This window comes from Apostichopus japonicus, chromosome 9, assembly GCF_037975245.1.
Source record: "Apostichopus japonicus isolate 1M-3 chromosome 9, ASM3797524v1, whole genome shotgun sequence".
NCBI classification, from domain to species: domain Eukaryota; kingdom Metazoa; phylum Echinodermata; class Holothuroidea; order Aspidochirotida; family Stichopodidae; genus Apostichopus; species Apostichopus japonicus.
The window spans coordinates 5,253,071-5,507,500 of NC_092569.1; the positions used below are offsets into that span (position 1 = coordinate 5,253,071).

Sequence of the window (254,430 nt, forward strand, 5' to 3'; positions counted from 1 at the left end):
TTAGGTGAAATGGTTGTCTAAGACGGCCAGTCACAAAACGATTACCTCGACTCGGCGATTTTGTTGCTGTCGCCGCCATTTTGAAATTAGGTAGACTTTCGCCAAGCCGTTTGCATGCTATGGGCTACTACCGACAAGACTTCAATCAAATCGTTTTCAATGTAGTGGAACCCATTCCTTTAGTGTACGGTCTATTAGGAATGTTAGGTTTTGTGGCGTAATTTAAGTTGTGCAAAGGTTTGGAAGAAATTTTGACCCAAATTCTAATATATGATTAGGTAAAATGTGAAATTACTGAGAGCTGCGTATGGGAGGGGTAAGAGAGACAAAATGGGGAGGGGGCAAAGGGGTGGTGTTTCCTTTCTAGCTAAATTAATGGTGGTAACTATTAAGGTAACACAAATTTTCCTGAGTCTGTTGTCAAAACTGAAGGGGTCATACCACATGTCGAATATACAAAGGTAACATGGCCTAGGCCAAACCTTATTTCTAGTTGTTCTAAGCAACTTCCATCTAAGCAACTTGTTCTAAGCAACTTCCAACAATTCCGAATGATTTATACCTACAATACCAAATGATTTATACTTACCCACTTACCATAATTCCACAGTAGCCCTTACTCAGTGAGATTCTGCAAAGCTGGGTACTCATCTGTTGCTTATATTCATCAATAAATATCAGTTAACAGTTTTCCAGTCAATACCAATCCTTGTTTGGTTCATGTATCACACTACATAACCACTTGTCAATATTGGAGTTAAGTACTGTGGCTTGGGTAGGGGTGTGTTGTTTAGGGGAGGGGTGTGGTGTTTTTAGGGGTTTTGGGGGAGGGAATGTGGTGCTTAGCGGATTTGGGGAAGGGTTTTGAGTTTCCCAGCTTTGGGATGGGTGTGGTGTTCACCAGCTTTGGGAAGAGTTAGGGTATTTTGGAGGGATGAGGTGGTTTTGCCACATATGGGGACTTTAATTAAAAGCGGACTTTCAGTACACAGGACGTGTTTGGATACATTACGTTCTATGGATACTCTGACCAAATATTTTGAGTAGGGCTGTTTTCTTTTTCTTTTGCACATGCATAGTAGAACATTAGTCAACAGTGGAAATAGAGTTGCCTGGTCTTTTATTGATATTATAACTGTAACAATAAGGCACTTTAAGCAACAGAAAAAAGAAAACAAAAACATTTGGTGTGACACTCTCCATGAAAGAACATGTTTTAATGTCCTGTGAAAATATGGGCATGAAATATAAATTACTTCGATCACTTCAAAGTGAAATACTTTGTTCAAATGGAAGGAATAGCTTAACAAAATTTGAATACTTCTTGAAATGAAACACACTTGATACTGTGAAGACTTCATACAATAATATTGTCTGAAAAAAAATCACACACAATGTCAAGTGCATTATGACTGGAAGGGGTATTTCAAGGTGGCATACTGAAGGCATGACATAGCAACAACAGTTCAGGTGGCAGGATGGATAGTTTTGTAACTTTGAAATGGTGAGATATACCTGTGACATATAGCATAGGATATAGCATAAGATTAAAATTAAAATTAAAAGACAAATATATAAAAGTAAAAGGTAAGAGTAGAAACTAGAAAGTAAATAAATAAGTCGAAACTTGACATATAACTTTAACAACCTGGTCTTCTTCAGAAATAGGAGCACCAATAGCAGCCCAACGATCCATAATTCCTTTCATATAATTCAAATTATTTCCAACTGACTTGCCCTCTGCCATTTCAGTTCTGAGGTACTTTTTCTTGAGCTGAATTTTGTTGGTTAGAGAATCCTTTTCGAACAGAGTACGCAAGGCATCCTAAGCATCACTTGGTTTGTCACTTGTTGTAATTAATTCCAGCTGACTAGATGCTATTGCAAGCACAATGGTGAAAAATGCCAGTTGTGTCTTTTTCAAGTTTGCACTCTTCTACTTCTCACATACAGTAACCCCCAACTTTCCTGAGCCATCCTCATAGCCCACAGGTCTTTTGCAAGAAACAAATGTCTCATCTGGAAATTCCATGTCAGCCAGTTCGAGCCATCCATTTTGTTAATTTTCCACGTCATATCTTCTGTTGTTCCAGCCATATTGGTCAGTTGTCACGACTAAATTAACCAATTTAAGTACTGACATTTCCCAAGAAATGGTTCCAAAATCAGCACATAAATTCCAAACAACAATCTATTCTACACAGTTAACTTCCAGTGTATGTGTCTGGGCCAATAACCTGTTCGAGTTAGCTAGAGAATAGGCATGAGACTGCTGAGTATATTACAGCCTGTTGCTGCACACAACTTGTTCTTTCTATAAGAGTATAACAGAAACTGAGGAAAAATGTAAATTACATATATATAGAAAACAAAATTGCTTAAAGGTAGCACACTAATAATACAACCTGATTAAACAAACAATAGTTTGGAGCAGAGTTGTAACAACAGGCACTTAACTGATCCACAGGCTGCATTCCTTCTTACTACGGGTACATATAACAGAGCTAGGAACTTAAAGATATATAGTATTAAATAGAATGTGAGACTACATTTATTAACAGATTTCTATAAATAAACTCTTATATGAAGACTTCAGATATGAGGATAATAAACATGGGGATGTAATAAACTCTGGAAGCTCTCTGGGCTAATACTTAATACCAGTGGAACTGCATTTTGCAATGTTAGTCATTATACATAACAAAACAAATTTAATAGTGAATGAAACTTTTCTTCTTTTTGGGAATAACTTTTTTTTGGTCATATATACATGGGAAAGCACCTTAGAGAAATCTGTGTGTGACACACACACATAGGGAAGACTGTACGTGAATGACTAACTAAGTACTTCTACTACTGTACCTATCATAGAAAACAACTTAACAATAAAAAGATCGTAAACTCTCGTTAACAGCAAAACATGTTGTCACAAAATGATCCCTGATATTGTTTAAGTCACCTGGAATTATAAGTAGCTATGTACAACTACATGGCTCTATGAGGTGCAATTGTTCTCAAGTACCAGCAGTAGGTCTAACTGTAATAGCAATAAGTATAAAGTGTAAGCAGTATAAAGCAAGCTAGTTTTATTTCTGTGTTACGTATCTTGCTCTACCTAACTACATATTAAGCATAGGGAATTGGGCCTAGACTTAAGTCATGGATCTAATAACGGTCTTGAACACTTGTAACAAAGTGACATTGAAATGGATCCCGATCCCAGGATGGAGGAAATTTTCACCCAGTCCAGCTTTAATAAAACTCATAAGCCATGATCTTAACTTATACATAGTACAAAGGCAGTCTACTAGTACTCCTAATAATTTTTGTATAATAATAATAATACTAAATTGTATCTTATGCAGTCCAAATCTTTTCAAGAACAGGCCCCTTAGAATTATTACACAAGGACAAGAAGGAGTAGGCTAAGAACTAAAGGTTATAAGCCTTAGTCCGTTATTAAAATTGGACTAAACTATGCAGGTATTCTAGTATTACTAAAACTAGGCTAGGGCCTACCTGTAGTAAAAACTTGTCGTAGTATATTACTTTAGTAAATACAAAAGTATAGCCTATAGGCTAGCCTAGGCTTGTACTAGTAATATTACTGTCCGCTATGCCCTCGAATTTTTAAATTTTAACTATTAAGTAGCCATAAGTAGTACCGTAACTTATCAACTCCCTGATTTTTCCATATTAACGCAAAAAAATGAAGGGAATCTATGCCGAATAGAAAGATTACGAAAAATACGAGACGTTGCAAATCTAGCACTAGCTACATCATAGTCGACATATAGCGCTAGGCTGCACGTTATAGGATACGGTGCTTTCATGTATATGTGTATTATGTACGTTAGGATACATGTATTAGGGGCAACCAAAACCACATAGGAGCACCATTTTCGTTGACCAAAAAATCACACTTTTCGGGGGAGTTACAACTTTTCTGAAAAATATGAGTAAGATTCAAGCTTATATATTACAAAAATGCTATTTTTACGGTTAAAAGTTGTCTAAGACGCGAAAGTCACATAACGATAGACGTCGACTCGATTTGACTTACCTTTATGTTTTTGCGTTGGTCGTCGATAAGAAAATGCACTGTTCTATTGGTAAAATCTTCGTTTCTTTCCGGAAATGATCGTATTTGAGTCTCTAAAGTATCCTTTATCGAGCTACGATACTCGTAAACCCGAATGACATTGGGATGTTTGCGAATTTTACCGATTGCATCCATACATGGAAGTAGCGAACCGAAGTCCGTAGAACCGGATTTGCGCGAAACAATTACTTCCGGGTCAAGTAGCTGTGCTCGAAAATTTGCTAGTAACGGTCATATATTGAGGTCAGACTTCCAACTGTTTAACCACTGGGTGGAGAGAGGCAAGTGAGATAAAGCATCTTGCCCAAGGACACACCGTAATGAACTAGGCAGGAATCGAACCAGCAATCCTTGGATCACGAGTCCGACCCTTTAGCCAATTGGCCACCACGCTCCCCTGTATTATACTGTCCTGCCCTGTAGTCTCCCGCCTTGCGAGGTGTTGTTAGTTTTAACTCTGTAAACTGTACCATCTCATATGCTTAGTACATCAACTTATTAATTAAGTTCATTCTCCTTCATCTAGTAGGTATGGTTAGTATAGGTATACTATCGTATATTTTAACACTATCGTTGATATTTAAAAATATTATTGTCCCTTATCGCGTCCCATGATATGCTGTTACGTGTTCATTACTTTTCCAGGTAAGGTAAGTTTTTCCCGCCAACATGCTTACTCATTCTGTCACAATCGCTCTTACCCTATATACGTAAGAGATGAGGGCTATGATTCTTCAATTGCCCTCACATCATGGAGTCAGCAAGACTTTTAAAAGTTTACTCAAACCTTATATTTCTCGATAAAAGTTAAATACTGTGGTATACCCTGTAATAAAAAAGATCACATTATGTTTAAGGTCACAATACAAAATAGAAAAGATCAAGAGGGTATAACCTATTAAGTAAGAGGCTCTCAACGGATAATGGACGCATTTTCCCCTTCTTTTTAAAACCCTGCTTTCCTTCGATTTAATTTACTAGATAGTCAATCTTGGTCAGTTTAAGGTCGATGGAATCTGATGTGTTGGATAGATTATATAGTACAGGTGAGCCAAGCACTCACCTGAACGTCACTACACGTGCTTGCATGCGCAGTTCAACCGGTCAGGGTCGTTGCTAACAGTGTTGACTGTGTTGAAAGAAATATAATACTCAAGATCGATAGCGGAGGGAATGTGAGAGGTGGGCCATCCTTCCAACCGGGCGGAACCCTGCTAGGTTTGAAGGCAAGTGTGTACACTGGATTACCCTTCAATCAGGTGGACAGGGGGGTACTCCAGCAAAGGATACGGTAACGTTCTCCTGAACTTGTATATACACAATCAGTGATCGCAGTGCAAACGACCCCGGATACACATTAGATCAGGTGTGAGCTATCCTGGATTGAGCAGTGAGCTGTTTTGTTATGGCCTTGGTGTGAAACAATTCTTTCGTAAGCTTAGTACGTCGCTCACTCAGAGAAGGGTGTTATTAGTAACTTCTATAACAGAGTTACTATTTGAAGGTAATTGCTACCCCCCCCCAATTTTAAAATGCTGGAACTTTAGCAGTAAAACATTTCCAAAGTCATTTCCAAGCGGGGTTCTTACCCCCCTCCCCCCACCCCCCACCCACCCACCACAATTATCTCCAGACATTCCGATGGGATGTAACATTTTACAACTAATAGTCTCGGTTAGGGGGAAACTATCGTAACCAAATGCGTCGATAATTATATAACAAGGAGGTGGAGCAAGTAAAGTCCAATTTTCTGAAAGTCAGGAATTTAGAATTTTCTGTTCTCTGTAGCGTGCACAGGGTAAATCGATAGTTGTGACGTCATTGTTTACCACTTATACCCTAACGTCACTTAGTCCTATCTGTGAACAGTGAAATTATTACTTTCATCATATAGTCGTCATCAAAATACAACAGTTATAGAAAACTGTCACGACGGTGGTGTAAATAGATAGGGGTCGGATGGGTAAGGGTGGGGGTAGTAAGGGGTGTGAGGGTGGGTAGGGATACAGTGATGCATAAATAATCCAATTACTACCGTATACCTACCTTGGTAATCACTCGGTTATATACGGTAAAGAAAGAATCCCTGCATGAGAAAGTTTCGTAAATTATTATTTATTATTATACAAAATTTCTATATCATCTGTTGTTACATTTCGATCGTATTTCCTGTTAACAATTATATCATATATCGGTAGTATACATTTGGTAATGTTCCTGCTTATACGGTATCGTCTATATAACACGATCTTTTTGACCATGAAGTGGGGTGTGAGTCCCTTAAACAGCCTTGCCATATCAAAGTGACCTCGACATAATAACATAAAACTTTAACAACATGTTTGATATACGTAAATGTCAAGTAAGCTTCCTGTACCCTAAAAAGTGAATACATAGTTCCTCAGTTTAGTGCTATAAAATGTAACTGCTGCAGGATTAGTTTATACTTTTAAGTCAGGGTTAATTTCCTGCTTTGCGTTTCACTGTTTCCTTTTTTTCTAATTGACCCGGGTACAACAGTATAAACTTCACACTATAGTTCATCCAGGGGCGTCGATGTGAGGTATAGCATATTACTTTGGCGTTCGGTGCTGTACATAATTATGAAGCTAAGTCAATATTAAAATTGCATACCAATGCAGTTCATTGCCCCGCAGAGTCAAATTTCATTAAAAAATAAAGATAAAAAAGTAAAATAAAGCGGTACCTTTTCATATGCTTAAAAGGGTGTCTGAGCTACAATATAAAAAATAAAGTAACGTTTCTATGGCAAAAAAAAATCGAGGATTAGTTTGATGAATCGCAGTCTCGTGTGGAATAGTAAGTTTGACTAAATGCAGAATGCTTCGACATCTGGCAATCACTGCGATGTTTTCCGTATATCAGTCTGGAGGCAAGAAAGTGACAAACGTCATTACATGTCGTGACGTCAGAAAACATGTCGTGACGTCAGAAGTGGCATGCATGATTATTTAAACGAATGTCAAATTGAAATGTACAAACGTCCTTTGACAGTTTTAAATGGAATAATTAATCGGTAAATGTAGGCATTACATAGCTTGTTTGTTTTATGCGCATGCGCACGTTACCTTGTTACATTCTAACCCAACTCCAGTATTACAATAATGTGTACGTCATTGGAACTATACCTGATTCATTGCAACACTAATCGACACTCATTGCGTAATAATAATTTCATAACGTTTTTACGTTTTTAGGTTTTTTTTTTTCTCTCCAAACGTTTACCATATTTTATCAATGTTCATTATGTTGCAATCCCAATGCTATATAAGCGTGGTAAAACCCGGTCATTGCAGATTTAGTGGCCTCTCTGTGTGTGTAATCCAAACAACTCTCGATATTTGGAGGACGTTCGGTGTGTTTACAGATTCTTCAAGCACTTGGCCAGGTTTCAAGGCCGGGCTTTTCGGGTGCATGATCAAAAAGAGGCCAAGGTCGGCTTAATTTACTGAGCTAAAAAAGATCGATGCAGTTGTGAAAAGGTTTGTCAATAAGACTCTTTGAAGGAGTGGTCAACTTTACAGATAAGTATTAGATTTGTGAATTCAAAATCGCAAAAAACAACAACACAATATACACTTACAGGGTATTCTTGACCCATGTCCTTCACAGAGAATCAAAATCAGTGTAACTAATTAATACTTACTCGATATGAGGAGGACGAAATCACCCACCTTACCCCCTCCCCCTTCAAATATACAATACTAAGAACCAGTGGTTGAAGTATATATAACCTCGAAGATGTTTAATGCAGTAATCACTGTAGCGCTTGTCTGTATCGAGAACTCTTATAATAGTTGAGTTGTTGCTACAAGGTAGCTAACAACATGAAAGGAGTTAGAGCAGGGGCGGATCCAGGGTTCTATATAGGAGGCGTGGTCCTGGGTTCGTTGGAGCCTACGCCCATGTAGGCGGGGGTGGGGTTGGGCGTTGTTCCCCATTATCAAAATTAGCAGTAGTGTCTGTACAGGAAACTTGCAATTGTTGTCCGGTGTGCAAGTTTCTGCAATGTCACACTGCGCCAGACATTACTGTACAGTCAGATATTGAAAAGGTACAAATGGTATTATTGAATGTATTCCAATAAATGTATTTCCGAGGAGACAAGCTGCCTTTAGGGTAGACTAAAAAAGTTGTAAATGGTTGAGAGGTGATGACCATTTTGGGATTCCTTCTGGCATATTTGATGGCAATGTTCATCAAGAAAGATTCCACAAGCACTCAATTGTAAATTGGTACTTTAATTTGTTTGTTTATTTGTTTGTTATGAAACGACACTTCAACGCAATGTTGTACGATCCCAGCCGATAAGAGGGCTAATTTATTTTCACAATACAGTTTATTGGATCGCCGTACCTCAACCCCCCCCCCCCGCACCCTTCTCACCTATCTCCCCACCACACTTCAAACTTTGAAGATATAGCTGGTGTCAAGTTTTTGAGGGAAATTTGAATCCTCCGTAGGCTAGGGAGTTGTTGTGTTTTGCGGTCCAACAAGTCCGCCGTAGTTTGCTTTTGTTTGTAGATATGTAGGGCAAGAATGAGCGCTACGCATAGGTGCGTTACGAAATTTTAGGCGTGTTACGTAATTGTCTTGTAGTCTGAATTTCAGGCTGGTAGTAATTAGCTTCCTGCTTTGCTTTGTATAGCGCGAAGACGTTGGTAACAAAAGGGGTAGGATAGTGAAAGAACCAAGGTATGTGCGGGTATAGTGTCATTGTCGTATGGAGCCACACCAGAGAAAAGTTGGGTACAGTCCATCGTAGACCTTTGCCATGTAACGTGTCTTTTCCCCAACGGTCTGACTGCGTTAGTTTTCGCAACAGCTAGAAAGCTGCCTCGTTGCCAAAATCACTTTCAAGGGTTATATATAATATCTGAGCAAGGGCGTCAGAGTATAGCGAAGGTAGATTAGAGCTTTATTAGGAGGAGTTTCTGCCTGATGTCGAGACGCCAGACGCTTGTCGAGACCAGTTTCCTGTTGTGTGTTTAGAGCCATTTTTCCATCTAAATGGTGAGTTACACGTTTTCTTTTCCCTTAGAGAGAGAAATACTGTATTACAATATTAGGAATGTGTAGTAGCAATAAAGATTATTGTGTGTACTGACTGTCACTAGCTTGATAGGGTTGTTTTTGGTCATCCCTGACATGGGGTGAATTGGTATGTTAATTAGGGTCGTGATTCGGGTCGACAGACTGATTCACTGTGGTTTTAATATTCGGTGGCCGAAGAAGGGTAATAAATGTCATCTGTATTTCATCCTGTAGGAGTATTGTATTTAGGGAGCATTATAGAGAGATTAGTGATAGAGTAGTAATGTACGTTGGAAGTACTGCTCTTTAAATCCCTTATATAATTATCGTTTTCGAGTTGCAACGTCAAAGTCAACATAAGACGATTGAACGTTCAGGCTCGAAACAGTATTTTGACAGTTTTGACAAGTATCACATCGTGTTTTAGTGTTTGATGTTGTTTTCAGGCTTTTAACTTTGGGCTGGGACACGAGTGACGTCGCTCGCTCGATTATTGGTCTCCATTTCACGCCCCGGTCACGAGGACGGGTGAACATCGAGACGTTGCCGGTTCTCATGGAGGTTTGAAACTGTGTTGGCGAACCGTGAATTATTAGCACGTGACTTTGTCATAATTGGCAGATGTTTTAATCGTTCAACGAACTGACAGATACCCGAACATTACTTCTGAACTTCTAGACGCTCCTGGACAGTCCAATAGCTCGATGCATTTTTAACAAATGATTAGGCGAAAGATATATTTACGTTGTTATGCATGTGATATTTTGGGAATTTAAGCTGACTTGCCATTGAACGTTGATCCATAACCTAGCGTCTTTTAACGACAAAAAGGGAAGCCTAAATTAAGAAATAAGAATTAAAAGAAAGAGAATAACAAAATAAGAGATTAATATTATAAGAGTGCAAGAATTGATTGAGACATAAGTTAAATGATAAGGGCGCGGCGTATATTTTAGTAAGATAATTTAAGGTATTTTTGTGTCGGAATATTGTAATTTGTGATGCATCACACTAATAGGTTAATTGTTTAAAGTAATTAAACGTAGAGCAAAAGACAATAAAATATCTTTGTGTGTTTTTGTTTTGGTTGTAGAAGGGCTCTAGTATACGAGAGAGAGAAAAGGTATCACCCTTCCAAGGTGTAAAAGTTGGTTGACCCGTGACAAATGGGGGCCTGTCCGGGAAATTTAATTCTCTCACTTGTTCAAATAGGTGTACGAAAGGGTCCATATTATCTTATTCTGTATTGAGATTACTAATTGTTCATGTTTCCGTTGCTTTTCAGGAGGCTGGTCTGGACCAAGCGTCTCGGCGTCTCTCGTTCGTGGGACATTGGCAACTCCAGTGGTTCTATTTCAAGTTCTCTGTATATCGTGAGTTTAATCGTGATTACTTGTGTATTTGGTGTATGTCCTTCATTAGGAGTCATGGCCAAAATTGGGGATCTGGAAATCCAAAAACTTGTAGAAATAGGATCTTCATTTGGACTCGAGGGGTCCGATTTGCAAACATTCGTGATGAATGAAAGTGACAAATGTAAACTTCGTCGCGATGAAGAAAGGCAGCGTAGATCAGAAGATAGAGAATTGTTGCAATTGCAAATTGACCTAGAATCACTTAAGAAAGAAAATGCTACAAGTGGCAACTCTGGTGATGCTCATAGGACGGTGACACAAAAAGCCAAACCACCGAAGCTACCATGCTTCAGTGAAAGCGATGACTTGGATGCCTATTTAGATCGTTTTGAAAGGTACGCGGGTGCGCAGAAATGGGAAAGGCAGGACTGGGCGATAAATCTCTCGTCGCTTTTGACTGGTAAGGCACTGTTTACTTATGGTACGCTTCCTAGTAGCGAGGCTAACGATTACGATAGGTTGAAGCTAGCGTTGTTGCGTAGATACAATCTAACTCCTGATGGCTACAAAATCAAATTCAGATCTTCAAAACCAGACAAGAATGAAACGGCAACCCAGTTTGTGTCAAAACTATGCAAATACTTTGATAGATGGATTGATACCTCCAAGGTAAAACACGAATATGATACTCTTAGAGAGCATTTGGTGTTGGATCAATTATATCAGGCTATCCCAACAGAGCTGGCAATTTTCATTAAAGAAAGAAAACCAAAAAATCTTAGCGATGCTTCTAAACTAGCTGATGGATATTTGGATGTCCATAAGGGATGGGGTCGAATGAGAAATCCATTCAGTAATGTGGTTGATTACAGACCTAAAACAGAGGCAGTTAAACAACCCCCAAGAAATCAATCGTCTGTGCCCAGGAAAACGGCAGTATGCTATTATTGCAGAAAACCGGGTCATTTTTGGAAACGATGTAGGCTGGCCCCCAAATCGTTTGTTCCAACTATGGCGATGCTTGTTGACATTGTTCGAACGAGTTGTGAACTTGATGAAGTTGACCAACCGGACATTGATGGAGTAGAGGGTGATGGGAGGGATCAACCATCCAGCGAAGCTGAAACCCCCACCATGATTTCGTTTGCTAGAGTGGATAGGCCAACAGATGACGTGTTAGTAAACGATCGTTTGGAACTTAAGTGTGGATACACAATACCTATTGTAAGTGCAGTTTCTAAATTAGTCGAAACAAACATGCCAGTAGCTGTGGGATTCATTGGCGATGTGAAGGTGCAAGTACTCCGTGATACTGGTTGTAATGGCGTTGTAGTCAAGCGCGCATTGGTCTCCCCAGATATGCTCACAGGTGAATTTGTCCCTTGTGTACTTGCTGATCAAACTATACGCTATGTTCCAGTAGCATCTGTCCCAATTGATTCTTCCTACTATGTTGGCACGGTCTCAGCAGCATGTGTGGATAACCCCACGTGTGATGTACTGATCGGTAATATCCCTGGTGCGTGTTTACCATGGCAACCAGATCCTAAATGGGAACCACAAAATTCGAAGTGCGACCCCCCAGAAATCGTAGGTGCGGTGCAGACGCGTAGCCAAGCAAAAGAGAAGCCATTTAAACCACTTAAAGTAAAAGAACCTATGCCGGACATTGTGGACGCGGATGAGCTCAAAAAGCAGCAGCAAAGTGACCCCTCCTTATCGAAGGTCCGTGAGAAAATAGGTCAAATTGTCAAGCACAAAAGCGGTAGTTCTGCGACTTTTGTCATGCGAAATGGTATTCTCTGCAGAGAATTTTCGAATCCAGGCAAACCAGGCGACGCTACAATTCGGCAAGTTGTTGTGCCCACAAAATTGAGGCAAAGCGTCATGAGTATCGCTCACGAATCGCTCCTTGGCGGCCATTTAGGTACACAGAAGACTGTCGATCGGATTCTGTCCAATTTTTTTTGGCCTGCGCTTCAGGCGGATGTACGGCGTTTTTGTAGATCATGTGACCTGTGCCAGCGCACGACCCCAAAAGGTAAAGTCTCTAGGGTACCACTAGGCTCTTCCCCAATTATTGATGTGCCATTTCAGCGCGTGGCAGCTGATATTGTCGGTCCCATATTCCCATCATCTGAACGCGGCCATCGCTACATCTTAGTGCTAGTTGACTATGCGACGCGCTACCCCGAAGCTGCCCCTATGAAGTCGATTGAATCCGAAAAGGTAGCTGAGGAATTGCTAAATATATTCTCCAGGGTCGGATTTCCGCATGAAATTCTTACCGATCAAGGTCCACAATTCATTTCTAACGTAATGAAGGAAGTAGGAAGACTCCTCTCCATTGATCAGTTAACTACAACCCCGTACAATCCTAGGTGCAATGGCTTGGTCGAAAGATTCAACGCCACCTTGAAATCTATGTTACGCAAAATGTGTGATGAGCGCCCTAAAGATTGGGATCGGTACATTGACCCGCTCCTATTTGCCTATAGAGAGACACCACAGGGCTCGACCAAATTCTCCCCATTCGAACTTCTTTATGGTAGGACTGTAAGAGGCCCAATGCAAATCCTAAAAGAACTGTGGACGAATGAAACTGAAGAAACTGAAACCCGAAACACGTATCAATACGTCATGGATCTCAAACAAAGGCTGAGTGAAACGTGTAGACTAGCTCGCAAAGAGTTGCAAAAATCTCAGGCAAAGTACAAATCCTACTATGATAGGAAAACCAAACTAAGAAAGCTTGTTGTGGGTGACGAAGTGTTGCTCTTACTGCCAACAGATCAAAATAAACTATTAATGCAATGGAAAGGTCCCTATGTCGTGTCAAAGGTCGTGAATGAGGTCGATTACACTATCGATATGGGACATGTGCAAAAGACCTACCACATAAACATGTTGAAAAAGTACTTTAGGTCAACCTCCCAGGTAGTCGGAAATTCACCAATTTATGTGTCAGAATTGTTGGAGTTGACTGAAGCGCCAGTAATTAACGAGGATGTGGTAACTCTAGATCACGAGTGTAATCTTGCTTCCAAGAATGACATGATAGGTCTCCCAATTGTAACTCCGAAAGAGAAAGTAACTGATGTCCATGTTAATACGAATCTTTCAGAAGGCCAAATTCACAAAATTGAACAGTTGATTTTCAGTTATCCTGATGTATTCACGGACTTACCAGGAAAAACAAACCTTGGTGAGCATGACATCAAACTCATCGACGAGGAACCTGTAAGAAAAAAGGCGTATCCTGCACCCCATGGCTTAAGGCATGAAATTCAAACAGAACTTGGCCAAATGTTAGAAATTGGTGTAATAGAGCACAGTGACAGTCCATATGCGAGTCCGTTGGTCATTGTTAAGAAGTCTGACGGCACAAACAGGTACTGTGTCGATTATAGGGCATTGAATGCGAAAACTATATTTGATGCTGAACCAATCCCTGATATTTCAGAAATCTTCACAAAACTTGCAAAAGATTGTTTCTTTACCAAATTGGATTTATCAAAAGGGTATTGGCAGATACCAGTCAAAGATGAAGTAAAGCCGTTGACTGCTTTCATCACACACCATGGTTTATACCAATTTAACACGATGCCGTTTGGGTTAATCAACTCGGCAGCTACGTTCAGTCGTGTCATGAGAAAACTACTGAAAGGAATCCCAAATGTTGACAATTACATAGATGATATTTTGGTTCACACTGCCACTTTCGAAGATCATTTAACTGCACTTGAAGAGATCTTGAAGCGCCTGAGGGAGCATAATTTGACAGCAAAACCATCAAAATGCTGTGTTGGATATGGCGAGGTCGAGTTTTTGGGGCATATAGTCTGTAAAGGAAAGATTTCCCCAAGACCAGAAAAACTAGAAGCAATTAAGGATGCACCCCGACCTCAAACTAAATCCCAATTAAGGTCCTTTCTCGGTCTTGCCGGATATTATCGGTCGTTCATTCCAAACTATGCGGAAGTAGCAATACCCCTAACAGATAAATTGAAAAAGGGTGAACCCAACAAGATACGATGGGAGGAGGCACAAGAGCGATCATTCCGGTCTCTAAAACATAAACTATGCGACTCTCCGATACTTCATCTACCCGACTTGGAGAAACAATTCATATTAAGAACTGATGCCAGTGATGTTGGTATGGCCGCTGTATTGCTCCAAGAAAGTGAGGAGGTAAAGTTTCCAGTTGCATACGCAAGCAAAAAGTTCACCAATGCTCAGAAGAATTACTCTGTAATTGAGAGGGAATGTTATGCGATTGTGTGGGCAGTTGAGAAATTCGAACCATATCTTTATGGCACAAACTTTGTTATCGAGACCGATCATAAACCCCTCAAATGCATTCAAAAATCTAAGGTCGCAAATGGGCGCATAATGCGTTGGGCATTGATATTACAGCACTATCGATACCATATCAGGGTCATTAAAGGTCGAGACAATATCGGCGCAGATTTTCTTAGTAGGGCTATCGCGTAAATTTCCCAAGGAAAAGTTATAGGTATAACATTTTCTTAAGGGGGGAGTTTTGTCAAGTTTTTGAGGGAAATTTGAATCCTCCGTAGGCTAGGGAGTTGTTGTGTTTTGCGGTCCAACAAGTCCGCCGTAGTTTGCTTTTGTTTGTAGATATGTAGGGCAAGAATGAGCGCTACGCATAGGTGCGTTACGAAATTTTAGGCGTGTTACGTAATTGTCTTGTAGTCTGAATTTCAGGCTGGTAGTAATTAGCTTCCTGCTTTGCTTTGTATAGCGCGAAGACGTTGGTAACAAAAGGGGTAGGATAGTGAAAGAACCAAGGTATGTGCGGGTATAGTGTCATTGTCGTATGGAGCCACACCAGAGAAAAGTTGGGTACAGTCCATCGTAGACCTTTGCCATGTAACGTGTCTTTTCCCCAACGGTCTGACTGCGTTAGTTTTCGCAACAGCTAGAAAGCTGCCTCGTTGCCAAAATCACTTTCAAGGGTTATATATAATATCTGAGCAAGGGCGTCAGAGTATAGCGAAGGTAGATTAGAGCTTTATTAGGAGGAGTTTCTGCCTGATGTCGAGACGCCAGACGCTTGTCGAGACCAGTTTCCTGTTGTGTGTTTAGAGCCATTTTTCCATCTAAATGGTGAGTTACACGTTTTCTTTTCCCTTAGAGAGAGAAATACTGTATTACAATATTAGGAATGTGTAGTAGCAATAAAGATTATTGTGTGTACTGACTGTCACTAGCTTGATAGGGTTGTTTTTGGTCATCCCTGACATGGGGTGAATTGGTATGTTAATTAGGGTCGTGATTCGGGTCGACAGACTGATTCACTGTGGTTTTAATATTCGGTGGCCGAAGAAGGGTAATAAATGTCATCTGTATTTCATCCTGTAGGAGTATTGTATTTAGGGAGCATTATAGAGAGATTAGTGATAGAGTAGTAATGTACGTTGGAAGTACTGCTCTTTAAATCCCTTATATAATTATCGTTTTCGAGTTGCAACGTCAAAGTCAACATAAGACGATTGAACGTTCAGGCTCGAAACAGTATTTTGACAGTTTTGACAAGTATCACATCGTGTTTTAGTGTTTGATGTTGTTTTCAGGCTTTTAACTTTGGGCTGGGACACGAGTGACGTCGCTCGCTCGATTATTGGTCTCCATTTCACGCCCCGGTCACGAGGACGGGTGAACATCGAGACGTTGCCGGTTCTCATGGAGGTTTGAAACTGTGTTGGCGAACCGTGAATTATTAGCACGTGACTTTGTCATAATTGGCAGATGTTTTAATCGTTCAACGAACTGACAGATACCCGAACATTACTTCTGAACTTCTAGACGCTCCTGGACAGTCCAATAGCTCGATGCATTTTTAACAAATGATTAGGCGAAAGATATATTTACGTTGTTATGCATGTGATATTTTGGGAATTTAAGCTGACTTGCCATTGAACGTTGATCCATAACCTAGCGTCTTTTAACGACAAAAAGGGAAGCCTAAATTAAGAAATAAGAATTAAAAGAAAGAGAATAACAAAATAAGAGATTAATATTATAAGAGTGCAAGAATTGATTGAGACATAAGTTAAATGATAAGGGCGCGGCGTATATTTTAGTAAGATAATTTAAGGTATTTTTGTGTCGGAATATTGTAATTTGTGATGCATCACACTAATAGGTTAATTGTTTAAAGTAATTAAACGTAGAGCAAAAGACAATAAAATATCTTTGTGTGTTTTTGTTTTGGTTGTAGAAGGGCTCTAGTATACGAGAGAGAGAAAAGGTATCACCCTTCCAAGGTGTAAAAGTTGGTTGACCCGTGACAGCTGGTACAGTATAGAAGTATACGCGATAGAATATAGGACCATATAGAGCATATGCAGATTTGGTACAATATATTCTCATCGCCGTAGGATTCTTGTGAACAAAACTCCCAAGGATCAGGAGGTCATGAATTAGGTGGGGTACAAATTTATGTAAAACATCCGCTAGGCACTCATATACTGGAATCGCTCAAAACCATCATCAGAATAGAAAGACCGACGACATTCATTAGTCCTTGCCCGCAACTATACTATATACTATGTCAACGTAGTATATATAGGCGTGTATACATGCATGGGAATGGGACTCTCAGCATACTGCAAGAATACTATAGGGCAAGCCTGACCTGGGCAGAGGCCAGACTTGTTCCCTGAAGCTAATTTTAAAATCAAATGCACGTGGTCTGTGATTTATGTTCCCATGACTCTATCAGGTACGGTACAGTATTTTCAGCAATATTATACTTAATCGATGTCTTATACTTGTTTTGTTTTGTTGGAAACCATGGTGACGACGATTTTTCTTCATGGGTACCTTTATCGGTTATATCGGTCCTGTGGTGTACTACCGATCGTCTGTCCTTGCAACCACGTAAGTCATGTGATTGCGCAATTAATAGGCAACAATTATGTTGTTTCTCTCCTTGATGTGGTCCAACATATTAGCTGATTCATCCACCCTTCTCCCTTTCTCATCTTCCTGTCCACGTTTGCTATACTCCTGATACACCGTTTCCTGTCAGCCCCACCCCCCCATCCACCACCTATGGGGTCGAACAGCGCGGGTTTGTGTTACATCGCAATGGGGGAAGGGCTGTTATTGCCCATGCACTGCTGTCAATGTGTTGTCTCAGTTTGGACTACATATGTAGCGACTATATACGGTATAAACACTGCCCCTGTCGACAGGACTTGGTCTACAGTAAGTAGGATCATCACTTTAGTGAAGATCCACATATAATGCCCGAGCTGTTGAACGGCTTGTTTACGGTCTAACTTGCTCCCTTTTCTTCAAGGTCTTTGGGATATCTATATAACGAAAGGACGCTAAGCAAACCTACGATTCTACTGTAAGTGCTCTTCGTCATTCTGCGAGGGATTCTGCTAAAATAGTTTTCAGATGACAAATAAATGGTCTAATCCCGTGTACTAACATGGTAACAGTGCCTCTCTCTTGTATACGATACATTCACGTGTGGCTTTAAACTGTTGTTGACATTCCTACCAATGTATTTGTTTTTCGGAACTGTACTCCAGAAGGGATTAGAGAGCGACCACGTGATTGTGTTGATGGGTGAGAAGGGTACTTGTTTGTCTCTTAACAGTTTGTTGAAATCATTAACATTGTAGCAGCATTGACCTTAATCCTGCTATAGGTTACGAACCATCTCTGTTTACTTCTTACTGAGGCACCACAGTTACAGACCACCCTGTTCGTGAACTTGATAAAGTCGTTTATTATGCAAGGAATGTATTTCCTTCTATATATATTCGTCTGCTGGAGGGCCTCACTCTTCCCAAAGAAAAAAAAATTAATAATAAATAATTACAGCAGACCCAACTGGCGAAAGGCAGAGATCATTGGTCAATTCTCTTTTCGTAATTAGAAGTAACTTACCATTCCGATTTACTATTGTAGAAAGATACATAAACATACGTGTGGTCCTCTATCATCAATAGTTTAGTCATGAATAAACATGTTCGTGTCATTTATATGTAAATTTATGGTAATATTCATGGAAGATGATGTCATACAAGACAGCTCTCCGTAATAGATACTGCGGTTTGGTATAGGCCTAAGATATGGTATGGTTAAAAGTACATGAAAATTATGGAACTTTTAAAAAGAAAAGCTCACAACTACTATACGTTCAGGATGGTATATTGTCCCACAATAAATGCCATTCATTATCACCTACACACACGCATGGACATAAAAATGAATTCTGATGCATTTTGATGTGGCCCATGTACGGTCCGCCTATTGAAAACCCCCTGTTACATACAGAGAGCAAAGGGTTACTTCCCTTCATAGCTTGGTTTTGACTTTTCCGCGTGGATGTATATGATGTCATCATGAGGTCATGTTAAGAGGATTGATATTTGATTCAGCATATGAAAACCCCAAGCCCATTACAGATACATAAACATATAATAATCATTTGTGGCCCATGTGGCCCATGCACGGTCCGCCTATTGAAGACCCCTGTTACAGACCGAGCAAAGGGTTACTTCCCTTCATAGCTTGGTTTCGACTTTTCCGCGTAGATGCACTACATATGATCTTTGTGTAGAACAACTCCACCAGCCAACTAAGGAAAATCTTGTTCCATTTGGGAGATATTCTTGTTTATAAGTCGTGTCTGTGAGTTGTCATTGTGTTAATCTGTGATCTGTCATAATGTTACTAGGATCTGAAACCTGTTATACTTTCTCGTTCTTCTGATTTTCATACTTTCAAGGTAGTATGTTAACAGTGTTAACACTGAAAACTGATGTCATCATGAGGTCATGTTAAGAGGGGGGTTGATATATTTTAGATTCAGCATATGAAAACCCCAAGTCCATTACAGATATATAAACATATTATAATCATTTTAATAAATAAAGAAAAACATAAAGAATTAAAGCACATGTGGCTCGATGATGTCATATTTAGACTTGATCAAGTCTTCAGCCTTCAGTGGAAGTTGTTCACGACAGTTATTTCTACCACAAAGATCATCAATGAGGGCTTGTGTCTCTTTTAACTTCAGTATAGCAGAGTCATGACCGGTGTCTACCCCGTGAACTCATTATCACATGCCTTAGTTCTAAGTTTACTTTACCCCATCGTATACATGCCACCTGAGTGTTTATTTGAAACTGAAAAAAAGAATTGTGGCGAGTTATGAGCCAATGAAAATTTCTATCATTTTCTAGCAATATCAACCAGACTCCAATTATAGGTCGACTTCTGCTATGTCCTCTGCACACCTGTAATCGCCTTTTCGTTGCCAGATATTCTCCACAAAGTAAACATAGTTTAATAAACACTATAGGTGAGTTTCTGCGTAAATCTTCAATCTCTGTATATACTATACAGTCCATGTTTGATAGGACACTAAACATAGTCTAAGCGGTGCTTTGGATGTTTGTGTACGTCTAAACTGGCAGAAAAAAGTAAATATTGCTCATATATATGTGTACAAGATTATGTACACTACGCTATGTGTCTATGATGAATACCGTATCACGTGATTTACTTTCAAGGTCAACCGGGATGGCAAATTGTGGAAATCAGTGTCAATGCCCGGGAAGCAGACTAATTGACCGACTATAATAGCAGCAAGTAGATTATTTCGGAGAATTGATACCGTAACTTTCTGACACATTGCACACTCACTCACTGTATGATGACTAATGCCTGTATAAGGCTACACAGCTGATCATTATGTCTATATCAAACACGCTGTTAATCTGTAATGCTTCTATATATGGTTAACTTTTGAACTGTGTTAGCCGAGGTTCTATTTCTTGATGTTTGAGTATAAATTTGTATCCAGCAGGTTCCAGAAAAGGGGTGGGTGGGTGTATACTACCTTTTCCAGCCCGCACGAGAATGAAAAGGCGTTATGACTATTACTTATTAGCATATGTCCTTTCGTGTACAACTAATTATGGACCTAATTCATAACCTAAATTTTCCCTCAGAATGCACACATAGTCATGTCTAAGATGTTATTAATTTGTGGGCGACGACCCCCCCCCCTTCTCCTACAAGGGATCGGGCTTCAACGACCCCAGGATTATACCCCTCGTATTTTTAAAGTCATGGATTCGCCCCTGTGAAGCATCGCAAAATGCTTGTTATGGGAAAATTGCAAATTGCTCACCCAGAGCAAAAATGTATACCAGCTTTTGTACAAACAATAAGAAATACATAATTAATAATTATGATAAATAACCAAAGTTATTACAACAAAAGTTTAACGTACACTTATTCTCCGAGACATGTAGTAACGCAATGCTTTTCTAATTGTAGTGCAGCAGTGGTGCTCAAAACTGTTCCACAAATGTGTCAGATGGGCACGTCGATACCCCTGTCTTTCTTTTTGGCACCTATTTAGTAACTTTCATACAACCGATCCACTCATGACCTTCCTTTGTCGTATTTTTAACTTTTCTTCTTCCTCTTTTCTTTGTTTTCTCCCCCCCCCCCAACCCGCTCCCCCACCCCGGCTCCCCCCTAAACAATAATGTTGGTGGTTTGGTTGTATCAGGGACTCTCATACAACCGTTTTCTTATCGCACAGCATTCTGAAAGTAAGTTACGGACGAGGGATGGGATTGGTGTAAGGGGGTTGCAGAAGGGGTTGGAGCGCCGTATATAGGAGGATAAGATTGCTGAAAAAGAAACAAGTTTAACAAGCGGATAAGCTATCATATTACTTCAGCAAAAGTCCAGTTATTCCGTTGAAAAATTATTAATATTATTAATATGACTAATAGTGAGTTCACCTGTTTTATATTTAGGTTCGTATAGCACGAACACCTATATATAGTTGCGGGTCTAACAGCAGCAGGCATGCCGCTACTAGTTTGAAACGTACCGTAGTCTACCATTGTATGCAAATTAATTGTTTTTCTTGAAAACAACCTTCCATGTTTGAAAAGAAAATAAGATGATAAGTTTTGTAACTTTGACTAAATATTTCGAAAGGATTACAATACACTTTTTTTAAGCTAAACCTTTATTTGCATACTTGTAATTAACTTGATCGGATTTTGTTTTACAATACAACAATCTAGCTTTATGTAGTCATTTTTTTTAAGGGGGCGGGGGTGGAGGGGGAGGGGCCGGAGCAAAAAAAAAGGTAGCTGCCATAAGTTATGTGAAGGGGTGTAAGGGGGAGGGTGTTGTGTGTTTTGTCTTGATTTTGCTCATGTATTTCAGACCTCAGTGATCAAAGCTGCAAACGGAACAGACTGCTTTCAAGCGGACTACATACAGACATAGTATAGCGCATGTTGCCGCTTACATTGCAAATCATGTTGTGACGTTTTTACGTGGGTTGACGTCTTCTTACCAGTAAGATAAGCGCAATTACCAGAGTGCTGCACAAAACTCTTCCAATTCCTTACTAAACTGTCACGTCACGTGTCTATAAACTGACTTCTTCGAATTGCTATAGTACTCCATGATTTAACACCAATGCTTGCCTGCTGTGATGCGAGCCTATGGTAATGTGTCATAAGAAGTTCCATGGAAAATGTCTGTCATAACCCAGTGAGTTAACGCCCCCCCCCCCCCCAGCTGAGCCCATTTACAACCACTGCCTTTAGCGTGTTGCGGGCGAAATGCAAATATGGGCAGACAATAAGAGGCTACATGCTCAGGCATTTTTGAGGAACACTGTGTGGTACGTAGGCCTGGTATGTATGTACACATTACATTATGTCTTCTTAATGTAGTTTTCTCTTCCCACTTCGTTTGTGCGATTGGTAACTTCATTTAATTAAAGATATTCCAGGTTATTGCCGGCAGCCGACATCTTCCTTTGAATATATAGAGTACACGATTCGTTTCCTAGAATTTTCACAAATTTTCAACTTTTTTTTACCTATATATATATATATATATATATATATATATATATATATATATATATATATAGTTGAAAATTTGTGAAAATATATATATACATATGAAAATATATATATACATGTGAAAATATATATATACAAATATATATATACATATATATATATATATTTATATATATATATATATATATATATATATTTATATATATATATATATTTATATATATATATATATAATATATATATATATATAATTTTCACAAATTTTCAACTTTTTTTTGACCTATATATATATATATATATATATATATATATATATACATATATATATATATATATATATATATATATATATATATATATATATATATATATATATTTACATTTGAAGTTACATTTGAAGTTTTGATAAATCTGGGAAGCTCATTAAATACGTGCAAACCACGACGAGGAGTGTTGCGCTCATCAAAATATCTTCTTTGCCCTTCATAAGTTAACCCCTAATTACAAGCCTACATATATCATTGGAGTACTGTGATGTTCCTCTTTTCAAAGATGACAATAAAATATTTAAAATAATAAGCCTTGGGCAGCTAATCTGTGTTCAGTTTCCTTGAAACGAAGGTTATGAAAATAAAGGGATATAACATAACAGAAAATAAGGCAGTCAATCCCTATCCATCATCATTGTACATAATTAGTTAATATTTATTCATAAATAAAACTAGATTTGAGAAAAGACTTGTAACTGGTCAATCTTTGATGGATTTTGATGAGAGTTGTATAGATATTTTTATGATTTCTATTGCCTATTAGAGTGATTAGGACAATGTTGTTCATATCTTTAAGGTGGTTCTCTGACATTTACCATATATAGTTCTGGCTGTAAAGTTGGTGACCCTGCAAACAGCCGACAGCAACTATATATACTATAGTACTGGACTATGAGTATACTCTCACTGTGACTTCAATGGGATTTTAACAGACTTTTCCACTTATCTCGATAAAGTAATCCTAGCTGGCTGTCTGGTGTGAAGGCTGAGATTTCGTTATATGAAACCCCGACCAGCTACTTCTTTAAATAGGTTGTACGAAATTAGTAACAATGAGAGCTGATTTGCTGGTATAGGAGGGATTCACTGTAAACGTTTCCCTCTTATGTACAACTTCAATTTCATTATTTTCTACTTCTTTTGGAATGCTATACGGTATAGCTTTCCCACGACTTCACAGGGTTATAATAACTGTACGTGCCTGTCAGTTGTGTGAAGTTCGGTAACTGATTCCTTCGGTCTAAGATCAACTGTTGCATACGTGTCCAGTCGAAGTCGAAGCAATAAATAAAAATTACTTAGTTACACTGTATGTTTCTCAAAAAAAGAGAACCCTCTATAGGTAGCCAATACTAAATAGATGTGGGACTATATATAGATTATGAATCCTGATACAACCAGATATAAAATAACGTTATCTTATTATTCTCTTTGTTGGATAAAGGAACAACTTAAAAAAGAAGAATCGCGAGTAAAGTACTTTCCTATTCTTTTTGAAAAGGTTTAACCTCCCCTTCCACCCTTCCACTTACCCCTTCCCCTTCCCCTGACCCCTTCCCTTACCCTCCCCTTATCCCCTCCCCCATTCCCCTCCCTCTGTTGTGTAGGACCGAGCGTACGAAGTAGAGCCAATAAACACGTACGCCTGTGCGTATCTCTAGAACTGTATTCTACTTACATACTATATACACTTTAGCAACATTACTCATGCATAACAAGACGGAAAGCTTGTCATGCTCTTAACAGATATCACCCCTCCCCTCCCCTCCCAGACTCACCCTGTCTTCTACTTCCAGAGTAGATGAACTAACATCATTAAACCATATAGTTAAATTACAGGGCAGAATGTCCAAAGCCTGTCTAAAAGTATACTGACCTATATATATATGTACATTTAGCTGTACAGTATACAGACATCAGATTCAAGAACCATAGAAGCATGAAGGCTTAGGCGTCAAGTAATTAGGAGGGTATCCTTATAGTGACGTGGTATTTATAATCCTCTTAGTAGCCTATACTGTACCCGCAGTTTATCAATATACCCACTGGCCTGTCAAGTTTGTTGTTAAAACCGTCTAAAATTATGACATCGCTATCAACATAATAAGAAATGAAATTAGAACACTTTGAAAACAGTACCGGTGTGACAGTACAGAGTGTCCCCCTGTACAAAGTGTCTCCGCGGACACTTTGTACCAGCATATTTAGTCCGGTCGGACATTATCTGCTGAAAATTGTGTCCCACCCTCACAGCAAATATAGTCCCACCGGACGAAATGTCCTGGTACAGAATGTCCGCAAATACTTCATAGCATATTTTGTCCCGCATAAAATTTAAGCATTTCGATATTCAAAAGGCAATTGAGTTCATTATATCAATAATTAGAGCAGATGCATACGTCAGAGTTAAATGTTACAGGAAATAAATGAGACGTTGTGCGTTGCTGCAAAACAAAAAATAGAACGGGAAAAAAAAGAAACAAGTCTTCCATCTGCAGAAGATGTTAATCATGTTTTTGTTGTGATTGCTGCTATGTTATCCTCCGTATATGTTGCATTTTGTATTCGGCAACTACATTGCGTTCATAGTCATCTTTACAGAGGGAGAGATAGTATAAACCTAACTTCCTCCCCAACGGAGGGCTGGTACGGGATAGGTAATGCAACAGCTACAACAAAATATGATAATTGCAGAGGTAAAATATTACGAACTTTAGGAGTCCAAACTTCATTTTTTCCGTATTTCCCTAACACACAGTGGGTAAGTTTTGGCAAGTATGGTAACTGTACTTCATGGGTCTACGAGAGTTGCCTAGCCAATATGAAATTTCATCCGTGCGTAAAGCTCATTATAGGACGGGAAGTTACCGAGAGTGTTTTCAAGTTACATCCTAAATGAAATCGGCAACGCTGTATACAAAGCTCAGGCCCATACACATAATTTTGAGTGCAAGGATAAGGGGGGGGGAGTTGGGATGGTAAGTTATCGAATTTGTGTCATGGGGAGGGGTCTTCTTAAGTCTGTGACCTATCTGTGATGAGTTCCAAAATATTTTTGTTTGCTAATAACAACCGTGAATTAGCTGGGAGATACTTCTCTGACCTTGAAAATGTCAACACTGCCCAACCCTCTCCATATGGGCTTGACACCTATTTATTGACTTTCATTACTACTTTATTGTTTACTTTTTAACCGTTCCTTATTTTTGTCACTCAATCGTCGAGTCAAGGTTTTCTCCCTCTCAACAGGGTGGAAGGACATTCCCCCACCCCCTGCCCCTAAGCCCGTTGTGATGGCCATGCGCGAAGCAAATCTTCATATGTATAGACAAATGGCATTCCAGGCAATTCCAGTGATAAAGGTTCATTGTTTCTTATTATGAAGGTTTCTTATTGGACAAAAGTGGTTCAAATTAGAAAAGATGTATTAGACAATATTCTCTTCAAAAGAGCTGCAAAACATACAGGAAACAAAACAAAGCCAAACAAGGGAAAGAATAAAGCAAATAGGACAGAGCAGGATGCAATATGCTAGATTTGTTGTCTCATCATGTTTCTCACACTTTAAATATGTCATTCTTGTAGAGAAAAGTTTGTTTAAAGAAAGTTAATATAGTAAAAATCAAAACATGAAATTGGATGATAGTCATGCACAAACACAATATTCTGAATCTATATCAGACTGGGCAAAGAGTGAAAAAATGATTATACATGGGATCAGGGAGGCAGGAGCCGGGGGGGGGGGGCACTGTCTGTACATACTATTTTTAAAATGGCATCCCATATCTTTTTATAGCAAGGTTAACAATAAAGAATCTCAATAAATAGTATTGATAACATACTAACACATCATACATCATATTTAAGTGATATGGCCGGTGTGTATCGGTTTATAGCATAACGAGTGGTGGTTGTGGAATGAGAAAATGTCCCTCTGATGTTGTGTGCCCACACCCACTTCCTACCCCCTGCATGGGGAAATTTAACTGGAATGATGACTCTCCCTTTGTAGCTCTGATGCAACTAAAGATAATCCATGCTTTCTAGAGCATCCTTCAAGCAGGGAGGTATTGCTTGGTTAGAATGATATACTACTGTCACTCTTCTTCAAACAATATGTACTTGAAACTCTCATAATCCACATGAAGAACATCCTCTTTAGAGTTTTGTAAAGACCTCAATAAAACCATGCAGAAGTTTCCCTATTAGAATCCCCCCTTGAACTGCTTTCCACAAACAGTAGGATTACCTATAAAATGCTTTAATGTGCAACTTGATACCGTCAAAAGTTAAATCTTGATTGTAAATTACAAAATAGAATAGCTGATTCTCATGTATCCAACGGGTTTTTCGTTAAGACTTACACAGAAATCCATAACAGCAAAAGTTACAACAGGAAGCAGAATATGGTCGGTTATATGTTTTACTATGAGAACTTATCTTGAACACATTTTCCAGAACCAAGAAACACGCCTTCGTATTTTTTATTTAATGAAGTAATGAGGTGATAAAGAATTTCGAGCGTCACAACCCTTCAACTTGAACTGCAAATATATGGATTTCCACCGAACGACTGGCAGTGAAAAGTCAATGGCCTGTCTTTGCTTAAACATATAGCAGCCGACGAAGTTTTCTCTGATGATATGTTAGAGTGAAAGACAAGATTATTGTCGGTAACAAGTTAACTGCTTAGAAAATCGTCTAGACATGTCTTCTGTTAACTTCATACATACTCCCTCCATTGGTGGTCATGCAGAGATGAGATATCAGTACAACCAAATCTGTGCAAAATAAAAGTTGAAAGCAATATTATGAGTAGTGAATGCCACACTGTAAGTCATATATAAAATAAATTATCTTCTTGAAAAGTTATGTGTAAGCTCCACTACAAAGATAATTAACATTCACCATATTGGTTAAGTGTAGACTGTATAGTGTACAACTGAACTATGCTTAGGCATTGAGTTAATTGGATGATCTTTTATTGTGACACTTACATGTTTATGGGAATAGTGGGTCCATTTTTTTAATTGGAGATTGCATGTCATAATTTTGGCGCTATATTGTACAGTTCACTACCAAACCTGAAAAGTTTTAACCACATGAGCCAATACAACATTTGTGACATATTAATGAAATTTAATATCAGAAATTTATCAAATTAGCTTAAGCTAGGATACAACAGAAGTTTGATGCCTTTTGGTGCTCTATTGATGTATGTGTGCATGGCATGACTGTTTAATGCCGATCAAACATTAATTATCCTGAATCAGGATCCATGGGGGTTCAAAACACCCTCTGTATGACCCAAATGCAAAAACAAATAATGCTAGCTAACCATTATTATGGTAAAATGTACTATTATACATCATTTTGCATCAAGAGACCTAAACATTGCCTTATTTTGCCAAAACAGAGGGTCCCTCTTCCAGGTTTCAGGAAATATCCCCCCACCACACACACAAACACATTTAGCAATTTTCCACAACGGACCTAACAGAGAAATGGTACCAAAACTCAGTTGATACATTATCTCTCTTATCTTGTCGAAGTTCCTGTCAAAACAGCCAATCAGTAATAAGTTCACACTTTCTAAACAGAAAAGTTCCCCGTGGTTACAATATCAAACTGTCCAACACCTTTTTGAAAAACAACACACAAAAGGTGGTGTCTAGCTGTGGAATGTGGTCTTAATTATTTACTCATCATTTGTTTGAACAAATAAACTGTGTCTGCTGCAGTGAAACATGTCCAGCCAAAATCACTTATTGGGGATGTAAATTAAATGACGACAATTGTCAGGCTATATGCTACTTAAAAACCAGAGGTGGAACCTTTGCAAGTAAATATAGGAACAAAAACTTCTTACATATAAACTTGTTAATGGGGACTTAACCTGCAAAGATTTACAGTACACTTTCTCGGTTCTCACCTACCTTTGTGACCTTTCTGTATGCTTAATACCTATTTGGAAATGAGTTATACTCAAACACAGCATTCTGCCATGCACTACAAGTTATTTGCATGGTACAAATAACAGATATGATGCCATTCATATTGGAACTAGTTACTAACTACAGAAAATTGTTCACATTTTAAGACATGCTTACCTCATCATCACATCAGTAATGAAATAAGAAGTTGATGCTGCAGTCTTGTCAGGCACTGCCTTAGTCTCAGGCCACTTTGAATAGAAGTCAGACAGTGTTATCATGTACAGTCGATTGGCAGCTGTCACTGGTAGAGGACCAATAAGATCAACACCAACCTGTTAAGAAAGAAGACAGCATTTAGGTGCTAATTTAATTTTTTTTACAAGTTGTAGGCTTTGCCTTGACTGTTGTTCTATTCCATTGCTTCATGCTGTACACAGATCTAGATAAAAACAGTGGGATATCTGATCGAAACAGGGTGTTGGTGGATTTAGGCCAATTATTTTTACCTTGCAAATATGAAAATGTAACTTACACCATACTGTACCATATATTTACAATCGCTTCAACCACTAAACCAGTAAAATGATACGCCACTTTTTGCAACTTACAATTACATGCCTATATTGATGGTTGCTCTGCAGTTAGGCCAGAGTGTGGCTTAAAGGTTTGCTGTATAGGCCCTAAATATGCCAAATTTTCACTTTGGACAAAATTCTGTAAGTATGTTTACATCCCTGAAGGAAATTTACCTCACTGGGACATTCAATCATCTCGTGTCATCATTTAGAATGTCTGAGCACAATTTAAAGGGTTATTACCCCCAGAAAAGTACTTTTTGAAAACTTCTAGCAACTAAAGTGGCCAAAATTTAGGGCCAATACAGACTACCGTTAAACTTGTAAATGTTTAATTTGTCCAGAAAGAATGACATTAACTAAACTAAACCTTCACGGCATACTGCGGACATCCTGTGCAATTAAAACAGATTGAATATTTACCTGTTTCCATAATCCAGTTACAGGAATGCTATGGAGACTTGTTCGTAGGTCTACATGACAATGACGCTTTGACATCCTGTTGAACATAACTTGTTACATCAACGTTGATAGTTTTCCAATAGAATCTAGACAATAGACATACTCTGTTGTCTGGTTTATCTATGCAAAGATGAACACCTTCAAAGAGATAAGAAAATTCATGATCAAAGGAGATATCATGTTTTTTTGCCCCCCCCCCAAAAAAAACACACAAACAAACAAACACACAAATATATGGGCTGCAGGATTGGTAGTTCTAGCTGAAGTGCCTTAAAATTGAATTACAACTCTATATCAGTGTTTGAAATGGAATATTCCCATTATTGTACACATTGCATGGCCACAATTGGGGTCTATAGATATTTAAGAAGTTTTCTTCTGCAGTGATGTTTGGCATGTAGAGAATATGCCACACCTAAAAAAAGTACTACCAGGCCTTCAATATCTGTTCTTACCAACCAAAATTAATGAACGTGAATTTATTATGTACAGTATTAGTGCCACTTTCCTCTAGAAGTAGGCTCGGCTATATGCTATAGTCCAATAACTGCATTTTATAGTGTCCCATGCATGCAAACCAGACTAGCTCTCTAAGCTTTAGTAATCTGTTGTTATCTTTTATGATAGGCAGGGCGATTAAAGGTGGAAATTTATAATAATTGTCACAAAAATTTGTTTGGGTAAATTTGTTTGGGTAAACAATTGGGTAAACAAAACGAAAAGAAATAGGCCCTAATAACTTTGCTCAAGCATACAACTGATTATAATGTTGCACAAGCAATTGCTTGACTTTTGCGAATGAGTGTTTACAACTAACCAAACGTGGTAAAAGAATATCATGATTTGTTCACCAAAAAGATCCTAGAGGCCTGGTTATAGTTTAACTGTGGAATGGCCGTTCGCCATTTAACAACCAAAGGCATATTGTGTATCCTATACTGTAAGTTACAGACATTACCTTATAGATGTCACTAGTCAGTGTGAGCTGCTTCGATTTGGGCGAGTTGAGTAGCCCTAGATAGCAACACTTTCCTTCAATTTCGGTACGCAAGAGTTCCATTTTCAGCCAGTCTGAAAGACTGACTTTGTCTCCGTAAGATTCTTCTCTGTTTTATTCTTGTAAACCTACTTGGATAGCTCTCATCTCTTAGAATATCCGCAATTTGTCTCACGTTTTCTGCTAGCTTTTCCGTTTTTAGTTGTCGCACGACTTTACTGCAAAATATACGGAAGCCGAAATGCGACAATTTGCTAATAATACGGATACTGCCAGAGTCCATTACTAATTAAATTTTTGCTACTCGGACGTACATGCTACGGCGGACATTGTGTTCAGGGGGACACAATTTACAACAAAATATATGACCGTCAAATAATGTCCCCCTCCGTGTAACCATAGCATATTCTGTCTGGGGAGACAGTCTGTACCAACTGGCCTTGTACAATAGGTCCGGGGAGACCAAACGTACTGGTAAATCCAGTATAAACTGTCCTGTGGGACCGGGACAGTTTATACTGAATATGGAATATTTGCGACAGTTTGTACTGCTACACCGGCGTTATTCCAGGCTAGCATGCTTCAAAAGCACTGACCGGTCTTGGTTTTGAATTGTAATTTGGCTACATCTTAAAGGGCTATCATAATTTAACATATAGACCTACCAAAACTGCTGAAAGACAGTGTGCGGTAGCTATACCCCCCCCCCCCCACCACCACCCAACCCCTAAATAATATTGGTCGGTTCATTCATGATTTGGTCGAACGGAAACACCTACAAGGAAAATTTGAACTAACCAGCATTTTGAGTTATATGAACAAGATGCATGAACTTGAACTATACACCGTTGTTACGTATTACAATACCATCTTTTGGCGAGTAACTTTAGTCACGTGATCGAATCACCTTTCTGTCGAGTCGTCGTTTGAATGCCAACATGAAATCAATCACGAATATTTACGTGCACTTTTATGCAACATTTACTGCGGTATGTCAATCGTTGCTTTGGAGGCAAGTGTGAAAAGGTTAACCGTAATCTGCAGAAATTTGAACGATGAACTAACGATGCCCTGGTTTTTTGACGGATGGGGGTGTTAATGCACCTCTTCGATGTAAATGAAGTTCACCTTATACAGAAACGAACACGGATATAAATAATTATCTGTCTGTTTTGAGATTTTTATGTTTCATATCGGCTTTGCGGAAGTGTTTCTTTCTTGGTAAACATTAAATGCGCCTTGTTTAAATATTACCGCCGTGAGCTTTCCTCAAATATACAAGAAGACGGAATCCAATTTTGGAAACTTGGGCCGTACGTAGCTGAACCGGAAGGTTAAAAGTGTATGTATATACACTCGTCTTAGATTGAACCGTTATGAACCTGCATGTACAAAACATAAAGCAATTATCACTCTCAAAATTGTTATTATTTGTCAGTGCAGGCTTCTTATGCAATTTACTTTAAGATTGAAATGTTTATTGCTGTGATTACATCCCGGGAATTGCGTAAGGGTGGGTGATTTGGGTGGGATAGGGGTAGAGGCCGAGGGCCATGACCCCCAACATCAGTCTGGGAATGTTTTTTATCCAGTCGGGGAAAGGATAAGACCGCTTCTCCTGGCCGAGAACGCCATCAAAGACGGGTCAAGAGGTCTGGCGTATACAACCCCAATTTCAAACTCACAAACAAAATAAAAAAGGATTAGCCAGCACGACCATTTCACCTTACTTTCTTCTTGGAGTCGGCATTAACGTCCCCAGGGCCACAAGGTCTCCTGGATCCACTCCTGGTCCTTTCATTAAGGTCCATGGCCCTATACCAAAACCAGTCGAGGGATCATAAGGACATGACCGCCCCCTTATCTTTAAAAGCCTTCGCTGATGTGAACATTTTGTGTTCGAGAGATTTGCCCGTGCACGTATTGATCCAACAAACTATGACGTTTAAACACTCGGGATTAATCTCTTGACTAAATCCAGTAATAACAGCGAGCAGAAGAAAATGAATCACCCTATTACATTTTGAAAACTGAAATAAAACACCACCCTGCCGTGATTGTTTCATCTCTACCACCACACATCCCTCCCACCATTACCCCACCCCTCCCCCACCATTCACAACTTCCTACATCTTTCCCTCATGTATACTTAGTCTGCCTTTGAAAGAATGTAAGTCATGTTATGATTGAAGATCGGGTCCTCATATCTTTAAACATGTATGGATTCGTAGATCAGTAATGTAACGAGATGTTGTCCCCTCCCATTCCCCTTACCCCTCCCCCTCCCACTCTCTTTGATCTCTGAAAGAATCGAAAACAATCGTAAACCTATACTGCGCATAAACGCTTCAGTCATAGATGTAATCAGTTGTATATCTTCCTCATACTATAGGATATACGTGTGCCAAATGTGGTAACTTCTAGGAACCACACGGGTGCATTACTAGGTCGGAATTTCCGGAAAGGAAAGTAGTTAAATCATAAATTATTATAAATTATATTATAAAATGAGTATTATGTAACGGTTACTTCCTTGAGCGGACCCAGTGTGGAAACATTTGATGAACATAAGTGAGGCCTTCAGATTGAGATCAACCATAACAGAATAAACCAAAGGTAGTTCCCACGGAAAGTAATCATTTCTTCCGATTCAGATTTCCTTGCAAGATCGCTACGTATTTAGTTTCAGGGTAAAAAATATATATGTTATTTAACATTTATCGCTTTTTGTTGTTGTTAATGTGTGACCGATGTCTATAGCTTATGCAAGTAATACGTACATGGCAAGAAGCCGCCACCCTACCCCCCCCCCCCCAACAAAAAGAGGGGAACAGAAAGAAAGGGGGGATAATAAAAGGAAAGTTAGAAAGTGACTTCATTTTTAAAAAGAGAAAAGAAATATTGTTGCACCTACCTAGAACTTTGTTTTCTTCAAATTTGGTTTAATATGTGATTAATATTATTCACAGTAATTAAAGTTTTTGGTTTGCTATTCTGTTTTAAATTGTGTGACCGATGCCTACATGGAGTTTATGAAATTAAAACGTACATGGCCAGAAGCCAAAACAAACAAAAAAAAAAGGGGGGGGGGAGGGAGAGGAATGAAAAAGAGACTTACTTTTTTAAAGAAGAGAATACAAAATCGTTGCATACATTTAGGCCTATATTATGTTCAAATTTATTACTACGCAGGTAAGAGGGTTTGATTCTCTCTTAAAGTGAAGTATAAAAGTCCGCATATTATACAGCCGACCTCACATGCATGAAGCTTTTACAGATCAGATGGCATATTACTTGAAAAACCGTTAAGAACTTTGTAATGCTCATCAAATGCGTCTTTTCAGCAAAAATGCAGAAACGTTTATAATGACGTAGGGCTATATATGATAACGTAAATGAAAGTAAATTCTACAGAGTGCCTTCGCTTTTTCGTTTTTTATTTCCGATTCGTAAAGTCATTAATTAGTAAGATTCTCTTTAGCGTTTTGGCGATATATTTTGTCACCTGCAGAACAGTATAGAAACCATTCAATCGGATAGTTCTTCTATTAATATGACGTTTAAACCTGGAGACAAAAGTCATTTATTTTCACAAATGAAGAAACAGTTTGCTTAAAACTGTATTTTGTGTTCAAAATCAGTGTGTGAATATTGTTTTTATTATTATTTTCAACATTCCTATCACACTTATTGTTACATGATGTTGTTTTTTTTTAAATTTGTAATTTTTTTTAAAATCATGTTCACAATTTTACAGTAATATGCCCTAACGTGTCTTGTCGCTCTAACTTGTTCGAGACGATGTTTACTCTCGAGCAAGAGTCGTTGAATTGATCAAGTTTCATATTTGGTATACTGAGCTCAGAAAAATTAAAGAAGTAGCGAAATAATTCCTTATAAGAGAGCTGAATGATCGACCATCAGTTTTCAATTATTGGAAGAACACACCTTTAGCTGAAAAATCTACTTAGGGGCTGTAACATTGTCAATCAATCAATGTGATTGTTGATACTGAGCTATGGAGTGTTTTCAGATGATATAGATGTTAAAGATTTGAACGAAACCGAATGTATTGTACTCATTTTTTCATGTTTATTGATATTACGTCTCGCCTTGATTGAGTTTATTAGCCACATGTTGTATTAGGAAACGAACAATAACCCCGAGTACTAACGTCGGCAAGCTCTCTTGGTAGGACTAAGCACAAACACCGATAATACTGTTATCCGGAGACCACCGGTTCGAATCATTTTAGCCAAAATATAATTTCTTTTGTTGCTCTTTTCAATTTTATTTTAAGAATTAACAGACTTTCCAAACGTTTTAATAATATATGATGTGACATTAGCGAAAGAAATAACAAAAATTTAATAATATTATGTATGTGCTTAAGACTTAAGAGTACCTACCGGTATTGGATAGAGAGAGAGAGAGAGGGGGGGGGGGGGGGAGTTATTAGATGCACGCAGACGCAACTTAACTACTTTAAAGGTTTCGGCGACTGTACTTTCCGGATAACCGTCAATCTCTTATCGAGACTAGACTCGGACGATATTATGGTTTCTCAAAGGAATAGCTTTAGATGCTCTTTCGTTCAACGTACTTTTAAGGTGGTCCTCTCTTTTTTCCTTCTCTTTTCCTCCTTTTGCCCCCTGTCTCCCAGGTAGGCTTTGATAGAATGTAAACGAGGGGTCAAGAAATGAGCTCTCCGCGGCACCTCAATGAGAAGCTCAAAGGTGCTTCCGAAAATCGTGTAAAAACGTGCCTTGTTAACTTAATATGCTTTAAAAACATAAACGAAATCACATAAATGTATGATGAATTAACTCTTGCCCAAGTTCTTTCGTGGAGTTTATAAGAAACCCTCAAAGATCATTTAGAAACATTTTGTGGGCTCACTAAAGCTCCCCTGTTTGCCTGTTGAACTTTTGATTAACTTCTTTTACTTTGCAGGAAGTTAAGTTAGATTACTGTAGTTGAGAAAAGCTTTTAACCGGAAATTACGAAGAAGGTATGAACTTGATTTAACCAGAGCCTTATTTGTATGAGCTCAGAGTTGATCTTATAAGTCTCTAAAGCAAACCTTTCAACTGAAGTAGTCCGAAAATTTGAGAAAATTAAAACACCCAAATTTTTTTCAAAATGTAGGCTTACTTACTGTAGGCCTATGATTGCGTTGACTCCACCACATTATACAAAGTGGATAATGTTCCTGGAAAGATTACATGTTACTTTAGTCCATGAGAAATCGCAACACGGATTGACGAAATTGGAAAATGTTAAAAGTCTGATATACGAGAAAGACAAACTTTATATTAAGTCGGTGGGACACAGAGTCTTTCTAATGTGTAAAAAAATCGATATAGTGAAAAACTATACTTTTCATTATCCATATCATTCGTACCATGAATGATTGTAGCGTGGTAGTCATGATAGCTTTAGATTGGTATCATGATTAATCATGGTAGCTTTATATTAGGACCATGATAGCTTTATTAGGATCATGATAGCTTTATATTGATATTATGCTAGCTATATATTGGTATCATGATAGCTTCTAATTGATAGCTTTAGACAAGTTGGTATCATGATAGTTTTATCTTGATATCATGCTAGCTATATATTGGGATCATGATAGACTTAGGCCTATATTGATATCATGGTAGCTTTATATTAGGACCATGATAGCTTTAAATTAGGATCATGGTAGCTTGATATTGGGAATACATAGAGTGACCGTGTTTCAGTATAGCATCGCTTATCGATGGAATTTGACATTCTCTGACAGAATGTTTATAATCTCATTATCACGCAGCTCAGTATAGAGCATCAACCTTTTTTAGCTTTTCCTTTCCTTATTTGCATCATTAATATTCTGTGTTTCAATCAGTCAAATTTTGATTCGTGATTACATTGTGTATAATTACATTCATTGTACCTCGAAGGTTCATTTGGCATCACATATAAGGTGTACCTGATTACACATAATAACACTTACGCCTGCACTTTGATTGTTCATTTATAGGATTACATATTATGTGTGTATGATTACACGTGGTTAACACTAAAGCCAGTACCTCGATTGTTCATTTATGATTACGTGTAGTGTGTGGATGATTACATACAGTAGCACTAATGTTTGTACTGTGATTGTTCATTTGGGATTACATATAATGTGTGTATGGTCACATATGAAAGCCTGTACCTCGATTGTTCATTTGGGATTACATGTAATGTGTGTATATGTTTATAAAAACGATCAACACTAAAGCCTGTACCTCGGTTATTCATTTTGGATTACGTGAGTAGCGTGTGTATGGTCACATATACGGTAAACACCAAAGCCTGAACCTCGATTGTTCATTTGGGATTACATGTAGCGCGTGTATGGTTACATATACGGTTAACACTAAAGACTGCACCTCGATTGTTCATTTGGGATTACATGTAGCGCGTGTATGGTTACATATACGGTTAACACTAAAGCCTGCACCTCGATTGTTCATTTGGGATTACATGTAGCGCGTGTATGGTTACATATACGGTTAACACTAAAGCCTGTTCCTCGATTGTTCATTTGGGATTACGAATAGCGTGTGTATGGTTACATATACGGTTAACACTAAAGCCTGCACCTCGATTGTTCATTTGGGATTACGAATAGCGTGTGTATGGTTACATATACGGTTAACACTAAAGCCTGCACCTCGATTGTTCATTTGGGATTACATGTAGCACGTGTATGGTTACATATATATACGGTTAACACTAAAGCCTGCACCTCGATTGTTTATTTGGGATTACATGTAGCGTGTGCATTGTTACATATAAGGTTCACACTAATGTCATAGAGCGTCTGGGTGGCATATTATATTGTCAGCCGACATTGCAAATGTTACAGTATAGACCATAAGGTAGCAGTCAGTCAATAGCGTCTCAATTATATTTTCAAAAGTTTCAAACATAGGGCATGTTTGGAAGAAAAATGTTCGATATACTTTCGACCAAGCATACTACATTATACGAAGGCTGAGAAACATCATGTTGGTATTATTAGTCAATGTTTATTATAACACGTCTGTATCTATACACACAAGTATTGCATTTGTGTGCGTACACATGCATATGCTGTATCATACAGAATTAGTATACCCGTATACCTACTCCATTATCACCTTTTCATACGACCATCAATCATTTTTGCCAATAGCTTTTGTGTTTAATTACCGAAGTAAACCTCAAATTTTGTAAATAAAGTTTCGTACGATTGAGTTCAAGCCATCATCATGTGTATATACCAGAACTTCAGAATCATTACTCTATATAGTTCGCATAAAACAACGAACTCTCTATAACCTGTGGACTTGACGGAATCGAATGCGTAACATTACTTCCAGTGAATAAAATGTACTTTATATAGCGGGTTTCTAGGAACGTAGATATTTATTACCGGAAAGATTTGTGTACATATATAAAGGAAAGGGGTGACTGGCCGCAACTCTGCAGGCCGAGCCCCTCGATTTGTTCTTTACCGCATTGTTTGATGAAATTAAAACTCGGTCGATAGAATGACCGAGGAAACCAAAAAAAAAAGAAAAAAGGAAAGCTAATACCTTCGTTACTGTTGCAAAGTGTAATAAATTGTCTAGTTTTGCGATTACTTAAATTCATTCAGTCATTAAAGAGAAAGAGCCATTTTATATGAATGCAACTGTTATATTTGATTCTCAATTTGAAATGGTAAAGCTTTTATATTTTTCTTCAATTTTTTTCTTTACACTTTTCAAAATATATAAACTGGTATAGGTTTGTTTCGTGTTATTTTCCTCCCATCGAAGGGGCGTATACTTTATGAGCAACTATAAATGAAATAATCTTAATAGTTTGATTGTTATGTCTTTCTTTCCGTCCCCACTGGAAATTAAACCATAATAGTTAAAAGTGTTGTATAATATCGCTCGTTATTACAATTTTCTTAACCTTTTCCCTTATTTTCTATATTTAGAAAGAACAACGCATATATCGCACTCTTAGTCAATCTGCTATAACGTAAACACACGCGTTTTATATATTCCAAGGAATGTTATATTTCTATATATGCGAAGAAGAAAACATCATACTCTAAGGAAAGCCACTCTGGTTTTTACAATGTGAATGTAATGCATTTCTCAATGTATGTGACATCGGCTTAAACTCCACCACCATCCAGTCCGAGAGAGGGGGGGGGGGCAATAAATTACACCTTAACCAATTGGACACTTACTGTACCAACAAAACCTACAAGAACAGGGAAACTTTCCACTTCCTGTGATACCATCCAACCCCCTCCCACCCCTTCTGACCCTGTTAACATACTTGCACCTTTTATTTAGGTCAACTTCTGTCCAATTGCAAGCTCACTCACCAACTTACGCACATTGAGAGAAGAAGAAAAAAGAAAGCAGAGGGAACCCCCTCCCAGGGGTATTTGCTTTTAAATACATTATATATATGCAGCAGAAGAGTTGTTTGCAAGCTAATAACGCTGGCTGAAGTTCATATTGCAGATGGAGAGAGAATAATTCTAAACAGAGTCAGTGGTTACATGGTTTCATGACTGGGAATCATGTGACATAACACCACAACGATGAAAGAAAGAGAGAGGGACATTGTTTCTCATTTATTTTGCTCACTATAACAACAGGGAACCGAATCTGCATTTGAAATGATCCATGCGATATTTTGACATTTGACCTCTTCCTACAACAAATGACATTTGACCTCCACCCAAAATAATAGGTTTCTTGTACTCACTATAAGAAAGACACATTCCAGATATGAACTATGTGAGGTTTGTGTTTATAAGGCTTTACAGAGTGTGACCTTTGTTGCCCACAAATGACCTTTGACCTCCACCAAAAACAATAAGGTTCTTGTACTCATTATAGGGAAGCCACATGTAAAATATGAGAGATATCGTGGAGGTATCGTGTTAACAAGGATTTCAAGTTTTGACCCCTGGTGACCTTACATGAACTCTGACCTACACCAAATTGTGTTCTTTTATTAATTATGGGGAAGCCAAATGCCAAATATGAGAACTGCAGAGGTTACCAATCTTGAGATATCATGTTTACAGGCTAGGGCACACACACATACAGACACACACCCATACACTAACGCGCCAACTTGACTGCATAGGTTACTTGCCTAACTATGGGCAAGTAACCAAACGGTTGAATTACTGAAGAGAAATGACGTAAACGTGAGTCAGCGCCATAAGTTGGCATCAAGTTGTTCGCAGACTCTACTAATATTCGCCCCGTCTCGCACGAAAGTGCCTCGCCGCATGTGTCCAAGTCAGTTAATTTTTATAGTCCAGTAAACGGAACGAGCACTTTGGTTTGATTTTGTGTATGATATGATATACCCATGGTACACCACCCCTTGTATGCTTTCTTTTGTCAACCTATACACAGACATGCCCCCAGAGCAGCCTCACATTAGCCCAAATGACCAACTTCAAATACCGCTCATTATTTCGGCATAATAGTTCTAGTTTAAGTATTTTTTTTTTAAATCCCTATCAGCAGTGACCCATTTAATATACATCAAATGCACGGACTTCCATGGTTTATGAAAATAGCCTGCTTTTTTGATGGAGCATTTATTAACCAGTAACAGTACAATCCAGGTTGGGGTTGCTGGCCCAGTATTCCGATTCTCCAAAAGAAAAAAAAAATCACGAGAGAGCTCTTGTCCTACTTAGGCGGTTTTTTCAACTCTATGGTATGCGATATTGTAGGTTGTCTTTTCAACTTTTAACAGAGTTCAAGTTACAGTCGTGTTTGTACCGCAGAGAAAATGCTGCACCAAAAACTGGTAACGTAAAGAAACTCGTAGAAAATTCCCTGGCCTAATCCAGTGATATTGATCAGTTGAAGGACTTCGTCATCGAACTTAAAGGTATGCTGTATTGGCCCCAAATATGCTAGCTATTCAAATATGGTCACCTTTTCATCAAAATTCTTAAACTGTTTTTATTACAACCTTCGAGGAAATTTTCCTCACTGGGACCTTTCAGTCATCTTGTGTGTTCCTTAAAAATGTCTGAAAACAATTTGGAGAGTAAAGATCTCCAGGAAAGTACTTTTTGAAAACTTCTAGCAATTATAGCGTGCTATAATTTGGGGCCTATACTTGACTACCTTTACGGGCTCGGACTGCCTGTGGACAAGCGCGTATAATGATTATACATAGAGTACATATTGTCTGGATATTTAAATAAGTATAGCGATTGATATGAGAGCCAAAAATGATTTTACCTTTCATAGATGTAAGAGTACTTTCAAATCCTTCGATATGTTTTTTATTACATAAATACATATACCAGTGTACATATTACACAGTCGTGTATATGAAAACAGAGAATTAGGACCCTATTCTTGACACTTATAGCTTGCATCGAAATGTGAGTCTATACTCCTGAGTGAAATTAAATGTTTACAGATTTGAAAGAGGGGAATTCAAACTCCCGCACTCAAAATATTGCGAAGACAGGATATGGTCAGTTTTGAGAATGAAAGCGGTATACCCTCGATTATTGACGAAAACGTACCCTGATTATCTTTTGTAACAAACCGACCGCAAAGTATTGTTTTATGTAAATAACAAGTTCAGATTGAGCAATATGAATGCTAACACCTTGAACTTGTACAGCCTATATACAGTTAACCTTGATGTGTTATGTAATTACTCTCTATTGGTAAACATACCACCGATATTTGATACACTATACAATCCGTTCCTTGTTTCTTTAAACTTTAATCCTATTCCTGCTCATCATCAAATTTGATCTGAAAATACTCTTTGAGGAAATTTAGTCACTGATTGAAAGTTTATATTAGATTTACTGTCTTCCTGCCAGTGTTGAACCACGACGTATATGACTCCGTATAGGCATCTAGGTACATCTCTTGGTAATGGCTATAGAAGAATTACAATACGGTGAGAAGGGGTCACCTTCACAAAGACATCTAGTTAACCATCAGTATACATGAAAGAAACAACAGATATGCGGATCTCTCCTCCACAGTGAAGAAAATCAGCATTATTAAGCGCGCAAACTAGAGGACCTGTTATATCACATATTTGATTTGACTAGTGAGTTCTAACGCGTAACGCGTAACGCATATACTTAATATGTTATGCATGCATGCATGCGTTCTTGCAGGTAGGCCTTGCGAGAGTAGATAAGGGAGAGCTACAACCCAGGGGGCCGGGCATTAAGAGAGTCCGGTAAAAATATGGGATAATGATATATAAGGTTTTATCACTTTCATAATCAACTTTAGAAAAAAAAAGGAGACCCGGTTACACCTGGATCTCGAGGCCACTGTTTCGTGGAGGACCTCGAGGCCACTGTTCGTTGAACTAATTAGATATGAATCGAACAATATCGTTCATGTTCTCCGACGAAACACCATGCAGTTAGTTACATATATAGGAGAATGTATTCCCCTGAATGACTATGTAGATTCGATCCTGACTGGAGTGTAAAGGCGAGACCTTTCTTGATGTCGTCACATGATGTCAATAAGAAGAAGTATCCCTCCATCGATCAGTATACGGCACTATACGAATTCTTCGGACAAATAATTCATATCGACAACGGAATGGAGAGAAGGCAATGCGTCTATACAGCGAGAGGGGGCAGCGGCGGGGGGGGGGGGGGCAGGTGTGGGGGAACTACCTCCTCGGTAGTGGTGGATCTGGGATGTCTATGTGCAGAATGTTTAGTATAGCCTACATGATAATGGAATAGTGAACTACAGTGGTAGTGATGTGCTTCTGTTTTCTCTTTCGTTGTCAGTGTATGAAACTACGGCTATGATTACCCCCCCCCCCCCCTTATTTTTTTTGTACGTGATAAGCGAATGACAGATATAGGAGGGATGCGAAGGCATTCAGTGGATGAGTTAGTGAGTTGAATGCTTGCCATGTCACATTCCTCAGAATACTCCCCCCTTTTTAATCCTCCCATTACACCTCAGTCTAATTAGTGTATTTTTTCCTGCAGTATGTCGATTATCATCACACTGCTTAATAAATATATATCTACATCGCTTCAGTTTGACTTCGTAACCCGTAAAATGTTCTTCCGAAATAATCGTGGAATAAATTTCCCCGAAAGTATAGATCTTGTTTATTTTATCTCAAATCTATATCGAATACTTTTGGCTCGTTATTTGAGTCCATTATCTCCACGATCCAATTCTAAAGACACTTGTCCTTACGGCCGTTGACCTGTAAGATATCCATTCGATTAAATAGTGTTGTTTGATATACTTTCATCTTCACGAGTATTTCTACACATGTATAACGACGATTCACCCTCTTCAAAATTGGCCACGGAAACATCTTTACCAAGAAATCATGATAATTTCTTAGAATTTACATTTCCCAAAGGGAGTTATTTTAACACTTGGGTGCATGGGGTTACATAAAGGTCATAGCTTGACTTATGTACGACTGGCGCAATAGAGAAAATAAGCATTTTACAACCCATTCAATTATTTCTAGGGGCCGTAATGTGTTCTGATGGATATGGCTAACGATTTCGCGCATCGCAATGAGGACGAGGTGTCTAAACAACCTTTGATTTGACATCAAACCTCGTTCTGGGCAACCTACAGTCGATTTCCTTACTGGAATTTCAATTATCTCTACTACGTTTGTTTGGGATATATTGAACATACATACATGCAGCAAATGCGGGCTAGGATATAAAGTAATGTGCAAGGAGGTGTGCAAAAATGGTACGAATGCCGTAAAATTATCGTAATAAACTGGTAGTTTGGTAAGCATGGAGATAGTTTGTATAGTCATTTCTAACACTGAAGCGTGCGCAATCACTCAAGTCAATATTTCAATAGTGACCGTTGGTGGCCGAGTGGGACGAAGTAATACGAACAGAAACCAGTCAATTGAATGCCTATATAAAAGAAATATTACTCATTCTCCGAGGACTAATTAATGGAGTAGAACATCTCACGTGCTAAAAGTTACAGCACTATCTCTATCATCTTCCAAAGCTGGTTGTACGAAGACGATTGTCCATTTTGAAGACACCGCGTACACCGCGAGTCACAAAGTTAAAAAGTGAGACTTCATCAGTAAATTGATGTTCTAGGCCATGCATGTATCGCTTTAACATAGGTATCTCCATGTAAAGCTACAATGTGCCCTTGCGATTGAAAATTCTATATTTTCAGTTATCACGCAAATTGTGCTCTCTCTCATTAAACTGGTTACTTTGATCCCTTTGAAGTCTTCACCGAGAAAGAGAGTCAACATATTCTGTAGTATTAATATCTCACTTTTCGTCTGGTAAGTGACATTACCACTTTTCTGTGATTTGCTCTCGTTTTTTTTTCTTTTTCTGACGATAAATGTTGACTGAGGTCTACATGAGAGGAACGACGAGTCAAAGGTCACAGCCTCTAGACTCTCGCCGCTTGAAACTTCCGTCAGATCCAATGAAAGCCACCGGTACGGGTTAACAACCCTGGCCCAAGACTGTCACGATTCAGTAGGCCTCTTCGTTGGAAGCCCACCTGCTGGGTCCACGTTTTTCTAGACATTTCTTTGACGAAGAGACCCATGGCAATGTGAATTTAGCCAGTGTTACTAGGAACGTAGTTCAATGTCCGACACACTTGAGAATGTCTCTTAGCGAAAGCGTCATGTGGTGGGTGAACTGAAATCAGGGAGTTTGTCAGTTATACAGGAACGGTGATCCTGGTGGTCGATACAAATAGAGTATGTCGACAGCAACGCGCTAAAAACCCACTCAATTGTTTACATATACAGACGGACCGCCAGTTAGTACCGTAATAGTAAATCATATGTCATTAGTATATCACAGTAGAGCACGGTGACTCTAACTGTCAAAAGTATAAGCATTCTATGGATGAGTCATGGTGGATTAGCCTATTCACCTCTCACCGAATCCTAGAACCATCATGACCCGATCCTACTTGTACGAATCAGATCGTAGAAAAAGAAAAAAAAAAGAAAAAAAAGGTACTAGATCAATAAAGATGATATCTACAAGTTCGGGAGAACTCCTATAGGATACTATCGGCTTCCGCAATGTTGTGAAAAACTTTACATTACTGCCATTTGATTTTCTATTCATGTGCATTCCAAGTTTCTTTTATATGGTTTGTATATGCATGATTTTACGAACTGAAAGACTTAAGCGAGCTTTCTTTAGTTTTCTTCTTGGAAATTATACATACAACCCCATGACCGAAACTGTACGATAATGGGATACACTGCAGGAGGCTTAAAGTATATATACCAATACGCGTGTATCGCTTTTAGTATTCAGTGACCTCGTATTAACTTATAACATTCCTATAAAACAAAGATGTGGATAAAACACCAGTTTGATTACAGACACTGTCGAAGAAGACATTCAGACCGGGGCAAAAAATGATAAAAAATTCCCAAAACGTCAAAGGTCGCCACCAGTACAACAACTTGCCTTATCTCAACCCTCCGTAATGCTCCTCCTCCACCTTACATCCCTCGGATTTCGTCACGCTATCGTTTGAAATACAAGAGGGCCGGTCTGTAGCAAATTATAGGTGTATTATTTTCCAACCAATTTTTATTTAATAATATAATCGTTCTAGAATGTCAACGATGATCAAACGGGGGTCATGTTTCTCACTCCTCCCGGGTATCTGGGTCAGGAAGTAGCCTAGTGTTATGGCTGGGTAGGGTCCGAGTGTAGGGTCTCGTCGATAATGTGAAGTGACTTTTAACCCAGCAGGTTTTAAAAATGGGTAAGTTACAGGTTGTTCCAAGGATCACTAAGATGAGTCTAGCCCTATACTGCATTGGTGCAATGCACTTTCTTCGATACAATGGTATCATTATGTTCTGGCTGTGGTTCAGAAGGGAATATGAAACCAATTCTACTTTTCACATGATGGGTGAAAGGGAAGTGCCCGCAACTGTTGTGGGAAGAGAACATGTTGATTGCCTACCGTTTGGTTCCCAAAAGACTAAATTACCTTTCTAATGAGTTGGAAGTCGTTCTTCAAGGGGGCAAACCGTAGTGATGGATTTCGAATTGTCAGCTGCAATCATTAAATACACTCGACTGAGGAGGGTATTAGTAAATATGGAGTGGTTTGTATATGCATATGTACACTGGAACGAGAATGTTGGGTTTTGCACCAGGGAGCTGGAACACACGAAACAATTATTATTATGTTTATTATTAATTGTAAGTAACCAACGCGTGGTTTTTGGTTCAAAGCGCATGACTATTGCGGTTGATGTTACAATTTGAAGTACGTGCAACACGGTTTTGAGGTAGGCAGGGAGTAAGAGGGGCTAAATAAGAATTTTTGCCTGCAGGAGAAATCTACGGTTTTGGTCATTAAAGTTTTTTTGTTCAAATGTTAAAAATCCCAAACTGCCATTCGGTTTCTCTCACATGTATACAGTGGCGTAGGAAGGTACTTTTGAGTGGGGGGCTGAAGACTGATGGCCAACCTGGGGGAGGGGTCTAAGGGGAGGGGGTGTCCCCCTCCCCTTTGGAAGTTTTTGCATTTCCAGGTGGCCTCAGATGCAATTTGGTGCAATATAGCACACTTCAACACCCACTCCATTTTGTAAACTTAATTTTGTATTTTCACCTGGTCTTAGATGCAATTTGGTGCTCCAAATGAGATTTTTTTTCTCATTTGGAAATGAAAAAGGGGTTTTCTGACTTGCGAACCGGGGGGGGGGGGACGGAATGATACTTCCGCCCCTCCACATTTTTCACTGGGGGCTGGCGCCCCAGCCCCCCGGTTCCTACGCCCTTGCATGTATATATATATATATATGTTTGGCTTACTCTGTGTCGTTGAATAACTGCTTTCCATCCTGAAAGTTTAGAGCAGATCCGATGATAAAAATTCCGCCTCGGCTCGCATCGATTGTCTCAGAGGCGTACTGGTACGGTACTATCTGCTCTTATTGATACTTCCTATGGCAATCCCTCATAAATGAGGTATGAATGCTAATTACCCTCATATGAGAGGCAGCACATGTTGAGGGGGGGGGGGTGGGGGGGGGGTTAGCACGTACCGTTTTGCTTGATGTAGACGTGAATCTGAATGTTTCAGTTTTAAAGATTTATTTGCTCTGAATTCATTTCCTTGAAGCGTGTTTTTGCAAATGCCTGACAATACTCATGTATACTGAAGTATGGTATACTTATAAATAAGTGGCTGTTAATTTATCACTCTCGGACACGCTCTTACATCTCATTCACTGAGAGATGGATGCACGATTACACTCCCGCTCTATATTTTGTCGCCCGGACACGGCTTCATATTTGGTATTATCTACCGTCCTGTAAAAACGACAAATCTGACTTTAGTTTTAATTGTTGACTATTTCTTTCTTTATTCGAGATGACATTTGACAAGACATGGTTGTGAACTTAATGGTGATAGCAACTTCAGTATCGAATAGAGTATGTATAAGACACAATGAAGGAGTCGATTGAACAAAAGATTCGACACTTTGGCGGTAACAATGAATTTTTAGGGTAAATCTATTCCACAGTTTCCATTCATGGATGCTGTCTGTAACAAACTCAAATGTTGTGCTCAGTCGGCTGCAGTGTGACGCATTTTTAAATTTCAAACTTTATCGAGGCCCGCGTAAATTCATCTTCCGTTCCGTCGACTCAAAGTGAATGTGTATCAGCCGAAAACAACTCTGCCGAACGTAGCCGCACTCGAGTCTCTGAGAACAATTATCGATGTCTCCAGAATGATTAGCAAATTTGAAACTTATTATAATAGAGGGCGTTGTATCGTTTTCATAATCGACGATAAAAAAAATAAAAAGACACTTGACATTATTATAAGTTGTCTGTCACCTCTGCTTCCTTCTCGGTTCGATCTCTCGTCCATTCCTCAGCTGTCTCCATCCGTGATATCCATTTCATGAATACGACCAGGGAGTCATCGCTAGAACCCATTTTGATGTGATTAGGGTGGATGAATCACCTGTAAGAATCAGTAATGTCATGTCTTTTCATGGTTAAATAGCCACACGAGTAGAGAACCTCTGTGAATAACACACCGGGGAGAAATTATAGTATTGATTCGATTTCAAACTCAGCCATGCAGCCTCGTAGTACATCATTGAACTTCATTCGATTATGGGCAATGTGAAAATACCTTTTGAGTCGGTCGACAATTTGTCCAACTCAGTCTGTACCGAGTATAACTGATAATAACACGGGACGAGATCACACCATGCAGGACTTACTAGACTGTGTAATCAAATGAAGGTGTAACAATACGTAATTAATTAATTAATGAGTTCTATGCGTTCCTCGACATTTTATAACACTTTCACTGTTCATAGTATAAGTTATATCAATCCCCCTGAAATTAAAATTGGAATGTTTTCAAACTTAATCACTCCAATTTGACTATATTCGAAGTGATACTTAACTATTCAGGCTAATGATTTACAATCACATGGTTCTTTAGTGTCGAATAACATAATACGTTAAAATCCACTAAACAGCTGGTAGTTTGCGTCAGTGAGAATCTTTCTCAGTCTTATCTGTTTCGTTTCAAAGATTGAAATTGTGAAGGAAAAACAAATAGACGGTTAGACGGTTAATCAACTAATATCCATATTGTGTAGTGGTTGCATGACAATGAAAAGTTGCTTGGACTTGAAGTATAAGTTATGAACCGTTAATGTATACATACATACAGCGACCTTTAACAGAGGATGTACTAAATATATTGAAATATCACTTCCATGATCCTCGGAAATCAGACAGACAGCCCATATATAAGTAGCGGGGATATTCGATTACCATACTCATAAATTGTTTTATGAACTTGGGGTCAAAGGTCAATATGATTCACGTAGACATGAATCTTATATCAACAACAGCAGCAATCCTACCGGACTCCTCCTGTACAGTTTTGTTTATGTAAGTGGACGTAATTTGTTTGTCCGATATCTTGGATTTACTATCTTCCAAAATTTATATATCTGCCGCAAACATAGCAAGCACAAGAAGCGGCGAGCTTTTGCACGTATCATGCATTCCTACCGAATAATGAACAGAGATTACTTAAGCTCGCCAAAACTCAAATACTACAGAAAACTTACGTGTGACTCGTTTAAATAAATATTATGACGCACAGGAGCATGACTTCTGCGTTTATCCACCCCCCGCCCCCCACCCCTCACCCATCTCCCACCCACCATCTAACCAGGTCCGATCTGAACCGAGATTATTTACACGGCCATATTCCGTCAATGTACGAAGTGTGGTTGTGCGAATTGCGTCGTGTCTTGGTCGTTATAGTTGGTGTTTATAATTAAGTGATCATCCATCAGTTGCTACAGGTTACGAGTATATGATGGGATTTATAGGCCATAATGTACAACAGGCATTATATATACCCTGAACTGGCTGGCAGGAAAATATCCGCTTGATTCTTATCGCGTTTGACGCCAAGAATACATGACTTAATAGAGATTTTGTATGTACAAAGAAATAAATATCACGAAATATAATGATAAGTATATTTTGTTATTCGTAATAATGTCGCTGTACTCTTAGGAAAATGTCGCATTTTCGGAAGATTCTTGTTTTTGTTAGTAGGAAAAAGTGTTTTGGGTTGGTCTGACCTATATTAAGGCACACTGGATTGCCTGGTGACATGTTCGTTTACAATAGTCCATGTGAATCCATGATATTCAGACACGAGGTGTGGGGGAACACACGCCTTCGCCCGTTTATTGAACCGTTGCCCACACACTCCAAAAGTCAAATGGAGTTATTACCATGTCGTTGCTGACCTGATTAATAACCTGCGTATGCAACATTTCAGGACAAAACTTACCTCTCGGCGGGGGTGGGGGGGGGTCGCTGGGGAGGGAATCACATTTCAACGATCCATGGCCACCCCAACCGATTTAAAAAAAAGATCCTGGATCCGCTTCTGGCAGATATTGATGCGTCTACGTCGACAAACATGATTATGATTGGGTATAGTATGCATTCTGATTCCCTTCCATTAACATTCCATTTCTCCCATCCCTCCCTCTCCTCCCTCCCCTTCCCTCCCTCGTCAACCCCCATCCTCCAGTATAATATATAGAGATTGACGGTTTGAACACATCGTGAGCTTGTTATCCAGAGTTACAAGTTTTGTTCGCCGCCGGACGACCCAGCTTTATCAGATATAGTTCTGTATAAATGGTCGTGAGAACTTGATTAGGAGACATGTTCGCCCGGTTTTCATGAGACTTTCCCATGGATGAAAGGCGGTATAACTTAGACGGTCTGTGAACGATCCTCCTGGCTGAACCAGACCAATTGTTAAAATGTTACACTTAGCACGAACACTCTTCTCTCTCTCTTTGTTATGGCCTTGTCGTTGTAATTTGTCTGTACTATAGATTTTATAAGAAATTAACAGCTTGATTTTATTCCCCTATAGCGAAGTAGTTTTACCGACTTTGTATGCTAAATTTGACTTTTTGAACTTGACTTTGTAGAATTAAAAAAAAAAAATCCCTTACATTTGATCACGGGGAAGGTTTGTATTTTTCATAAAAAAATGTTTCATAAAAAAAAAAAATATATATATATAAAACAAAAATCTCACCCTTAGATTATAAACTGTGCTAATGTCGGTACAGACTTATAAATATAGCTCCCTTCTGGGTAAACCATGGGATACCACTTTAAAAAAAAATCATTAAAAGACCAGGAAATTGTTCCATTCAAATTTCAATCAGGTGGGGAAGGAAAGAAATATTCAGCCATATATCTTGCTGGGTCGACGGCTCTGTATTTTCATGGCCGAAGGACACACATGGACCTAACGGCCTTAACAAGTTCGCATTTCTTCTTTTTTCAAAGGTCTTTTACGTTTATTTTAGATTTTGTTATTTTCTTAGGTGCAGACACGTCTAGAAACCCTTTTACGCACGGATGAAAATATTGATATGAAAAGGTGTAAAGATATACATTTCCTAACACTGAGTGTATGTCAAATCAAGTATCAGTGTAAACTGTTAATAGAAAACAAAAATGGAGCCAAAATGGTACCACTTGTAACTTTGAAGAAACTCATAGCGCCTAATTTAAAATAAACGTTCATAAAAACATTGCACGTTGGAACACAAATAGGGACTAGGTGGGCGTTCTCATGGTATCAGACAGAGCCAATGCATGCACATGGACAGCAACAGGCCTGAAGAGGGGGTCAGATGGGGGATACAGCCCGGGGCCCATAGTCAAGTAAGGAGGCCCCTGGTCGGTAAAATAAGAAAAAAAGGCTGTTTATCATATATTTAAACAAATCTGCGTGCATTCTCTACGGTGAAACAAAAGGCCATTGTTCTTTGAAAATAGTACATACATGGGTTAGCTTAAAATTTCTGACAATTTTCATTCCAGCATTCCGGCTCGCACTATCAGCGTCGTATATGCTAATACCATGGAGCTATCTGTTTATAGCTCCATGCTTATACGTACAGGACCTCCGTATTATTCCCAGTGGCGTGGACATGATTTTAATTGTCCCGGTGGGGGGGGGGGAGGAGGAGGAGGTGGGGGAGGCAAATGAAAAAATCCCCCACCCCGACTGATTAGTGTACACCTGTGGTAGTGCTGTACCTCTTCCTCAGTTTTATGCAAAAATTCCTCCGACTGAACTACTGTACTCCGAATGAAGATGGGAAGTGCAATGCCCACCCCCTCCCATGCACAAAATTTTGTTCCCAAATATGATGGATATCAATGGTGGTTACATACATATCTTTAAACTTTTAACAGACAATTTGCTTCCACTCTCAAAATATTTTCATCTTCTGAAACACTTTAAATGGCTTATTTAACACCATTCAATGTCTGAGAGAAATTCGAAAACTTTCATCAATTTGACCATAATACAATGTCGGGCTAATATCATATTGATGACCTGTACATACGGTATTAAGTCATCATATGTAACCAAAATCAGTTTTTCCTCTTCTACCAGGAACTAGTCCACAAATTCAAACCATTTTGCACAACCATGACATTCTTGGTACAAACTTAACTCCATACAAGAAGCTTGGATTAGCAGGAAGTGAGAGAGGAAGTCACACGGTGTGACCGCTTCTCAAATCAATTGATTACTTGTGTACTACACTTTTAAAGGATAAAAATTTTGTTTTCATTCGTTTCCTGTTATCGGTGATTTCACCCTTAGGGTAATGACCATCGTACACGAAGGACCTTCTTATGATTATGTAAACAACATAAATATCTTTCAAGATTGAATAGCGATGATATTGGTGTTTAGCGTGCCATCGGTGACGCAATGGTTACGTCACGAACACTCTAAATAAAATGGAGGAATTACATTTTGTCTGTCATTAATGATGAACATGATTATATATTTCATAAATAAAATGAGTGCATGAATGTGTGTGAGAGATAGAGAGGGTCAACCTTATACAAACAGTCTCTTTTTTTGGCTGTTGGTCCTGTTTCCAGAGACTTTTTTTTAAATCTTGGAATTCCCGATTAGTGCTGTGCATATTATAATGTTATAATTAATCAAACTAAGACATTCCATTAGAGTTTTTAATCAAATAAACGTTAATTAGCAATAACGTAATGACTCACATACATCATTATGTACGTGTGAAATATGCTGTTTTCTCACATGTTTTTAAAATTACTTGTTCTCTACCGTCGTATCACATGAAATAACACGACTGAATACCATAATTATTATGAAATACATGGTTAATTTTATTATCGGATTTTAGTGTTAAGTATAGGATCGGAGGTTAAGCGGAGTGAACTGTGAAGGCTGGTCTTCTTATGAAAAGTAATTACATAAGACATAGATTATTAATAGTAGTAAAAGTACTTACATAAGACCTAGATTAGTAATAATAGTAACAGTTATTACATAAGACGTGGATAAGGATTCGAACGAGGCACATTATGGCTTCCTATAAAAGACCCCTCTGTGATTGACTATAAGCTAAACTATACAGGTATTCATGCATGTTGATTTAGTCTCGAAGTTTGGAAGTATAGAATGTAGCTGGAGCATGGAAGTGTTGTCATGGTAATATACGACTTCCATGATTTGACTTTCTGAGGAGGGTCCAATTTTCTTTCAGTAATGCCTCCCAAGTAGTGAGAATTGTGGCATGGTAAAGCTATAGCAGGGTTTTATGTCCCGGTCTAAAAGATAAAATCATTTAATTCAAACGAGTCCTATACCAAATCCCAAATTCTATGGTATCCACATGTTCATACAATTAATATGGTATAACGTATGCTAACTACTGCTCAAGTTGCTGTTTGTGTTGAATTTGTTACAATCTGGTGGAACCATATATACTCAACTATTAACAGAAAATGATAAGGTATACCTGAACTTTACTGAAACCGAATCAACCAAAGAAATCGCAACAGATTTAATGTCATTAAAAACCAAATCTTTTACAAATGGAAACAAATAATAAAACTAAAAAATAATATCAATTTCTGATGGAATAAACGGTTAATAATATGCTAATGAAGAGTCGACACTGTTTGTTTTTTAATATGTATTTTTTGACATATTTTTTATCATGCGTAGAACTCTATAAAGCTATTAAGGTTGTGATGAATCCATCTATGTGTGAGTATTAACGGGTTTGGTGGGAGGTGACGCAAGGTTACTACTCAAAGAAACATTGCTAAGAGTACAGTAGACCGTGATACCGTGTATCGAACAACGGTTTAAACCGCTTAATTGAATATGGACGTCTAAAATAAAAGACCTCGATATATGTAACTGTTTTTAACACAGCTTGTATGCTAACAGTAAATATCGTGGAATTGTTTCATTAATGGTGCCTGCTATTTGCAATCTTACCGCGGAAGACGAGAAACAGTAAGGCCACCATCTTATATCTAAGTTATCCTATAGAGTCATTCATAATTATATAAGGTCCTAATGATAATTTTGCAAGTTAAACCAGTGGTTTTAACCTTGCTTACAAAAAAATAAATAAAAGCCGGAAAGAAGCCATTGGTTAAGTCAAAGGTCATCTTGCATTCCTCAACTCATTTTAACAGATAAAATTATTTTCCTTCTTCACACAGGTGCGTGAGAGTAAGAACTATATAGCATATCCTTGTTCGCACCGGATGAGTACATTAATACACCAGGGAACTTCCGGTTGAAGATTCTATCCACTTGCCTCTACCGGAAGAGCAGTATTAAATTTGAAGAGGTTGGTTTTTCTTTTCTTTTAATAGTGGCCTACATTCAAAATGGTACGGTAGTAAATTTGACCCTATACACAACAATTATGTAGTTATAAAGGTTTATAAGAATTTCGTATAGAGTGATATAGCCTACCACATCTTTAACTGATGAAAGTATACGTAACACAGCTGGGCAGGGTTAGCATCATCATTCCGAGTGTAGAAATATTGTCATGGTGCTTCCGTCGTCCTCGTGACCGCGAATGTTCACACTCTTAACACTTAAACTATCAAAACAACTTTAGTATACACATCATGAATGACGGTAACTGTAACTTTGGTAAAGTTAAGAGGCGCTTCTAAAGGTTCCTGCCAACGGAGAAATGATCTTGATCTCGTCATGGGGGGGGGGGGGGGGAAGACGATTACCGGAGTCCAAGTAGTTGATCGTCATGAATTGATGACGTCACGTGAGAACACAGAATAATTGTGCGATTGCATCTGCAGTGCCATACTATACCATGAATCCGGCAGGCGTGGTAGTAAAATAATCTCACAATAAATTAAAGTAGTGATATATAAATTTCATTTCTTTGCAGTTTGAGATATTTCAGTTAAGTTGCGAAATTTATACGATTTATTTTTTATTTTTTCAAAATTCTAAAACTTTTGCTTTAGATGAATGTCATACAAAAGTAGTATCACACTATCTAAAAACCGCGGTGTACGATTCGATCTCCTTTAAGATCATCAACGTACTCAACTGAGACTAATAAGATGACAACTGTCTCTGAGCCAAGAAATTGTTCGATATCAAATGTCATCTGATCACCGACGATGATGCTTTACTTTGGTCAATCATAACCTAATTAATAGTATAATAATCGATATATTTGGTAATGTTGCCGGAAAGTATAGGCTATGCTCAAACGGCTTTTTCAAATAATATTAAAAAAATCCGCGTTCATTTGATGAAGGCAATATCAGTAAATTTTTCAATTATTGTTGACAAATGATCATCAATTGATCAAACCTGGGCTTCTTTTCTCTCCCAAGTAACTCAACAGCGATGACTCAACGATTTCCATTTTCTTGACTAGTTTGAATTTTATCGACAATTTGTATCTCTCAACGCCAAAAAGTTGCTTCAAAACTCTGAAAACAATAGATGGATAACATGACAATGAGCCGATGTATACTTTTCCATTGGCATATTGTACCGAATATAATTTACATCACCGTTTATACATACTATGTAAAGACTGTGATGGTATTTAAGATCTGTCGAGGTTATACATTTCACTAGTCTTAGAGATGACGAAACCATATTTTGCTCATGGCGGCGGTGTTTTATTCTAAATATTAGATTATATTTATATATGAAATCAAATGCAAAAAAATTGAACATCTCTGATCCAGTATGTGTCCTATCCTATCCTGATCATGTATCCTTGTCATGTATTTAATTAGTGTTACTATATATGTAGCTCATATATATGGTATGCTCAGATACATGGATGTATTACTCCCTGCACTAATATACTATAATACACAATATTTAAGTGATCGCGGGTCCGTTACACCATGCTGTTGTAGAGGGAAGGGGTGTGTGTGAGGGGCAGTGGTACAGGTTTAAAGAAAGAACCGTTAAAACATTACATTAGAGTTTGATTCTAATATTCGCTAGCAGTCAAAGTGATTCCAACCAACTAGACCTCTTACATTTGGAGCCATCCAGTTAATAGTGTTAATGAATATTATACTTGACATGGCCAGGATTATGTTACGCCGTTTGTACAACACCCAATGCAAAATACAGCTTAACACTTTAACACATTTCAGTTCGTTGCACTTTCCTGTTTACTTTTAGAACATTTAGCAGCATTTGCGATTGCAGACTTACTTGAACCTCAATTAGCAATATCAGTTACCGGAAATGGTTGGTCTGGTTAAGTCTATTTACGTGACCTTACTTGTAACGAACAGTGACATGAGTAATTAGAGGTCACACAGGAAATGTGAAGCTGGTTTACGACAATGCGTGAGATTGTTTACTGTCGCTTCAGCTGTTTGCTGTCTCGCTTAACGAAACCAACAAAATATTACATCTAAATTGACTGAGGCAATATGTATTGCATACATATAGGCAAATATAACTTAATTTCCACATATAGTGCTACTTAAAGCATTCAATGCAACCATGTAATGCAAAAGTAAATAGGTCTAAGTCATATACACATTGATAACGAATGATTCGTACCGTGAGAAGGAAATATAACATGGGTTGCGTGTGGGTCATAGAGGGAACGGGGTTGAATGTGGGGTCATGGGGACGGGGGGGGGGGAGGAATAGGGAGGGTGCTACTGTGAGGAGGGATGACACCATCCGGTATCATGCATGCTATTGTTTGATATAGTGTTTGTGATATAGTGTGATATATAGTGTTTGATATAGTATTCGTGATAATGTGTTTGATATAGTGTTTGATTTAGTGTTCGTAGTATAGTGTGATATAGTGTTTGATATAGTGTTCGTTATGCCGGGATCATATATGTGATCTGGATGTACTTCACAGATCGTCGTGTCGCATATAACAACCCTGCCCCCTTCCCACCCTCCCAACTCCCATCTCAATCTCGCTGAGCCCGCTAAGAAGATGAACCCATATATGAATAATTGAACTTGATGCTTATAGTCATTCGGGTTGTTCGTGCAGTGTGTGTATGTCTGTATATATATTTCAATAATTTATGGTCGTACCCCTTTGCTTGTAAATAACTAACTTTTAGAAGGAAATGATACGTTATGTGATCTCTCTGAGGCTGATGAAGTTATTTTCCTGTTCGTATCATACGGCTATCTTCGTAAGTATAGTGTGAGATGTGCAAATAGACACACGAACGAACGAACGAAAGTGAATGCAAAGGCTTGAAACTGAATGAAAAAGTAAAAGTAGTGACCAGTCGCAACTCAGTTGATGTATACTCCACATTATTTACGCATGAATTTCAATAGCTTCTGCTTCACTTGTGACTTTGAGTTGGTTTCTGATCGGAAACAGTCTAGATAACTGCGGTATTTTCTATAAAAAAAAAGATAATGAGTTTCGTTTGGTGATTTTACACGATGATTACTTTACCGAGATAAATCCGAATAGTGATTAACTATACAATATGACATCTATTTGACCGTCTGCATGGGGGGATTAGTCTAACAATCAACTTCGGATGTAATCGTTCACCCCACAATAGCTCAATTCGTGGAAACCCAAAAACGCGAACAAGCACGTGACAGCTTATCATATTCATATTCATATACAATATATATATATATATATATATATATATATATATATATATATATATATATATATATATATATATATATATATATATATATATATATATATATTGCGCCACATTCACTCATTTTTAAAATCCTGAATTTGTCCTTGATAGTATCCAGGTTAAAGTAATTTCGAAATCTAAAAACTTGTTTGATCTATCATTGATGCCAAAGAGAGAAAGAGAAAGGATTAAAGAAAAATGAAATGATCCCATACAGGACCTCCAGGTCTTTAAATTTGCCCCACTTTAGGTCGTCACCTTGTACCCACTTCACCTTCAAAACGCCCCTCTTTTCACCCTCGGGTGAGGGATAAGAAAGGTCCATTATAACCACCCCATCGATCTGTGGCTTATTATGATTGTAAAGTTCATTCTGTCCTTCATCTTCTTTTGATCAGTTTTAAGGGGAAGGTTTAACCATCTTTTTAAAGTGAAGTAATTAATTCAAGCTTCAAGCGTTCCATGTATCAATACGATGTGATTTATTATTATCGATCGATTTGTCGGACTAAACTGACCCCTTGATTCATATAAGAGTCCGTTTCATTGATTTTCTGTCTGTGTGATTGTCCAAAGTTTATGCAGTTACAATATACAGGAGGCGGGAGATTCAATAGAGGAGGGCACGGTCAGCGGGTAAAAAACACAGTTGCGAAAGGATGAGGTCGAGCAGAAATAATGAAAACAGTTTCGTTTGTGGGAATATTCAATTTCAGATCAGTTTTTCATTTGATAAAGACTCTATAATTACCTCTATATGGAATTTGTGCGACTGTTAAATCCTCAAAGTTTACAAAGATGATTATAGATGATTTCATAGTAGAGTTAAAATATCCAGTCATTGTACGATCATGAGGGAAGGTTGTTTGGCTTTACATGTGAGAAGGGGGCGAGGGTAGGGTGGGGAGGACAGGGGATTGGCAGGAAGGTTTCTACCAAACATCAAACGTCTGATTTGCAGAGCTATACGATCTGGCATATTGTAGTACTTAGTTCCAGCACATTTAATAAAGCAACTTTGATTCAATATCCCATGCGAATGGTCTTTTATTTTGTGTCATTCCCCAAATGTGCAGTTTACATGCATACTTCACATTCATAATCCAACTGGCTGCAACTATGAGCGGTCGAAAAAATATATAAAGTACACTATAAGCCTATAATGTCCTGGTAAAATATTCCGAAAACATTTTGAAGTGATCGATATTGCCCCGAACGTGTTAGAAAGTAGAGGGGTTGGGTTGGGGGGGGGTTGGGCACACGTGGTCAATCGCATATCCTTTTCAAATATAACGCCCTCCAGCCCTGCCCTCCTTTGGTCCTTACATTGTAGTTTACCCCGCTCCCATGTTTGGAACTGATTTGGAGACTCAGACTTTAGCAAAGGAAATACTTACTGAAATACTGAAAGTAATGAGTTTTTTTTTAGAGAGTTTGAGACCAAATACTGTTGATCTTTGAACAGTGTTGGTAAAGACAATCAGGTTGACCTAAGTGGTATTGTAAATATCTAATTCTTGCGCCCATCACCCAGGGTGGATGGTAATCGTTAAGGGAGGGTGCTATTCAAGTTCACGTCGTATTCTAGAAAGTTTTCATGTCCAACTATATAGATGAAGGGTAAAGTAAGCCAATGTATAATGATTGGTGCTAATGCGACATATAAATGTAAAGTTGAAGGATATCCGGTGTCTGAGACGGTAAACATTGCACGTCATGTAAACAGTTAATATGCCTTCGTGTTCAATGTGAAATCTGTTTTATTGGAAACTTTCAGCAACTAATTAATAAAGCTCGGTTGAACAGAGAGGTCATCGCAGATTTGTACTTTTCTCATAGCATATCGTTCCCATTATCAGATATGTAACATATATGTATCGTTTCAATTAACAGATAAATTAGCGCGAACCAAATATTCTCATTTCTTCTCTTCTTTCTCATATTGCAATATAAGTGTTTGACGTTACAATTTTCTTTTTGCTGCTAAAATTATGATTTCTTTTGACGTCACAAATATAGAGAATGACGTGTATCCTATATGTACTATAGTGATGGCCTGATATAATGTACTGCTACAGCACAGACATGCCACTTTTCATTGAAACACCGAATACAAGGAAGGAAATCATTTATTTCTAGGATGACTGAGGCGAACTTTCAACCAATAATGTAGGGGTACGTTTCTACTTATCTGTTCAGGTCATTCATAATAGCACCCTACCTCACCCCAACCCCACACCCTGTCACACACCATATGGTTAATATCATGTCACTCCACTTGTAGTTTGACGGGGGGGGGGGGAAACCTCACCTAAAATTTGAGTTGAATTTTTTTTAAATTTTATGGCAGTTTAACGTATTCACTAATCCAGGCTGGGAATACATAATTTAAACTTAAAGAAAACGCAATTTGTTTCACACAGAATACAAGATAAATACACAAAATGTAAACATAAACACCACAGAAATCAATTGAAATTGTCTTAAAATAACGAATCATTCTAATAAGTCACAAATTATAACGGCTTACTTTAATTGATATATACTTAAATTGACATTTCTGACCATCCCTTGAAACTTAAAGACCTGGATTGAACTCTTTACAAAACTCTCTAAATAAGGTATCGAATATATCACACACCATATCCTGTTGTGGACATCATATAAACTATAAACAAGTCAACGGACTAATGTCAGTTTACAAGACATGCCTAATAATGAATATTAGAATATTAAAAGTTTTAATTTTTTCTACTTGTTTATTTCACGATAGAGAGACAGAGAGAGGGGAAATGAGTTACATCCGTTCCAATTTTCAAACGGTCAGGAGTAGTTTGATACGCAGCCCTTAATAATTTGTTATGTTCATATATGATATAGTTTATACTACCTCCGTTATAGCCCCCACTATAAATAAAGATTCAATTACGCTTATGACATGTATTTACGGAAACGTTTTAACTTGTTTTGAAAAGTGTGGACGAACTGAGTTAGCTTCTTGAGTGTCATCAGCAGTTGTGAGTCAGAACTCGATTAAAGCAGTATGTCAAAATTATAAATTAAGAAAGAAAGTCAAGATGTTTTCAACGTATTTGTATTTGTATATGTGACAGCATTCGCCAAACCCATCGAACCGTGGAGTTATACTTTCCTTTGAAATCTGCCACGAACTTTAAAATGTACCATTTTTCTGAATAATGAACTTAGATTTGTGCATGATGGGACAAATTGACATTATTCCACGGTTGGTGGTTTTGATCTTATTTCTGCGTTATTCCATATAACCTATCAATGAACATGATTTCTTAAGAAGGACAAACTGAAGAATAATCGCGTTTTTTTTGTAGCCTATAGATATCTCTAATCGTTTTTAACAGTCCTACAGGGATGGGGGGGGGGGTGAGCTGGTACGGGAAGGGGGTGCAGTTAAAGGGTCAGGGTGTGTGGTTATTTGACGCAATCCTTGTCGTTACGTCTTGGCGTTGTACCCGCTGCCTCAGTAGAGGATTAGGCAATGAAACAAGCAATACACACTATAGAGAACTTAACATTAGGTGTCTACGTTATTCGGCTCGCTGAATAACTCTAAACTGTGATGACTAAAGATACCTTAAAATATGCATGGTATCTAATATACATGATATTGAGGGTGTAGAATTGCTTTACCAGTCGTTTCGTTAATCTAGCACAAAGACACATGTTCTGCAGATTGTAAACACAATGTATTTCAAACGTGTCAACATCAACAAATTCCATCACCGTCAGACTGACTTTGGAAGTGCCTATTGTTTATGGTGTTGGTCAAAGTTCATATAATATGCTAGAAGAGCAATTATGATCTAATCATTTTACACTGGTGTCCCGATCCATCAAAGGGAAATTGTCATTCCCAATCAATTTGGCCATTTCGCCTCAAACCCGTTTCAATTAACAGCCAGCGACTCAGTTGTGTGGACATCTTGTTTCATTGAACCTCACTCCACTCCACCCCACCCCACCACACCCCCACCAAGCACACCCGTCAAACGCCTTATTCTACCCTCTTCCCCTCATTAACACACTGTAATTGATCGGGTTCAGTTTGATGAACAAGTTGGCAGAAATGGAAAGGACCAAGATGTCGTTAATTAGTACAGTAATTCTTATCGTCAGTAGTAGTCGATCATATTGAAAATGGAGGTGGGGGGGGGGGGGGTTATCGTTGTATAATATTTAAAAGTCTGCCAGTTACGATGTAAAATTTCCAGTCATATGATATAAGGTGGTGGGAATTATATGGCTAGACGTTAAGTTCCCACCATCCTGTAGTTGACTTAAAAAGAATACTTTCAATGGGAGTTTGATTTTTGTTTTAAATAAACGCCCTTATCCTTGTTAAAGTAAAGAGAGTTAATTGACAGATGAATAGAGGTATACTCAGTGGGGAATATTGTAACACAGACTGACGAACAAGAATTAGGCAAACAGTGTCCTTAATCACAAAACCCAATCCTGCAGCTCCGTCAAGCCGCAGCGTTAGTAAGTTGTATTCACCCAAAAAACTTTTGCAAACAGTTTGTCACCTTTTTGGATAACTTCGTTTCGTTTGACAGCTTCTTTTGACTAAGGTGCCACTGTTGCCATATCGACTGGGGATTTTCGCAGTAAATTTCTCAACTAGAACTCGATTTAGTACCACAGAGGCTTCATAAGGTATACCAACCGCTGCCTGACCGCAATTGCATGTGAAAAACGAAGCTAAGTCGTCGCCATTTTGTTGACATAGATCATATCTAGCCCTCTTAATATCCGTACCCTCCCCCGTGGTGTAGGATGGGCCACTCGTTACGCCCAATTGGTCAGATCTAAAGAGTTCGTCAGCGGGGTTTCACAACTTTGTCTTTCACCGTCTCGTCTTGGGAGCTTGTCGTGCTATCAGGCGCCATGTAAAAAAATGGATCCGAAAGAGTTGTGAGTGTAAAAGAAACCGTCATAAAATATATTTATATATATAGGACTATCGATTTCATTCTTCTTTCAATAGAATGACTGTTTGAAATAACAATATTTCTACAACTATGCACGTGCGGTCTGTGAGAAATTGTTCATTATGCCTTGATGAAATTGTCGATAATTTTGTATTAAACCTGAGAAGTTTGAACAGATGTGAAAGCACATGGAACAAAGTTGAATGGGAATGAGTCACGCATCATATACCGTAATAACCCGCCCCTCTATAGCGACCACCGACGACGTACTTTCTGGTAAGCTTGCAGTCGTAGCTAACTGTGCTGTGGCATGATACGTATCCTTGCACTATCAAATTTATATGTTAATTCAGTGCAGCATCCTTGCGCGCGTAATTATTAGTCCACATATCATGCGCGCATCGCGTGCGCACTATATATACTGATAACCGTAGGTTTACAACTAGCTGCAATATTCTCGTGAGGAGGATATGGCATGAAGAATGATAACGATTGTCGGATCTTGGGTTCCTTTGACACAAAGCTTGAACAATCGTTTCCTTGTATCCCAGGCTATGCCGGTCCAGCTACAATATGGCACCGACTTTATAAAATGATTCCAACTTAATGCAATATTTAGATAAATTCCATTTTATTTCAGAGATATCCAAGTTATGACAATAATGAGGAAATAACCCCACTTTACAGATATTTGGTGGTTCACCAATCGTAAAAGTATAGCAAACCACTGTAACTAACACGTCTACGACTTTTCACTAATTTTGTAAAAAAATCGGTTATTGACATACGGAGTGTTTGATTCTGTTTAACCTCCATGGTTATAGATACAATGTAGTTCCCTTTATCGTGTATCACGTGCGTTGTATCATGTAGGTTGATGGTAAAGATTTCAATTTTTTCTATCTATATATCTATAGATCTATATATACATTAGTAGACAATATCGTTGGATAGCTTATAACACCTAGGCCTATATTCTCATGACGTATTAATATGGTTAGCTAACTTGACAAGGCAATGAATGGAATGAAAAGTATAGTACCATTCACAAGTTGTTTAGTAGGGCAAACGGAAGAGAACAATTGTTGTAACACATGGCAGTGTTATTGAATCCGATTCGGGTAAGAATTGGTGAGCTAATATAATCATCCATTGATGCATGGTATTCGATATTCTATTGGACCAGTATAGTTTAAAGGTATACTCCCTTATTATATATGAATTAAGTTGCATTGCTAGTTACCATATCAAAAACCCCATTGACCTATAATGGAATTCTTGTAGTTGGTTTCCATCTACATAAAGTGATAATGGACAATCATTTACACGCCGTATGTCTTTTCGATTTGATGTAACCCAAAGAACTGAAAATTGAGTTAAAGATGAACTATACTGTGTATACACACACACATAGTCAGTGTTATGTGAGCTATAGAATAAACGCATTGAAGAAGAAGCAGGGAACTCAACAATAATCGTTATCGCATATGAAAGCCTATACAGATGTTCATGATGAACAACTCCTATACCCCGTCCCGTACCCCTTCCCCTCCTCTCAGACAGATTCCAACAGTCTTGTTCCATTTGGGAGGTATCCTGGGTTCAAAAATCATGTCAGAGGGCTGTCATTTTGTCTGTGCAGTATGCATTCGTAATCACGCGATGAAATATGAAAATTTCCTGTTTTTTTTCATATTTTCATGGTGAAAGTAAGCAGTATAGTTGACAACATTACTGCAACTAGATAATATTAAAAAAATAAATATATAAAGGGCACAGTTATTGAAAAAAAATACAAAATTTACATAGTAATAAAGCACAATAACTTGTATGGTAAAGAGTAAAGAAGACTCCACACATTCAAACCAAGCGTCTCTGTAATATCATTTTTAAACTTACTCAAATCATCAGTCCAGCATATGAAGGAACAACTAAAACTTTACATCTCCTAAACGGATTACAAATATTATTGGCAGTTTGGGGACGGGGGTGTAACGATTCCCCCTCCCATTGAAATGGTACGTTATGTAGTGTACCTCTATACCAGCTCAAACCTATAGGTGAGGAGGAGGTTAGCATAACTGAACTTTGAGATGCACTCTGTGGAACTGAAATACTCCTGCCCTGTACCAGCATCGATTGTTTCTTATACCGTAGACCTTTTACAGAACTTCATACTTCGACTCGGTGTAATACAGATTGTGAAGTTCGGTTTAAAGTTGTCCTTTCATTTTGTTCGTGTTTTTGTTTTACATCAAAATTTTAGTCAATAAAGAGAAATGATCAAATTTATTCGACAGGCAAAAAAATCGCTTCCAAACTTTTTAAATCGATGTTTTGTCATGGGGCACCCCTGTAATCGTGAAGTGGAGACAAGGTTAAAACTACATTTTTATTCTTAGAACTCTTGATATACTGATTTCTGAGAAGAAACATTCATAACCGTCTTGGAATAGGCCTAGCTAAATTGCAACCTTCCGTCCGTCCACTAGTTGGCAGATAAAAGAAACCATTTTTTTCTTGTCAGGCTATACATATACAATAAAATAAGTTTATGGTGACGTAACGTCCACCATTCGAATTGTTCGGCAAGTCTCAGCCATTCCAAAAGGTCTTAACCTACTTGTGTGAAAGTGTTTCCTAGTAATCCCACAATATAGCCATGGACTTGAAATTGAAACATCAAGTTAAAGATAACAAAAAATATACAAAGAAATATATTAAATCCATTGGTGAGTTGTACTTTTGCTTTTATACCCTAAGATCGTACTCCAGCATGAATATCCAAAAATAGATCACAATTTCTATAAATTTCTGTAGTTCAGTCTGTGGGAGCTTCCGTTGCTTTGCGGGTGAGTAATAATTGGATTACTTCAGGACTTTCTTGAGTCATAGGATTAATCAATGCTTTACTTGTGCTTTCGCCAAAAAAAGAAATGTGGGTGAATTTTCTTTTTGAGGTAATATGAGATAATGATATACTAAAATATCAATTTTCATGGTGGATTTGATAAATCCAAAGAAAAAAGTATTACTTTTGGAAGGTAAAACATTTCTACTTTTAAAACAGGCCGCATCAGAAGAGTATACGTTAGGCCAGTAAATGTACGTATGAATCGGATCCTTGCGCTGTTCCGTGATATCATATCTGATGTTTTAATGTAGGCAATATAGAATGGGAGGTCGGTCGTGATAGTCGATGAGTGGGGGTTTATTTTATTAACTTTGGAAATCATTGCCATTAAAAAAAAAGTCAAGGAAACTTAGTTTAGATTATACGTGATGAAATAACGGCGAGGTTCAGAGTGTCGTTTGTAGGATAAAAATTCATTGGTAAAATAAAAAAAAAATTGATCATACAAATATGCTTGGTTTTGGGTTCATTTCTGTTCTTTGAGATTTCATTCCAATGGGATTACATACTAAGCAGGTACCTGTCTTCAACAGGAAAGGGTTGGACCTATCAATCCATTCATCAATGCTACCCCGTGGCATTCGTAATCGTCTGACATCTTAATATGTGGCAATGTTGCCGGTGTTTTCTTCTCTTTTGGGAGGTGGGGGGGGGGGGTGGCAAGAGATGAAATGAATCACATGTAAACCTCGATGTTTAATGGGGTAGATTATAAACCATTGGATCCATACCTATCAGACGGTGTATAACATCAAAAAGATTGAATAGATGAAACTAGTCTCTATTGCGTATTTCGAGTCATTGCGATGAAGAATGATAAGATCCATCGTAGTCTTCGTCCGCGTCATCATCATGGTCGTCATCGCGATCGTCACCATCGTCGTCGTCATCTTCATTGTAGGCTAATAGTCGTGTTCATTGTCATCGTCATAGAAATCATGATCGTAATCATCGTCATGGTCATAATCATCTTCATCGTCGTCGTCGTCGTCGTCATCGTCGTCGTCGTCGTCGTCGTCGTCGTCATCATCATCATCATCATCATCATCACCATCACCACCACCACCGCCACCGCCACCGCCACCGCCATCGCCATCGCCATCGCCATCGCCATCGCCATCGCCATCGCCATCGCCATCGCCATCGCCATCGCCATCGCCATCGCCATCGCCATCGCCATCGCCATCGCCATCGCCATCGTCATCGTCATCGTCATCGTCATCGTCATCATCATCATCATCATCATCATCATCATCATCATCATCATCATCATCATCATCATCGTCGTCGTAAAAGGAAGAATATATACGTAGCATCGTTTTGAAATTTTCATTCCATGGCAAATACACTGCTTTCGGAGATATTTATAGTTGAAATATTACCCCTTGTCGTTGCAGTTGGTAAGTTAGCAGATCTGTTGACCCTTGTCTAAGTTTGTTTCCTTGAAAGCCAGCTGTCCAAACTATAGCGTATAGGCCTATCATTAAAACTAACGCAAATCGTTCCACCTATCGATGTAGAGCAGGTCCAGTCTATCTTGCATATTAAGCTGGGACAATGTTGTCAGTAAAAGATATACGTCTGCTCGTCGTGTTGATTATTTGTCCATTTCTTGAATAATTACTAACAACGGTAAAAAATAATTATTAGTACAATATTTGAACTGCATACTGATTTATTGAAGAGAGGGCGGCATGCCACCTACCATATACATACATATTTGTGGGGGAGAAGTTGCTGCCTTCCAAAAACTATAGCCAGACGGAATGCTTCGTCATAAGGCCTCCCACCGATTCTAACTCGAAAAGAACTATTAAATTGTTTTAACAATTGAAAACACGAGTGAGTGTTTGTGGAACCTCGCAGACCAGACTTAGGCGTTCTCAATTTACGCCTTGTCAAAGAAATGGAACTAGTCAACTGAATCATGATGAGTGCCAGCCAAAAAAAAAAAAACCTGAAATAAAATATACTATGAATATTCTCACACTATACTTTAGTGAGATGAATGGATGGGATACAAAGTATGATTAATCGACTTTTGTAATTACGAAACCTGGCGAGTGACTCTTACATCTCTTCACAACACATCGATCTAACACGTGCTCTATGTGATGGAAACTGTAATACTTTATCAGTCGCATTTTTACGTTTGCATGTATAATCAATATCTAGTTATATAAAGAAGAAACAAAATGATAGAAAGTTTATCCTGTTCTGTTTGAATATATTATAAATGATATGAAGCCAACCCATGCAAATGCTTGCATAAATGCATAACCTACAACTTTGTGCTCAATACTCAGACTGTATGAGTCCATAGGGCCTACACGTATACTCGTATTCGTAGCATTGGTCTCTGTACTCGGGCCTCACGGATCTGTACTCGTAATAATTGTATACTCGTTACCATGGGGCTTTTCTTCTTGTATTTAGTGAAGAGTTTAGTATATATACTTGCGCTTAAAGCCCCTTGAATACGTATACTCATGCTCATAGCAGTGATAGTTCTATTTTGCCCATTAATGTTCAAGCTGTTGACCTCGTACTGCAAGTCTGCTTAAGACCACTACGAAAGAAAAACACACTTGGACCGTACAGTGAGTCACAAGTGGGGGGAGGGGGGGGGGGGGTAAATTTAGACCTTTGCTCAGAAGATGACCCTTTTTAGCTTTATCGTGCCTACGGAGCCGTTTGGTGGTGCAATTACAATGCTATTAAGTATAGGTCTGTTCGCATATATATGAATTCATCTGATAGGTAAGCCAAGGCAGCAGTCAAAGAGCTTATAGAAGAACTCCATACTATATGTTCAAATCCGTCGGATGTTTCTAGAGTACGTAATAACGGGGTTTTACCAGTATTCTTTGCAGTAATTTCTATATCTACATTTAAGTATATACGTCATATGTGCTCCAAAGCTGCAGACATATAGGTAAACATTATTTGAACACGTTTGGGTTTAAGTTACATCCTTCAAAAACAAGCAATTGTATATCATGTTATGCTATTGGATTCCCAAAGATAGGGGAATCAACCGAAGCATGTGAGATTATAACCTAGTTACAATCTGCGGTTTGAGCTACAAATGTTAAAGCTCATTTTGAATTTTTCTATCCTAACGTCATCTCTAATACAGATCTTGAAGGTGCAGGCCGCAAATAATTGTCAGTATTTATGGAGGCTCCCATAGTAACTGTCACGTGATAATAAACCTTAAGGAAGTGATTAGTCTTGACCTAGTAAAGTCAGTGATGTTTGCAGGCACTGCTAGTCGTCTTCCCGTTGGACTTTAAAGTGGCTTTTATTTGACTCAGATCGTCAAAATCATGCTCGTAAATGAAACCGAAGGTCTTGGCGCAAAAAGAACTGGAACCACTGAAAACAATGACCTTGACCCTCACAAGTTAAGATAATGTCAGCACTTTGAAATAGAACCAGTGAGGTACAGGAAACATTCTGTCATGGATTTTAACGAGACCAAATAATCATCCAGCTGAGGTTCTAGTGAGACTTGACCAGTTTGTATCTCCCACACTAAGATCTCCGGTTAGATATATATATATATATCTACGTTGGGTTTCTTGATACTTCGTTTGTATTTGATCTCTGCGAGATGTGAGATGATACAAACCTATAATAGATACTAGTACAATATTAAAAGGTAGTCAGTATAGGCCCCAAATTATAGCGCGCTGTAATTGCTAGAAAGTTTCAAAAAGTACTTTCCTAGAGGTCTTTATACTCTCCAAATTGTTCTCTGACGTTTCTAAGGAACACACAAGATGACTGAATGTCCCAGTGAGGAAAATGTCCTCGAAGTTTGTAATAAAAACAGCCTAAATTATTTGACCAAAGGTGACCATATTTGAATATCTAGCGTATTTGGGGCCAATACAGCATACTTTAAGTATTCGTAGGGCCCCACTCGCGCTCAGAGGTTGAGACTCGTACTCATACGAAGTGGTACTGGGCAATGGTACTATGATACTATCATGTAGTAGGATACGTCAACAATGATCGAGGAAGCATTATGCCCATACCCCCCCCTCCCCCTTCTCTTACCAAAAGACGGAAACTTGTTTCAAAGTATCGGTAAAGATTGTTCCTCTTCAGTTAGTGAAATATATTTACCCCCTGGGGAGTGGACTTTTAAGAGACATATCGCTGAGGACAAGTCACTTATTCATGTTCCGTTTTTGTACCACCTGTATCAACTCTTGTACTCATACATACTGTTAGTAATTGTGAGGTTTTACACCGACATCAATAACGTTGTGACTACACCATAGCCTCATAGGTATGTAGTAACTTGAATTGCATCACTTGCGGAGTGCGCCGGGACATCTGGCCAGAGAGTTTTAAAACATGCAACCTGCTCGGGAGATGAAGCGACTGATCTGTAACCTTGCTCGCCTCTCAGTCGGTTTTCTGCGGCTTCTCTGAAAACCGCCAGGAATCATGAGCTGTAGGTAATTCCATACTGGATGATCTGACCTAGTTAAAACTATTTTCAACTTCTTGTTGCTACGCGAAACCAAACAACTGTATATCAGTATTGTGTGTCGGACCAGGGAGTTGTTAACAACCCCTGGTTGCATCGACAAGTTTGGACTTGTTCAAACAGTTTATACATCCAAAAGTGATCAATTTAAAAGCAGCATATATAGTCCTGGCACTGAACTGCAAATAAATGGTCGGGTCAGTCGTCTGTATACCCACGGGGTGGGGTCCCTTGCAATCGTTTAGCATGTTCTACGTTTATCTGTATTGTCCGCTTTTTCCGTTTAGAATATCAAATTTTGACAACTTTTCTATGGGTCAGGAAGCCGTGGCATGAAGTAATTGAAACCATGTATTTTGTCCCTTTAACGATTCTATTCACCCAGCCGTTTTACTTCGTTCAAACTTTGAATGCCGTTGATTGTATTGACTCCCGTTAAGCCTAGCTCAGCGGGTCGCTCGAGGGCTTGACTGGGTTGAGAAGGTGACAAAGTTTCCGGATACCGGTATTCTCTGCAGTCAAGGTAACTGTCTATTTCTAGATAGTGTCTTTTATTTCCATTTTCAATTGATCTGGGAAAGAGCTTGGTATACTATTTGTGTAACTGATTCAAAGGTTAAAGAGGTCAAGATCAGTTATCACTTCATTTCAAATGAAGCTAACTTGTGGGCGTTTTGCCTGCAAAACTCCTTTCATGTCTTGCTTAGAAAAAGTCGGGTTCCTCCACTTAAAAAGTCCACTTCTGAACTGGTCTGACAACCAACAACCCCATACATTCAACATAGTCAGACCAGGGAGTTCCATAATAACAACTCCCTGGTCAGACACGGTCCAGCGTCATTTTACTTGGCGCTATACTTTCGAATTGGGATATCCCTGATGGGCAACGAGTCCACACTGTCATATCGGTGTTGAATATCACTTTTCAAAGTGAAGTGGTAATGCGGGATTGGCCGGGGTGGGGGGGGGGGGGACGGGATATCAATAGAATGCCGGGGGATCTGGGAGGGAGAGGTTTGGTATGCAAACATACATGCAGCATTAGGTGTGTCTCTTTTCTGTGGAGCCCCTTTTTGCTTTTTGCTGCTGTAAATCTACTTTCGATATTAATTTCAGGGTGCGTTTGTTTTGGGGGAAAATTGAACTTGTTATTAATGTTTATGTTGATGTTTTCTCAAAGTGTATAATATATTTGATGAGAGTACGATACTCAAGGAGGGTCACTGGAATGATCTGCAGCATCGGCTCAAGTACTTGTTGAAAAAGTAGATTTACACTTCCTTCAAACTAAGCCATGCATCTTTGTTGAGTGCCCCTTGTTCTGTCCCCATACTGTTGCCATTGTTACGGCGACTTAGCGGTAACATTTTAATGTACATTACTTGGGGCATGGGTTCTCAGTAGGCGGGTACCGAGTCATATCCACCTCTTGAAAAATCGGTCCCAACTTTGGCATTATATAATGGGGGTTCAGTGCGTGCTCTTATGCCCCTATAGGGGTTGAGCTATCCTACATTGCATATTGCTCAATCCATTTAGTTGTGATATTATTATCCATTCTAGTTTCTAGCCCTAGGCTCACGCTCCCATGGATGTTTCTCTCTGGCTCTCGTTGATATTTAGTTGAGGACCAACCTCTACCAGGGCCACTCCTGGTTGTTATGATTCTGGAAGTTATCTTCATTCCAGCGGTACAACCACATTCATAGTTTCAAGCAGTTCAGTTCGTCAAATGATACATTCTTTCGTATACTGTAGCAGGCTGCTGCTGTATCCATTCATCACCCTCAGTTGTACCCTTACCACCAAGTCCTTTATAATCCAAACGCCAGCTCATCTCACTCAGTGAGGATTTAAAGAAAAAGGTCTATGCTGTTATAGCAGGGATTTGCTATGATTCGGACCTCCCTGGTTTATTAGGGACGTAACCGCCCAACTTACCCATTTGCGCATCGACATTTTCAACCGGTTCCACACCTTCCGTGTGATTAAATAACAAACAGGTGATAACCACTATGGAAATATCGCTTCACCACAAGTGTTAGTTGGTTGTACCCTGAGATAGCAGTTCCCTTGTACTGTAGGCCCCCTACTATACACAGGTACATATAGTTGGGATGAAACTAACGTTTCAAATCAATATTATTACTGTTTTTTGTTAAACTTGCTTAAGCAAACAATATTAAACGTCAAAGACATTGGTTAAGCTCAGTGAAACCTGTTTGTTTTCTATGCTAATAATTTCACGAACAAATTAGTTGATTGGCACAGCTGGAAACTTCCTTTTGTGGCAAACAAATAGGCTATTGACGAATAATTTGATGATTTCATTTGCGACTGAGGATTTGAACTCGACTTAAGGGGATGAAAAATCATAAAATCAAAAGAAACCGTGTTATGGAACTACGAGAGCTCGGTTTGTATGTTTTACTATGCAATGACCACCTTAGCTTCTGCTTCAACGGAAGCGTAACTTGAAATTGTCGTAGATAGCTATCAAAATTATTGTGCGGAGTTTCAAAATCAAAGGCACGCTTTGGGACATTTGCTCTGCACGTATCATTCCAGTCAGCTCAGGCACACATCTGATTGTGCTTAAACATTTCATCATAAATCTTTTTTAGATTTAATAAAGTATAAGTTTTATGGTTTTAATGGCATGCCCTGTATCCATGCAGTTCTCACTGTAAGACTTGAACTCTCTCCGGATATTAAAAAAAAAAAAAAATCTTACAGTGGCGCTCTGACGGTTCTTATCTCCTCTCAGCCCCCCCCCCCCAACCCCTCCCCTCACACACCTTTCAAACTAGGTATACATGCATCCAACTTACCTTCTGAAAAGCTTGTAACATTATGAACGATTTTGAATGCGCTTCCGGACATTTGCAACAAAGTTACCCACTTCTATAAATTAACTTGATTTAATTCTTTCAAATGTTTACATAAAAAATATTCGAAAGGTGTATTTCCCAAGCAGAGTGTAGAACCCACCCCCCCCCCCCGCCTCCTCACTTTCAACTCTGCCATTCTTTCTAACAATCCGGGAAAAGATTGTCTATACAACCGGTAGATTGACCATTTTCCGTGAAAAAAGTTCGAAACCTTCTAAACTGCATTGAAGTAAGGGATTCAATAAGTAAACTTTTCAAATAAGAAAGCTATAAAACCACTTGAATATGATACCCTTAATCCAACCATTGAGTAACATCTAATAACATGTCCTTATTGTTAAATTTCAGCATTTTATTTATTTTGCCAATAAGTCGCTGTTTGGGACAGGATATAGGTATTCTTGCATTCTTTCCCACATTGCATGTGAATGAATACAAGGGGCACCAGACGGGTTTTGTCATTTTTTACTCACTCTTCGCTAAATATTTTCAAAAGGTGTCAATCAAATTAAAACGTATAATTCTAACAGCTCCGCCCATTGGTTGTTCTTCTATGGTTAAGAGTCACTTGTAGGCGACAAGGTTAGCCGAAGTATGAATATCGATAAAAAAAAAAATCTTTTTTTTGGCAGTGCAAACTTTAAAAACTTTAAAATGGTTGGCGTCAGAATGCCGAGGATAAACGTCGTATACTTTTTTTTTTTGCCTTTGCAATTATAAGGAATAAAGTACAATCGAACTCAATAATATATTGAATGATTTTTTATAAAGCAGATATTGTGGATTCTAAATTGAGGCTAAATTCTAAGTTTCCTGCCTATGGGATGTATCCTGTCGATAAATAACCCAGACGAACACGCGATTACCGTTCAGTACTACTACATGGGTATATTTGGGAAGGTAAGGGTCCGGTTTCATTCGGTTATCCTCAATGCAAACTCAATTATGGGTCGCTCACGAGCACTCAAACTTTAACAAGTACCTTTGAAACAGCCAGGGAGCAACATGGCGGGCTCAGAAGCTCCGGGCAGAGGCGTACGGGACCGTCCCAATTTGGGAGCGGGAGGGGGGGGGGAGAGGAAGTTTTCTCCGAATTTTGAGACCTTGCCCGAATTTTCGAAACTTACTACATCATGTAGACTTTTCATGCGGTTGGCAGCCTCATTAAAAGTCCCGATGACGGTAGCGAGTATGATTTTATTGAAATTGTCATTTGTAAGCAGTAGCGTACATAGAATAGTTATAATACGTATAGAATAGTTATTCCAACTACGTAGAACAGTTGTCACCGGGGGAGGGGTGTGATCCTTCCTTTGTCACACCATGCAGGGGATTACGTCCTCTGGGAGGGGTGTCCCATTTCCCTTAGAAAGTGTTGTTTATGTAAGGTGGCTTAGATGCGAAATGGTGCTGCCTTTGAGAAAGCTTTTGAACTGATTATATGTTTCGGAATTCTCATTCTTATTTCCTTTTTTTCTCTTATTTTTTGTTGGTGGGGGGGGGGGGCTGTGTCATGGCGCCCCAACTTTCGGGGAGCAAGGTTCTATTGACGAAATTACATCAAACTATTGGCTATAGCACCAGTATATGTGCACCGTGAACATGATCAAAGTGTACAATAGCCTACCTGTTGTGAGAGGATGGGACTGAGAAGAAATATTAGGGCCTAATTAAAAAGAAGATAGGACATGAACGGTCATCTTTGTAGAGGGGAGGAGTATAAAGTGGGGGTTATTGCGCCTTCTTTGAGGTGAACTCGCTTATCCCCCTCCTCCTTGACATGCTTACCCCATTGACATGCATTCCCCTTGACAGGCTTACCACCATGACAGGCTTACCCCCTTTGCATCATGGCTAAGTCATTGTGACCACAAGTACTTTGCCTCATGAAGTGGGTTTCCGAGGGGGGGGGGGAGTGACTCGGCATAAAAACAGTATTAACTGAACCGTCCAATTCGTTAAATGTTAGAAATGGTTTTTAAAATGTTGTTGCCATCTGTCGACGGATTCTCGTCCATTACTTTCAAGGGATTTAGCAAGTAATTTAAGATCGTATCGTGCGCTCATCACATTCAGACCGTGGCCATTATTCCGTGTGTATGTCGTTATATTCACGTGACAGGCTATACATGACAACCATGCGTTGGCTGGACGCTTATATATAAACCATGGAGCTATTCGGTTATATAAACCCACGCGTGCTAGGGAGCTCCAAATGTGATAGTCGTACACATTCTTCAGAAATGCGGCCCTCGAATATCTCCCAGAGGTCCAATTTCTAACTCACTTCAAAGGAGCGGCATTCTCTAAAGCTAACAGTTTTCCTGTCATAAACAAGTGCGAGTTTGACCTGGTATAGATGATACCGCCAGGCAGAGAGGTGTATGACCGTGTGACACCTTATAAGCGCTGCAGTAGCATCCTTCAGCTATATTTGGGCAAATTTGTCCACATTTTCTAAATATTAACCGCGCGATAAACAAAAAAAGTATTTGGACCGCTCAATAAAAAGTGTTATATTTCAAAGTAATCGTCATATATCCTATGAAGAAGTCAATAATTTTGATCAGCCTTTATTCTTTCTTTCAAAATCTCCTCTCGCTTGTAGTATCAGAACTTTGTATGTATTTCCAAGTGCAGCCCACACTACGGCCTCTCGGAATTAACCCCCCCCACCCATTGGGCGATAGTCAAGTCGGCGGGGCATGTAATAACATCACATCCTACACACATATGAGCTCACGTGCCACTGAGTTATTTCCTCTCAAAACATGTACAGTCAACCACATATTATTCACCATAACGTCTATACCATGAATCCAAATATTCTCTTACATATCCCTAACACACAATATTTCTAATAACCCACTCCAACCCCTCCCCCACCCCTCCCCCACCCCGTCTCGCACAGAAATGGCAAGGTTAGATGCTATATAGGCTATGTATATTTGAAAACACTAAATAATTATTGTTGCGTCATTCCGTTCCAACTTTTTTATCCGGTCACATGACGTTTCATAATCCGGAATGCGGACTTCGTTGACAGTAGTACTACTATACTTCCCTTGCTGGATCCCTCCCACGTCCAGTTTAAATTAAGGTGACACAGAGAGAATATCGTGGTTCGGGGATCCACTTTCTTCTATAGGAATGGCGTGGACTTGTGAAACAAGTCAAACGCATTCCCTCACCCGTGGATGAAATAATTTTGTGGGGAATGTTACCTGTGCGGGTGGTGATTAACTTTTTTCTATTTGCGGAAAATCTGGCGTTTTAAATAGTAACTGAATTGGTTCACGGGCAGTGAATGATTTATAGTATCCATGTGCTACCTAGAATATGGCATGTAGGTTTCAAATTCGAGGAAACACAAATAGGTTTGATTGTGTCAAAGTCATCATGGCGAAATACGACGATTAATCTACATACGGACTCTACCACACACAGTAATTGTGAATGTGCGGCGGATACGAAAGGTAGTAAAAAAGGTGGCAGCATTCCCATTGAAAATCAATTGTGGTATACAAGGCACACGGTTTGACCTGTTTAAAAGTCGAATATAATCATTTCTACTGGCTGAGGTCAAAGGTATCGACAAGAAAACTCTAGGAGCAGACCGATTAAAAATCTCGTCAATCTTTGTGGCTATCCAATTCCACTGAAAAAGGCGGGCATATAGTTTAGTGCACTATTCAGCCGGGGATTTTTTCCCTTAAAGAAGAAAAACAGATTAATTTCGATATGACTTCCACTGGTTGGCTCAAGTTACACAAGCTATTATCGAGACCTTTAATTTTGGTTTGAACCTTGCGTTTGTCTTCCAATCTGACAAACGCAAGGTTTAAACTCAGGTTACAATCTCCTCTCCACTCCATCCTTTTATCTCACACACTACCCTCCCTGCGCTACGTACCGCCCTTCTCCTTCTTCTTCTTCACTGTCCTTCCTCTTTCCCCTTTTCGCCTGCTTTATTTACACTCATTTACACTTATTTTTACACTCCCCCAGTCTTCATAAAGATTATCCGTGCTCCCCCCTCCCCACACCCCTCCTATAATGGAAGACACATTCCCATGTGCTTTGTGAGTTCTGGTTATATAGGCAGGACTACATCGGATATAGATACGTAGGCTCAGATTTTGACATAACCCCCAAATCTGAAGTTTGCAATAATGAAACCGGTGGTGGTACCGTATACCGTAAGGAGTTCTATAAGAACCTGGTCTGGGAAGTGGAAGATAGTTACACTAATCGCTTCCTACCTGCAAAGTTAAGCACAGTAACATCCCTATAGCCATTGTATGCGGTCATGAAACACTGTGGAGAATACTTGGACGTAATCGCGATGTGCATTATGATACGCAAACACTTTTGTATTACTTTTTTTTATATTATTTAATGATCCAGAATAGTTAAAGATATTCTTCAATGAAGAAGAAATGAACATTATACTCTCAATGCAGGAGGATCTAAAATACATACAATGCTGGTAAAGTAGGCTTGATGTTTTAGTTAGTTTTGTCTTTAACGTAAAATCATCATTGCGTGTTGATTGTATATGATCAGTCTCGGTGTGTCTGTCAACCTTGTTTATATTTTGATTAGGATGTCGTTGTGCTGGTAATAACCACAGATGATGAGGAAAACAGCTCTTATCTCTGACTTAGTGCGGTCTGATAGATATATCACTACAGCCATGGCAAATAACGTTAGCTTAAATAAGGCTCACTCGTTCCCTTTGGTACAAACTCAATAAAGTCAACACGATTACAGAATAACGTCGTCGGTCGGAAGAGGAGAAACGAGTGTATTTGTATACTTGCACTGCCCACAAATAAATAAAATTCTTCCTGTGAGCTATTAGCGGTTGGACAGTCAATTGTCCATTGTAGCAGCAATACCCAGAAAATGGAACCTTAACTTCAGTTGATACTGTGCCAAACCTCCATGTGGACCAAATAATGGTCCCCACAAAAAAACTGAGGGAGATGGAAATGAATACGAATGAATCTGGTTTGTTGATGTTGTTCTCATAAATAGTAAATACTTTTCATATTCTGTGCATGTGCTAGTCCTGATGAAAAGGTCATGTAAAAGGTATGCTGCATTGGCCCCAAATATGCTACATATTCAATTTTGGTCACCTTTGGTCAAAATTCTTAAACTGTTTTTATTACGACCTTCGAGGAAATTTTCCTAACTGGGACATTTCAGTCATGTTGTGTGTTCCTTACAAATGTCTGAGAAAAATTTGGAGAGCAAAGACCTCCAGGATAATACTTTTTGAAAACTTCTAGTAATTATAGAGTGCTATAATTTGGGGCCTATACTTACTAACTTGAATGTTTAAGGATAGCCTACCGTATCCACGCATCACATGAAATTTACCACGTGCCCTTTTCAACAGCTCAAAGTACTGATGGAAATTATGAACTAACGCATGCGTGCCACTGACGTTTATCATTTAAACTCGACGTAATGTGATATTATTTATTTATTAATTTATTTGAAGTTTTCTCTTTTCTAACTTTCCACTCTTTCAAAAAGTTATAAAAGGCTAGTCATGTTGAATTGTCCTATAGACATAACTGAAGCCCGCTATTGAGGTTTATGCTCAGAATTTCTCTTATATTATAACTACTTTCTAATTTCTTTCTGCCTAATTGAGTCGAAATTTAAAAACCGCACAGCACAAAAGTGTGAATACTAATACCGGATATATATGTATATAAAATATTGTCTGCCATGTACAGTGAATTGATCATAATAAAAACTATTACATGTGCCGTGAATGCTAAAAGGATTTACCTTACAAATCGTAAACAATTAATCCGTTGCACAATGAAATTACACACCTCCATGAGTTTATGCTTGTTGCCAATGATTTATGCCCATATAAGATCAATCACACTGTACAGGAATATAAATTAGGCCTACTATATAGTTACTACATAATATTGTTAATGAGCCCAATTTCACAGGGAAGGCCGACTGAAGATAAGCAATTCGGTGTTTTCCCGTCAATTCAAGTAGGCTAACCTACGAATTATTTGGCATTGCACTTCTCCAAAAGCAAAATTAATAAATTTGTAATAAGCCTGGCTATATCTCAGCAAGTTACAGGCTGTGACATAGACTAGACTGAGACTTTCCTTTTCGCGTGCTTTGTAATATTTAGTTTCATATAATACTTTTTTTCCGTCCCTTTGAGGTTTGAATACATATATCATATGACTGGCAAATATTCATAAAGTGACTTTCACTTAGTTCCGAAAACCCCAAGTTAAGTTTCACTGGCTAGGTCTTTTTTTTAGCTGCAAACAATTTGTTCAGCCTTAAAATTGTTAAATCTGCGCGGATAAAAAAGTCAAAGTTCATCCATCCCATGGTAACAACTAAGCCATACTGTACTTTAGCTGTTTGTTATATAGTTCTTCGCTAACGACTCCCTGTGGAGGGAAGTTCATCATTACAATACGAAGAACTGTTTAGCGGTCAAAGGTGAATTTGCCATTGACCTGTGCTTCCGGTCGCCCGGCTTGCGTCTGCATAAATCTATACCGCAAACAGTGCAGTAGCCTACAGCCTACGCGAAGGGTATAAATTTGTCAGGATGAGTCAGTGGGTAAAATGTCTGGCCCTAATCCAACGGGAAAATAGTAAAATTTATTGGGGCCTTATACCGTTCAATGAACTCTATACGAAGTTGGTGCGTAATTATGAAAATGTATAATCCACGCTAGGATGTGGGATACCGCCTCAAATCTGAAAACTGTTGGTGAAAAGGTCTCTTTTTAGGTCTGTGAATTTCACATCAATAACTTTAACCTTTTACCTTAGTTGACTGTGCAAGGGTTACTCTTATTCATAACAACCCACCCACGAGATCATAAATCGGTTGAAATATCAGTATTTCACTTTTTTTTGTGCGAATTTGTAACGAAGCGCCGCCCCTAAAAAAAAAAATTTCACTTAGAAGTCGTTGGCTTCAAAAATGAAAAGATGTAAGGAACGTAACGGATAAATCGAATTGAAATAACCCACAACGGTTTGTTGTAGTTTGTTTGGGCTTTTCATTACTTTAAGCACTAACATCTTCGGAGAAAAGTCCTCCTAAATTCACAATTTGTAAACATCAAAAACCCGTCTATAGGCTCTTCAGTTCCGGATTACACGTTAATCACAATAACACCCGTTTCACCTGAGTCGCTGGTGAATAATACGGATTACGTAATCAATACATGATCTGAGGTGTACAGCTAAAACTCGTATCCCACTGCAACAGGTCGATGTCCCCGCATCAATACTGCATTACTGCAAACATTCCTTTTAAATGACGTGTTTACAGGACTCCCCATGTTTGACAAAAAAAGGAGGAACTCGACGACGACTAAAGCATGCTGTTAGAAGATGTATATCCTTCATGCACGATAAGAAACAGACATAGCAGGTGATTATGTTCAACGATTCTTGTCCAGTTGACCGTCTTAATATCCACGACAAGATAAATTCTTCAAATCACAAAATATAGAGATGGCTTCGAGACAAATTCTCGCCCAGTTTTTTTTTTCATTCTGGACTGAATTTGAATAACACAAGTTAGTTATCAAAGCCACCATCTATACATGTAATAACACGCAGTTTATGTCAGGGAGCTGGTTATGTGTATATCATATAGTCTCTGATGTACCTATATACACAAAATTTCGTTGTGTAACCCAGTAGGTCCGTGAAACCTCAACAGACCCGACCCCCTCAAGCAAACCGGTACCGAATTACGACCTTCCTTACCGGTTTCGAACCTCTGGACATACAATTAGCGTCCATGCATAGCCTAGTGGTTAGGGTGTCCGCATATAAAGCGGGAGGCCATGGTTCGAATCCCGGTGGAGGCTGGATGTTTTTCACTGTTCTGGATTTTCTAACTCACTACGATTTCAATTATCTATACATACCAAATATACTTTGTGACGTCAGAGAAACTTCACTCGAAATACCTCTACAAGAGAACACACACTAAGTATACGGTACGCTATTAAAATGCTGACTGACTTGTGCTTTATATGGGCTATCGGACGCCTTCAGGGCAAAGTAAGCTTTGGAAACGAAGTGCACTTTTTACAGGTTTACCATTTGGAATGTGACCTCTGTCAATATCAGTATCCCTGATAATTTGAACATGAAAGTTTTATCATGTTTCGAGGAAACAATTCTTCGACAAGAATCTACTCTTCTGTACAAGTTTTTACCAACTTTGATGTTACTCTTATGAACATTGTATTTAAATTTAACCCCCGTACATGGGAAAGATTACTAAAATTTAATCGATTATTGTGTCCAGGAAGGACCATACTGATCCCCTGTGCAGGAAGGACCATACTGATCCCTTGTGCAGGAAGGACCATACTGATCCCCTGTGCAGGAAGGAACATACTGATCCCCTGTGCAGGAAGCAATATGCTGATCCCCTTTGCAGGAAGGACCATACTGATCCCCTGTGCAGGAAGGACCATAATGATCCCCTGTGCAGGAAGGACCATACTGATCCCATGTGCAATAAGGTCAAACGCATAGTGTAATCTCTATCGTTGGCCCTCAGAGCATGTCTCCTTCTATATTGTAAAACAAACTATTAATAGAAAGAAAACCTATAGATAAAGTTTTTTCTTCATTTCTGAAAGTTCCTTCAAGTTGATGTTATGTCGATGCTGACATTAAGAACTCTTCACACAATATGCTTAGATTGAAGTTATTGGGAGGGCGAGGGGGGCTGTTTTAAACTTTGATGCAGGTAAAGACACGACGAAATGTATGGAGCCCATGTCAGACCTTTGCAAACCAAATAAGGCCTACATATAGTAATATGGAAAAGAAAAGAAAAGAGAAGTGAAAAGATATGAGTAGGCCATGCAGCAGCTGTGATCGACAGTAGACCATTTCCTCAGCCTTATGCGTATTATCGACAAAAAGTAATGATCGGAGAATTACCATGCAGAAGGAAAGAAACTTCCCAAAAATAAGTTGCTATAGACTTAACACGATAACGTGCTGTACGTAATCAGTTATTGCAATCGCTACAATCATTCATTTGTGTCTTTTTAAGAATGATGGACATTATTATGATTAGAATGTCAGTTCACACGTTTATTTACTTCTAAGCTTGTATATTTTTGTCTAATTGTTTACTACTTCTCGACCAACAGAGATAACCGAGAGCCATTCGCATTCCTGTCAACCTAATGGACTGATTATCCCGACATGTCGTGTGAGGGTTCTGAACACTTGTCATAAAAAACACTCGCGAATAAGGAAAACCCACCGCCAGCCACGTAGTCAACTAGACCATCGTCATGGTGACGGTATCACTGGCCGGTCATCCCACTGCAAGTATTCAGGTAGGCGTATTTGCTTGTTTGTTTTTCACCGTCGCCGATCTTTGGACAATCTTCCGTTAGTGATTTTCGATGTTTGCCGTTGACTATTTTCGAGGAATCCCTTGGAATGAGTCATTTGGTAAACGAAACAAGTAAACTGTTCATCTTGTCACACATCGCAAGAAATATAGAGTTAAAAGAGGGCAGACTGCTACTACTAGAACGTACCGACTTAAAAGCTGTATCTTCCGTGCATGTTTTTTCCCCTTTATTACCCAAATAGGTGTATAGAGTGTGTCAGTTTACCTTGTGCGGACTTTTCATGCTAGCTTAATCTTACAAGTAACTCTCACATAAATCTCTATATGCGAGGCCACGTTCTTGTTTGAAATAACCTCGTTTTTGTATAAAAAAAAAAATTGTCATCCCGTATAGTTTGAGGTGGAAAGTGTTGTTGTTGTGACAAGTTAAAGAAAAAAGAAATAAGGACAGGCGCAGGTCAAGGGGAGAAGTAGCTACTCGAGAAATTCCTACAGAGCAGTAAATTGAATTCAGAGATGACTTACACAATTAGGTGTGAAGAACCCAATCAAGGATAGGCTAAATCTATCAATATAGCAATCACGCAATGGATACCGCCGGTGGGGATTTAAATCAAGACCCGCTTAGAATATGAGTAAAGCAGTTGATAATACCGTGGAATTGATAATAACTACTGCAGATCGGCCGGGAACTAAGCATGGAAGGTCACGTGGTACATAGCCACTCGCTGCAACGGCAGCAAAATAGTGTACCCATGAAGTGTCGTTCTAATTTCCAATGCTCCTTTTTTCTTAGTTCAAGTGATGTCGAGGCATCTTTTGAGGTCAATTGATCCAATTTCCTGTGTCCACTTTTCTCATGATTAAAGCCTATACATTTTCAATATTGCAACTTATTAGCTTGATAGGATTATGTTGATGAAAAGAAATCAAGATCCTAAAATTTGTTATTTTTGTTGGTTTTATTTGCTAAGCCTGTTGGGTTGTTAAACGACTTTGATGATACAACCGATACGTTGAAACTGATGAAACCAGAAATACTCTCTTCGTAAAAACAATTTGTAAACTTAATTTCGACTTTCACATATACGCACTCGTACATTCCGTCTCATTCCTCGTATAATAATTTTGATCTTCATTAAATTAGAGGAGTTCACCAATCATTCTCAACGCATATCCACGGCATCTTTTCTAAAAAGTCGTGATCGATAGTGTATAAGATTAAGGAACATCTCGACTTCTCTAGGGCGTGCCAACCCGTCCCCTTCCCGCCCCCTCCCCGCCCCCCCCCCCGTTTACATAGGTCGATGACTATTTCACACTGCCCTGGACGTTGGTCTTCTCCATGGAGCTCCTGAACCTTTTCAACTTTTCCCGTCTAATTAGAAGTGATCAGTTCGACCGACCGTCAGATGACTAGTTTCATACGGTATCTAATGCAGGAGGTATCTGTTGTACAAATAGCTGAACCGTAAGGTCATTCAGCTGCTGTAGCAGTAGACATAATCTCCAGTCATCGTCATCATCATCATTAGGGATGAGTCAATCTTGTTGATGATAGGGGAACCCTGGGAGACGACGAGCTGCTCTAGTCGGTTGTTTCTCTCTCTCTCTTTCATTGACCTGATGAGCAAAACTCGTCGTCATTGCATTGGAATTCAAGGTGTGCTTGCTACAAGTTAGAGATACTTCTTCACCTGGAAGGTGGGAATGTCTACATGATACGAAAAGGTGCACAAATAGAAACGGACCACTGGGAGCATAATTGGTCTCTAATCACACTGATGAGGAAGATGTGTAATCGATGTTTGATGACAGGCTGACGTCATCAATGGCGCCATCAAATAAACGAGAAAAAAAACTGAGGGGGTTTGATACTTATTTGACGTAAAATCATTTACACGGGTCAGACTTTCCGAGTTTCCTTTTGGGCGTGATATTTCAACTGCGATTAAGATACGATAGCTTGTTAGGGAAGGGTGTAACTACTCTCTATCTGATGAACCAAACTCTGTTTTTGATATCATATATATAAATTACTAACTGTGGTCTAATATGTGCAAAGACGGCGGAAATTAACAAAGTGGGGGTGGGGGGCGGGGGGGTAGGGGCGAATTCCTTTGAAGAATGCTAAGAATATTTAAGACCACCCCTCCTTTCTTAACTCCTGCTCACAGTATCATTCGGGGGATTGTTGTGCATGTAAGGGTCATTACAAAAGCCTTATAACCGTGTTTGCAGCAAACTTTCTCGTCACTTTTATTGGTGTGTAGTACTGCACTGTAACTGTCAAGACGGCCTGTTTAATATGTCGTTAAAAACAATATCAACACACCGCCAAGATTACAGTTTCTACATAGGTGCAAATCTAGGCTTCACACTGGTTGGTGAAGTCATTAATTGATATATGCTAATCACAACTTCTTGCTAATTGGTTTTTTTCCCCCTTTATTTTGCAAGACTTGATACTTTTATTTCGAATTCTTACGAAATATGCCCTAGTTATGTTAATGACACCATGCTGGTCTTAAACCTAGCCATATTCTCAGTTCATTTTTGTTGATGACTTTCTTCGCTTAACGGTATTTTATATCTTTAAATGCTTTCGTTGCTTTAGATGCTTGTTCGCAGGGGTAGAGGTGGAGGGAGGGTACTGGACGTTTTTTCTCCTTATCACCTTTAATCCCCCATGACGTCCGAAGAATTCCCGTATATAGGCTACAATTATCTAGCCTATATAGGCTATGTGTTATTTGATTTCGTGATCTCCCATGTGACATTAATTTGACACGGAACTAAGGATTTGTTTCTTCTTCATGTTTTCAACTAAAAGGGTTTCTTGATAGATTTCATCTGCAATCAAGTCAAATAAAAACCAAATTAGGGGCGTTGGTAACCGAAAATCGTATTTAAGAGCAGTTACACTGCAGAAGTAAGAAGTAATGGTTGTTATAGGTTGTAACTAGACACGTGATTTATTTTTAAATGAACAAGACAAACGTTTGCGAAGGGTTTCAAATATTTTTACACAAAGGTGAAAAAAGGTGATCTGAGACATAGAACGAATGAAAGAATGGAAGGTTGGATAGATTTAGCGACACAATGGAAATGTAAAAAATAATAATAATACCCGGTACTGTATTTATTTTTTATTGTTTTTTATTGTTATTATCTGGTACCCCTGTAGGCTTCCTCCGTTTAACTAAAACCAGTATAATATTTTATAATGGATGGATTTAACTCCCCGTGAATTTTGTGTTATACATTACATCAATAGCCTTTTTTTTCTTCAAACGTTGGCCTCATTTTATACCTTGGCTGTTCCATTTTATTGCCTGCCTTTAATTGGAGATGTAACTTTAAATTTGAAATATTGCCAGGGTACCTCCCCCCCCCCCCACCCCATCTTATCAACATGTAAGATAAGCAATAATTTTGTCCCATTTATCAAGTGAAGTTTTTAATATTAAAACAATAACAAACCTTCACGTAACATTTAATAAGAGATGAGATCGCTCCCACCGGGTATATAGTTAATGGACCTCTTGCAACAGGGACCAAAATGCGCATGATTTATCATGTCCACAATTGGAGCGTGTTTTTGTATTTAGTCTGGTACCAACAATCTTTTCTAATTTGTCATAATTAATCGATCGCTCCCTTTGTTTTTGTTCAGGTCATCTTGGATCTGGCGTGACATATCATTTTTCATATCCCTATCAATGATTACTTAATTTCTTGAGCCTTTTAATGGCCCATCGTTTTGGGCCCTTCCGTCTTCCGGGAGCAAAGGGGCACCCTAGGTCAGGTTCCTTGGGTAAATATGAGCTTTGACAAGAAGAAAAAAGGGAAAAAAAGAAGGCCAGTATCGTCTGGCTGGAGGTTTGCAGTTTATAGACGTTCTGTATTTGTTCTATCTTGTTTACAAGAAAAGATCATCAAATAATAAATGATTATGGTTTCTTTGAGTAGTCTTCTTCACAAAACCGTAATAGACTTTTATCTGACTTTGGTATTTTTTGTTGGTTTGGTTTGGTTTGATCTGGTTTAATTAAATTTATGGATGTCATCTAAGATGTAATTGGTCCTTCAGTATAATCAATTTGCACAAGTATATACTTGAGAGTTTTATCCTTATTAGTATAATCTTTCGACGCCTTCTTTAAATATTTTAATTTCTTTTCATTTTGTGTGTGTGCGTGTGTGTGTATTTGTCTGTGTGTTTGTCTGTGTGTATAGTTTAGTTCAATTTCTTCGCCCGTGTCTCATATTATCATTCGACGTATTCAAATTATCAAGACATATAAAATGTAATTATAAAACCATCGAAATACTTAACGAATTTCAAAAAATAGTTTATTAAACATTAGATATAATTAATTAACATTAACTTTTGTTACAAACATTAATTGAAAAAGTACGGTCACGATGATGAATTTGATTGGCCAAATACTCGATCGAATTGATTGAAATTTTCAATCTTTACAGTGACATAATATATACTGGTAGTCCTATGTATATAGCACCGCCACGCATACACATACAAATTAAAAATAAAGGTTAACTGAACTTAATTATCGCAATTATTTTCCCAGAGTATAAAACATGCCAAATTCAATGGAAACTAAATCATGTGAACTAATTAGTTACTAAAAATGTGGCAGATTGTTTACAAATGTTTTCAATCGGTCTAAAAGTCGTTCAGTTGGGGTCGACTGATTGAACGCATAATATTCCCACGGAAATTGTCATATCTAGTAAGTGGAGTTTTTTTTTTTATATTAAAAAGTGCATTTCTGGGTTACCTTTACGAACCCATGTTAGGCGAAAGAAAGGAAACCCCTGTTTATCATATTGTGTAACTGCGCGTCGTACCTCAATGTAAAACTCATCATCGACAAGTAATGTATAACGAAATAAACACGTATATGACGATGTAGGACATCAGGGGTTAATATGAGTTATAGCTATAGTCTGCATCTCGTCCAGACATATAGACAGACAGACAGACGGACACACAGACAGAAAGACAGACAAACATAGTTTAATTCAACGAAAAGTATGTCCTCTGTAAACGTTACATTCATTAGTGTGTTTTCTAGGGTAAGTAAACAACCATCAATCTTTGAATATCGTGCGATGTAGTCGCTTTGTTTTCTAATTAATTTTCACGAACATAGCACAAGAATGAACTTTCTTTCTTACGCTTTGCTCCCTGATCTTGTATGCAATGTATGTCTGCATGTATATACATACGACTGTTATATCTTTTGCTCCCTGATCTTGTCTGCAATGTACGTCTGTATGTATATGCCTACGTCTGTTACCTTTTGCTCCCTGATGTTGTCTGCACTGTACGTCTGTATATTATGCATACGTCTGTTACCTTTTGCTCCTTGATGTTGTCTGCAATGTACGTCTGTATATTATACATACGTCTGTTACCTTTTGCTCCTTGATGTTGTCTACAATGTACGTCTGTATATTATACATACGTCTGTTACCTTTTGTTCCGTGATGTTGTCTGCACTGTACGTCTGTATATTATACATACGTCTGTTACCTTTTGCTCCTTGATGTTGTCTGCAATGTACGTCTGTATATTATACATACGTCTGTTACCTTTTGTTCCGTGATGTTGTCTGCAATGTACGTCTGTATGTTATACAAACGTCTGTTACGGTACATTTTCGTATGACATTCAGAAAAAAATCAGAGGACCAGTCAAATTTTCGATGAAGACTGGGTGAAATCATCAATGTTGGTATTAATTAATTTCTTGTTCATAGATAAGTGTTTTTTGCAACCTCTGTAAAGAGAGAGGGAATACCATGGAAAAAGAAAAATTTAAGGACTTGCTTAAGTCGTCACTCCTGCTTCAAAAGGAAAATAAAACCCTAATCCCTCAAACTGGTTGATAAAGCGGACCCCAATCTATCACTCATGTTAACGATGATGGCTACGAGGTTTATTTCTCCTTTTTATAATAAAGCGACTCGACACAAAGCAACGTTTATGGGTGTCAGAGGGACGAGAAGGGGAAAGGTGCGGGGTCAGTTGGAGGAGGGAGGAGAAAGAGGGGGAGGCGTTGGTCTATTTCGTCAACTTTGGCCAGGGAACACTAAAATTTTAAAAAACCGTAATTGTCATCTGCGGTTTAAATTCATCCATTCATCATATTATACCATGGACATTTTCAACCCATTCAAAATCGGCCCCTGTACGTCTATTGGACGTAAACCTTTCAACTTCATATACAGTTGATGTGAGGCAATAATATGCTTCTTTCCTTGGTGTACTTTTGCCTATTTCCTGTGCCTCCATTCAACCCATGGAACCCCTCAACGGTTGTCAAATATTGCCACTGTCAATATACAGTTCTGTGATTATGTTTTCATAAATTTTAATATCATTTACAGTGTAAACGATCCATTCAATCAGGCGGTATACTTCTTTCTTTATTAATTTCATTTACTAAGCTGCTGGCTATAAGATGAGTTATTGCGTTTGTCTTGTCAGCGTACACAAATTGTAAGCCTTTGAACAAAATGAAGTACCTCAATGTGAAAAACCTGTGTTTTTTTGGTTGGTTCCGTTCTTACAAGGTGTATGCATACATCTTGAATCATAATAACGCCCCCCCCCCCCCTCCATACCATAACCATTACAAGAAACGTCTTGAAAGGGGAATCCAGTTTGCTTCGTTTCATTAAAAAAACGACTTTAAACAACAGCATATTTATCTTGTTATGCAATGACATTATTTGTACAGTATTCCATCAGTTTCTGCGCAACCGAAGCACTTTTATTTTTAGCCCCAAGCCCACCCACCACCACCCTTCCAGGCCCCTACAGTAGTATTTTACAAAGCAGCACACGGCAGGGAATGCGAAATTTATATCTTTTCTATAGCAACGGAGAATTGCTTGTAATTAAGAACGTGCACACTTCTGTGAGGAAAGTACAAATGAAACTATATATATATATATATATATATATATATATATATATATATATATATATATAAACTATATATATATATATATTAACTATATATATATATTAACTATATATATATATAGTTAATATATATATATAGTTAATATATATATATATATATATAGTAATATATATATATATATATATATATATAATAACTATATATATATATATACAGTAAGGAACAAATATACTCCTGTCATAAGTATAATTATATAATCTGAAATCTAGCCATAGGTCGAATTAACACCATTGGACATGAATTTCAATGAAATAAAACATTTATAGGGGAACTAGTGTAAAACGACGAACGTGCCCTCTCGTATTCTTTGTCATCAAGAAGTACAAAAGGTAAATGAGACCGTTGAGAGACCTTAGGTCTGTATTATTGCTTACTTTAATGCAGTAAAGGCCCGAAGAAACACGTACATCGTCTACAGCGTAGTGTCAGGTACCTCAAAGAGCCCTACCCTGGAGATGTCAAACACAGTCAATATATACAACTACAGTGATTCACCTATTACTGTGTGATTACACCAAAGCTATCCCTCAAATATAGGTCAACTCACAAGAGTCTCTTGGACCGACGACATCTCCCGAAGGATTTCCTAAGCAAAATATATGTAAAGCGTTATGATATACCTTTATGACCGTTCACGGTTTTCACTTATACCAAGAATTCATCATAATCTCTGATGATTTTTCGGATCTCTCTCATGTAGAGACTGTTTAAGGTTATCAAAAAAAGTGTCGATATTTCATCATCATCATCATTCGTTTTGTATTTCATTTTGTGTTTGCCATTTCTTCCCCTATTCTTTATCCATATACACATCATGCTGTATTTAACCGCTGTCATGATATATGGTCTATTATGATGTGTCTGAGGCATACATCAATAACAACTTCCGGAGGCAGACATATTAATGTTGCTAATGATGACAGGCTGGGATGAGTGAAAAGAGATCAGAGACAGAGCTAGGGATGAAGATGGCTCATGATTGACTGTGTGTGTATGGGGATATTTAACAGTGTTCATCGTGAACATGCCGTGCTGATATCGAACTGGAAGGAAACAGCTGTAGCCTTCATACATGAGCTTGTCTTAGGGACAATCCGCTAGTATACACATCTGAGGATGCCTTCAAAACTAAGTTGAGCCAGCCTTCAGATTTTAGCTTGTATTCACACCTAATCTAGCTTTCATACCCGAGTTTATAACAGGATGAGTTAGCTTTCAGATCTGAGCTAGCCTTCTCATCCGAGCTTGTCTCCAGATTTTAGCTTGTATTCACACCTAAGCTAGCTTTCAAACCCGAGTTTATAAACAAGATGAGTTAGCCTTCAGATCTGAACTTGTCTTCAGATCTGAGCTTGTCTTCGCACCTGAGCTAGCTTTCATACCCGCGTTTATAACATGATGAGTTAGCTTTCAGATCTGATCTAGTCTTCCCAACCGAGCTTGTCTTCAGATCTGAGCTTGTCTTCAGATCTGAGCTTGTCTTCACACCTGAGCTAGTCTTTATACTCTGAGCAAGTTGTCGGATCTCGAATATTTATAAGATTAAGGACTACTTGAAGTTTTACCTGAATTTATGATACACTATAACGCATGCGCGGAGCTGAGGGGAACTTTTGTTTGCTATGTGCTGTTTCACTAGTAACTTGGAAAACTAGCTCGTGTGATACCTACTGACCTTCAGTAAACATACATGTCCCTCAGACTAATTTAGATTTTCATGACCTTCATGTAACATTCACGCTTGGTTCATGTGCAGTGATCATCGCGCACGATACATAATTGAATTAAAGATGTAATGTCGTCTCAGCGGAATCCAACAATATTGTATGCCGGATTTTGCATGACGTCACCGCATTCCCGGCCTTTTTTGAAGTTCGATTGGGAGAGCCGATAGTATTTAATATTTGGATAGTAAAAATGAAATAGTAAAACACAGTAACGATGAGAACCAGTTACGGAACAACGTAGGTGAAAAATATGGTATCTGGCACCATCGTGTTTAGCAATACAAACTGCTGATTCAGCAATATAATAAAGCCGATTCCTCATCTTTACATAGAACATGGCTTATGTTTCAGAAATCTCGTGAAAATAAATTCAAATTACTTGTAATTTGCATTTATTTCAGGAACGTATAGCTTGGTACGACTCGTTGCAGCAATTCATTATGATTCATTTGACTTCGGTCATTCATTTCGGGCAATTCGGACTTCGGACAATTCATTTGGCTTTGGTCAGCTTGCGGCTTTGATAAGCCCATGATGGCTTCTTCGTGAGCTCCTGCTTGCAGAAGGATCTAAAATACATACATACATTATATTTCATTCAAGCGGACACGAAATTATGACATTGAGGTCTTGATTCCTCTATCTCACGAAGAATATCTTTGAAGTCAACTGAAAGGAGTTGATTGTGTTTATTTGTGTCAAATCTTGCCAAAAGATGCAGAAAACTGTCAGTCTATCGAAATCGGTCGGTAATCAAACACTGGATCCTGCTGTAAGCGACAGTTATTGTTTACGTATGTGGGAGGAAATATTTCGTGGAATAGACTCCTAGTGTACATGCATAGAAGCCTATACCACCCCACGTACACATTTGAAGACGAGAGCTACTATCCAGAAATAGCAGTTCTCTGTTTGAAAAAAAAACGGAAATTACGATATTTAAGCAAAAGTAATTAAAACAAATATTGAATAAAAAAACATGATTTGAATGTTCTAATTCACCAACTTGGATCTGTGGTATCGGAACTTGGTTTAATCATCAGAGGGCTGACTGCCATTTTATAAGTATAGTAGTTCCCTGAGTGCCTGGTTAGTCAGTCATCTATGCATGGGGGATCGGTGAGACACCTTCTCAATAAACCATTAGACCGAATCCATTTATATTTGTGGGTGGCAGTGCTTCACTTGTTTTGTGTCAATGATCTTTGGCAGTCTGTTGCCTATGATGATTGTTGGAACAAATTTCTTTAGCCCATAAATCCGATTTAACGGTTTGTAGTTTGCAGTGTCACTTGTGTCTTGTGTTTAACAGTGGTTTTAAAAGTTCAATGAGTGATATCGAACGCATGCATGTGACAGGAAGACTGCATGGTTTAACTCGGCATATAGCCTCAGCCACTCAGTATATAGCCTCAGTCACTCAGTATATAACATCAGTCACTCAGTATATAGCCTAAGTCACTCAGTATATAGCCTCAGTCACTCAGTATATAGCCTCAGTCACTCAGTATATAGTATAGTCACTCGGTATATAGCCTCAGTCACTCAGTATTGCAGCCAACATCTGGTAAGTTTCCCATGACTGACCGGCGAAGATTATAATCTTTAGGTATAGGACTTACATATGAAGACCCCCATAATCTGTTGTTAGGCCTATCGCTGGGGACAACACAAACAGACTTGAGTCTGACACTATAACAATATGGGCGGTATCGCATGATACCTGTAAAGTGTCATTTTCAGTAGAATAGTTGTGTACTGTATATACGTTAGACAGACTATATCATAACCACAATCGTCACAGCGAGGCACGATTTTTTTTCCTCTTCTTGTTTCCTTTTTTGTTGTTGCCAGGCATCAATTTGAATGAGTTTCCTTTATAGTGGCACACACCATCATCTAGATCAGGGTTTCCCTAACTTTATTTCCCCCCCCCCCCACGAAACCCCCCTGTGGATGTCGGAGTTGTCCACGAACCCCCAACTTTTCGAGACACGATCTGAGTCATTATTATACTATAATACGCATAACATATTTATATATTTATCACATGCACGGTACAGTACTACTATATGGCAACATATGCGTATATGGAACGCGAAAAGAGTTTGTCGATAGGTACGACTTCTGTGCATTACTAACTTATATGATATATCAGATTTTAGTTCAACAAAAAAATACTCTAGTTCTGACTTTCAGAAACGTGTCACGAACTCCCTGGGATGGACTCATGCACCCCTGGGGATTCATGCACCCCAGTTAGGGAACCCCTGATCTACATAGAATGATTTTTCACGGTTAGACTTATATTCAGTCCGCCCGCTGAAACACTGGATAAAGTAATTCTAAAATAGTTTAGTATTCTTTTAGATAAAATCTCAGTGTCCAATCGTCGAAAGTTCACAATTCCTGGCAAATTCAAATTATGAAGGGAAAGTTGACATTTGTGACAATTTTCAAATTGTATTTTGGAGTATGATAGTTTGCGTATATACGGTAAGAAAGAAGCTATTAATTACTCACTCAATTATCGTAGTACAGTTTGGTGAAAATTCTATATAGGGAGTGTTTACCTAATTTTAAATAACCCTCGATTGTTTTGGTGAGATTGCCGGAAATTACCAATCAAAATTAGAACAACAGCTGTTTTTCAACGTTGAGTCAGCAGTTGAACACAGTAAACAAATTGTTATATGTTATAGGCTATTAAAATCACACAATTAAACGGTGAGAGATATTGGCATGTTTACAGAAACTTAATTTGATTCGATATAGCTAGTTATCGCGACCCATCAACATGTTTACAATCCTTGAAGGAAGTAACATAATTCGTGACGTCAGAGGTCGCCCAGACAGTAGGCCTAATCCATTTTGCCCGAGTTACATATAGTACCGTCGTTTTCTTCTTCTTCTCTTTTTCTATGATCCGATTTGCAATTTAAACAATTAAATCATATTTAGCTCTGCGGAGTCTGAAATTCGCGGATTTCGGCCCTCTTATATAAGATATATCTTATATGTTGAGATCTCTCCTCCTGTTCTGTAAAAAGATCACACTCCCCCCCCCCCCCCCTCTCTATATATATATCCTGCCCCTCCCTCCCGCTATTTAAATATATACATTCGATATAGGAAAGCTCAAGGCCAGTCAGTTGGAAGGAATGTACTCGATGTTATATACGTTCAGATGATGGGGCTATGTAGAAGAAATGAAACTCATCCAAGAGAAAAGACTATACTTATATAATGAGATTGACGGTCACCAAGTGGGCCTCATTTCATGCGAGATTAAGGGAAGAATTTTGACACAAAAAGGTTAATTTTGTTATGTCATAGACTATTAGCAACAACGAATGTCAGTGCAGGTTACCTTTCAACACCATTTGTACTTAATAGTTTATGTGGGTGTGCGTGTGCGCGTGCGTGTACATTTGTTGTTTTAAATTACACGATGGTGGCGATTCATCAATTGAAGTGCTTCATCACATTTGTATTGGACTAAATAGTGCTACTCTTGAAATTATTGAAATCTAATGTTTAGATACATTTCACTCTGCCCCTTCCTCCCCAACCCTCCCCTCCCCAACCCTCTCCCTCCCACGAACCTTACCCACCCCCAATTCTCTCCCTCCCCCGATATTATTGTACTTGTATCATATAACAATGAACTGTCGAGGTTATTTATGTTGTGATTAATCAATGCGATTTTCCAATTTTAGGGTTCCATATCAGTACCTTCTACCCTGGACCCTATTTAGTTCACCTATTTGGTTCACCTGTTTCGATAAGAGATAAACCATAGATAGCACTTGCTAAGCCTCATATGGTCTCTTTCTCATCAGGCACGGGAGTCAAATATTCGGACAATGAATGTAGGACACGGTCTAACATATATATAACAAAAAGACGAAACTAAAAAATTGAACTAAAAAAGCAATTTTTAAGATCAAAATCATCTCGCAAAGCTTCTTCCAAGCATCCAAACGTTCTAAATGCAGTTCAGATCTTATAATCAACTCAATGTATAACTTTTTGGTGTGAGTAAATGCTAATAGAGAAATATATCATTGAAAAGGTTAGACATACACAACGAGCAAAAAGCTGAGGCAGACTTTCTAAGGCATTGGTTATTCTTGGCATTCTTGAAAGTCATCAGAATGTATGGGTTAGAATTTGAAACTAAGCTTATCCGGTAGCAATTAGCTTGACCGATAATTAGTTTCATGATGTGTTTTGGTAATAGGTCGTCGGAATTGTGATGCAATCATGCGAAGATCTCTTTGGAAAAATATTTATAAAAGAGCAAAATAGGGGTCGGATAGGGAATGGGGATTTCATGCTGGTTATTACACACACGCACAGACGCACACACACACACGTAACTGACACGCTTCTTGGTATTTTTGTTTCATATGGTAAGATAAAAACTTGTCAAACGAAGACAACTAAACTGTTTTCATTTCAAAAGTCATCGTTTGAACACACACTATCATATATGAGTATAATGTGCTCCAATTCCAAGACACGCTTATAACCAACTGTATGAGGAAAGAAATGATGGCGCCATACAGATTCAAGTTATAACTCAAGACGCTCGTGTTACAAAACATGACGTGACGACTACCGGCAGAATAAGATTGACGTTATTTCGTCCCTTCATTGTTTGTGCGATGGATTAATACTGGATTAATAATCAAATGGTTTATCAACCAGCTGCAAATTGAATATAGCGTTTTACATTTTATTTCATTACTTTAATCAGGTTTGACGAACATAGTCGGTATTGGTCAATAGGCTATGTTTCCAACTCATCAAAGTTAGCGCGGTCACTCCTTGCAAAGTTTTCTTCAGTGGCGGCGGAACAAGTTCAATCTGAGCGGGTATAGGGAAAGGGGGGGGTAGACAAACTTCGAGGCGTAGTGAGTCATGTGGCATTGATTTGAGGGGCAACCCACAAATTTATCACAAATACGCCCTGAGGCAGTGAACCCTTTGTACATTCAGTACCAAGTAAAACATTTTCAGTAAGTTAAGTACACTGTAATCTTTTCTCGCTTTTGTTTATCACCAAAAGCGCACTTATTAGTTACATTCTTATTGGTTTCCCCGAAAACATTTCTATTGCAAAAATATAAATAATGGTGCGATTCATTCACCAATAGAGGCACATGTACTTCATGTTAAAGGGCATTTTTGAGATTATCACAAAACTGAGGGGGACGGGGTGGGGGGCACGTTCCTCGTGTGCACCCCCACCCCCTCGGCACCGTCGCACGTGATTTTCTTCCACACATAGATCACTTATTTGCCATACTGGATCAATTGCTATCACATACATGTATAGAGAGTAGGACAGGGTTACTTGACTAGCCGCAAACTAGCAACCAATGGAAGAATGTTGGTTTAATCATGTCATATCTTATAGCTACCACGAACAGTGTTTGGATATTTTCCTTTTATGTTTCTTGGCCGTGGCAAAGATTTCTTCTTCGTTTGGTAACGAATTCTCTAGTTACCCTTATATATACTTACCGTATTATATACACTAATTTATGTATCCTTTTTATCCATTTGGTATCGGACCCATTCCACTATAAACAACAGGACTTTCTTCATGTAAATAATGAAAATACAGTTTTAATTTGCCTTTAAAAAAAAACAGACGAAACTTGTCTTTCAAGTTGGCTATAATATACATGCCGCCACTTGTTGCCGTACACCCCCTTTTTTACAACGGATGCCAATTATTGTGCACACCGATTTGACCCTTTCACATCGGAGATACGGCACTCTATATGTGGGCTTTTAGTATCTAAACCGATGTACATATATGGACAAATCACCTCAAGGTTGGAAAAGCCTTCACATTGCGGTCCTATACCAGTAATTTTAATCTCAGAGGTGATCTTAAGCGGTCATGTGTACCCGGAAAGGACCTCCGTGTACCTGTCAGAATACCATGTTCATGCCCTAGTGTGACGGTTGACGATTTGCCAATTGACAGCACTCAAAAGTTCTATTTTAAGCTCTGCCTTCATAACTTCTGATTAATTCTTACATGGTCAGTGGACTGCATAAAATAGCGAAGATGTATAGGATATACATGCAATAGCTCATAAGACTAGTAGCCTTATCTATTCAAAATCGGCATTTTACCATATAATATCGATACTACAGTTTAAACACACCCAGGAAAGACATTATAATAGAGTAATGTCATTATTCTGCATTATTCTGTAGTGATTTATCAATGCAAAGCAGAATTGTCTTTATATACCTTCCGTCTGCCTCTGGCGTGTAAGCTACCCTCCTTTTCTCTTCTCTTGTATTTACGATTACTTGGTTAAGTTTCAGCTATAATAAGTACTCCAAACGTAGACCATCGAGGAAGGTACAAGTTATCCTTAGATTTAGAATTATCAAGAATAGCAAATTTAAGAACTAATCAGGCTTTCTCTGCTAAATATGGCAGATATGACAAACAAATTGCAGTTACGGGGAAACCCGGAATCGATTACAACACGGAATGTGATTCGACAAGAAAGACGTTAATAACAACAACAAAAAATCGACTACTTGCTTCCTGCTGTGATTCTCCGTTATCGAAATTCATAGATAGTGCCAAAATATCATGAGGTATCACGTAATTGAAATATTACCGTACCATCCTTAAACTCGATAACTTAGATGGGATCTGTTGTGGACCCTTCACCCAGTTACCCCCTCCCCCTCCCCTCTCCCCCTTCTTATTTCCTCTCCCTGACATCTTTAGAGCACTGGTGAATTATTTTCCCAACCCAACCGAACTGGTGTACGACGCCCGAACCCTTCAAGAATGAGAAGCCTGCACTCAGTATATATGTGCAGGCCTATAGTCAATGCGCGCCGTTTTAGATTACATGATTAATCTCTGTGTAATTATTTTCATTTGTTTAATGAGTGTAATTAGTGATCACATCATATTATCTGTCACAGGTAGGTGACCTTTCCGTTTGACGGCGCTCAGCTGATGAATCGTTAAGCTCAGCTTGAGTGTATTAGAAGATATGAATCTTATAAACATGGATGTTAGTTCCTTGAGGTGATCAAATATCTCCTGAAACACATTTGCCTCGAGGGGGAAACATGTTAGAGCAAGATTATTGGTCTCGATAAGGAAATATTTCTCATGAGTTGTTTAACTCTGGAAACAACCTGACAAATATAGATATAACACAATGTCGCAATTTTTTCTTTTTTTCTTTTTAAATTCGAAAACCAGACATCGCCACCCGCGGTCCGGAAAAGAACCTATCTGTTTGACAAGATTAAGTAATTGAATCTCTCGTAAACAGGGTCGAATTCATGCCATTCCTCCACTCCCAGTAACCCTCCCTTTACCTCAACAGGGGTAAGTAGCATACCCATCGCGTTCACTTCATCACATACCACGTGCGTAGTCATTAACGGCACACGACAATATGCCCAAATAAGGCAATCGCGCTAACCTAGATAACTGTTGCCAAGGAAGGTCGCACGCGGGGGCTTGTAAAAAATCACGGCGAGTCGGCTGAGATATCGTTTTGCAATGAGAGTACAGCTTTTACGTTCCATTACATCTGGAGGAATGCTGAGTGCGGACCGCCCTGGACCAGGGGTCAATCCGAGGGGTCAAGTAATACAGAACCGACCTGGCAATCTAAAACAAGATTTGTTAATAATCGGGGGAAAGGGCTTGTCAAGATGTATAGTTAAGACGCGCATCTGGGCAATATCATACAGATGAACGAAAGCTTAAAAATGAATTTTGACGGTTGGAAAGTTTGGGCGCGAGACGTATCCAGTGTATAGTTGAAATTGTCGCCTTGACAGACTGTTTAATTGTTTAGCTTAGTTTCAGTTGGGTAGGTATTATATAAAACAGTGATGAGTGATGTGGACTTTTCGTGGCGGGATTTAAGGATGATATGGTGGTCTTTGGTATACAAAGTTTAAATCTAACTCCTTATCGCTATTCGAGAATAACATAAACGAAAGAAATAGTAATAGTAATAAACAAATGAAAGAATCAAAATGATTGGCGAAGAAAACGAATGTCTTCCTGTTGAGGACTTCCTCTTCTATAGACTGAGTGTAAATGTTCTAGGCTTTGCTTGAGCTCCTTTTTGAATTATTTCCTAATTTTATCTTTCATGATAAACGATTCCCAACAGTTGAAAGCAAAATGAAAGAAGAAGAAGGGAGAAAAGAAGGTTAAATTGTATCTTTCTGGAAGGTCTTCGTAAGACTTTTAGCCACCAAATTCCAATATTAAATGCCTCAATTTGGAACTCATTCTTAGCAGGAGACAGAAACAGCTTCTTTCTACCCCCCCCCCCCCCCCGTATTTCTAACAAGATTTGGAGTCATACCGTGTCCCATTTAATCTGTTTTTTCCTACCTCTCTAAATTTTGAGTCTGACATACCGCGGTGTAGACTATTTATCATTCTTCTCAAGGACCTCAAGTTATGAAACATTCAAAAACCTAGACACAACGAACTTCGAGTATAGGTCGTCTCTTATAACCGGCACAGAAAACAAGAAGAGATATTTGAAGACTATAAATTTGAAACAAATTGGCGGTTCTGAAACTTTTTTTTTCTATTTTTTATTCTTCAACAGAAAATAGTTTCAAGCAGCTGGTTGTATATGGCGACGACGTAGAGACCTGAAGTAAATATAGGCTATAGGCCTATAGGTTTAAAAAGGCAAATTTAAAAGCGTGTGTTAGTTATTTCAAATAATGTCACGACAGACGTAAACGATGTATAGCAACATTGACGTAGGTTAGCAGCGTAACGAGTGCAATCATCCACCTCAACCCCCCACCCACCCCTCCCCTCCCCCTCTCTATCTATCTCTCTCCACTTTGTTCAAAAGACATTACTAGAGCATCCAAAAAAAGGAACAAGTATAAATTTTGATGCCGTTCATAAGATCACTAGCCCATTGTCTCCCCTCCCCCTCCGTTTTCCCCTCCCTCTCCACTCCCTCTCCCCTCCCTCTCCCCTCCCTCTCCCTCCCTCTCCCCTCCCTCTCCCCTCCCATCGTCCTATTAGTGTACCGTAATCCAAGGCAACTCGTAGTCTATTACATTTGGTTGACGCTATGTACAAGATTCCGTCATATTCAACAGCACATGTTTTCATTCTAGTCCATACAGCTCTTCCGTTGAAATGGCGGCGGGCCGGCGCATGGCACGAGCGTTCCACGCATGTCCTCTATAACCTTTGGTGACTTGTCCATAAATCAAGATGTAACTCACCATCGTTTATTCTCCTGAAAATGCAGAGGAGCTATAAGCTGATATCCTCAAGTTACGACCCGCCACCAAAAATACTTGCCATATTTCTGACTATTATTAAAGCTTTCGGGAAAGCTTGCCTTATCAGAAATGAAACTTACGAAATACCTTGACATCACTGAGTAAACAAGCGTCTTTTTCCTTCACTCAGTAATTATTGATGTTCACGCTGAGAGAGGAGCATACTTCACTACTGATGGAATGAGCAGCTTATTCTTTTAAAGCAATATCGGAATGGATGTCTTCTATGTAAACCGACTAAAAAGTATGTTTGACATAGCCAATCAGCCATATGCAGAAATTAATGTCAAAACTTGCTACACAAACACATGATGGTGTATAGATCACATTTTTTTTTATGTAAACTCTACATGTGATTATACAAACGTACTTTAAGCGATTTCTTATAATTTCTTATTAATTATGAGGGCGTGAGGGTAAACCCGGCATTTTAGGTCTAAATCCATAGCCTATGGTTTAGGATGCAGCTGGCTCGACTTTCTTCTGTGTATGTATAGTAGGTATAGGACGTGAGGAGTCTAGCGCCTGTCGCGCTGTAATAAATCACTGGATCAAATATAATACACACTAAAAAAGAAGTGCCCTGAATAGTAAATCCCCTCAGATCTATTGATGTATAGGAACTACGTGCGGTACTATATGTACATATAGCGTGACCTGTGTAAGATGGGTTTCTTTTTCTTATTATTCTTTTTATATATTTTTTTTGCAAAGAAAAGTCATCCTATAGATAGAGCCTGGCGATGAAAACCAAACAACTTAATCCACTCTTATAACTTCAGCCCCCCCCCCTCCCCCCTTAAGTCGAGACTGAGACGGTTTCTTTTTCTTATTATTCTTTTTATATATTTTTTTTGCAAAGAAAAGTCATCCTATAGATAAAGCCTGGCGATGACAACCAAACAACTTAATCCACTCTTATAAATTCAGCCCCCCTCCCTCCCCCCTTACGTCGAGACTGAGACGGTATGACCATGATGATGCTGCGCTATAGTTATCACCAGTGACTTGAAAGGGAGTAGATATGCTCAAAGAGAGATAAGGTAGGAGAGCCATCTATACTGCGTACTCTGTTAACACTTGATCACTAGTAACCAGGTTGCGATTAACGGCCCGGCATGACCTCTGCTTGGGTTTGTAAGACTTGACCAAACCTGGTACCTGCAAAGCGCGCAAATGAACATTTTCCATGAAAGCTTTCAATAGTCGGGCATGTCGCATGTTTTTTTATTTATTTTAACGCCAAGGTTGCATCAAATGCAAGTTTGCGCTAACAGACAGATTTGTCATGTACACTTACCGTCATTTTCGGTTGATATAAACACAATACAGCTAGCCTATAGCATATTGGTTTCTATAGCCTATTGGCTTCTATAGCCTAGCCTGTACTTTGAATGGCGATACACAGGCATAAAACCTTAGTGTATTTTATATAATAGGGTTATAACAATCGGTGTACTGCAATGAATGATCGTTGACTACAGGAAACACTATATCAACAATTTGTAGTCTCGAAATATAAAATTAGGGAAGGCGATTGGGAAAAACAGGGATTGTGAAGGCCACGTTCATTCCACCACTATCACACGTTAAATCCAGACTGCCAAAATTGTTGGTGTCAAGATTGTTGAATTACTTTTCTTTATTCCCCCTTCAAAGTTTGTCCTATTTATTTCCCCCGTATCAATGTATTTCAATAAACACTAAGAAGTGAACAACGTAAGGTCTTCCTCTCTAAGTTCAGATCCATAAAGCTATAGCGTGTAGATAACAGTATTAGTTTTTGCACTTTCAGCATCCGTAAAGCGCATTGAACAACTTTTATTGGAGTCTGCGCTATATAAGACTAGTTTTTATGATTATTATTATGATTATGATTATTATATACATAAAGCCTATATGTGTACTATAATAGATACATAACCTATCCATATAGCCTATAATTGTACTATAATAGATAAATAACCTATATGTGTACTATAATAGCCTATATGTGTACTATAATATCCTATACGTGTACTATATAATAGATACATAGCCTATATACATATATCCTACATGTGTACTATAAAAGATACATAACCTATATGTGTTCTATAATAACTTTATAGGAATTAGTCTATATGGGTGACACAAAAGACAAATAGAGACGATGTAACATTTCTATATGTACAGACCGAGAAGGGGGGGGGGGCGTTGTGGTCAAGTGGTTAAGGCAGTGGACCGGTGATCTAATGATTACAGGTTCGAGCCCTGGCCAGATCGTTGCGTTGTGTCCTTTGGCAAGGCACTTTATCTGCATTGCCTCTCTTCACCCAGGTGTATAAATTGGGACTTGTGAGGTAACTTGTAAATATAGTTGCGTGCGCCGGTTTGTGGCTGAGACCCTATGGGAAGTCCCCCGGGGGACACGTGGTTGTGGTGCACTGTGGTGCCCCAGGGGAGAGATTGATTGAATTGCGCACACTTTGGTGTGTAGGTGTGACAAGTTACCAATGACCAAGGCTAAGTTGTCAAAAGCGCTACGATCTCGATGTAGCAGCGTTATATTCGTACATGAGAACATAACTACAAGAAAATGCTGATATACTAATATGCGTTGTTGTTTCATGTGGTTGGTATATGCAGTGTATACTTGCGTGAACGTGATGGCAAAATAATGGCAAATGAGGCATAACTCCGTGCGAAAGCAAGAGATGCGAAGCTCCAGCTTTCATTTTCTGATGTACTGTTGTTCATCGGTTTACTTGGACATGCAAAAGAAAGTGATCACACTGAGAGGAAATGCAAAGTTATTGGATATGAAATTTTATAATAAGTTTCACTTCTATTTCTTTATACTCTCTTAAACAAAGTAAACAGAAAACGGAAACTTCTTAACAACTTTAAAAATCAAAGTGGTTCTAATTACAAACAGAAGCATTTAAACTACAGACTTCTAACTAGCCTATATATATGTAACTGTAACATATATATATACAAACATATATACATATAAATATACAAACAGACACACGCAAACACACACACACACACACATATATATATATATATATATAATTCAAATCGTTACGAAAATCCAGAACAGTGACAAAACTTCCAGCCTCCACCGGGATTCGAACCCGGGTCTCCCGCTTTATATGCGGACACCCTAACCACTATAGGCTATGGACGCTGATTGTATGTCCACAGGTTCGAAACCGGTAAGGAAGGTCGTAATTTTTGGCGTTTGTCACCTGTATCGAACAATTCTATAGTTCTGTTTTGGTGACATATTTGTCTTACTCTAGATATCAAATATATAATAACCAACTCGAAATCATTTGTGATTCCTAAAGCCGGATCTCGAAAGAGATACTTTGAACAGATTTGTTAATGAAATGGAGGTAAACGACAAAGGCAAATGAATATACATATAGGCTATAATTGAAATCGTATTGAGTTATATATGCTGCAAGCAAACACACGTGTAATCATTGTTATTAAACCTATATCTATGTGCTGAATTTACACGAATTCAACGCAAAATGGATTATAGTGACATTTATTGCGTCACCTTGCACGTGCACGCTCCCTCAGTCCCTTGGAGTTTTTACTTTCTTTGCGCATCGCTTTAAGCTTATCTCTCATCGGTTCGCGTGCCAAACACGTGGCCACGTGTGGCGCCAGAGCAGATGAAATTTAACCCCCCTTCATCTCTCTCTCTCTGCCCTCTTTGGTCTTCTTCATTTTCTTCTACTTTTCGTGATTCAACGGGTGTGTGTTTTTTCCCGTTTTTTTTTGCTGTTATCTTCAAAGCCTATTTGATCAGATGTGATCTCGCGCTGGTTTCCTGGCGAGCTCGGTCAATTCACTTTCGTTCTTTCCGGGGTTAAAAAATACCGATCAACAGATTTCAGAAAGTTATCCCAAAAAGGAAATAGAATGTGCTAGTCAAGATAAGAGGAGTCGATTTAGAAATTAACCAGATTGACCTTATACACACAGTCAAAGTCCTGGGGATAGATATATTACCCACGGTATAGCAACTGCAGATTACAAGGAAGTACCGTCAAAAAAACAAAAAAACAAAAAAATCTGTTTCATTTAAACTCATTTGTTTGTTCGTGGAATTTGTGGCTATTATATTTGATATCTCCTTCAAACATTCACTTTCATCTTTATTAGTATATATAGCGGTGGTCCTTTTCCTGTTCAGGGGGTCTAACGGGGTCTATTGGTAATAAAGTTGAACCACCGTGGTACCCTTTCCTCATCAGAGTATATGGAAGTGACTGTAATATAGTATTTAAAAAGAAAACATTTTTCTGTTTTGATCGCTTACTGGATTATATGGTGTTTTTCTCTTCTTCGAAGAATTGGTAGACAAAAGCCTACTAACCCCTATAATCCCATTTCAATTCCCTCCATCCCCAACACCCCCCCCCCCTCCCCAATTTCACCTTTATAGTTCATCAATCTCTGCCAACGGAAAGAGCAAATATTCAGTTCAAACCAGACTTGTCAACCAGAAGAAAAGTATCTTTAAAACAAATCCTAATAAAATAAAACTTTTAGCAAACTGCTTATCCACTAGAGAGCATGTGTAATAGAATGTGTATAAGTAAGTTGGCCTGACGTTTCGATCCTAGCAGGATCTTCTTCTACTTATAATCCCCTTTCATCTATCTCATTGTGTACACCATGCTCATTAACCTGTCTGTATTCTGTGCGTGTTTTTGTCCCTTCTGTTACTTGTCATTTAGCCTCTAAAGAAGATCCTGCTAGGATCGAAACGTCAGGCCAACTTACTTATACACATTCTAAAACAAATCCTGTAAGCACAATCATATACCATGTAGATGAGCACATTCATTACAGTTTTATATAGAGTTAGGACACTATAGCACTCCTCAATGGGAACTCGTTCATCGGGAATTTGTTTTTACTGCTACATGGCCAAGAGCTCTGTGAGGGGCTGGATAACATCATGCAGATACGGTTACTGGTTGGATGTGTGTATGGGTGGGGCCGTATATGTTTTTTTTTGGGGGGGGGGGGAATTGTAGGCCAAAGGTATAACAAACTTACAGGATTTCACTTGCCAGTTGTCAATAAAACATTCCTCTTGTTTGGAGGGGGTGGGGGGGGGGGCTGGTAAAGTGTTGATCTACTGCCCAACGAATCAGGCCTTCGTTAATTGAAATTTCTCATTGTGGTATTTAGGTAGATTTTTTTTAACAAAGTATCTAAAAGAGAATCAAGTTGGTTTACACGAGTCATAGAAGGTAACCTATACGTCTCAGTCCAGTTAAAAAGCCATATGTTAGAAAATCAATTAATGGTTACTATATACTCGTGTTCCAGTCGTTGATTCCCAGACTCTACGTGATGATGTCGGGTTTTTGTCATTAAGCTTAAAAAATGAAATTTACGGCTGTCTTGAAGTTATCAGTTAAGATTAATAATCGCTTTGGGATTTAGTCATATGACTATTGCGACAACACTAACCACAGTATGATTCGTATACTAACGGTACGGACCATGCACGTATGGCGCTGGTATGCATTTGTAGCGCCGTGCACCTGTACCCAGAGCACGTAGGGGTGGGGTTCACCTTGGTAAGGGGTGGGGTTCACCTTGGTCATTGATATCATGTCGTATTGAGCATGCGCAGTGTTGTTGCTGCTGTAAAAGTTTACCTGGTGAGGGTTTATAATATGCGGGAGGGGGAGGGTGGGGAAGGGTGGGCAGTAAAATATCAGAGATTAGGTTAGGGATCATCTACGTGTAAAGATAGTGCTATAGAGAGTACTGCTCACTTAGAGATAGAAATGTAAAGATGGTTCATTTTATTCAGTTAGCAACTCAGTGGTTTCAGGTTGCCCATTATACCTTAGCTCACAATTTATACAACTTCCAACATACATGAAAGAGTCAAGTTGTATTTGTCTTTTTTTCTCTAGCAAACGCAACAAAGTGAAGGGTGTGAGTTGTAGATCTATAAATGGTACTACGGTGTTACTCACCGAATGCCTAATTTACACGTGTGATGATCCGTTTGATGAAACATCATAGGAATTATCGGTTTTTCAATAACTTCATTTTGCATTCATTTTGGTATAGACTCAGTTTAGAACAATTAAAATAAAATGGACTTTCTTGTCATGCTTCGAGGCATTCGTATGATACCGACAGACTGATCATTATGAATATTAATCAGATAAAGGTGAAAAACTGTTCGTACTGTCAGTACGAGTGCTTTGAACCATCACGTGAGATGACAGTATAGAGTGATATTAGCATTGCAAAGTTGTCTCGACTGGCTGCTGCAGTATATAAATTCTAACTGACAAATAATTAACCACTCTTAACATCGTTGCATCTATCTATATATACATATATATATATATATATATATATATATATATATATATATATATATATATATATATATATATATATAGCCTATATACATGGTAATATACGTCTCACTGCTATATATGTGGATGGCAACGTTGATCTCGCTGTATATATCATTGTTGCTATGGCTCTTTCGATGTGTTTCTAATCCATTGTACCTCTGTAAACTTTCTTAGGACCAATTCTTTCTCCCTCGACGCCTTCTGTTGCTTATTGAAACTAACCTACGAGGATCACACTCACAATGTTGTCACGCCACCAAAATTAGAATGAGTAATAACGAACAATACTGTTGTCTTGTATTTGTGATTGTGTGTATGTGCATGCGTGGATCAATAGATGCGTGTGTGCGTGCGTGCATACATGTGTTTTATATAACAATAAAACATAACACCTTAAAGGTTACATTGTGAAAATTCAACCCCCCCCCCAATCTCACTCACATCCCACACTATTGCTGGAGGTTTGACTATTTAGACCATGGTGTCACTATTTCATTATTTTTTTTGTGATTCTGATGAGAAGGGGAATTGGGGGTTTAGGTTGGGTGGTGGGGTGTCTTGGATTGGGAGAGTTCGGTCAAGCAATGGTGAAAATCTCAGTTGATTAGAATAAATGTAGTCCTTGTAGGTTTGGTGATAGGGGACGGGGGGGGGGTGGCCTTCATATGAGAAGTGTAAATAAGGACCTCGCTCATTTAACCCTGCTGTTGTCAACACTAATTGTCCAATCAATTGATTCAAGATCAATTTGTATCAATTCAAAGCACGCTAATTTATTCTCTTTTGACAAGGTAAGTAAGTAGGCCAAAGGTTAAGTTAATGCGAAAGAGAAACAGTTTTACAACTAAGTGACCACCGTTAGTCACTACCTATAGTTAACCTATAGTTATATATATATATATATATATATATATATATATATATATATATATATATATATATATATTTCAAAAAGATTTCTAGCAAAATCTGAAGCAAGCCGTTTCACCTTTCGACACCTCATATTGTTGATGCTATACGGAAATGATATGTTATCACATAGCTATAAAATGTTATTACGGATTTCTTTCAGTTATAAAAACTGTATAGATCGAGATGAATAGCGGAAAGTAACACTATATTTTCGAAAACGTCTTCATACAAGAATGCACACCAAACAACTGGGTATTACATCCCTTTTTTTCTGTGACCTTGCCAACACCATAGGCCTTATATGGTTTGGATGGCATACGGGAATTTCCCAAGCGACTCAAAAAAAAAGTTCATTTCAAAGAATTTTGGAAGATGATATACCTGCAGCTTTTATTGGTTAATTAGACCGAACTTCTTTGAATATTTATATATCAGGTGTATACCAATATATAATTTTTTTGTTATTCAAATTTGGAGGAAGTTCCTGACAGGTGAAACTTACAAATTGCATCTTTTTTGAATCTGAAATTGAATCTGACGAAATTGTATCGCAATGTTATGTTTTTAATTTTTTTTTTAAAACACTTGGTTTTGACACAAACAGATTTGTTTCACTTCATTTAAGATTGGCAAAGTCTATCAAATTGATGAATTAATCTAAAATTAAGGACATTTGACCGTTCTGTCTCCGTCCGAGAAGGTAAATTTACATGTACATATACATATACGTCTCGATCAATGTTTGTCTAAGCGTATAAGTGCCATGCGTACATCTCCCTTATTCACTTTCTCTCAAGACTATCCATCCAAACCCCCCAGTAATAGCCCCCCCCCCCACAACCACCACCACTGATTCAAACAAGCTACATTCCCCCCTTATTCACCTCCTCTACTCTCCAGTTGGTTCGTTCGTCCACATCAGTGAGAGGCATATATATAAATACATATACATACATACATATATATATATATATATATATATATATATATATATATATATATATATATATATATATATATATATATATATATAGATATATTTATATATTTACATTACCACAAAACCTTAATATACTATCACTACGGTATACGTGCTTCCGTAATTATAATAGTCACAGTGACCCCTTTGCCGGTTAAAAGTGACACTGTGGTTCGGTGTTTTGGTGGTTTATTGTTTAGACCGGCGAAAGATGGAGCTATTCGACTTTATCAACATCACCAAACAATCAAACCAAGAGTTGAAGCGACGTTTAATAAAAGAAACTGAAGGTACCGCAGTGAGAAGAGTAGTTATTAACAAATAATTTCAAATTTATCAAAAAATCACTCGAAAATGGTCACTTGGCCATTTTCTTCCTTTTATTATTATTATTATTATTTACTGACGTTGGCTGTTAATTCGTCCGGTCAATTTCTCAATTGAAAGTACTGTTTTGCCGAAGTTTATGACAACTGAAGACATTTTAAACAAATGAACTAATGAACCGTAAGCACACATGCATGGATACAAAATGCCCCCAAACCCCGGAAATTTGTCTTTACCCAATATAACTGTTTGGGGGAAATTATTATCTTAGAATGGTACTAGGAGAAAAGTGTCTATGTTATTCAGCCTTACATGTAATAATGTTGTTGTCGTTCGACATGGACTCATGCGTGTTTACCAAATATTCAAATTACTATCAACGGGAAGTTTCGGATCTCAAATTTTAGTACAAGTGTTTCCGTGCATAGGAATCAATTACGGATATGTTCGATCTAAGCATGCAATTTTTCATGGAATTGTGCCCATGTATAAGTTACCCTGTTAGAGACCTGTTCATTTACTTTCTCGGTATCATATGTACCCCGCGTGGCCTATAATATGGTCGTAAAACAAACTTGATGGTACACCTCTTCGATTAACACAGGCGTACGCTATAATATAATAAGCCAACGGGGCCATAACGGCTTTCTTCAACGCGTGCCCGAACCGATCCTCATTAGTGCGGCGTTTAGTCTTATACTCATAATGATACCGTACGTTTGTCAACGCGTCGCTGTAAATTCGACAACGCGTCGTCGAAATTCCACGACGTGATAAATGCGATAAGGCGTTGCACATAGTTTCGGCTGGAATTACAATTAGATTAAATAATACAGATCTGTCGAGGATCTCCGGCCGGCGATCAGAAGATCTTCGTGTGGCAATGGTGATATTATAGGCGCTCCAATAACAGCATGTCACTCCATAACATGTTTAGTTCATCGGATCTTTTGCCTTCTTCCTCTTTAAAACGTAGACTCTCCGTTTCATCCGTTTCTATGTAATGTGTAAAGATACATATCTTGTAGACATTTGCCTATGTCATATGCACATGGGAAAGGTCTAAAATTACATTCATCGTGGTTTCAATAGATAGTCATAACATGCGACTCATTGCTCGTTGGTTAAATAAAAAGTTAATATATTTTCTGTAGTTGTTTTCAAATTCCAGTAGGCTAGCACTTCATTTCCAGGATCGGATCCGGGATTTTAAAATTGAGAGGGAGAGGGGGGGGGGGGAGGAGGAAGAAGGAGTGGCACTGCGAGCGTTAAAGCCGTCTTCTATGTAGGGGACATCTTCACCCAGGACTCAGAAAATCAAATTGTAAACGTCAAATGGTTCATATTTGGTATATATTTAGACCATATAAGTCTATAACTAGGTATAAACGCAAAGTTGAGCTAATGACTACTGTTGGATATTTGTATGAGATTCCAAAGTATGTGTGTGTGGGGGGGGGGGGATGGGGGCGGACATCACACCCTCCCTCTCTCTTGGACCTCTTGGGTGTCTGTTGGAAGCCTTTAAAAGCTTTGTTTTGCACATAAACTAAACTGCATGCCAAAGACATGATTTGTTTACTTTAGTGCACAAAAGTACACCAGGAACGTTAACATGAGACATAAACTTAATTTGGAGGTTAGGATCTCTATCACACCTGACCAATGATGATGGTTGAGTTTACTCCCCCTGGCTGTCAGGGATTGGGTCAGGGAGAGGATTTGCTAAGGCGGGGATTTGCTCATCACAGGGATCTCTATCAGAACAGATCAATGATGATGGTTGGAGTAACGCCCCCTGGATGTCGGGGATAGGGTCAGGGAGGGGATTTACTAAGGAGGGGGATTTGATCATCACACCTGACCAATGATGATGGCTGGGTTTCCTCCCGTTGGCTGTCGGGGATAGGGTCAGGGAGGGAATTTACTAAGGAGGGGGATTTGATCATCACAAGGATCTCTATCATACCTGACCAATGATGATGGCTGGGTTTCCTCCCGTTGGCTGTCGGGGATAGGGTCAGGGAGGGGATTTGCTAAGGAGGGGGATCTGCTCATCACAAGGATCTCTATCACACCTGACCAATGATGATGGTTGGGGTAACGCCCCCTGGCTGTCAGGAATAGGGTCATGGAGGGGATTTACTAAGGAGGGGGATTTGCTCATCACACCTGACCAATGATGATGGCTGGGTTTCCTCCCGTTGGCTTTCAGGGATAGGGTCAGGGAGGGAATTTGCTAAGGAGGGGATTTGCTCATAACAAGGATCTCTATCAGAACAGATCAATGATGATGGTTGAAGTAACGCCCCCTGGCTGTCAGGGATAGGGGCATGGAGGGGATTTACTAAGGAGGGGGATTTGATCATCACACCTGACCAATGATGATGGCTGGGTTTCCTCCCGTTGGCTTTCAGGGATAGGGTCCGGTAGGGGATTTGCTAAGGCGGGGATTTGCTCATCACAAGGATCTCTATCATACCTGAATAATGATGATGGTTGGGGTAACGCCCCCTGGCTGCCAGGGATAGGGTCCGGTAGGGGATTTGCTCATCACAAGGTCTATCACACCTGACCAATGATGATGGCTGGGTTTCCTCCCGTTGGCTTTCAGGGATAGGGTCCGGTAGGGGATTTGCTCATCACAAGGTCTATCACACCTGACCAATGATGATGGCTGGGTTTCCTCCCGTTGGCTTTCAGGGATAGGGTCAGGGAGGGGATTTGCTAAGGCGGGAATTTGCTCATCACAAAGATCTCTATAAGAACAGCCAAATGGTGGTGGTTGGAGTAACGCCCCCTGGATGTCGGGGATAGGGTCATGGAGGGGATTTACTAAGGAGGGGGATTTGATCATCACAAAGATCTCTATCACACCTGACCAATGATGTTGGTTGGGGTAACGCCCCCTGGCTGTCGGGGATAGGGTCAGGGAGGGGATTTGCTAAGGGGGGGATCTGCTCATCACAAGGATCTCTATCAGAACAGATCAATGATGATGGTTGGGGTAACGCCCCCTGGCTGTCGGGGATAGGGTCAGGGAGGGGATTTGCTAAGGAGGGGGATCTGCTCATCACAAGGATCTCTATCAGAACAGATCAATGATGATGGCTGGGTTTGTTTCTCCTATATATCAAAAAGGTGATTTAATTATTTCTCCACCCTGGAAGTCGAGATAAGTCAGCTGTTTCAAACTGCAAGAATATATTTGCAAGAGGCCAATACATCTGTGTAATTTGAACAAGTTTTGATATGCTGTAAGTTCAAATTGAAGATTTTTCTATTTTTAAGTTGTCTTTATAATGTTGTTTTTTCTTATTATTATAATGTGATAGCGTATGAAAGCGCTTCGATGTCACTGCATAATAGAATCTGACGAAGACCGGTGGATCACATGTGGTTAAGGGTGTCACCTAACTCTCATAAACGAACATACAATATAAAAATGAGGTCAAGATAGATATGTTATCCAAATTGACATTTTAGAATTTAAAGATATATCGAATTGACAAAAGGGATGTCATTCAAGCGTAGGCATATGTCATCCGATTTAAATTCGAATAAAATTCTGATTTGGGGATTTTTTTTTTTACTTTGCCAGTCTTTTAGGATGCAATGTTCCAACGCTTGGCTCGTGTCCAACCTGGCCAAACCCACAACGTGTATAGTTCCTTAGGGTAATATCGTGGAATGTAGACCAAGAGAGTTTGCGCTGTATGCCGATTTTGTAACTGACGTGGCGGTGTGTCGTGGTTATTGATTCAAAGAAGTTAGAAATTATTGATATAAAAACCATGCAATCTTCATTTTGTTGGATGCTATATATACGCGATACTGAAATCGCACAAGCTTTATCTCTATATATATCTATGTCTGTATATAGATTATTTATATAGCCTACATATATATTTATTTATATAGCCTACATATATCTATATCTATAAATATATATATATATATATATTTGAAATCGTAATGGGTTGTAAACTCCAGAACAGTGAGAAAACTTCCAGCCTCCACCGGGATTCGAACCCGGGCCTCCCGCTTTATATGCGGACACCCTAACCACTAGGCTATCGACGCTATATACGTTTATTTTCTTCTTATTTTTTTTTTAGGAATGACCTTTAAAACGAGTTAGGCTCATCAACTAAAGTGACTGGACTATTTAGTCTATAATACAGACCACTTGGTCAAATCCTCATATGCGACACAAAACTCAAGCAATTGGATAACATAGACTGTTTTGGCCTCAAAGGATATGTTTACAATACATGTACAAGCTTGGCATGGACAAGTAGTATATGGATGGCATCCAAAAGGTGCTATGTTGTTGATAAGAACATGTCTGGGTTGGTTGAGATAATAACGAAGGATTAACATTCAAACATTAAGGCCTGCTCTGAAAGACTGATGTTATCATCTCTTTAGTTTTAAAGGAGTATTCCAGAGATTCAGCACATTAGATATGTGAATATCTTGTAAACGCCAATGGCTATAGAAACATTACTAACACTCAAAAAGCACTCTTTTTATTTAATTGCTGTCTGAGTTTGAGTTTTAGTCGGTTATTAGTCGTTTTAATCGTGTAAAGTCACGCGTGCTAAGGACAAAATCACATAGCCATTAACGGATGGTAACATCTTCACGTGCTCGGCGCCAACGCCGCCGCTTCGATCTATAGTTCAATAACTCGAAGATAAGTCTATCTTTCAAGCCCCTACATAGTCTATCTTTCAAGCCCCTACATAGTCTTTCTTCAAGCACCTACATAGTCTATCTTTCAAGCACCTACATATAGTCTATCTTTCAAGCACCTAAATTGCCTATCTTTCAAACACCTACATAGTCTATCTTTCAAGCACATACATAGTCTATCTTGCAAGCACCTACATAGTATATCTTTTTAAGCCCCTACATAGTCTATCTTTCAACACCTACATATAGTATAACTTTCAAGCCTCTACATAGTCTATAGTTCAACACCTACATATAGTCTATCTTCAAGCACCTACATAGTCGTCTATCTTGCAAGCACCTACATAGTCTATCTTGCAAGCACCTACATAGTCTATCTTTCAAGCAGCTACAAATTCTATCTTCAAGCACCTACATAGTCTATCTCTCAAGCACCTACATAGTCTATCTCTCAAGCAGCTACATAGTCTGTATTTCCAGCCCCTACATAGTCTTTCTTCAAGCACCTACATAGTCCATCTTTCAAGCACCTAAATTGCCTATCTTTCAAACACCTACATAGTCTATCTTTCAAGCACATACATAGTCTATCTTGCAAGCACCTACATAGTATAACTTTCAAGCCCCTACATAGTCTATCGTTCAACACCTACATATAGTCTATCTTTCAAGCCCCTACATAGTCTATCTTTCAACACCTACATATAGTCTATCTTCAAGCACCTACATATATTCGTCTATCTTTCAAGCACCTACATAGTCTATCTTGCAAGCACCTACATAGTATAACTTTCAAGCCCCTACATAGTCTATCGTTCAACACCTACATATAGTCTATCTCTCAAGCAGCTACATAGTCTGTATTTCCAGCACCCACATAGTCTATCTCTCAAGCAGCTACAAACTCTATCTTCAAGCACCTACATAGTCTATCTTCAAGCCCCTACATAGTCGTCTATCTTTCAAGCACCTACATAGTCTATCTTTTAAGCACCTACATAGTCTATCTCTGAAGCAGCTACAAACTCTATCTTCAAGCAACTACATAGTCTATCTTCAAGCACCTAAATAGTCTATCTTCAAGCAGCTACATAGTCTATCTTTCAAGCAGCTATATAGTCCAGGGATGTGCCCAGGATTTCCTGAGTGCCGGGGATACTGATCGCCGTCCTGGGGGAGGGGTCTAAGGGGAGCGGGTGTTTCAATTTTTGAAGGTGCTCAGATGCCAAATGCTGGTACTTGTGTAGCTTTTTAAGCACATACACAATTACTAGTTTTGCTAACAATTTACATTTTTTTTAGTGAAATATGTTACGTACCTGGTAAAAGTTATTAGTTTGTTTCAAAGATATTTTACAAGGGACCGATTGAGAGCCGTAAGTAATGTTTCTCGCATGTGTAACTGATGCATTATTAGTGTGTATAATTTTGGCAAAGGCTAGCCTGGCCCAATTTATCTTGGATATATTGTTAGGAATGTCAGGATTTTAGATGAAAATAGTGCTGGGCGGGATTCACGATTTTAAGACAGTGCTGGGCGGTATTTTTAGTGCTGGGCGGGGCCGCCCAGTGCCGCCCAGCGTGGGCACATCCCTGATAGTCTATCTTTCAAACAGTTACATAGTCATGGCTTCTGATGAGAATGATGGTGAAAATTGCCGCTGTTATTGCTGTTAGGCTAATGATATCGAGCAGAGACAATAAATTTGCGAAAGGGCTGTGTGTCAACCACGGACATCAATGAATAAGGGCCCACAATCGCAGCAACATATATTAAGCTATAGGTTATGCTTTCGATACCCATCAACGCCATTGGTCAGTACAGGAATATTATACTCTTTAGATTAAACCGTGACTCAAACCTATATTTTACATTTGAGTGCGCAAGGTGCGGCTTTTTCGCCAATCTTTGTAACATTTATAGAATTGCAACCATTGCATTCAATGTTAATAGCTAATGCTGTCCCCCCCCCCCGGATTTATGTTCAGTTGTACCTATGGTCATCCTGCAATCGTTTTGTCTATGAACCCTCATCCAACTGTCCCCACCCCCTATAATCCTCATCCCAACATAATAAGCTATGATGGACCCTTAATTATTGCTATACTAATTAGTATTGTTTATCAAGTACTAGGCTATTAATACTGCATGGTTCATGCATACAACGTACAATACAAATATATACGTATCAAACTAGTATAGTAGGTCTATGAGGTTTCTGCACTACACCTCCGTGATAGTCATTTTTATTCTTTTTTATATTTTTTTCTTCGTTTTACAGTAAATTCCATACAGTTTTGATATTCCTTTCTTGCAAATGTTTTATTGATGATGTGTTAGATTTAGCCAGCCAGGATTGCAACATTTCCCATATATAGCCTAGCATAAATATGTTGTGGCATAAGATATTTCTATCAGATTTGCATACATTCACAGAACCCTTTGATCGTATACAATGTATCGTGCTAATGGATGATATAGTAAAGTTCCGCCCACTTTAACATGAGTAGGTATACACACGTACATATACACACTGTGCTACAATATAGAGGCTAGTTCACACGGCATAAATTAAACCATTAATAACAACATCCCTTCCTGTTGCATCTATATCGAGTACGACGACATCAGCCTATGCGGTAATACGTTGTTTCGCTAAGCTAATGACATATTAATTATGCAAATGTATGCTGGTAATCAAGGCTCATTTATTGTTTCGAAACAGTTCGTCGCTTGCAGACACACCCACATTATACATATATACCTCGCAGACGACAACACACACAGAGAGAGCAAACCGCAGGTTTTCCCACCAAACAAATTCGCTTTGTTCGTATATTGCCGTCCGTCTAGTCACTCCGTACATTCACTAACTGACCGGCTCGGAGGCGCTACGGTACTCGGATTTTATACTGGATTATAAAGGATTTACTGTTCATTAATTTCTCTTGGATAAAATACCATTTTTAGAACAATTTTTGCACATTTTCTATGGAGTATTTTTTAATTTTAATTTTTTGGTTTGGTCACGTTCAAAATTAAAGGGGTTTAATACTAGTTGATTCGTTCGTGCAGTGTATTTTACAACATGTGCATCCTGTCTTAACATTGTCCATGCAAGCTGTGCAAAAAAAATATATATATATAGCACACGTTATCCATGTCGTCGGGAAAGTTAACGTTTTTCTGCATCAAATAATTTTGAAAAAAAGTGTTCATATTTTTTGCAGAATTAAGCACAAATAAAAATTAATATTCGGTCATGCATTTCGGTGGTACAAAGCGATATTGTTATTTTCTTGTTTCTGTGGAGATACTTTTGTTTTCCTTTGTTAAGTATTTCACTCATTGTGACAAGAACCATATTTTAATATAAGTCAACAACATTTTGAACAGTACATATTTCAGTTGTTAACCAGTTAATTCAGGTTACACCGATATAAGACAAAAATGACATATTCTTCCTTGTTCCTCTAAAGAGTATAGATCGAAGAAAATCATAACGAAATGCTTGTAAAACAAAAAAAAAATAATATGGAGACTGAACATGTAGGTAATTTATTTGCCAAATACATCAAGAGAAAAAAAAACAGTATTCGGGTCATCAAATATTCCTTTTCTATTTATTTTGCTCGGTTAAAACAAATTTTGCAGCAAAATTTGTCTGTGCCGAAACAAAGAAGCTCATGCATTAAAAAAAAAAAATTAAAAAAAAATATTAGTGGTTTAGTACTTTTCCTTGGCATGAAATGATATCAATTTTAAATAACATAGCTTTATAACAGTAAACTGAATTAAGCATTCAAAAATATCCTTAATTTATAATACAAATTAAGATTCTATACGTATTTAACTTGGCAGTGATTTTTGTTGACGCTTTTGTGGGGCGTTTCCTGTTGTGTTAGAAAGAACAAAGGATTCGCGCGCCATAACACACGTGAGCTTTGTGTTAGACTAATTATGTATAGACTTCGTGATGTAAACATATTGACCGCTTACCAACATCTTACATCATTAAGACTATAATTACTGCGGGATAGGGTACGTTATTATATTTTTTTTAGGAATATTATGAAAATTATAGAACTGAAAATAGGGGGCAAGACAGTCAAGTATTTTATTTCAATTATATTCTTCTTTTTTGGGGGTCTTTCTTATGATTTTTTAAAATTTATTTATTTAAATCGCATTCCATTTCTGAGATATTGTCCAAGCTCTCAATTTTGTCGTTATTATCTTTAGCGTTACACAAATTGATACTAAATCAGTGTTATGACAAAATCATTTTTAGTACTGTATTTATTAATATAATTTAGTAATGACTTTCAGTAACTTTTAGAAATATTGATCGGAAATTTAGCTATTATGATACATAAAAGGTCGGTCACTAAACATTTTGCAATTTATGGAGGTATCCTTGCTATTTTTAAGCCCATTCGACATTTCAACCGCGTCTCCATCTTTAATTTATCAGAAGCGTTTAAAGAAAAGCAGAAATAAACTTATTGCTATTAAATATTTTAACCATATAAATCTTCAGAATCTTACAAAAAAATAATTACAGTAAATATGTTATAGGGAGCAACTGTCATCTTTAAGTAATATTCTCGGTCAGTTTTATTCTCACTATTATGCCAGATGGGCCCTGAGCCAGGGCCCATGATCTAGAAGCTCCCCCTCGCCCCTCCCCCAATAAGGGGGAGTGTAAGCTAGAGCCATTAGAGAACATTCACAGAATATCATTGAAAAAAACTATTTTGCTTTGTTTCCCCTTCATATTACGTTCCCTATATATAGGTATTGCACATGATAATTGCAGTGTACACAATGTTAACACAAATATTAACTGCGAACCTACATTAAAATGTAACCACAACACTGACCATTGTTGTTCTTACAGCAGCCACTTGAGGGTCCCAAATTTGACTTCTGGTCCAGGGGCCTACAAATAATGTAAATTTGGCCCTGATCCCCAACGCTCGTTTTCGTACTTGGTACTTTAATCCTAGTGTAAATATGTCAATATACGGTACCATCAGTGATTAATTATTAGTTATTTCAGTTTCATTCAAATATATACTTTCTCATAGATCGGACTTAACTTTCATATGTTGATCCCTAGTATTCAAACATTTTTGTTGTTGTTGCTTGGTGACCCCAATTTTCATATTGGCCAACTCGGTGACCCTCCAGTGGCGAATGTTGTGGCCTGGCAAAGGGGCAGTACAGGGAGGAGGTGTCCTATCATGCTTTTGTAATTTGTATATGATTAAGGGGTCCTTAAATATAATACCATTTTGCAACTTTTAATGTTTTGTTTATGTTCAAGATTTCTTACAATTTCTTGTATTGACAATTTGAATATACAAGTGCAAGATATAACTCATAAATCCCATAAATATTTACTATATTTGGATTAGTTATCGATTCAAGATTTCAAGACTGCTTTCTTTCATTGAATAGACTTTGCTTTAACGGAGCAAAGAAATTATTATAGCTTTGTTCTTTCAAAATTCATTTATGATTTCCGATTTCACCAATTTTCTAGCAAAATAATTCGGGTTGAACATAAATTAGTTCCATTTTAGCTTATGAATAAACGTGAAGATTTCTTAAAAGAAATTGTGAAAACACTGAATTTAACATGGAGATACCCCTCCCTTTTTTCCACCCATTCCCTTTCAGGACGAGGTCGTTGGGGGGGGGGGGCGGGCTTAACCTTCCCTATTTGCCTCCTCCAAAGAATTCGAGCTCAATTCCATGTTACAGGGATAGGTTTTGTTTATATCATATGATTTCAACTAAATTCTCTCCACCCCTTCCCCTCCCTGTCCCCACCCTCGTCCACGTATTATTACTTATAGCAGTTTAATGTAACAGATAACAATCGCCCTATTTTAATATGCGAATTAATCTGGGCTGTGTACATCTTGTATGGAAGCACTGTAAAAAGTATACCTCGTAATATGTAAACGAATGCTGTCTTTGAAACAATACCGTAACAATTGAACTTTCTCGGGATTTTAATCATTTCTTGTGACATTAATGTCACAAACTATAACAACATATTAGTGTTGGTATGTAGCGGATAAAACATAACATTGCCACGAGAGAAAATGAAAAACAGATGCTTTTTGGATCTGGAGTATCTTTTACTGTTTTGAATTTAAAATACAATTTATTTTGAATTATGTATTTTACAATTTTCCTTAACCGTCAAATTATCCCAACAAGGAAATTATTTGACATTTGGACAAAACTGTCAGTTGCAGAGCCAATTTGGCTAGCATAACTTGTTGACTATAAGTCGGGACGTGGACGAACAGGATACCCTCTAACTGTTTTGTACAATCTAGGAAGTTTTGAAAGATAAAACCAATCTTTTAATTCCAGCTATCATAAAACCTAAAATAAACTTATTGATTCTAGATTGTTTAATCCTGGCAAAATACTTCCTGGAAATGAAGTATTTGTTTGAAATCATTCCGTTTTACATTTCTTTTCCGCTTCCTATGGAAAAGTCCAAAACTTGCATTTATCCAGATGGCTTTATACCACTGCTGTCAGCAGTAAATATTCGTGTGAGATTACAGCTATATTCGGTTAAAGAAACAAACAGGACCATATAATTTAATATGCTCAAATATTTATTATTGGTTTTATGTATGGGTTACGGTGATTTTTTGTTTTGTTTTTTCCCTTATTTTTTTTTGTTTTTTGGAGAAGTTTGTTAAAAAGGTCCCTTAATCCGTTGTCAGTGTTTTACATAAACATCTTTGCAAAATAATACCAGGGACCTTATAATCAGAATTCTCGATGTGGCGGTTGACGTTGGAGGTGCGTTGCGGGGCGGGAGGGGTAGAGACAGAGGGAGAAATTGTATCTTTTAAATGTCAAATTTATTTGGCATAGATGTGTTAGTTGTTTATATAGTTGAGTAAAAGATATATAGCATTGTAAAAGATGTCAACATTTAATCAATTAAAAAAAAATTAAGACTTGGACTGATCGTTGATATGGACAGGGACTGGGAGAGTAATAGCTGAAACTGTGGGTGAAATTGAATTCAGTATATTCGAGATATCTGAAAGTGAATTGTTTAGTTTTTATACACAATTGAGTTTATGATCGTAGATATCCGAAATGACATTTCAGGTATAAATGCAAAATTTATAAATTTATGATGATAACAGATATTTGAAATTCCATTTTGCTTCTCCCGCCCCCCCCCCCACTTAATATTTGTAGATATTTTCTAAGAGTATATAATTAGAAATATTTTGAGTTTAATTGTATATAAAACGACATTGACATATATGCCAGGGACCATGTACTGTTCGAATGAATTCATAAACGTCATTCTGCTATAGCAATGGTTAGATCGCATATATACTCTCAGCGTTGTACGTTATACTATATATATATATATATATATATATATATATATATATATATATATATATATAGTTATATAGTTATAAACTTCCCATCAGTATATATAGTCCCACGATTAAGAATAATCCTTAATATCGTATACGTGATGAAGTAATTAAACAGAATGAAAACCTACAGAGCTATAGGCTCTTGACGGAACTATGCCTTTTGCTCAACAGTTATGCATAATTACAAATTAACGGCATTGGTTTCCTTTTGGTTTTCAGTCATATATCATAGGCCGCCTATATTAGATCATTGAGGGAAAGTTGTGCAAGGGAAATGAAAACGCATTACAAAACAGAAAGAACAATGTCTTTATAGTGTATAGATTGTTTGTGTATGGATGTAAAGCGAAGAGACACGTTCCCTCCCTGCAGCCGGTATAATCGGGTAAAACGCATGATTGACAGACCATCAGAGTTTCGTATTACATTAATTTTCGTTTCTCTAGGAGTTCATCAACCTTTGCTGAACGAATCGTACTCTTTTTGGCGCGAGTCCCTCCCCTCCCCCTACTCACACCCCTTCCCCTACCCCATCCGCTTCCATCATGCTGAAACAGGCCGCCGTGCTGTTGGGTTGTACGCCTTTCATCACGAAGAAATGCAAGCAGCGCATGTTAAGACGAGTTTTTTCCACAACTTGCCTAATTTGTTATTTTTTTGCCGGATAACTCCATTAACTTTGGCATTTGATTTATTATATATAGGCATACCTCCAATTACATGTAACTCAATTAGTCCCCGTCTGTGCTGCTTGAGTATGATTAACCATAGCATATATATATATATATATATATATATATATATATATATATATATATATATATATATATGTATATATATATATATATGTATGTATATATATATATATGTATATATATATATATATACTATAATTTCGAAAGTGCTTTCGCCAACAACAGCAAAACAATTATTGAAATAATTATTGAAATTATCAGTGAAATTATTTAATTATTGAAATAATTATTGAAATTATTATATTATTAAAACTTATTTAAATATAGTTAAAGTTCGTTTGTCTGAGAAGCAAATGAACAAACAAGAAAAGCTCTGGAGATTTGCACAAGAAGTTTGAACAGCTCAATGACCTTTATACTTAATTACAAACGTTTGTGTACATCTAATCTTATTCTTGATCAGACTATTGTAAAAATCAGCGATAAACTGAAATAGCTTTTTCTTCTTCTTCGTGTATTTGTTTTTTTCCGGGTAGAGAAGAAAGGGAATTTTAGGTAAAGACCTCACTGGAGCAAATGTAACGATTTATCACGTAGTACTAGTAACACGTAATACATTTTGCGGGAATATATCCATATGTTATTCATAATATGAATACAGAGCTCACACGTCTGACCAAACAGGACATGCTAGTGTCTGTGGTCACTTTAAGAGCCTTCAAATTGGACTCGGAACTCGGCTCATCTTTTTCTCTGTTTGTACTAAAACCTTCCGTACTCAGATTAGAATCATAATTGATTCGGAGCTCCGCGTATGTCCCTGAAGTTCCAGTTACAAACATTGGAGTGTGTTTGGGCTCGCTGCCTTCAATCCTGATGGAACCCGGTTATAATGCCAACGTGCATTATTTAACCCCTCCTCTACCCACTCCCAACCCCCCCCCCCATCCCTTACTGTTATTCCCGAAATAGCTGTAAAGGTAGAATCTGTTCACTTACCTACAGTAATAGCGTATCATGTATTCATTAAAGTTCATGTTCTGTCATGTTTTCATGGTGATAATGAAGAGTACTTTTGCAAGTATTTTATCAATCTTCTTTCATCTCTGTATACAGCTGCATTTTGGTGTTGAATTTGCCGCAATATGGTGACATCCTACTACCCAATCGTTAAAGAAGAAATAAATAAAGCAAAACTCAGGTTGTTGAAAACGGAACCTGTAACCGTATTATAAGTACACTAAACTGGCATCACAAACCGTGATGCAAAGCAATAGTAAAAAATTTGAGGGACACAAAAAAAAATTCTGTATAGTATTAAATGGTTATTCATATAACTCAGTATACAGAATTAGCAGCTGTGAATGCAGGTTGAACCCATCACTTAGGTATCTCAGGCAGAGTGACGATTATATCCAATTATGTGTGAACATAACAACACACAAAACCATAGCTTTATAATGTTTGCTTATATACTGCAGTGTATCTGCGATGAAAAAGTATACGCTGTTTTCTGCTTTTAAATGGGAAAAGCGCATGATATTTTTATCATTATGTAATGATTCTATATATACATATGTTTCTTACGCATTACGTACATTTTATCTCACGGCTAATGTTTGTTGGGTCTTTTCCTCAACAATGCCAGGGGTTCTTGTCACGCAAGGCGTCAATATCTATATATATATATTTTTTTGTGCTACCGCCGTGCTAAGCCCAAAAAAAAGTAATATTGGATTAAAATGAAAAAACCAAGATGAAAGAAAACAGATTTTCTAATTTAGGTGATACGGTTATGTCAAAACAGGAAATAGGCTATCATTAATTTGTGTAGAGCGTTACTTCCTTAATAATAATTTCCTTAAAACGAGAGACGACCTCACTTGCTAAAATTACACAATAGTTTTTCTTGTAATGGTATAGGAGACGAGTTTTTATTCAGATTAAAGAATTAACGCACACACAAACATAAAGACATACATACACATGCACACATACACAAACTGGTGACAGTGTGGAGCAATAATGGTTTTTGTTCAAGTGGGGAGAAAAATTGCAAACTATATGCAAAATTGTGTAAAATAAAAAGTATACATACAATGGTGTTCAGTTACGATCACGTGGCTATTAATATTATGCCATTTGTTTAACGCGTTTTACGTAAGAAGAGGTAAAAGTAAAGACTGCTAATACAGTCAGTCGGCTGGATGGGGGTTGGGGGAGCATTAGAGGGTGTTACCGTGTTTCATCATGTTGACTTTATTTGTACTGCCCACTTCTTACGGCATGCGATAGGGGTAGGGAAGTGTAGGTAAGGGCAGGGTAGGGCGGGTGGGTTGGGTGTATTGTAGGAAGGTGGACTAGTATACCAACATTAAGTATATTTACAATCGCGTCTTCGTAGGTGCATACAACAATGGGAAGATTTTTATTATATTTTTATATTTATTTTTACGTAAAGCCCTGTAAGTGAAAATGTACTACAAGGATATTGTTGCTTAAGGTTGTCCATTGTGTTTCGATTATCTATATTAACGAAGATATATGATCAGAGGGTATGAGAGTTATGCTGGGACAAATTATTATATTTAAAACGCTATACCAACTTTGCAGTGGAAGTAAATTTGAATTTTATATTTCTTTGAAAAATTCCGTTGTTGCTAATTATGTCACACAATTCCTACTACGATAACCAATTTAATAATTATAAACATTGTAACAGAGATGTTATTCTGGCTACATCGAAAGTTTATACTAATAATAATTTTGTATTGGTTGTAAATGATATCAAACTAATGGTTTAATAGGGACGCGAAACTACATCCCCAGTAATAGTAAATAACGGTAAAACCTGTATGTTGTATCACTTTCACAAGCAAAAAAGGTCTGAAGCCCTTTTATTGAGTTGCGCTCATAACGTTTAAAACAACATTGCTTTCTTCAGTTCAGGATGTATCTCTATTCCATATTTAGTTCTTGAGAAATAGACCTTTTAAAACAAAGATCTTGGGCTCGTCAAATAAAGCGGCTGGACTACTTAGTCTAGCACTCAGCAAACCCCAACGCAAACCCCAATAGGAATACATATGACTCGTATGGCCGCAAATAACATGTTCACATTGTATTATAAATATATTTTTATCAGTGATAAATGGTACTATAGGTGTAATATTCCGCTCTTTATGAAGCTGACAGAAAGAAGTTCTAGTTGAGGGATTAGAGTTAATTAAACAATGCATTAACATTTAACAGTTTTAGGCCTTCCCTCATCAAATTGAGGTCCTCGTCAATTTATCCCGAAAGAAAGTATTCTATAGAACAAGCAAATTTCAAAGTTGGACATCTTGAATTCCGGAGTAGCTTTTGAATCACCACTAACAATTCTTTCTTCTTTTTTTCAAGATGAACTTTAGTTCGATAAAAAAGAGAAAAAAAAGAAAAGAAAAAAAAAGCCAAAGTCATCTTTCGGTATTCTCGATTTTTACGTACCGGTATATTAACGGCGATGACTGAGTCGCATGCAGTCCGCTCATATAGTAAACTTTCTTTAGGGGATTTGTCCGTCATAAACGAAACTACGAACGTGTGGTATTAGAAGAACAAATAACTTTTACAAATCGACTAGAGGGTGTTTTCTTAATTTCAGCACAACTGCAAACCTACTGGCAGTTATTAACTCATATCACTAGCCTTATAATGTTGTAGTGTTACTGGCGTGGACATCATGCACACTGAATGATAGGTTAGCGACATTTAAGTGTGGGCAGCTGGTTGAAAGTTACATACTCTTGCTTGGTGTTTTTGACGCCAATGCATCGAACGATAACCAAGGAGCCTATGCATGGTACCATTGCGTACGTGATTGCTATACAGCTGAACACGGACCTTTGTACGATACGGAGTCGCTTGGGTTTGATTAAGCGCGAACATCATCATACAGAGTCCCATATAGTTTATATGAAATTTCAAACTGTCCAGCTATCCCCGGATCTATGTATTGTACGAAACGAACGTCTTTCGTATTCTAGCTGTATTATAATTAGTGAGTGGACACGCAATAACTCCTAAAACAGGGCGTGTGGTTGGTCGCGATTAAACTATTGCCGGGGTTGATTTCAAGTGGTGGTATAGGAAAATATGAGTCATAATTTGTTTATATATTATAATTTGTATTTATAATATAATTATATTTGTTTATATAATATAATTTGTTTATATATATATATATATATATATATATATATATATATATATATATATATATATATATATATATATATATATATATATATATGTAAATATACATATATATATAATAATATAATATAATATCATATCATATCATATAATATAATATTATATCATATCATATCACATCATATCATATCATATATATTTTAAATCCATAATCGATAATCCATAATCGATTTTTCATATAGTCTTTCCAAAGAATGAACTTAGAAACATGCATCATTAGTTCCTACTCGTTAACGAACCATATCATTTTCATTACTTCCTGTGAAGTTCGTTGAAGAAAGGGGGTCAAGATGATCGTTTGGATTGCATTACTCTGTTTTTCTCATTGACATAATCTCGCTTTTATCAAATATGATTAAAAAAAGATTCTCGGTAGAGACTATAATTGGATGAATTTTTGAAAAGGACTCTCCCAGTTTATCTACCGTGTGCACTGGTTCCGTGTGCGTGTGGCTGTTTCGCTCTCGCTGTTTCCCTTTCCCTTTCGTAATAAAATAATATGGTAATATGGAATTTTTTCAAAATTCAATAACATACTTTTCCAAGAAATGATCCCAAAACATGGCAAACGTTTTGTTTGCCTTCGTAGTATAGATCGTCATATAACATGCAGTGTGAGTGAAACAGGATAACTCTGTCGCCACAAATGAATGTGAAGCCCCTCCCCCTGTACCTAATCCCATGTGACTATTTTCCAAAACACCCCCCCCCTTCCCCACCTCCACACCTACTTCCAAACCTCGTCTATATATCAAAAACGATTGAAAAGTCCTGTTTTTTTCCTTAGTAAATGTCAATCGTATATAATTGCATATTATTAAAACGCGATCGGTGAACCAATCACATACAATCGAATACACACCGCACGCAGGCTCATGTATAACATACATAAAGAAGAATTCAAAACCTCATTGAGAATGACATGTTATGATAGAGCTCATCCAGGTAAAGCACATATTTGGTGGTAAAAAATGGGGGGAAATGTGCTATTCTTGGCAAGGATGATAGGTAATTTGAGTCCCTATAATGAGTTTTCCAGATTCCATTTAGATTGGTGTATAGAGGTCGTCGCTGATTTCCCATTGCTTTATACAGGCTGAAACATCTGGCGAGGTGAGTTGGTTCAGACTATGACTAATATATTTACAACAGCTTAATAATAATTTCAAATCAAACATCTATCATCATGTTCAGCTCGAATGGTTTGGGTTCTTCGGCCGATATGGTTGGGGCTTCCCGGCGCGGATGGGTGGGGTTGTTCGACGCGGATGGGTGGAGCTGTTCTGCGCGGATGGGTGGGGCTGTTCGGCCGGGATGGTTGGGGTTGTTCGGCCGGGATGGTTGGGGTTGTTCGGCCGGGATGGTTGGGGTTGTTCGGCGCGGATGGGTGGGCTGTTCGGCCGGGATGGTTAGGGTTTTTCGGCGAGGATGGGTGGGGTTGTTCGGTTGAGATTGTTGGAGTTGTTCGGCTGGGATGGTTGGGTTTGCTCAGCTGGAATAGTTGTAGTGATAGGAAGCAGTATTTGGATGTGGAGTCTAAGTAAAACGTATCAAACATGAACTGCCGAAGCGTTTATTAGATTTGTTTCTCTGGCAGTAGCGGGCAGCCTATAATTGGAATGAACGGAATATCTTGTAAAATGTAATTGTGGACTACTATAATGTCATGGCGTGCTCACCCACACCATGTGAATGCCTTAGATGTATATTGAATACAAGAATGGTCAAATCAAAAACACAACGAGGACCCATCAAACTATGCAATAAAATGATGGACTGGAAAAGTGGTATAGTGTCAAAGGGGTGCGGGGAGGGGGGGGGGTGTGCTCGGATTTCACAATGTTCCGATGGATGTATAACAAGAGTTTTCTAAAAAAAACTAGCGCGCACACGTGGCCCCACCGGCAGTGCATGGTACAATATAGTGGCCATCACCATGCAAATGCGCTACTGTATATCATGAAGCCTTATATGTATTATGGGCACATAAATACACAACGAGGGTATAGTTGGGCCTGAATAGTTTAGCGTTTGATCTCGTCAGTTTGCAGCGGATATCTCAGCGTAATTTCACAGATTATTACACGGTGCTCGCTCTAACATAGTACGATAGTCGCACTGAAGGCATCTCTTTGCAAGTTGTCACCTAATGGAAGTATTCGGGATTCGTAATTACATTAATTACAACCACATTCTACTATTCTTCATATTGAACATTAAAACGGAAAGCAAGTTTTGAAAAAAATGTCAGGATGTTTGGTATCAGCTCCTATCGGAAATTTACCAAAAGCAATAATAACAAAATATATACTATAAAGTAAATACTTGCATGGATGATCTTTTCATAAAGTAGGCAGTTTTTTTTCTGGTTATTAATTATTATTACTTTTGTGACGAGAAACTGTTAACCGTCGATAAGCTGTCGTATATTGCTCGTATTATTAATCACGTTTATCATGAATACGTTTCTTTGTTTTAAAAACGTGACTTTATGTACGTTTATATTCGTTTCGTTTGAAGAGAATTAAATAACATACCATGTATTAGAAGCTTCTTCTGATTTGTGTGAAGATAAGTTCAAGTCTGTGATAGGGCAACAATATCATTTAATTGAGGCAGTTCACTCATTTATTCAGGACTGTTAGACAAAAGGCAGTATTTGCCATACTGTATATTGTCCCTAAAGTATGAACGACTTCAAACTAACACGATAGTTATTGGTAGTTGTAGAAACAGAAATGTTTATATTTTCATCTTGAAAACGATGACCAATGGGTAGCTAAAAGATTTCATTAAAACAACCGAAACGAGAACTTTATTGGATGTTTGGAGTGTACCGTATACGCTGTAGTATAAACATACCTCTATCATTCAATTGTGAAACAAAAACAGTATGTGGAGTTATCCCTATACAAGTTTTTTTTTAAGGTTAATGAATTTATCTGTTTTATACAAACCGTCCTCAAACATCAAAGTAACATTAACTTTATACTTGAGTTTGATGACTCAATGAAAATGTTTCCTTAATAATCCTGAGTAATGGTGGTAAATAACATACTAAACACGAATCCCTTGTATATACCTTATACACTAGACTAATACTTCCAGGTCAGTAAACCCACACCTTAGAACTGTTTACCGGTTATTTCCGTTCACACGACTAGTGTATGATTCAGACCTAACGCTCTTCAATACATCCCTTTATTTAGGCCTTTCTTGCCATTTTTCCCTTCATTTTTTTTTGTGTGTTTTGTGTTTTTTTTTTGTGTTTTCAAAAAATCCTTTAATATTCTTACCATGGAAACCATAAAACTTTGTGGTAAAACTGGACGTTATGACTCAGTGTGCGATGTACACCGTATATATCGCACACAGCGATGTATAGCAGATATGTTATTACCTGTTTGTATTGCTTGATGTTTCAATTACCATTACAAGGCCCGTATGTATATATTCACGATGAAAAATAATCGTTTAAGCATTTTAGTTTATTGTGATGCGGAAAGGACTTTACACGTCATGGTGACGTCACCATGACAGTTAAGAAATTGTGCAGTTCCAAAAAAGTAAAATTTATGACAGGCTAAGCCTTTGAAACGAGCTTTTTTTTAATTGATTTTCAAAACAGGTATATAGGTATAGTCAATTTCATGTGCAATGTTTCAGTAACAGTCGAAAATTTTGAAAATTGTCTAACTTGTTTCTGACATTGTGATTATTGTTGGGCCCATATGAAAAAGAGCGTGGGTGACAGAATGTTGAAATGGAAGGAGTTACCGTATACGGCAATTATTACTTACTTACTGACTTTATTTTGATAAAAAACAATTACATCAGGTTTTCATGTTTTTTTTTTACTGAATTATTTATTTTCCTTTGTTGGGGTCCGGTTTTGACAAAGCTGTTCCTAAAATCTATAAATTTTAAGTATTGGCAATATTTGTAGTGTACCGACACGGTTGAAGTTCACCTTGTAAGTACGGAAGGAAGCGATACATGGATCATATTCACATGGATCATATTCAATAGTGGCAATTTGAAATCACATATTGACAAAATGATATAGTCCCTGATCCAGAGTTTAAACCATGACATCTCTAATACTAAATTAAAAGCTTTTTTTCGGGTTGTTTGTTCATCAAAAAAAAAAATATTTTAAGTTATTTTATAGATAAAATGATAGCTATGTTCGCTTCTCCTTCCACCACTGGTGACTAACAGTGTATAGTATCTATGTATAAGCTGTTTGTGCAGTAACGTACAAACGGGATATGCATTAATTATGACTGTATACTGCAACGCTTCGGCCCATTTCCCACACTATATCTCTATAACTGAATGGTCCATGGCTGTACTAATAACTTAACGATTGACCTCATTCCATAGACGATACCGTGTTAAATATATATACCATTCATTACCTTAGTAGACTTAATTCACAACAGATCAGTAAATATACTGTGCTAATTGTTTCCGTTATCGGTCTGTGCTATAGCGACGACTTAATCATCAATCATCGCAAATGTTTTGTTTGATTGGCTAGACTGCACGAACCACTTAACATAGTCGATACATACAGAACAACTTGGATTATCCGGACCCGATATCAAACCATTCATTCTGGGCCTATAGTTTAATCACTCAGTCGATACAACAACTCGGATTATCCGGACCTGCGTCATCCGGACCCGCTATCCAACCATTCATTTGGGGCCTATAGTTTAATCACTTAGTCGATGCATATAGAACAACTTGGATTATCCGGGCCTCCGTTATCCGGACCCGATATCCAACCATTCATTCGGGGCCTATAGTTTAATCACTCAGTCGATACAACAACTCGGATTATCCGGACCTGCGTCATCCGGACCCGCTATCCAACCATTCTTTTGGGGCCTATAGTTTAATCACTCAGTCGATGCATATAGAACAACTTGGATTATCCGGGCCTCCGTTATCCGGACCCGATATCCAATCATTCAACTGGGGGCCTATAGTTTAATCACTGAGTCGATACATATGGAACAACTTAGATTATCCGTACCTCCGTTATCTGTACGCAATATTCAATAATTCATTTGGGGCCTATAGTTTAATCACTCATTCGATACATATAGAACAACTTAGATTATCCAAACCTCCGTTATCTGTACCCGGTATCCAACCATTCATTCAGAGACAGATAACCTACTAACCTAGTTTTGCTTCTCCTTGCATCTTGGGGTTTCCGGGGGGGGGGGGTGTGAGGGAGTGGTGGGAGTATGGTTCCTCCCTAACAGTGATTTATTTGAGCAGTCTCTTGGAAAGATAGTCAGTGTATGGAAAAGTGTTTTAAACCAGAGGTATATTTTCACAGGTCACGATGGTAGGACTGTATATAATATGTATAGTGCTAACAGTTGTTGAATCATATGCCGGAAGTGACGTAATAATCGATTTCTCTATCTCTGTCCCTCTCTCTCCACGCACACTCCCGTGCATGCATGTATGATTGTGGCTGGGCATCATTAGCCCAGACTGTACATGTGTAATTAATCTTATGCTGTTTTCACAGACTCGTTCAGATTTCCTGATGGTTTTACCGTTGACTTTTTCAGTTCTAACATGTACCTTTATTGTTTCCTGAATAAGTCCAACGTTTGTACTCCTCCAATGACTTACGCCAAGGGCGACTATAGGAATGCTCAGTATTTTCATAAATATAAAATGGCTGAACAAACAAGAGAAACAAATGGTATTTCCTTCTCTAAGACTTGAACGACACGCAATACCACAAAAAGTATCCACCGTCACCAAAATAGTCTGTAGCCCATTAAAAACCACCCAACACTCTATACCCATTACAGTGCATAAGGAAGGCGACCCTTAACACAGGTCCTATAAAAGTTACACATAACATTCCTTATGCAAGAAAAGTATATTTTATTGCTATGCGGGTGCTATTACGTCATTTCCGTTACTTTCCTTGCTTATGATCACGTCCAATCAATTTTAAGTTTCAACATTCATGTCTCTGAATCACATATTTACCACCGATATGACTAGTTGTATGAAACTTGTTAAGTTGTTTTTCCCCATTTATAATTAGGCCTTTATAGATATATCATTATTCCAAGAGGGCAGAAAAAAGCAATTATGCATGAGTTTTTATAAAAAATTTTTTTTAAAGAAAACCTGGAAGAAACAATCACCGTAAGAAAACTCGCTCTGTCATCTTCATACCGGTATCAAACAATGACTCGATGACGAAAATTTAGGAATAATTTTGGAATCAACTTAATTACTTACCTAGGAACATGGATTTAGTGAAAACTTAGGATTATGCCTTATAATTTGATCAATTGCATGCCTTCTTATTTTGAATAATGCTTAATAGGTTTGGTAATATCATTGTGAGAACTGAACGACTACACGACAAGCTTTTAATGATTTACATAAGAATTCATGCAGGAAAATTTTAAAGGCAGAGTGGCGAATTTTCTAATCGTCAAATGCAAAAATATCATGCAGGTTGGCCTATATGCAAATATATGCAGATTGGCCTATATGCAAATATATGCAGATTGGCCTATATGCAAATATGTCCGATGCTGCACTGATAGGATATGAGACACATACCCTCATATAGTTTCATGCATCCCATATCATCGAAAATCTACTTCGATCTAGCGAACAAGCTTGTAGTCTTGACATTATATTGGAAGATGGATTATAGTGTGCACACAGTAGCAGACATTCATATTGATTTTCTACTCATATTTCATTGGTCTAACCACAGCTGCCTTTTGCGTAGGGTTGGGGACGGATTTGCGTCATTTTAAACCAACCCATGTGACGGTATATCCTCACATAATTTGATAACTAGCAGATCTATTTGTTTACCCACCATCTCGTCGGTTTTTGCGATTGTTCAGTTAGTATAGGCCTAACAGTGCAAGCTTATAAAGAAGCGCCTATAGCCAAAACAGAAAATACGAAACCGAAATTTAATTTCTATTGAAAATTTCCAATATTTGTATAATCTAGGAAATATCGGCGACGGTTTCTACGTTTGTGTGATTGTTTTATTTTGTGTTTTATTCTTGGGGAGAGGGGGGGGGGTGGCTGTTTGTTTTTTTACTTTTCATTTACTCTACCGAACCTGAAGTTCCAAATCGATTTGCATATTAATGCATATGCTGTTCATGCATATGCATGAAAGTTATCCAGAAGTCGCAATACTCAACAACTGGCTGATAAAGGCCGCCAATGAAAGCCATAAATTTCAACTTCCATTCAATTCCATTAGCGATACCTTGACAGTGGGCGGTGTTTCTATATAAATAACGGGATTTAAGTTTCATGTCCCATCGATAACATCATTCCGTATAGATTTCGTCTAGACCTCCTGTTATTGAGTCTAACAGCCGTGTAGGAGTGGACTTACGTAACCCTTTGCCTCGCTCAAGTTCCGGAGCGTCCGTCTAGACTCAGCTTACCTAATCATTACCGTTAATGTGACCTCAAATCTCTCAGACAGTTTTACCGGTCTGATCGAAATGAATCATATTGACCTTATCGACTCGGGATCAAGGAGAATTGTCAAAGGGTCAAGTTCAAGAAAGGTACGAGAGAACTTTTAGAGAGATTTATCAGGTCGTTGACGTACTTTTTTTACAACCATTCTTGTAAAACGATAAAAAAAGGTATTTTGTAAATCGATTTCCTTCGCGTCTGCTATACCACATACTGGCCTATACTTACATACTTGATCAAGTCTTTGTCGTGTTAATTCGATCGTTTTGATTTATTCTAAGTGACTCGTGTTTCAAGGGTTTGAAAAAGTTTACTAAAAGGAGGAAACAAGTAATTAAATATTTACCCATAGTATATTCCACTTTAACTGCAAAATACCATTTAACTAAAAGAACTATAGGTACCTTGGTTTTATTGTAAAAAAATAATCATGTAATCGGTAAAAACTAAATGACGTTGTTTGTAAAATTTCTATCTGTATGGATTAAAAAGGTGATCTTGTAAGCAAGAACTCTCGAAAAGTAACACGCTTTTGTCGGGTCAAGCCTCTTTATTGTCAATTGCTTCATCTTAGGAGTCATAGATACACTGGACGTATACCTGCAGTCTATCTTATTGATGATTCGTCTGCAAATCCGTTTTGAGTTATTTTAAGTACCATTTTAGGATGTTTAATTTCTAATTTCTTGAAAGAAAAATATTACAGTATGCTCAGTGAACCGTTTGTGTTACATTTCCGACTTCACTTGAATGAGGTCCGATAATATGTTGTAACACATGTTGGTCTATGTATATCTATGGTGTGAATGGTTCCGCAGGCAGTGAACTCAGTCAACTAAACATGCATAACAAACCATTTGATCTTAACCACGAAACTTATAACGAATTTCGGATTAACAGAAGCGATACATCAAGGGGTTCCGTAGGAAGGAGAATATCTCAGCCACACCGATCCATCCGTTGGGTAAATTACCTATTGTTTACTTTTCTTTCAAATCTCTTTGATGTTCCAGGTAATGCCGACAAGTTATCTTTTAATTCGACCCTGCGTTGGTCACTCTGGAGAAATCGGTTATAAAGTACTGCGGGTACCCACGTCGCAAAAGCTTCAAAGTGTTCGTGTCAAAATGTCAAAATTCAAGTCAGTTTAGGGTATCGTAAAAAAAAAAGAGCGACTCTGAACCTCGATTTCTGGGTGAAAATATGTTTTGCTTTCGTCTTCAGCTCCTTCCTTCGTGTGGTAGTGCGCATGACTCTGTTAACTTTATAAGGTAGCGTGCTTGAGATCGGGGAATGCAATCAGAGGAGGTAAAGCGTAGACATAAAAATATAAACTATCGTGTTTTGGAATTATATAGTTGAAATTCACAAAAGATGTTTACCTGTATCAAGTTTGAAGAGGATCAACTCTGACACAAATATTTACGTCACAAAATGAACTTGTACTTAGCTTGACATATAACAGACATACGGATGTCTTGGTGTTCCGCTGTCTCTCTCTCTCTCTCTCTGTTTTCTGGGGGTGGCGGGGAGGGGGTGCTTCTCCATTTTGTTTCAGTGAGGGAGTATATATAGGGAGTTCAATTAACGATAGTAGTCTAAAATCAAAATGCAGATGTACCCGGCATGGTTTATGTTTACATATTCATATTAGTGATCTAGCGGGCCCATCCCGGCCTCCTTAGAAAAAGGATAACTACACTCCAATTACCCTAATCCCGCCTCTTCTTCTCCTCATACCGTTATGTAATATAACGTAGGCCTACCCTGGATGATGATTCATGAATATTGATTGATTGATTTATTGATTGATTGATACGTATGCCTCGAACATCGACAGATAAGTTATCATGTTTACTTTGTCATTTTACTCTAAAATAAACATAATAACCATAGTTGACCTTGTTTGACCTCATAACGATACCGGATTCTACTAATAAATCTGCAACGTTATTGGCCAATTCTTAAAACAAGAGCGGATCTTGGGCCAATCCGAGTTACCGTACAAGTTCTGCATAGTATTCCATAAAATAAACGCTTCTCTCGTTCTTCCATGCGTGAAGTTTTAACACGATATGATCACCAGCTAACTTGTCGCTATTTTGATTGGCCAACACGGCTAATTACCGTCGATGACCGATCTTGCATATTTAAGCTCCAGTTTCACCCATCAGAGGTGACTTCCACGCATGCGTGATGATGATTCAATTTGTATCTTTGTTATACCCTGATGTACAAACTATGCTAGGAATGGATCATCAACATTCTATAAGCGATACAACTGACCCTCTACAAAGTTAACCTACCAAGACTTAATCCACATTCCGTTGATTCTTCGCAAACATGTTTTTCCTGTTTCTTTCTTTCTTCATTCCTTTTCTTTCTTTCTTTCTTAATTTATTTACTCAGGATTCGATCCTGATGTACAGTCGCATTCCATATTTCCTTCAAGTAACATTAACATTTTATTCATCATACTTCTCTGTAAAAATGTTTTTAAGTGAGACGCCGGTATGATAACATGTATAGGCCATCATCTCTATACTGCAGTATTATAGCTTGTTATGTAGTGTATACATAATATAGGACAAGTCCCAGAAGAAACATTTCATACGTTTGTGTTTTCGGATTGTTGATTTTTGCATCGTGGAGGGGAGTTTTGATGACAGGGTGCATAGAACAGTACTCCATGTTGTTGATTGAGTTAACAGACCAGCAACGTAATGATAGATATGCCTTTACTACTACAGAATGATTCACCTCGATGCGGCAGTATTTAGAAAGTTAGGTTGTTTATACCCCTCAAATGGTTAATATACATAGGTATCCGAGTACTGTAAGGCCGAGGGTGGGGGGGGGGAAGAGAAGGGATATTTTCGAAGTCTTCCTCAAAGACTGTTGAAACATTCTCTGGACACATCAACAGAGTGTTATAGAATTATTGTTCTCAATAGCCACATTTGATGAAGTAATAACCAACCCCAACCGCAGCCTCATTCTTCCGCTCCCCACACATCACCTCACCAACATATATCATTCCCGATCACATCAGGATACACCCATGTATGATGAGACCATGTATAGGACTATGGCAGTCTAATGAGGTATGCACTCTTATAGGATTCACCCCATACATGAGACCATGTATAGGACTATAGTAGTCTATTGAGTATACACTCTTACAGGATACACCCATGTATGATGAGACCAAGTATATGACTATAGTAGTCTATTGAGTATACACTCTTACAGGATACACCCATGTATGATGAGACCAAGTATATGACTATAGTAGTCTATTGAGTATACACTCTTACAGGATACACCCCATACATGAGACCACGTTTAGGACTATAGTAGTATATTGAGTATATACTCCTACAGGATACACCCCATGTATGATACCATGTATAGAACTATAGTAGTATATCGAGTATACACTCTTACAGGATACACCCATTTATGATGAGACCAAGTATATGACTATAGTAGTCTATTGAGTATACACTCTTACAGGATACACCCCATACATGAGACCACGTTTAGGACTATAGTAGTATATTGAGTATATACTCCTACAGGATACACCCCATGTATGATACCATGTATAGAACTATAGTAGTCTATTGAGTATACACTCTTACAGGATACACCCATGTATGATGAGACCAAGTATATGACTATAGTAGTCTATTGAGTATACACTCTTACAGGATACACCCCATACATGAGACCACGTTTAGGACTATAGTAGTATATTGAGTATATACTCCTACAGGATACACCCCATGTATGATACCATGTATAGAACTATAGTAGTCTATTGAGTATACACTCTTACAGGATACACCCCATACATGAGACCACGTTTAGGACTATAGTAGTATATTGAGTATATACTCCTACAGGATACACCCCATGTATGATACCATGTATAGAACTATAGTAGTATATTGAGTATACACTCTTACAGGATACACCCATGTATGATGAGGCCATGTATAGGACTATAGTAGTCTATTGAGTATACACACTTACAGGATACACCCATGTATGATGAGACCATGTATATGACTATAGTAGTCTATTGAGTATACACACTTACAGGATACACCCCATACATGAGACCACGTATAAGACTATAGTAGTCTATTGAGTATACACTCTTACAGGATATACCTCATACATGAGACCATGTATAGGACTATAGTAGTCTATTGAGTATACACACTTACAGGATACACCCATGCATGCATGAGACCATGTATAAGACTATAGTTGTCTATTGATTATACACTCTTACAGGATACACCCCATACATACAGGAAGGGATGTCCGGGCTACAGGGTCAGGGGTCAATTAGGGGACCCTGGAAATATGGGATGAAAATGTTTAACTCATTTTCCTCATATGCTTAAGGAAACTTTAAGACTCACAACATGGGCCAGGTGCCAATTGTCCCTCCGTGCCACTAGTACTGGGTATTAATGAGGGGAAGAGGAGGGTACAGGAGGAGTAAATGGGGCTTGGAACTGTTAGCTGTCAAGTATTAGCTAAAGTTAGTGATTACCTTACTTCATTTTCATTTCGTTAATCAACGTTCATGATTGATTAATCCTTGTACTTACAGTTAGCGTTTGATAACCAAGAGACTTTAGTTTTAGCCTTTGAAAGATAACACAATTATATCTGGTAACTAAGGTCCCATAGTCTCAGTCATCCAGTCGCTCTAATAATCACATGCACATTAGAATTCATAACGCATCTGTCGATAGCAATTTTATATGGGTGAACTTTTTACGATAGAGTAAACATGAACACAAGTGATATATTCTACATTGTGATCCAAGAAAAAAATCCCCCATGCAAGAAGGTTATTCATATTAATTAAACCATTATTTGCCTAGTGGTTTTTATTTATCTATTCCGCTCATATAAGTGCGTGCCCACTTGATTACAGTATTGATAAAGCAATAAGCGATTCCATGTTAACTTTAGGTACCAGCGATGTTTACCTGGCGGTAAAAGTTCCTACACATTGACATAGGTGCATTAGTTTTGTATGCAATCTCTGTTTGCGGTAGAAGTCGGCGGTAAATAACTTGGCTGGAACTCCATCGGGAAATATCTTTAATGCGGTCTTCGCGGTATCTTGATGTATTGTAGGTTTACAAAATGAATGAACTATTCAAACTGTGAACAGTTAACGGAAAAAACTAAACCTCCAGAGAGCAATATATGTATACAATATATACCGGTATATACACTCATCTTTTATTCTTTATTACACCGCATTCGATAGCAGCTTGGGTTGTAATGTTATTCGTATGTTTTCTATAACACAACAATATCTGTGAGATTAAAAACGAGTTAGATGAATCGCTTGGGGTGTATCACGAGGGAGCCCAGGTCCACGAGAGTTGTTTAGTGCCACTCTGGAGGGGGTATTGGGGGATTGGGGGTTGTTGATGAGGGGGAGAAGGGTACTTGAGGGTAACGGTAACCGAGTGGGAAGTATATGTCGAGGATAAATACATCTATATAACATGCAGTGGAAATGGAAATAATATGTATATGTAAAGACTGGCAATAGTTTATTGATTTTTATACTTCTCATGCACCCTGGTCATTATTTGATAAATGTACCGCATATAATCTCTATACTTTCATTATTGTTACGCTGGTAATAAACACCCCAGTACAGCGTAACCTATACGCGTGCCGAAATCCCTATAGGTGGGGAGGAGTTACACATTCTTATACCGTTAGCATATATATGTGTACAGGCGACTCGAGCGCATTAACTTAATGTGAAATCGAACACGAAGTTATGTAAATGTGATGGCGGCGTTTAACTTCTATTAATCTCTCTTTGAAGTTTTCGCATATTTGCTTTCTATCAGTATTTCACTGTTCCACTAACCCCTTGTTCCTTATATGGAACTGTTGCGGCCAGTATATCGTCAAGTCTAGCTCGGCCTTTGATATTTACCAAACTATTCATCCGTTTTGACCCCTGACCTCTACACTTCTTCGGCGCTGCACGCAGTCGCTATCTTGATAATCATCTTGTTATAAGGCATCACTACTGATATATCACCGATTGGAAACTAATACCGCCTCTCCTCCTACCCGACATTCCTCAGCAACGGGACTGCTGGCTGCCGAGAGGCCAAAATCGTAGTCATGGTAACCGACGCGGTCTTGGTTATTGACGTTTGGGACAATATGTCTTTCATTCCAGTCATCTAAAAAATGTTACGAACATAATGTAGTTTATACTCCAAATGTATATTAGTCGGTCCCTTCAAAAAGAGATGTATAGAAACTACTAATAACCTCGCTTTCCTAATTTACCGAACTAAAATCGTTTATTTTGTCAGACCTCTGAATGAACTCATGTACATCAAGCCTGTAATAATGATATTTCAGTATAAATAATCATGACTTAAAGCAGGCCTGGGTAGGCATATTTCATGACTTTGGTTGTGTTGATAATATTTCCTTGGACACAATACCTGAGCGTCTCCATGGAAGCCAACATAGCGTGCCAGATCCGATAGATGCATATATCTTGTTTAGCCGAGACAAGGTGGTAAACTGGTGAATAATATACTTCGAGGCTGGGATTATGATATTATTTGTTTTATATTATATTCACATTATATAAAAGCTTTCAAGGTATTCTTTAAAGACAAACCCAAATCGAACAGCAAATTGAGTATCGGAATGAGACGGCTTGCCCAAACACCGGGGGATGTTTTTTCCCTCTTTTTTATCTTTCTCGATTTTCTTTTTGCTTGTGGGTCAACATGAACCCCCCCCCCCCCCCGCCCACCCCCTCTTTCTCTCTTCTTTTGAAAGAGCATGCAAGTTTTCATAGTGGAAAATGTTCTTCTTTTTCAGTCCTACGTCTTAGTTCAAATAATTACATAGACCTACTCGACACCAGCAAAACTGACAAAACTAAACCCCCACAACATGATTAATTAGAAACATATTTGTGTTGTTTCTGTAATGGGCTTTTAGAAGAAAAACCAAGTCTTCGCCACAGGGTACTAAAAATAACTCTATGTTGTAGAACCGTCGGTTAAAACTTGAAGTCATTTAGAAATATAAAACTATATTTGTGTCCGTGGGTTTGTGTTTGTCTGTTTGTTTGTTTTATCACCATTTTAGATGATTTACATTCTATTGGAGACCGCATAGTATACAGCTGTCAGCAATATTTAAAGCAACTGATTGTACACGCATTGCAAATACACATGATCTCACTAAACGCTGTAAAAAAAATCCTTCCACTGTATTTATTTACAATACCGTAACACGTGATACAAAAGAATCAGCAAAAAGACTTACATAAGAAGCTTACATAAAGAAATCATAATAGTCGTTAAGGTTACACAAATTGTTGTTTTGCTTAGATATAAAATAGTAAATATCAAGTCGAAAGCGAAACTTAAAATAAAATTCGTGCACATCTGGGATTTTGTTATTCAACCTACAAGTATAAATATATTTTTTAGCATGCAAAATTAAAAAGTTCACAAGATTACCCATATTATCAAAATCACCAAAACAAATATTGGTCAAATTAAAAGTATAATTAATTTTAATGCAATTTGAATTCACTGCCTCCCAAAATCGCTCGACGTGACTACAATTATGAAATGAATGTATTAGTGTTTCATCGTCATTCTTGCAAAATGAACAAAGTGGAGAATTGACCATTTTCATTTTATAAAGCAAGCTATTTGTAAATGGTTAAATGTGCGTGTGTGTGTGCGTGTGTGTGTATTAACAATGAGTGTAAAAAGCTTAAAACAATTTCATGTGAGATGTATGCAAATGTGTAGCCTAATTTTCATATAGGAATCGGGCTGGGCGGTGATTTGCTCTTTAACCATTTGAACCGTTTAAGCGTGGAAACCCTTATAAACTAAAAATAACAATAAATGAGTGTTCCCTGGCGTTCTTGGGCACATAGTCCACTTGTCTAGTGCTAAAAGGTTCCGGTCAACGAAGATATTACGTTTGATAGTTAAGACGCACGAAAACCTGAAAAAACAAAATATATAGCCTATTAACGGACATACAATATTTTACTGATAGCAGGATTCTTTTTTTCTCGAACTATTATCAAAATGACCTATGTGCCTAAAGTCACCCTAAGGCGTAAATACTGATTCGAATAAATTCAAGTCGTCATATGTTGTACAAGTGAAGATTTAATGTAAGGAAATCTCAACACGTGACATGAGTAGGATGAGTGTGACGGGAAGGGGGGGGGGGCGGGTATTCCGTCATCTCAGGTTTTACCGCTACTTATTGCTTCTATGTTCCCTGCAGGTGTATAGATTCGGCTTAAATTATGATTCCCTTTTCACAATAATCGAATAAAATTAATCTCTCGAAGTTCTCCCACGGTCTATATACATATATACAGTAATGTTGACAAGAGATACATCTATACGCTCGCTCAGTAATATATTCAGATCATATCTATAGAGAGTGATTGGAATGACTCGTATATACGACGCTCAGCGGGGTTAATTGCATTTGACGATCTAAACACAGAACTCCATCTCAGATCAAGGGAATATCAGATGTTAGTTCTAACTATGCAATAGGTGACAAATGGGTCAATTTAATCACTCTTATAGGGAAAGCCTTATCTTGGATGATAATATTTGGTTATTTATGGTGAACCGCGACCTGATTCCAATTTTGACACAGTTTAATGGAGTCTTCTCTGAACACTGCCAGCTATTCAGTTGATATAGTTTTTAATCCCTGAGGCTGTATACTGTTCTAGGTTTTTTGTCGCAATATGACACTTTGTATTCCGCGTTTTGGCCTCTCAGTCGCTGACCTATGGATGTGACCCGGTTAAGGACACCAATGTATATTTGCCATTATTTGGTCGCTTGGTGAATTCTTGATGATGTCAGAATACAAGAGGGATTTTACTGTTTACCGGGGGTTTTTTCTTCTTTCTTCTACTCGATTTTCTTTTGTTGTAATCCGATCGATACCTTTCATCCCTTTCAGATTTGTTAAGGTCTTATACTGTATACACTGCTCGTGCGGTTATTTACATTACATAAAAGATACGGTTATACAGTGACACGGTTAATTGTTGAACCGCGGTGTAAGTTGCTATACAGCTGTATTAACTTGAACAGTTAAATGGATTCTTGTAAAAACCACAATGCTGGTGGCATTACTATGAATGAACTTTACATTACTATGACTGAACTATGACTGAGCCAAGTGTTGCGGTCAACTGTAATATGTATGTGAAGTAGCGTATCAAAGCTTTCGTCCACCCCGCCTTGAGGAAGCAGTTGACATCCCTATACCCCCACCTTCCGATTGAAAGAAAGCACATTTCTTGTAACATGTTATGTATCTGTCTCATTTTTCTTTACTTTTGATTTGTTTATACTTTCAGAGTATACAATGTTTACGTTACAATAACTTTTTTTTCTTCTGTTTTCTACGGCGGTCATAGGGTGACATACGAGATGAAGAGTTACCATGTATGTTATAGCATAACACGACATCTCGACAAAATATTAATTTTTTGGCGAGATACCGACTTACGCTAACTTGACATCTCTCTTTGTCGAGATGCCGAGTTGGATGTAAAATGGTAACTCAACATTTTGACAAATGTTACGGAGATGTGCATGTTAGCGTAAGTCGGTATCTCGACAAAAATTCAACATTTTGTCGAGATATCGTGTTTTGCTAACATGGTAACTCTACATCTCGCGTGTCACCTTATGACATGATTTCACTTTAACCACTATCATCACACTGTTTCACCGAAAGGTGTAATGGCGATGAACCATACAAAGGCTGAGTGGAAGCCTGCCTGCACTGGACGCAGTAAATCATACTTAATTTATAAGTTAATTGCGAACTGAAAACGAACCGGATTTTCTATTCATAACTAAATTATAGTTAAATATCCTAAAGAGCCGACCCCCCCCCCCCCCCCACAACACATATTTGAGTCATGTGAAGATACTAGAGTGAAATACATGGCTTATATGGTACCTATATACATTATACTACGGCTTTCAGAAAAGTTAGATATCTCAACTGCAGGCCTGCTGTCATTCATTATTCCCGCATCTAGTCTAGGCCTTTGAGGTCATCCGGGACGCGCGCACTCCTTCTCACCGAGTGTCAATCACTACGGTTCATGCATATGGTACGGCACACGCGTCGTTTGAACATCCGCGCGCTTTCGCTTCTGTGTAAAAGGAAAAAACGGCCTATACTCTGCATGCAGTGGTATCTACACGTATGCAACACTGCCTGGCTATTATGTTAGGGTATTATTCATTCGAAAGTAATTTGTATAACTTCCTTGTCACAAGGCGTGTAAGTTCTGATTTACTTTTTGGACAATAGCGTCGAGTGTGGGGTTAACCCATGATTAACTACAATCAATGCAGGCTAAATCCGTTGAAGTATTTTCATTGCCGTTATACCCGTTCCGCTTGGGTAATATCTGTGCCAACACACTGAGCCTGGTTTAACACTACTGTGTCAACGTATTCCACCATGTATTAAGAAAGGTAAACTGGTACAAGCCACACCGTATCGCCCTGTAAGGAACAACGATCAATCATGGGGAAATTGAAGAGTGTGGGGCGGTACATTATGGAGGACCGTACCCTCGGAAAAGGCAACTTTGCTGTCGTGGAGCTAGCTTCTCACATTATAACCAGCAGCAAGGTTAGTTTATTAACAAATCATCTACATTTTTTGCGCTTTGAAATCGCAAAATGGAACTAACTTGAATCATAACAGTTTGATAAGTTAACGGTAGCCATAAGTGCAAGCACTGTGGCTCAAAGTGCCGCCTAAGCGATCACAGATAACTTGTTTAAAGTGTGAAATTAACGCCCGCTTTATGCGATCTGCATTACGGGCCGTTATAAGCAATGCCAAACAGACGAGACCATTACTGGTGTATATAACTCATATAGTCAATACTGAACTGTGTGTATAGGCTTTGTATAGAACAGTATATATATGTGAATAACTTAGATGCATTGCAAAGTGGTTTATTATTTTTTCCCCCTTTGTGCTCCTTCCATGTAAATTCAACATTGTTTATTGTTTTATAATGTTATTATTTTTATATTGACTGTATTTTAGGGCCTCGGGGAAGATTAACTTTGGCTAACCGAGTCACCCTTTTAAAGGTTAATAATAATAATAATAACACCAATAACAACAACAACAACAACAGCAACAACAAAATGACCACAACATCCCAGTCGTTGTTGTCGGTTAATTGACGATTGAACCTATACAGACAACAATCTTTTAGACAACAACAAATCATGACGTCATCGCCCAATAAAGTGAAAACAGCCAGAAAATATTGATCTCACGCAGTTCGCATAAGTACTTATCGAGAGCGCTGCACTTTTTGTACCAGCAGTTACCTATATATCGCTGACTTAGTTGGTTCATATGTTTTGTCCACAGCCTAAGCAAAAACAAAACGGAAAAAGGAGGAAACTAAATCCAAAAAAAAAAAAATATTAGGCCTAGTCGACTGCCTTCTGTATGCATTTATTTGTGTTTTCATGTGTGTTAACATGGTAAGTGTAAATTTTACACAAGTACTTAAAAAATATAAAATCAAAATCCATGTTTGCAAAGACAATTACATGTAGGCCTAAAAATGCAGACAGACTGACTGGCTGAGGTTGATTAGTATGGTAAAGCCTTTGACAGCACATACAACTATATATATATATATATACTTCAACACTAATCTTACATCAGTATATAGCAGAAATGGTAGCTATTGGAGTTGTTACTAGCTTACACCCACCCCCCTCCCCCAACCCCGTTTTTTATCTTCCCTATCATTGTATAAAGGCCTGTATATGTGGTGCCTTCCTCCTAGTGTTATCAGAGGTCTCATTGTATATCCATATATAGTCCCCAACATGGTTTCCATTTGTGTTCTTCCATCTACCTATCCTCGTGTGGTAGAGAGGAAGGAAGGGGTGGGTGTTATGGACGTAACATTTACCCATGGGGCCGATCAGGCGTACCTTTACATAGGCCAATTCGTCATCATTATGATACGTCTTGTTCTCATGTTTCCTTAAATTATTTGACGTGCATCGCCACTCCCTCTCCCAAAAGCTACAGTAAACCCTTAACTCGTTTTGAGTGATACCAGTTTTGGTTTCCTTCATAATTGCCAAATAGAAGATCTATAGAGTCTTAAAATTAAAATCACACAGCCTCTAGATGAATGTTTGTTTTTCTTTTCTGAAATTATTTACATTTCTTCGGTTTTTATTTATTTTCATTGACAGATGGGATGTTTGTAAATATTGTTATTGAAATACGCAAATTTTCAAATAATATTGTGTTGTTATTAATTATAGCCGACTTTAAAATTAAGTTTCCTTCAAAAATTCACCAGGAAACTATATGCAAACGGCAAAAATTTAAAGGAAAGACTGAGTGAATTTACGTCATTCATATTGGGACAATGCATGTTAATAATAATAATGCTAAAAATAATTATTATGTTGTCAAACGTTAAACGAAATAAATGGATGAGAGAAGGGTGGACGGAGGTATGTAGGAGGGAAATATTAACAAACAAAACGAGATTAAGGGGAGCAAGGTGCTGGAAAAGGGGAGGGGAGGGGCGGGGAGGAGCTATGTATCGACATCTATGCAGCTAAGTTCGTCTGTTTCAGCTCCGTGGCCTCACTGAATTAATGTCGGCATATATCCACAACAGGGGAGAGGGGAGTGGCATTCGAAAATCTCCTTTGTCGGGAACTGACTTTGTACATTCCACACCTCGTTTACAGTTTACTAAAAGTTTTTTACCCGAACTTCTGACAAGAATTAATTTGTTATTTTGGACAATCTAATAACTCTTAATTCGTTGTAATTGCAATCCCATTGCTAAGGTTTCTTTGTTTGCCTTTTATTCTGTTTGATAAAATTCTAAAATTGATTGTGTTCGGCAAAATATGCGATCGTTACACATAATTTGGTAGGGCGATATCAGAATTCCGTTTATTAGCCCTTACACACACACTGGCATTATTATCGGCTACTTAAACTCTTTAATAACCCAAACTATGTTTGATGGCGGGGGAAATGTATTGCTCCCACGCCCTAAGCCCCATTATCGCCACGTGAATACGACCCACAGAATTAAAGTGTGAAAACAAAACTACTTAAGAAAGAAAATAAATACAAATTCTGCATGCACAACAAAGAAAGAGACCCTGGGAAAATGATCACTAACCCTGGATTCTCTTAATAAATCTTTTTAATCAATTTTGGTGTCTCCCTGAAAAACAGCGCATGAAGAAACAAGAAACAAGGGGGGAAATAGTGTTATTCTCGCATCTGATACCGGTATAAAGAGAATGCGCCACACGGTGCCATGCGGGTTGCGTGTCAAACTTTTTTTCCGTTAAAAAGTGATAATTTTTGGACTACTTAACAGATTAGGAATAATTCGTTATTAAATTTGTTAGTCGTGGATGACGTCGTTGGGTTTCTGCTTTTGTCACCTGACGTGGTGTTTCTCTTTCTTTTGGCGTGTTTTCATCTTCTCACCTGGACACATCGCTATGCGCAGCAGCCAAACGTGCCCGGCGCCATGCGGAGATCTGGCGTTACGACCGTGACTGAACCTCGGGTCGACCGCGTCAAAATTCCCTGGGTGTGTGTTCTATAAACTTTCATCCTCTTGGGGTGTGGAACTCATGTGAAGAAGATAAAAATCTCTCGTTTCTGGTCAAATTTAATCTGAAGATGGAAGAAAACAACATTCCTCTCATGCATGTGATGATGCTATAGCCTCGCCTATAGTTATATAGAGTTGATCGAGTATCAGGGTATATCAAGGCTTATTAAATGTGACTCACGTTGAACTTATATTTAAAACTCACACCTGTCCTGCCATTCGGCCCCATAATGTAGACCAATGTCATATTAGGTTAACCCATCACAAACAAAAACACCGGTTAACTTAACTCATGGTCAAAGCATGAATGATGCGAGTTACGGTACCGTAACGAAAACTGGTCGCACGGTTATTAGAAATTCTGTAAATATGAACGTGAATAATTCGTTGAGCCACCTACCTAGCTAATATTAAGGAATGGAACATATAGTTTATGGTCTACGCATTGTGCGCATTAGGGATAGTACGAAGAGGAACAAAGTGTGTGATTCACGCATTGTGGGCATTAGTAATAGTATCAAGAGAAACATTGTGTATGGTAAACACATTATAGCTATAAGTATATTATTAGTATGAAGAAAAGTATAATGTGCGGTCCACACACTGCCCTGTCGTTCTCATGGCCATTATAGCTTTGTATCTGAATAATAAATTTGTTCCAAATAACGTCACGCGATAAGGTTGATACCCCTGTGGTGAACGTGGTCGATAGGGATGGAACATTGGAACAGCTTAAAGCAGCTTTAAGCGTTGGACAGCTTTAAGCGTTATAACATTACAATGCTGTATTATCTGTCAATTGTTCTATTTTAAACGATGAGGAAGAAATGTTAAAAATTCTGACTTTCTTTGGTGTGATGTTTGGCAACTTTCTAGATGGTGAACGTTTATTTTGCGAAGATATCTAGATACACCACAATCGTCTTTTCCTCCGACGTGACGTTACAAGTTTCGTCCATGTAATCATTAACTGAATGTGTGCAGAACAAAGCTGGCGTGACACGTCGATTTCAGACAGAGAGACATACAGACGGTCTGACTAACTGACTGACAGCAAGACAAATTACGCTTTCAAAATGATATCACAACGAAGTATCATTTTGCTAAATTTAAGTAGGTCGTCATTCTTTTTGTTACCATTTCACTCGAGTGTCTTTCATAATATATAGTGTTGTTTATATATTAGTCGAATGGTAGCAATGTTGACCATTGACCACCTACCGACTCAGTGAGACCACAAGGTACATTAGGACAATTTACGAATTATATCAAGTGTGAAAGGGAACAAAACCCGAAAACTGACGGTATTTTACCCGGTGCGATTCCCAGCGCCCAGTAGCCGTTGTCTGACACTTAGCCGTCTCAGGTGGTACACGGTCTGCCTGCCGCGAACACTCTTCTGATTGGCTTATCAACCTCCCAGAAATGGATGTCCCGTCTTGGTGAATAGATTTGCGAATTATGTCAATTACAAGGGGACTATCTAAGTACCTGGTAACTGACCAGGGGTGTGTCTGCTATAGCTTTGCAACAAGTATATACAACGTCAAGGTTGCTGTGTTTTTGTTGTTGCCAACATCTGAACATAAGAGAGACAAATAAAGAAACATGAACAAAGCGGCATCAGACAGTTCGTAAAATTCTGCCACCTTTTGCTTGGAGGTCTGAAAGTAACATGAAAACAAATCGTCAAGTTATAGGGCTCATGTATCCGGATCGAATACGGATCACCGAGCTCAAATCTAACTTCTTAATCAGATCCCTCGAAAGTACCACAGCATTTTGTTCCCGGAGATAGAAATCAGAAAAAGACAGAGAGCTCACTAGTTCATTTCTACATTATATAACGTTTTACGCAATCGTACCAAACACATACTGATCGAACGCATCCTCGACCGACCCGGGTTCCTTATCTGGAGCTGCAAATTACAACCTAAATATTACAGGCAGTGAACCGAAACATGATGTTTGGTATTCCTACATAATGTCCGTCCGTTTTCGTCCGATCAAACTGCGCGAAACTTTACCAAAATGTTTATAATTCTACCTGCAAAAGAAAACTCATTTTAATCGAAAAAAGTATTTCATATTTTGAGATTTTTGTTTCATTCAAAAATTGCCCGCTTCCCTCTGTCTCTCTTTCCGGGGTCTTCGGTTGGACAACTTTAGGTGCATGCACCCTATAGGCGATCGGAATATAGACCGACGCAGATAGTCCAACCGGTTGTCTTGTGCGAAACGATCGTTATACTGGCTGGCTTTAGGTTAAAGTGGTTGAAATATACCAGAGCAAGGAGGATGCATCCGACACTAGCTCTGTGTGGATGGCAATCATCCTAAAGTTAAACGTATATATATAATAGAGAGTAATTTACATGTTTGTGTGTGTTTGGAAAAGGCATACAATCAGCTGAAGTTTGTGAGTAAACTCGTTTTCATCTGCTTAGTTAATGAATGTATCTGTCACACAATAAACGTACTGCATACATTCAAAACAAAACTTGTTTCCTTGTGAGAGGTACTCTGTACTTTTGTGGAATCGAAATAAAAGTTGAGTTTGCACACGTCACGCTGTATGCACACGACATATCCAGGCACCGTGCTTTAGGTGACCTATTGGTCAGGGTTGACCCTGCCAATCCTTGTTTTTGCGTTGTATGCAACGCTCCATGTTATAGAACCGAACGTTTACATGTCTGTTTTCCAAGAACATTGGGAGCCAAGCAAGCGTCAATAATTGTCCAAAAATAAGAAAATGTGTTTTAAATCTTTGTCCATTTCTTAAAAAGAAAAAAGGCTATCAAATGGCAATTTAAGCAAGCATTTCAGTTTAATATCTAACGTAACTGAGAGATTGATCTTTGTAACTTCATTATGCTAATTTTACAATGGAAGCAAGGCTCCACCCACATGTGTCGTGTCAGAGACCCGGGTACCCGTTTCCCCGAGGCAAGGGCAGTGCCCTACAGTGGATAAATGCATGAAACATGAAACGCGAAGTGAGGGGTCACGTGACACTGACGAGGTCATATATATGTTGCATATACAGCATGCAGGGATTTTGAAGAGAAGTCCTTCATCTAATCACAAAGTCCGTGTGCCCTTTCATTATAGGCCCTATGACAAAAGTCGAAAATGTGACAGGATCTTGGGGGCTTCTCTTGCAAAATCATATTTACAATTTCGTCCAATCAGAATTCAGTTAATTTTAATACCTGTATAGGTGGCGCTATAAATGCTGTGAATCCGGTCTTTTCGGCGTCATTGTTGAGTTGTACGTATTCCATTAAGGTTAAAATTGCACATCTAGGCTCATCGTCGGAGACGTTATACAAGTTCTCGAAAATACTTACCTTTCTTGGGCTAAGATGCACGCGAGAAGTTTTGTCTAAGGTGACACGTGATCGTCGATGGACCTAATTGTGAAGTTTACAAATAGGTCTATAGTTGTTCAAATTCAAAAGCCGATATTGGAATCAATCAAATTGAGCGCTTTCGCCGTATAACACCCGACTCATATATGTATTCCTCCACGAACGGACGCCCTCTTGATCTGAAACAGACTGGCAGAGGCTCAGAGCGGTTCATTTAATAACCAAATCCTAGTTTCTGAGCTGTTTTTATTTTTCATTCAGTTTGTTGTTTTGGTTGGTTTGTTCGTAAGTCACGTTTTGTGTCAGTATGTGTTTTCAGTTTTTCTTCGTAATTGCAGGCAAGTGAACAGTTGAATGATTGGTTCATAATCACTGGTAATCTAACTGTCGAATTAACCTTCACGTCACAAGAGTCACATGTACTCATCTATCAAGACACATGCCTATATGAGGCATTAAATTCGCACTTATCGAAATATAATGGTTGTAAGTTGTTGTCACTACTTGGTAATTCTTATTTCTATAGAGAATGTTGTACAAACGAGAAGGTGTGTTTCATAACGTTCGCACTAAACGTTGTCGTAGTGATGTCACTAGATCAAGTGCGCGAGAATATTTTGAAAATTTGGTAGTGAAACGTATAACCAGCTACTATAACGTACATTGTAATTTCCATCGGTAAATTAGACCCTGTTCTTTCTCTCTGTGTAAACATAGCCAAACAAATCAGTTTGCTTTTTGTTTTGTTATGCCAATAATGGTATTTACCATAACCTCCTACCGTTCCTTAATTTGCATACACCTGTACATATATTAACTTGCAATAGTTTTTTTTTCTTTGTCAAAGTACCTCGAAGTTCATCGTGTCGAAGTTTATTGTTTACTGTGTGTGTCCATTACACGTTAAATTACCCGGACAGCACCTTTACACTCACTTCTTTTATTGAATGTTGAAAGAATCGTGTCACGTTCCCCGTGATATCGCACCTCCCCCCTTAGACACCCCAACTGCTTTCACAGTAACCTGGTAATATTTTATCACTTTCAGATATCACTTTTGACATCAAGATGCTGTTATTTTCTCTAATTCAATTGGACACTCCCTGCGTCTAGGGTAGTCTAGGTTACGGCTCTTGCATACCTATGTCCGAAAAACACGAGATTTCCTATATATATACCACTGGCTAATTCACAGAATTGATTCTCTTTGACGGACTCAAGTAGACCAACCAATTATACTAATTTACACAGTTTGTGTCCCGTGAAATAAGAAACATATAAAATATAGATGTTAAGGCTAAAATTGACCCCTGTCAATACAATATAGCCTTCAATGAGTCTTCTTGAAGTTTCATGTCGAGTATGGGCAGGGGGGGGGGGGGGTAATGAAGGTCCGATAGATTAAAGGTGTGTGAGGCAACTGCGACTGTCACTATGGCAATTCCAACTGTCCGTCTTCTGTGTCTTCAGTGTTTGTGTGGACGTGACACACTAAAAAAGACACAAAACCAACCATTATCTTTGTCCAGGTTGGCTTATATGACAGAAATCGTTGCCAAGAACATTGAACAACTCCCTCAAACAATGAGAACAATTTGCGTGGTTTCATTAGGGAGATACCCTACTGTAAAGGCCATGTTTGTGAGCTATCATCATAAACATCTATGATATCATAGTGCCACTTGGCTTATATGAAACCTTTCATATTCTCTTTGTTGTTTAGGGATTTTGTTTTCATGTTTGGGGGTGGGAGGGGGTTGGGAGGGGGAGGGGTGTTTCCCATATTTTCAAGGCAGAATACAGTCTTGACGCACGAACCAATGTCATCATTAGGACATGTTTAAGAGTTTCAACATTGTTTTTTTTTAATTGCCATTTGCAAACACTCATAAAGAAAAAGCGTAACAAATTGAAGCGCTTGTGGTTCGATGATGTCATATATAGACTTGACCAAGTCGTCGGCCTTGTGTGTGAAGTAACGTTAATGGGACATCGCCCAAGTGGAAACAAATCTCATCTGCTTGTAAAACAGTGGCACATAATATCATTTATTTCTATAATATAGACCAATAATGATTTGTGTCTCCTTTAAAGGTCATCCGTATTGACCTCAAATATGCTAGAAAGTCAAAATAATGGTCACGCATGCTCCAACTTCAAGATCGTTTTTACTATTACCCTCGAACTATTTTTTTTTTCTTTCACAGAAACATTTCGTTTCAATCTAATTTTAACACTCCTCGATGTCTGGATAACACTGGTGGTTCAGAACCATCAGTGAAGTACTTTTAAAAACCGTTAGCAATCCCTTGAAAGCTAAAAATTTGTGGCCAAGATACTGATGACCGGGTTGTGTTATTCCTCAATATGTAACTTGAAAAGACACTATTTTGTTAGACTGGTGTACGTAATTGTAGTGCACAACAATAGGAGAAGTTAACTCAGCTATCATTGTCATAGTATGCGGTCGTGATGGACAATTTCTCCAAGGAAAAGTCCTTTTTTTTTGTCACATCAAAGCTATCACGGTTTTAGAGTCCGAAGACTTGAGCAAGTCTAAATATGACACTTTATGTCAAAGAGGTTTCGCAAACATAACCTAACACTTTATAAGTATACTAAATAAAAAAACGTATTATGTGCAACACTTGCTTAAGTGTTAAATGTCAACACTAATGTGTTAGTAGGATATAGAGTGTTTATACTGGTTTGGTTGGTTCTCTTTCAGTGACACAACAGAGACACAAATTCTTTAGAACAATTTTTCTCTGTGGACTGCAAAGATAGTTTTCGAACCCTGCATGTCAATGGGACACACGGTAATGTTTCTAATCCACATTAAGGCCTAATATATGTGCGAAAATGACTCATTAATTAAAGCGAAGGGACTACTAAGGGACCTAGCACACAGACAATTCGACACTTTCCTCAGATACAACAATGAACTCATTGCAGAAAAATAAGTTTTCTATGGCCCCATATAACAATAATAGAGAAAAACTGAGAAAATAGTTTTTTTCTATCGCCCCAAAGAGCAATAAATAAAGAAAAATAGGTTTTCTATGGCCCCAAAAAATTTGTTTAAATATGCATTAAAACCTGTGTCAATACCGATACTGTCAATATCGATACTGTATGATGAATATGTCTTATTGCATGGTGTTTGAATGCCATCCAAGGGTACTCCGCTGTTCGTATTATGTCAAAAAGATCATGATTTGGTAAGGTTATTAGAATTTATAAAACAATGGATTGATAATGGCATTAAGTCCTGTTCAGGGGAGCCGTGGTCATCATCGATTTAACATTAAAGGAGAATTCACGAGCTTTAGCATATTTAAAGCTGAATATCTTTAAACCGGATTAACGAAGAAACAATTGGTAGCGCTCACATTTTGAATTTTGCTTGGACAATGGCATATCGATAATAAAAATTCTACCTCAAGTCATCATAAGGGCAGACTGTTATCAAGGAGACTCCCACAAGCGGTACATCTCAGCCCCTCCCTCTCCCTCCCGACCCTGCCAATCTCCTTACAGCATTCCCCCAATGTAATTCCTCATCAAACTCATGTCCCTGGGCATGACAAATCTTCGCCTTATCCACCGTGATAACTCTCGACTATATAACCTCACATATTTTGACGTTCAAAGTTAAAATAGAATGAGTACTTAAACAGCGGTCAGGAACAACTATCTGTCTGTTTTTCGACTGATAACAAAGTTTGAGGAAAAGCTTTACACAGTAACAACCAACCAATTAATTAAATCAAAGATTGGTTACAGAGGGAGGCTTGATCGTAAATTTTCACGTTGAAGTGGTAAATATTTTTACAATCACTTGATTCAAGTTGACCAGAGTTGACTTGTAAATCACGACGTGAGTCGTAAATTTGACTAATTTGATTGTTTCCATGGGATGGTTTGTTAGTTAAAGCGATAAAAACTGATAAAATTTCAATTGTTGAGTTGATGAAGCTAACATTCGTTTTAATCATTCGATTGACTTAAAGCCTCGTAATGGGTTTGATTGACGCTAGATTCATAGCATGAAAGCCAATCGTTTAGGGATTTCCCACGTCCTGTACGCATGTAGTCCTGTAGGAAGGAAACCCTGTGAACATTTATATCCTGTAAACATGTAGCGATGTAAGCATATAGCCATGTGAACATGTATTTAGCCCTGTAAACATGTTGCTCTCTGAGTAAGCATGTAGCCCTGTAAATAACTCCTGTATGTAGTCATGTAAGCATGTAGCCCTGTAAACATGCGTCCTGTAAATATGTAGCACTCTAAGCAAGCATGTAGTCCTTTAAGCATATTACCCTGTAAACATGTAGCCATATGAGCATCTTACCCTGTACATGCATGTACTAATGTAAAATGGAGCTCTCTAAGCAAGCATGTAGTCCTGTTAACATGTATCCATGTAAGCATGTTACCCTGTAAAGATGTAGGCTAGTCCTGTAAACATGCGGTAGCCCTCTAAGCAAACATGTAGCCCTTTAAGTATATATTCATATAAACATGTAGCCCTGTAAACATGTAGCACTAAAGCATGTAGTCCTGTTAATAAGTCCTGTGTGTAGTCATGTAAGCATGTAGCCCTGTACACATGCGTCCTGTAAACATGTAGCCCGCTAAGCTAGCATATTACCCTGTAAACATGTAGCCATGGGCCTATATAAGCATGTTACCCTGTATAAGCATGTACTCCCTCCTGTAAAATGTAGCTCTCTAAGCAAGCATGTAGTCCTGTTAACACGTAGCCATGTAAGCATGTTACCCTGTAACGATGTAGCCCTGTAAACATGCATCCTGTAAACATGTACCTCTCTAAGCAAGCATGTAGCCCTTTAAGCATGTGGTAATGTTAACATGTAGCCATGTAAGCATGTTACCCTGTAATGATGTAGTCCTGTAAACATTGCGGTACCTCTCTAAGCAAGCATGTAGCCCTTTAAGCATATATCCATGTTAACATGTAGCCCTGTAAACATGTAGTCCAGTCAGTATGTACGGTAGTCCTGTCAGTATGAACGATAGTCCTTAGCATGTACAGCCATGTCAGCATGTAGCCCCGTGCATTGAAGTCACGAGGTTCTCTAACGCATACCGATACTGTATGATGAATATGTCTTATTGAATGGGTTTATTACATATAGACATGTAGGCTAGACTTTTGACGTTTAACTGTATTTATTTTTTCGTTCTTGTTATCATCTAATTATATGGAATGATGTGGGAACGGAGCCAAGACTTGGGCATTGATTTGGTGGTATTGGTGCATTATGTGTAACATAACGCCTGCAGTTATACACGCCATTATTGGTAGACCAAATATATCTAAAATATTATGGACCTCAATACGGGCATAAATTTGCGGCTGAACCTTATTTACTAAAAACTCTGAAAGCCAGTAAATCGTATCATAGCAAGGCACCTAATAATCGATAAATACAACAACAGCTACAACAACATTACCGTAAGTATGTCTGTCCGTAAGAGATGATGATTCATCTTGGAATCACAGAAACCGCTAAAGTAACATCTTCTGTTATTATTATTTTTTGGTGTTCCCCGCCCTTTTGCCACCACCCTACCCTATTCAATAACATTTCATGCTAATCCACATTGCAGCTCATCGCTTCGCTTCTGAAAACATGATCATTGCCAAGATCATGTCTCTCTTCATACCATCGAAATTCAGAACTCATGGATATTTAATAAAGCCTTAGCATGTCAGTCATAGTTCATCCCCTGCAGGGGTTTCTAATCCACCCCCAGGGATAATGTCTGTCTCCTGTTCGTTTCTACTTAATCATGAAATGTTACCTACAAATGTTTGGTTGTTAGTATTTACATATGAAATATTTGTGTATCGTTCGTTTTAGTGCTCCTTCCCAAATTATCTGATTGTGTCTATAAACAAATCGAAACTTGCGAAAATGTAATAACAAAATGAGCGTTTATGAAGTGTCAATGACGTGTTTTCGCAACTATGAGCATTTTAATTGGACTTAGTTTGCATTCTATCCAACTATTAAAACCAATATTTCCCGCAGAGGGAAGTTTAAACAACCGATTTGCGACCTGCAAACAGTTTCGTTTTTCAGGCCCATCGCAACTGATACCACTAAAACAGGCGGAGATACCAGGACACGGGGTCAGATTCGGTGACCTCTTGCAACGACAATCGCGTGCCAGGCGCACGAGAGGTAGTGCAATAATCCTCTCGCTAAGCCCCAGTACGGTATGTCGTGGGTACAAAAATTAGCCTGTGTCAAACACCACCATAAAAGGAGTTCATACCACAACAGGATCTTGCAGGAGGGTAAATTTTACAGGGGGTTTCTCCAAAGTTTTGCTTGTTTTACTTCAAACAGCAAAAATTGTAGAAACCAATTAAAGAAACCACGAATATTTGTTGTCCATTTTGTTTTCGAAAAATATTGAAAAACAAGATGTAACCTCTTTGCAACAAACTACAAATAACAAACACAATCGCCACCTCTGCAATGAAGGGAAGTAAGTTGAAGCCTTGGTGGGGGAAAAAGCAGCTTATTCTGTGGGCAAATGGTTATATCTGGATATATTGTAAATGATTAGTGTGTTGTCAGGGACCTGTTGTGGACTATGACAATGGACCATAAGTACAATCTATCAATGCGTAGCAGTTCCGCGAGAGTCTAGTTTGTGATTGCCGTGAGGCAGAATGATAGGAGTATAACAACATGAGTACCGTGGGTACAAGTAAACTTCCCCCTTAGTATGAGTACGAGTACAAGCCTCATAGTAAGTAATTTTGCATTAGTATCTAATGCCTCGCGTACGAGAACGAGTTAATGTATATGTTATACATATATATGGTATACGGGACTCGATACACGTCTGCTGTGAACACTGTGCTTATGGTCTTCAGTTTGAGATTAATTATCATGATGATGATGATGATCATTGATGGATGGATGAATTGACTTTTGCTTCCTCACTTACCTGCCTTAGCACAACATTAACACTCTCATCCTGCCGTATCTACAGTGAACTAACAACCTTGGCCCTTAATGACCCTAATTCTCACTCTACCACCCAAAGTGTCTAAAAATTGTCTAACCGATGACAGAGTAGTAAGCTTGCGTGGCGAGAAGGAGGGGGGGGGGCCTTTGGTACAGTCCCTGTGCCCGAGGTCAATTAGGTGGGGGTGAAAGAGAGGGACCTATGACATATTTTTCTCCGGTTTCCTACCTAGCTCCCGAAGCCACTGGTGCAGCAGTAAACAGTAAGAGAGGCTGGGGGAAATAAGTTGGTAGTCCCTAAGCCTTAGCTTCGCGGTCAATACAATATATGTAGAAATAGACTATCTGTTAAGAATGCACTGATTAACCAGATTAAAGGCATTGAAGACTCGCCCCAAACCGCGTAACTAGGTCAGATTACTGGCATTAGATATTTCTTTTTGCGCGAGTCTTCACACCCTTTAAGTGAAAACTAATTAAGAAAAAAACCCTGCTTCATTGATGAAATCAAGAGTGGGGTTACCACAACCTGAATACGTCCACCCCCCCCCCCATCCCGCACCCCATCTACCAAAACTGAGATCCACACAACAGGAGTTCGGGCACGAACCTTGACCTCACCCTTCCTTGCACCTCTCATTCCCCTTCCTCTCAAACAGTGGCAAGCCTAATTGGACCTATTTCTCGGAATTATTTCTGAAAAAACTTGTGAATTTGCTGATGTTTAAGATTCATCTGTTAACTTCTATTTAGATTTTTAACCTTTTAATGGCAAAGTACTAACCAAGTAGCAAAACCGTCTTTTCTTTTGTAAACAATATATCGGTGGACCGTGACTCATTTTACTTGATTACAAACAAAAAACCACACCAGCAGTAGGACGCACTCTGTCAAAAGCAGGAACTGTGTGTGGCGTGCTATCAAAATATTCATGAATGAGCGAACTTAACAACAATCGAAGCGCCTACACCCACCCCGCTTAGCCCATCAATGCTAACGTCAAAGTCCTCGTTTCACAGTGATAATCATCAGAGCTTGAGCTGTGCACCCCCTACCCCTCTGCACTTAACATCAAAAGTATAGTTATAAGCACAACCTTGCCTTCAGACTTTATTAATCTGTAGTATAAACATGCCTTAAAATGTACAATTTAATGTCTAATTTTTTCTCGTGGGTGGGGCAGGAGAGGGAGGACCCCAACACATCTACATTGGACGCACCCTCTCTTCTATAGAATCCTAGATCACCATCTAACCCCCTAACCCCCCCCCCACCACCACCCCATCCCATGCCTCCTGTGTGTACGTGGGAAATAATTGATCTAATTCAATTGCAATAATATTCAAATATTCACACATTTATTAGACAAATGACTTAACATTTATTGAGTAAATTAATCTCTCCTTTTTTTCTTTCAAAGGTCGCTGTAAAAATTATAGATCGTCGGAAGCTGAAAGAAGAATACATGCAAAAGAACTTATACCGCGAGGCTAAAGTAATGAGTAAATTACGTCATCCGAATATAGCGCGTCTTTATGAGACTATCAAGGTAAGCATATATATAATTCTAGCTATTACGATTATTGAGTCCACATAATTATGTTAAACGCATCCCTAGATATTATACTCACAAGACTAGAAATCACCTTCGCTTTGCATGTGGTTATTAATTTTAACAAATCTGCTAGTTTTTGCATCAAACAAAGATAAATCAACGATCATTGTTTGTGAATGCGATGCGATGCGATACTTGCATATCTCGTTACCCTGACACTCTTTTACCACACTGAAAATGGTTAAGTGAGAATGTTAAGAATTTGGACTTAAACTTCATTATTTAAAATGAGCTTTTCGGCCTTTTGGCTGAGATCATGTGTAATATCTGTTCCCCTTTGAGGGGAATGGTGATACACACCTGACGATGATCACACAGTCACAGTCTCGATACAAGGGGACTGAGGTTGAGAGCGGACCAGTTGTTTGGTTTTTCGTGCCCAGGTTCTTTCCTGCAGGGTGACTTTTCTTAAAAAGTATTTAATATGAGCCTTGATTAGTCAAACTGATCACATTATTATGAATTTTATTTATGGCACATCATCGACAAATTAACCAAAATTAACTCACAAAGCTGCTCTGAACTTAAAAATCCAGCTATTGAGTAAACAACTCGTTCTTTCATGAACTCCAGTGCGCATGTTCATAATTGACAACAACAACAAAAACTCGATTGTTCCTTTAATAAAAGCTTACTATATAAGAAGCTTTTCAAGTAACCTATTATCTAATTCATGACGTTTTACTAGAGGATATAAAAATGGAATTTAGACGCATTGTATTTTATAATCATACACGCTAAATGTTCTTGCCTAGTGTGGAATATGAATAAGGGGAGTGGAATACACTTTATAACAACAATAACTTACGTTCCAATTCTTATGCAAAGAAGATTAACACTAAGTCTATTGTTTTGTTTATTGACTTAGTTAATATATACTTGTTTCAAAACCAGTATGTTAATATAACTGGAATCCTTACAAAGTCGTCATAGTTTGTGGTGAGTGAGATATGGAAACAAAGTCACGCTATGCATAAAAAAATTAAAAAAAACAACTATGCATCTTATTTTAGCTATATGATGCGCTCATTGAACCCCGCCCCGTGCTCCTCCATTACTCCCTCCTCTCCTCCTCCCCAACTCCTCATATTCTCAGAGAAAAGTTCCTCGGGCTTTGAACTGAGTAAGGCTCTTGGGTACACTGCAATGCACAGTCCTGACCCTCTAGAGCCAATATAGGCTATGAATAACTTTATGACAACTTTTAATGGTTTGTTTGGGATACCCCGTCTAAAGCGTCTTAGTTCCACCAAACCCCATTCTCGCTAACAGACGACGACCAAACTTGACATCCACTTCCAAAGAACTTTGAAATTAATCCCAAAATGGTTTCTTTTCCGTTAGTAATCTTAACCTCTACCGGAACTTAGATCAAGATAATCTCGGGTGAACAGGCTTCCGGCATACCTATTGGGAGTCCCTGACTGATGACAAGGTTTAACCAGCACGTCAATCAGCCCGGGTACACCGGCAGGGAATGAAGCTCTAGTATATACCAGTGACTGTATACTGAGAATACAGCAAAGAAGGAAGTGATTATTTACATAGGAGGAAATAATAAATTTTGTAGTAAACAAGATTCAATTACAGAGACACAAAAATTGTGCGTGGACAATTTGACGGCAATTGGTAATTGGTCTTGAGTATTTCTTATGTCTTGGTTTTAATATTAAGACATTTGTTCTACCCTTATAGAGAGAGAGAGAGGAAATGGCCCGTCTCTTTCCTCTTGAATGTCCACTAATCAACATCCTTCCTGGTATAGCAAAACCACAAAAACACATCGCCACTATTTATGAGTTCCACGTTCCTCAACTCTACTCCCGCCCTGTCTAACATCCAAGTTCCCGTTCTCTTCATTCCTCCCTTGACACTTTCCACCATCGCTTATATTAAAAGACTCACCACCATGAAAACATCAGTGGCAAGAGTTACGTAATCGGACAAACTTGAGAGGTGACAGTTGAGATCATCCTGCGTAAATACATAGATGCACTCTATAGTACACCTTATCCTATACCCAATATTGTAACATGGTATACCACTGGCCCACATTGACTCATTTTATGGGTCCACGTCTATACTTACCCTTCCCCACCATTCTGAAGACCCATACATACCAGTTTCGTACGATGTTAGATCATTCTGTATCTATAATGGTATAGTATAATATGTATATGCTCATAGTCCCAATCATATATCTCGCTGGTATCGTATAATATGTATATGCCCATAGCCTCAATCATAGTATCTCGCTGGTATCGTTTAATTTGTATGTGCTCATAGTCACAATCATAGTATCTCGCTGGTATCGTATAATATGTATATGCTCATAGTCACAATCAGAGTATCTCGCTGGTATCGTATAATATGTATATGCTCATAGTCACAATCAGAGTATCTCGCTGGTATCGTATAATATGTATATGCCCATAGCCTCAATCATAGTATGTCGCTGGTATCGTTTAATTTGTATGTGCTCATAGTCACAATCATAGTATCTCGCTGGTATCGTATAATATGTATATGCTCATAGTCACAATCAGAGTATCTCGCTAGTATCGTATAATATGTATATGCTCATAGTCACAATCAGAGTATCTCGCTGGTATCGTATAATATGTATATGCCCATAGCCTCAATCATAGTATGTCGCTGGTATCGTTTAATTTGTATGTGCTCATAGTCACAATCATAGTATCTCGCTGGTATCGTATAATATGTATATGCTCATAGTCACAATCAGAGTATCTCGCTAGTATCGTATAATATGTATATGCTCATAGTCACAATCAGAGTATCTCGCTGGTATCGTATAATATGTATATGCCCATAGCCTCAATCATAGTATGTCGCTGGTATCGTTTAATTTGTATGTGCTCATAGTCACAATCATAGTATCTCGCTGGTATCGTATAATATGTATATGCCCATAGCCTCAATCATAGTATCTCGCTGGTATCGTTTAATTTGTATGTGCTCATAGTCACAATCATAGTATCTCGCTGGTATCGTATAATATGTATATGCTCATAGTCACAATCAGAGTATCTCGCTGGTATCGTATAATATGTATATGCCCATAGCCCCAATTATAGTATCTCCCTGGTATCGTAAAATATATGTATTGTTCATAGCCCCAGTCATAGTATCTCGCTGGTAGCGTATAATATGTATATGCCCATAGCCTCAATCATAGTATGTCGCTGGTATCGTTTAATTTGTATGTGCTCATAGTCACAATCATAGTATCTCGCTGGTATCGTATAATATGTATATGCTCATAGTCACAATCAGAGTATCTCGCTGGTATCGTATAATATGTATATGCCCATAGCCCCAATCATAGTATGTCGCTGGTATCGTTTAATTTGTATGTGCTCATAGTCACAATCATAGTATCTCGCTGGTATCGTATAATATGTATATGCTCATAGTCACAATCATAGTATCTCGCTGGTATCGTTTAATATGTATATGCTCATAGTCACAATCAGAGTATCTCGCTGGTATCGTATAATATGTATGTGCTCATAGTACCAATCATAGTATCTCGCTGGTATCGTATAATATGTGTATGCCCATAGCCCCAATTATAGTATCTCCCTGGTATCGTAAAATATATGTATTGTTCATAGCCCCAGTCATAGTATCTCGCTGGTAGCGTATAATATGTATATGCCCATAGCCTCAATCATAGTATGTCGCTGGTATCGTTTAATTTGTATGTGCTCATAGTCACAATCATAGTATCTCGCTGGTATCGTATAATATGTATATGCTCATAGTCACAATCAGAGTATCTCGCTGGTATCGTATAATATGTATATGCCCATAGCCTCAATCATAGTATGTCGCTGGTATCGTTTAATTTGTATGTGCTCATAGTCACAATCATAGTATCTCGCTGGTATCGTATAATATGTATATGCTCATAGTCACAATCATAGTATCTCGCTGGTATCGTTTAATATGTATATGCTCATAGTCACAATCAGAGTATCTCGCTGGTATCGTATAATATGTATGTGCTCATAGTACCAATCATAGTATCTCGATGGTATCGTATAATATGTGTATGCCCATAGCCCCAATTATAGTATCTCCCTGGTATCGTAAAATATATGTATTGTTCATAGCCCCAGTCATAGTATCTCGCTGGTAGCGTATAATATGTGTATGCCCATAGCCCCAATCATAGTATCTCCCTGGTATCGTAAAATATATGTATTGTTCATAGCCCCAATCATAGTATCTCGCTGGTAGCGTATAATATGTATATGATCATAGTCCCAATCATAGTATCTCGCTGTTATCGTATAATATGTATATGCTCATAGTCACAATCAGAGTATCTCGCTGGTATCGTATAATATGTATATGCTCATAGTCACAATCAGAGTATCTCGCTGGTATCGTATAATATGTATATGCCCATAGCCTCAATCATAGTATGTCGCTGGTATCGTTTAATTTGTATATGCTCATAGTCACAATCAGAGTATCTCGCTAGTATCGTATAATATGTATGTGCTCATAGTCACAATCAGAGTATCTCGCTGGTATCGTATAATATGTATGTGCTCATAGTACCAATCATAGTATCTCGCTGGTATCGTTTAATTTGTATATGCTCATAGTCACAATCAGAGTATCTCGCTGGTATCGTATAATATGTATATGCCCATAGCCTCAATCATAGTATGTCGCTGGTATCGTTTAATTTGTATGTGCTCATAGTCACAATCATAGTATCTCGCTGGTATCGTATAATATGTATATGCTCATAGTCACAATCATAGTATCTCGCTGGTATCGTTTAATATGTATATGCTCATAGTCACAATCAGAGTATCTCGCTGGTATCGTATAATATGTATGTGCTCATAGTACCAATCATAGTATCTCGCTGGTATCGTATAATATGTGTATGCCCATAGCCCCAATTATAGTATCTCCCTGGTATCGTAAAATATATGTATTGTTCATAGCCCCAGTCATAGTATCTCGCTGGTAGCGTATAATATGTGTATGCCCATAGCCCCAATCATAGTATCTCCCTGGTATCGTAAAATATATGTATTGTTCATAGCCCCAATCATAGTATCTCGCTGGTAGCGTATAATATGTATATGATCATAGTCCCAATCATAGTATCTCGCTGTTATCGTATAATATGTATATGGTCATAGTCCCAATCATAGTGAACTGATTTTGAAAATGACGTCACTTCGCCAACCGGTGTTCGTTTGGTGGATCTTGTTCACTCACCCAATTGGGACAATATTTTGTTTCATACTGTACTTTAGTGTCCTGCTTCAATGCACTCACATTGACAGTTTGTACAGTATGCATATCCTCTTTCTATCATCAAAAGGGTAGGAACTATTTGTACTGTCAGTACGAGTGCTTTGAAACATGATGCTATAGGATGAACCTATCGAGTGGTAATTAGCATATGTAAATTGTCCCAACTGGCCGTGTTCAATTTACTTAGTCAAACCAACTAGTAAATTGATATCGTCCTATATTAAAGTTATACATCTTTGATTACCAAACAGTGCACTGAGTTTACAAACAGACAAACAAACAAACTTACAGTACCTTTAAGTGGGCTTGTCTCAGGCAGTGGAGACAATACGTTGCTTTAAACGAACAAAAATTACCTTCACGGTAATTTATTTCGTTGTGACTATAATAAAAGCATGAAACCAAAAGAGAATTGATTCGTGAGAGTGAAAATTACTACCGACAGGGTTCATCGGTGGTAGCGACCACACCCTTTTGTTGTCGACTGGGACAAGGTGTTGCACCACACCCTGTAACGTAGTCTTCCCAGAGGTCTTAAAATTTGATTACTTCATGGCTAAGCTACGTCATCACTTACATTGCCCTCTCATGTTTTTTGTCTTTCTTATCCTTTTTATGTACAGTCAAACAACCTGTACTTTCTCGTGACGGAGTATGTTGCTGGTGGGGATTTACTATCTTACGTACGTAATCAAAAAGATGGCTACCTTTCAGAGTCGAGGTCACGTGTTTACGTACGTCAGCTGGTCTCAGCTCTACACCACCTGCATGAAAGAGGGGTCGTTCACAGGTAATGGAATCTTACATCTCTTCAGTTAACTCATACTCGCTCGGTTCATATAAAATGCTCTGTTAGAGTTATATTCGATCGAAACATTGTCTCATATAGACTATATATAATATTATGAAATCGACGCTATTTCACCCTGATAGAGGTATCATAAATCCATTCCCGTCACGATTTGATCATAACGGCTTGATTTAACCTTTCAATCGCAATAATTTAGTGTATACCCCAGTCCTCACTGACGTCACGACTTACGTGGCACTCTAATGGAACCCGACAAGACTCTTATACAATCTTTCACGAGATCACATCCGGACTGAGTAAAAGCGAGACGAGTCGAAACTTTAGTAATGACGTCAGAGATTAAGTTAATCAAAAATTACAGAAAAATATATAAATATAAAAAAAATCTTAAATCCGTCGGGAAGGCTGTATCAATTTCGTAAAGGGTCACAAATGTCCCAATACATAAAAATTCGCAACGGATTATGACAGTTGTAAGTTTAACAGAATTTGTCTTCTCAAAAATAAAATGAAAAAAAAGAGGATAATACTGAGAAGGCAAGAAAGAGACATCATAAAACGAGGGAGTATAGGCTACTGTAGTAAACATCTTTCATCGCGAGGAACATCTGACTAGTCGATTCAGACTGATATCAAAAGAGTTGCGATTAATAGGCCTGGGCCCTTCAACACGATGAAAGAAGTTATGATCCCTATGACTGATCTATTCTCTCCATGGTCACTGGCCCTGCGGTCCGTTTGTTCTGGATTTCTGATCATGGGTACTAGCCCTATACAGGTATAATAGCCGTTGGTGCATATAATGCACTGACCATTTGGTGGGTACTATACTGAAACTTTTCAGGCATTGGCCCTCCGTGGGCACTGGTCCTTCTTAAGAACGGGCCTACTACCATGGGCATTGGTCCATCATGTATATGGCAGGCATCCGACAGGTACTGGCCAGAACCAGGTTAGACCAGTCAGCTGACAAAATGTTACAAAACTGAGAACAATTCACGAATGACGTAATGCACAACTCCATGTTAATATCTTATAGATCATTAAAATCGACTACTCATTTAATAATTCATATTTGAACCTTTTGTAAGTTTGTAAGTTTTGTAAGTATAATATCCAGGCCCACAGTCAAGCCGAAGCACGGGTGTGGGGCGTTCCCCGCGACTTTTATGCCCCCCCCCACCCATATCTGTGCCACTATCATGTGTACAAAAACTTCACAAGTTACAGGACATAGAATTGCTGACTACGAGCCGAATGATCGCTTTCATTTTTTTGAATGATCGTTTCTTCTTGTATGAGAGTATAGTCTCAACATGTGACTATAATCACATACATAATCACGTTATAATGTCACAGGGTACCCTTGCCCTGCTGGTCGGTTTATGTAGTTACAAGCAAGGGGATCAGTCAAACACCTTGAAACACGTACGCTTATAGCAATCATCTACCTGGGAGTGACTGGGAACAAAATACTGTTTGCCCTCAAAGTGGGAAACAACTTTGTAAGGAACTTTCACAAATATTTCCGTCTCGTACATGTACTTAATTGGACATGTATATAGGCATTAAATATGCTAATTATTTACATCAATAGACCATACGCTACATCGGCAAACCCAGATTATTAATATACGCTACACGTTAGCCGATGTCGTCTTCTATCCAATGGAGAAAGAAAGAAAGAAAAAAAGGTTCTCTTGAAATATTTAACCTATAGCGTGCTTCCGTCTCCATGCATTGCCATAGACGATAAATATTTATTTATTGCCAGCGTTGTATTTACGCCCTATATGACTCCATGGGGAGACACTGGGTTCGATAGGTTGCTGTTTCCTAACCGGCGTTACTGTTTGATTTTCTTTTAAATTCACAAACAATATCTTCTTGTAGTTCCTAATCGAGTTTTAATGGTCTCTACCCATGATACGCATAAACCGTTTCGGTTTTATGGCCCATAGCGAATGGCAACTTACAACCCACCCACCCACTCGCCTCGTTCACTCCCGTATATACTCAGTGAGCTGGCTACATGGCAGGAGGCAATACTATAACAGGTCACAGACGGTCCCGGAGGATACCCCCTCGCCAGGGTGCTCGTTGGCACCAGGTGATTCTCATTTCTAACCGACTACTTTTATCATCTGACGCATCCCATTTGGTTAAAAAACTTGTTTATTCCCCCACCAATTTGGCAAAACCCAAAATTTTGCTTTGATTTTTCTCAGGCTTCGACAAGAAAAAAAGAAGTGAAACTTTACACAAAAAAAATAAGAAAAAAAAGTATTTGCAACCTCGGGTTATCAGGTCTATCACCGCGGTATGCAAACGAGACACGAGGGAGAGAGCACCTGGGGTCAAAGGGCGCCCTCTGTATAAACCTTTCTCCTTTCCATGTTTTATCTCACCTGCCAGGTATATTAACTCTGACATTTTACTTACAATGCAAGACGATTTTTGTCTAACTCTTTTCAAATATGTTCAAATATTGAATATTGAATATCCATGATTAATGACTTTCTGGCCCACATCTTGAAAGAGACAGCTTCTTTATCGTCTGCAGAACGGATACGGCCTCTTGATTCCACGTGACAAGTCTTTCCCAACAAACCTTAACAATTGACACCCGCATCATTCAAATGTGATAAGGCTTTTCCGCGCAGCTAGCTACTGGCGGCTTTAAAGATTGTCTGGCCCAAAATTTGTGATCTGAAGATTACAACCAAAGTCAAAGATATACATGTATAATGCGCGAAAATAGTTTTGCGTCTGAAAGTGTAATTTTTCACTGTTTGTCTTGTTTATTTGTACACTTAGTCTTCCATAGCTTCCCCCCCCCCCATCATTTTTGCCCCACTAGTCACTCCAGTTTCGATGTACTTTCCTGGGAAGAATTTCCTGAAAATGACAAAAAACGACGTGAATAAACTTACTGCTCATTGATGCTATGCGGGTGAAGACTGCCAACGATAGGGGGTGCATTCACGTTCAAAGAAGTAAATAAAAGCTCACATGCATGGTTCCACTATGATATCAGTACTAGCCTAAGCTATACGTTGTGAGGTATTGCGCCTACGACGTTTACAAACGAAAATCTTACTATGACCCAGCCGGGTTTCGAACCCGGAACCTCCCGATTGCTAAGCCTCATTGCTTCACTTGCCACCACCTTTATCCACCCGGCCACAGGACCGGTTTTGGTACCTTCTTTCCCCTCTTTATCTTACTCACAGACGTATGTACGACGTAATTATGATCGAATGTGAAACCATTGTGTTCATTGGATGTAAAGTACTGACACAGAGATATGCATATTCATGAAGTAGACTTGTATATAAACGTCATCAGTGTGACCTCCAATTTCAGCATTTTGAGATTATTTTTTAACTTTATACCTGGTTATACCTGGTTTCTGACTCTTCAAATCATCGCCGATATCAGGCTTGAAGAGTGTTAACTGAAACGTATTGAAATAAGTGTGGAAATATGTAGTGGAGAGCATGTGTTGTCGTTTCAAAAGTTTCAAAACGAGTAACCATGTATTTTAATTTCTAACGTGTTTGGCGGTGTACTGATGAACTTTAAGGAGACATTAACCATGTAGTCATCATTATTAATTAATGTGATAGCTACAGCTGTCATTAACGACTTCCCCAAGCAGCTACGAAAAATCTCATTCCATTTCAAAGGTATTGGATATATGGATTCAATATTCCTTCTCACAAAATGTTGAAAGACTTCTTCATCGAGTCTATGATGACAATGTCGAGCCACTATTTCTGAAATTGTTTATGGTTTTCTTTAGTTTTATTACCATGTCTATTTTTCTGTATTTTTGTGGATTGGCAAAATGCTGAATCTAAAAATGTTCTTTACAATGATGGCGTTGGTTTCAGTATCGACATTGTTAACATTCCATCTTGAAATCTTGGAGCTGAGAAGAAAAAAAAAAGGGATAAAAAGTTTCAAATCCCGGTGAAATTATGACATCACATTTTTACAAAAGACTGCCCCCCCCCCCCTCAGACAAGATATCTCCCAAATGAAGTGGGGTATGGTTGGGGGCTGTTCTTCACAAATATCTCTGCCATACAAGCTAAAGTAGATTGTTTGAGGTTCGTGTCTCCTTGAATTTAACAAGGTGGAGGTAAATCCTGTAGGTCTGGCTTACGTTCAGGTCAGACGTGATAACCTTGGCAAGTCAGACCGAACGACTGTACTGATCTTATGACTTATATTATTATGCGTACAATACGTAACGCTGGACAATATCCGACGTTTCTAGATCAAACTGTCGGAAGTTTCAGGTAAAAGGAGATTAATGGGACATTTTCTAATACAAACATCTAAGTAATTATTTATTAAAGATAAACAAGCTTTTGTTAGGGTTAAGTGGCTTGACGGCTTTGCGCATCGTCTGATATTATCCGTGGTCTAATGCCCTCTGCGAAAGAACAATATAGTGCAGGTCTTTTATTCTTTATGCTTTTTTTGTAAACCAGCAGTAACAACAACAACAAAACACAATACACACGAACACACAAAACAAAGTTGACTGTGCTTTCAAGATCTTCTATAGTACTGACAGCGGTTTTTTACCACCGGATATATGACTAGTCCTTTTCTTTTAAGCTGTTACAGAATTAATCGGTCGTCATCGCTGAGGTGTGAAGTCCCAGTCACAAAATGTTATCCGATGATCTTAAACTGTTCATCTTCACAAATTGATTTGTCCTCAACATGAGAACTCCCGGATCCCTCCAAAGGGCCATCTTCGAGTGCCTCTATCATCTTTGAAAAGATCAAGGGAAACACTCTCATGAGTTTTACCTAACGGAACTGAAGAAGACTTAACTGCTTCCTCTTCTTGCGGTTTCAAGTTGTTAGTGACATTCTCCCCCATCTTTTGTGAATCCGATCAGCCTGGGAGTTTGTGCAAAAAACATCAAAGATCCTTGTGGATCATCTGAGATGAGTTCGGCTAACAGTTAAAACCAATTTCTCAACTTTGCACCGCTTCAATACTCGATGTACCCCTACAACACCTACCCCTCCCCATCCATCTCCCCTTCCCATATACTCACACCCACCCCATTGCCATCCACCATATCTCCCTACTTTTTATTTCTATCCTTGTCTGGCGTTGAAAAACCAGTGGTAGCTTTATGAGTTCTAGCATACATGCACTACATACGCATATACTGAACATGAAACTAGTCATTTCATTGGATGATATACAAGATACGCCGTACTCGGACGCACCGCCACTGCGTATATGCTAATGTGGGTGTTTCTTATAGTACCATTCAGAGTAACAAGCCCTTACTTTATGACGCCAACAAAACGAGATAACAGCAGACTGATCGTCATTTAGGACACATAACTTAAAAGCAACCCCCTACCATCCCCTCCACCCTCCGATTCTCTCTACTCCAAATTCAAATATCTCTTAGGAAAATGGGTAGACTTTTCCCTGAAAGCTTGCTCCAGGTGCATTTAAAATTTAAGCTTCCCAAGGATTAGTAAACCGTTAGTATAAACAGAAAAAATATCAACGTTGAATAAAATCTCATATAGGGTCAACGACTCAATGGTTGAACGACCTTGGGCTAACTAACTCATCCCTAAACTAGTTGGGTCCCACGTGTACCTCAGGTTTAGGATAGGTTCGACAGCCTATCATATACCTCTCACGATAGTACTTCATTGTAGAGTAAGGGTAAAGGTCATGACCGAGTGTTCCATTTACGTATATACCCTCTCTCTTGACAACAGTATACCGGTACTCAAGCATAACGTGTGGTTTTAGGCATTTAGGTAATACCATCTTCGTAATCATTGTGAAATGGAGCTTAATAACAACCAATGATATAGGCATCGACTCTAGGATTATGCTTTCAGGAAGTCATTATTGTTGTGGTTTCCCTGTGTTTATATAAATTTTCACACCCTATACCTGAGTGTACAAATATACTCAAATACAGGCCAGTATATCATGCAATATCATATATGTACACGCGTTTTGGGGTTTTTATAAACAGAGGACGCTCTTTCAGTTTTTGTTTCTTACAATTTCCGTTCCCCCGTGTCTGCCTCATTATCCAACTGACAATCAATGTCTCTCCCACTTAAACGGCCAATAATATTCCCATTTTGGTTGAAAAAACCCTTTAATATAGAAACCCGATATATTGCGACACGGGAACGCTCTATCCATCAGGCCGAGTAAAGCAGGTGTATCTTTTCTTTTCTCAGTCTGTAAAAGATTTCGCTTTCGATACGGCGACTGCCGCGCTGTCTTCTAAGCCGTATCTGACCCCGTCCGGGGTCATCTCTCGCTATCGAGAGCATTAGTTAACTACATAAACACAAACATATGAAAACATTTGCTAAGCCTGACAAAACAACCTCTCAACCTTAGCCTCCTTCTCTTACAGTCTGATTCAAAGCTCCAATATCTGTCACAAATTTGATGTTTAAAGAACCGGGGAAAAGTTGACACATTTTTGGTGTCGTTTTATCGGCGAGCGGGAAAAGAAGTCAATCGATCCGATCGTGACCTACGGAATCCCTGCAAGGCGGGCGATTGGTTTACGATCGTCTACACGAACATGAATAACAGACGTGGCTAGAAAAAGTTGACAGAGCGGTCGAAACGCAGGAAAGTTTGAAAAAGCTCTTAAACTCGGTTTCTTTTTCCCCCGACAGAAGATTATTTTCCAAAGGGAGTTCAGAGGTTAAAATGACACAATCCCATGAGTGAAATTGAAAGGACCGAGGGCCCTTGTTCCTCGCGCCCTTGTGTCTGAAGTATGTGTTGTTACACCATGGGTGTCGTCTGCGATTATATGTCCGTCAGATTATCACAGAGTACATGGGAGTGAAAGTTAATGCTCGGCGCATTCACCGCCGTCTTTGGTAATCCAGTCAAAGAGGCAGATACGTAAAGAGTTTCTAGGTATGTTGATTAGATCTGACATGATGATTTAACAAAGTCTAGACTCGTTCTGTACTATATATCAATACTTAAGGGACGGGATAATGTTAACCTTACATAGCTCATTATTACAGAGGGTATTATATTTTTTCATAAAGTGCAAGAGTACCATAATTGTGTGTTGTCTTAGCTAGAGATCATTAAAAGATTCTCATTAGCAAAGGTTTTCGGTTCTGACTTGGGAGTACACCTCGAAATGAAATATTAAACGCGAGTTTTTTTGCCGACGGTCTCTTAATTTGATTACGGTAGATCAAAAGACTGTGATTTTATGAAGAGTAACGCAGTCAATTTAATACAGCGGCTTTTTTTTAACGTATTTTTGATTGAGTTAATGGACATTGTTAGAAAGGTCACTTCTGGGGTCGAGTATCTGTGTACCACACAAACGTATAGTCCGTAACTTTTTGTTGGTGTGTGCGAGGGTTGGAGGAGAGGGGAGGAGTGGGGTATCAATATGACTGAAGCAATTCCAGATCCTTCCAGACTCGTCGGGTCGTCGGTCAGTAGTTTTAAATCTGAAACCTTTTCCCCATGTATTCCTCTCCATCTCATTCCCCTGCCCTCACACCTTCCCCTCTCAGATGCCTTCATCCGACCTGCCCCTCCCCCTTCCTCCTCTCATTCCCCTCACTGTAACCCTCCCCTCTCTCCGACCGGTTGCATAATCTGTTAATCTAGTACAGAGGATTATCAATGGATTAATAGAGATGAATAATCATCCTGATGTCTGTAGTTGTAGGCTTTAGGATAGCCTATAGTACCGTTCAAACATTTAGTACTGTGCTCTGTTTTAGGTCTCTCCCTACCCCCCTCTGCCTTCAGATGAATAGCATAAAAAGACATGTAACGTCTTGAGATGAATATGTATGTAGGCCTATGTGGTATCATGATCTTTTTTCCGCTCAAATTAGCCGTATATATCGTTGACAAAGTTAAACATTGATATGCTGGTTTTCGTAGTATATTGTTAAATTATTACATAACAGTTAGCTGGGTGGGGGAGGGGGTAGGAGGAATATTTGGCTGTTGGCGTATGATATATTGATAAGTGTACCACCCAAATCATTCAAAGCCTTTCCCACATAGCAATGAGAGACTATATGTTTTTTTTACTATAATTTCGTAAATCTGAAAAACATGACAAGATAGCAATATTAATGTATTCTCACCGAGGCGATCGATGCATTCTTCCACATGTCGTGTGGAATTAATAGATGCGGTCGTATCTTTATAGCTGTGTTTGCCTTCCATGATATTCATCTCTCCAATATCTCCTGAGATTTTCGAAGAATTTTCACTGATCCCTATAAAGAGACTGATTTTAACCGACAGCTACATTTGGAGTGAGCGTATCGCGGGTAATTAATCTCTGATTGGGGTCGCGTGAGCCGAAATGAAATACCCCCTCTCTCGCCCCTTTACGCGGAGTATAAAGAAGCCGACTATAGCTAACACCTTGCATAATATTCATGCAAAGAAGGACTTCAGTTCATGCATTCAAGATTGTCAAAAGTCATCTTTCTTGGATGTAGGTACCTCGGAGACTTGGTAAAGAGGTCCCTCGACAGGCATACACGCGGTGATAAACAATAGTGAACAAATTAACATTATTGATTTTCGTTCAAGGGAAAGTAAATACTACCGGGCTTTATTTTAACTCTAAAATATCACATCGGTATTTTTAAAGCTGGGTCAATGCACTTGACCGTCACTTCACGACAAACATAAATCATCTTAATATTTCGAGAACTAACATGTACCTTCTTGAAGAAAAACAAATACAACCTCCCCTAGTTTGCGTGCGGGATATTAGTCACAAGGTTGTAAGGAAGAGAGAAATTAGAAAAGCAGATACTTCCCCTCCCTCTAACCCCCCCCCTCGCCCCTCAGTGCATATAAGTTAAAGGGGTAACCACCCCTCAGGCAACCCTAACCTTCCCATCTCGCCCTCCACTTCCAACGTCTCGATTTAACCAGAAATAAGTTAGTTTATGTGGAGGAGAATGTTGTCAATATTTCACAAAATATCAGGGCAATGAATTTTGCTTTTCCAGATCTTTGGTTTATCAACTCAGGGGTTTATAAGTTTGCAAGGATTTTTTCTGAGCCAACTTACAAACGTGTTTCTCGCATTGGCGGAGCTAGGGGTATTGGTCGGGGGGGGGGGCAAGAATGGTCTGTAGGGCGCTTTCGACACTATATAAGCGGAGCGCCACCACAGGTTGGCGCGGAGCGTACAGGAAATTTTGGTGTAAAGATACTCCCTAGATCGCAAGAAATGACCCTTTCCAGGCCTTGCTAATTTGCAGATAAACGAAGAATAAATAGGTGTCGTCGCCATTTTGTCAGAAAATTACACCAACAAAATATGACAAATGTCAATAGGTAGATGAGAGCGCAATAAAAAGTCAATAATCGCGAATAAGTAAAAAGTAGTAAAAAGCTGAAAAGGGCGCCAGCAGTCCATTTGAGTCCGCCCCCCCCCCCCTGACTGTATGGACGCTCCGCCACTGGTTTCTCGGGCGATCTCATTTATCGCTTATTCCATCCCTGTGGGTTTTTTCTGGCGCTGTGTATGTTTGCAACCTTTAAATATCACAGTCGTTTTTATCTTTTGACTTTTGCGTTTCTTGTAGAAAGTTGACAAACCATTACCAAGAATGTCAAACCCCTTTCCTTTATTTATTACATTTTCACCTTAGCCATGGCATACTTCTTCATGCAGGTTAATACTGGTCCCGCACTAACGCGGCCTGCATGGTTTACCACAACATGTTTACATTCTACTCGGAATGGGCGAAAACAACAATCGCTCTCAGTCAAAGTAACACGCAATCTCCAGACCTAAATAGCTGTGGAACGAAACGTTGACGATTCTTGAGCAACGTCTCGTCAAAGTTAAGAGATTTCGGCAAGAACTGATCAAATTTGATATTTCTTTATACTCAAACAAATTAGCAAGAAATTAGCAAGAAATGACAAGCAAAGTATTGCTCTCCAACTAATATGCTACGGTACATTAGTTGACAATGATTACGTCAACTTTAAACCTTAACCTGCCAGTGTGTGTGGGTGGGTGGGCGGGGTGGGGGGTGGGCGGGTGTGGTAGGCGGGATTGGGGTACAGGTTCCCCTTATATCATGCACCCACTTTACCGCTTCAACATTCTCCTCACCCACATATCTTGTCCCCATCTAACTCAAGCTGTACGTTAATATCACAGGCGTATACTCTAGGCAGGTAGAATGGTGTTTCCACCTCATCTCTCCTCCTCACCCTCACATCCACCCTCTCCCTCGCCCTTCCCCCTCCCCTCTCCACACACTTATTTTCTCTTTTTCGTTAACATTATAGTTGAATGGAGCGCTTTATGCAAGTTTCAGTGAACTCTTAACCTGGGTCCATGTACTTTCACAGAGTTTCACTATCAAAACAAACATATTGGCATCATAGTCACGACACGTCATAACGCTTGGTAATATTGGAGTGCCACCTTAGGAGTAGGCTTATGCTAAATATTAACAACATAGGAACGATCTCTGTACACATTAGGAAGCCAAAGACTAAATACCAACTAACGTGACCGTGCAATCTTTACATCAGACTATAAGGAGGTTTATATCACATTGTTTTACCGCGATCATATTACGATAAAATGATACTTCATCGATCAATACTCGATGTACATCTTCACCCCGTCGCCGCCGGGAGCTAGGATTTCCATCTCATGGTCCTGTCACAACTGAAGGGAATATGATTATGATTCAGAAGAATGATTCACACAGCCCTGGGTAATGTTAATATGATTGACAAGTTTCACGCACGTGTGGTCACCACATATGTGTATCACTAAAAAACCTCCGATCTTAGTCTATCACTTGCTTGTGTAAATCAAAAGCTACGAAAATATGACTCGAAAGGTGGTCTGAATTCACCAAGAACTGACAGATCATAGACACTCCATACTCCTGCGGTTCGGTATAGTTCTCAACCTCAAAAAGAGAAGAAGAAAAAAAAGGGAGCAAAAAGGGGGGAAATTATCAGCGATTGGACTGTTAAGTTGACGGATCCCGCAAATGCATTAGATGATTACAAATGGCACTTTTATTGAGTCCAATTTCAAAACAGGTCTTCTCTACCATGATATGATAGTCTCTGAGGGACAGTCGTTGTCTTCCCGTGCAGCGAAAAACTGCATTTATGACGTCATATTATCATTTGTCTAATGGACACTTCGTAAATCACATGTCATGGTCTACATACGAATCTGCCTGCTCTTGCGGGTGGAATCAGTGTCCACGACTGCACGGTGATTCGGTCACATGCTGGTATAGCCCTATATTTTTACTGTATACTTGTCATATACATTCATTGTGGACGATACTTGTTCGCGCTGATCTATTGTGTTGTTTTCTCCTCCGTTATCAATACTACTGGAGTGGTAAGCAAATGGAGGGGGAACCCTCGAAACTGATAACATGGTTTATGTTCTAAATTTAATCTGTGAGAAAGCATCATCATAGATACAGGGTTTAAAGTTTTAATTTGGAAACAGTACTAATGCTTAGTCGCGACGATACTCAGACCCATTCCGCCCCACCCCCCCCACCCCCACCCCCACCTCCCCACTCCAGTCTCCACACAACTGACGGAGGTTTAGGAAGTTTTTCAAGAATATCAACACCCCACCACCCACCCCTCACTCACTCACGAGATACCATTGACAAAAAAATCGGGGATACATATTCCCTCCATATCCCTCCACCCCCCCATCCCCCTCCCCTACCACTACCTCGTTACTTTCTTTTATTCTTCACCTTTTCCAAGAACTTTACAGCTATGCAACTACGTTTATGGTTAGTTGGGAAGTCATTGCACTGCCAGGTTGTTTAGAAGGCGCTATTCACATTTAATTTTGTTCGTTCTTTAATTCTAACCTTCATGACATCTCCCGAACGGAGCACATTTCTTCCCGTGCATATTTGGGGATTTGTTCATCACATATATCTCTCCATCTGTTTCAGTCTCGGTGTAATGGTACTGGGGTTGAGAGTGGATCAAGCTGTATAGTGTTTTCATGACCATGCTCTATCTTGGATAACTTTTCTTAAATAGTGTCATATAAGCAAAGAAAGGCGACTTAGACCTTTTTTTTTTCTATATTTAACTGAGGATCGCTCAAATGGCTAATGTTGACTTTTCATGTAAATGTTAATGGGTAGCAACACACAGGATGGTGATATTTTTTAACGCAATCCTGTTGTGATGTCATGTGCAAGTATTATACACACCTTGTCATTTTGTGCCTCATTTCTAAACTCAAAAATATCCCCACTTTGCCGAACCTCGGTGCTTTATTAATCTGCTAGATAATTTTCCCCTCTTCGTTGTGTCCGATCTGACCTGATAAATGAATCCCTGATGTAGAACGTTGTAAACCATCGCTGTTAACGCAAGTATGCTGTTCCATTAAGTCACAGTGTCCAAAATACGTCGTAAATTTAACTTTGACCGAGGGTGTAAAATCGACAAGCTTTTCTCTTCGAATGAACTTGGCAGATATTTTTTTTTTTGGCTGTTTTGTTATGTTTACTAACACCAGATATAAACAGATTGACAATCTCGCGGCAGGTCAGTACTAATTAACGACAAATCAGACACGCTCAGAAATACAGGACGCTGCTGTTGTCACAGTAGCAGCGTCCCAAAGGATCGGGATTCGAAGAGCGGTATCTTAAGGACAAACTGACAGGGATGGAGATACATGCAGCTATGGCCACACATAACAAAAATAATAATAATAATTGAAGAGAAGATACTGTACAAAACAGACATGGTCAACTGTAGTAGAACATGTATAACCTTACGGACATTGGCGTAGTCTGTTGTGGGTGTGGGGGGGGGGAAGCGGTGTCCCATATCCCCTCATCCAAATAAAATGCCGGATTTGTTTTGAGAAATACAGGTTCTGCCTACCCCCCCCCCCCTCCTTATTATCGGCAAAGCATCGGGCCCCCAAATAGAAGTCTAGCTACTCCCCCTGCGTACCGGGAGAAGGGTCATATGGACACAGGTATGCTCGCTAACATATTACATGTATTTGTCTATACACTTAGGCTCAAAACGTATGAGAAAACGAATAAGTGTATACCCGTATGTAGGGAGTGAGAAAATAACGGGTATTGTATAAAACCCTTGTGCATGGAATTACTCGTTGTGCGACACAAAGACAAGGTATCATCACCATCCTTCCATCCATCCCTATGAGGTCACTGTGCCTCGATCTGTATCACGAACGTCTCCAGATATACGTCAAATAGACATCAACGTTATATTGGTGACATTATATGCGGTGATATTATGTTGTACGAGACTACGTGATAACACTTAAAAGTATATGTGATGACGTATATAAAAGATCTGATTACGTACTTAAAGTAAGTGATGGTGTATATAATGGTGTACTTAAATATAGTTGTGATGGTTTACTTGTATAGCAGACTAATATACTCGTGATGCAGTACTCGCAGTATATGATGGTGTAGTAAAACTTGATGATGGCGTAGTTAAAGTTTATTATGAACGTTTTTAAAGTTTATACCAGGTTGAACTTTAGTGAGAAGGCATCCAATTCCATAACCTCCTCCACCCCCCCCCCCCATGGTGAACACTTTTCTACGTCTCACAGTGTTCAATTTCTTCTCCTCGATCCCCATGGTGATAATCTCCCCCCCCCCCCCGCATCTCCGATGGAAACCATGTAGTATAGGTAACGTTAGCGCCCTAACTCCTGCATAGCAGTATAGTTTGGAGAATGGAAGCTGCACTATAGTGGACATGTCCCCTTGCGGATTTGGGTGGGTGCGGCCTCCCCTAACTTATTTTTCTTTTTCGACCGCTCGATCTATGGTGACCTTGTCTAAAATATTCGAATGGGTTAAGTTCAGGTCCCTCGCGTGTGGTTCGCATTCGTTCTTTAGTAAAGCCGGAGCAATATACTTTAAAACATATCAACGCCTTTGGCTCTATGCGTGGACACCGACTATCTATCCGATACCTTTACTGTGCAGTAGGCCTATATTAAAAGTAAACATGGCCGTAGGAATGTGTGGTTGAAACCGCAAAAGAAAAGAAAGATTGTCTTGATTTCAGAAAGTATATGCATACGATGGAGCCATATAAAATTGTGACTGACCTAATTTCTTTTGAGGTATATACTCTCCTTTATATATGGCTTACAGGTATCCATATGGTAGGCTCATTACCAGTAAAGTTTAGTAAATGGTCCATACATCGCCAAATAAAAGAAAACAGTTAAATTCAGTAGTTTTCTATAGGGCAATTATAGTTCAATGACTTGTCAAAGAGTTAGTAATTTTCAACCGTTGACAAACTTAAATCAACAAATCCCACCCTAATATTTTTATCATTTCGCCCACACACAGTTGTAATATCCGCTATATATATATATTTGTGACTGAATTTAAAGAGTTGAAATAATACAAGTGTATTTTGATGGTGAAAATTGAACTTTGTATTAAAATCAGGTTTACTATTAAAATAACTTTTTGGTCATGGTCTGCAGTTTTTACCCAAAAGAAAATAAATATAAAAACTAACACGTAACGAGTGTTAGTCAAAATAAGGTTGCATTTGATCAGACTAAGTCACCATCGTCTGGATTTGATTGAACGAAGAGTATAATGAGCGAGTTTGATTCACCTCCAAACAAGTTGTCACCTATAGAAACTTATTATTTCCATTTGAATATGCATAAAGGGTGTGGGTCACGGTTCGTATGTTTAGTAAGAAAAAATAATAATAATTTGATCAAAATAAGCGACATACACGTTTCTTGTTTCCATTCATGTCTCGACTCAGACTCGACTTGCGGCCAAAAGAAAAAAAAAAACATTTCTTAACATTCTTAACATAAACTTAACATTCACACAGCCATCAGACTGATACGGTATAGCAGTATAACCTGACCTTAGACCTAACCCTTTGCTCTTTTCTGATTAGACCTTTTTACACGATTCCTATTCTGTTATGCATACTCTGATATAGTACACACTGTTGTTTTTCTGCTAGTACACTGAGATATAGCGTAGATATTTCTGACTGACCTTGGTTTTCTGTTTAGGAAATAGATGCACTTTAATTGTTATCAATTGCTCGTTGATATAAATTATATTTAGATTATTGGACCTTTGTTGGTGGGCCAATCTTAAAGGGAACGTGGAATCACGATTGAAAACGATACCCAAATGAACTATGCGGATAACAGTAAATTTTAACAGTAACATTTATTTAGACTTATTATTCGGTCACTTTAAAGTAAATTAATTCGTTCTATAGATTCCATTTTTGGTCATTTCGAATGTATTTGTTACAGGTTTGAAAGGGTCGATTGAATAACTAAGCTAACTTGATTTAGACCTCTACTTTAAGCAAAAAGTTATAGTTACGATAAATTTGAAGCTATAAGGGATACAGATGTTATCATAAATGTATTCAGATGATTGATTCGGCAGGATGAAGCCCTTGCATGGAGTATGTCAAGGCCAAAACATGGAAGGGTAAAGATGAGGTCAATCTAACTTCTTCACGGGGGTGACCACAAACCAATATACTCCTTGCTATAATCAACTCCCGGTAATTCTTTGCCTTAAAGGCAGACTGTCATACGCCCTCATTTGACCTACTACGATTATGTAGAATATCTATACTGTTGCATTTCACTTAAAAGGAAAAGAGGGGGAAAAACTGAAAAATAGCTTCTACTCTATACTTGTCGAAATCCAAACATTGTTTTCAAAACTATACAGATGTTGTTATACTGCAGTGTCTAATCTATACCCATAGCCCTAAATAGAGGCTGCATCCTTGTGTGGAAAAAAGCAGTTGTCGCATCAGAAAATAAAACTTATTTCGGTTATTATCAGAATCGTATTTAGGTTTAACAATTGTCGTTATGGTTTTCATATATATTCTTCTGCAACCAGATAAAACTGGAGAATCAACTCCTACGTTTTAGGCGTCCTATGCCATTTTTACAGCATTGAGGTTATATCAATAGCATTACTATGATGTTGACACCCCCCCCCCCCCCCCAACAAAATGAGACCTTTCATTATCTGGCAGAAACGTAAATTCCGATAAATTTTGGAACCTTTTTGAATATAACAATATCCCCAATTGGCGGATCGATTGCTTCTAAACGATGATATTTTCTAACCGTGAACATTCGGACCGAACGACAAGAATAAAGGAGGAAGAGCGAGGTTTCTCAATTTCTCTATTAATAATAATATAGAATAGAAATAATAAATAGGATCAGTAATACGAACATATGAAAAACAAATAATTAATCAAATTAAAGTGATTAGAAGAGAGGCAGATTGAAAGAAAACAAAATAATATAGGAAGGTATGAATATTCAAATAATTCAAAGGATTTTAACAAGATATTTTAAAAACTCCATTCTGAGTTAAAAAGTGCAGCTCTATAAATAAAGGAATTTCTCAAAAGTGTGATTGCAGATTTCTGAGGATTAATTTTAAGAAAAGTTACATTTTAAGGTTTCAAAATGCCAACGCCTCCCCTCCGTTGACATTACAACAGTTAACACTTGGTCATTGGTATATAACTCGTTCACACCAAGACATCGAGATAGGCCTACCTCTCATCCTGGCCCTTTAACTGAAATATTAACATTTCCATGCACTTTGTAAGACATGTGTTAACGATATGCGACTACCGCGTTGCGAAATCGTGTAGAATTTATCACAAATCGACACGGAATCACCTGCAGAGGGCGACAAGGTAGCCTTATACGACTTGATCAAGTCGTATGGTTAGTCTTCGTGTATAATATGACAGGTTGATCTTAATGACTAGCGAAATTATGGAAAGTGTAATAATGATGGTTTCTTGGTGAAATATAAGTGATCACCATGGCAACGGACAATTTGCTTGCAAATTGAGGTGACATCTTGTTAAATTCATCCAAGGCTAATAATGCCTTCATGAGCAGATGGGTTACGGTGAAGGTAAAAAATGATTGGCGCGTCATTATTGGCTGAGCGAAAAATACGGTAGTGATATATAAATAAAAATATGCTTTTGAAAGGAAAAGACTGTAGCGTCAGAAAGTCATCAAATTTTGTTATCTATGGGGAATATAATTGACATCTTGTCATGGTTTATTCCAGCGGAACTAACGTTTTTCGACAGATCGGTTCTTAAGTTGATCGTATTTTACTACCAAAATGATGAAATGGATATTTGTAATAATGTGAAAGGTTGTGGATTGGTGTATCGAAAAAGATATTAATCAAAACTAAAGTATGAAATGTTTCCCCAAAAGGTAATGAGGGCGGTATCGAATAACTTAGCCTGCATGCATAGCCTAGACTTCGGATGTGTGACCTCACTAATTCACTTTGGCTTTGGCTTTGAGTACAACGTTTTTGTATGCTGCCGTATTTGATGAATGTAACCGTAATAGTAATGGTAATAACCAACCGACTTTGCGATACGCGTTACAGTCATTGCGGACAAAATTTTACAAGGTCTGTAAGAGTGACTCCATTTGTCCCTTTCGGAAAACCAAAAATAAAACGTGGGGCGGCTTGTCTCCGATAATTAGCGTGGACTTGAGGAGCCATTTATTTTCACACTTGATGTTAATCGACAGATTAAGATTTATACTAATGCCGCTACAAGGATGGCAGAGCAGTACCACAGATCACTCCGTATGCATGCTACGCCATTCCACTTATAGTATTTATTTTAACCGGTAAAAAAGTTGTCTTGTGTTACCTGGCATTGTTCACGGAAGCCCCTTGACCTCCTAATCTACCTGTAGGGGATGGTCAAGCGCCGTTCTATCCACACTTCCCCCCCCCCCTCTATCCCCCTTCGGTGAAAACTCAAAACGTTCTGGTTAATCCACTGATCTCAGCCTGATGTTGCCTTCCTGACTTTGTTTATTTGTCTCAGGAATATGATGACTCATTCATACTTTGATAACCAGTACATATCTTATACCGATAGTTTCTACCCCTCCCCTACTACTACTACAACACCTCATTGTGCCACCCTAACCCCTCCTTGGCCCATGCACCTTCATGGCGAACTCTACTATAAACAACAGGTCAATGCCGGTCGGTTTAAGAGTAGTCTAACTTAACTACTTTATGAGTATAGTCTAACTAAACTACTTTATGAGTATAGTCTAACTAAACTAATAATATTCATTTATTGAAATCATGAAGGCTAATCGTGGGCGAACCTCTTGTAAAAACTTTCTCTGTATCTTGTGCACGCACTGTGGCCGTGTGTATAGATAGATGCAATTCGTCCGTGACCAGCTAAGTACATCGCTTAAACAGACAGACCCATTTCATCAGTATTGATCTCTGTCTCTCGTCCATCCTCTTCCATGAATCCTACTCCTCCTCTATCATTCTTCTTCATCCCTGGTCCTTGCGGCCATCCTTCAACCCTTATTGTTATCAATTATTCAGGGATTAAGACTAAATCGACTGGGCGTTCCGCATTTAATCAACAGGACCTTGAGAGGACAGCTTTCAGGAAATCAATTCTCTTATCAAGATTTTCTTTTCATGTTATTTTGTTTTTCTATTCCAGAATGACCTGGATCTAAGGAGGTCAGAAATAAAAACATATATAACAAATTAAAATTGTCTAAGAAGGAACAAGATGATATTCAGGGTCTAAGTTTTGAAGAAATTTTCGTTTGAGTTTTAAACAAAAAATGGCAATATTTGTGTTGGAATTGCCTTTGCACATTTAAAAGCTTTGAATTACTCCGAATCAGATTTATCACTAAATTCAATCTCTCAGATACTATTGATATAGGATAAATTGTGGCAGATTATCCTGTTGCCATATTGGAATTGAAATATCCGAATCTTCTAACAAAGAAAGATTGTTAGAATCTTTAGAATCATTAGAATGACTAATACCGATATTCTCGTATTAGTCAATAGCTAATACGAGAATATCGGTAAACGACAATACATGAAGACTGCCCGAGTGCAACGTGCTAAATTTTGCAAAAATTTAACTTGTATTGAGCAAGAATACGTTTGCAGCTTATAGTATTGCGCAAATAAAAGAGAGCGGAACTCCAGAAGGCGGGGACCGTTCTCCCCCCCCCCACCCACCCCTCCACCCTTAACTCGATCGAACCTGTATTCTTGCCTCTATAAGTCACTGGTAACATTGTAAAGCAATTCAACACTTTTTTTTTAAAGATTACATCACTGGCATATTTTGGATACATGATGTCTAAATACCCATTTTGATGAAATATTTGAGGGACCCGTACAAGTTAACGTTTTATTTGTAAGGTTGGTTTCATGCAAATCATGCTCGGCCTGAGAAATTTGTGGAGCATTTTGATTACTTACCTTCACCCACACAACTTGTATGTACCGTAACTCTTCATTTACGGTCGTAATGAAAGGCTTGCATTTAAGTCGGTATTCGTTATAACATAAATGCTATTTTAGTATGTTGGATTTAATGGTGGGCTTGTCCGTGTCACACTGCCTGGCAACGAATGAAGATAGTCTTATCTCAAATGAGAGCTGAGTTTTAGAAATGCTTCCAAAATAAATCATTTTAACAGGGCCTCTATTTCCACAATGTATTGTGGTTCTTTAGCTGTCACATATGTTCTTAGTGTGTGCATGTGTGTGTTCGTATATGTGTGTGTTTGTGGATGTGTCTGCGTACCTTTACGCACGACGTCGAATTCAGGCAAATCGTAGTCTATCCCCATTGAAAAAAAAAACAGGTTTATTTCGTCTTCCTTTAGTTGAATAGCGCATATCATCTTATCTCACCAAGTTACAGTCTAAGTCTTTTGTGTTTATATTTCTTCTGATTTAAAGCTATGGTCCTATTTACGAAATTAAAACGGTACCTGCTCACCTTGGACTGTAAGGTCCAAATCACCAACCTAAGCTGATTTACGATGGTTATAAATCAAGATTCACGTGAAATATGTATTTCATCCAAATGAAAGTACTTTTCGCTTTTCTTAGTTTCTCATGTATACGGTAGTTCGCATGAGATATAAACTTTACAATTGACATTCACCTAAGATATTAAATTAATTTGTTTGCACCACCGATTCACTGTTGCGCACATGTGTTAATCCACAAAATAGCGCGGTATATCAATATTTGCAATTGAACTTAAACAGGTTCAAGGTAACGAAATAGCCAATGTTTATTTCTTTATTTTACTTCATCGTTCAACGTTTATATCCTTCCCGTAAGCAGATGGGTTTTTTTTTTCACTTTTCGGAACTATATCAGTTTCTCTATCAGGGAAAATAAATTATGCCAAGACATGTGATGGAAACGGTGATATAACCTGACCTTTGATCTAACCGCTCGGGTCTTTTGCTGCTTCTGGAGGATGAATTTTCATCTTTCTCATCAAAGCAATGATTGTTTTGCTTGGTTTTGTTTTTTTCTATAACATTAATGGTACCAAGTGATGTTAACCGGGCACAACATTCAAGGACATTCATGGTCCCAGGGCATAGCGATAACAACTGTACTTAACGGTTCTCGAGAAAGTCGAGGCTAAAAGCTAATGCGATTAAAGTATGCAACTCATCTTGGAGTATAGTCGACCCATCATACCTTGACCCGCTTTCAACTAGGTGAGTATTTCGTAAGACGCAGATTTCCTCCAAGAGACAAGGTCACTCCATTCTGATTGTTGAAAAGGGAAAACTGGCGGCTCTCATGTGTAAAACTCGGCAAGGAAAGTCACATTGTATGAATAATACAGGTGTAACACTATAGTGGCAAGCCATTAAATGACGAAACGTGTGTCCCAAAAATGAGTGCGCTATAACACTTTACACAACGGTATGGATATATGCGGAATTGCACAACATAGTCATTACGTGTTAAGGCTGCTAGGGGAAGTTGAAAGATCATTCGGGCCTGGACTTTTTCCCTACGTGGCCCGTTTCATTCTTGCAGTGGAAATCACTTCCGTCTGATGAAAGGAAACTATCTACTAGAAGGTGATATAACAGAGCAGTAAATTCCTCCTGTCGCTGTTTTTCGCATGCCCCATTGAATAAGCTGGATATGCCGCATATAGACAACATATTTGCAACATTTTTTATAGACATCAGTTTTGGTAACCATTAACACCGATCGTATGAACAATGTACCCCAAACAAGGGTTCTCGTGTTTACCCTGAATATGTTATTCATGCCCTCCCAGCAGATCTCAGGTGTGCACGATTTTGCAAGTGTTAATGCAAACATCATAGGATGAAGAAGCGACGTGAAATTAGTGGCTGGAGAGGGATGAAGGGGTTTTGGTACCGGTACTAGGTGTGTTCTTGCTTTGCTATAGGTTGAAACTGTTACCGTGCGTAAACTAAGGGACGTTTGTATCTTTGTTTTGCTTTGGAGTTGCCTGTCTGCCAGTCTGTTATTTTGTCTTCATCCTTCCCTTGTGCAACTTCGGTATGCTACCCCCTCCATCCCCCTGACCACCCCCCCTTTCCACCCCTCACTATTTTAATTGACACCCGATACTTTACAGCATTGATACCATCCACACGTATGAGAGTAGACTTTACATTGCTTACTCTTCTACTCTTGCCATAAGGCCGTTTACAAATAAAAAGAAATTTGGGGGGGGGGGGGGGGGAGCTGTAATGCTAAATTCAAGTTGATTCACGCGTTAATGTTGTTGTGGTGGCGCACTGTAGAAATTGACAGCTGCTACGTTGCTACAAGTCGATGACTAATACTGGAAGTAGGTGAAAGACCTCCAACACCCTGCGTCAAGGCGGCATTCCTCACGCATACCCTGGGGCAGCATAGGGTCAACAAGGTGCTAGAATAAAACTGAAGGATCCTCCGAGATAAAATGTCTTGAAGAATCAAACCAATAATCTCTCTTATAATAGAATCAAAATGTCTCTATCAATTTATTATTCGGAATATTATATATTATATATGAAGGAATTCTCCGATTGAAATGAAAATATTATTTAAATCTTTCTCTCTTCTATTAAACTTAATTGATTTATGATGCATTAGTCATATCAATTGATATACGCCATAATAACATAATACGTCAGATCCAGGTCAGATATTCGTCAACGTCAGGAGTGGGGGGGGGGGCAGGATCTGGCCTTAGTGGCGACCACGACTGTTAATATATATATATATATATATATATATATATATATATATATATATATATATATATATATATATATATATATATATATATACTTTTGAAATGATATCAGTTTCCAAATTCCTGTGGCATCTTAAGGACATGTGATCCTGTGTAAACGGTATTTTTCTCACAGTTTCAGTTGCTTTTATTATATTTCACCTGATATTCCAACAACCTTGTGAATCAGTTCCATGTTTGCCCTACTTTTACCGTCAAATGTGAAAACACTCTTTTTTCTTCTTCTTCTTTTTCCCTAATTAATCAAGCATCATATTACAGCTCACACATTTCATTAACTATATAAATTTTCTTTAATTAAATCTCCTATTCGCACAAACGTGTAAAATATCTCTCTCCAAGAACAAGAAAAAAAGAACCCTAATTTGTGGAATCTTATTGATCAATTCAGTTATTTTGAAGTCTCTAACCCATTCAAGAAAGAAGGGAAATTAAAATCATTCAGAGTTAATACTTAATGACGTAACCGAAGAAATATACTACTCAATAGATTCAATAGATTCGACAAGAAGAAAGTTGTAAGTTCAAACTTTGAGCTTTCTAACACTTCTAACAATGTCATGTTTCTTGTCAAACTCAGTCAACGGTGACTTGTGGCCGCAGGCAAACGACCTTGTACAAACCTTAAACGTTCTCACGCTCTTCATACACACTCATTCCCAGCCTACCTGCGAGCTATATAAATTAGGTTTAATATTCAAACATTTTTTTTTTTATACATCAGAAAAATTAGGATTTCAATTTTCTTTTCAATGACATCGCGATTGTCACACAAGACGAGTGGTCTATTAGACATATCCTCGTGGACATTAAGAACAAAACAAACAGTTTTAATAAGACTGCAGACCGGTTGCTCTTGGCCAACTTTTTTTTTTAAATATATCGAGCACGCAACATAGAAAAGGGGTAAACTTCTCTTTCCCCCTGTTTCTTCGTTGGCGTCTCGGAGTTCTATCGACGTATGGCGCGCGACGCGTTCAATGCCCCATGGCAACCGTCATAACGACGCGCAGACTATATTTTAACGCATACCCCAAAGGTAAATAACCGTTATTGAGACAGTAAAGGAAATCTAGTATTTTTATGACGCCAAGCCGTGCAACAAGTCCCCCACTACTTTACCATTTTCACAAAAGGATCTCAGTCTCAGCTGTAGGACACAATTGGTTTCAGGTTAATGACTAAATGTCTGCCATGTACCCCTAAACGGTTTATGTTTTAAACGGGATCAGCTAACGTGTTCAATTTTATCCGGTAGCATATATATGGTCGACGGGTTGAAAATATGGGTGAATCCAGGAATTTATGAAGGAGTGGGTTTGTTCCAGGAGTCCTTCAAGCCGATTACCCATGCAGTGGGGTCTGGAAGCATCCTCCCTCCCTACACACACACACACACACACACAATTCGAAATAGTTTAGGTAAAACCTTCACTGGAGATGCTCAGCTAATAGCAGGTAATAAATGAAAACAATTTGAGGAGCCTTTAGATGTTCATTTTATTGATACAAATTTTGTTTCGTATAAATGGACACTACACTCCTCAGTCTCAAAATGTACACCGAGGGGCCGAGGGTTGTGAAGGGGGAAGAATGCTATCAAATTCAACACAAAACGCTTCTTTAGAATGACTGACAATCTAGTCACTCTGTTGAGAAGTGAACACACCCCACCGAAACACCTCCGAAAACTGAAACTTCCTTGATAGGACAAATACCACTTCCTGGCTGTCCCTGTCGCAACATATAGAAAGAGTGAGAGGTGTTTGAGTATATACACTACTGATCTGTTTATGATTCTAAATGGAGAAGAAAAAGTTTTTATGCAACCCTGGACAGAACATTATGCTAAGACTTGTACGCTCCTCAGGATTTTCGAAAGGGTCAGGATGCCTGGTTGGCGGGTTACATAAGTTATTTACCGTCATATACTGGATTTACTCACTCACAATCATCAATGCCTCTGTCGTCAATAGAACGACCCAGAAACGAAGATTATTTTATTTCATTTTATTGACCGAAGTGAGGATGTGGTGACGGGATCAGCGACACTTTGCCGGGGACCATCCCCTGCCAACCACCCCTCTCATCCCGCCCCATCGCTATACGTCTGCAATAATATAACGCATAATTAAAACCTGTATCGTACACATGGAGCGGAAGATCATAAGAACGTCTAACACGTTCAGTCTGCCTAGTTTTAGTCTACAATGATATGAAAATTTAAATGCAATTAAGAGTTGCACTCTAAAAGGCCTATATAGAATTGAAAAAGTTTTGCATATATCACGAAATGGAATGACGATCTGCATATGCATATAGATGAAGGACGCCACCAAGTATGTTACATATATATATATAGCCAACGAAATAAACACACATCATTCAATCGTGATACTCTTCGTGTTGGAAATGTATATATGTTCTCTGCTTCATTCAGTGACACTATAGGCCTACCAGTGGGTTAAAAAGAGGAAATGTGTGGGTATGGAGCGAGAAGTGATCTCCATTTTTTGGCGTTGTTTAAGTGATTGGGATATCTAGACCAAACATGAACTATAGTTACTCATGTCCAATCGTCAACAATGTCTCTTTGTTTTTTGCAGAGACCTAAAAATGGAAAATATTATCTTGGACGCCAAGAGGAAGAATTTGAAGTTGATAGGTAAGTATCTTCGAAAATAATGAGTCGACGGTGAGATTCCTGGATAGCAATATTACGTGAAATGCAGTGACGCCTGGTCTAACTTATACACACATAATTCATATGTGATGTTATAAGACATTTGTGGAAAGGGATCTTGACATTATTTGGCACGAGAACTAAGCGCAACGAGGACTCGAATGTAATGCATAGCACCGACATAAGACACAGTTATGTCTGTTATCTTATTATGCTTCACTTCTCTCTATACCTGTTCGCTCTCCTTTGGTTCTCCCCTTTCCCTTCCCCTCCCGTTCCCCTCCCCTCCCCTCACATACATCCCCCTTCCCTCCTTCGTCGACCCCCGTACACTCCATCCAGGCCCCCAATCACCCAATCAGCATCCGTCACACATTCTGTTATGAAATTGTCATGTGGTTGATGCCCGTAAATTGTACCTTATACTTTTGTTGACATCCCCATCCAGGGCCACAGTTTGAGTAGTTTGAAATGTCGCCCTCTATTTAACCTGTTGCTGGTCACTTGGGAGGGGGTGAGGGTGGGCTTGCTTTGTCTCAAGAAAGAGTTAAACTTAAATACGCATTGTCGTAAAGTATTCTCTTGCTTGCTAAAGCTAAACCCTCTCGTGTTTCTTTTCCTGTATTTCGTAGTCTCCTATCTTGCTTCTCTTACAGACTTTGGACTCAGCAACCATTACAATACTGACCAACTCCTAAAGACTCATTGTGGGTCCCCCGAGTACGCTGCCCCTGAGCTATTCGTAACTGGTCGAGAATATGGACCAGAAATAGACATATGGAGTTTGTAAGTATATAGTTTTGTCCGTTGCATATAATTCAAGGCGACTTTTCGTAGTGTCGTTAATTAACTTTGGATTTATAACATACGACAAATTTAAACTGACAACTCAGTGGGTCTTCGGTGGTGGAGCATGTGTGATTTACAATGACAAGTCAAAATATAACCATGAAACCTGGTACTTAAATTTAATTCGAGCATCAACATCAATAAGCTGAGAAAGCAGCGGTAGCCTACTTAGCATATAAGAATCGGGCATGCTTTGTAGTTGTGGCTAAATCCCAACTAATTGTGCCTTTTGGACAAAACCTAACAAGGCTCCCTGACCTTGTAGATATCAATCGAGTGAGAAATGAAAGGCGATTAGCTTTCTTAGCGTTGAGCATAAAGGAATCAACATCATTAGTTTACGAGTACTTTTTTTGTTGTCGTTGCTTTCAGTGGCATTATCGTGTACGCAATGGTGACCGGTAAACTACCCTTCACCGCCCCTCACACAGAGAATAGACGGCAGAGGTTACTACAGCTAATCAACGCTGGGCTCGGCCCTATCCATGAAAGGGACATGAGGAACATTACCGAAGGTAGGTCCACTAATGGCCCTCTTGTGAAATGGATGCAAGTTATTTGGAGTACTCACTTTTAATTCATATATTAGTTGAAAGTAAGTGGATGTTTAGGTTAATGCTGCAAATTTTATTTGATATGTTGGTTAACTATATCATAAACCAAATGCTACTCCAAACATTGGTTTGCCCATGAGGTGAACATGGGAAGGGGGTGAAGGGGCGGGAATTATCCTCAGAGATTATTTTGCATCGTAGATAAATAACTTTTCCCAACATAGGTGTCAAGGTCTATCTTATTTATCTTATGTTTCTTTTGTGACCCTGCAAATATCCACTGCTGTCTAAAACTATACCTGGAATCTCCGATATTTTGTTTCAGATTGCAAGGATCTTCTTCGTCGGAGTATTCAACCCTCTGAAACTCGGATCCATCTTCTCGATATTCAGGTCCACCCATGGATCACTGCCAACAACCAGGACACGTTCTACCCATTCCAACAACCACCCAGAGATCCGCGGCTAAAAGAAGAGGTAATGCTGCCCTGATAAACTTGCATCGGCAGTTTATTGCTTGGCGTAGTTATGGTACCGTATCGTCTTAAAGGACATCGGTGTTCCCCCCTAGATACACTAGAAGGATTTACTTCACGCGTATCTCACATGTCTCCTCTCAAGTAATGCTAAATGAGAGGAGCACTAGGAATTATAACAAACTAAGACAGATGAAAAATCTGTGATACTTCAGAATGGTAGATTCTCCAGTAAGAGGAGGTGGGTGATGACCCCCTCATGACCCCCAGCAGGGGTGCAGTATTAAGACTCTCTCAACTAAGGCAGGTTAGATAAATGGGAAATTGCGGTTTTTGAGAGGAGACAGGTAAGCATCGTCGTTTGTAAATTCTCAAACCAGTTAGTTTGCGGATATTAAAACTGGTCACCAGTAATCAAACGCTTTAGATTTCTTTGACTGGCACGGTCTCAGAGCCTTTTGGGGAGTAAGTATTTTTTTTTTGGGGGGGGGGGGGATCTCTTGTCAAGTTTAAGTTTATCATTTTTTAGTTGTTAAAATTTGGAGGCAAAGTACTGATGCCTTTGAAAAGTCATCTGTAAAGTTTTCAAATCACATTTTCGTAAGTTTTATCCAGTGGTACCGATTGCTGGTTGTTAATTGACATACTGAACATCGCGCGTGGTACAAACTCTTCAGTATTCTCCACGATAGACAGAAGATTATCAACCTTCTAAAGAGATCAAATTTTTAGAAAGCTGCTGATTGTTGTGAAGGATAAAAATAAATAATAATAAGTAATATTTATATAGCACATAATCAGCAAAGCTGCTCAAAGCGCTTTACAAATGTAAAAACTAAAAACAAATAGTAACAAAAACCCAAAAAATACATATATATTTAGAACCAATAAGGCAAAAAATGTTTAAGCCAAAAGCAACAATATAAAACACACCCATACTAAACGATACTAAAAAAATAAAAATAAAAAAAAACCCAAAACGCATATAGTCCAGAACAAATTCAGAAGTATGTAAATAGTAAAACAGATTAAATCAGATTAAATCATAGTCAATGTTTACATATTAATAAGAATGATGAACTATATTACAGTAAGACAATTATTGTAAAAGCCTAAAACAGATAGTAAAAAACACCTAATACTAAACGATAATAAATAGAACCCTAAACGTAGTAAAAAAAAATACTAAAAATTTTTTCAAAAATTAAAGGTTGGACGTACACCGTCCTGTTAAGTCATCCTCCTTCAACCTGATTAGAAACAAGCGCAAAGGTAAATACACAGGTCCTCTGTTGCAAAAACCTACGATACAATTTCAATAACCTACATGTAAATCTACGCTTACAGGTTATCGAAAAGATGGCGTCCTTATTAACCGTTACGAAATCGATGTTAGAAGGCAACGTTCATGAAACTAGATGCGACGAGCTCGGTGCTATGTTTAATCTGTTGATGGATGATGCTTTGCGAGAGAGAGGATTGTGGGAAGGAGATCATACTAGAAGGAGAGACAGGCCCAGACGACCTCCTGCTCCGGGTCATGACACGGTCACCCCGAGGTCGCAAACACCTTCAGGTAAACATAGTTTTGTTTTTACTATTCTGTCAACAGTAAATGAGCAATTCAATAGCGTGTGCGTTTAGAACAACTTGTAGGACCTATATGTTATAGTCCAAATAGGCCTATACCTCTGATTGCACTCTTTGACATCTAAACTCTTCATTTTTCTTCCTGGGGAATCCCTTAAATGTGATCGGCTTCAGCGAACCCATGGTCTCTACTCTTCTATACAACTCTTAATTCGCCTTTGGGCCTTCCTTAAAGGTTCATGCCTATACCTAAATCAGTGGGTATGTATAGATTCTTCCCCCCTCCTCCCCCACCCCCCCCCCTCAAAATACAATGTGTGCATCATCTGTACGCCACTGGAGCAGATGCAAAAACCGAGTACGATTGAGAGGCCCCAGTAACGAAGAATAGTAAAAATTATCTCACTCTTAGCCTTTCCGATTTTCTTGAGGTTAGCAATACATCGCATGGAGAATGCGTTTCGTATTGTTTTCATTTTTGTTTTTATCTAAGAGCAACGGCTTCGTTTGTCACAAATTTACTATACATCATGGTCGAGAAATAATTTGTTTTCATTCATCTCCGGCAGGTGAACCCCCTGTGAGGTTACGCACACCTACCGTTGTGCGTATGGTTCGACCTAGTGACCGCTTACAGAACAATTCACCAGTTCAGGCAGCTGACTTTGAGCTATCCATCGTTGAATCTGAGAAAAACACGCCAGAGAGGCCGAAGACAGCGACCTACCCTCCTAGTTCTTTATATGTAAGGATAAATTAGGATAATTACCAACATATTTATCTAAAAGAGGTCACATCTCAAAGTGTAAACTTCCCATTCAACCCCCCCCCCCCCCATCACGCCGTTACCCCCCCCCCCCCCCCCCCACCTTGTGTTCCCATCTTAAAATCTTAAGGTAAGGACTGTCGTCCCAACAGAAAATCATCTGGATGCACAGAACTACATTTTTTGAGCTCTTTTTTTTTGTCTTTACAGACTCGACCAATGGGGAATGCTACCACTGTGAATATCATTCTTGCCCGACAACAGCACTTCCCTAGACCCTCTACTCAGCCGGCGAAATTACAGCACAGACCGGTTAGCAAAACCAAATCTGGAACTCGACCAAGGTCTTGTATAAATACACCTGAAACACTACTAGTGGCTCCTCATCCATCATCTGCCGAATTACTGTTAAGTTCTAAAGATTCTGCAGCAACACCTAACCAACCGTCACACCAGGACGGAGAGCAAATTAGCGATCAGAAAGCAACACCGAAAACGCCGGACACACCAGAAACAACATCATCACGCAGTAAAAGGGATATGACCCACAAAGAGCTACAAACAGTTACATCAAGCCATTCTCGAGATATGGGGAGGAAAGAAAGCGACCAGAAATCTGTCAAAGAGCCGGTAAAAAAGGCCTCTTATACCCCGTCAAATGGGCCAGTCGGGACAAAGCCCAGGCCTAAACTCCAGGTTGTCGACATGGCTCGACACTTTAACGCAAAGCACGGATACCAAGTCTCCGAGACGCCAATTCTTGTTCAAAACGGGCCAGCTGTTTCACCCGGGGCGACTGTTCGAAAATCACCGGCAAAGCCCCACTCCTCCGAACGAAGAGCGTCTCTAAACTTGTGCGACGGTCATCTCTCGGAATTTAGAGAAAATGACTTATCAAAAGACGATTCGTCGGGTGACCGTCGACACTCCATCGCTGTAGCAAATATTTCTGAGAAATCCAGAAAACAGAGATCAGCAACGCCTGTCCTGTTACGTCTCCGTCATCGAGATGGTAAAGAGGCAGCACACCAGGAACCGTCCGAGTTAAGAAAGAGTAGAGTTAAGAAAGGTGACGCAAGAAGACATTCGTTAGGTGTTACTAGAGATCTCTCCCAGTCTCGATCGTCGGGGATATCTAGCTATGTACCGTCTAGATCACAGACCCCATCTATTAGCGAGACGATGACCTCAAGTAGTCAGAATTCTCGTCCTGGGACAAGCAGAAATCCATCCAGATCACTTTACAAGACCCCAATTGCTTCTGTGATTGCTAGTGACGGCAACCTTGCCCATCGAAGTCGTAGGGAACGTCGAGCTTCGGATTCCGTCGGAGAGATGACGGTTAAGAGTCCGACAGGAATGCCATCTCGTCTGGAGTGGAAAAGAACATCGTCGGCCGAAAGAAAGATCGCTACTCAATCACTAAATATGACCAAGGAGAAGACCTCTGGTTACACCTCCGAGGGTAACAGCCGCGGGGTGCTACAGGTCGTGCCCGACAAAACCATGAGGTGAGATAATACCTTTTTCCAACTGCCGGCTATTGACAGAATGGCAATCGAATGTAACATTACCTAACGAAAATGTGTACTTACACTCAAAAAAATGAAGTGTTGAAAAGTAATCGATAAGTGTCATATCAAACACTTCAGCCTAGCTCGTACAGGGACAACACCCTCCTTGCTAATTTTACACTTTCCGAGTGTTGAAAATCTAACACCTCGCTGGTGTTGAATTTATCAACACTTGCAGGTGTCATTGTCACACCCAGTCCCCTAAATTTAGCTCTTCAAAGGTGTTTATTACTCAGTTGATGGGAGCGCTGTAGTAACACCACATGTCTGGCTATTCTTACACTTTTTGCGTGTTGAATATAGCCAACATCTTACTGATGTTCAATTGACACTTGCAGGTGAAATTGCAAACCCCAAATCCCATAAATATAACACTTACACTCAAAAAACGTGATACACAGGTTAAGTAAAATTATACTTAATTTTCATGTGAAATAAGAACACAAACATTTAAGTAAATATGACTTAACTGCTGGTTTGTACAGTTTTACATGTTTATTATGTAACGCAAATACAATACTGTCATGTAAAATTTTGCCAGAGAAGTTTACATAGCACCCATTTAGTAAATATTTTATACAGGTTTTAGGTTAATTATTACCTAGTAATTAGGTAAACAATATATGGATGCATGTTTGAATCGCTCACAGCAGAGAGGTACATTTAAGAGAGAGCAAAAAGCAATGACAACACAAACAATTCAGAATGTGCGATTTTCAGCAATTAAACACCCTGCTACCTTCCTATTCCAGAGGTCCATATATTATATCCCATTAAATGTAAAATAAACAATTTAGGCTACAAAAGTACTGTCTTGTGGAATGAAGTCAACTTAAAAGTGCCAACATTTTCAATTGCTACAGTTCAGTTACTTGGTCTTTATTGTTTGCGCATGCCTTTTGGTATTCCAGATTAAACACAAAGAAACAATTCTTCTCAAAGTCAATTTCAAATATGCAACAACTTTAGATATATGCTGATCTGTGGGATGAGAAAACGTAGATTGCTGTCTCTGATGACTGCTACACTGCAGTTACTTTGTCGTTGTTGGCTCGTACCTTTGGTATTCCAAATTAAACACAAAGAAACAACTCTTCCCAAAGTCAATTTCAAATAGGCAACAACTTTAGATATATGCTGATCCGTGGGATGAGAAAACGTAGATTGCTGTCTCTGATGACTGCTACACTGCAGTTACTTTGTCTTTGTTGTTGGCTCGTACCTTTGGTATTCCAAATTAAACATAAAGAAACACTTCCCAAAGACAATTCCAAATAAGCAACAACTTTACATACATTCTGATCCGTGAGATGAGGAAACGTGGAGTGCTGTCTATGACAACTGCTAAACTGCAGTTACTTTGTCTTTTTTGTTGGCATGGTAAGCATAAAAATCTCGAATCTGGTTGCACTTCACACCACCAGGCAACTGGTTGACTACTTTTTGGAAAAATTCCCAGGCACCGAAACTTGCAATTTGGTATAATTCAGATTTAACATCGTAGAATGATTTGAAGCAACATCAATGACTTCATAAATGTCCTCTCGGGTAGGGCATGTCTCTCGATGATCACAAATGACTGCTGAGGATGTATTTTGCTTCCTCCAAGAAGTACAGTAACACATATTGCTGAGGTCTTTCTGAAATCTTTTGCAAATAGAATTCCAAGTTGATGCTACCTAAGTAACAAAGAAAAGAAAAGAAAATTCCCATCATAATGAAGTTGTGTTAAAACACTCTTGGAGCATAAGCAGTTATTAACATGTACCCCTCACAAAACATTGACATTCCTAAAGAAAATGCACACAATTTCATCAGTTGTGGTTGTCTTCTTCAAGCACGTTTGAAACTAGAAAGCCAGATGGCCTATAGTGATTCCTTGTCAAAACAGGAACTTGCATTAAACTTTCATCAGACAATGTAGGCAACTTTTACAACCAATGCATCATGTTAACAATGCTTGAAACAATGCTCACTCCCATTGCATGCAGTTGTGTAGATGGCTATGAACTATAACAGCTAGATCACTTCCATAATATCGCTAAATTATAGTTGGGCCTAGGTCTAAAAGTATCACCGATCCACATCAACTTCTTCCTACTTGCTACAACTTACAAGCTAAAATGGCAATTAGTGGTAATTATATATTGCATAACATGAACATATGTTTATCCCTTAGTAAGCATAGTACCAGCGTAACTATAGGCCCATGCCCGATGCTATTAAAAATGCATTGCCTTGAAATAGCCTAAGTATATCCTACTAGTAGTACTACTACTACTTAAAAAAGTGACTCGCAGGGTATACGAAGTTACGGTTAACGCCCAAAAGGAATAGAATGCACTAGGTTACATAAAAGGCCTAGACAAAGTCCCCCCTCCGTCCGTAGGCAATTCCGTTTAATTTTACTTGTATGTAGGTAACACAGATTCGTTGACAATTATGAGGTGACTATGACAAACAGCACCTAGCCTATTATATTAACTTATCGTATGACTTTAACGTTAGGTCTACGTAACGCAAGCGATTCAAATGCATTCGTCTACCCAACTTAGTCGTGGGTCTCTAAGCATATCTCGTTCTTTTCACGTTCACTTACGTAATATCAAAACATACCTCCGAATTTTTCAACCAATTCTTCCAGGCCCCAGTCTCCTATAACGTCATTTTCCATGCCATTGTAGCTCGTTACCGCACACTGAATACGTAACGTTATGTGGCTTGCACGTATATATGGCCGTGGTTACTATAGTACATTTAGTAACGATAAATGTTGTCAGTGGTTTAAACACTTAACTTGCACTAAGAATCCAGCTGATGGGAGGTTCGACCAATCGGAATGCTCGAACTGAAAGTACACTTTCTGCAGGTGTAAAAAATACACGCTACATGAATTATGTAACCCTACTCAGGGTCAGAGTAACCCTTCAGGTGTAGGGTGAACGGTTACACCTGGAAAGTGTTCAAATTCAACACTCCATTTTTTTGCGTGTATAGAAAAAGAATTCTTTCTTGCCAAGTACAGGCCCATACGCACAGTGCTCTGTGGGATTGTTCATTTACTGAAGATATGAATCATTATATTGAATACCGTCCTGGGGTTTATTAGTGACATTTGATGCGGGGGGGGGGGGTGGGGTGGGGGGGGGTTGCGGTGGGGGTTGCAGATTTGCCGGAAATTGACGATCAAACGCAAGCACCTGCTACATACACCTACGTGGTTGCTAAATACAATGTTTCAAGTGACTCAATCCTTCAAACAATTTCGAACTCGTGAAGAAGTTGTGTAGAACATGTCATGATGTATGTTTGTCCATTTACAGGATCCAATCAGCCAAAATTAAGAGCCGAGAGGGTCAACCTCCTTCTGGGCACGTTCACCAAGACCAAAATTCCTGCCGAGCCATGAGAGCAAGAAAAGAGCATGTTACATCCTCCAATGGAGAAAACCAAAAGATGCTTAAATATACAGGTATACATGAAACCCTTGGAACGGAAAGTAGGAGTGAATAGTGGTTACTAGTCTTGTGGGTTCAACGTATATCAAAGGATGGGTTAGCATTTGAAGCTATGATTGAGCTTTGCAATGTTCCGTTGACAAGATCCTTTATCTAATAAATAAATTTCGTGATCATTGGAAAAGGTGTCACAAATCAGGCTCAAGCAATCATAAGATTTTGTTGATAAGATTTCAATGCCAAGGTGATGGGAAGCAAGGGCGTAGGAACCGGGGGGCTGGGGGCGCCAGCCCCCCAGTGAAAAATGTGGAGGGGCGGAAGTATCATTCCGCCCCCCGCTCCGCAAGTCAGAAAACCCCTTTTTCATTTCCAAATGAGAAAAAAAATCTCATTTGGAGCACCAAATTGCATCTAAGGCCAGGTGAAAATACAAAATTAAGTTTACAAAATGGAGTGGGTGTTGAAGTGTGCTATATTGCACCAAATTGCATCTGAGGCCACCTGGAAATGCAAAAAAATCCAAAGGGGAGGGGGACACCCCCTCCCCTTAGACCTCTCCCCCAGACCGGCCATCAGTCTTCAGCCCCCCCCCACTCAAAAGTACCTTCCTACGCCACTGATGGGAAGAATGGGTTGGAAGTCATACCACAAATGTATTCGGGACCCATCTAAATATGCATGTCCGATATGGATTCACGCAAAATGTCTGCTTCAATGGGGGCCTCCGATCACTGTCATAATGTCTTAATGTGCGTGATCCATGGTGTTTACAGATCTCTGAATCGATCGTTTTTTCAATCCTCCACCTTTCACAGCTTTATTGATACTAAAATCTTATGAGTTTATTAGCATTTGACACTAGCCATTTTTGTTTCAAATCATGACGGGAAAAGCCTATTTGTTGTTTTCTTGATACAACATTAGTATTGCAATACAAATGTGACATAGCCACGAACTTTTCAAAATTGAATGGGACCTTTTAATCTTTTGGGACCTTTTAAGGCTTTTAATTGAATGGGACCGAATGGGACCTAATTGGACCTAATTGAATGGGACCGAATGGGACCTAATTGAATGGGACCATAAATTGAATGGGACCTTTTAAGGCTTTTAATCTCATAGTTTGAATTCGATTTAAAGAAAAAACAGAATTTCCAAGTTTGATCAAATATAATCCTCGTTTTGAGTAACACCAATATAAAGTACCAGAAATTTACTGGTCAGCTCAAACAGCTGTTTCTGCGATGAGAATATGTTTCGGCAATTACGGACGATTTTGAATAGCAACCACAGAATGATTAATGACGTCACTACATCACACTGTTCACAAAGTTCGAATCCTCACGATTGTGATTCGAACACCAATTTGTGCGTTGAAGCTGTAAAGCGGCACTGAGATCTGTACTTATGGTTACTAGATAAATATATATATATTCAAAAGTGTCTATAAAGCGTAAAGATTTTAACATTAATTTCAATCCCCCCCCCCACACACACACAAACGTACTTTTTGGTATCACTTTCTCCTAACAGGGTATCACACAGATGAACTCAAGGACACAAATTTGGCGAACGGAGACGAACATTCAGCTGCACAATATTTGGGTAATTTTTCGACTCGAGGATTACTGGGTCTAATATTGGTCAGTCCTAACTCATCGAAAACTCAAAAACCTCTTACAGATAAAGTGAGTAAAATACGAGTCTATTAAATAATTAAACTTGTATTGATTGAAAATGTCATTTTATTTTCGAAAGTTTGTAAGCATCCTTTAGCTTTACCATAAAACGCATATGTGAAACGTAGATTCTACAATGGGCAAGGGCGTAGGAAAATATGGAGGGGCGGAAGTATCGTTCCGCCCCCCCCCCCGCCCCGCTTCGCAAGTCAGAAAACCCCTTTTTCTTTTCCAAATGAGAAAAAAAAATCTCATTTGGAGCGCCAAATTGCATCTAAGGCCAGGTGAAAATGCAAAAGTTTTTACAAGATGGAGTGGGTGTTGAAGTATGCTACATTGCACCAAATTGCATCTGAGGCCACCTGGAAATGCAAAAAAATTCCAAAGGGGAGGGGTGTCCCCTCCCCTAGGCCGGCCATCAATCTTCAGCCCCTTCCCCCCCCCCACTCAAAAGTACCTTCCTACGCCACTGACAATGGGCATATCTCACATGTACCCTCTCTACTTGGGCACTATCTTATTCACCAACCCTATAGAAAACAGGTACTTATTTAATGATTCCTAACCTCATTGACTCACTGTACCTCCGGCATGTCACCGCAACAAACATTTAGCTCCATTGTCCCATGTTCAACCAACAGTACTGTCACTTACGTGGCCACTGCCCTCTTGTATATTACATCAATAAAATACTAGCTTTTCAATTAATTCTTTTTATATATTTCTTCTTCTCTTCTATATTTCTTTCTTGTTTACTTTTATTTAATGATTTCTGCAGGACGAGACAGATTCAAAATCTCAGATCAGTGACTCATCCAGCGGACCACCACGTCAAAAATATGTCAATATTGCTCCTTTCAACTTTTTCGATAAATCACAACTGTGCAACACCACCACGAGTGAGTAGTCAGTTCTTTGTTTAATTCAATTAATGTTGAAGATAATGTCATTAATAGTCTGTTTCGTTTTCACAGTAGACTTGACGAGTGTGCTCTGCAAATCCCACTCAGGCGTAAATGCTGTTCTTGAAAGTTTCGCGATCTCTTGCTCTTCCCTTTATAAACAGCCTGCCTCACGTGACAAATGAGAAAGGGAAACCACCAGCCTTCAACTAATATCAAATTGTGCACCTGTAGCAACACATTACTGTTTAACATTATGGGATATTTATAGAATTTCATCCCATAAATTTGGCCTTAAAGGCTGGTTAACAATTTTCGACTATTTCCAAGCTCAGATAAAGATGTTTTTGGGGAAAAAGTTCTGCCGGAGTCGATTTTGAAGCAGTTTTGTTAACAGAGTTTTCCTCTCTATTTTACGTCCAAACAGAATCAATTGACGTCACAAAACCGCCAGTCGTGAAGCCTAAAGGGTCAAAGGGGATTCAAGTATTTGATATCCAGAAAAGTCATGATGTCACTTCCGTTCCCTTACCTTCGACGGCTTCAGAGACGTCAAGAAAACCGAACAGCAATGGTGTGGTGAGGACATTGTAATATTGAATTAGATGTGGATGTTTGTTTTATACCAATAACCAGTGGCGTAGGAAGGTACTTTTGAGTGGGGGGGCTGAAGACTGATGGCCAGCCTGGGGGAGGGGTCTAAGGGGAGGGGGTGTCCCCCTCCTCTTTGGAATTTTTTGCATTTCCAGGTGGCCTCAGATGTAATTTGGTGCAATATAGCACACTTCAACACCCACTCCATTTTGTAAACTTAATTTTGTATTTTCACCTGGCCTTAGATGCAATTTGGTGCTCCAAATGAGATTTTTATTCTCATTTGAAAATGAAAAAGGGGTTTTCTGGCTTGCGAACCGGGGGGGCGGAATGATACTTCCGCCCCTCCACATTTTTCACTGGGGGGGCTGGCGCCCCCCCAGCCCCCCCGGTTCCTACGCCCTTGCCAATAACTATAAAGTTACATTTTACAACAAAGATATATATGGTAATTGTTACATCGGAAATGAATAGTCTTTCATGATATGCATTTATGCATCGTTGTAATGCATACATTTGACTATGATAATCCGTTATATTGATTTCACTCCTCGTTTACATGTTTCCTCTCGGTAAACAGTAAGTGTTTGATATTTTCAGTGTTGCGCACAAGCCTTATATCAAGAGAATATAAGTATATAAGGTACGGTGGGAAGGATTAGTTCCTAGGACAAACTTTGTAAGAAAATCTGGCAATTTTGTCATCTTTGAAGGATGCGTGGCTTTTAAGATCTGGCAAACTACTCACGTCCCATTCCACCCCACCCTTCCCAACATTTTTTTTTTTGTGTGTTCTGAAATAAAGTTCTCATTCGACGACTCAAAAATGTATATTAAATGCCAACCTCAAGCATTACGAGTTGAACCCTTTGGGACAAATCGTACGCGGTATAGGTAGGACCCTTGCAATGGCATCTACGAATTTAATCAGGTCACACATCCGGAGTCTATAAATGCTATAAGTTTTACAATACCGCCGTTGTTACCTTTCCGGGAAATATTTCATACTGTTGTTTTGATTACGTATTGCTCCGTCCACTTTGTTTTACTGTGGCCATAAACTATATCGATAGAATTTAATTTTTAGACATTGTTCTTTGTTTTTCACAGGACTGGGGTAAGACTTACTGCTTGGAGAGGAAAGTCAGTGACACGTTAAAAGGAAGTAACGAGATAGTCAAGTTAAGAAAAACACCAGAACCCGTCCGAGATGGTTAGAGAAATATCAACAATCAGTTCCCTGTACAAATAATGAGAAAAGATGAGAGGATGGTTACCACACATCAACCTGGATAGGTCTATCGGTATCCACGAAGCTAAACAGATTTTTAGGCCAGATAGAATACAGAGATGGAGGGTCGGACAGTACGCTCGGAGCCAGACAACTATTGGTTTACTTTCTGTTTCTCTTTCTTGCAAACAACAGCCTCAAGGGAATGACAGAGAAGTTTAACCAAACTGCTCATTTCCTTCACCCCCATGCCCCCCGCCCTCTACTCCATTCTTGAAGCTAAGGAAATGGTAATAAAGTTTTATATAAATAATGCCCATTTACATTTTATTTTTGTACTCCTTGTCTATGACCGCCCATCACGTGAGACTATAATGCTACTTACAACTCGCATATGAAACCTGTTGGCGATAAATACGTCAATCTTCATATAAAACTCAATACGCATGCTTTGAAGCATTATATTAGAGGACAGTTAAGAGCATAGGCGTAGTAGGCGGGGGGGGGGGGCTGAAAATTCGGGCAATGTGCTGAGAATTCTGAAAGAAGAATAATTTGCAATGTGTTTTTCAATGGTTAAACTTATATTATTACATCATTATTATTGTAACGACATCCCCAATAATTATAACCAATATGGAAGGGTGATAACACGGAAAATTATTGTATGTTATTGGCATGTGATGCAATAACCGATGAATGCCTATATGATATGCATTAAGATGTTGAAATTTTGGTTATATTTTTCGGGCAAGTCGTTACAGCCCCCCCCCCCCCCCACCCAAATCAAATTAGGCTCATACGTCTATGGTTAAGAGAGGTATTAGCATTAGGAAATCGTCCCAACTGGCTGAACCAAACTCACACCTGATGAATATTCAACACTTTATTCAACAATGATAAAAAAAAGGATTTTGTTTTTGTTAGTATATATTATATAATATCCACTCATAAAGTTTTCGGTCACTAGAAGCGACACTATATATAGAGGTAGTACCGTTAAGATACCGGAAACGAATACATTATTTATTGAAACTTGATGAAAAGATGAGGAAAATACTTGCCAGCATCATGACAAACATGCCTGTGACAGTTTAGATAAAAACATAACTCTTTACAAAATGGATGCCATGCAGTTATACTATAAACTGTGGACTTCTAAAGGTCTTATTCTACACAGTATTAATATATTTATATCATAGGAACGTCTTGCCAACTTTTCGTTATTATTTTGTACGCAATTCGTTTCTATAAATATTGCACGGATCTATAATCTACCCTGGAGGGTAAACAAGAAAATAACAACTCACACGGAGAAAAAAAACATATGCAAATTCCTGAAACGGTCGCATTGATTTTTTTCTCTCTGTAATAAATCTCTTTATTAATTATTTCTGTTTTGCTTTTTGTTTGTGTGTTTGCCTTTTCTCTCTCCCTCTCTCGTTCTTTCTTTTGACCATGCGTGAGGTTCATATAGGACACTATACGCTCAAAATAGTCTAATATCATCAACATTATTAAACTATTTGCGCGCGCGTCTCAATATGCGTATCTCTACATGGGTGTTATTGCTATACATAATGGGTACAGATTTACATGATGATTTTAAAACGAATCTTGTTTTAAACAAAAATATAGTATGCAAAAGATGAGAAGAGAAACTATGTCTATTTTATAGGTATAGATTTTTTGGTTAGGTTTTTACAGTCCAAGTGTTTTAAAGATGATGTATTCGACCTATTTATAAAATTAATATAATTAAATCTTGGGCATATCAGAGCCTTATATTTGTGTCGAGGTGTAGGCCTAATTAACCTAGCATCATTCTGTCCAAAGAATTGATAGATAACCGTCAAACCAGAAAATCTTTGTAATTATTATATATACTGCTTGACTACACCAAGTTGGTGGGCAATGTCACCACCCCCCCCCCTCCCCACCTACCCCTCGTTAAAGCAATGTGTTTCTTATAAGTGTAACGTAAGTCCTTGAAGTGTAACGTTTAGTTTCATCTTTGCTGATGTGATTTTTTTTGGTGGAGTAGCAGATATATTTTTGATATATTACGTTTTTGATATATTAGCTTTCATGTAAACGATGAAGTATCGTATACCAACGCATTATGACAAATTCAACGCGACGTACAACTCTGATACTGTGGGACTCGCTGAGGACCGCAACACGATTGTGTCATAATGATAAATCAAAAGTATTTGCCAAATAGTTGAATATTCTCTGATTTTTATCTTTTCAACTCATTTTCGTTTTCATTTATGTAAGTCAAATAGTCACATAACAGAACGATTGCGAAATGTTTATTCCGTGACATATTCTTCAGATCACGTGACAAAAGTTTTCCGTTCTAAAATTTTCCAGAGATGCACAAAACGGTGAGCGGGGAAATAAAACAGTTCATAATCTATTTATATACAATGTAGAAATACACACAAAAATATATGAATTATTATTTATTTTGCACATAAAATAATAAAGGTAGCTTTAATTTATACTTGTCTGTCTGTCTTTTTGCTATTATTGTCTTGTAACCTGTGCATGTTTCAAAATCTTCTACTTTTTCTTCATAATGTTGTTTATTTGGTTATTTAGCAACATGAAAAGCAAATCTCACACAGGCCGATAAAGTTTCAGGGCTTTTAAGTTGTCACTGAAACAAATAATCAAATGCTATTGAAAACAACCCTTCAGGGTGAATAATAATGGAATAGTCTAAAGGCTGCACAGTTTGTCACTGTTAGCCTCCTCCCCCCCTCCCCTCCCGAAAAATATGTATGCAAATCCCCTAGACGCATTGTCCTTGTACTAAAGCATGGAGATGTGAGATCACTCAAATCCCCTCTCTCACCCCACCTCCACTTGACACCGTCTACTGTATTCCCCATACAAATATGATGGTCGCTTTCAACTCCTAACATGATCTTTTCAGTGGAATTATTTGCTCTATGCTCCCCACCTTGACTACGCCACGGATGGCTTGCGTTACGCTATAATGTCCACTATAACCCTCGTTATTAACACTCGGTCATACTATTAATCTAAGGGTACCGGGGGCTGGGGTCAGTTTGGCAATACCATCGACATGTCTATTCCATTTCGTGAACGTGTTATTTCTGTCAGAAACATATTCCTTTCAACAACAATTTTGGTTTGAACAAGTTTACTCTAAAAGTAATGAATAGTTTCTTCTTATAGTCTTCATTAGGTCGAGGTTACAGTTGATGCATTCTCATGTTTTAAGAAATGTCACACAAGTTAGAGCCAGGTCGCGAAAACCGATACAAGTTTTACTGATATATTCTCGGCACAAGTACCCATTATAAATTGACCATGTGATCATTACTGCAGAATCACGTAAAGAACATATATTACACTCATATTAATCTATACCCCATAGGCCGAGAAGCCATCAAGAGACTTCTATTTTACTATGCCATGGCAGTTGGTAATTTGTACACTTTATGTCATTATTATCATTAAAACTTATGTTACTATACTAGACCAGTGGCGGCCGCAAATGGGGTAGGGGTAACGCGGGGGTTCCGCACCTCATTAGCCAGTCTAGGGGAAAACGCGCAGTCCGGAACATTTCGAAATTTATATTCTAAATTTATATTCTAAATTTCTAAAATTCTAAATTTATATTCTAAAATATGCCTCGAAATGCACCATTTGTCCCGTAAACTACTTCTCTACATAGGAGTCGATTACAACGTCGCCACAACCACACCCTTTATCTCAATTTTCAATGATCCGCTTACAGCCCGTCCATAGAATCTTCATGTCCCTGCATTTTGTACCCCCCCCCCCAACCCACCTACCTTAGAAATCATGTGCACGTCACTGTAATTACGAATTGTGGATTTATCACTCGTATAGAGTCAAGTTATTCAACTATAAAAACTTGAATGACATTGATCGAAAACAACATATTTCGTTAAATAACGATACATAATTTGGCACTGATGAATAAATGTTCTCGCTTGGAATTTGTAAACGTGATGACCTGTTCTTGCAAGTTCACTTCTTTTTCATCCAATCTTGTCGGTCATTGCCGCTCATATTCCGCGAATATGTGGACAAAAACCTCCCCGTCTTGTGCTTCAGTCCTGGGAGGCCATTGGTTTCATTTGGTGACGTAATCATTAGTTCTGATTGTCCTGCTAATTTATTCATAGATTTCAATGGATCATACCCAGGTGCAACATACATTCTTCCTTGGCTTTGTGTTGTACTCTTGTGTTGCTGTTCTTCTGTGTTGTCGGAACGACTACTCTGCGCCATTTTGTTTGTCTTAACCATGCTTGATAATTGAGACTCGCGTCGTGAATTTTTGAGAAAACTGAACGATCTTGGTGGATTTCTTTCATGTTCTGCTTCAGAACCAGGGAAACTGCTGCGGCTTTTGAGTCCATCCATAACAGGAACAGGCAAACCGTGTGACTGGAACTTACCTATGGAATCCTGCGGCATGGTGAGTAGGCTACTCTATTATATAGGCAATTGTTGCATAACTGTAAAATCAAACATAGAAATATATATAAAAGGATAAACCAACTAAAGTTTGATGTTAATGAGTCCGCTAGCATATTACTGATTACACGATAAGACTGATATCAACATGTTCCAGGGTTCAATGTCAGCTACAGTTATGAGTAGGCCTAGCCAGTATAGGCTATATGCCTATTCACACAGACCTATACAGGCTACGTCCTAAGTTCATCGGTCCATCGGTTCCTCAATCCTGCTTGTAATATTCATTTATGATATTCCAAACATTGTGCAACCAACCTTACCTATATATCTAAGAAAAAACATTCTTCTCGAGCAATATTTAGTCTCCATTCCCAACCGGTTGCCCAAACAATTCTGACAGATTTGTTTATTTTGGTAGATGTTGCAGATTACCCTTACCACTTCATTCATGTCCTCCAAATTCCCTTGCTCCTCCCTCCCCCTCCCCCCCCCCCCCGGGCATCCTACTTGAAGAGTAGGCTATGCCTAATTAAATCTCAGTCGTAGTCCGTTTTGATAGCAAAATGAAAAAAAAAGTTTTCAGGTGCCTTGTCTAATTCCATTTAACTTTCGAATATGATGACAAACTTAATACAACTGTAATATAATGCATTGTAGGCCTAACATTTTACCATTTAGTTTTAGCTTACATCAGAGACCGCATTCCCGTTTCAAAGAATTTCAAACAAGAACGTGTAGTGTATTTCAGAAACACCACGATTCACACGATTCATTCAGTACGAAGTCATGTTGTTACATTTAATACGGCCACCAGAAATGCAAAAAAGTGTTAACTATGTTTCCTTACAAAAAGATCGCCGAAGTAAAATAGAAAATCGTGCGTGTTGTTATAGAAATATCATGTTAGGCCTTAATGTAAACTGCCCCGAATCACAATTCATCCCAGCTTTACCAGAAGCTAATACGCCTCGTAAGTTTTTAACGAAGCAACATTCATTAGGTTATTGATGATTTTGAATATTCCTTTACACGGACAATATTTAAAGGAACATTAATCCTGCCCTTGTGAAAATATCTTTTATCGTATTTTTTGTGTCAATTTCAACTGCTTACTGTGATTTCTTGCATGATCATAATCCCTTCCTAACCCCCCCCCCCCAACCCACATTTGTTCAACACAATCCGTTGAAGGGGATACCGTCCAAGCCGTAATAGCTTCAAGCATAACATCGCAAAATAATTCAAACTTTACTTCCTAGAATTTATTTTGTGTATGATTTTTTTTTCATTTCTACAGTACAACCTAAATAAAATAGACTCACTGCTGCATTGAACATTAAACTAATTCAAATGTGTTTGACCAAATTATATATATAACAATGCCTGTGTCTTTCCAACTAACAGTAAGGCATTTTCAGCATAGCAATATCACTTACTCACGGGAGCAACATAAAGAGAGTGAGTAAACAATTACTTTTATGGTTTTTATGGTTTATTAGTTTTACGGAAGACATTCCCCCAAGTGTATAGAAATAACGTGAAATTTCTACTTACATTTTACAAGACGTCTGGTTGTACAGATGCCCCTTCCTTGATCATAGGTACGTTAAAAACGCTGTTGTTTATACGCAGGCAATGTCCATGAAACTCTGGCTGTTATTCCCTGGTCAATAGATATCAAGGACCATCAAATGGGTGGTTTATACTAGTTGGACGGGAGGGGCGGGGAGGGGGTTGGGTTGTCCTATTTTTGCGCTCTTCCAACAACTTCTAAAGCTTCAGTTAGTCATACAAATATACATAGTGAATAAACAAATGCTCACTACTCATTTGTAACATAAACAAGTATTTTACAGAGGATTATGCTTTAATAATAAATAATTTCAACTACAAATGTTTCATGATTTACCTTAAACATAATGGTATAATCCAAAGTTTTGGTCGATCACAGCCTGTCCAATCACTAGAAAAGAAATATTGATTTCTAATTATACGACCACAGTTCATAATATTGATTGAACATAAAAGATGAGAAAAGAAGTCACTCGAGATTTCATTCGATAAATGTTCATCTCAGTAGGTGAAACTCTCGGAGCTTTTAAAATCTATTTAAGATTGTTTGCGTAAAGGATTTTAAATTCTCGATATGCGGTATCGGAACTAACACTGTAACTGGACTTAGCACACGATTTTTAATAGGAGAGAGTGTCCAAGGGTACTCGAAGTTTCTTTAAAAGAAATGGGGACGGGATGAGGGTATAGTGGGGGTTGGCTTAATGCAAGAGGACAGGACATTCTTCCTAAATCAGCATATGTTCTGTTCTGTTTATCAAGATTGTAAATTCATTATAGCGTGTTAAGCCATGAAATATGTTGGCAATAAATGCCGGATAATATCACCAATGTAATCTGAACTGAAAGGCTAACCTCACTTTAACGTTTGTCTTCAATGTTCTAGGAATTTGAAATATCTTTAGAAGTGAATTTGTAGACGAGTGGAATAGATGTAGCTAACATAGCCTGTAACCATTTTGTGTGTGCGTGTGCATGTGTGTTTTTTAATGCTTGCCAGTAAATCTCTAGCTATTGGCCTATCGCACAACAGTGTAGTAAGCTTCTTCGGCCTTACAGGTAATGTGGGCTGGAGCAGGGGGTGGGGAGGAGGGGGGTTACTTGGAGGGCAATGTGCTTTTCAGTCCCACTCTGTTTTGATCGCCGTGTACATCCTCGGGTTTTTCTGATTTTCAGTGCTATAATATAGTGGAAGTATTTCTCCACTCAGATCAGTAATTCTCATTAGTAGAATTATTTTTTTCCAATACTTATGTGAATGTTTTTACTCTGATTTTAATTCATTCCTGAACTCGCATATATATTAATATATATACTCCACCCCACCCTTGCTTATGGATAGTTTCATGGACATAACCGAACCTCAAAGATAAAGACGCGATGAAACGTTATGTTTTGTACAGTATTGTATTTCTTATCACAATAGGTTCTGTAAATAATCTTCCCTTATGAAATGCCCTTCAAAAGAATCTAACATTGACGTAACATACATACAGATTACATTCAAAATGTTAAAATAAAGAAATGTGAAAGGTAGTTGCAAAGTAATGTAATCTGCAATGATATAGAATTCATGTTGCATAGTATCGAGAAAAGGGAAAAAAATTTCATCCTTATAATAAATGTTTCACTGGACGTCTTTTCCTTCAATTGCAGTACAACAGTAAAAGTCCTTTAAACAACTAGTTTGATAATGACATATAATAGAGGTTTTATTGTTCCGTCTAGCGTGATAGCGGCGCAGTTGATTACAGGTTTGGTCAGACAAGGGTGGGGTTATAGTGGGTAGCAGGTTTGATAGGATTCCGAAACAATAATTTGTGGATGGACATGTGGTCCCCCAATCCACCCCCTTCCGTGACTACGTCACGATAGTCACGTTATTATGATAGGTAAATCATTTTAAATGGTCTGTAAGCTAACTTGATGTTTGCTTAGGTACTCTCTCGGTTATCGACAGCAAAGAAATCGATGTGTGACATTCAGAACTGTCCATCAAGACATGAGATAGCGCCCTCTTTTAATGGAATGCAAGAAGATCGTAGATTTGGGCATGGGGTTGCTTGGTGTATTGTTTCCTTACGTCATATTATTTCTTATGCATAAATGCCACTATTTCAGTTGAAGGTTCTATACAGTAGCACAGAAATGATAGACGTGTTAGCATTGCCGCAGTATTTCAAAATCGTACAATATAATCTTCCAGCATTTCTTTTGACATTAGGAAATATCGTTGTGCTGGTTATATGGTTTTGGGACAACATATTTGTTCACAAGTTCTCATGGTTACACTAACTAAGAAAGGCAATAACACTAATTATCCATTGCCGTGGGTACCACACATTTTACTGCAAGTAATCTAATCAACTGCGCGACACATAGTTTTCCTTCTGAATTTTCGGATCTATAATAGGGTTTGATTACGTAATAACTACTAAATTTTGAAATAATATATATATATATATATATATATATATATATATATATAAATATATATATATATATATATATATATATATATATATATATATATATATATATATATAAATCGTAAATACAAATCTATGGGCTATTTCAAAATTTAGTATATTTTTTTACTGTTAGTATGTCGCTTCATATAAAATGCTTTTAATGTCCTCTCTCAAATGACATTGTTAACCATAACTAATAAGTATGTACACATAGTTACTACTTTGTTGGTAGGTCGATATTTCAATCTCACATTACATTGCTTCATATTGCTTTGGAAGATTTCCTCGGACGTCATAATATATAATGCCTCGTAGGAAACAAAATTATGGCAAGATCAAATGTGATACATCTCTTCCTGTGTATTTCTGAAAGACTCATAGTCAAGTACTGTATACAAAACTAACTTTTTTTGGCATATTTTGTAAACCTAATTTTGAAAGAGCGATGGAAATACTGAATTGAATGAGTATCCAATCGGTCAGATTTTTTCGATCTCCTTTTTCTTTGCAGTCCCTATTTCTTTCATTTTCTTTTAAATTGTCTCTCACTTTCTCATTCCTTTTGCGTATATTAAGATTCGTCTCTTTTTGTGCAGCAATTTTGTCACTTATTCCCTTTGCCTGAAATAGAACTCGGCCTTTTGATCTAAAGTATATAACAACTATAAGAAAAGACAACTATGATGCAACTTTGGCAAGAACAACGGTAAAACAACAATCAATGTACACAATCATGTTGGGGTACAAAACATGCAGTTTTTTGTCCGTCGCGCCAACATGACCATGCATTTACATACAGCATATATATTCGCAGGACACTGAATGTTTACCTGTACTAATCTGTAAGTCAAAAGTTCTGTCCGTGACGGACTTAAAACTTAAAACGTCTTCTTTAATGCTAAATTTAATACATATTTTCTTCTTTGTTGTGAAGCACCTGCTGGTGTTGAGGTAATTTTGGTCTATCAACCGACGAATTTCCTGACCTATACCTTACACTAACTAGTGCATGACTGAACCATTTGTTGGGTCCGGGATACAATGTTCGATATTAAAATTATCTCACTACGCTTTTGATCCTATCCTTCTGTGTATGTTGCAACTATCTAGCCACAAAACTATACAGGACAAGTGTATTGTGCCCCTCCTTAATTTGTTTGTCCCTCCTTCAAATATTAATGCCCCTACTTAAATTGTTGGTGCCCCTCCAACTCAGAATTCCTAGCTACGTGCCTGAGCGGCCATCGTTTATTCTGGTCACAAACGCTCACTGCTTATAGACATTAAAAGATAAAGGCATAATAACAGTTAACTGTCCACCAGTCAAGTATAAATGTAACGTAAAGGCTCATATCTGTCTGTCTTGCTACATCGAGAAAATATCTTCAAATTACGATAGCAGAACTATTTCATTTCCTTTCTAAATGGACACGTATTACGATGTGATAGTCCACCAAATATGCCGATACGCCGACAGAGGCCGGTAGTGGTAGTTGAGAAGAGCGCCTCTCCGAGCGTATTTGTAGTAGCGTCATTCACTAATATTATACAGGAATGCATCTCATCAATCTGTATAAGTAATTTTAGAATCTCCTCCCATTTAACACCAGCATGACGAGTTCTTTTTCTCTGGTTGTGTCACGTGACCGTTTGATAATTGCTGCATAATTCCTAACACAGTGTCTTTTCGTTTCTGGAAAGGATAAGTAAAAATAATATCGCCGGTAAACTTTTCACCAATAAAATTTTCAGTCCCGATCTGAAATTAAGAAAGTTTTAATGTGAAAGGACGCCCTCTAAAATTGTTTTATGGTGCCCTCTGTCAACAATTTGTTGAATGATCATATTCTTCCTTAAACACTGCCTTCGTCACGAAGGTACTCCCAAACAAGCCTGAGATGGTGGTGGTGGTGGTTGGAGGGGGGGGGGTGAGTCTGACCAATTTCGAGTGATGCCAAAATTGCCGACATTGACAAGATAAAGTATGAGCTCCATGCGCTAAATCGGCCACGGTAATGGGAACCCTATCACTTCCGAAATCGTTCTCTGCGACTTTCTCACAAATCAATCTAGCCATTTCAAAAAGCTTTCCCCCCTTCAGGCTTCTACTACAGTTGTATTTCTTTTCTCCTTGAAGCATTTTTTTTTGCAGGGGGGGGTGGGGTAAGAGCTAAGAGGGCTTCTTTTCTCATCGTGGCCCTGTGTTTCATGAAGAAAATGACTTGGTGCGAAACGTTTGCGTTTGTTAACATTTTATATAGAAAAAAATCAAAACAAATGTGGTTTGTTAACTATATATTATTATTGTTTGATTTGTTCGAGCTCTTGGTCATTATACGTACTATCCTACATCAAGGATCTGGTACCGAGAACAGCTCCCAGCATAAACAAGATCTTATCGATATGTGTGCGCATAGGCTAGTCGTTCCTAGAAATATTCAAAATAATATTTGCAAACTCGAGTATAAGCACTTTGGCGATACGATGTTTGCTTACATAAGAACAGGATAAGGAAGTGCGTTTACTCCGGATAAGGGTCCTTCCTGTGTACTTTACACATGATGAAAGTCAGCTCAGTTATACAAAAGTAGCTAAAGCATTTTTTTCTTTTCAGCTGGGTAGGGGATATGAACAGTTTCGAACTGTTCCACAAAACATTTTCAAGGAATTTAACGCGCCCGGTGTATAGTAAAGGTATGAAAAGGGAGGTCTTGAATTTATGGTCTATCTGACGTGAAGTTGTCCTGAGTATGGCTGGGTGTATATACATATGAAGAACTAACATGACTGCCTGTTATACTAAGATAAGTGATAAGTGATGGGAATGGGTGGACTTGTCCGTCACTTTTGTCATGTTTCTCGGTAGTAAAAGCACGGACATAATCCTACAATATATACATACCCTTGCCATCGAAGAAACCGTTTCTGCCATTTCGTGAAAAGCCACATCGATGTTTTCATTTTCCACCGCACTTGTTTCGAAGTAGACCATTCCACCCTGTCTCGCAAACTAAAAGAGAAACAGTTTTCTTAGTATAACTGTAATTTATAACCACATGTTGCAAATTCATGTTTTTGGGCTTCTTGTATTATAGTTTCGGAGTACGACCTTGTATAATATACGCATATAAATAGTCCATTAATACCTAGGATTCGAGTTTATGTTTATGTTCGAGTTTATGTTTATACCTATAGGATTCGAGTTTATAACTTGTCTGTAATTTGGGTAATCAACCTTAAGACCGGTTACTACAGATCAATAAGCCTCCTTCCTAACTCATTTCACCACCGAAAAGGCCCTAGATAGTTTTCATTCCTTTTCCTTCTAAAGTACACCTGCCGGCGAAATTTGTAGCACGCAATACAGAGAGAATTCATTTGATGTACTTTTGCCAACAAAAAAATATATGTTATAAGTTCAATAATAGCTCTTTGTATGATGAAAAGGTTTGGGACAGAAAATGTTCTGCATGACATAAGGTTATATAGGAAACTGCTAATCATGAGCAGCCTAATGTTTTAATGAAGCAATTAGATATCTTAGTTATATTGAGGGGTATACACTTGTACATTTGTGAATATTATACATTGTGTTGTGTCGGTCCCCTCACGTCTATAAAAGTCCATGCTCTTAACAAAATCAGTCGGGGGAGTTTGTGCTTGGGTCCAACTTTTGAAAACCTGTGCACGTCACTGGTGTACAGCAAGATATACTTACTTCTCAAAAATAATACTGCCAGCCAATCAAAATGCTTAGATATGGTCCCAACAACAACATTACTCTTCCAAGGAATCGTGATGCAACACATATCTTGGTAAACATAACAACTACACATAAAAAACGTAGTTTAAATCTCAGATACATGTGGGGATGTTATTCGAATGCTAAATAACTATGATATGTGAAAGTCAAATTAAGCGGAGATACCTCTTCGCCTGCCTCTCTACTGACGACCCTCTCCTCCGTCAGGTCTATCTTATTTGCCAAGAGGATAATTTCAACATCTTCCGGTGCGTACTATATATAAATAGAATAATAATGAACGAAACATGGCCTTATCTTTGCAACATAATGATATCATAATAATCATAATGAAATGATGGTATATGGTATTAACTAGAGGAGAGGAGAATGATGGGGGTGGAGAATAAGATTGGAGATGAGGCATCCCTCCCCTTTCCACCCGAAATTAAAAATTATTGCACTTTGTCGGTAATAACAAGGTTAAAATTTCCAATTTTCCAATTTCCAATATTACATATATACATACATATATTCATACATACGTACGTACATAAACACACGCATACATACATACATACAGTTATCGTTTGCACTATATACTCATTCAACCTAAATTGTAGGCCAGTCAAGTTATTGGTTTTTCACTGAAATTACTACGCTTCTCTAGTACAAGATACATAGCTTATTAATCAGGCCAGTGAAAATCAAAGGTCCTTTAAATAGAAAGTGCAAATGCCAACCGTTCTCCAATGAAACCAAGTATTGAAACATATTTAGTAATGAAAAATCATTGGTACACGTTCAATAATATTAAAGTTTCGTTTGAACCGTTCTGTGGATGTGTACATTTATTCTTCACAAATATATGAACCACCCACGGGACGTTAAATGTCACACGATCATCCACTAATAAACCACAGTGCCAAAGGAATAACTGATTGACGAAAATCTTTTAATCATTTACACGTGGTGTACTGAAGCCACGCGTGAATCAAGAATGTAGTTGCCATTTGCAAGATCAAACTTTTTCTCATTTCTATGTTACTTTTTCAGTTTTCGAATATCAAGTTTAATGTATAGTAACTGAGCTTACGTTTTGTATATCTGATACCCAGGTTGGTAGAGATGACATTGTATTTTCATCTGTGACGTCATAAACGAGAAATACCCCAGCAGCTCCTCTGTAGTAAGACTGTGTCATTGAGCGAAACCGTTCTTGTCCCGATGTATCCCATATCTGTAATTTCAGGCATTTATCTTTCAATTGTATCGATCTGATCCTGAAGTCCAAACCTGTTGAATATTCATCAAACAGGATGGTCGTTGCTGTTTAAACAATAATTTCTGATTGAAAGATTACGTGATCATCCAAGTAAACACATGATTACGTAAATGCTTTTTAGCTTGCAATGTTTAGTGTACCTTACGAAGGTACGTAAAAAAATAGAGGAAGCAATTTACGTGCGAGAATTTGATGGTAAGTGGAAAGTAGTGATATGGAAGACGCAATAAAACACGGAGGCCAGCTTATTAAAATAACCGGATATGTTACTTTTGAAAGGGTGAACTAAAATGTCTTCAAAGTGGGTAGCTTACTCTTTGGCATGATATATTTAGTAACTGGGGAAACGCGTGGTATACTTAAACCATCGGGGAAACGTGTGGTTATACCTAAGTCATCGGTAAACGCATGGTATACTTAAGTTATCGGGAACGCATGGTAAATTGAAGTCATCGGGAAACACATATTTTGTAATGATTCGGACACATACCGGTAAATGCGAATTATGGTAGGCCTTTGCTGAACATTAGCCATGAAATCACCTTTAATCTGTCGTCATGGCCACAGTGTGAACAGTCATGGCACAATCCTTGGCGATAATCACTGGAACGCCCTCTAATAAAACCAGCACTGGTTGGCTCACATTGTGCATATATTGGTGTTCAAGGTAACAACAACCTCTTTTATAAGTTCCGTTTGATTTATGCAATCATCATATTTTTGATGAATTCAATTAGCTACTAAGTAAACAAAACACTTGAGATTGACGCTATTGTTCTTTACACAATATTCCTGTACCATACTAGATCACTATACTGATATATAGGTCAAGTTACGAAACATTACGTAATTGCGGTAAAGTATAAGTGTTGTATAAAACTTAAAGGATGACTTTCGATAGAATATTAGTCTTGATATGTTATATTGAAACAATTGGGTGCAAGTTACGTTTTACAGCTAGCCTGGATTTCACCTTTAAATTATGCTAATATTTCCGGCATTCTCCCTTAAGGCTAAATTGATGATGATGTCATGAAGCTCATCAGTGATGACCTAAAATGTTAGTGTTAATCCATTGTTTCTAATAACTCTGCCAAAACATAATCTTTAATGACCTTCAACACCATTTGTGCTTGAACAATATATACTGCGTTGTAAACATGTGATTTGAGGCCATACAAGTGTTGTTGTGTTGCATCTGAGAAACTGACGCAATGATCTGTGTATTAGACTATATTATATATAGTCCAGTCACTTTAACTGATGAGCCTTATAGTCGTTTAAAGGGTCATTTCTCAAAAATTGAAAAGTGATATCGAAATACAACCTGCACTGCATATCAGAGATTACAAACAGTCTACAATATATCACAATTACTTTGGTGCAAAGTTTGTTTGCCGATTCCATTCTTCCATATTTTATTAGATTCTATAATCCACTATATAAAATATCAAACATAGGCTTAATGTTGATCTCTTTGTTTGTTTGACACACTGTATAGTATAATGATTTCTCTCTATACTCACTAAGATGGCGACTGATATGGACCGTTATGAAACGAATATTATACACATTTTTGAGCGTAAGGGTGTGATACACTAGAGGTTTGTTTTAACCAGAAAAGAAATTTGTGAGGAACCTTTAAATTGAACCGCACGCGCTGTTCAGCTTCGTACCACTCTATAATAACCCAAGGACTTTAAAATGGGTAGAAAGAGTAAAAAAGAGGGACGGGGAGGGGGTGGGGGGTAGTGACAGATTCGGTGGCCATTTTCCAGTGGTTTGCTTTGTTGCGCGAAGTCGAAGTTAGGTTTAGGGGGAATTGAACTGGAAGTGCAAAAATTGATATATGGGTATACCCATAGGAGTGGTCTAATTCTTCCAGGTGGAATGTCAAAAAAAGCATTCCCCGATTGACGGTAGGAGGTGGGTGCTGAGGTGGGTGCTGAGCCCACATCCCACCCTGCCCCGCCATTGGTTACAAAATGCAGTGAGGTCAGTCTTTCCAGTAGAAAGAGACCATTTCAAACGTGTGTGTAAGCAATAATTATTCTAACTTATAATCTTAATTCACTTTTATTGTCAGAACATTGAACATCACGGTCAACATTAACGGTAACATTTTATCTTTAAGATCACCTCTCTGTGAGTTGATCGTAAATATAAGTGTATAAACTTAAGTATGATGTTGTCGATTTGTTTCCACTTATACCAGTTCCAGTTCCAAAATATAGTATCAGCGACCTTTTCTTTTTCATACAGGCGAATTTCAAGCATTGTACTTAATGTGTATATGACTACTGTAAGCGATTAACACTAGAAGACTATTAACGAAGATCTTTAATTAAGATAACATTTCTAATCAAGTTTGTTGTGAGTCAATAAAACGTGTGACCAGTGTCCATGCTATAGGTTTGCTTTTACCACAGAACCTCATCGAAAAATCGTACTTGAAAACTCAAAGGTGCAAACTAATTAGCCAATGTATGACCAGGTAGCTGAAACCTTGGGGTGACCTGGTATGTTTTATCATAAAATAATATTATCTATAGATTGGTCACTGATATAGGCCGAAGTCAAAGTCCCCGACTAAGGGCATCAAATTACAGTTTTAATATGTTGACTTATCAATTTGATAAAACCAACTTTTAATACAGGTTACATTCCCAAGGCCTTTTTCAGATTTGTTTTTTGATTTTAATCACCATTTCCTATAGCAAAATTTCATCATCATATGGTTGGGTTATTTAGTTCGGCAGCCAGTTCAGCAACTAGCTCTATGAAAAAACAAGCTATCGTGCGTCCACAAGACATGTCTGAATTGGATATTTTTTCAATGCTGTGGCCGAGTGGATAAAGGCGGTGGCATTTGAAGCAGTGAGGCTTAGCAATCGGGAGGTTCGGGGTTCGATTCCCGGCCTGGTCATAGTAAGGTGGGTTTTTCATCCAAGAGCAATCTACGGTTTTCCCATCTGAAATGACTTTCTAAATTGAAAAGATTCCAAATTTGAGTTAAAAATGTTGAATTGGAAGCCACCCGACGTGTAAGTTGTAATCCATAAGCCCTTGCGGGCTTCTCCCACATTTGTGGTCGCTTAAGCGTCGTAAAAATAACTGATGATGATGATGATGATGAATGTACGTATGAGATTGCGATCCAGCCGATTGTTCCATAGTGTTCGTTTGCTGAGGTTAATTTATGCAACAAAACAGTAAACTTGAATAATTAGACAGGAAACAAAATAATTGAGATGCATGCATCATCGAATTTGCATCAGAGCGTTTTCGAAATAGTTTATCGTATAATAATGGCAGTAGAAATAAATTCTGTTATTCAAAGATAGTTTTTGGTGTAAAGCAGTATTTAGACGATTAAACGAAATAGACCACCGTGGTTCAGTTTATAGAGATATATATGGCTCAATATACCTACCATGATCTGTTATTTGCAGGGTCGATTAATGTACAAAAACTGCTTCCAATTCTGCGACAAAATATCATATTTGGTACGGTAACTCCTCCCCATGTTAGCTAACAGTGGTATTACATGGAAATATGTACGGAAAGTTGTTTTAATAGTAGGCTATATATTATATAACTATTAAAATTAATGTTGCGTCTCTAGTGCCATCCTTTTTCGGTAAATGCAAATGAGATTGTCCATGTTTTTGGAAATGCTCACCGTTGCAAATGATATGAAAGCTAAGGCTTCACAAAAGCCCTTCTACCAAATTTAGCACAATTCACACCCTCATTACCATTCGTGACTAAGGATAGTGCCAAAGAGTGAATTACCACTTCTCAGAATAAAACCAAACGATCCATTAAAGTTTCGTACTCGAGTAAGAAAAGCTATTCAGCAACGTACAGTATATATTTGGTTGAGCTGTATTACTGTGTGATATCCTATCAAACGTATACACCGAACAGCGAATTAATTTCACTAAGACTGACCATAAGAATCGTAACTCCCTGGACAGATCAAACTTAGACAGTCACACAGCTTTTTTGTTTTTGTTTTGCAGTCATATATATCTCATTAGCGAGTATTTAATGTGATCCAAAACAATTTATGCATGTGTGCAGAGATCAAGCACCGTACTAAGTACATAGGCCAAGTATCAATTACCAAGTACCAAGTACCCGTACGTTCTATCATGGAGGTATAACCTCCATGTCTGTTTTACCTTCATGGTTCTATATACGTTTTGGATAGTTGTCAAAATAAGATTGCCTCAATGTACTTACCTAAAGTGGCTTTGCTTGTGGTTGGAAATTCCCCGTCAACAAAGCGTTTAAGAATACAAGTTTTGCCGACTCCAGTTCCGCCAACAAGAAGGATTTTATGGGTGGCTACGCATATCTCGTCATTCATGGCGAACGTTCTATGGATGTAATTATTTTCTGCCTTGTCCTCAGTCATTGTTTTTTGTTGTTGTATAGGCTATTATAAGATTTCTTGATCCCGGTAACCGATATCAAATAAGCAATTCTTCAGTTTCGATTCTCGGCAAACAAAGTCACGTGGGTAAGGTACCACGATCTATTATGCAACATAATATTTACACATTCGGACAGGTAGTATTATGAGATTTGAAAAGGTTTTTACATACTGTTCAGTTTATCACAGTAAGTTGGTAAAAGGGATTTATTTTATTATCGCGGGATCCCAAAAGGCATGTAGCTCAATTGAATGGATATTTGGTCGTTCCGAACGAACCTCGAAGTTTTAAGTATAGCATTTGAGATACACTATACGCCTACATAGAAAGCCCGAACCGTGTCTCTAACACATTAGCATCTCTACTATACATTAGAAACCGTCAGGCTTGAATTATTCAGTACCTTTACCTCTCTGTGTTCGGTTAATAATTCCAGTGCTTCATATTTATAGTCTTAAACTGCTGAGGGAAACGCATCATGTGCAGTTTAACATTTTATGCTGATGAACTTGCACCATGTACGACAGAATCGACACCAGGTCACTACTATGTAAATCGGTTCCCTTACTGTTTAAAACAAAAACGATAGTTCTAGAAGAAAGGAAACCAGTCGGATTTTGAACCAGTCAGAGCGTACATTCACTATCTCCGTCATGAATATTCAGGAATATACAATTACAACACATTCAACATAAATTCCATTACGATCTACAAACCTTCCAGTTCAAGCTAATGTTAGCTATTGACATTAATGTGCCATATATTGTTAATGGATTCCTTGCTTGATATTGTATGCGTAAACAGATCCAATAAGGTTATCCTGTACGTGTTACTCTGATAATGTGATCCTCGAATCCTTGCTTGTTAAAAGCATAGCCGCTGCAACCATTATTTCCGAGTTATTTCCGAGTAAATGCAGGCAAATACATAGCCTTGAATCCCGTTAAGCTAAGTAGTTGTCGGTGTTGCCACAATGTGAGCATTGAAATACCGTCATATTCACAGGAATATACGCGAACAGAGCTGTGCGTGTGATAACCAAACACTGCCCTGTCTTGATCATATAAGTACTACTTGTCATGTGCAAACAGTGATCTTTGGCCCTTGTAATGATAAAATACTCGATGTACTGTTGTGTATACTATACGGTAGCTTGTAAACATATCAATCGACTTGAAGTAAGTTTTGGAGTTTAATAATAATATCTATACATCCCAAGTTTTTGCGATATTTGTACTGCTTAAATGTCCTCTTCATGCACAGAAAACAGAAGGGTGACCGAGATTTATGAGGGAGGATGCATTTTTTTTAGTATTACTTGAAAATGCACATGTTTTTCGGAAACAAAAGTTAATTCCTGACATCTACACTAAGTTGCGCGATAGGCAAGGTTTCTAGACGCCAAAGGTGACAATTGTCTGTGGGTGTTGTGACGTCATGAAATTTCTCGAACAGCTAGGAAGGAATTGGGTGGTAACTCGATTACTTTCAACACGAATGAAACACGGATGCACACACGAACACACCTTGAAACGTGTACACAATGATAAATGAAGGCAAGACTGTGAGATTTAGTGTCATTTTATTAAAAGATGATACAATTTAATTTTCCTCTGAATTTTCAATTTTTAACATACATAATGGGAAAACATTTCACATGATTTTGCTGATAAGACAATGAAATAGACGTCACTTTGTGTACTGGCCACATACGAATATTCATGTCACTGGATCGTATGAATACACAATGGCTTGGAAGCGTGCAATGTAATAGGCTACTAGATAGGTTATATAATATGCCAATATACCTGGAAATATGGGCACGGTACATCTAGTATTAATGATTGTAGACGTTATATCATACATCCTTAGCCAATCATGCATCAGTACGTCACGTTACGTCATTACCGCATTACGTCATTGTCGTGCTATGACGACTTGTAAAATTTACATCGCTCCTCTCTTACCTGCCCCTTCACCTCGACGTATGCACTTTCATTTCTACCTTAACTACATGATCGGAACGTTTAAGCACTGCGCCCCCACCTCTGGGGCACCGCCCACAGTCACTTGCGGGAAATGTTCAACCCAACTGCGGTTGCTTGAGTCGGTTACTGAACGACTGACCTCAACATATATAGGTGTCTATAGATAGCTCCCGGTCCCATCAATCCGCGGCTTGTCGCATATTCTATTCGCATAATATATGCATAATATATATATAATAGGCCTATATGCAAAATAGATATATGCATAATATATGCAGATAATTGTTATCCTGGTGTCTACTTTCCGAAACAGGTTTTAACTCCGATCCTCTTCATCTCTTGCAGAGTTAACCGCCACCCACCCCACCCCCCCTTCTTTCTTTTCTCCTTGAAGCTTCTCTCTCCGTGAAGACATTTGTTATCAGATTTATCTACAAAACTGGCCTTTTTTAGCTCAGCGAACTCCTCTGGAAGCATATCATATCGATTCATTATTCAAATTAGCTACGGTAACTTTACATTTATTCGAAGACATTAATACTTCCATAAAAGTCAATTATGAGGCAAAGTTACAGAAAATAAACTCATTGACAAACTCCCACCGTCATGTTCCGCCATACCGAGATGTTACTAAGTTACTGAAATTTATTCAACATACTGAAAGTAGGGCAGTGCGCAATAACCTGTTACTTCATACAAATATTAATCACTGTCTTCTGTTTGTACAAATTTGGATGTATTTATGTATATATATATATATATATATATATATATATATATATACATAGATATATATATCTACCTGCATATCTACCTGCATTACGGAATGTTTTCCTTAGTGATCTGTCACTACATGGGTGTTTTACCATTGATATATTTTTCCTCGTTATTTGTATGTTTAATATGTGTTTTGTTGTTTTCTTTTCTCTATATAAAATTTGTTTTTCTCGTTTTACTGTGTAAGGGACCAGACTCGAAAACCTTCCTTCTGGTCCCGCTACCTCATTGCTATAACTATGTATTCAGAAATGTACATCATTGTGATTTAATGGCAGAAATATACGAAACAAACAAACACTTAATTGTCTTAGTTTAACACTCCGCCGCAGTGTCTGGAAGTAATATGGAAAAACAGAACCAGGGAGGTCCTTTTATCAACTTGTGACAATTGGCCAATACTGCTGGCAAACTGCCATCAGAATAGACTAAGAATAGCAAATACTATTTGATTTGATTTGTCTGATCATCAATGACGTCAGAGTCTAAACATTCCTAGTTTGCAGGATTTTTATATCACATGCAAGATCGGAACAAGATGCGAAGCTGGAAGTTTTAAGCATTGAATTTCTATGTACGCCTTCTGTATCATAATTTTCCAGTTGCAAATTAAAAAATTTCAAACTTCCATTCTAACTAAATGTTCGCATGAACTTGTTTTTCTGAGGTTATAACGGAAAATGTTTCCGAAAATCATGTATGAATGGCTAAACTCAATGGCTGCGTCATTCATTTTTTATACCTTCATTCACAAGCCTACACCCCCCCCCCCTCCCATGACACATGATCTAGAATTACGTAATGTTTAAATTTATACCTTCAAGGCGCCATGTTAAACAAGCTCTTAAAGTTTTTTCTTAGTAAACCGTTAGCCTGTAAAATTTATAAAACTTACTAGTCTGTCTGAGTACGATATATGTTAATGTTAGGCAAAAAGTAAAGAAAACAATGCTACTCTCAGTTGATAGAGAGTAGCTGCATATAGCGCAACAAAATACACTTCATGTTCTGTAATGGTTTAATACTGCATATTAATAACAAACGAACGAAAACAAAGTGTTACATTGACAAAAGAAAACCCAATCCTGATTCGATCCGTTGTGCGATAACAGCGGATACCCCTGTCTTTGTTTTCATATTCTGAAGTGTTTTCGAAATGTGATCTTTCGATACCAGCCAATCCGTTTGAAGGCTCTCATATACGTATTATGTACATGGTGACTAGTGTTTATATACGCAGTACAAAGAGAAGTGGTTACACAGCTGCGTACTTCGTTAGTTGACACTCCATTAGCTAAACTAATAGGAAAGAAGATATGTGGGACATTGTCTGTAAATTAACGAAAACGATAGCAGTACTTCGTTTTGTGCGAGAGATGTATGTGTGTGTACAAATGTGGATGCGTTTTAAATATTTCGTACATAAATCTCAAAAGCGAAAGAAAATAATAATAAGAGGAATCCGAATCTACACCAAGTCACAAGCAATTAAATGAAATGGATGGAATAGCTGCCTTTTTAAGTATAAGTTGGCCATCCCTTTCTCGTATAGAAATGTAGGCTGTGAATTGACAATATGTGCTTAACGTTAGGCTACCAATAATCTTTGCGGAATATCAAAAGTGTTCATTCTATAGACGTAACAATGTTTTTGAAATTGTGAATCATCCCCACACTCCTGAACGGTTAGTTACATTGCAAGTCATATATTTAGTTAATCTCAAGTTAATCTACTTAATTTCCTAGTCTCTTTCTTCTTTATAATCTCTGTAAGTTTTCGTCTCAAGTCTGTGTTGGTTATTTGGAAGTATTAATGTAAAAGAGTAGATTGATAAAGATAATAAGGTTTCTTTAATGTCGCGATGGCTGCAACAATACAGTCCAGTCTAAATAATTAAAAATAAAATGTCTATTAAAATTTAGTTGTAAATCCCGGATGAGAAGTTCATTGATGAAACGAGCGTTTCGTGTAAAACTTGCAGTCATTTACTTCGTTCCTAGCTTACCTGTCTCCCCACAACCTTAGCACTCTCGTTCTAACGTGCCTAGGATGAACTGGTAACCTTTTAACACTGTGCGCCCGGACCGCTCCGGTTAATGACCTTCTTATTTTACCACCCAAAGTGCCTAGACGTACGTTCTATGTGTGGATTCCAACTACAGTGGTTTCAAACTACAAATATTTTAAACGTAGTTAAGCTTGATATTTAGGGAAATTGAAGTTTTGCAGGTAAAAATTCTATCGTATTGAATATGGTTATTATCCTTAGTTATTAAAATTGGGTTATTTGCTGCTGACCACAATACCATTACCATTATTTACTTTGGAGAGAGTCATATTACAACACGATGAAACATTCAGACGCCCGTAATTTGTTCCCCTTTATCCAATGCAATTCGTGAATGAAATAGCCTCTTCTACAATTCATTTGGTAGCCTTCCAGGACCCCCCCCCCCCAATGATCATACGCACACGTGTAAACATTAACAATTCACCTTCGATGAAGGTTTTATCTGCTTCTTTTCATTCATTACAACTCCTTTCATACAAACTGTTTATTATAGTACCATTACTGGTTACTTAAGGCATTCTTCTCTTAGATGAACACGTCTCCCGATATTCCAAAGAACACTTTCTTATTTTGGTGAACATTTCCCCCCTCTTTCACTGTACAAGTCAAATTCCATGGCAGTGACCATGTCTACATCTATCTCGCTGTACATGTCTCCCTCTATTTCGCCATACATGTCTCCCTCTATTTCGCTGTACATGTCTCCCTCTATTTCGCTATATACGGTCTCCCTCTATTTCGCTGTACAAGTCCCCTTCCATTTCGCTGTCTCCATCTTTTTAGCTGAATTCGTAGCTCCTTCTATTTTTCTTTTTCTCTCTGTATCCTTTCTCATAGAAAACAGATTGCACACTCCCAAAATATTTTCGTCTGTTTCCTTCATTTCTGGTGACTCTTCTTCCAAGTGCGTTCAGCATATTGATCCATAACCTCTTGGACCGATAGCAAATGCTTCTGTGTTTGAAAATCCTTCGAATTCGTGTGAAAATCCATACAAATAACTTGCATGGGCTCACGCACGCGGCGCTTTCACGGCGAGTATAAAGAATCCTGGGCAACACTGGTCACTACACCCTATATTGCACAATACCGTTTATTGTTTTTATTGACTGTTAGGATAGACTAGCACCGCTACAGCATCTTTTCTCTCTGGGACCTTCTCCATCGTCCAGTTTCCTGGTACTAGCACTAAGTTCATGCCCTCGTATCCAACTTGGATACTGCAAAAAAGGAAAGACGAATTCTAGGATAACTGAAGATGTCACCCATGAATGATACAACTTTGAGAGGTTGCCCGATGGAGGGGTGGTGTACCCGTTGACCCTCCCTTCCCCCATCTCACCCACCTCCTACTTCACACACACACTCTCTCTCTCAGTTTGTAGCCGAGCATATACAGAAATAATTAGAGGCGAGAACATCTCTATGTATGCATTTTGACAGGGACATATATAGCCCACCCACCCGTCCCTCCCACACGTTTTACCGCATGGAATTAGTGTAAAGTATATTTTAAGTATACTCTCCCTCACCCACCCCCCCCCCCTCCCTCGCATCACATGTTCTAGGCTTACGTGGTTACGTGTATACGTCTTAACTGTTTGAATGACATGTGTTTTGTTTCTATTATTAATCAAACGTTCGTTTTGCCACAAGGCAAGCACAACTTGAACGAAGTACTGTTATCCTTACCACCTAAACACACACACATATATACACACGTCTCCTCCATTCAAAAAACTGCAAATATAGTTCTTTCTTAAATAGCAGACACAGTGTTATAGCCCAGAAAGCGTATGAGAGTAAATTCCTTACCGTATCATTTAATATATCCCCCGCGAAAGACACGAACGATTCGTACACGCCTTGATTTTCACGGGCACTGACCTCGAAAAATGAACAACCTATTTCCTTTGCAAGCTGAAAAGTATAGAGCGAAAAAAAAAAATGAAAATTAACACATGTAAAAGGTAAAATGCCAGAATCTCTACACCCCACCCCCCCCCCCCAAAACCGCATACCCCTTCCAAAACAGGGAGCTGCTGCTATAGATTTAAAACTCAGATTGAAAATCTAAGAGATAACATTGTTAAGAGGTTATACATTCTTCAAACTTGACGAAGACATAGAACATATAATGAGGTGAAGCAGGTCGTAAGCCTAAACATTTTAACCTTTTTGAAGGCACGTTCTGAAGATGTCTTTTATTACATTACATTACACTACCTACCACAAACTAGTGTAAAAAAAACGCTGGTTGTTTCTTTAAATAATTACTGTTGCGGCTCATGTAACGTAGGCCATCTGATCTACGAACGTAATAACCTGCTCTTAACGATATTTACTGAATTACAGGATAAAACCTGCTATTCTAAGTGAGGTTTTCAGTCCCCCCCCCCTCACTTAATAGGGAGGCTGTGAGGTTCAGTATATTTGTTGACGTTTTGTGAACTGCTTATACGTAAATCCTTAGACACCAGGCTAGTGGCTAGCATACTGGAACGTTAAAGAAAAACAAAGAATTGATTGGAGGAATATATAGGCTATGAAAAACCAAGAGTTTTTTCTTTGCATAACAAAATGCATATTTTTTGTGCTTTTGCAATGCCGGATGAATAGAAATACCATAAACTGTAATGCCCTAAAGCAATGCAGTCGTTTTCAGACGAACCTTTAACTCGGGCTCAAAATGTTAAATTACCCGTATACCGAATGAACTGTTTAGCCTTTGTCAGTGTGGATCGATGAATACATTGATATGAAAGCATCAGAAAATGTTTCACGGGTAAATTTTGTATATTCGAACAACCTCTTGAATAAAACAAACTACCCAAAAATAAAATAATGAATAAGTGGCATTGTGTGAATACATTTTGGGGTACAAATTCAAAATACTTGCCTTTTCACCGCGTTCCGTGCTAACTTCCCGCCAGTCTTCCAAGTCGACCTTGTTGCCTAGCAACAACCAGACGGACTGCGGGTGAGCAAACTGAGATCAAGAAATCGATAGAATATCAAGATTATAATGAGAAAAAGAGAGCAAAACAGAAAGAAAAGAAAGAGAAATTCAATTAATGGCTCGGTACAAACAGCCACTGGTTCCATTAAAACTTGTTGCCGCTCAATCGCACCGTACGGACACAAATGTAAGAATTGCATCAGTTTATTGATTTTGCGCATGTATAGGACACTATATGAATGGAGGACATATTGGAGACGGCTATTTCCCAATTTTAAGGTTGAAAAAACACTGGCGGCTCAAAAATGTTTGTGAACGCAAAAAAAAAGATAAAGGAAATTAATGCGCATTTTAAGAGCAGAAGGTTAAGAAACTGTATTTAATACGAAAATTGTAATGTGCAGTATATATATCTGGTTTACCCTATATGTAAACTATAAATACGGATCAAACCTCACTCATACACTTCGGACATCACCTTCACTGACAGTTTTAAATGACTTATACATTTATAAGTAGACATTTACTGATGAATGTTCATGTCTATTCGAATACACGGACTAAATTGACCCTAGGCTATATGTTTACACAATATGTGTCCTGTTTGGCCATCCATATAAGTTCAATGTAATCCCGGCCGTTCTTTTCTTTTTTTACAAGAGATGGAACGCATTTTAGGATATTGCCCGGACTGACTGTACATATATAATAACCTGTATGACATGTACCGACATGGTTATCGGTTACAAAATAATATATAATGGGGTAATTTCATAACGTTACACCTTTCAATATATAGATAATTTACCTCCTTAGCGGTCTCTATCCAAAATTTATGCAGATTTAGGAAGCTCTTCTCTTTGGTGACGTCATAAACAAGTACCACGCCCATCGCACGCCGATAATATGATGTGGTAATAGCTCTATATTTTTCCTGGCCGGCTGTGTCCCATAACTGGAAACGCATCTCCAATCCGTTCAACTTAAACTTGGCAATGCTGAAATCTATACCTAAATGAAAGACAACACAAAAGAAAATTACGCTTATGTTATAGAAAGACGAAATACAGGGAGACAGTCATTCCATGTTCATATATAAACTAATTAGCGCCCTCAGCTATGTGAAATAGTAACCGCAATAACTACATTTTAAATGTGTTCTCCAATTAAAACTAAAAGCGATCATGTCAACGATAACTCAATTTTAAGATCCTAAGGCCAAAAGAAGTATTCAGCAGTCCATTTTCGTTTTTAGATGCTAAGTGATTTGTTGATGGCAAAAACACCCCACCCCACCCCTCCTACCCCCCCCCCCCCAATAAATGGTGGGATCATTCCATCTTGATTCCGAAGAAGTCACCTCGACTATACTTTCAGATATAGGCTGCTGTTTTCAGACTTACAAGCCTCAAGGACACTTGCTGTACTAAAGGCGGAATTTACATTTCCTGTTCTGTCAGAGAAATGTTGTTAGGCTAAACGATGTATATACAACTATATATCAACTACTGAGATTTGCACTGGCTTACTGGCTATATGAATGGCATTTTAGTATGTATACCGTTAATTGGAGCTCGTTATAATTAATATGTGGTCGGTTGTTTTCCCACCAAGTATATCTAACAAAACAGATACAAAACCCCAACGTGTCAACCATATACACGGGTCTATTTTACATTTTACCGTAAACCTTTTGAGTGGCCCAAAACTGTACGTGAGGCAACCATGTCAAGCGTTGCTTACATTATAGTTCAGATTTACAGTTTAGGTGTGTTAGTATTTTCATTCCTAGCTTTTGATTGACGTATTATATACTATATATAGCCTATTATAGGGAGGTTATAATGATAGGGAGGTAATAATGAAGGGGCAACAAAAACCGTTGATTTCATACTTGGTTACTCTAGATGGCATGAAACAAGAATTCAAATTAAACGCACATACTGCTTTAACATATAAATTAAAAGTTTCCTGTATTATGATTGAAATCCCTATGCACTGTTGGCAGTAACTATATCGTATGCATAACTTAATATGCACACTTGGTTATCATGTGGTCTAAATGTATCTACAGTGTTTGATCTTCATAACACTAGGCTTTCACAATGAAGGAAAATTAACGTCAATGTTTAAATAGGTCGGATTTTGCAGAAGTTGTTAGGACTTAACGTCATCTTGTTAAGAAATGCAATAAATTATTCCAGTATGCGTGCAGAATATACCCGCGATGCACCAATCTAACTAAAAGCAGTTTTCATTCTATTAGCAGAAGTTCACGTCGCGAAGACAGTTTAATATTCTAATGATAAGCAAGTATACTGCACATGTGAAAACGTCATAGAACCGTAGTAATTTCTTACGTTGCCATGGTAGTTCGTATCAATATGTTTATCACGGTGGGGATTTTACTGTGTTTATTATGTGTGGCCGAAGCAGAGATTATGGAAATTGATCTTCTCGGGCCTTCAGTTTACGACAAAAGTTAACAGATTCAAATCGAAGATTCCCATTATAGTAGAAGGTAAAACGGACAAATTAAGACGATCGTCTTCTAGGTTAGGTTGCTTGTTGATTAGCTGAATAGTCAACAAGGCTTCCGTTGCCTAAAAATCACAAATACGCATGCATAGTACTTCAAATTTTCTTATTTTGGCATCTTTTTGGGAGTGTTGATTGGATCAGTGAACCACGGAAACAGATCACTAAATTTTAACAATTTCCCGCCTTCTTGACTGATTCCGTAACACCACCTACCCTCCCATTCCCCAGTGCACTAACTTGATTGGTCCATCACAATGATATAAGTGAAGGGACAGACGACGGAGTGACTTCAAAGGAGTCATCCGCTACCATGGTAACGGCTGCAATATATGGATACCATTGATATATATATATATATATATATATATATATATATATATATATATATATATATATATATATATATATATAAACATTTGCAGCCCGGTTTAAACTATACAATTATTATTACCGCACGAATCGAACTGCAGTAGTGTAACATTGTAAGGCTTTTATTTGTAGCTCAAGCTATTTACTAAGCTCGCCTTGACATGGATATCAACCACAATGGATATCAGACTTGAAGTGAGTCCGTTCTAGTATACTCGTATTCTGGTATATAGTTTCTTGTGCTCATATACTCATGGAGTTGTACTCCCATGAGTACTCGGGCCATTTTGAATTCTAATTCGTTATTAGATATTACAACTGGTGCAAGATTGAATTATGGTCTTCAGTGTGAGTCCAAACATTGCAGCGTGCTAAATGTTTTCAGAAGTACTCCCGAGAAGGTTCTGACTCTGATAGCCTACTTATTTATAAGTCTTAAAGAGTGATCAATAAGACAATTAAATATCTCAGTATCGAACTGCCTTTGGAAGTTTGGGCATGAGTGACCATTATTTGTTTTGTTTTTTAGCATATTTGGAGGCAATACTAATGACCAATACTAATGACTAAGTATACTCTACATGCGTTTATATAGCCCTGTGCTCATGTTATCTTGTTACTTGTACTCATACCGTTGTAACTCATTGTGGACAGTCTGTTGAACACCATATGAAGGTTTACTTACATGCTGAAATCACCTTACCTATTGTTAGCCTGGGCGGGTCCGTACATTCTCCCTCTGCAAATCGCGCCACCAATGCCGACTTGCCCGTCCCAGCGTCGCCAATCAAAATGGCGGATATCTGCACTTCTTTACTGTTATTGTTTTGCATGGTTTCTATCAGTTTAGCCGCAGTTTCACCCGCGGCCTTGGGGTCTCTTGCACTAAAATTGAATTCTGCAGGGTTATCGCCATGACTCATTCCTCTCTAGTATCGAGAATAGAATTAAAAACAAGATGGAAATCCCTCCTCTGATATCGTAACAAATACTAAACCTCTTTCTTCCGTCAGTACTGCAGCAGTGGTTGATATTTCCAGCAAAGAAATGAAACCCCCGCGTTAAAGTAAAACGGAGAAATGTAAAAAGTTCCACAAATTGTCTGCAGAGATCTACCGACAGATGTAAATATCACAGTAATGTGCGCTGTCGAATCTCTGTGGTTGGTACGGGCAGGCCTGTACAACGATATCCTATGATACGCTCACACACCGCTGATCTGCACTGTGCTGAAATATCAGCTAAGCCACCCTGAATGAACTTGTCCGTTTCCGTTTGGAATTATGTGCAAGAGTCGAAGACTGGTGAAAAACAGGTGAACTTGACGGTTGCTAATGGACTACTGGAAAATATAAAGAGAGAAATAGAATATTGATATTAAATAAATATGGGCAATTCTAAACAAATCAGGTTAAAGAAAGTATGGACGAGTTGTTGTTCAAGTGCGTATAGCGAATGTATTAATGTGTGAGACACCCCGGGCTATGCACGGTCGATACACCATCAGTTGGTGAGATAAAAACCTGGAAATGACTCGTTGGAATGACGGAAGTTTTGTGGCTCCACTGGTAAGGAAAAGAAAGAAACTGATAATTTATTTAACTGGAGGTCATTTCCGTAACAAACACGTTGCACGTATTGTTGTTGCTGTCTCATTAACGTAAAACTAACTTCGTTTGATCACTAGCTTGCCACTCCATATGTAAAACTACATTAGTATTGGACGTTATGTAGTGGGCGGTGATACCCGCGTGTTTCTGTTGTTCATGTCACCTACTTTCGAAAGTGTTCTTAGTCGGTGGAAGTGAGGGTAAGGGATGTGGCTATGAGGGCCGACAGGCCGTTTTGCGTGACTCCCTCATAAAGTTACTGCATTATAATTGTATTTTTCATTATAGCTATGCATACTGTATAGCAGTTTGGTATCCTGCACGGGCCCTGTTGTCGTCATGCCTGTTAGTATAAGAAGCCCTCTAGTATATAGTCCGAGTGGTCGACAAAGGGCGCAGTAGTCTCGAGTTATTGGTTAATATAAGAAAGATCTTTTTTTTCTGTGCCCGGCGTGCATAGCTACACGCGTACAGTGTCATGTTCCCGCGATGATGTAACGGTGCCTTCCTAGCGGCAGCCGAGTCAACCTATGCGTTTGTTTCTATCACTTCTAAGATAAACTTAGTTCCTATACCCATAAAACAATTCTGTTACAACCAACTACAATGTGGACATATTGGGAACACTATAGCTAGGCTACTATAAATTTCAACCATTGGGAACATAATGAAGCAGCTCCCACGAGCCCCCCCCCCCTCCTATTAGGTTGGCCTTTCTCAAATTGTAATATTGTCGCATACGTGGATATACTTGACCTTTATACATTTTCTCGCTGTTCCATATAATAACTGGTTAATTGAGTTGAGTTAATTGAGTTGGACGCCGTGCAGACTGTCCCGGAGGACAGCTTTAAACAGAGCTAAATAGACTGACTGATATATTGTAAAAACCAATTACATACTCACCGTATGAAAAAAACAAACCTCAATTCTGTTCCACGTCAAACTTCGAGTATCTAGTATCATACACTTACCATATTGGAGTAATCCTAATTTGTATACATCAACTCGGTACTCAACCATAGCATTTACGAAGCTCTCCGGGTTATAGGCTGTACACAAAGTCGAACTACTGAAACGTACTGATCCTGTTAACTTTACAGCTTTTACTATATTTCCCCCTGATGTCAATGATTTCAATATGTTTTAATATCCCTTTAATTTACTAACATAAACAAACTAACCTTTGGTTCCATACAATTGTTACCGATTATCCATTCGAAAGGGGGAAAAATTCCCAAAGTATGTATCTTGCAAATCGGATACTTATAATAAATCCTGCCACACTCGGTTAAAAATCACAAGAACGTTACTATAGAAACATTGGCTTTCATGTCAATTCACAAAGTGACAAAGAACAAGTGGTAGGCGCGTAGGTATATACCTCACCATACCTCACCAGTGAGGCGGTCCTATGTTATATATAGCTTTCCGTGTGTGTATAAATATGGCCATTAAATGCATGGTACATTGCGCGCATGCATGCACGTAGGCTACAATATACGGTATGCCTATATCAGGACTTTGATGCCCATTTTCTAATCTGCAGTGAACAAGTGTTTTTTCCTGGTTAACTCTGGTGATTATGTAACGTGTTAGATATAGTAGTAACAACACCGCTGGAATGCATACCGTTTCTTATTCATATTTACATAGAGTAAACAAATATACACATTGTTATCATCAAACAATGTTCCTTTAACAATCACCGTGTTCGACGAAGGCCATTGCTATAGGAGTGAAACATAAGGTATTGTATAAACTGCTATGGCATTCGTTATTTATTCATGAACATTGACTTTCTTTTTACTTCGTTCCTTCGTAGGCCTATATCCCATTGTGTTTATTACAGTGATGTCAGTATACAACATGAGCATAGTCTGCATGGCGTGACTAAAATTGAAAAGCTTCAACTCTCACAATAGTGATTAAGTAAACAATGCACAAGGTTGACTTGATTTTAAACAGAATTATCAGATATACTGTTGAGGCCCATTTCGGGCCGGGGACAATTATATCGCAGGGATCGCCCCACGTTTGAAGTCTTTCTTTCTCCGTAAAAGTATACGAATTACAAGAATGAGAATACATTATTTTATCTATTATTTTCTCGGGCCACTAAAAGACCGGGGTCCTCTGGGCTGTAGACCCCTGACTCCAGTTCTCTCGTCATGCACGGTAACAGGAAATGTATATCTGTCTCCGACGAGTGCAGATTTTAGCACGAACAGTATAGAGGTATATACAACCTTTATCAACTTACCAGGTGGGGCTGTGTTTGTAATTTTTCATCCCTCTCTTTCTCTGTCAATCCAAGTTTAAAATGAATCCAGCCTACTGGGTGACCAATCACTTTTCATCACCAGAATATAAATGCATTATATAACATCGTTGGCATACGGTTAACCTGCATACCTCGCTATTGTTTATACCCATATACTGTACAACCGTTAATACGAATCACAAAATGTTCTTTCACCCCATTTTGAATGCTCTATAGTACGGTTTTATTGCATCTATTCCGGCAGTACTATAGAAAATAGCTTTCATTTCCTCTCTGAAAATTAACCATATCAAGCCAATATAACGCTACGAAATAATGAGCTTACGTCAGAAATGATTCATAAAAATATACCCAAAGGCATCGAAGGAGGTCAACCAAAAGAGAAAAAAATCTGATTCATTAGAACAGTTTTAAGAAAAAGATAACGAAGTTATACTGATTTTGCTATGAATATTGCATTATTGTATTCGGGTAACTTGATGGATTATAACTGTGCTATCACAAATGATCTACACGAAGCAAAGTTTGGACTTTATAAATGCACATAGATAGAGTTCGTGTGGTATAGGCTTTATAGACCTAAGCTATGGAATAGCTGGAAATATAGTCGGTCTATACGGATTTTATGTGTAGAGTTATACTTTATAGGGGGTCTTCAGTTTAACATGTAGCCTATATAAGAAGAATCGACCACATTTTCGGGTGGTGGAAAGTCTTGTTCCCCTTCCCGTTCCCCCTATTGGTCCCAGTCCCGTACCCATTTCACGTGCCCCATCCCTCGTCCCCAACATAGAACTTTCTAAATCTATAATTTATCGTAGTCACCTGCACACGAACACACACACGTCTTTGTGTTTTCAGATATCACAGAAGACCTGAAAAGTATATAGTACCAGAATGCAGCGCGGTCCTTTGATCACAATTAACTCTTATCTGGAACAATACCTGCTGACATGCATAGGAACAAAATGATTGCATCAATAATCTATCAAGAGTAAATCGACCTCTCTTTCTGTTTTGGTGTTTCAAGGATTTAAGATAGTAAGTCCGTTCCGGCATGATTTCATCATGTGACTGCATTTGACTTCGACCACCAATTATTTCTCTAAGGTTTCCTTACCATAAAACTGAGGGCTTTTATCTACGTCACTGATTGGCCATATAAACATATGACTGTTCACACAAATTGGATAATTCTGCCTATTAAAGGTTTGGTACATCCATAAAACAGTCAAATAAGGTGCACCTCCCCGTCTCATGTACCTTAAATGGCTTGCAACACAAACTGGTGAGAAACGTGTTTGGTCACGATGTTTCATATAGTGATACACACGGAACAGTTTATCACACATTTTTCCACATATCACTTACGAACAATTATAGATTAAACAACAATAATTTTCTTCTTGCGTTTTAAAATGGAACTATACTACAGTGTAAAGAAAACTCGAGATTTTGAAAGCAATACAAATTGTTTATGCTGAAACTCGACAATGTGTTTATAACTCCTAATGAAGCTGTGAGTTAACTTCCCTTTCTGACGAAGATCCTGCTAGGATCGAAACGTCAAGCACTCTAACCTTTATTCAAAATAAAGTTATCAAAAACAGTATAGCTTGGTATTCACTATTCACTGTTCAGTCTTCCGTGTATAAAGGGAAAACGTTCGCTTGGATCAATGTATTCGTAGGTTTCAGAATAGAATGGATTGATTATGAAGGTTTAACTTAAAGCATTATTCAGGTTTGCAGTTATGTTTCCATGTCAATTCTCTGTCTCATTAGTAACTTTAGTAACAAACACTGTTTTCTTTCCATATCATTTCATTTCAGCGTAAGTTTTGTCTTTTTTTTCTGTGAGGGCAAACTAGTTAGATAATAAATTAAACAAAATCTGTAAAGTTTTCTGCAATTTTTTCGTGCCCAACTAGAAATCAAAATGATGGCAACATATACTGTATATAGTGTTTCACCTAAATTTATCTTCTCTTTTTGCTTATTTTTACCAAATTTCTGTCATTGCTATATAGAAAATGTTTTTGTTGGATATTATCAAGATAGAGGACGCACCTTTAGCGTAAGCGTTGTATAGCCGAATCAACTGACCCAGAGTTCTGCTTCAAAGTATGGTTATGCGCATGATCGATATTGGCCAATATTATACCAATCTATACCGCGTATTTGCCAAAAATAACATTGTAATTGAACGAGACATCATTTTTAACCGTTTCTACACTTTCTTCCTTTATTATAAATAAATCCGTTCGATTCTATACAACATATATAGGCAGTATTCTTCATCCAGACACGTATAGGCCTCTATAGGCTACATCTATATATAGGCCTATATATAGACTACATTAATTACAAAAGCGGATATTTAAAAAAAAAATCATTTTATATGAAATTTGAGAAGTTATACTTGATAAATGAAGCATAATCTATGAGATTTCGGAACATAGTGCAGTATAAAAAATTCTCAAAATGCAACTAAAATAACCGCTTTAATTTCTCTGCATCTGGTAAATACATCTGTGTGTATATAGCGATGGCTTGACCTCCGACGGATGACACACGGTTCCAACCGATATATTTGATTTTAAGACACTTTCGTTTACAGAGAATATAGCCACTTGTGTAAACTTAATTCATCATATATAGGCAAACCGTATAGGCCAATGTACGTACATGTTTAACAAGCATTTGTCATTGAAATTTGGAATGTTGCTTGGTTCTGCAAACAAGAGTATATTGGTTTTAATACCAATCAATGAGTCTATAGAGGCATTTTAGACGCACGCACATATTATTATGCCTGCACGTATATATCCAATAGGCATGTATAGTCAGCAGAATGACTGCATGTATACGAATAGCAGACACATGTATACAACTCTATACCGTGGTACACAAGAAAACGTTTTTACCCCAACACTGGGTATGTATGTATTCCACCAAATTTGGGTAACGTTTGGCCACAAACAAGTAAAATGCAGACAATTTTGACGAATTTGTCACCTTTAGCAATTAAATTGGTTAAACTGTCGAAATCTGACTGGTTTGTTTGGGGGCAGAGTGCGACTATTAAAGGCCATTATTAGCGAGAATTGACTCTTTGAGAGTATCCAGATTGATCACTCTTTAGAGGAGTGAAAGTCACTCTAATCCTAGAGTGACGTCACGTCCGAACTTTAAACACTAAAATGAGTGAGTGGTTTCACTTTACAAGATCTAAATAATGTATATATAGACTGAATAAGCTCTGTGGGTAATACTGAAATCACTCCTCAAAAGGGTGATCATTGTGGACACTTTTGTAAAAGCGAATTCTCACTCTTGAAGATTCAGACTGTACAGCTAACCCCCCCCCCCCCGACCCTCACAGCCCTTCAACCCAACGCACAAAAACTACTGCACCATCCTTGCGTGTACACCTATATACTCCTAATAGCCTTATAATATAATTTGTTTCAGAAAGCCCTATTTGACGTTGCCATTTTTTTCTTAGGGAACAGGTCCAGACCAATATAAAACGACACCAGGCCACACCCCATCCCTACAGTAAGACTAAGTAAAACATATATGTCGCTACATGGTAATTAACGAATGACATTTAATAATAATAATAATAAATGCAAATTTATATAGCGCCAATATCCAGAGGAAAACCAATGCTCATTGGCGCTAGTGCTCAGGGAAGGCAGTTAAAAATAGTTTTGAGTCTGTTTTTGAAAATGTTAACGTTGTGTGCCGACTTGATGTGCAGTGGAAGTGAGTTCCAAAGAGTAGGAGCGGCATTAGAAAACGATCGTTGACCAAATGACTAAAGTTACTTTATTTAACTCGTTTGATAGCTGACTTGATGCCCTTATCACTGGTATACCGCAATACCAATCTGAACCTAATGTGAACACGAATTAGTTACATCGACGTATATGCACTTGATATATAGAGGGGCTATACAGGGAGTTATTTCAATGGCTTCAGTCCACTGCTTGAATGGGCCACCCCACATCCACTGCTTGAACTGCCCCCCTCTCTCTCACACACCACCACACGTCGCCCTTCCATCTAAACTGCAACATCACCTTTTTTGAAGTAATTAAGACTAATTAATTACGGATTTGTCACAGCATGCGATGTATATGTGCATTTATGAACTAACCTAACACTGGTCATATATTTAAACTACTAAGCATATGATAATCACAGGGGTGTATACGTTGATATATATACCATTGAATAATATAGGCACCTAATACCAACACAGCTGTATTACAATTTTTAGACTTTGAAATTGACAAAACCAAAGAGAAACAAAGAATAAATAAAGTAAGTGAGTAAGTGAGCGAGAAAGATCAATCATAATACGTGTTAAAGGTTAATCAACTGCGTAAAAGATGAATGGATTAATAATGCTTATCAATAGGTTGTATTTTCTATATTCTGCCTGTTAGAAATCCCCCAACAATCTCGGTACTACACCTCAGTACATGTCTATAGGGCTAACGTTTGTGGAAATACAACATTAGCGATCACGGTTCACGTAGTGAGTATGAATAAATAATAAACGTTGTTCAATAGACTGGACGTGATATATTATGTATGCTATATGACAAACCTTCAAATACTGTCCAACTTCTGTCGCAAGTTTCAAACAGAAGATTCTCGATTCCGTATGCCGACGATATTTATATCTTCCAAAAATTCACTTTTGGAGAGTTAAGATGTGGATAGATTTGAAACACAGAGATCAGATTCAAGTTCAATTAACTGCACAATAACAAAACAGTTGTAAAAAAAAAAATGATTTGAAAGCAACGCCTCACCTGTGTAGGCCTATTAAATCCCGTATATTAACCTGTGGTCTGCATACCACGAATGTGAATACTGCTAGTGCTTCCAAACTGTTAGGCGAACAATATTAAATGCTTGGATTCCTCAATATACATATGCACACGCACGTTTGCAATATAGTGAAATATCAAACGCCAATAACACAGCACGTTACGTATTCCTGCTTGGAGAATAAACTGTTTGGGGAAATGTCATCACATGTAAAAATGGGTAGGAATATGGAGAGGAAGAGGCAGACTGGTTTAATTGACGGTTCGATGAGTAAGGTCGAGATGAGTATGATGACTCACGGATGCATGTAGGCGGAGATTCAGCATGGGATGGAGAATCAAAATAGGATGTATTTACTATCTACAGTAGACGGACTCGAAGGAAAGCATATAGTAATATACATAAACAGACCAAGTGTATTCGTGAACGTAAAACTTGACGTCACAGAATAGGTGGAAAATTAGGATCATTTCATCATATAATCAGAACTGATATGTTTATTGAATCGAATACTTGCGTCACAGCAATAAATCACCAGTCGTTAGGGGAAAATTCAGATAAAAATAATAACAATATGTTCCGGAAAAGGATTTAGCAATAAATAGTTGTTTCGGTTGGTTTTACACATGATTCCATATACAAGTGTCATTTTAGGTTAACCGAGTATTTCTTATAATCAGTTATTATTATTAGAAGGTGAATGTTTGGATGAACAAAATTCAGTAAATTCATGAGTAAAATGAGTAGTAATACCGTAGTGTTAACAGCAGTAGCTCTGTTTAGAAGTAGCAGGCCCGCCCGTATATATAGCCAGAGTTGGATTGAGTTTTCTTGCTTTTGGTGTTGTTTGGGGGGGGGGGGCATATTTGTGCTGATAACCACTTTGGGTAAGCAGGAAGATGGAAAATGGTGCCATTATTTTCATCATTATAACGTAAGATATTATAACGTTTGTTAGTGTGTTATTAAATGTATATAGGCCTAGGCCATTTTCATGTAAGTCTATAAATTAAAACGGTAGGTGAAAATCCCCCATTGTTTCTTCTTTCGCAAGTCACTACACCAGTGCATGAATTCATTTATAACGACTCCGCTAATGTGTCCGCTATATTGAGTAGTAATTCTTTGCTGACAATGAAGGGACATCATCTGTAATAACAGTCTGTATACATTCATCTCTATTTTTGTTTTTACTTTGTTTTTTGTCTGTCTGTCTGTCTGTCTGTCTGTCTGTCTGTCTGTCTGTATGTATGTATGCTTGATTGTTTGTTTGTTTGCTCCCCTCAGCCATGCAATCAGCAATGAAGGGACGGCATTTCGAGAGAGCTGCCGAAACAAAATCGTGACGTGCGAAACAACCAAACTGGATCAGAATGTAAGAGTCACTTACAAATTTATTTCTATAAAAATAGTAAAACTCATCCCACAACACCTCTGGATAGTCATTAAACACTTGACCATCTATTATTTCATTGATTTCGCCGTTGCAATAAGTTACAATTTTTTTAGTAATTTAGTAATTCATCAGTTAGGTTCATGTCGCTATACGAATGATTGAGTGATGGGACACTTAAGTGACCGTCTATCCACTTTCTCCAACACCCCCACCATCTCCCCCTCCCCCTGCAGAGCCTCCAATCCCCAGTTGAGGGGATTCGCCATGCCCTTTATATCACTGTCCCCATAACTGGCTGAATTTTTCATTCTCCGCCTCCAGTTTTAAATTTCGAGAAATCAATTTTACAGCATATGATTCTATCTTACAACAATGTAATTCTTCATGACGTCAACTTAGAACCTCCTGAAGCTGTTTAAGTTCCGTTTTTACATAATTATGATAACTTTCTGGTATGAAAGGTGTCTGGGCGACAAACATTTTGAGAATCAAATCGAAGTAATTAATCACTATTATGCTCACAAACATTCACTTGGCAGAAAACTTATTATCCATTGTAACTTTACTGAAGAATTCCTCATATACGCATGCGAATATAGATATGCTGCTACACCATATATATGCACAGTTTTACGGGTACTTTACTAATTACTCTGTAAATTTTGTCGAGAATGAGTTCTCATCATTTTCACCTTGTCTCTTCTTTCGTTTTGTGTCACTAAGGGAACCATGTGGAAGGAGAAGTTAAATGGCTTCTTCTTCCCCATCCCCACCCCCTCCCCTCTCTATCGTTATCTGTAGAAAAAAGCAACGCGTGACTGAATAAACCATATTTTGCGGGAAAATCTCAATCGGCTCAAGTTGACTTCTCGGTTAAAGCCTCTTTAATATTTTATTTCATTGTAGGAATAATATTGCTGCTATTGCTGCTGCTGTCGAGTTGTGAGGTTGGAGGTGGGGTGTAAGGAGGGTGGGTCACTGGTTTACAAAAGAGATAACGTATGATCAGACCCGGTCTGGGGCATCGAAGCCGTGCCCCTCCCCTCCCCCCAATTTGTTCCACCACCATGTGTACAAGACATGCACAATATTTTGCACGAATATTTTGCAACTCCATTTTTTGCACCCCCCCCCCCCCACCCCTTGAATTTATGGCCATAACCTGGCATGTGTTAGCTCAATGTGGTCAAGTGAGAATTTCCTGGTGTTAGGTGTTTCAGATCGAGCTTTGCGTAGAACTCCAAACTTGAAAAAATATACTATATTACACGTCGACATCAATGCATGTATAAGAACTAACGTAACTTGAAATCCGACCTTACTTAAATGCGTTTTAAGCCTATTGTTGCATTTATTTCCTAATGTTGTCATGCTATTAAAACGGACCAAATATAATACGGCTTTGACAGCTCCACGGTAAGAACTGTCGAAATCTAAGTAGCATAGATAAAAAAGAAACACCAAATGTAGCCTGATTTTTACGGGAAAATCGAATTTGCTTACGTCAAAACCGTGTCGTATCTAACCAGGCGTGATTTTGTCCGCGTTACGTTCACGCACTGTTATTTGGGATAGGTCGTATTTGCGTATATGGATATAGAGGGCGTAATTGTCAAAATGTTGGACGCGACACGAAATGTAATCCGTAGACATTACCATGTGGTACATACTATAGATCTTATCCCGTGATAGTTGTCACATGACAAATTCATAATCAAAAACGGTAAATCGTTGTTGTTTCCTGGCAAATGTATATGTGAAGTCTGCACATTTACTGCTGATCTTACGAAATCCAGGGAAGCTCAGCGAAGTGTATACAATAGTTACCCTGCAGTAAACATAGAATCCGGTTATATAGCCAACACAAAAGTCGTGCATGTGCAATGAACACATACATTGCTCAACGATATGAATGCCCTGTACTTGTTCTTAATAGACGGCCGTTCATACAGGGAAACAACCACGTATTCTTGGGGTATACCCTCCCTCCACCTCTAGAATAAGAAATGACCGCTTATCCCGCCGCTTTGGCAGACAGAATATTACAAAATACTATAGTGTACAATAAATGTGCGGTACAACCTAAACAGTCAGGATCCAAACCAGTGAGTTTTGGGGTTTCTTCAACATTGTTCAAAAGTTGAAAAGTATAGCACTATTTTGCAGCTAAAGCCCCCTCAAATTTAGCAAAATTTATCGAAGGGGAGGGACCACCTCTACACTTTGACCCCTCCCCTAGACGACGTAAACATGTTAGTCGCGGAATCGCTTAATTTGAATTTTATTTATATGTGTTTTCATAAATTATTGTTCTACATATATCAATGTTTGAATCAGTGTTTCCTGGTAATAAACTGTGCTTATTGTTACCATTTGGGATATTTTCATGTAAGTAATACTATGAAAACGTATCAGCATACATGCTGCTAGAATATAGTTTATATATCGATAGAACTAACGTTCATTTGGTCAAACTATAAGCTACCGGTAGACCTATATCGTATAAGTTGACCAGGTTCATAATTAATTAATATTGAGGACTTATAAATAGAGACAATCTCCACACGCGGCAGCAGCTAAACAACACCGAACTGACAGTTTATCTCACAGGTCCTCATTTATACACCTGTGTGAAGAGCAATTGAACTAAAGTGTCTTGCCCAAGGACACTAGTAATGATCTTGCCAGGACTCGAACCAGCAAGCCTTAGATCACAAGTCCACTTGACAACGACGCTCGCACTAATGCATTTCATAGTTTGAGCGGAGCTTGGTTAGTTTAATAAACTTGGCAATGTAGCAACTTGGCAGGAGCTGATTTATAGGTGTAAACATATGACAATCAGATTATCCTTGTATGCTTTGCGTCGTTTTGTTAAACTAAGGTTGTTCTGATATGATTTTTAAAAAAATATTTTTACAGCGTAAAGAAATGCAAACTCCTGCTTAAAGGTCTGCCATTCTACACATTGTTGCCAGTTACATATTTCTAAAATGAAACCGATCGCGGTTGTTGAACTATTCTACAATGCTTGTTGCAGTTTTCACGGTCCACCTGTTGAGTTACACGACACCCTTAGAGGCACTGTTTCAAACAAGGCACTTCTGGCAATGGACAACACCCCCTTTAAAACTTGTGATTTATCCTCATTTTTTCAGTACTAAATCTTACGGTAAATACACCAAGTATCCTTTAATGCGTCGTAAAAACAATGCAACCGGGTAGAATTTTGACTGAAATATGACAGAAATTAATATAACGTAAATATAACGGTACTCAATTTCTGTAATAAATAGACATATTTTTTTCTTAAGTTATCAAAAAAACGACTTGATATTCTCTGATTGGCCGATTCATTAAATACGTCACTGGGCGATGTTATATTGTCTCGGTCATGCGAGCATGACTTCACAATACCTGTCGAATATTCATGATTGTAAATAAGTTTTATTGTTTAACTTAGATCTAACATTACGTATCTCGTCCTCCTGACGCACCGGTATATTAAGCAGGTTCATACTCTAAATATATGGCAGGCGATGAATGTAAACGAACCATATATGGTAACAAATATCTTTATCGCACATTGTTATTTTATGCTTATCCGAGAGTTACGTTCTCTTGAACATTTATAACACATCTGACATCTTATACTGCTAATCACAAGCTATTTATATATAATTCTTTTGCTGCTTCATCGAAAAATTATACTCCGTATCACAAATTTCTGCCTTCTGCGTTTCCGGTGCGCGAATTCGTTGGATTTCCCTTTCACGTTTACCTTTGGTCTCAAATACCCTCCCGCCTACCCAAAACAGTCCATCAGTGATTATAAGTTTCACAGTAACATCTTTGCGCAGTGAATAGCTAAGTTGTCTTCATTTTGGCTGCTGGACTAAAACTAGAACAGAAAACCTGCTGTGGTTTCTTCTCAACGTTTTATGAACTATTTCTAGTAACGCGATAAGAAAAGTAAATATAACGTTACTCAATTTTTGTAATAAATAGACATATTTTGGCTTTAGTTATCCAAAAATGACTTGATATTCTCTGATTGGCCGTTTCGTTAAATACGTCACTGAAAAGTGTATTGTCTCGGTCATGCAAGCATGACTTCTCACAATTCCTCACAACGGAATATTCATGTATGTAAATGAGAACATTGCGCATCTCGTCCTCCTGACGCACCGGTATATTAAGCAGGTTCATACTCTAAATATATGGCAGGCGATGAATGTAAACGAACCAAATATGGTAAATATATGGTAATATGGTAATAATGTAATTTGATGTTTATCCGACTTGCTAATACTGAGGGTCACAATATATTCCTGTTGACTCGAAGGCAAAATAAGCTCTTCTGCATGATTGCTTTAAAGGTTTAGTTATATCAAAATCGCCAAACCAAACAGGAATGAGTTTGAGTCTCGTCCCGCAGACAGCGTGAACGATTTATATTTAGCTCTCCATAAATAGAGGGAGGGCTGGTGGATATGGATGTGAGTAATTCCGGGTAGCAGACAACAATTTTCTGCTTAGAATACTTGTAGGTCCATTGTTTCCTTCAATTATCACTTTCTGCTCCTCCAGCCAACAGTCACAGCTCACCCCCACCCCATGTAAACAAAATGCTCACGGGCCAGAAAGTATTTATGTAAGGCTTGATCCAAGAGAGACTTGAGGGGGGGGGGGGGAGGTCCGGGAAGTGTAAATCATACCTTGTCCGAAATTACATTATAAAGGAGCACGTGACATCCCTGAATACAAAGGCCCATACATGTCACATACATATGTCCACAGGCCCCACACACATACAAATGCGCACACACATGCCTGCCCATTCCTCAATACTGATTGAGAAAGGAAGCTAACATAATTGAGTTTGTTCCAATTTTCATCAGTAAAAATATAGTTTTGGCTAAAAATTGTACCATACTAGTATTGTCTTAACACATATATTATAGGTTATCAATTACACTCAATTGGTTTAAACACAGCTGGTATTCGCTATTGCCAAAAAATGAAATTATGTCAGTATGTTTTTCAATGTTATCAATTGTTATTTATTTCGTTGTGTCAGATCAAAATCGGATCGATAAATTTGGTAAACACACCCCACATTAACGATCGCGCGAATCAAAGCGAGTCACGTGGTTTCTGTCATTGTTTTGACCGTCATTTGTGAGATAACATCAATATGATGGTGTCGGTCAGGTTCTCCTACATAACTGTTGACAAATGTAGGAATATATGAACTGCGTGAAAAGAGATTGGGAAACACAATCTGTATAGGCAAACCAACAGTTCCGGTTGACTGAGGAAATTTAGTTTATGGCGCCAAGTAAACCTATGTGATGGCACGTGTATTTCACGCTCTGGTCTAGTGTTTTTACATTGGCAACCAAGTTTGAGGTATAGATTTGAAGTATCCTCTAAAAGCAATAAAAGCATTAAGTAGAAACTTAAACCATCACATATGATTTGGATTACAGAATATGTCCCCGTTATAATCCCGCTCTTAACATATACCTTATTCAACGAAGGCCAATCCTAATTTCCCACACCTGTTATTACATTGTGTTTCTTCACACATGCTATACTAGCAATTACACGAATGAACGTCCGGCGGAATGGTCACCTTAGCTCACTTATAGTTAAGTTAAAGACAATTGTAGATGAAATGGATTTATAATCCCACTGTGACATTTCAAACTGCCTATAGGCCCATGCATAATATATTGAATATCATACTTACACCTCTAGTGATACTTGTGCTGAAGATAGCCTAGGCGCACTGTCGAGCAACACCTAGGCTATTAAACGCTTCCACTTCATTCCCGCGGTATATCTAGATGGCTTTTATGCAATTGCTCACTGCTCAGTTTCCAAAGAAATTGCTATTCGAAAGACCGTCGCGAAGTTATGACGAAAACTTTACAAGTTGACGAGACGAGGGGCCACCTCTACACTTAGACCCCTCCCCTAGACGACGTAAACATGTCGAGAACTAGTGGCGAGAAGTAGTTCGTTGTATGTTAACTTGCTGCTGAATGGTATTGTGGTATGTTAATACCATCCTTGTGAAAATACCATACCCGCTTATTTGCACTAATGCATATCATATGCCGGTTGCGTGGCGATGATGTATTAAAGGGGAAGTGCATAACAAACAGAGGTAATCAGTTTGTGTTATTTCATCAGTAATTACACTGACACACTTGTTGGTACTCTATATGATAGAGTTATAAAATATCATACAATGCTAGGCGTGTGCTATACGAACTTTGACCTCTGTAAATATACACTTAGATCCGAAGTTCAATGTTTGCTTAGAAATATTTGTCGCCAAATCAAACTAATATCGCCTAATTGAAGAGAAACAAAACCTCTTACAGGGCCATGGTATTTAAAGAATGTGTTTATAGGAAAAATAATTTGATGGAGCAGGGTATGTTTACTCATTAGCAACTAGAAAGCCTGTTGACTTTCTGATTCCTTGCCAATGTAGAGTAATGTAGACATAAGTTCAATTTTCTCAAAGAATCAAGTGACAACCAGAAAAGATCGGTGACTACCAGCTCTTATCTGTAGCACTCCCTTATGGACCATCGACCATTTCATTCTCTGAAAAGGATTTTACAGTATAGACGTTTTATTCCCAAACGTTTCAATATCAAGAAAGAAAAGTCTTGAAATGTAGACACATAGATGTTTTAATAAAATCAGCTCTGCCACTTGCAACCATCACATTAATAACTATTATTAATTAATACGAATCTAATCAGTGGCGTCGCCATACTTTTCAGTATTGGGGAGGGGGGGGGGGCACAGCACTTAATCTTATACTGCTAATCGCAAGCTATTTATATATCTTTTACTGTTTCATTGAAAAATTATACTCCGTGTCACATAATTCTGCCTTCTGCGTTTCTGTTTAGGGTATTTGGTCTTAAATACCCTCCCACCTACCCAAACGGTCCATCAATGATTATAAGTGTCACAGTTACATCTTTACGCAGTGAATAGCTAAGTTGTCTTCATTTTGACTGCTGGACTAAAACTAGTACAGATAATCTGCTGCAGTTTCTCCTCAACGTTTTATGAACTATTTCTAGTAAAGCGATAAGAAAAGTAAATATAACGGTATTCAATTTCTGTAATAAATAGACATATTTTGGCTTCAGTAATCATAAAAGGACTTGATATTCTCTGATTGGCCGTTTGGTTAAATACGTCACTGAGAAGTGTATTGTCTCGGTCATGCGAGCATGACTTTTCACAATACTTGTCGTTGCATATTCATGTATGTATATGAGTTTTATTGTAAAACTTAGATCGAACAATGCGCATCTCGTCCTCCTGACGCACCGGTACTGATATAAAGCCGGTAAATACTGTTATATATAGCCTTTTGGCTAAGATCATGTGTAGTATCTGTTCTCTTTCGAGGGGAATGGTGATGCACACCGACGGATCAGTCGTTCGGTAGTTTGGTAGTTTTCGTGTTTTGGTACTTTTCGGTAGTTTTCGTGCCCAGATTCTTTCCAGGGCGACTTTTTCTTAAAAAGTATATAGCAGGCGATATATGTCAACGAACCATATATGGTAAAAATCGCTTCTCGACCTTTTGGCTAAGATCATGTGTAGTATCTGTTCCCTTTCGAAGGGAATTGTGATACACACCTGACGTTGATCACACAGTCACAGTCTCGATGCAAGGGGACTGGGGTTGAGAGCGGATCAGTCGTTCGGTAGTTTGGTTTTCGTGCCCAGGTTATTTCCTGGGTGACTTTTCTTAAAAAGCACCATATATGGTATTAAATATCTTCATCGCACATTGTTATGATATGCTTATCCTATAGTTACATTTTTGTTGAACTTTTACAACTCATTTAACATCTAACCCTGCCTTCTGCGTTTCCGTTCCGCGAATTCGTTGGATTTACCTTTCATATATACATTCGGTTTTAAACAGTGGCGTCGCCAGGCATTACAATATTTGGGGGGGGGGGGGGCCAGTATTTAATCTCATACTGCTAATCGCAAGCTATTTATATATCTTTTACTGCTTCATCGAAAAATTATACTCCGTGTCGCGTATTTCTGCTTCTGCGTTTCTATTCAGGGAATTCGATGGATTTCCTTTCACGTTTAGCTTCGGTCTTAAATACCCTCCCGCCTACCCAAAACAGTCCATCAGTGATTATAAGTTTCACAGTTACATCTTTACGCAGTGAATAGCTAAGATGTCTTCATTTTGGCTGCTGGACTAAAACTAGAACAGATAACCTGCTGTGGTTTCTTCTCAACGTTTTATGAACTATTTCTAGTAAAGCGATAAGAAAAGTAAATATAACGTTACTCAATTTCTGTAATAAATAGACATATTTTGGCTTTAGTTATCCAAAAATGACTTGATATTCTTTGATTGGCCGTTTGGTTAAATACGTCACTGAGAAGTGTATTGTCTCGGTCATGCGAGCATGACTTTTCACAATACCTGATGTTGCATATTCATGTATGTAAATGAGTTTTATTGTAAAACTTAGATTGAATGTTGCGCATCTCGTCCTCCTGACGCACCGGTATATAATGCCGGTAAATGCTGTTATATATAGCCTTTTTGACTAAGATCATGTGTAGTATCTGCTCCCTTTCGAGGGGAATGGTGATGCACACCCGACGGATCAGTCGTTCGGTAGTTTGGTTTTCGTGCCCAGGTTCTTTCCAGGGCGACTTTTTCTTAAAAAGTATATAGCAGGCGATATATGTCAACGAACCATATATGGTAAAAATCGCTTCTCGACCTTTTGGCTAAGATCATGTGTAGTATCTGTTCCAGGAATTGTGATACACACCTGACGATGATCACACGGTCACAGTCTCGATGCAAGGGGACTGGGACAGAGAGCGGATCAGTCGTTCGGTAGTTTGGTTTTCGTGCCCAGGTTATTTCCTGGGTCACTTTTCTTAAAAAGCACCATATATGGTATTAAATATCTTCATCGCATATTGTTATGATATGCTTATCCTATAGTTACATTTCTGTTAAACGTTTACAACACATTTGACATCTTACCCTGCCTTCTGCGTTTCCGTTCCGCGAATTCGTTGGATTTACCTTTCATATTTACATTCGGTTTTAAACAGTGGCGTCGCCAGGCATTTCAATATTGGGGGGGGGGGGGCACAGTATTTAATCTTATACTGCTAATCGCAAGCTATTTATATATCTTTTACTGCTTCATTGAAAAATTATACTCCGTGTCACATATTTCTGCTTCTGCGTTTCTGTTCAGGGAATTCGATGGATTTCGCTTTCACATTTAACTTTGGTCCTCAATACCCTCCCACCTTCCCAAAACAGTCCATCAGTGATGATAAGTTTCACAGTAACATCTTTACGCAGTGAATAGCTAAGATGTCTTCATTTTGACTGCTGGACTAAAACTAGAACAGATAACCTGCTGTGGTTTCTTCTCAACGTTTTATGAACTATTTCTAGTAAAGCGATAAGAAAAGTAAATATAACGTTACTCAATTTCTGTAATAAATAGACATATTTTGGCTTTAGTTTTCCAAAAATGACTTGATATTCTTTGATTGGCCGTTTGGTTAAATACGTCACTGAGAAGTGTTTTGTCTCGGTCATGCGAGCACGACTTTTCACAATACCTGATGTTGCATATTCATGTATGTAAATGAGTTTGATTGTAAAACTTAGATTGAATATTGCGCATCTCGTCCTCCTGACGCACCGGTATATAATGCCGGTAAATACTGTTATATATAGCCTTTTTTGACTAAGATCATGTGTAGTATCTGCTCCCTTTCGAGTGGAATGGTGATGCACACCCGACGGATCAGTCGTTCGGTAGTGTGGTTTTCGTGCCCAGGTTCTTTCCTGGGCGTTTTCTTCTTAAAAAGTATATAGCTGGCGATAGATGTAAACGAACCATATATGGTAAAATCGCTTCTCGACCTTTTGGCTAAGATCATGGGTAGTATCTGTTCCCCTTCGAGGGGAATTTGTGATACACACCTGACGATGATCACACATTCACAGTCTCGATTCAAGGGGACTGGGGTTGAGAGCGGATCAGTCGCAGGTAGTTTGGTTTTCGTGCCCAGGTTATTTCCTGGGTGACTTTTCTTAAAAAGCACCATATATGGTAATATAATATCTTCATCACACATTGTTATTATATGCTTATCCTATAGTTTATCCGATAGTTACATTTCTGTTGAACGTTAACAATACATCTGACATCTTATACTTCTGCGTTTCCGTTCCGCGAATTCGATGGATTTCGCTTTCACATTTACCTTCGGTCTTAAATACCCTCCCGCCTACCCAAAACAGTCCATCAGTGATTATAAGTTTCACAGTAACATCTTTACGCAGTGAATAGCTAAGATGTCTTCATTTTGACTGCTGGACTAAAACTAGAACAAATAACCTGCTGTAGTTTCTTCTCAACGTTTTATGAACTATTTCTAGTAACGCGATAAGAAAAGTAAATATAACGTTACCTAATTTCTGTAATAAATAGACATATTTTGGCTTCAGTAATCATAAAAGGACTTGATATTCTCTGATTGGCCGATTTGTTAAATACGTCACTGGGCATTGTCGAATTGTCGCGGTCATGCAAACATGACTTTTCACAAAACGTATCGTTGAATATTCATGTATGTAAATAAGTTTTATTGTTAAACTGATATCAAACATCGCGTATCTCGTCCTCCTGACGCACCGGTATATTAAGCCGGTTCATACTCTAAATATATGGCAGGCGATGAATGTAAACGAACCAAATATGGTAAATATATGGTGTATAATATAATTTGATGTTTATACGACTTGATAATAGTTTTCCGTATAGTTTACTGAGGGTCACAAAGTACTCTTGTTTGAATCGAAGGCTAAAACAGCGCTTCTGCATGATTGCTTTATTTTTATCTCTCCATAAATAGAGGGAGGGCTGGTGGATATGGACGGTGAGTAATATCGGGAGCAGACAACAATTTTCTGTTTAGAATACTTGTAGGTCCATTGTTTCCTTCAATTATCACTTTGCTTCTCCAGACAACAGTCACATTACTGAATACGAATCTAAACAGTGGCGTCGCCAGACATTTCAATATTGGGGGGGGGGGGGGGGGCACAACGCTTAATTAGGGGGCACAATGTTATTTGTGGATGCCGTCCTGGGGGAGGGGTCTGATTAATAAAGGGTCCCTATGCAATCTGGTGCTATATTTTGCAACTTGAAGTAATTTAATGTCCAAGACTTTTTGGGCTTAGTCTGTCCGGTATTTATGTTTTTAATTGAGGCGGATAAAACATTAATACAATGAATGAAAATTAACCCTTTTGCTTTGATGTTTTTAAATAATTAAGTTAATGGTCATAAGATGCAATTTGGTGCTATCTGGTGATTATCCATTATGAGTGAACAAAAAGATGTTTTCCGCTTGAATAGTTGGGCGGAAAGAAGTTTTACAGATGAAAATAATACGTTTCGTCCCTTGTAATAAAAGTTTTTGATTGAGTATTTTGTTAGCACTACAAATCGGGGGAGGGGCGATCGTTTTTGGGATGGCACGTGCCCCCCCCCCCTCAGGAGACCCCTTGGCGGCGCCACTGAGTCTAAATGACATTGTGAAATATTTTCACAACTTCGCCAAAGCAAGTCACCTAGTATACATCATATTGAAAACGGCCAATTTTTGAGTCCATTTGAGTCTTGAGATATCCTGTTGATGAAGCTCAGAGGCCTGCTGGGTGACTAAAAGTGAGTGTGCTAAAAATTGTCAACAGACTGAAGCACGTTTCATTTCCTAGATGACTGTATGTTTTGTTGAAGACTGTTGTTGTTGCAACTGTTTGTTGAAGACTGAACTGAATTTGACCAAACTATGTTCACCAAAGAAAATCTTAGCATTGGAGAATTC

General features: G+C 38.4%; 4 protein-coding genes, 3 long non-coding RNA genes and 2 pseudogenes across 18 annotated transcripts in view; 4 read left to right on the forward strand and 5 right to left on the reverse strand.

Annotated features, from left to right (window-relative positions):
• Positions 1–4,363, reverse strand: part of LOC139973616 (uncharacterized) — a 4,596-nt gene extending 233 nt beyond the window's left edge. The window contains exons 1-2 of the long non-coding RNA XR_011795270.1: positions 4,064–4,363; positions 1–2,334 (exon numbers count right to left, since the gene is read on the reverse strand). The exon at positions 1–2,334 is cut by the window's left edge and continues 233 nt beyond it. This is a non-coding gene — a long non-coding RNA (uncharacterized lncRNA). The remainder of the gene's footprint in view (positions 2,335–4,063) is intronic.
• Positions 4,364–8,554: 4,191 nt separating this feature from the next.
• Positions 8,555–16,823, forward strand: LOC139973879 (uncharacterized). Of its 5 annotated transcripts, none has more exons than XR_011795348.1 (2): positions 8,555–15,642; positions 16,091–16,823. XR_011795348.1 is itself a non-coding variant. In XM_071980765.1 (2 exons), exon 2 carries the CDS (start codon positions 10,585–10,587, stop codon positions 15,004–15,006), a length of 4,422 nt encoding a protein of 1,473 aa, XP_071836866.1. In that variant the 5' UTR covers positions 8,555–9,718; positions 10,443–10,584; the 3' UTR covers positions 15,007–16,823. The 5 variants fall into 5 exon arrangements, 3 of the variants coding, with proteins under 3 accessions (XP_071836866.1, XP_071836865.1, XP_071836864.1); XR_011795347.1 differs by having other exon boundaries at positions 16,110–16,823; XM_071980765.1 differs by having other exon boundaries at positions 8,555–9,718; positions 10,443–16,823.
• Positions 16,824–25,997: 9,174 nt separating this feature from the next.
• On the reverse strand, positions 25,998–30,996 carry LOC139974051 (uncharacterized). Its single transcript, XR_011795375.1, has 4 exons — positions 30,397–30,996; positions 29,400–29,576; positions 28,576–28,733; positions 25,998–27,246 (listed from the first exon to the last, which is right to left on the reverse strand). It is a non-coding gene; the product is annotated as an uncharacterized lncRNA (long non-coding RNA).
• Positions 30,997–81,597: 50,601 nt separating this feature from the next.
• Positions 81,598–206,136, forward strand: LOC139974572 (uncharacterized). 3 transcript variants are annotated; one of them, XM_071981818.1, is made up of 16 exons: positions 143,389–143,851; positions 158,676–158,804; positions 164,804–164,970; positions 189,877–189,935; positions 190,610–190,739; positions 191,175–191,317; positions 191,682–191,833; positions 193,180–193,335; positions 193,390–193,408; positions 193,992–194,167; positions 194,399–195,699; positions 199,086–199,234; positions 200,754–200,908; positions 201,678–201,798; positions 202,229–202,380; positions 203,506–206,136. In XM_071981818.1, exons 1-16 carry the CDS (start codon positions 143,744–143,746, stop codon positions 203,611–203,613), a joined length of 3,225 nt encoding a protein of 1,074 aa, XP_071837919.1. In that variant the 5' UTR covers positions 143,389–143,743; the 3' UTR covers positions 203,614–206,136. The 3 variants fall into 3 exon arrangements, with proteins under 3 accessions (XP_071837920.1, XP_071837919.1, XP_071837918.1); XM_071981819.1 differs by lacking the exon at positions 143,389–143,851 and adding an exon at positions 81,598–81,756 and having other exon boundaries at positions 193,180–193,408; XM_071981817.1 differs by having other exon boundaries at positions 193,180–193,408.
• A 786-nt stretch (positions 206,137–206,922) lies between these two features.
• On the reverse strand, positions 206,923–209,781 carry LOC139974583 (uncharacterized). The gene is made up of 2 exons (XR_011795512.1): positions 209,672–209,781; positions 206,923–208,155 (listed from the first exon to the last, which is right to left on the reverse strand). It is a non-coding gene; the product is annotated as an uncharacterized lncRNA (long non-coding RNA).
• Positions 209,782–211,077: 1,296 nt separating this feature from the next.
• LOC139973615 (ras-related protein Rab-10-like) lies at positions 211,078–222,692 on the reverse strand. Its single transcript, XM_071980426.1, has 5 exons — positions 221,436–222,692; positions 216,999–217,198; positions 216,089–216,178; positions 215,063–215,170; positions 211,078–213,853 (listed from the first exon to the last, which is right to left on the reverse strand). Exons 1-5 carry the CDS (start codon positions 221,608–221,610, stop codon positions 213,761–213,763), a joined length of 666 nt encoding a protein of 221 aa, XP_071836527.1. The 5' UTR covers positions 221,611–222,692; the 3' UTR covers positions 211,078–213,760.
• Positions 222,693–223,194: 502 nt separating this feature from the next.
• On the reverse strand, positions 223,195–248,591 carry LOC139974579 (ras-related protein Rab-13-like). Of its 6 annotated transcripts, none has more exons than XM_071981830.1 (6): positions 248,228–248,591; positions 233,039–233,674; positions 230,234–230,436; positions 229,366–229,455; positions 228,282–228,386; positions 223,195–227,686 (listed from the first exon to the last, which is right to left on the reverse strand). In XM_071981830.1, the coding sequence occupies exons 2-6, from the start codon at positions 233,256–233,258 to the stop codon at positions 227,579–227,581; spliced, it is 726 nt and encodes a 241-aa protein (XP_071837931.1). In that variant the 5' UTR covers positions 233,259–233,674; positions 248,228–248,591; the 3' UTR covers positions 223,195–227,578. The 6 variants fall into 6 exon arrangements, with proteins under 6 accessions (XP_071837931.1, XP_071837927.1, XP_071837933.1 ...); XM_071981826.1 differs by having other exon boundaries at positions 233,039–233,677; XM_071981832.1 differs by lacking the exon at positions 248,228–248,591 and adding an exon at positions 241,058–241,362.
• A 1,492-nt stretch (positions 248,592–250,083) lies between these two features.
• On the forward strand, positions 250,084–250,182 carry LOC139974607 (U2 spliceosomal RNA; annotated as a pseudogene).
• Positions 250,183–251,266: 1,084 nt separating this feature from the next.
• On the forward strand, positions 251,267–251,357 carry LOC139974608 (U2 spliceosomal RNA; annotated as a pseudogene).
• Positions 251,358–254,430: the final 3,073 nt, after the last annotated feature.

Bases quoted from the DNA above. Each gene is read 5' to 3' on its own strand.
- LOC139974579 (XM_071981830.1), bottom strand. From the start codon at position 233,258: ATGAGTCATGGCGATAACCCTGCAGAATTCAATTTTAGTGCAAGAGAC. The intron at 229,456-230,233 runs GTAAATTATCTA...TCTTGATCTCAG, and splicing joins GGATAGAGACCGCTAAGGAG to TTTGCTCACCCGCAGTCCGT. The intron at 227,687-228,281 runs GTAAGGAATTTA...CCTTTTTTGCAG, and splicing joins GGGATATATTAAATGATACG to TATCCAAGTTGGATACGAGG.
- LOC139973615 (XM_071980426.1), bottom strand. From the start codon at position 221,610: ATGACTGAGGACAAGGCAGAAAATAATTACATCCATAGAACGTTCGCC. The intron at 217,199-221,435 runs GTAAGTACATTG...AATATTCAACAG, and splicing joins CACAAGCAAAGCCACTTTAG to GTTTGGACTTCAGGATCAGA. The intron at 215,171-216,088 runs GTATCTCCGCTT...TTTCTCTTTTAG, and splicing joins GTAGAGAGGCAGGCGAAGAG to TTTGCGAGACAGGGTGGAAT.
- LOC139974572 (XM_071981817.1), top strand. From the start codon at position 143,744: ATGGGGAAATTGAAGAGTGTGGGGCGGTACATTATGGAGGACCGTACC. The intron at 189,936-190,609 runs GTAAGTATCTTC...CTTCTCTTACAG, and splicing joins GAAGAATTTGAAGTTGATAG to ACTTTGGACTCAGCAACCAT. The intron at 199,235-200,753 runs GTATACATGAAA...TTCTCCTAACAG, and splicing joins AAAGATGCTTAAATATACAG to GGTATCACACAGATGAACTC.
- LOC139973879 (XM_071980764.1), top strand. From the start codon at position 10,423: ATGTTTCCGTTGCTTTTCAGGAGGCTGGTCTGGACCAAGCGTCTCGGC.